This window comes from Callorhinchus milii, unplaced genomic scaffold, assembly GCF_018977255.1.
Source record: "Callorhinchus milii isolate IMCB2004 unplaced genomic scaffold, IMCB_Cmil_1.0 Scaffold2, whole genome shotgun sequence".
In the NCBI taxonomy this organism is placed as follows: domain Eukaryota; kingdom Metazoa; phylum Chordata; class Chondrichthyes; order Chimaeriformes; family Callorhinchidae; genus Callorhinchus; species Callorhinchus milii.
The window spans coordinates 33,899,696-34,188,053 of record NW_024704743.1 but is presented as its reverse complement, the minus strand read 5'-3'; the positions used below and the strand labels follow the sequence as shown (position 1 = coordinate 34,188,053).

General features: G+C 41.6%; 3 protein-coding genes, 1 long non-coding RNA gene and 1 other non-coding gene across 6 annotated transcripts; 2 read left to right on the top strand and 3 right to left on the bottom strand.

Moving 5' to 3' along the window:
- The first annotated feature begins 57,476 nt into the window (after window positions 1–57,476).
- atxn1a (ataxin 1a) lies at window positions 57,477–71,841 on the top strand. Its single transcript, XM_007902615.2, has 2 exons — window positions 57,477–59,449; window positions 67,633–71,841. The coding sequence occupies exons 1-2, from the start codon at window positions 57,638–57,640 to the stop codon at window positions 68,161–68,163; spliced, it is 2,343 nt and encodes a 780-aa protein (XP_007900806.1). The 5' UTR covers window positions 57,477–57,637; the 3' UTR covers window positions 68,164–71,841.
- A 2,906-nt stretch (window positions 71,842–74,747) lies between these two features.
- On the bottom strand, window positions 74,748–111,197 carry LOC103184551 (GMP reductase 1). Of its 2 annotated transcripts, XM_007902612.2 has the most exons (9): window positions 111,063–111,197; window positions 106,348–106,467; window positions 101,443–101,526; window positions 100,144–100,317; window positions 97,703–97,784; window positions 92,754–92,860; window positions 81,399–81,441; window positions 78,079–78,238; window positions 74,748–75,872 (listed from the first exon to the last, which is right to left on the bottom strand). In XM_007902612.2, the coding sequence occupies exons 1-9, from the start codon at window positions 111,147–111,149 to the stop codon at window positions 75,692–75,694; spliced, it is 1,038 nt and encodes a 345-aa protein (XP_007900803.1). In that variant the 5' UTR covers window positions 111,150–111,197; the 3' UTR covers window positions 74,748–75,691. The 2 variants fall into 2 exon arrangements, with proteins under 2 accessions (XP_007900803.1, XP_007900805.1); XM_007902614.2 differs by lacking the exon at window positions 101,443–101,526 and having other exon boundaries at window positions 111,063–111,195.
- On the top strand, window positions 91,521–91,592 carry trnat-ugu. The gene has a single exon. It is a non-coding gene; the product is annotated as a tRNA-Thr (tRNA).
- A 39,484-nt stretch (window positions 111,198–150,681) lies between the features above and the next one.
- LOC103184550 (E3 ubiquitin-protein ligase MYLIP) lies at window positions 150,682–168,580 on the bottom strand. Its single transcript, XM_042332025.1, has 7 exons — window positions 168,200–168,580; window positions 165,861–166,051; window positions 156,122–156,307; window positions 155,514–155,711; window positions 153,769–153,933; window positions 152,570–152,990; window positions 150,682–151,987 (listed from the first exon to the last, which is right to left on the bottom strand). Exons 1-7 carry the CDS (start codon window positions 168,284–168,286, stop codon window positions 151,898–151,900), a joined length of 1,338 nt encoding a protein of 445 aa, XP_042187959.1. The 5' UTR covers window positions 168,287–168,580; the 3' UTR covers window positions 150,682–151,897.
- A 17,803-nt stretch (window positions 168,581–186,383) lies between these two features.
- LOC103184548 lies at window positions 186,384–285,944 on the bottom strand. Its single transcript, XR_488537.2, has 3 exons — window positions 285,722–285,944; window positions 269,856–269,972; window positions 186,384–186,460 (listed from the first exon to the last, which is right to left on the bottom strand). It is a non-coding gene; the product is annotated as an uncharacterized LOC103184548 (long non-coding RNA).
- Between the last annotated feature and the right edge of the window lie 2,414 nt (window positions 285,945–288,358).

Here is a 288,358-nt window from a genome sequence, read left to right as displayed (position 1 = left end):
GTTATTTAAACTGTTCCTCGTCACTTTCTTTACCATCCAGCCTCTAATGTTCAGAACAGCAATGAGCAATGTTTACAAGTCACGCCCACTGTACTGAAATATCATGCAAGTGCACTGTGCTTGTCTATAAATGTATAAGTGTAACTTGGGGTATCTAATCACTAGATACTTATTTATCTGTGTTATTTTTCTCCACATGATCCAAGCTGGGTCTTGGAGGGATTAGACTGCATCGTCTCAAGGCAATATTGTCTGTGGCATGTGCCAAATTGCACTACCAGATGTTTAATGGATGAGACAACATTGCAAGACATCATTACTCTATTCTAAAACCTTTTACAGCCACAGCATTTCAAAAACATAAAACAACCAAATTAATTCTGGAATAGTACAATGATTGCACAATTCAGGCCAAGTGCTGCAAATTAGTATTCTTTAAAAAAAAGAGTTCTCGATGTAGATATTTACTTTAATTTATCTCCTCCATTATCTGGTACCATCAGATAAAGTGGTGAGAATGAGGTGGTGGCAAAAAAGAGAGATTTGGGTAGAAATTCTATCTGGGCCTTGATTTAATAATAATAATCCTTGCATTTGATATAGCTTCTTATCACGTCTTCGAGATTTCTCAAAGTGCTTCACAGAATACTGTAAAGTGTAGTGACTGTATATTTTGTGGATCAATACTCTGTTTCTGCTCCATTTTAGAGATTCCAGAACTTGGAAACTTATTGAACTTCAAAGTCTTAACTTTGAAGTTGTTCTTCTCTGGTTCTTAATTTTTTTTACGGAAAGCTGGCTTCAAATTTAAAGCTGTATTTAAAAATTTACCAAGTTCTGGACGTTCTAAAATGCTACATTTTTGTAAATCTAGAGTCTGGTGGAATTTCTCCCCAATTGTGTTGTGGTCTACCCACATACGCATGAGCTTCTGATTTCAAGGACTTGCAAACAAATCTCACTTTGTGAGTGTGTGTGTGTTTGTGTGAACTTTCCCTCGTCAAACTGGATTCCTTTGGAGAAGCACTTCTCAGGTTTCCTGATCTGTCAAATGTGTTTTCTGTCTTCTCTCATTCAGAGGCTTTAAAAAAAACTTGTGGAATTGCCTTACGTTTAAAAGTAATTTCCTCTTCTCTTCTCAAATACTAGTTGGTATGCTAGAATCAGTGGGTGTGTTGGGCAGTGGCAGTGTTGGGTATTCCATACTCAAACATTAACTTGTCACCTTAATAACTTAATACCAAATTTAGTATGGGATTTTTGTTTGATATATCATACTGTTGCTTTGTTTTGGTGTCAGATGAGCTGGAAACTAAATGTGATATACTGTACTGCCAGACTTAGGTTGGCCAGATAGCACAGCATGCTGGTATGCTATGAAGTTGCAGGATATGGCTTTTAAAAAAATAATAATTGTTGCAATTGCTTTTCAGTCACACCACATTGTTTAAGTAATATAGGATGGACTGAGCGTTCTGCCTGGTTTGTGGGTGGCTTGGGCGACTAGCTCTGTTGTCTGCTGTGATTTTCTGAGTGTGCTGCTGTGGTACCTGCTGGGTCAGCATCTGAATTGGAGAATATATTCAGATTTAGCCTTTTAATGACTAGAGTCCTTTGTGTCTGGGCCCTATTCCATGGTGCTCCACTCACAGCAAACAGGTGGAGGGAAGGATTGGTGTTTGCTTGCTACCAACTCAGTTGGAGGTGTTTAATTGCCTGCCAGTTAGGAGGAATTCAGGATAATGTTTGCGTTCAAGGTGTCAGCCTTGACCAGTAGCGCTCTTGCCTCTGAGTCAGAAGGTTGTGGGTTCATGCCCCATATTGGGACTTGGAACTCATATAGTCTAAGCTGACACTCCAATGCAGTGATGGGGGGGGGGGGGTTTGCATTGTTTGGAAGTGCGGTCTTTAAGGTGAGACTTTAAACAAGATCCTGTCTGCCTGTTCAGCTGTTCAGCCTGTTAAAAGTCCACGATACTACTTGAAAAGAGAAGGGAGTTTCTTCTGATGTCGTGGCCAACAATCTCCCAAGATAAAATTGGTCATTCACTTCAAGGCTGTTTGTGGGACATTGCTGTGTGCCAATTGGCTGTAGTGTTCACTCATAAATACACAGTCACCACATTTCACAATCAAATCCTGTGATGCACTTTGAGTCATACTGATGACATGAATAGGGGCCATATCAAATGTAACGATTGTTATAAGCCTTGGTGGAATCTCAATAGGAAGCCTAAAGAGAAAGAAAAGCAAAGTCTTGCATCGCGTTTGATATAGCGCCTTTCACATTAGGAAGGTGTCTCAAAGAGCTTCACAGGATTCAATGTAAAATGTAGTGACTACTTTTGTAGACCGAACACGGCAGCCAAGCTACGCACAGCAAACAGCCATGAACGGAATGATCTATTTTACCTGAGAGTTGGCTAGGACACCAGGAGAAACTTCCCGCTGTGTTTGCTGTCTCCCTTCTCAAACATGTTTGCTGTGGTTTGGCTGTGTGCTTAGTTATGCTTTTAATTCGTGTAACATGTTTTGCCACAATTTTGCTTGATTTTTTGGGGGGAGGGAGGGTGGCAGTTGTGTGTACCCTGCCCCATCACTCCAGTCCTTGCCAGGCTACACTGGCTCCCAATTACCGAACGGATCGATTTCAAGTTCCTCTCACTCGTTTTCAAATCCCTTCATGCCCTCGCACCTCCCTATCTATCCGATCTACTTACCCCCCCCTCTACCACCCGCTGCCTCCATTTGACTGGCTCCGGCCTACTGTTTATCCCTTGTACCTTCTGCTCCACCGTCGGTGGCCGTAGCTTCAGCCACTATGCCCCCAAACTCTGAAACTCTCCCTCAATCCCTCCGCCTTGCCCCCTCCCTCCCCACTTTCAAATCCCACCTAAAGACCTTCCTTTTTGATAGTGCTTACGGTCACGTCCCGCCTCCCTCTCCCACTGGCTCGGCATCAGACTCCACCACTGTCAAGCATTCAGGGATGCTAATCCTCATGAAGGGTGCTATATAAATGTATGTGGTGGTTGTTGAAAATTGTCCAGTATTCTGTCGGTAAGGGAGAGTGTTCTAGAGGTATGACTTCTTCACCAGAAAATTCCCTCTCTCAGGTAATGTTCCATTGCTGTGTCACCTAACAGAATGGCCGAGTGAACAGAGAGAAAAGGAGGAAAACCTGAGGAAATGCTGCTCTTTTAAGAGTTGGGCAGAAAGGAGAATTGGCTCAGAAGCTCTTATTTGCTCTTCCTCTCAGTTGAAAAGTCATGGGATCCAGTCAGTGAGCATTTTAAACCATTGGCCTGGACTTCTATTGCACCAGGCACCAAAAAGTTAAGTGCAGTGCTGCTGACATTTCTTGCTATTCAGAAGTATTAATTGTATCTTCAGATCTACTTTGCTTATAATATCTGATTTTTAAAACAACCTTAAGTGTCTGTAATAAAGTAAGTTCTAGACTCGTAGGCGAATATCTCAGATAATTTTTTAATTATGACCTGCATCTGCAGCCTTGTCATCTCGATTCCGATACTATTCTTAAGGCTCTCCCACATTTTAGAAACTGCAATCCTTGAAAGAAAATGTCATGCCTTCAATAAACAGTGAATTCTTCCTGCACATGTTGCCCAACGCTGAGGTTGTCAACATTTTGACACCTTGAAAATTGCAGCCTATCAACTTGAGATGAATTTTGCATTAGGAATGTTAACCAAGGACTAATTACAGGAGTGTTTGTAGTGGGAGAAATTTGTTGTGGTGAGTGGGAGAAATTTGTCATTTTTGTAGTTACCTGGGTTTTGAGTATTACTGCCCACACGTCTTGTGGACTTTGTGTGGATTCCAGACATTTTTCATTGTGTTGACAACCTGCTCTTGTGGTGATATTACCTAATGTTGAGTTGTAGCTAAATCTTTCAGAGGCTATTGCAGCTGGGAATATTTGTAGCACTGTAATGTAAGTTCTGCGCTGTGCAAGGATGCTGTTTATCTGAGCTTTTTCCCTAATCCTGTCCGATTATTTCCTTGAGGCATGTACTGCCGTAGAGATGTGCTCACGGAGCAAGTTCTTTTTCTTGTATTGCATGTAGAACAGTTGTCTATCTCACTGTGGGAGAAAGAATATACTGTGCAGCTGAACGGATATAATCTCCCATCCAAAGATAGGTATCTGTGGCTTTAAGGCAGACTGAAAACCTCTGAGATAAATGAGGACATTAAGTCTCCCCTTGTGACATTAAGGCATAAAGATGAGAGCTTAATGAAAAACTTTAGAGTATTCCTAAGTATAACCAGCCTAGATATAACAGGGAACATCAGATTAAGTCAACATCTTCAGGGTAAAACTTGGATTATTTTACAAACGAAAAAGCTTGCTACTTATCTGGGTTCAAGTGCTTTGTTTGGTGGAAAACCATCTGGATAATTGAAGAAAATTCTTGACCTTGTAATCATGCTACAGAATCCATCAGTGGGAGTTGCTAATTCCTCTATTCAAATTATCAATGAGGGAGATTCTCAATAATTTGCAGAGACTTGCAATCTCAGAATAATGGATCCTTTGGTGAGGAAAACAACTCCGGAAATGCTTACATTTTGAGTTCCTACTGATCATTCATTGGTCATTGCAGGTCAGTCAGCGTGCACTTACCGATAAGATCACTCAGACCACACTTATTAATGAGATCACTCAGAACTTGCTTACGAGTGATATTTTGGACTGGGTTATTAGAACTTTTTGCACCCCATCTAGTAGTACAGACAAGTAGTACAGAAGTAAGCTCTGACCAAAGATAATCCTAGAATGTTAACAGCACAGAAACAGACCACTGGGTCCATCAAGCAATTTCCATCATCGGGAGTGGATCTGCCACATGAACACCACAATGTCAGTAATGTTTTCAAACTAGGATATCCAGAAGTAGATGTCTAGTCCATGTTCCAGAGCAACACACTGTGTAGGATTGTTGCATCAAATAAAGACTGCTGCAGAGTCGGAGAGTTGGGACTGCAGATTGTGAATGTTGGAATTGCTGAGTGTTCGAATTCAGATAGCGTTTCAAGGTTAATGTTAACATTAATTTCTGGCACGGCTACTTTATGGCGAGATCTTACCTGCAGCATTAAATATCTAAATCGTCAGAACATCTTTACCTTCTAAGCTAACAAAGTGAAAGTAGAATATTCTGTGATGCTATGATAATCAGTCTCACACTTCAACCTATGATGCCCTTACAATTTTGCTTCATCTACAATTGTTGCTCAACCAGAGTCTAACGTACCTTAATTAGAGCTTGTATGGTGCTCATTTGTGCCTATGATACTTACGTGGGTGGCAGAACTGTAGAACATATCATGGGGTTGACAATTAGTGAGAGTAGAGAAAATCACAAGAGAGGTTCAGATGAATAAGAGCCTTCAGCCCATTTGATTTCATCTTCTAACCCCACAGATGTGGATAATCAAAGCTGTTTCCTAAATGGGATCAGCTAACTCAGCACAGACTAGTCATTGACTCTTTATACCTCAGCGTTACTCCTGGAAATGCCCCAAGCCATTGATTCCACGCATTTATGTTACGCAGATTTCATAATGTACTGTTCTTTCCATTGTGTCTTCGGAAAGCTTAACAAGCATTTTTTTAACCATCAACTTAACATAGACTCGTTTGTGCATTTATGTTCTTACAACAAAGCTTTACACCAAATCATGCACTAATTTTTTTTGCATAATATTTTTGTAACATAGTAATTTTTTCAGATAGTGGTAGACCATTGGCTCAACCAGCCTACTCATCCAGTTTAGTTTAATCCTGAAACACAGTAAACTAATATATTGTCACTCCAAGGGAAAATATGCTCCACGTCTGTGGGGTTAGAAGATTAAATCAAATGGGCTGAAGGCTCTTATGTAGGCATGAGTCCTCCAGGGCCACCAGGGAGTGCTAAGGCCGGGAGGACTTACGCCAAGACACACTGCACCTGTGCAGAGCAAGCAGCTGTCAGTGTGACAGCTTACTGACTGGGTGTATAGAATGTCACTTTATACATATGTTATAAACAAGTGATGAAATAAAGTGGTAGGTCCCTTATTCATATTTTTCATGGGAAGCAGCCAGCATGTTGACAATATGGTGATATAAAACATGTGCAGGCATAAGCCAGGGTCTTATTATCAAGAGTTCACTGTATATGACTCATAATTAAGAACCAGTGCAAATGCAAGGATTATTGTTATTACTGGTCATAGGAGGCTAGGCAGCCGCCCCCACTGTTGTGTATAAATTGTTTGCATTCTTATGAGGTTACCACGGAATATCCAAAGTGAGGTTACAAGGGACGTGATTTACTCGCATTGTGAAGCTAAGTCGTGTCCTTGGTAACCTCGTGCATGCAACTGGATTTTTTTTTACTGGATACGTGAAGGCAAGTTTATGTTTAACGTCTATCTGAACTAGCAGATGGGAACTTCTCATCTGAAGGACTGCACGTCCCACAATGCCTCAATCCCCAGCATGGCATTGGAGTGGCTTAAACGCACAAGATGGGGCTTGAACGTACTGACTCAAAGGTGAGAGTGCTATCAACAGAGCCTGACTGACGCACATAGTTAGAGAAAGTCATAGAATTTACTGTAAAGTGCAGTGACTGAGTATTTTATAGATGAATGAGAGAGAACAAGTCAGATACACACAGACACGCGAGTCAAGAGGAGTTGGGATTCTATCGCCACAGCCAATAGAAACAGAATAAAACAGAAATACTCTTTTAAAATATTGCAATGGAATCCCAATTTTTTAGTGTCTTCCTCCTTATCGTTAAGACCCTAATATTTTGAAAAATGCCTCAAAATTCTTCACAAATAATTTCAGTTAAGTGCTCTGGGATACTCCCATTAGCAAATGTGGCAGCAATCTGTGCCAGCAAGATATCACAAATAGCCACAAGGTGAATAACCAATTTATCCAGAAGATTTTTGGTCAGGACACCAAGAGAAACTCCTTTCTCTTTCCAGCCGTTGACGAAAGTTTATCTTCAACATTTCTCATTTCCACCCTGCTGTAGCCCACTGTTTTTCTTTGATTTGGTGGGAGTGGTGGGAATATATTGGTGAGTCTCTCCTGTACTGGCATCATTTACCCTGTAAGCTGCTTTAGTCTGAAAGAACCAAGTACTTATTCAAAGTGAGAAACAGGAGAAGGGAGTGTAGTTTTTGTGCGACTACTGAGAGCAAAAGCCTTTAAAGGGGATTTTGAGTATACTGTACTATGACTCTTCCTCTGCGAGAATGAGATTAGCCAACCCGACAGTAGGTAATGCATCATTTCTACTGTGTGCAAATGGATCCCTCAAATAAAGGGTTCTTAATGGGGGTCGTTCAGGAGCAAATTGGCTGTGTTGTTATAGCAACAAGTGTTTTTGTCATCTGTTTAAACACGTCTGCTTTTGCCAACTATTCGTTAGTATGATCAAAGACTCCGCTAGTGGTAGAGGAGGGGAAAGAGGACACACTGCTTCCATAACTTCGGCCAGCTAAACGATTCACCTCTGTTACTTGTGCTAGTTAAATGATCCACTGTCACTGCAGGAAAAAAATATTGACTAATTTTTAAATGGTTTTGATAGAGATGTGTGTGGGGGGCTTTAGGACCGTCTCTCAAAGTGAAAAGTGCTATATAAATGTAAATTTGTTCTTGTAGCTCCCTTGTGAACGCTAACATGTACTGTGCCTCAAGTACCGCTCTTGGCAGGGCATTCCATATGCTTACTACTCAATTTTTTTCCTAACCTCTCCATTTGCTTGTTTACTAGCCATCTTAAATCATTGACCTCAAGTTACTGACTCACCGAACATAATAAATAATTTCTCCCTCCTGATTCTTATCAAAATCCCTAATAATTTTAAAGACCTTTATCAGGTCTCTCTTTAACATTCTTTGCATTATGTAATGAAATGTTGACATTGTTTCCCATCCCCTTGACGGGTACACTTTCTGTATTTTATTGTTGCTGTGCTGCATTTTTGCTAAAACTTTTTTTTAGCAGTTCATTAATAAGCCTCCTTAGTATCTGTTGTTCCCATTGTACAGCAGCACACTGTTGGCAGTAAGGATGAGTCTAGGTACAGTACTAGATACCAGTAGTTGGATTGTAAATACCAAATTAATCCCTAATTTCAGTTAGAATGCTAGAGCTATCAAACGTGTATTAATAGTGTAATTGCATTTACTAGTAGTTGTCGGTTTGCTCGGTTAAGTAAGGCATCAGTGTGAAAATAAATTCCATACTCGATTAGTTGTTGCATAGTAATTTGAATCTAATATCAAAATGAATGTTAGTGGAATGTGTAATTGTCTGGAATGTCCCTGATGCAGTTCTAATTAACATTGCAAAAAAGACTCTGTCGTGTAGTTTCAAAATATTTGTAAATGTCAACTGATCTCTTGGTGGTGCTCAAGCAGGTAATAACATAAAGTGATACACCATTTTATGCAAGCATTCGGTTCCCAAATAAGACCTTGGCAAAGCTTCAGAGGGCTGGATGATTGTTGCCATCAGTCTTTGCGACTTCTGAAAAAACTCTTCAAGTTTTGCCCAGTTTTGTGATAATAGGAAGATACAGGCTGTATTATTGCATTGGATTTTGATAGTCATGCATGAAAATTGTACATTTTTCTGGCTATAATACTTGTAACTCTTTTGCACAGCCACCAAGAAGAGATCAGTCTTATGTGTGAGATAGTGGAGAGAGCATCAGGTACCCGTGAAACTAGAAACTGGCTGCAGATTAGGAAGGGAGACAAGGGAGTGATTGATGAAGGTTTGTCTTTGGCTGTTATGATGTAGATAATTGGTTGGTACACGTCAGCGAGATTGAATTGCTAAACAGTAAACTTCTGATAACTTGGCCCTGGCTTAAAATGGCACTACCATTTAAGTCATCATACTGTCAATATCCTAGACAAACTTATTTATATATTCATACGTATGCCTAACTCGTCACTCCTGATAATTTGTCACTGAGCCTTGTCCCCTGGAGTGACCAGTTATCAGGAGTTTACTGTACTTCAAAACTCAAAATTAGAGACGAGCTTTCAATGCGGCTGGTAGTTTATCAGATCTTTGACCCAGGTTGTTACTGGTGAACTTAAGTGATAAAGTAGTGTATCTGCGTGCAAGAATCCTTGTTCCAATAATTGTTGGTTAGTTATTGTACTCCCATTAGGCACTGGTGACACTTTTTGTTCAGAGTAGAGGGGCTACTTTGGCATTCTCAAAAGTGTCAGTCAGGGACTCAATAGGACAGACACGATTGTATGTGTAATGTGTTCATTCTTTATTGACCATTTGCAGTTGTTTAGAGTGTGTTTGCGAATGCTAAAGTGCTGGAGTTTATAATCCTGCTGTTCTGTGGGAGTATGTGTACTCATATTCATACACTCCAGGCGATTTGAGGCGTGCAGGATGACTTTCATTAGTTCAGTCCAGTGGTTTGGATAATGTCACATGCCAGGCGAATGAAGTTTGACCTGCTTATGAATGTGATGCACTAAGCAGGGGCGTACTCTGGAATTTTTGGGCACCCGCACCAAAATGTTGAAATCTGACACCGAGAGAGGAGCCAGGCATTATAATCTGCATTTGATATAGCGCTTTTCACGTCGGGAGGACGTCCCAAAGCGCTTCACAGAACATACTGCAAAGTGAATTGACTGTATATTTGTGGGCGAACGCGGCAGCCAATTGGGCACAGCAATATCCCACAAACAGTCGTAGATTGAAAGTGACCAATTTATTATTGGTTTTTTCTGGGTTTTTTTTAAGGGATTATTATTAGGCGTGTGGAGTAAGGAAACTTGCCCAAGGTTTTCGCCCTCTGCCTGGAATTGAACTCAGGTCTCTCACTTGCAAAGCGAGTGCTCTAACCACTGAGCTACAGGACTCCAATTCTCCAACTCCCAGCATTTCAGACTGGGTGTGAATTGGATCGGGGTGAAGTGAGGTTTTGGGGGATGGAGAACTGTTGAGTTGTAACTGGGAGAGTCTGGGATAGGCTGGCAAAATTAAAGTGGAGTTTACTCAGCCATTGCTGCTGAAAGTGAGTCCAATTTATCAATTAGATTGTTGCAATGTGCACGTATGGGGCAAATGCTCCGTCAGTCTCTTCGAGGTTCCACTCTCTGTGTAATTGGTGTTGCTGCAGATTGAATTACAAGTTCCAAGCCCCAGTGATGGACTGCAGGATGGACCACAAATTTGTGTAAATACCTGGCGCAGTCTTTTTTTTTAGAAATTATTACTTTTCGTGCTGTTGACTTGAGACCACCAGAGTGAGTGTGTAGGATAAGTAAACCATAAATACAGCTGATGGACACTGAAGGTGCAGGGCACTACACGGCTAGCACTGCTGTACTATGTGTGGCAGCACATTATTGAGCAACAAGCCATGCTCTGTATGTAGTAAGAGGTTATTGAAAGGGTAACCATTTTTATAGTGGATCAGCAGCACCTCAGCCTCCTGAAGTCATCCAAGGAGTTAAAAACAGTGCTTCACAGTTGCCCATTGAGATTCTGCTGTATTTATGTCAGTAGCTTTCTAAAAACCATTATAAAAGATATTTTGTAATTCTAGTGGAGGCTATTCTAAGTGTGGACTACTATAGCGACACACAATCCTGAAAAGAAGCCCCGTCTTTCTGAAAGTTCCTTAAATGGTGATGTAGATCGTACAGTATAAATCGGCAATGGCCTGTTGGCTGCATGGCTCTTTAGGTATTATGTCACAGTATAATGGATCTCAACTCTCTCCCTGCCTCCTTTCCTCTGGTGCAGCCCAAAGGAAAGTTTCAGCTTTTGGGTTGTCTTGAGTTCACTGCTAGATTAAATGCACAATTATAGGTTTGCTTTGTGGATATGTGCAGTGCATGCTCCTGAAAAGAACTTCTAGAATGGATTTTGAATAAATATTAAAATATTTGGCAAACATTTAATTCCAGATGAACATTTACCTCAGCATAGCATTTCAAGGCATCAAACTGCTTCCCTCCATTCATTCAATCGTGCCTTTGGTTGCCCTCCCACCTCTCTGCCTTCCCTCACCCCTACACCACCCCTCCCCCATGCTTGGGTCCTGACACCTGACTGTTCGGGGCTTTGGGACGTCCTTCCGACGTGAAAGGCGCTCTATAAATGTAATTTTGTTGTTGTTGTAAACACTCTCGGGCTCTTTCATTGGATTTAAAGGGATATTCTGGGATGAGGGTTCCATGGCCTTAAGTTGCTTTTTTATGGGAAAGCAGACCTCTGTGTAATGAAATGATTCTGAATATTAATCGAAGGATGGCAAGCTCCTCAAAGATGCTACTATATTTGTATTACTTTCAAAGATAGAAGTGGAAATGTGACGTGGCTTTGTCTTCTCTGATTTTTCTCCCTGTTCTTCACTGATAGCAGCAACTCTCAAATACCCATGTCTCCACTGCTAAGTAAGCATGCATCTTATTATAGTACCAGGCACTGCAAAAGTAGAAATGACAGTGAGCCCAGGTACTCAGCCACCAAGTGGTACAATATTTTAAAAATATGTATTTTTAATTTTTCATCTGGATGTATTTTTTCAGACCATTTTTCAAGGATAGGACCTGTTGTTGGACCTTATCCCTGAAAGCACAGTAAGATGCTAAACCTGATCTGAATATAAAATATTTGCCTATTTGTCCTGTTTAATACACTATACTCTATTCATTCCTAGATTGTTTTAATGGGTAACTAAATAGAGACCATTTCCACTGATTGGCAAGGCAGTAACACCAGAAGGAAAACTTGAGAGGTTAGAAAAAAAATGTTTTTAGACAGAGGATTGTTTGAATGTGGAATACTTTACTACAACTTGTTGTTTAAGCTAAGTCAGTAGCAGTATTTTAAAAAGGAAGCAGAACATGAGGAAAATAATATTAAAGGACATTGGGAAGGAACAGAGGAATGGGATTACAGCTGATAACTCCAGTGGGAGAGCCAGCAGTAGTGCAGAAACACTTGGCTGAATCGCTTCCTTTTTGTCTTGCAAACATTCTGTGATTTTAAAGAGTAGAACGTAACACATTTTACAAGTAAGAGTTGCCTTCGAATAAAAATATTCTTGACTTATTTAGATTTAACTGCTGAATGAGTAAATGAATGAATGGCTTTGGTACAGAGGTCTGCATATTGGCTATATTTAGCTGCAGTTTATAGAAATCCTGATCCAACCATAATCCTGATTCAAACGTAACCTTTCTTGGCAATGTAGTAGTGATCATAGTTTAGAGCTAATGGTTTTGAGTAGTCCTGTGACCAACAATAAAACAAACTACAACTCTCTCTGGCTGTTTAGCCTGATTTAACCTAAAATTCCAGTGAAAGAGGGTGGGGCAGGAGAGAGATGTTAAGCATGGAGGCCAAATATATGCATTTAGTAGAGGGTTGAATGTGGATCGCTTGAGATATTATTTGATGGCTAGGCACTGAATGCATTTCATTAACAAAAAAGGCACTAGTTTGAAGGTTACATGAATAGTAGAATGTGAAATTGACATGTTTTGACCATGCTTTATTACAACATTACAAGTTTGAAAAAAGGTCAAATAATATTTGCATAAAATCTAGGATTATTATGATGGAATATCCCCTTTCATTTGTCAGTGGTGCAAGGAGTGGGAGGGGGTGGAAAGCAGCTATTAATTTTCTTCCGTAGTTTCTGTACATTGCTAACTTTCAAGTCTCAATATAACAGCTAAGCTGTTCAAAAATAATATTTGGCTGGGAAAGTGGCCTGTGAAAGCTCACTTTAAAATTCATAACATCCCAGTAGCACAATGTAAAAGCTCTCAGTACGGTTTACTTTGTTTGCAAGAGCGTGGAATTTACTGTACCTCATTAACTTGTCCAGCAAACTGTCTACAGAGACTTGAGTGGCAGAAGCCTTGCTTTTAATTAAGTGGCTAAAACTTAATGTACGTACTGTAGTTAGAACTAGTCTGCACATGTCTACACAGTGGAATGTTTAAACAGCTACTCTCTTTGAACTTTGTCTGCTGAAACAAAGGTCAGTATGAGATACGTTCTTAATGAACGTTGGTCACTAAGTGCCTGGTGCCTTATCAGAAAGAAACAACTCCTGACTAGGAGATGACATGTACAGTTTGGCTGCTATAGCAGTTTCACACTGAGTTCATAAAACACATGCTTCGCATTTTCTGTTTCCTTTGCGTCGTGCTAAAGATACAGTCGAGGCATCTGATGTGTGCAGTGTAAATACTGAGTTCGGGCCTCTCCCTGAGTATTGCACATTAGTCTAAACTAATAATCCTTGCATTTGTTCAATGCCTGATTTGGTTGTTGAAACATCTCAAAGTCCTACACAGGGTTTACTGTAGAGTGTAGTGACCATATTTTGTCAGCGATTGTGCCAGCCAAATTGTGCACAGCAGTGGCTTGCAAACAGCCCTGAAATTTACAATAAAAATAAATAAAATAATAATCCTTGCATTTGATATAGCACTTTTCACGTCTTCTAGTCGTCTCAAAGCGCTTCACAGAATATACTGTAAAGTGAATTGACTATATTTTGTGGGAGAAACGCAGCAGCCAAGTGCGCACAGCAGTGTCCCACAAGTAGTCATGCATTGAGTGACCAAATTATTATTGTTTTTTTTCTTGAGGGATTATTATCAGGCGTGTGGAGTAAGAAAACTTGCCCAAGGTTTCGCCCTGCCGGGAATCAAGCCCAGATCTCTCGCTTGCTGAGGCGAATGCTCTAACCACTGAGCTCCAGGACTCCACACTTCAGGGAATGTTCACCAGGACATGAGGAGAAACCTCATAATCTCTTTGAATAGTGTTGTGGGAAGTTTAATGCCCGCTTGAACTGGCAAATGAGACCTTGGTTTAATCTCTCATCCAAAAGAACAGCACCTCTAATAATGCAGCTCTCTTTTGCACTGTTGTGGTAAAAACACACAGTGAAAGTAAGAAAAATAAACATTTGTTATATGCAGAATACAGATAGACAGTTATTTGCACTATTTGTGACTGGTCCTATTGCATATAAGCAAGCAGTGCTGATAATTGGATGTCACACAAAATATAAACTGGTAACAGTGCTAATTAAAAATTTGTTCCACAGAAATTACACTTTTACTGTCAGTGTAGTGCTACACTGCCAATTCTCTCCCTGTCTCATTGCCCCACCTTTGTTTCTCTCACTCTCTGTGTACTCTATGAAATGCTCTTAACTATAAAAACTATAACAAAAACAATCCAGTCACATGATTGTGTGAAGTAGCACACCAGGTTACCAGGACTTGTGATTCGCATCCTTAGCCACCTTACACAGATGCTTGGACAATCACATAACCAGATTTAACATAGACATAGAACGTAGTTATTATTTGCTATTATCACAACTCATGCCACTCTTACTTTGGAGGCCTTTCCAGAAAATGGACCTGCAGATAATTCGATGATGGATAAATAGCATTCTACTGTATGAGGTTTGTTTCACATCCCTCATCCAGATCACAACCAGTATGCTGGTATGAGACACTCCAGGATAAACAATTACAATGAACCAATTAAAGGCTTCTTTTTCACAGTAGATATCAGCCCTTCTTCAAGGTTTAAACTCATGGTTAGGCAAACATTCCAGTGAGAACTGGGGGAGTATTATATTATTGGAGAAGTTGGACTTCAGGTGAGACATTAAGCTGAGTCTTGGGCCTGCCTGTTCTTGAGGTGGATATTAAATGTTGGGCAAGTTTCCTTAGTCTGCACGTCTCTGTTTACCTATCAGTAAGTAAGGACATGGTTGTTAATTGATTAACGGATCACTTTTTTGAAGGTAATAATCCCTTCAAAAACGAATAATAATAAAAATGTGTTCACTAAATTCCACGACTGTTTGTGGGACGCTGCTGTTCGCAATTGCTGTTGTCCACCAAATATACAGTCAATTCACTTTACAGTATATTCTGTGAAGCGCTTTGAGACGTCTGGAAGATGTGATAAGGTGCTATATCAAATTCAAGGATTATTATTAAAGATCTTATTACAGTATTCAAAAAAGGAGGCGGTTTTTCTCCAACGTTCTAGGGACGGATCTTCCAGATAAATTGGTAATTCGCTGTTTGTGGGACCTTGTTGTGCATTTGCCTTTAAAAACAAGTCACTGCATTATATAGTAGTAACTTATGAAGTGCTTTGAGACATTCCAATGTGATCGGGTGCTATTAAAGAGCAAGTTCTTTATAAGCATAGAATCGTATTATGTTGTTGATATACGATACATACATATCTCTGGAATTTCCATGTGTAGGTGAGATGCATGGAAATCTCAGTTTGGTTTGGATACTCTTAAGCATGGTGAAGGTTTCCATATCTGTCAGACACCCTGCCTGACCCCCAAAAATAAAGCTGAACTATTTTATTCTGTTTATGACTGATTAGATCATCTTCACCTGTGGAACAATACTATTAACTAAGACCTTTCTGTGCAATACCCACTGCTGTAATCATCTGCCAAAAAGCTATCTAAAATTTGCTTTTATGAAAAAAATTGAAGTTGTGATTCTTAAAATTATTTGAAATACCAAATGCCTAAACCTAAAACTAATGACAATTTTTGACTTTCCCTACTATGTATGCAAATTATTTTTTTGCCAAAGGTTTAAAATAAACAAGGTGAAGCTACTCTTATTGAACGTTGTTCTGTTAATTGCAGGGACTGCCAGCTTCACAAAGCTTGGGTGCCTGCGTGATTGATTAGTGTGCCGTAATTTTTAATCTGAGTCATACCATTGCTTGAATGTGGTGTTTTCTCGCTTTTATTAATAATGAAGTGCAATGTGCAGTGCAGATGTGAGAACAAAAGTACAGTATTTACTGGGATTGAATGGAAATGCCACAGAGCTTCAACAACCACAAAATGGCATTTATACAGCATCTTTCATGTCAGGAGGATATCCAATGGATTTGGATGAGGATTTGCATTGACCCTCCAGAGGGGTGCGAGAGTAAGAGTGAGGATGACCGAAGGTGTTGTCAGAGAGGAAGGTCTTGAAGGAGGCAAAAGAGCATGCTGTGCACGTGGCCTGCAAGTCAGCACATTGACTGTCATGGAGCACAGCCCTCCAATGTTATCCCACAAAAGCTTGCGATCTGTTGAATTGGGAAAAGCTGGACAAAGGTTTGGGAGGGTAGGAAATTAGAGGTAGCCAGTCAGTTAACAATGCTGATAACCCCTGGTGATTATAGAATATTACCCGAAGAGGGAAGGAACAATTCAACTGTTTGCTATTTCAGCCTTTACAGTTTCTGTGATGGAGGTATTATTGTGGCACCGTTGCTCTTATCCTGCCTCCACATTTCTCAAGGGTGCTTGCAACAAAATGACGTTCTTTGCATGAGTCCACGGTTTTGCAGTTTTGCTGCTGTTTTTACATTGCAAATTTAACTTTCCTGAGGCACGGCTGCCTCTAGTGGCTGCGAGTAAGAAAGTCGGTACACCTTCTTCTAATTAACTTGTATTTAAGACAATGATCCTAGAGAATCTCATTTTAAAATATTTCCTTTCCAAAACAAAGGAGATTCAGAGTCATTTTGTTTTGTATAAAATGCAGGGATTCATGCATGCATGTTGGGCTTTATACACAGGGGTATAGAGTACAAATGTAAAGTAATTACGCTAAGTTTGTATAAATCATTGGTTAGGCTGCAGATGGAGCATTGCTTGCAGTTTTGAGCAACTCACTTCAGGAAAGATGTTAAGGCGTTAGAGGGGTTGCAGAGGAGGTTTACGAGAATGATTCTCGGGATGTACAGTTATGAGAAGAAATTGGAGAGGCTGGGCAGAGAAAGTTGAAGAGTATCTGATAGAGAGATATTCAAAATTATGAGGGGTTTTGATAGGGAAAATGGAGAGAAGTTATTTCCATTGTTAGGGGAGTTAATGACTGGAGCAACATTGTCGAACCATAGAGCTTCGAGGCACATGTGGCTTATGAAGGGTCTTGTTATGGATCACAGCCGCTTCAGCAGAAAACTTGTGTCTCAGATAAATCCCGCTGACAATTAAAGGGATTGAAGTGAGCTTGCTCTGTGAGTCAGTGTAGATTTCTATGTTTCTTGCTGTAGATTTCTATGTTTCTACTCTTATTTTAATTTGCTCTTTCCTGAAGGAAGAAAAATACGAACCCTGCATTTGATACAAACTAAAAAAAATGCTTCTGAATCTGTTCTGTTGTGCTGAATGCAAATATTTTAAAAGCTGACATACTTTTCCTCCTAAGAAGTGTGATAACCTGAAACATATTGCTTCAAAAATTCTACAGTAGTTTAATGTGGGTTCGCTTTGACCGTTTAAAACAAGTATTTTATCACCAGTAGTGTAGTGCTTTATTACTTGTTTGCTTATTACATGGCGTACTTTGTTCTGCCTGCCTGTAAGGCAGTTTACAGTTTACCGTTTCTTTTTGCATTCCTACTGATGCTTCTAACTCCAAATGCAAATACTATACTCCTGAAGGTCTACCACATACACAAGGGCATTAATTCGTCTGGTTATTAGATCTGACTGAGTGGGGAGTTCAGATTCTGGTGGAAGGAAAGTATAGTAGCTATAAATATCCCTTGGGCCAATTGGAGTTTTTATAACGTTCCACAGTGAGGCATGTGATGTTTCAAACTCCAAAGGTTTAAATATTGCGAGGCAGCTGTCTCTCTACAACTAGAAAGTAAAACATTGTTCCCCCTCACCCTTATGTGGACATCTCCATAATGATGGTAACTCACTATCGGGCCACTTTATCACAGTCTACCTACCTTCCCTCCTCCCGAAGAGATAGCAAAGGCTGGTGTCGTAGAGGTGTATATATAACTTTGAAGGGAAGAGTTTTCGGGTTAGTACTGTATCTTGTATTTTGTGTGGTGACACACAAAGTGCACCAAGCCACTACCCTGCTTGAAAGGTGCTTTGTAAAAGTTCTTGTTCACCTGATTTGTTTTTCATATTCACTCTAGGGCTGATCCCAGATATCAATATCTCTACTGTTTAATGGAGTCTTTTAGATTTCTATTCTCTTCCTAAGTGAGTTGGACAGGACTTTGCAATTTCTTACTCTCTGCAGTCTTCTCTCCCTCCTCTTACTACAGGCTTTTGTATTGTAGTATTAACACCTCTTTTCCCCTGTTTTGTTGCAACCCCCACCGCCCCTTTGTTTTGCATCATTAATACCTCTTTGACCCATCATCCCCTGTCCTCTACCCCATTTTCTCCTTTGTCTTCCTTGCCCTACCTCCCCCCTCTCTGTTAGTCTTTAAAAGCCTCTCCCTCCCAACATGCTCCAGTTCCTACGAAGGGTCGTGCACCTGAAACTTTGACTCACTTTCCTATCTCCATAGATGCTGCCTGACCTGCTGAGTGTTCCCAGCGACTTCTGTTTTTGTTTCAGATTTCTAGCATCTGCTGTATTTTACATCTTGTTTTGAAAAGTAAGCTTGGTTTTACATAACCAGAGCTTCTTGACTTATCTCTCTTCAGCTATTGTGATGTCTTGCACTATGGGCCTCGGGCAGTTCATATTTCTTTCTTACCGATAAAAATGTAGCCTAGCTGAGCTAAGGAAGTATCACAAGTGATGTGCTTTGCTAAGCATTTCACACAGCTTCCTGGAGAATGTTTTTGGCTAACCTGAAGTAACCTCTAAAATACTGTGTGTGTGTATATATATATATATATATATATTCTGGATTGATGGAGGGTGACGAGGATGCATCCAAATGCAGTTTGGATAAATGCTGTAAGGATATGCAGAGAATGACATTTAAGAGATTGTCCCATTACCAGATGGAACATCTTGCTATGCTTAGTAATTCTTACCAAATGTTAACTTGTTTATATGGAGAAGGTGAAAGCAGATCTTTCAATGCCTTTTGTTAATGCTGTGTAATGTTACAGTATTTTTGGTGGTCAGGGAGAGGGTTCTCCGCACAGTAAATAAAAAGCCTACGGTTCCTCAGCCCGTTCCCCAGAAAGTCCCTTTTGTCAAAGTTGGAAACTTCTGGGGAAAGGGGAGATTAGTGTTTCAGTTTCATTAAAAACAAATTGCCGAATTTTCAGTCCGTGGAGCACCGCTGCGCAGTATTTTTGCTGCCAGTGGCACTTCAGGGTAAGGTTGGACACTGTCCCTGTTTTTGAGTTTGTACAGTTTCATATCATAATGAGCAGTGTGTACTTTTAGTGTAGTCAGGGTTCTGCCCGTTGAGGCTTCTCCAGTATCACTTTAGCAATCTGTTTCATTTATAACCATTTCATGTATGGTGTTTAAAGTCTTATTAAGAATGTGCTTTCCATTCTCGATGCTGAATCATTTGTAACTGATAATGATTGGGACTTATTGCAAAAGTGGTGCTTGAAGGCGGTGTGCTTGTTTCCATTTCCCCTTAGGTCCAGCATACTGTATGAAGCATCTCAGGCAGGAGGTAACTTACACTTGTAAAGCATACGGTCTTCACTTCAGTGGCCTTGAGCTAGAATCTGCATTGTTTATTATTTCTTCCATATGTGTGAAATAGCCATGCTTATACTGCAGTTTTCACCATTGTAGCTTTTCCACCACTAATTCTCCCCCAGGAAAGTTTTCAAGACCCTATTCACGTTTTCAGCAAGTTCAGGCTTGACCCTCTGACCCTCACTCTCTCCATGTTTAAAGTCCACCTCAAGGCCGGTCACTTTTTGACATCTTTTTTCTTCCCACCCTCAGCTCAGGTACCCAGCTAGCAGTGTGAAACTCTTTGAGACATCATCCTGACGTGAAAGGAGTTTTTACAAATGTAAATTTGTATATTTATATTTCTCTGAATAAGTTTTCTTGTCTAATTTTGAAGGACACCAGCGGCTAGAGAATCTTGAGAGATTCAGCTCAGTATGTTGTAAATGTAAGGACAACAATAACAAACAAAATTACATTTGTGTAGCACCTTTCAATCAATGTATCGCACCCGAGCTGGGGTTGGGATCGGGGAGGGTGGAGGGCAGGGAGGGAAGAAGGGTGACCGAAGGCACGGTCGAAGAGGAGAGTCTTGAGATGAGTCTTGAAGGAGGCAAGGGAGGAGGCGAGGCGGAGGGACTGCAGCATGGACTTCCAGAGAATGGGCTCCTGAGTGGCAGAAGGCGCACCCGCCAATGGTGGGGTGGGTGAGGCGGGGAACGTGAAGCAGGCCAGAGCTCGCTGAGCGGAGGGAGCGGGCAGGTTGTAGTGGGTTAGGAGGTTGCAGGAGTAGGTGGGAGCAAGACCATGGAGGGCTTTGAAGGTGAGGAGCAGGATCTTGACCTGTATCCTCTGTGTGACAGTTTACTGAAGAAAGAATTTGCATTTTATAGCACCTTATCGCGTTGAAACATTTCAAAGTGCTTCACACGTAGCTACCATCAAGTATATTGGCTGTTTATTTTAGATAAATGAAATAGCCATTTACGATATTGGAAGGTCCTGCAAACAGGGAATTTAACTGAAGGATTGTTGGCTGGGACACTGGTAGAAACCTCTTTTAGAATAGTATTGTGGGATCTTTAATGTTCACCTGAACCAGGAGGTGGGACTTTAATTTAAATCTATTCTAAACGATGGCACTCATGCAACACTTCCCAGTACTGAAATAAAGTGTCATTCAAGACTGTGAGCTCAATGATGATAACCTTTGTATTTGGGATTAGGAGGGGTGAAGGCTTGTCTGGAGTATAAACACCACCAAGGACTCGTTGGGCTAAATTACCTGTTTCTGTGCTTTATCATTCTGTTTCATTCACGATGATATCTCATAACTCTTTCAAAGCATTTATTGTAAAATATGGTGATTGTTTAGGATCTTAGGAACATAGGAATTGGGAGCAGGAATAGGCCATTCGGCCCCTCGAGCCTGCCCCGCCATTCAATAAGATCAAGACTGAGCTAACCTGACTCCAGCTGCCCGCCTTATCCCCATATCCCTTATTCCCTCTATCCTTTTGAAATCTTATGAATCTCAGTCTTGAATATGTTCAAGCACTGAGCATCTACAGCCTTCTGGGGTAGAAAATTCCATAAATTCACTACTCTCTGAGTGAAGAAGAGTTTCCTCAACTCTGTTTGAAAGGGCTGTCCCTTAATCTTAAGACTGTGACCTCTAGTTCCAGATTCTCCTACCAGGGGAAACAGTCTCACACTGTCTACTCTGTCAAGCCGCATAAGAATCTTATATGTTTCTACAAGATCACCCCTAATGCTTTTATATTCTAGAGAATATAGGCCTAGTTTACTCAACCTATCATCATAGGTCAACTCCCTCATCCCAGGAACTAACCCAGTGAATTTACGCTGCACCCCCTCTAAGGCGAGTATGTCCCTTCTTAAGTAAGGAGACCAAAACTGCACACAATATTCTAGGTGCAATCTCATCAAAGCCCTATACAGTTGCAGCAAGACTTCCTTACTCTTGTATTCTAACCATTTTGCAATAAACTCCAACATGCCATTAGTTTATTTTATAGGTGAACATGGCAGCCAATTTGCGCACAGCAATGTCCCACAAACAGCCATAGAAGTGACTGACCACTTATCTGTGGGATAATTGGCCAAGACACCAGAAAAAATTGACTTCTCTTTTCAAATAGTGCCATGGGATTTTAACATCCACCTGAGGAAGGAGCTCTACTGGATGGGATCTTTAAATGCAAACCACATTTTCTGTCAGTCTTTGCATTTAGTTCAGCCTCCCTAGTTTAAAAAAAAGTTGTGCAAAACTTACACCGTAGGAACAAGAACAGGAAAAGGCTATGCAGCCCATCGAACCTGTAATTGTGCCAGCAATTCCAAAATAAATTGCATGAATGTTGGCCTGTAATAGTAAAAATGAATCCTGCAATAATAACATGACTGAAATACACTATTCAAAAAAGATCAAGGGCAAATGTGAATAATTGCATCACAGCAGTGTGTAGGTTAATGCTATATAGTATGTGCTCACACTGAAGGAGATCAGTGAGCAGTGTTAAGTTTCCTAGAATGTAGTGGTTTTCACAGGAAAATTTCTCCTGCTCCAGCGGCAGTGATTAGAACCAGATGAAGGATTCCTGTGGAAAACCCAGAAATCATTGTTTTTAACTTGTTAATGAAACCTGTGCTGATCAGCTTGTGACTGCCGTGGTCAAACATGTCCTGTGAGATTGCACCAAAATACTTGACTTGCTGATCTCGGCAAACAGCCATATGCCATGAAGTGTGGATTTCAACAGCTTGAATTACATAACATTCCCGCAAACATTTGGTATCTTTTCACACAAAAGCACAGAAGCAGATGTAAATGACATCCCTGGAATGGTTGGATGGGATAGGTCTGGTTGCCCAATGGCTTCCCGATCTCGATAGCATGCACCCAGCTCCTAATAAGACAGCCCTGAGAGCAGGTTAACTGACGACCTGCTTGGGCTTGGGAATGTCATGTGGGATGTGACCAAGGGGATCCACAGGGGAGAACAGAGATATCGTGGATGAGCTTTCGACAATGTGGTAATGTGGATATGTCTTGAGAGGGACTGTGCTCAATGTTCAAAGATGTTGTGCGTTAGCAAACATCTGCAGACTACATTTACAGCGGCTTGTTTGCCTCGAACATAAGTTGCATCTGGAATATGTTTGGATCTGAAGTTAATTTATGGTTAAATTACCACCTGTAGCTACAAGTCTGCTTCTTTTCTTAGGAACTAGCAAAGCCCTTTGGTATGTTTGCAAAGCCTCTGAGTATGGTTACTGATTCCACGAATGCATTGCACTACCTACAGTAAAGAATAGCCGTTCCATGTTTTAATTGAATGCATTATTTAACTTGCAAGAATCCACATGAGAGTATCTGTACCATAACTACAGAACAGCTCTTCTCAGTTGGAAGAACAAGGCTGCAGTATCAGTGTTACAAGAAAAAAATGTGAGTGTTGGACAAGTCGATCTGTATCTGAAAGATAAATATAATATATTTTGTGGGGGCAGAGGGGTTCGAAGCACAAGCTATTGTTGGAATATTTTCTTTTTTTGGTGGGGGTTCAGCCAGGTGTCTGACTCTTGCAGAAACCCACCATCATGCTTTAAACGTATCCAAATCAAATTCACCAATAGTGAGTTTGATTTGGATACTTTTAAGCATGAATGATGGCTAAAAGTATCCAAATCAATCAATTTCCATGAGGAAATTCCACGGATATTTATTGGAAATAAAATGTGCACTCTCTCCCTGGAGGGACGCAGCATGCTTACCTAACTCCGGAAAGTATTAGGCGCAGGTTGGCAGCAGCGAAGGCTTGGGGACCCAGAATGTCTTTTGGGGTACTAACCAGCGAAAATTGTATAGCTTGCCATTGAGAGCACTTGCCTGGCAAGCTTTCCGGTTGCTTGTCCACCTAGGCCTGTTAGGGCTTGGGCTTGCAGGGTTAACAGAAGAATTCCTGCCCCAGTGAGCCAGGTTGACTGTGCTGTTAACAGCAGTGCCGTGGAGTACTGTGGACCCGCCTGGCTCAGGAACTTGGCTTCAGAGACAGTCACAGAGGGTGGGCTCAATTGTGACATTCTGTTGCCAAACATGTCACCTTATCTCCAAGACGATCCTGCCTATCTCCCCCCCCTCCGCCAAGAGTCTCGGGATCACCCTGACATGTTTTGCTGTGCTGGGGAAGGGGCTGGGTAGGTGGAAATGTCCCCTACATGATTTCCCCGAGTTCCCATGCACTGCGTAAAGACAGATTTACCCTGACCTTTCTTTTTGCCTCAGGTTAGCGGTGGTCACTGGTTGGGGTCAGAATTGAGCCCACCCCAGCGCCGTGGGACATCTTCCCGACGTGTACGGCGCTATATGTCATTTTGTATTGTCATTTTCTGGAGTATATCGTTTGCGATTTCTCTTTGTGGTTCATTCATTTCCATGCTCTTTATTCTTCTCTGTGAGTCCTCCGTGCATTATTTATATTTTTATTTCTCAAAAAAAGTGTGTAGCTTATTCTTCCTTCCTGCTCGCTTGCTGCAGTACTGTGATAGTCTTGCAGAGGTCTCTGGTCATCACTGGCTTTGCCTTCACTCATTGAAGGAAAGATGGAGAAAAGAAATCACGTGGACCTTTGTCATTCATCACCTGTTGCATCACAGGCCATTAAAGGGAAGTCACTCCAGTGGATTTCTCCAGCAAAGCTTACTCATAGAATGTCCTGGGGACTTAAGTGATTTGTGCAAGCTGAAGAGGAAAGGATTGTATGTATCCAGGATTTTCTGGATTTATTTCATTTCACAATGCTCACTAGTCTCAATGAGGCAAGATGGGGGCAGTTCAAGAAAAAACAACCATGCCTTTGGTCACCCACCTAACCCTACCCTCCATCGGTCCTGATCCCAACCACCAGCTCGGGTGCGGATCCCTGACTGTCCAGGACCTTGGGATGTCTTCCTGACATGAAAGGCGCTATACAAATGTAATTTGTTTTTATTGCAATCATCCCGAGAGTTGATGGCATTTCAGCAATTGGCATAAGCACAAACCCAGTGCAGCCAGCGGCAGCATCCCAGCTTCCTGCTGGATTAGGAGAAATATTCTAGGAAAATCATTGCTGCTGCCAAACTATTATCAGTGATAATCGCATTTGCTGTGGGTGCCATTGAATGCTGAGTTGGAAGGTAATGATATCCTCTCCATTAAACTTTTACACCCAATAAGGGTCGACGTACAATTATTGATCTGGCATTTTTTTTAAATAAAAGGTTTTACTGATCCTTCAAAACACAAAATCACTTGTAGCAAAGCCGGAAGTTGGGTTCAGGAGGAATCTTATTCAATTATTCATGGTGGTAAAGGATACAGATAAACTGAACCCTCATAATATGTTTAACATGGTCATCAGAGGGACGGTAAATGGATAGTTCGTGTTTAATTCCTTTACCAGTGGAATGGCGAATATGTGGAAGACTAGCCAGTAAGGCAGTGGAGGCACATTGTGTCTCGAAAGAATTAGATAGTTATTTGGTACATTCAATCATTTGAGAAATGAGGGGAGAGAGATGTAGAATTATTTAATATTACTTTGGGAGAGACTAAATGGACCACAATCGTCTTTTCTGACCTTGTGCAATACTATGGAAAGCCACTTTATTCAACTCTTTTCTTCCTAGAGGAAGGGACTGCCTTTTTCTGCATACTCCTGACTGCACATAGCTCCAGACTGACGAATGCAGTGTGTAGATGGCAACAGAGCTTGTGTAAACTGGCTAGTATCTTAATTACACAAGAACTGCCATAGCATCCTGGGCTGGATACTCCAAAGAAACATTAATCTGGCACTGTCTCCAGACTCATTGTGCAGCAGGAGAGGCTTGCTTTAATTCCTTACTGTACCATGGTGGTAGTTTTAATTCTGTTTATGTAGGTTGATTTACTTCAGAGGCAAATCCACTTCAGATTAATTCCAGGATGCAAGCCTTATTGCTTTGAGACGTGAAGCAGGATATTTACTAAAATGTATGATACTGAATATTGCAGTATAATAATATACTGAAGAAATATGTGGATCAGTATATTTGTCAAGCGTTACTTTGTAAATTTCTTATTATGCTTTAGGTAGATGTTTTGTGTGAGTTGAAACTGTGTAGCGCAACTTTGAAAGGGGAGATGGTAAAGATCTGTATTGAAGTGTCTGCCTTTCAAGTCATGTGAATCTGTGCAAAACAATCTCGACAGTGACATGTGACTAATGTTGTAATAAACAGAAAGAAATTGTTGTATCTTCGACTTAATAATAATTTTTTGCGTTTAATAAAGTGTTTTATCACATTGTTGAAGTCTCAAAGCACTTTGCAGTTTTTTTACTATGAACTACAGCAACAACTTGGATTTATATAGCGCCCACCACGCCGGACGGCGTCTCAGAGCGCTTTAAAATACAGCTTTAAATATACAGCTATAAAACTACTATAAAAACTGAAGTGTAGTGACTGTGTATTTGTAGGCTGGGAGGTGGGGAGGGAGAAGCCTTCACGTGGCAGTGTGCCAATGATGTCTTGCCACTTCTAACGTTTTGCTTTCAATGTCTTAATGCCTGAGCTAAATTGGAGTAGTTTTGTGTTTCATTGGAGAGGGAGAAAGAGAGAGGAATAAAAGCAACCACAAAAATGTTAAACAAATGACTAAATATTTATCCAGTGAGCTTTGCAGAAAAGAATGTACAGTATATTACAGCATGTACAAAACTTCCCATCTGTCCACATAGTCTAGAAAAGACATCTGCATAGAATTTATTGAAAGAGAAAAGGGTAAAAACGGTACATTCAATTACTTTTTGTTTTGGACAAAGTAAACATTTGTTGCACAAGAACTGGAAGTTTATGCTACAGTGTTACTTGTGACTTTGTGTTACTTTGAGGCTGGTGTAGGAACGCTGAGATCGGTTTTGGTCTTGATCTTGTTGTTGACTCTGTGCTCTGATTGTCAATGGGGAAATAAACAGATTTCTCCTGATTCTAATATTTCATTTAAAGTACTGAATCCTCCTGCAGGATTCAACACTCAATTGTTTGGAATCTGCTCTTTATTAGATTTATGGTGAGAACGCATATTCTCAGCCAAGCATTCTTAACATTTTTCCCAGGATCTTTGGGCAAAAATTGTTTATGCTTTTAAGTCTGGTCATGGACTTGTATTTCAGAACTTTTTTTTTGTCATGTTTGCTGTGAAAATATATCTTAGGGTTCATTTCGCGCCCACAAGATTTACACTCACTCCATGCACTTAGTCGCTCTCTTCCACATCACTTGTGTGTCCAGGTGACTGGTGCACGGCTGCTACAGTTTCTAACTTCCCATTGCAGCATCTGTGAGAAACAAATCAGATCTTAAATTGATCTTGTTCTTTTCGGATGCTGACCAACACGCTGTAGTTTTCAGATTTGGCAATATTCATTCCAAGTCCTCAGTGAAGATGAATGAGAAGTTACAAGTAATTCTACTATCTCTTTGTCCTCAAATTCCAGCCACTCACTAATTTAGTATTAAAATGAATAAATAGAGTAATTTGTGACTGTGTCTGTGCTTTGTCTGTCTGCCTGTGCTTTGTCTCTATCTGTCTGTGTTCTGCCTGTATGTGTTTCATCTGTCTGTCTATTTGTCTGTCCCTGTCTGCCAGTGTATTTGAAACCCTTTGGCTGTCTGAGATTTTCACATTGGTCTTGTGTCCAGGGTGTCATTTGGCTTTGCTTGAAACCTGGTGTTACTGATTTTGATGTCTGTCTGTCTGTGCTTTGTGTGTGTGTGTGTGTGTGTGTCTGTCTGTCTGTGCTCTGTCTGTCTGTCTGTCTGTCTGTGCTCTGTCTGTCTGTCTGTCTGTGCTCTGTCTGTCTGTCTGTGCTCTGTCTGTCTGTGCTCTGTCTGTGCTTTGTGTATGTCTGTCTGTCTGTGTGTGTCTTTCTGTCTGTGTGTGTGGCTGTCTGTCTGTGTGTCTGTCTGTGCTTTGTCTGTCTGTGCTTTGTCTGTCTGTCTGTGTGTCTGTCTGTGCTTTGTCTGTCTGTGCTTTGTCTGTCTGTGCTTTGTCTGTCTGTGCTTTGTCTGTCTGTGCTTTGTCTGTCTGTGCTTTGTCTGTCTGTCCTTTGTGTATGTCTGTCTGTGTGTGTGGCTGTCTGTCTGTCTGCGTGTCTGTCTGTGCTTTATCTGTCTGTCTGTCTGTCTGTCTGTCTGTGTTTTGTCTGTCTGTCTGTGCTTTGCCTGTGCTTTGTCTGTCTGTGCTTTGTTTGTCTGTCTGTCTGTGCTTTGTTTGTCTGTCTGTCTGTGCTTTGTGTCTGTCTGTCTGTCCTTTGTCTGTCTGTCTGTCTGTGCTTTGTCTGTCTGTCTGACTGTGCTTTGTGTCTGTCTCTCTGTCTGTCTGTGCTTTGTCTGTCTGTCTGACTGTGCTTTGTGTCTGTCTGTCTGTCTGTCTGTGCTTTGTCTGTCTGTCTGTCTGTCTGTGTTAAGTCAGTCCGGAACCTTGGGGTCTTATTTGACCCTCAACTATCCTTTCTGCCCCACATCTGTGCCATGAGCTGCTCTGCCTTCCCCACTTCTGCAACGTTGCCCGGCTCCAACACTGTCTCACACCACAGGCCACCGAAACCCTCATACACACTTTCATTACATCGAGGCTCGACTATGTAAACTCACTGCTTGTCGCTCTCCCCAACTCCTCCCTCCACAGACTGCAGATCATCCAGAACTCTGCAGCTCATGTCCTCTCCTACGCTAGGCTCCGCGACCCTATCACCCCCATCCTTGCCCAACTCCACTGGCTTCCCATCACACAGAGGATAGAATTCAAGATCCTGGACCTCACCTTCAAAGCACTCCATGGTCTTGCTCCCCCCTACCTCTCTGACCTCTTAACCCCCTACCACCCTATTCATTCCCTCCGCTCAGCGGGCTCTGGCCTGCTTCATGTCCCCCGCCTCGCTCGCCCCACTATTGGCGGGCGGGCCTTCCGCCACTCTGCCCCCACCCTCTGGAACTCCATCTCTCAGTCCCTCGGTCTCGCCCCCTCCCTCGCCACCTTCAAGATCCACCTCAAGATCCTCCTCTTCGACCGTGCTTTTGATCTCCCTGCTTTCCCCCCTGCCCTCCCTCCTCCCCCACCCCGACCCTTAGCTCGGGTCCGTAACTCTGTCTGTCCAGCGCCTTGGGACGTCCTCCCGACCTGAAAGGCGCTATACAAATGTCATTTTGTTGTTGCGTTGTTTCTGTCTGTACTTTGTCTGTCTGTCTCTCTGTGCTTTGTCTGTAAGTCTGTCTGTGCTGTTTCTGTCTGTGCTTTGTCAGACTGTCTGTGCTTTGTCTATCTGGGATATTCACAGTGGTCTTGATTTCAGGGAAACTTGGTATTGCTGATCTTTATAACTGACTCAATTGCTTGTCTGCAAGGCACCTTGTATATTTTAAAGCTTTCTGCTTATACCAAGTACCTATCTTTACATCCTTACTTTAGCCTACATTAGCCTCCTCCTCCCTTTTACTCTGTTTTGATTTAGCCTCAATGATTTTTGATTGTAGCCACACCAACAATTCTATTATCACTCCTCACTTTACTGCGGCCGATTCCAGAACTATTTCTATGTTCCAATTGACCTTTTTTTTTAAAAAAAAGAGTTCATTTTATATTCCTTCCCAATCTTCTCTTTTAATCTCTGATATACAGTTTACTCCTGATAATTCGGCTCTGGCTTAATTTGTCACTACCACTTAAGTCATCGTACTGTCAATATCCCGACCGCATTGATTTATTTATTTATACATGTGCCTAACTCGACACTCCTGAACTTGTCACTGAGCCCTTTTCCCTTAGAGTAACGGGTTATCAGGTATTTACTATATTTGTGTCATGGTATTTCTTGAACATCATCCGGAATATTTCAGGTCTGATGATGATATGGGCCGAGGATACTCCTGTACTTATTTTCAGGGGAGAAAGCAGTTTATGCCCAGACATGAAAACTGTAGTATCAACTCTCTCCATTCCTGTCTCTCCCTCTCTCCCTCTCTCTGTCAGGAGCCTTTTGAGATTTTTGCATACTTAAAGTGAATTGAACTATGGAAAGTAACGCCCACAAAAAAACAACTTTAAAGTGCATTTTTGACTAAATTTGCGGGGATAGTTAAGTTTTTGTTTACTGTTTGGTCAATGAGTAGACTTTTAAAACTCCTTTGCATTTTTAAGCTTGTGAGATACCCTTGTCCTGTGCTTACAGTTCTAATCAAAATTGGGTCTCAAATCTTTGATGCTTTTTTTATAACTTTGTTGCATTTAAATAAAGTTGGTCATTCACTTACTTCATGGCTGTTTGTGGGAATTTGGGAGCCAGTTTTGCCTACAGAATATACAATCACTACATTTTGCTGTGTATTTCCTTTGAAGAGCTTTGAGAGTTCTTCCTGACGGAAAGGGGCTATATCAAAATGCAAGCATTCTTATTGTTCCAAATATTTTTATTTGTATGTATGATCTTAATGCTTGTGGTCAGCTCTGCCTCTGTTTGTCTCACAGATTTGCAAAATGCTGCGCCATTGCTTGGCATTGCCGTTCAGCTTCGGTTGCTTCTGTTTTGCAAACTGCAGGGGAATCAGTGGTACTATGTTTATGCCACATTAGCTCCAGTTACATACAGGGAGAACAAGATGCGCAACAGGAATGGAAGAAAGTGGATTTTGGATTCCCCCCACCCCCCACCTTGCATTTTATTTGCACTGTACTGTAAAACAGGAACAAGGTTGTCACAGGCTGAGGGTACTAATTGTTACTGGATCCCTGATTGATTCCTGCATTCCCACCACGGATGACTTCTCACCACGTAACACTTACTTGAATTATTGGAAAACAGATTTTTGGTTTGCAGCTGGCGTTTGCATGCCTCTGTGTATTCTTCTCATTCCATTCGGATTGCTTTTTGTACAATTTCCAAAACGCTTTCATCGTCGTTCCTTTAGAGGAGGATTCTTGTCAGCACAACTCACAAAAATAGTTGAAAAGCAGTATCATGTGAAAAAATTAAAACTGAAAAGGTTCACAGGATTTGTCTCCAGAACTATAGACAATTGTTAAATTGGAGCGCCATGTTCCACTAAGGCGAGGCAAAATTGTCTACCAGGGCAGACAACAACAATAACTTGCATTTATAAAACCATAGAAATTTACAGCACAGAAGAAGGCCATTCAGCCCACTGTGTCTGTGCTGGCTCTTTTAAGAGCAAACGTTTCAGGCCCATATACCTGCACTTTCCCAGGACCCCTAGAGTTATATTGTACAATTCATGTAGGATAATGTGCTTCACAATGACAGGATTGGGCACTGAGCGAAGGAAAAGGGTGGAGGAGGGGGAGTGACCATAGGTGTGGTCAAAGAGGTTAAGAGGATTTAAAGACATGTGGGGGAGAGATAGAGTGGTATAGGGAGGGCATTTCAGAGGCTAGGGGTGTATCAAATGAAGGTTTGTCCGCTGATGGTACCATGCACAGCAGGCACAAGTTATTTGAGGGGAGGGGCAAGCAAAGAGTGACATAAGAGAAGATCACAGCGATAGGAAGGTGCTAAGGTGATGGTGTCCAAAGTTTGATGTGGGTGAGGATGCGGGCGGCTGAGTTTTGGATAAGCTGCAATTTTCTTGGATGGTAGAATTGAGGAGACCTAATCCAGGCCTGGTTAGATGGTTCAACTTAAGAACATAGGAAAACAGGAACTGGAGGCCATTGAGTCTTGGCAGATCTTTTAATCCCAATGCCCTGTTCTTTAGCCATATCCCTTAATACCTCTACTATCCAAGTACCAGCGCTCCAAGACATTATTTTGGGTATAAATGCTTGTTGATGGCTATCTCTGTTTTTAAATGTTTCTATTGATTCCGCCAAATTTGTCAATCGGATGAAATGCAAACCTCTGCGGTTTGCCAGCTCCATGAACTTTGAATCCCAGAAAATATAGTTGGAAGGAAAAGGAAAATTCCCCTGCCTGGCTACTTCTTTCCATTTTTAAAGTCCATCGGCAGAACTGAGCCCCCTGGTGGCTTGATAGCATGCTGGAAACATTAACCCACAGAGAGCAAGATTTTGTTTTATTTTGTTCAAACTTATCTCTCCACACGTTTTCTTTTTCTCATTTATGTAACATCAGCTCGCAGTGACTTGCTGGTAAATATTAACTCTCTGTAGCGATCACATTCAGCATCTCCAATTCAACATAGACTTTTTGCTCATCAGCGTGATACGCTCTGGAATTTGTAAAGCAGGGTGTGTCCACCCAGGGAGGGAGTGCACATTCCATTTCACATTCAGGGAAATTTCCATGTGTTCATTTCGTACATTTGTGGTACTCTCAGTCTGGGTCAAGCATGGTGATGGGTTTCTGATGTGCCTGGCACTTGGCTGACAAAAAAAATGTGGCTGTGATGTGTGAGGCAGCAAATGACTTTGGATTTAGAAAAAATCAGCAAGATAAATGCACAAAATTAAAATGTGTCTTTTTTACTCACTGCATTGCATTGCAAAAACAAAATGCTCAGAGTCAAATTGAGGCCCAACCAAGATCTTTCAGCCAGAAGTGACTTCTGTCATAGCACCACCTTGTTTTACTGCAACCGCAGTTAAAATGTGAGCACCTCATTCTTTTGAAGAAATGCTAATTCTTGTAACCATGTAAGTCTTGCTATTAGGCCAAGTAGTCTCAGACCCTGGTTTAACATGGTGGTTTGGATCCATCAAATCAAGACAAATGGGATGTGTGTAAAAATGGCTGTCAGGTCAGCACTTCTGGGTTATCAGGTCACTGCTGACGTCTCTTTCTCAGTGTTACACCTGTGGGGCAGGAAGCCAACAATTGGTCTCGCGAGCATTTCCAGCGGCGCAGGGGACCAGCCAGTCAAAGTTTACAGTGTACTATAAATAGACGTACACCATACCCAAACATGTTATAACTGGCCCAACTGTAGTTAACCGAGTGCCATACAGCATACAGAATGCCATACTATGTGGTTAATTAAAGAGGCAGCACAGGACCTTTGTGCACTGTGTCAATAAAGGCTCTGAAATATAACATATAACAGATATAACAGTCTGCTACCTGACCTGACAAGAGTCAAAGAAGCTTTACTTTGCTCAAGATAGCAGGAAAAGTTTGACTGAAGAAAGCCCTCTAGTCTGTTTGATCTCATCCCTTCAGAATGCCCACCTACTGTCTTCTCATTACAGCATTCAATATTTATTAAATTAGTCCCGTGTCCTGACGTCAATCATCCTTCCTGGCAACCGGTTCCAGTCATTAAGTATCCTCTGTAACAAATGTTTCCTGGTGTCTATTGTACCAATTGCCTTTCATAGCGAGAGTTTAAATATCCTGAACAGGTCACCTTTAAGTGCCTCCCCTGAAGTAATCTTGCTTTGAAACTATATGAGGCAGTGTAAATTCAGGCATTCATTTTACTGTTTACTTCTTTAAAGAATTCCAATTGTTAATCTTTCCTCTTCTGATACACTAGCGATGGAAGAGTGAGTTGTGATGCTGCCTTTGCCTTTCTTTTTGTGTTTAAGACTGTGTCCTCCCAGTGAATTCAAAAAAATCCCTTTGCAGTCTTAATCTAAATTGACAAATTAATTACATTTTAAACAAAAAGGAGCATGTTGCATGCATAAGCACTCTGGGGCGCTATCCTGCATAACAAGCTGTTGTTATTGTTGCATTGCATCCTCTGAAACTGCTTTCAAAAGTTTTATGTTTACTTGCTGAGACCCCGAACAAGGATATTTAAGATCTGGGTTTACTCTCAGAATGAATATACTAGAGGCTCTGTGTACTCAGAAGCACAATTATTTCGCCAGAGTTGGTGCAGCTTAAAGCAGATGTATAGTTTGGCATTCATTAATCTTTGTTTTAACTTTGACAATGCAGTAAACGCAGCCGCATTTCTGACTTGCATTTTACAGGCCCTATGAAAGTCTGTTCAGACTTTAGTTGTGTCCTAGAAAAATCACTTTAAAAAAACCTTCAAATGTTGAATTGTTTTTATTTTACAAAGAGCTCTTCATTTATACAGTACTGGTGAAGCAAAATGTCCCACCCCAGGACAAGCTGTAGGGAGGAAGTCTCTTGTAGCGAGCTGTTGGCAGTGAGTGTAAATATACTTTCTTTATGAATGAGTCTTGCCTATTTCTGCCTTTCTCTCCTCGCTTCCTGTTTCTGCTCCCCCCCACCCTTCCCCACTCTTTTTCTGTCCCTAGCCCGTCTTCCTGTCGGTTTTGTTCCACCTTCCTTGGGTGTGAAACTCACTCTCTTCTGTTTTAGCTCTTTTAAACCTCCCACTAGCACACTCACTCATTACATACTCTCCCTCCCTACCCCTCTCACTCAAACTTGTTCCCCCTCCCTTCCTACTCACATTTGTTCCCCCTCCTCTCCAACTCGCACTCGTTCTGCCTCCTGCTGGAACCTTCTTGCCCGTACTTGTCACTCACACTATTCCTTCTTAAATGGTTTCCAAAGTTGTTGCTGTTCACTTTTAAAATGGGTGATGGGGGGTGAGGTGCAAAGTTTTGTACTGTAGTGAATTGTCTGCCTCCTTTTGGACCAGAGAGGGCTCTCACACTGAAACTTACTTGATGGAGAAAAGTTTAAAATGTCCTTAGAAACATCTTCAAATGAATTTATCAAATAAATTTCTGCAATAAAACTTAACATATAATTCTACTGTATATTCATTCGTAGAATGTATTCTTTCATCCCAACTCTTATCTTTTCTCTTCATTGACTACTATGCTCTCTCCCCCACCCCTCTCACACCCAAAAAGAACGAAAACCTCTGATATCAATGATTTAATGGAATTTATAGCAACTAGTCTGTGCAGGTATTTATACTCCACATGAGTCTTCACCCACTCCTTCTCACCCTTCTATTTGAAAAGAGAAGAGAGTTTCTCCCTGCGTCCTGGACAGCCATCCCCCAAACAAAATTGGTCATTCACTCCATGGCTGTTTGTGGGATATTGCTTTGTGCAAATTGGCTGCTGCATTCATCCACAAAACACATACAGCCACTGCACTTTACATTATATCCTGTCCTCCTGTCATGAAAGGCATTGCATTAAATGTAAGAATTAGTTACAAGGAATGTACAGCACGGAAACAGGCCGCTCGGTGCAAACAGTCCGTGCCGGTGTTGATACTCAACACAAGTCTTCACTTATTCCTTACTTCCTCCCATATCCTTCTATTGCCCTCTCCCTCATGTGAGGGTCTAGCTTACTCTTGAATGTATTTATACTATCTGATTCAATCACCGCTTCACTTGTACGAGTTCCACAATCTCACCACCCTCTGCGTAAAGTAGTTCCTCCTAAGTTCTCTTTTCGATCCTCCTAGTCACTATCTTATATTTGTGACCCCTGGTTACGGACTCTCCAACCAGTGGAAACAGCCTATTTATATTGACCTTATCGAAACTGTTTCTGATTTTAAACACTTGTATCAAGTTACCCTCTTCTCTAGTGAAAAAGCCCTAATATATCCTGAAAGCAATAACCTTCCAGCCCTTGTACTCTTGCCATTGCAACTATATCCTTCTTATAGTGTCGTGACCAGAATTGGGCACTGTACTCCAAATGTAGTCTAACAAGTTTTATATAAATTCAACATCAATTTATTTTTATAATAATCCATTCTCTGTTATGTGTGGATCTATCAGCCCCTTATTCTACTCTACAGAAGCTGTTTTTATACAAATCCTACAATTATCTCCATGGAAACATTCATGTAGTTACATGGAATAACATAGAGTCTACTGCATTGGAAACAGCCTGTTCAGCACAACTAGTCCATGCCAGTGTTTATACTCCACACAAACCCTCATCTCTCCTAATCCTCTCCCATACACCCCTCCATTCCCTTTTCCCTAAAGTACGCATCAAATTTCCTCTTAAATACATTGATGCTATTTACTTCAGCCACAGCTGGTAGCAGTGAGTTCCACATTCCCACCACCCTCTGCGCAAACAAGTTCCTCCTAAACTCTCTTTTAGGACTCTTAGTTTCCTTCCACCTAAAAGGCAACCAAGTGACTGCTATTCTGAACTCGTGTGGTCCCCATGGTTCACTATTGTAGTTACAAGGCCACTAGTACAGAATAATAAGATGCTGTATTCCTTGCACTGACCTTGTTGTTGTGATGGCTTAGTGCCACCAATGTTCACCATCCCACACTCCCGAGAGAGTACTGCATTAGCATGCCTCTAAATATTTGGTTGGTGTAACTTAGTTGTGATGCCAGAGCACTTGGATTTGATTTTCTTGCAGAAAAAGCACTTGTGTGCACGCTATTCAGAGACGCTTGTTGAAGCACTTAGTAATAGTTAACAGAGACAGAGAAAATAACATTGATGCAAAGCTTCAGGATTTCTTTGCTGTTGTCCAAAAGAATCTTCTTACATCCATTCAGAACAGAAAGAGGCATTATGAAGATGTTATCAAAGATAGCTTTGTTAGGCCATGGGGCTGTCCATGAAAGTTTTGTTGTCGAGTGTAACTATGCCAAATGTCTAGCAGTTGTATTAATTTAGTATTGAGAGTACATCCATACTTGCCTGTCTGGCATTTAAGCGACTGGCAACATAGACATGATTCAGTTATGTGGTTGATGCACTCTCAATACAACCTCGATTTTACTAGGATCCTCAAGTTGAAGAATGCAACTTGCTGCAATTTAGTAGCTTTCAGCTGCTGTTACCTGGTATGTGGAAACTTTAAGCATGCATAATTGCTGAGAGAACACTCTATTTTTTGAAATTTCGATAAAAGCTAAACTGCAATTTTGACTTACTGCAACTTGGATTTTCAACAACATAAAACCTGCTTCAAGCTGAAGCTCTCTCAGTGGCTCCGTTGAATGCACTGAGCATCAGAGGTACAAAAGCGAGCTTCCTTCTCCTCCCAGCCCTCCCCCAGGGCTGGAAAATGGTTCAAGAAAATAGCTTCAACAGGGAGGATAAAATATGCAAGTACTTATTCTTAAACTTAATTTTAATGTGAAAAATGCACACTATGATAAAAGAAACAGATGTATTTTTACAGGGTGTACTTTGGCATAACACTACCCCAGAATCTTGCTCAATATAAGCTTAACTGTTTTCAAAAGTCAGTCCTAAGAATACGTCAAAAATCCTCTAGGTTTTGCAACAGCTTCCTTTCCTGCTCAGATCCCCCACATTAAATGATTTAAAATCTTTCCTTGAGGATCCTGCAGTGCCATCCATGTTAAAATATTCTTGTTTTCCCCCAAATTAGTGTTGATTTTCTTTATCTTTGATTTTTTTTTGGCAAAAATGAGTACACAAACTTCAAATGCAAAAGTAGCACTGAATGGGCTGAGTTGAGGCTGCTCTGAGGGTTTTGCTACTGCATGTGGTTGATTGCTGATTAGAACTGAAACTTCCTTTAGCGTGCCGCATATCACAAGCCTTCGGGGCTCGGTACGGCAGCACGTCACGGTTAATTATTTGTTTCACAAAACTGCGCAGGTTTCATTGATTTAAAAGCTAAAAAAAATCAGAATGAAAGTCAGCCCATCTGTACATTGGTAGCCTAGGAAGCAGTAAAGTAATGTAAAATAGTGGTAATATATTGACTTTCACAAGGAACCTCAAGTAGGGGTGGCTGTGCATTGAAGGACAGTGCTTTAAAATCCCCAAATTAAATTGAATTCTCTGAATCCCTAGAAATGATCTTGTCTTATTAAATCTTATTATTTGATGTGCTGTCGATGAGGTTGTGCATTGTTGATTTGATAAGGGAAGAGAAACCTCCCATTTTTCTAATAGCTAAGGGGGTCATGTCAATTTTACATTGTGCTGGCTTTCTGTAGATGTGGGGTGGGGGGGTGGTGGAGTTGGGGGATTGGGGGGAGAGATTGGCACACAATCATCATTAGTCTGAGTGACACGATGAAGGAAGAAAGGAGGAGGGGGCAATTGTTCATTCTGACATTAAAGACAATGGCATTTAATTTAACAAGGAGACATTGTCTCTCTTGACAGTGTACGAGCAAAGATCACTTGACATCTGGCATCCTGGTCACTTACTGTCAATGGCAGATCGTGACTGAGTAGGAGCCTCTCTCTGTGTGCAAGTTTCAGGCAGACAGACAAGAGTCTGCAAACACTCTGAAAGTTGTTCTGAAAATTCCTCAAGTTAGTGAACGTGTGTGGCTGTGGACAAAGACGTTATTGTTGTGCCATCTGTGAGCAGATAAAACATATAGACAGACTGGTGAAAAAGCAGAGTGGCAGCTTTTTTGTGTGATCTACTGATACAATCGCAATGCTAGGAGAGGATCTGAAGCAGCACGTGATTTTGGGCAGAGTGATTTCTGATTTGTAACTAGTCTTATCTTATCCTGTCCTCTTTCAGGTGCTGATTAACTTGCTGAGTATTTCCAGCATTTTTGTCTTTTATTTCAGTGTCAGTATCCAGTGGTATCAGTTCAGAGAAAGAGGCAAGCTGGCAGTGGCTACATTAAGCACTATGGTTTAAATAGTGTTTAGCTTTGACAAAGTGAGACAATGTCTCGACGATTTACATATATTTCTTAGAGCCATAGCTCAACTGCAAGGTAGGATACTGGTATCATGGTTTTTGAGACATTCGTACGCAATGTGTGTACATATTTTCTTGTTTGGAATACGCTGACAAAGGTGAAAGGATACAAAACATAATAATAATCCTTGCATTTGATATAGCGCCTTATCACTTTTTCGAATATTCTCAAAGCGCTTCACAGAACATACGGTAAAGTGAATTGACTGTACAGTTTGTGGGCGAATAACTTCACTTCAGAAAGTATTTGGGGAAAATAAGAAATTTCAAGCACAATAGGTAATCAAATGAATCCATTTATTCTTTGCTCAATTGTGCATGGTTTGCAATCTAGGGTAAAGGCATTGCTCAGTGATTTCAGTGATTCTTTTTGAGTCGCGCAGTTACTGCATCCCACTCTTGTCTTTCAGATAAGATGTTAAACTGAGGTCATCTTAAAAAAAATCAGTGGCATTGCTTGAATAGACAAGGGAGTTTCTCCTGTGTCCTGACCATCAATCACCAGATAAAATTGGTCATTTACTTCAAGGCTGTTTATGGACATTATTGTGTGGAAATTGGCTGGTGTGTTCACCTATAAAATGCACAAACGCTGCACTTTACAGTAAATCCTGTGAAGCACTTTGAGACTGCCTCCTGATATGAAAGGCTATGCAAGTTTTTAAAAAAATATTTGTTTCATGCATCCTGAGTTATTTTTCTCCTCTTTGGCATCATTTGCCCTGGTTACCCTAGTTCCAAGAGTGTGAGGAAATACATCTTCTCCGAGTGTACTGTATCTGTTTTCAGCCTGCAGGCTTCAGGCATGTTTTCAGCGAAATAAAATGAGTCCAGAATTTCCATGTGCCAAGTCCTAACTTTAAAAATCCTTCATTGGTTTTCCCATTTAACTGAGGCCTTGGATAGAAATCTCTTCCTCTGGACCAAGGTCTATGTCAGCATTGACTTTTCCCTTTAACGCCAAATATTGCACTGAATAAACATTTGCAGAAGTCCAAATGCTACAAAGAAGGACCTCGGCCTTGATTTAGACAGCGGTTCCCATCATTAACTAACTATCTAGGGACGAGGCTGAACATTTTGTAACTGATCCTTACCCTGTGTGTCGGTGAAGCCGAGGTCTCTCCCATTAATGAACTGATGAAAGTTGCCAAGGTAAACCTGATGCATTGGACCTGGGCTTGTCAATGTGTGGATTGGGAGAGCACCAAGTAAAACTTCCTTCATTGTTTGAACATACGGAACTGGCAGCACAGTGTCACTGAGTCCATCCATGCTCTTAGGTTATTGATTTTGGATACCTGCTGGATTCCTAGTATGGGTAGGTCAGCCAACACTCAACCCCCTTAAAGAAGTTACAGGGCAGTTCCAGAAGGCCAAAGAAGCAGAATGAATTGGGATCTTTACAACAACTTGCATTTACATAGTGCCTTTTACATAGGATGAATGCCTCAAAATACTTCAAGAAGCAATAGAGATCACTGAGCAAAGAGAGGAGAATTTAATGGTGTTAACGGAAGGTGTGACCATAGAGAGAGGTTTCCAAGAGGGTTTTGTAGAAAGGGAGATAGAAAGATACTTGGGTAATAAAGGTACAGTAAAACTAAGTCAAAACAGAAGTCATATCAGTCAGCACCATAACAATAATAAGCCTTGCATTTGATATAGCGCCTTATGTCTCAAAGCGCTTCACAGAATATACTGTAAAGTGAATTGACTGTATATTTTGTAGTGAAATGCATCAGCCAATTGCGCACAGCAGTGTCCCACAAGCAGTTGTGGATTGAGTGACCAAATTATTATTTATTCTTGAAGGAATTATTACCTCCGGAAAAGCAATCCGCCAATCGACTAACAACCAGGTTCCTACTTACTGCTAGGTTAACAGAGGCGTGTGGAGTAAGGAATCAAACCCTGCCAGGAATCAAACCCAGATCCTCTCACTTGAAGGGCGAGTGCTCTAACCACTGAGCTACTGGACTTGTGTGAAATCTGAGTTACACGAAAATTGGATAAATTGTATAAAATACGATTTAATCAATACTCTATGCACTTCTGTTTTACTGTATTAAAGAGCATTTCCTGGTAATGGGTTTTAAAAATCTGCCCTAATAAACAAGCAAAACAAGCTTAGTGGGCCTCAGTCTGCTCCTGTTCTCTTAGCTCACTTGAGCCACCTCAATTGAATGACTTGGATTGACAGTCCTGAATTTGTGCCCTGTCCAAATGTAAAACACTATCTCATTAGGATTCTAGGTGGTGACCACTTGATGCCAGTAATGGGCTTTGGTCTCTGTAACCTGCACTGGGCAAGCCTCTTCCCAAGCCTTGACACTGGGCTGGGATAAGCAGCCTCAGGGAGAAACTCCATCTTCAGATAGCTGTCCTACCATTAAGGGGTGTGTGTAGGGGATGGGGACACTCCTAAAGGATAATGTATAAATTAGTGTTTAAAAAAATTGCTGACACTGAAATAAAAGACAAAAATGCTGGAAATACTCAGCAAGTTAATCAGCACCTGAAAGAGGACAGGTTAACTTTTCAGTTAATAGTGTTGATCGAAGGATCACACCTTTTTGACATTCAGATGTTGATCAGTTTCATAGAACTGGGTCCCATACAGAATTACTATTGATGTCTTACAGCTCCCGGTGTATAGGAGACTATTTAAAATCACTCTGGGTTGGAATGTAGTGGTCTGTCTTACTGGCTGGAGTCCTGTGGCAGGAAGTCGTGCAGGAAGCAAACATAACCTTCAGGCTATTTTGTGAGGTTTTTCCAAAAAAATCTTTTCCACCCATTCCTGTAACCTGTTCACCATTTTATGCTCTGTCCATTACATACAGCGCATAAGTTGGTGCTTGGACTTAATTGCACACCGACACTTTGCAGCGAGTCAGTAAGTAACTGATTATAACAGGTTTAGACAGCAACCGTTATAGTTTCTGAACATAAGAATTAGGAGCAGGAGTAGGCCATTCGGCCCCTCGAGCCTGCCCCGAAAATTTGCTTTGTGGCTCAATTTCCAGTTTATGGATTTATATTAGGATCCCCTGCAGATGAAGACAGTCAATTGATTCATCAGGGTTTATTTATACAATGACCCTGTTTCGCCAGCTCTTGACACAATTGCCCACCTCCTTCCCATCTGGCTTCTCATTGGAAACAAGCATAGTGATGGGACAGGTCGTAGGTCAGACTTAGTGTTGGGATGGCATGTTTCATCTGTGTTTTTTTAAAGATTAGTTACAATAGCGGATCTGTCAGTATGATGTGGGGTATAGGACAGTCATAGGACCTGGGGGAGGGGGAGTCTTCCGATTTTCCCCTGTCTCTCTCAAAGTCTTGTTTCTTTTTATTGGAGTGTGATTCTGTGGGGTATCAGTCATCCCCTGGCATCTCACCTAAGTGAACATTATTCATTTGTAGACTCTGACAGGCCTGTTCAAGGGGGGAACATCACAGCCGAGACCAATGCTATCTACACATGCAGAAGTCTCTGGAGAACAATTAGGAATGGGACCGCTGGCTATTTTCCTTCCTTTTCCCCCTCTCGCCCCATTTCCTAACCCAGTGATGCTGAAACCAAATGTAGCACCCCAACTGCTGACCCAACTAAGGCAAATTACCTCCGCATTGACTGGGATTTGAACCTGCACAGTTTCTGGTCTGCATGGCCCAGTGTTAACATTGGTCAATGTGTTTAACCTCACGGCCGTTGGGATCAATTTAGTTTAATTAGAATTTCTGTATGCAGTGGTGAGTTGATATGCTGGAAGAAATGGTTCATTGCTTAAGTGTCAAATTACAGCAACAAGATGTTTGGTTTTGTTATAAAATCTGTTTAGAAACATTTCCAAAACAAATATCGTTTCTGTGAGTGTTGTTTTTTTCTATAAAATTGCAGATAACTGCACTTGTGTTGGAAGAGAGCAGGCAGCTCAGTATGTCTGTGGGAAGGAATGACACCAACCTATCTTTCTCGCTTGGCCCCTGTAAGAAGGGAGTGAAATGTGGCATCATTTGTGAAGAATCTGGGTTTCCAGTGTGAATGCAACCAAGATCATCAGGAAAGCTAGATTTTGCACTGATTATTCTGCCAAGTATGGCATTGCATAACACTCTCCTACACACAATACACTTATTTAAAGTATGTTAATCAGTTGCAGAAGTCTGAGCACTGATAACATGAGACAAGCTTGTGTTTTATTCTTCATTTGGCATTTTGCCGACGTTCTAACATTATGATTGAGATTCCCCCCGTCACTCACATCGGCATGCATGTTTGCAGGTATTTTGCTAACCGTCACAAACAGCTGATTGTCAAACTATAAAGTCCACACTTCTATCAGTCTGTTTGCGAAATATGAACCCCACACAGCGGGGGTCGGAGCCAAAGTTTTGGCAGCTCTGCTCACAGTTAAATTGCCATTCCCAATCCTCTCACGTAAAGCATTTTTGTTAAAAGACACAAGGGGTTTTAGTTTTTCTTTTCTTTCTGATAATTTCTTACTTCCTCCTGAAGTCTTTTTTTTCTCCTTGTTTTCCGTCAGCTGGGGTATCTCTCTGGTATCTTGGACAAGTGGCCATTTCTCATGTGTGCATCTTTGCTGCGAGTGTTAGCAGGCTCTTTGACCATGTTGGCGAAGGGGGAGAAAATCATAGTCATAATCCTATCCTCCTCTGGTATTCCAGTTGGGGTATTTGGATATCAGTCAGGAGCAGCGAACACTGCTGATTTCCTCCCCCTGAGCTATATACATAGCTCCCTTCATATAGGATGATGTCTTAGAGTACTTCACAGTGGCAGCGTTGGTTGCCAAGCAAGGGGGAAATGAGGGAGGTGACTCTGGACACAATCAAGGAGGTAGGTTTTAAGTGATTCTCCTGTTCTTTCTCATTATCCTACAGTGATACTTTCCTTCATGTTTGCTTATTTATCGCACTTTTCTCTGGTTGCTTCCCATATAATTTGTTATAGTATAAGACCACTTTTTTTCCCCCAAAATATACACCTACTACATTTGTTAACTAATACACAATTACTGCACTTTACAATAATTCCAGTGAAGTGCTTTCAGATGCCTCAAGGACACAAAAAGGAGCTATATCAAATGCGAAGACTATTATTAACATTTATATATGGGGGGAATGATGGGCATGAAATAATTCCCTCTACTCTCACCCTAAAATATTATAGTATAATAATATTAAATTTTGTCAAATTCAATTTGTTACCCACTTCTCTCTTAAATGTTATATTATTCTTAAATGTTAAATGTTAAATCTCTTAAATGTTATAGTTGTTGAACAGAGCAAGAGTGAGATTGCTACCTCTGCTGATTGCTCTGTTTTTTTAAGGTTATCGCTGTCAAATTGCAAACAAATTGCCCAAATGTTCAATGTTGCGTTATAAATGGCCAGCACCATGTTTCATGGACCCATATCTGTCTGTCTGGTGAGTGCTTCTCCTTGTGCACCATGGGTGCTTGACCTCCCTGTCAGGCTGTTAACTCTTTAAAAACAAATTAAGACAACAGTGTGGCTTTTATTTCAGTTTAGAAAATTAAGTTTGTTGAGTGAACAGACACAGAGAGAGAGAGAGCATGACGATGGAACAAGTGAAATGGCAGTCGATTTGCAATCCCTTTTTACAAACATTTGTGATTAGGTACACGAAAGTGGTGCCAGGTAAAATAAACCCGATCAGTGGCTGCCGAGGAAGTGGGCGGGATACCCAGCTCAGCTGCAGGTATATGGAAATGACGCTTGTTGCCAGGCATGTTTTGCCCATGACCCTATGTGGTAATTGCTACAGATGGCTGCAGACAGAACAGTCTTTGTGCATTGATGCACTGTAATAAACTTAACTGAAGCCTGCGGTACTCTTGTTTGCCGAAGATAAATTGAACGTTCTCTGCTTTTGAGTTCTGAATATGTGTGAGTGACTCAGAATCCTGGAGTGGTTCTACAATCCTGTCCAAAACTCTTATCGCTGTAGAAACGCCCACTCTCACTATGTATTTTGCAGTGCTTTTTTAAAGAAGAGCCCAAAGAACCAAAGGTATTGTTGAAATAACTGCCTGGCACAGTGGCTAATGAGTTGCTGTTTAAATTTCTTGCCTGTGAATCTTCCTCGCTTTTGGGACGCTCTTGAGAGAGCCACCGCTTGTTTGGGCTGCACAGGATGCATGTGGAGAGCTTCAACAACCCATGGGCACCTCTAACGATGAGGTGCTTTGGATTTATGTTGCAATTGGATTTGGAGAGCCAGATTTAGAGGTGGTGCGCTGCAGCATTTCATTTGCTGATTTTCTGCCAAGCTCGGGGCTTTAGTCTGCAGCAAAATCAGAGCGCTGTAACCAGTGCAATGTGTGCCTGTAATGCCCCAGTTAAATGACAGAGCTGCTACTGTAGTGTGGAATTTACTATGTTTGCACAGTAAATTCCCTTTCAAAAGGGAATTGGGTAAGCACCTGAGCTGTAAAAACATTATTGGATGTGGGGAAAGAGCTGGAAATTGTAATTTTTAAAAAAAAGGCAATTTAGTAAAACGGGTAACGGTGGCACAGACACGATGGGGCAAATGGCATCCTTCTTTGCAGAAAATTTCAAATTTTTTATACACTGTGGGTGGAGTGAATGGCCGGCAGAAACAATCAAACAACCACACGTGTGGCTTTCGCTTTCTGGTCACGGGTCTCGCCACTGTCTCCGAACCTGCCACTGTGGGTCAGGAATGCCTGTTTGGCACTGCTGGCTTGCATGTGCTATTCCCCCGGAGGTGGAGGAAAATTCACGGCCAGAAAATTTAAAATTGTGACACATGAGCCAGTGTGCCCAGATACTTCGAAATAAATAAGCCTTGCACTTGATGTTGCGCCTTATTATGTTGCTCAAACATCTAATGCGCTTCACAGGATTTACTGTGAAGTGGAGTGACTGTTATTTTGTAGCCAATAGCAGCAACAATTTGCATTTATATAACACCATTCATCGGGATAGCGTGAATAGTACTTCATAAATACAAGCAGGAAACATCCAACCCCATGTGAAGGGTGCTATATAAATGCAAATTGCTGTTGCTTTTGCCTACAAAATAACAGTCACTCCACTCCATCTACAGTACATCTCAGAGCACTTAACAGTGTCGGAACTTGATACTGAGCCAGGGAGAGAGGGGAGGTGACCGTAGGCACAGTCAATGAAGAAGGTCTTCAAGTGTGATCTAAAGATGCACAAGCAGGGGTCAAGGCAATGGGATTGAGGCAGACTTGCATAGTTTTGGTGCTGTACGGGCTGAAAGCAAAGCCACTGATGGTGGAGTAGAGGGGATGGGGTAAGTGAAAAGAGGCTGGAGCCAGCTGATGGGTGGGTGGGAACATGGTGAGGGGTTGGTAGTAGAGTAGGGTGTAAGCAGGTCAGAGAGGTAGGGTTGAAAGTATGAAGTGATTTCTATGTGAGTGTGAGGATCTTGAATCTTGGATCTGTTCTGCAAAAGCGAGGCAATGGAGCCTGGCAAGGATTGGAGTGATGGGAGCGCGGAGTTTACTACGGATTAGGATATGGGCAGTGGAGTTTTGAATTAATTGGATTTTACGAATGGTGGAGGTGACAAATGTGTGGTTAACATTTTCAAAAGCAGTAAAACAGCAGTTCAGCAATTTGCGCACAATGACTCACAAACAGTCATGAAATGAATAATCGCTTTTATCTAAGGGATTGGTGGCCAGGTCACCAGGAGGAACTCCATTCTCTTTTCAAATAGTAATGAGGTCTTTAAAGCCACCAGGTAGATGAAACCTCAACTTATCATCCCATCTGACGAATGGTACCTCCAACAATGAAGTGTCAGCCTAGACTATATAAGTCCCAAGGTGGGGTTGCACCCTCAACCGTTTGACAGAGTTGAAAAGTTCTACCAACTGAACCAGGCTGATACACCGATGGTGGGAATGAGCTGATCACAAGGGACAAAACGTATGTCTCAGCATAGTTTCACCAACAGCATCCCTGCCATCAGCGGCAGAACAATGTGCTGGTCACAGGATGAGCCGTATTGCAGGATTCAGGGCAGTGCAATCTGCTCATTCACTTGCAAGGATCGTTTTAAGTCATGCTATCAATGTGCATTTGTCCTACGTATCAATTGGGCTATTTGTGCACAATGCAACCTCTTTATAGAACCAGCATTTATTCACATATTTTTAAGATTAAGTAAGGTTTATTGAAATGTAGGTAGTGCTCATTTTGGGGTCACCCTCCTGCTTTGAACCTGGAGACAGTGCTTGAAATGAAGGACTCCCAGAAGTACTGTGGTGCTGTGTTGGTCTAGTCAGTTATTTATCAAGTGAAGTAACCTGTAACCATTGAGTATTGTATTATCCCAAGGCTCCATCCTTGGGCTCCTTCTTTTCCTTATCCACACTCTTCCTCTCAGCGATGTCATCCGCAGACATGGTGTCAACTTACACATGTTTGAAGATGACACACAAATCTACTTCTCGTACTCCAGCTTCGACTCCCAGTCCTGATGTTTGACGGACATCAAGGCCTGGATGAGCGCAAATTTCCTGCAACTGAATGTTGGCAAGACGGAAGCCATACTCTTTGGCTCCCGTCAATGTCTTCTCTCCTGCAAGTCTGAACTCCTCAACCTCCTCGTGCTCTTCCTCAGACTCTCTGAACCTGTGTGCAGCTTAGGCGTCAGGTTCAATCCCCAGCTTTCTTTTCTACCCCATATCCGTTCCCTGACCAGGACCGCTTTTTTCCACCTCCGTCACATTTGCCCCTTTCTGTCCATATCTCACAACCAACACAGCCAAAACCCTCGTCCCCAGCTTTGTCCCTTCCTGGCTGGACTATTCCAATGCCTTCCTCGCTGGTCTCCCCACTTCCACCGAACACAAAATTCAACTAATTCAAAACTTTTTCTCCGCACCCGCACAAAACTCCATACCCCCATCACACCAGTCCTTGCCAGGCTTCACTGGCTCCCAAATACCGAACGGATTGATTTGAAGATCCTCTCACTCGTTTTCAAATTCGTTCATGCCCTCGCACCTCCCTACCTATCCAACCTGCTTACCTCCAATTTCACCACCCGCAGCCTCCTCTCGCCAGGCTCCGGCCTTCTGTTTGTCCCTCGTCTGTCTCTCTGTGAGTGTGTGTGTGTCTCTCTCTGTGCTTATGTCTCTTTGTGTCTATGAGTGTGTGTATCTCTGTTAAAGAAAGCATCAGTAGATTGTTTTTTTTTGCAACAATCTATGATGTGTTATATCAAGCGCTCCAGGACGGCACCCTGCGTGAAGGGTGCTATATAAATCCAAGTTGTTGTTGTTGTTAATTCCTCATGTTTAGTTTTTATCGATGAAGTGAAAAAATGTAGGTTAGCAGTAAAATGTGCCTCTCAATAGCACCAATCAATTTCCACAATTTTACCCCAAACTTTGCTACAATTGTCCGCATAGGTTGCCAAATCCCCCCACAATTTGGGGCACATATTTCCGCAATTTTCTCTTGGCTCATAGCTCATCCCTCTAACACTGTTGATCAGTTTCATTGTTCCTCTGTACTATCTCCAGGCTCTAAGGGTGTTATGCCATGGAGACCAGAACATTTACTCAAAGCACAGCCTGGCCAGAGCATTGTACAAATACAGAGGCCTATCTTTTGGAGTAGTTGCTGAAATTTCTCTATGGTGTGTTACACAATAGAAAAATGAACACTTTGTAGTTTTATAAATGTGTGCTAGTTTTCTAGGACAGTAATTTCTTCAGTAAATGTTGGTTTTGATTATTTCTCATGCAGACGCACATGAATTTGACATGTGACTATTTTAATTGCATAATACAGATTTTTGAAACACACAGATATTCTCTTCATAAACCCTACTTCATATCTACTACTTCTGAGAATCTAATTACTGGTCATAGTTTCCCTGCCACATGTTGGTCCCCTGAAAGCACAAACTACCCCCAGAAGCCTTAGAATAAGCTCCAAACAGTTATGCTAAACAGCATTAAAAGTTATATTCCTTTATCTACCAAATCAAAATTTAGATTATAATAATAAATAATAATCCTTGCATTTGATGTAGCACCTTATCATGTTGTCGAGATGTCTCAAAGCATTTCACAGAATATACTGTAAAGTGAATTGACTGTATATTTTGTGGCCAAAATAATGACATGTTAGGATCTTGGGCAGTTGTACATCCCACATTTTAAACCAAAGTTACAGGACAACTTGCATTAATATAGCGGCCTTCATGCAAGATAGTGCTTCGGACAAGATGAGATGAGCAGTTGTTGAACAATTTAGTATTGCACTAACTTGCTGGGCCTAGTTTCAAACTCTTTCAGTCTGGAGAGACATTCTAACGCACAGGGTGAAAACTGAAATAGTGGCTGAGAGCTGAAACCAGCTGAAGCTCCAAAAATCAAGTTTTGTTATTGTTAAAAAAAGAAACTAATGATCTAAATCTTTCAGAAAGGTAGGCTCTGAAGAAAATATCCCGAAATTTGGATAAGTAATGAGCTGACTAACGTAAAGACAATAATGTATCTTGTAATTCAGTATTTATAGTGTGCATTTAGCAGCAACTCAGAGTATAAATGAAAGGCCTACACAGGGAGACTCATTAATATAACCATAATGACAAAAAGTGCTTCATAGGTAATGGCTGTCAAGTTCAGTGGTTGTGAATTTGTGGGCAAATGTGGCAGTCAACTTGCGCACAGCAATGTCCCACAAAGAGCCATGACACAATCACCAATTTAACTCACAGGCCAAGAAACTGAGAGAATAGTGTAATGGGATCTTTAATGTCCACATGAACAGGCAGGCGGGACTTTGGTTTTAACATTTCATCCCAAGGACAGAGCCTCTGATAATGCAGTGATAATGTATTCGAGTGTCCACCTAGACTGAGCTCAAAGTCCCCTTGTGGGCTTTAACTCACAACCTTCTGACTCAGAGATGAGATTGCTACTAACTGAGCCAGCCAGGCAGAGCCTAAACCTGTGGCACCACTCAGTGGCCACGGTCTGAAATTTGTACGAACTTTAAGGATAGATTTAAGATTTTGTGGGTTGTTTAACTGTATTTATTTGGTAAAATTAGATGTCAGCCTGCATCAGTTCATAGCATTTTCTCCTCTGGGACTGAAGGAACATGTTGTGCCTCCCAGCTCCTTCCACTCCCATCGCTCTCTTCAATTCTGCTCTGCCCACAGCACTGACGCAGGCCTAGTTAAAGATACAAATGACATCCTCTCGATCTGTGATTAGGGCTCCCTGTGTTTCCTGGTTCCCCTGGATTTCTTGTCTGCTTTCAACGCTGCTGTTGACAACTGTGTCATTCTCCACGGTCTCTCCTCTTTGGTACATCTCAAAGGTCTGCACTTTCCTGGTTCATTCTTACTTGACCCAGCATCTTCACTTTGTCTCTTCTAATGTTTTCTTCTCGGCCCCTCCCTGGTATGGCCACATCTGGTGATTCTAGGGTTTCTTTCCGTGGTCCTTTTCTTCATCTACATGCTTCCCTTGGTGACGTGTGTCAGCCTGGCTCAGTTGGCAGCACTCTCACCTCTGCGTCTGCCTGTTCAGGTGAGACTTAAAGTTTCTATTCCACTATTTGAAAAGAGAAAGGAATTTCTCTTGATGTCCTGGCCCACAATCCCCAAAGTATTGTGGCCTACAATCCCCAAAGTAAAATTGGTCACTCACTTCATGGCTTTTTGTTGCCGACATTGTTGTGCGCAAATTGGTTGCCGTGTTTGCCCAGAAATACATAGTTACTGAAGATCCTCAAGTCCCACCTCAAGAGTCCTGTAGCTCAGTGGTTAGAGCACTCGCTTTGCAAGCGAGAGACCTGAGTTCAATTCCAGGCAGAGGGAGAAACCTTGGGCAAGTTTCCTTACTCCACACAGAGCCTAATAATAATCCCTCCAAAAAACAAAAAACAATAATAAATTGGTCATTTTCAATCTACGGCTGTTTGTGGGATATTGCTGTGCGCAATTGGCTGCCGCGTTCGCCCACAAATATACAGTCAATTCACTTTACAGTGTGTTCTGTGAAGCGCTTTGGGACGTCCTCCCGACGTGAAAAGTGCTATATCAAATGCAAGGATTATTATTATTATTATTATTAAGACCCTCCTCTTCGACCGTGCTTTCGATCTCCCTGATTCCCCCCCACCCTCCACATTCCCCCACCCCGCTCCCCAGCTCGGGTTCGTAACTCTGTCTGTCCAGGACCTTGGGACGTCCTCCCGACGTGAAAGGCGCTATACAAATTTAATTTTGTTGTTGTTACTACATTTAACATTAATTAAATGATTATGAAGTTAACATTTTGATGTTATAAGCACTATATCGTTAGGGCCGCTATATAAATGCGAGTTGTTGTATGTCAAATGTAAAGTTTTATTTGTTAGTTAAATGTCAAACAAATAGAGCAATGACAAGCAACCTTATTGCATTGAGCGAGACAACAAAATAAACACAGCCACGTGAATTTAAAGTATATCTTGTATATCCTGTGAAGCACTTCGAGAGTTCTCAATGACGGGATAAGGCGCAGGATTATCAAATGCAAGGATTATTCTTACAAAACTCCCATTTATCACAAAAGCTTTTTTTCCCCTGATCCACACTGAAGCTCAAATATGCTCAGTAAAACTTCTGTATTTGATCTGATGAAAACCGTTTCTTTGTTGGTCATCACAAGAGTGTAGGACAGGTTGTACTGTATTTATTTACACCTTGCTTTCCCCTGGACCAAGTCAAGGGTTATGGTACAGTGATTGACATGCGGGGCAATGCTGGCTTGGGGCCACACTAAGACTTGATGACCTCTGTCAGCTGTGGCTGGCTTTCTCCAGAAAAATGTCAATGTTCATTTATGCATAGAAACATGTTCTGGTATCACATTGGCATCATTCACTAAAGAGGATAGATTAAAATTCACAAAAGTTTGGATCATCCATTCTCCCAGTTTTCTTTAGCTAGTGCAGTCTCCTCCTCAGTGGATCGCACTTGCATACAGAAGGTTAAGATTGGTATTGAGAAACTATCTTTGGTGCTTCCGAGATTTTTCTCTGGACACAATACAGATTTATTTCAGTGTGTGGGTGTGATTCAATGTGTAAGTTTCATATGCCTGTGTGTTTGTTTCTGTGTGTGTGTTGTGTTATTTCAGCGTGTGTGTTTCAGTGTGTCTATGTGTGTTTCAGTGTGTGTCCCCAGAACTCATTGAGATTTGTTGGCATCAGATTTATGGATAGTTTCTCAATACCAAAGTAAAGCTTAGTGACTCGGTAACTGCAGATATTATTTTTAGTACCAAACCGACAATATGTTTTTTGGGTTGTCTAGTAGAATGTGGCAAGTTGACCAAAGAGGTTGCACAATGGGCGTTTTTGGCAGAAGAGTATTAAGCAGAGTCGACTGAAAGTGCCTTCACTTTGAGCTGTGTGGGTAGTATCGGCCGTATTTGCTCTCTTCAGTTGCAGCTGTGCAGAAGAGACAAATTGGATTTGTTCCTGGGCTGTGCTGGTGTTCATTTAGCTACAACTCCAGCGAAATGGGCGTCATTACATTTGCAACAAAAACAAGATGGATGGGTAGTGTAAAAACGATCGAGTGTAGTATTGCTTCAGAATGTGTGAGCCGTTTCAGTTTGGCATTACTGTGGCAGTGCTAGGTTCGTTATTAATGGGTGCGGCTTAAACCAATTTCATTTCTGGCAAAAAATGCCTTTCCCTCCCACAATTCACCTACAATATATTCTTGGAATTTGAACAATCAACTTTTCCACCACATCAAGGCAAAGTTACTTTTTGAAACATTTTCCAGCAATTTTCTCAGTCCAATTTCTCTCTCCCCGTCCCCCTGGAGGCTTACTCCTTTTCACTCTAGTATGCGGCACAGTGGTGATTGTTCGTATATGTGGCTTGCAAGTGAGTGTTGATAGATTATTTGACTGCAGCGGAGGGGGAAGAGTGTGTCTGTGTGTGAGGCATTTCAACGGAGTCTGATGCTGACTAATAAGTGTATATATATATATATATATGTGTTGATATACCAATAGATATAATTTTTATATGTAATATAAACACACACATATCTTCCAGCAGGGATCTCTGAATCACGATTAGCAGCTGGAAACCTAACTGTTTTTCCTCTTACTAAATAGCCCAACTACTACTTCAGCTGGTATCAGATAACAGCATAGAACTGAGTTTTCAACCGTCCAGTCTGTACCCCCTTGTGCAGTGCTGAGCAATGTTATAAAGACGAGTCCGTAAGAATCTTCTCCCCTACAATTAGTTTGTTTTGGATTTATAGCATTACTGTAATTTGTGACTTTTAATATACAGTTGACACCATTACTGATTATTTATTCTCTCTTTTATTGGGCTGAATTTATCAGTATTCCGAAGCCCTGCTGGCTATTATTTATTAGGTTATTTTCCTATAGGTAAATCTTCCGTTTTGGTTCTTATGATCGATTCTATTAGTTTGCTGATTGTTAGGCTCGATTTAATTGGTCTGTAGTTGCCAAGTATGGCCCTACCACCTTTCATTTCCTGTCTGTTGGAACTTCCCCATTGGTGATCGACTCCCTCATAATGTCTATCAGCACTATACAAGTCTCCTGTCTTGTCTCATTAAGCGCCCCAGGTTATAGTTCATCTGTCTGAGGGTTAGTTGGCTTTTAGACCCTTGAGCATGTCTAAAATTATTTTCCACTGTCGGAAAAGCAACACTTTGCTGTTTCAAATTTGTGAATAGGATGTGTCCCTGGGCTGCAGTGTCACTTTAACATTAAAATACAGCTTCATTTAGAAGCTTTGAATGCCCCAGATTTAAGCAAGAATGTTTCTATGCAGGGAGAGTACAAAGTGATTGCCTACATGCTGATTAAAATGAGTAAGAGCTGCAAATAAGCACGTGGGTCTGACTCAAATTTACGGTCGAATTTACGGACACCTATTTTTCCTCTCCCCAGCTCGGTATCAAGCTCCATCACTGTTAAATGCTCTGAGCCGCCACTCTGCATGAAGGCAGCTCTATAAGTTCAAGTTGCTGATGCATGCTAATTTTTCAATTAAAGCACAGTAATGAAATGACTGATAGAGAACACCATTCAATTGTGAATACAACTGATGTTCCTTCTACTATACATTAGTCTCAAAAGCTAATTGTAAAAACAGAAGTGCTTCCCTTCCCAATGACTCAGTGGTAAGTGCATGTGATGTTGCATTGTGCTATGTATATCATGTTCTCTGTTTCAATCTGCTTTCTGCTGTGATAGGATATTGCTGACCTCAGTCACTGTAGCAGCGGGGATGCTTAATTGACCTCAATGTCCCTGGAATGGATAGAAGCAAGCTTGCACGTTATTCCTGCTGCTGATTGTTTACTGACCCTTCCTGGAAGTTTATATGTGGGGATTCAGACAAGAACAGGTCAAGCTGTCCCACACCTAGTGTGCTCACTGCTGTGCGCAATTGGCTGCCATGTTCACTTACAGTATATTCTGTGAAGCTTTTCGAGACATCTCGAAGACGTGATGAGGCGCTATAACAAATGTAAGGATTATTATTATATAATCGATATATATATAAAATCTATTATAAGCTCAGCTGTGATGTTACAATTAGATCCTCTAGCCACACTCATTGATTGACGCATAAAGAATGGACACCCAGGTGAGATACCAGAGCATGGCTGCACTCCAGAGAAACAGCAAGGCTTGTAGGTTCAGGGAAGAAGGGAGGAAAGAACTTACATTTATATAGTGCCTTATCACTTGAAAATGTTACGCTAATTACTGTCAATTATAGTGATGGTATTTTATATGCAAACATAGCAGTCATTTGCAAACAAGATATGCACACGGTAAAGCCTCTCAAACATCCATGCAAGGAATAATCATGTAGTAGGATGGTTGATTTATGATTGAGCTTGGAGTTGTGTTTGCTTCTGTACATTAGTGAATGCCCATTAGTCCCATAACCCATGTGATTGACGTGGACCTCATAATATGTACAGTGCTATATATAGTACAACAGTTGGCTGGGAGTGCATTGCGGCACTGTAACAAAGTTGGGGCGAGGGAGAGCGTCTTAATGACATCCTGAATCGTGCAAGCAAAGCTCTTGTTGTTTATACAGTCACCAGAACTGCTGAGGTTGTGTTACAGTCGGTGGCACACTCCCAACAGCCAACTGTTTCTAGATAACATGCACAAAATAGCTGATGTGTTTCAGTGGGAACAGTTGGAAGGTTTACCAGTTCCTGTCTTCTCAGTGCCTGGCAACATCCACCCAATGATTCATTTATCATCCTTCTTGATCTGGTCTGTACCTTTTCAGTCACATAATTCCAGGATGTAAATTCTTTTTAATATTGAAAGAAAATCTTTGTAATTACTGCTGAAGTATTTTTGGACAATGACGTGGCTTAATGTGTCCTTTCAAAATTGTCAATACCTGTATCTTTCAGAGTGATGTCTTCTGTAAATGCTTGAGCTACAAATAAGCTGTTCAGATAATTAAAATTTCCCTGTTTTTTTTTTGAGTTTTGCTTCTCACTTCCTCCGAGGCACTTCTCATAACACGTAAAGTTTGCATTCTGATAGCTCTGCTGCACAGATATATGCACGAGTGAGTGTGCGCATACATACACTTTCATAAAGAGATTCAGCATGGAAACTGGTCATTTGGGCCAACTAGTTTGAGCTGGTATTTATACTCCACCCGACACACCCCACCTGTCCAATTATCTGACCTAGAAAACTCTATTCCCTAACACGCACTCACACGTTTAGAAATCGGTACTATTGTATTCATATTACAGAACTTTGTCATGTGATTCAGAAACCGACTACTGTGGGTACCACTCCTATATTACAAGACACTTTTCATAATAGGAGGAATGATTCTGAGGTGCTTGACGTGTCCGGCAACCCAATATCAGAATTGAGCAAAACTTCTGTGGCGGTCTCAATAGTCCAGTTTCTGAGCCAAGCGGGTCCACAATACTCCAGGGCACTGCTGATGACAGCACAACCAGCCTGGATCATCAGTAGGACTTGGAGGGGCAGACCAGTCACTGGGGGCAGGGACTCTTCCCATTCAGTTCCCATTAACCCTGCAAGCCAAAGTACTAACAGGTAGGGTGGTCCGGAATGGACAAGCAGCGGGAAAGCGTACCAGACAGTACTTTCATTAGCAAGGAATGTGATTTTAGCTGGATAGTTTCCAGCTAACCAGCCAAATGCACACCCCAAGCCTTGGCTCTTGCCAACCTGCACCTAATACTTTCCATTAGGTAAGTAGATGCGTTCCTCCAGGGAGAGAGTCCACATTCCATTCCAATAACCATCTCTGGAATTTCCATGTATAGTTGATATATAAGGTATAATTTGGTTTGGATACTTTTAAGCATTGTGATGGGTTTCCGCATGCGTCAGACACCCATCTGACCCCCCCAGAATTATGCGCTATGTGTAAACCGTGTGTTCACAAATGGAAATAACAGGTACCCCAGATTAGGTAATGAACGTACAATGAAAATGAGTAATTACATAATTAACAGTCAAGATTCATTGGTTATTAATTATGGAATTTGTGACACAGGCTTTACACCTGGCGTGAAATATGCATGTATTTGTGGACAATAGACCCCAATGTCTGACATTGTTTCTAGCTTCTATGTCTTTCCCAAAAGATTACAAACTAATTAATACACAGGTCAATCTGCTTTATTGCCCTGTTTGGGCAGCTGAGCTATGCAACCAGCTGCCCCCCTCTGTAACTGGAAATACAGCCACTTTTAAAGCTAAGCATAAGGTAAGAAGAGAAGAGAGTTTGTCCTGATGCCCTGGCTAGCATTCCCCCCAAATAAAAATGTGTCACTCACTCCAAGGCTGTTTGTGAGACATTGGAGTGCACAAAATTTGGCAGTAGGGTTAGCCCACAAAATACAAACAGTCACACCACTCTACAGTGTATCCCATAATAACATGATAAGGCGTTACATCAAATACACAAATAACTATTGTTATATATGTGCAAATTAATGTTGTCAACCCTGTGAGTTTCTCCCAAAGTAATCTAGAGCACACTCGTGACAATACTGTCTTTTCTTTTATAGTAATGTGTTAGTTTGAGTTTTTATGTGTGAATCACATATTGTAAGTCCAAGACCCGCCTGTTATTTTTAGTAAGAGTTTGGGGCAAGTTGAGTTTCTGGAAGAGCTAAATTCAACCACAGCTTGGATAGGGCTTTTAAAATACTCATAAGAGTTTATCTGTAGCCTGGGCATGTTCTTGTAACTATAGCTCTTACCCACAAGCCATAGCAGAGATTCAGCTGCATTTTATAACTATTGCTGTTCCCAGTGAAAGATCCCAGTTTAGTTAGAGAAACAAAGTTCTAAATTCCAAAGGCCTGTTACAATTAATGATTTATTTATTGATTGTACCACCACCAGTTATAACCGTTTGAAAAGTAGTATTTTGTTTTGTTTTATTCCCCTTGGTTTGTAGTGATACTGTGAGTGCAATGAAATAATTAACATGTGTTGCACGTTAGTGAGAACTTGAGTTGGAAAATAGGAAGTATTCTCTGCCTTTCATGTTGATCAGAATTAAGCTCAGAAATTTGATCATCTTTGTAAGCAGTAATACACAATGTGATAGTATGCACACCCATTTAGCCTACTTGATTTCCAGGTTGAAATGGCAAACACTGTTGGAATTTAAGGTGCTAGTATGAAAAGGCATCAGCCTCGTCCTGGGTTTCAGGCTGGTTGCAACCAGTTGTGAAGAGTTGTACAGCATCCTGCCTGTTTTCCCATCCTCCCTTTTCCTCCGCAGCCAATATTTAAATCAGCCAGGTTTTCATGAACGAGACGAGGAAGATCTCAGTGATACCAATGAATGAAAAGGCGTACTGTGAGTCTGCTGAAGTGCAGCTTGCTTTCACTATTATTGAGGATTGCTCTGTGGTACTCTATTCGCACTACACCTGCCTGGCAGGTTAGTATTGAGGAATGAGTGGAGAAATGAATCTGCACTGATTGTATTTCTAAAGCCCTGGATTAAAGAAACCCATTTCAGAGCAGGGAGTAAGCATAAATGGGGCTCCACGTACATAGCTTTGTTAGTACAACTTGTCAGTTTTCAGCAATTTGTAAATTTACCATTGCTTGAGTTGGCAAATACCTCTTGTTTGCTAAGTGTGAAAGTTTTGAAACTCTCTTTTCATTTCAGATTCCAGAGCAGCTGTGCGTGTGTAAAAAAATAAATTCTGGCTAGAGGAAATGATGCCTCATGCAGTTCTTGGATCATTTTGGGTCGAGCTGCCAGAAAACAAATGTGACATCCAATTTCTCAAACTAGAATCCAAGCATAACAGACACTAAGTGAGTCTATAAAAATGAAATCAAACCAGGAGCGCAGCAACGAATGCTTACCACCCAAAAAGCGAGAGTTTCCTGTCAGCTGTCTGCCGTTGGAGGAGAAGGTGGTGGCAGCAGCTCCTGTGAGTGACAGCAGTCGCAGTGAAAACCTAGCATGGCTCGCCAACGTAGCTAGCAGCCAAAGCAGTGTCGGCGTGAGGTACGGACATGTCAAAACAGGAGGAGAAATGGCGATGGAGACTTGCTTACCACAAGGAGTAGCACTCTATAAACCACTAGCGTCACCCGTGGACTATTCGTCAACTGGCAACACTCGAGCGGCTCCTGGGGTAACGCACCTTCGTGCTGTCTATTCATCCTCTGCACTATCTCAGCCAGGAACCTCCGTGTCTCCAGTACAGTATGCCCAGCTGCAGCCCGCTGCTTTCCAGTTCGTTGGGTCATCTTACGGTGGACCATATCCGGGACCTGCTGCCTTCATCCCTTCCCCTTTGATTTCCCCAACGACCTCCTCCTCTTCTGCCACTCCGTCTCAGTATTCCCACCTGGAACCCTACTCTACCATCCTCACCAACACGGGCGGCCCATCCCAGCATAAGGTTGAGCAGCATATGATCAGGCCGTCTGGAATGATCACGAGATCTTCTCCTCCTTCGTTGCAAAGCCAGTACATGCAGATTCCAAGCTCCTCTCCGAACGTGACCCGATGTCTCTCCCCTCCAGCAGTCCCTCTACCCCTGCACTCTCACTCTACACTGATTCCGCACAGCCTCACAGTCAGTGCCCCGTCGCAGGTAGTCCTTCAGTATGCCAATCCCGGGTACCACGTTACATCGAGGGAGTCTGCCAGGAAGGCTGAAGACACCAGGCACGTTGTCTCAAGAAGGGAAGTATTGAATGGCGAAATAGAAAAAAGCAGGAGGTATGCCATCTCCCCCAACACAGAAATGAACATGGAAAAGGCAGGAAGCAAGCCCATGGCTCGGCACTATGAAATCAGGCATGGAGCCCATGTGGTTGTCCACCCAAGTACTGCTGATTATAATGCACACGAAACTTTAGGTCGCAGGACCTCAGTAATGATTATACCGAACAGTCATACGCCTACTACAGATCTGGAGGTCCAACAGGCCATAGACAGGGAAAGCTCTCCTTTGGCAGTGTACGATAAGACTAACTTAAATCACGGCAAGGCAGCTTTTCCCCCACATACTGTCATTCAGACCACACATAACCCCACACAACATCTCCCAGTAGGACTACCTTCCAGTGCCGTGTATCCCGCTCCACAACAGCCTCTCATCGGCTACATCAGCAGCCAGCAACAAGCACTTAGTTACCACGGGAACATGCAACAGCACCTCATGATCCCAGGCACCCTCATTCCTGTGTGTGGCTCGGCGGCCGATGGATCAGGAGTAACATCTACGATTGTGACCACGTCTCCTCAGTTTGCTGCAGTGCCTCACCCATTCGTCAGCACGGCCACCCCCAAGAGCGAGAACTATAACCCCGAATCACTTGTCCCTCAGCCGGCCTACCACACCACCATTGTGCAGGCCCAGGTGCACCTGCCCCCGGTGCAGTCAGTCAGCTCCCCTGTGACCACATCCAACCAACTGCCCCCCTACTTCATGAAAGGCTCGATCATCCAGCTCGCTAACGGAGAGCTCAAGCGAGTCGAAGACTTAAAGACCGAGGACTTCATACAGAGCGCTGAGATCAGCAGCGACCTGAAGATTGACTCGAGCACCGTGGAGCGAGTCGAGGCTGGCCACAACAGCGGCTTTGCTGTTCTGCAGTTTGCGGTCGGAGAGCACAGGACACAGGTATGAAGGCACACCGCGTAGACCGATCGGACGGTTGGGTATTCTGAAGCTCTTTGCGTCGTGAAAGTAGTTCACCCTGAGGGCAGCACTAAAGTGCCATCTGAAGTGAACTTCCAGCTAAAGGAAAAACCATAACAATCCGCATAAGATTACTTTTCCTATCTTTTCATATCCCTTTCCGTCCTCCTTTAAAATTGGTTGGTGCATCAGCTGGTTTTAGTAGGAGCACTACAGTTGACGTGATGCTTGAACTGATAACCTTCTGCCCCAAACCAGGGGGTTGATACCAACTGAAGCCAGGCTGACACCTATTAACAAAATAGTAATATGAACTTTATTTGGTAAATTACTCTTCAGTTTGAAACTTCCACAGATTCATAAATCTTGGGAGTGTTTTTTGGGTGTAGAGTAGAGCCCAGGACTATGCTTTGTGGCATTAAAAGTGCAGGCTTTTAAAAGGTTTGGGGTATCATTGAATCACAGTAGACTGGCCACTGGGATATTATGGTTTCTCCACAGCCTATATCATTCTACGCTGAAGCTTACAAATTCGAAACCTGGTAATTCTTTCTGACACAATTTAGGTTCATTGTTTGACTCCCAACCCTCAAGAACCCTGAGCTCTTGGATTTCTTTATCAACTTCATTTTAACGTCATTCAAACTGCTCATATCCAAATGTATGTGCAACGCACCTCACTCAAAATCCAGCTGCATACACCTTCTTTGCGAAGTAACAAATTTGAAGATAACAAGTTGCTGTCTGTAGTATGGGTAATTCATGTACTTGTCTGGGATGAAGCTTACTGTTGGATTGTTGACAGAAAAATTGTGCATTGGGTTTCACTCTGAATTTTGGCTCATACAGGAGAAAATGTCTCTTTGTTTAAAAACAAAATTCTTTCCAATCACTGTGTAGGTTTTAATCCCTCCTCCACAGTTTATTCTGTAGTTAGGTTTAAGGGGATGTGTGAGGGTATCACAGATTGGTTAGCGCTGTAATTGCTTCTCCTTCACCTCAGTAAAGTCTCTCTTGTGATACCGCAGGTGAGATTAGGAACACTGGGGAAATAATGGTTATAAACCAGAGACCTGTGACTCTGTGTTGGTGTCCCATTGCCCTATGCCCCTGAAGTATCTATAAGCCCTTCTGCCTACTTTTAAATAGAACTTTAATATTTGATATTCATGGCCCTTTGAGGCAGAAACACACATTGCATCAGTTATGCCAGTGTCTTAAAATCCTCATTCTGGGAAAGGGCAGAATGTTTTGTCTCAGTGCTGGTCTCTGAATGTCATCTGATGGCAGCGGTGGTGCAGAGTGAATTATATCCATCCAAAAACAGCAACAAATTACATTTGTATAGCTCCTTTCACATCCTAACTGGAGGTTTAAGGTAAGCAGCTGCTCAGTCAAAAAATATATACATTTCCTGGAAATTGCTCAACAAATTCCTATAAAGTACTGTTTGTGTGAACCATCCCGACTGTTTGTGGGACACTGCTGTGCGCAATTAGCTGCCGTGTTTCGCCCACAAATATACAGTCAATTCACTTTACAGTATGTTCTGTGAAGCGCTTTGAGACATCTAGAAGACGTGAAAAGTGCTATATCAAATGCAAGGATTATTATTATTATCCCCTATCGTAATTTCTAGAGTGGCCCAAGTAAATCATACTGCAAGGCGATAGAGCTCAACCCAGCAGTAGAGTTATTGGTATTCTGTTAACCATGCCTCTCAAATTAAGATGCTGCTAACTTGTTTGCTCTCTGTTTCCGCTCTTGTACCCTTTTCCCTGATCCTATGTATACATTTTTAGAGTCCAATGCAGCAACAAGATTCCATTTATAGAGCGCCTTTCACGTCGGGAGGACGTCCCAAGGCGCTGACCATAGCCAGAAGTCAACATCTGTGCTGCCATTTCCATACAGAAGTCTCAGGATGTGTTTGTTTTCTTTCTGTATTTTCTTGCCGCTGTAGAAACCAAAGTTTTACTCTCTACTCCCTTTGCATCCCCACCCACATAAAAGTAATTTGAAATGACCCCGAATCTTGCACATTACCAACTGATTTCTTAAACGTAGATAATTGCTCCACGATCCCTGTGGGACAGTTTTCTTTCAAGAAAACAACAAGCAAAGCTCTTATCCTATTGTAGAAAGAGAAAACATTTTTGTTACATGTGTATTGTTCCAGTTAAAGGAGCACTCTGTAAATACCATCTTGGGGAAAGAATCTGTTTAGGTCTGCTCCTGCTGTACCAACTGTCATGGTTTTATTTTTCTCCATCCTGCCGTCCTTTTTGCCTCACCCTTTTGGTCACTTCCTTCAAAGTCCAGCTCAAGACCTTCCTCTTTGATTGTACCTTTGGTTGTCTTCCCACCCTCACCTCTCCTGAATCCAACCCCCCAGCTCGGGTGCAAACTCTCGACTTTCTGGTGCCTTGGGACGTCCTCCTGATGTGAAAGGCACTATATAAATGCAATTTGTTGTTCTTGTCTTTGCTCTTTTCCTTCCTATTGGGAATCAAGAATAAATCATGGACATGGTCATGGATTAGCAACTGGCTGAAGGGAAGGTAATTAACTTCCCAGATATCACCAGGTTAAGGGAGATGATGGCTGGAATCAGAGGAAGACAGCCAAGGTCTTGCAAAAAGAGTTTGATGAAATGTGCACTGGGGTTGATCACTGGCAAATCAACAACAAATTACACTTGTATAACACCCTTCACATCAGAAGAAGTTTCAGGGTGCTGGACAGTCAGAGGTTTTTGGACCTGAGCAGGAAGTTGGGGTCAGGAAGGGTGGGGAGGGGTGTGGGAGGGTGGCCGAAGGCACGGTCGAAGAAGAAGGTCTTTAGACGGGACTTGAAGGAGGCAAGAGAGGGGGTGAGGCGGAGGGATTTTGGGATAGAGTTGCAGAGTGGGGGCAGAGATGCTGAATGCCCAAGAAGCAAAAATACTAGGCACACTTACTCAAAGAATGGGATAAAATTTGTCAATGGGGCGAAGTTAGTTGGAAGAGAACGTGGGATACTTGTTGAATCATCACTCACCATGTTGAAACAATATGAGTCAGCAATAAACATGACAGCTGGGCTACGTCACTAAATCAGTTGAATTCAAATTCACAGAAATCATGCTGAAATTCTGTTAACAGCACCTGGGAATAGTGTAAATTCTGGTAACAGCACCTGGGAATACTGTGCACAGTGTTAATAGGAATGCACAGGCCATAGAACTGCTGTAAAGAGAGCATTGAAGGTGATCCCCAGTATTTGAGGAATGAGCATTAATGTACAACCTTTTAAAGGCACATCTCAGAAGTCTCCTTTTAGAAATATTCAGAACAAAAACCCTGAACAATATTTTTGATATGCCAAGGCAGCAGGACAAGAGGGCACAGGTTCAGGGTTGTGAAGGAAAAATTTAGGACAGACACCAGGAAGTTTTTCTCTACACAGAGGGTAGTCAACAGCTGGAATGTGTTACCAGGAAGAGTGGTTCAAGTGAGGACAGTGAACGCGTTTAAGAAATGGCTTGATTTGTAACTGGAAAACTGTCGAGTTAGTAGGAAGAATGATCATCTTCGCCGAAGGACCTTCTGAAAGTCTCTTATCTTCTCCCGATATCACATGATGTCCAATTATCTGGCCCACATATATATTCCCCCTTGTTGATCTGGCATATTTATTCCCCCTTGCTGAATTTTAATAATAATAATACTTTCACTTGGTATAGTGCCTTTCATGTCAGGAGGACATCAGAGAGGCATAAATGGCAGCAATTTAAACTTCCATCTCTTCCCCCATCCCCAAAAGGAAAAATATCTTGCAGAGTTGAATGGATAGTTTTTATTCAATCGTGATAGAGCCCATGCAATGATCTTTATACCCTCACATTCTTAAATGAAATGGATGATTTGAAGGGAGTGGAAAAATTCCTCCTTTGTTGAGATAAAACTGATCTTTCGATTGCTAACACCAGAGCATGTGGGATCCCTCCCTGTATGAAAACCTGCACCTATCAGCAGCTGTCTTTTGAAGTGTCTATCCTGGGAAATTGCTTTGAAGTCAGGGTGCTGAATTATTAGGGTGAGATTAATGATACGTTACTTACACACCGTCTATGCTGGTAGTTCATACAATCTGTTTCATTTCAAGTCGACTTCAAATAGCTGATCTTGACCAGTGGCTTTATTATTTTTCACTGTTGCAATCTGTGAACAATTCATGAAATGAGGCTTCTTGTTTAAAGAAAAAGGCCCCATTTGAAGTGCCTTGCACCCCCATATCAGATCGTCAGCGCAGCCACACTGAAAAGAGGTCAGAAGAAGTCTTAAGTTACTCTAAGCACAGTAATCCTGGAGACTTCACACAGTAACTCAAGCTGTGTTCAGCTTGTGATTTGACATTTGATTATCTGGATTGTGAATAGTTAAAAACCAGTAATTGATGGATCCTACTCTTTTTAATATCTTTCCATATAATAAGAGATGATATCGACCAGAATATATAATATTAACAATCATGGTTGTGAGGAGGAGGAAAAAGGGGTTAGGTAAGGAAAGTTGCATGTGCCAATCCCAGGTTTCCCTGGAGCAACAGCTTACACTTGCATGGCTCCTTGTATCGCCCTTTTACATAGGATGAATTTATTGAACCATTTCACAGACATAAAATAGAGCAGGGATTTAAAGATGTTGACCTGAAGAAATGTGTTTCTAACAGGCTTCATTTTAGAGGGAGGGAAATTTCAGGGATTGGAAGGACTCTACAAACACTGCTAACTAGAAATTATAGCGGGACTGAATTTCTCACCGATATAGACCCTAAGAACTATCCTGCTTTGAAAGCCTGGCTGGGGTTGGGATATTGCTGTGTGCAGAATCAAAGATGTGGACCCTCTCTTTTTCTTTTCTCTCAAAATTAGACCACTTATAGCTTCCCACATAAACCCATTTACAGTATATTCTGTGAAGCGCTTTGAGATGTCTCAATGATGTTATATCAATTGCCAGTATTATATTATTTAGCATAGGTTGCCAACAGTGAGGGGAATCATTCAACAATAACAGCAACTATATAGCACCCATCACGTGGACTTGTGCCTCGGAACACATTCACAGGTTCCTAGCTTTGAACCCAAGACCCACTTGCTCTAATTGCTGCAGAAAAAGTCAGTCGATCTCAAGTAACTGTTTTCTGCAAACTTTCCTGTATTGTCGAGAGCAATGTTTTTTCTAGTGCTTGAGATTTTCTGCATGATACCATAACATGCCATTCTGAAATGGAAGTGGAGGAGATGGCAATCTGTTCTCAGTACTGATGAACTTGGTACATTAGGCATTCAGAGTTTATGAGTTTTAATTCATATCAGGAAGGTACAGCACTTCAGAAAAAATGCGCAGCCACATGATGTGGAACATTAGCATGTGGAATGCATCAGGATCATCCCAGCAAGTTCAACTCAATGAAATGTGACATTTCTTTACCCAAAGGGAAGGGAAGTCTCAGAATTGTTTGACCTGAGTGGGTGTAATAAAGTGCCAGATGCTGTTCAGCTCAGATCAAAAGATGAAAGCATTTTGAAACTTCAAAGTGAGTCCAGCCTAGTCTATAAACTCATTGTCTTTTATGTTTCTCTCCCACATCAAAAGATCTGTGATGGGAGCCTATCCAAAAACCTACAACATCTTATAAATGTTGCTCGGGATACTCAAGTTTATGAGCATTTTCTGGTTGCATGTTATCCATTGATTTGCGGTGAAATTTAGTTAGTGAATCGATTTACTGACCAAGTTGTTGTAACTTTAGTTTGGTTTGTTTTTCTCGGTGCTCAAACTAATTTGCCTCTTAAAATGAAGGTGGGCTGAACGGGAGGCCGGAGCTCACTGACCTGGTGTTCAAACGAGTCCCTTGGACCTCTAGCTGGAAGGGCCGCTTTGTGGGTTGGTGTTGAAGGGAGACTAAGCGATACTAAGCGATTGGGAGTTTATTTGGGATTGGGAGAATGCTGGAATCAACAGGTTCCTACTCATGTTTCTTTTTCACTTTGTTTTTGGCTGTTTTTGGTACGTCCTCCTGACGTGAAAGGTGCTATAAAAATGTAATTTGTTGTCGTCTGCTTTTTCATCTTTCAGTTCATTAACCCTTGTTTCATTGTCAATTAACCCTTGCTTCAGTATCAATCAACTCCACCTCTTGGACTCTGATGAATGTGAACACAGTTGTTTCTTGAAGGAAACACGTGAAATGTCATTTTATCATAAGGTGGTTAAGTTGTCTCCCTCTGTAGGTTATTCACCACATTGCCTTCCTGGGGTAAAGATTTGTAACTAGTGCATCCTAGAATGTTGCAACAGAAGTTTTGGAAATCTACTTGGTTGCCAATCTCCACTTCTGTGATATCATGTCCTTTCCAGTGGGTCAGCCTCAACACATGCGAATTTCGAATCTTTTTGTTAACCTCACAAAGCATCTCTCTTCCCTACCTTGGTCAATATTATTAAAGTGGATGCATTGGACTGATCTACCACAACCAGCACCACTTCTGTTGCTTTACAGTACAGGAACATACATCTTTATTAATAATTCTGCAATTCCTACACCAATGTACAAGTTCATCACTGGAAGTGTTTATTTCTCAAACCAAGCCTGGTCCTTGCATTGCTACTCTGTGTAGTCAGGGCAGTTTTTGTACAAATGACTGACAGGAAATGTAAGCTGATCTTAGCTGCATCTTAATTACGAGTTAGTATTTGTGAGGATTGTGTACATAGAATTAAGTAAAACAGTGAAGAATTGGTTGACTAGTTTAGAAGTGGTGTAAGCAGTAATCAGGAATGCTGTGGAGAGAAATAGTGGAGATTTCAGATTGTGTGAGGAGTAATGATCTCTGCAGAACACTATTTCACAGGTCTGAAAGTCAGATTCTTTTTATCACTTTTTTAAACTTTGATACTAGTCACAGTGGCCTTTTGCTTTCCCAGTCATTCCTTGATTCCTCTGGATGTAATGGGAAGAAAGCTTTTCAGGTTTTACCAGGAACTGCGTACCCACAGATCAACACTTCAGCAGTGGTAATGAACTCCAGCCCTGCTCTTCTTCATCCTTTAGATTACACCACAGCTACCAAAGCAGCCCTGGTGCAGTGGCAGTACTGCAAACTTAAAGGGGAAAGGCTGCTGCCTTCAGAGGAGATGATGATTTTCAGGACTCCTACACAAACAGCTGGACTGCCAACAGCAAATATAAATGTCTCACTGCAGTGAGGGGGACGGACTCTCTACGCAAACCAGCAATGCTATTACTCCAGCAGAAAGGTCCCCAGGGAAGGGGGAGGGGAAACTTGCCATTCACAACATCGAGACGATCGAACACACATGAGTGTTACCCCTGACATGTTCATTCTTCCCCTATATTGGTAAAAGGGACAAATTCACAGTAGCTGGCGAATGGCAATTACTCCTGCCAAAAAGTGCTATACTTTGCTGTTTTAAAGAGTTCAGGCTCTTGTACGTATTGCATTACAGATAAAACTTTCACTTAGAACTTACTGTCTTTGGCTAAAGTACCGTAGTTTTAGCAGACATAGATTTGTTTCTAGCTACTTTTTAATCTCTTGCTCTCTTTTAGTTGTTTGAATGGCGAAATGACATCTGCTACAGTTTTCTATATACAATGGTTATAGAGGAACTGAGATAGAGCATATCCTGTAACTCCAGTGAGGAAGCCGGCACCAGCATAGTTTAAATGGTCTGAGTGGCTTCCTTCTGGTCTATAATGTCTGTAAATCTATGAATAATTTATGCAGTATTCACCCAAACCTAAAAATTAGATTGCAACATGCTCTTATTATAATATATTTGATTACTGTAATGGTAATCCAGGTACATTTAGGACGGATATTGAACAATATCATTTGAAGAAATGATCAGCATCCCACAAAACCAACGTACTCATTAACAAATTGAGAATGATAAAGCGGAGAAAAAAGTGCTTGTTTCACTCTTGAGTAAAGTCCAGTAACCATTGTTTTACGTTATCTGAATCTAACTAGATGTTTAAGATAGGTTTGTTGGTTTGGTGCACTGAAAATGCCAGCAGGCTTTTGCGCTTGTTAAACTCTGTGCCTTGTGTATAAACGTGTAGAAATTGACTGTCTTTGCTTTCATTTCCAGGTCAGTGTTGACGTTCTGGTGGAGCACCCTTTTTTTGTTTTCGGGAAAGGCTGGTCATCGTGTTGTCCTGAGAGAACCTCCCAGCTCTTTGGCTTACCATGTTCCAAACTTTCTGTTGGCGACGTTTGCATATCTCTTACACTGAAAAATCTGAAAAACGGCTCTATAAAGAAAGGCCAGCCTATTGACTCAACTGGTGTCTTGCTGAAGCACCCAAAGAATGATAGTCTGTCTGGCAGCAGGTCCAGGCACATGGAACGGGAGAATGGGATTGTTCAGGGAAGTGTCCCAGGTGTCTCAGAAAATGGTGAACTGAAGTTTTCTGAGGCCATTACAGTGCAGTCCGCAAGGTCTTGGCTCAACAAAAGTGAAGTCAGGAAGCCTTCAACAAGAAAGAGACGGTGGTCTGCTCCCGAAACACGAAAAATAGAGAAGTCCGATGAAGAGCAGCCTTTGAATCTTCCCAAGCCTTCCTTCATTCCTCAGGAGGTTAAAATTTGCATTGAAGGACGGTCCAACATTGGCAAGTGAAGGCACTTTGGGGGAGTGGCTGTAGTTGAATTTTTTTTAACCTATAATACTGTACTGTAGACTTAAGGCTAGAAACCCCCCCAGTATTTACATGTTATCTGCTTGTTATTTTAGGTTTTTGTTAATAACATGTTGTAATAATTTCAAATGGTGTTTAAGGAGGAGAGTGGTAAATATGTTCTATCCACATAGCTTTGACTGTTCACTGTTTATTGAATGCCCTTATGAAAATTCTCACCTGGATTGTTTGTATCATGATTGGAATCCATTATTGTCTTTAACTCTGGTACTGGCTTTTTAAACATTTTTTTAATTCAGTTCATAATTAGTGAAAACTGGTGCCACTTTGTTTCCCCCCCCCCTCCCCCGTGCTTACTTAAACGTTGTGCAACGCAGCAATGAAGTGGCAGGAAGTCTAAGCACTTGCGATTCGGTAATATTTATTTACTGAATATCTTGGTCTGAATGCTCAACATTGTACCAAAATATCGAGTTTAGAAAAGATATCTGTTAAAACACTGTTATCAACATAGAACTAGATATGCCGAATTTTAAAGAAAAAGGAAAACTGATGAATGAAGTGGTTCGGAGGGCGTTGAGCCTAGAACCAATTGTAGATTCAAGTTGTCTGGAAGAATGAGTCAGTCGTGTGATTCTTGTGTGAGTGATAGACATTAAAGTAACAGTAGTCCGTTAAAAGACTGCTTCATTGGAAAGCACTTTTTTTAAATGTAATGATTCAACAAAAGAGAAAAAAAAAGACCCAGGAGAGTTGATGCGAAAGCTGGACGAGAAATTGTAGGTTATCCGGTGTTTACCTGTTGTACTTTAAAGCATTTGGCAATTTGCACACCTTAAGAGTTAACAATCATACAGTGAATCTGTCTATGTGTTTTTTCTACCTTTCTTTTTAAGAGGAGATGTAGTGATTGTCTGGCCTGCCTTAGCATTGGGACCTTTCCACAGTGTTGTTTCTCGGGATATCAAGTTGAGTGGTTATTTCAAAGTCTGTCATATCTATGAAATTAATCTCTTAGGAAGGCTGGAAGGACGAATGTTTTCAGTAACTTGCCATTTTAAAAGTATCAAGGTTCTGAAAAGTGAAGTTTTTTAAAAAAAAATTAAAAAATGGATTCAGTCAGCATAATAAAATGTTTTCTCACCTTAATTATATTTTACCCATAAATGTCACAGTATACCAATATATCTTCTGATTTAAACAAAAATAATTGTACAGGGTTTTACTTATTTAGGTCTTACTTTTCAGTCATCTTCAAGTAGAGGTTGAGTTAGATTCTTTTTGTTGGACTACACACACAGTGCTTTCTGAAGCACATAATATAAAACATTCAACATGGCATTCATCAGAAATGCAGTATTTAAAATGAACAAAATTTCCTTATTATAGGTTTTCAAACAAAAACTGAAAGCAGTCTGTGGAAGTAACCGAGGATGATAACTTTGATTTGTGCAAGTGACTTGAAGATTAGCTGGCAAGGGAAGCTCATTTCTTTGCTTGTAGCAGGCACTTGCAACTTTTAATATTGTATCCAAAGCTGATTCAAAATCTTAAACAAAAAAGTGGGGGAAGTGGTTTGAATATTGCTGAAGTTGGTTCTAATTAAATTTCTCAGCAATGCACCAAACTAGCTGGACAGTTTATTTTCACTATATTGCACATTCACACTGCTTGGTTAGTGCTGGGTTCCCAGTGACAAAAACAAGTTTCCTGCTCAGTAAAATACATCAGCCCTTCCATTAACTTTGCTCAGGGCATTGACTTTCTTTTTCTAATGTTAGATGGTAAGAGGTTACTGAAGTGGAGGAGCAGTGGAGTTCAGAGATACAGCGTACGGGAGTTTAGCTTAAAACAATCAGTACCACTATACATTAAATAGGTGATAGTACTTAGGGTTTTTTCCAGCATGGAAGCAGGGACTCGTTTAACTGACTGGATCTACTGAAGAAACACTACAGGAAATAGTCAGGAGCAATATGAATGATTCAGTTAGTTGTTTAATGTATTGATTTATAAATAAGAATTCCAGTTGGTAGATTAATGTCAGGTCACATTATTGTATCCAAACACCTATTCCCCCTAAATTTGCTTATATTAGTATGTGCAATACCTTTTTATGTGCCAAGATGTATCAGATAGCGCAGAGTTCACTTTTTAAGCTTTTTTTAAAAAAAACGATTTAGTTTCTTTTCAGTGTTCATTGTACTGCTACCGTTTGTTTTAAACTAGTCCCTGGTATCCATTGATGAATAAAGAGCTGGTTCAGAATGCAAAGAAAGCGTTTCCGTTTTAACCAGATCAGCCACGTGCCTCTGTACAAAAGTCTGATTTGCAATAGTTAAACTGACAAATAGGCCTATTTTTTAAAAGTTTGTAGTGGGCAATTACATTAAAAAAAATCACAAAGGTAGTCAGGGTAACCCATCTATGTGTAGACTGTGCGGAATATTAATGACTTTCTGGTAGCTGTAGAGATTGCATCTACAACAACCCTTTTTAATTTGTCTGGGCCACACGAGTGGAGAGACCTGCAGTACCCTTTCACTCCTTACTCAGGGATGGGCTGGTGTGCACCGAGTACACCAATTAGAATCAGAAGCAGCACTTTTCACTAATTTTTTTTAAAAAACAGACCTCGCCTCAAAATGTGTTAACTTTACTGATCGGATCTTTTCTTGTAGCATCTGGTTGGAACCTTGTCCAGATTTCCGAGGTTTAACAATCCACGCGCTCCTAGTGATTAGCACAGGTCCCATGTGAACCTATTGCACACGGAGATTTGAATGTTGGTGGAAGTTAACAGTGTTTGTTTTTGAAAGGCTGGGATACTTTTTAGAAACTAGCTTTGACTTTCATATCCTTGTTTGTAATATATTTGAAGAGAGGGAAAACATGGAAAGAGAAGTTGAAGGTTCAAATTTAGTTGTACATTTTAATGTGTAGTGTCCAGAAGATGATCTGTACGGGCGGTGGACGAGGATGAAGTACTGTACAAAGAGGCTTTTTTTAAAAACGTGCAGCCAGTTTGTGAATAATTCCCAGATTATGAACTGCTGCGGCTGAGTTTATGTTATGGTTGTTAGTACCTATTGAAAGTTTTAAGTCTTCCATCGAGAATCAATTAGAGGAGGCATTTAAGTCTTTTTTGTTTTCTTCATGGACTGACTAAGTTGTGGTCACATAATGGCAATGGCCAGTAGATACAGGAAAATGGGGAGGGAATAATGTTTTGCACCTTACTGATGACGGGAGAGTTTTTTTCAGTGCATAAATACGTAGCTGAGAGCTTTTATTGTGAAAGGGGGGACGTTTTCCGTACACGTGTGTATTCTCTGTAATTCCAGTGTACAATATTGTACTTGCACTAGCTTTTTTTAAAAACAATTATACAAATTGAAGAATTCATATTCTATTTTCTAACCGTGGTGTGTCTATTTGTAGGATACACTCGGGTCTGTTTATTGAATTTTATGGTCCCTTTCTTTGATGGTGCTTGCAGGTTTTCTAGTTAGAAGTTATTTCATTATTATGATAATATTTGATCCAGACTTTGAACAAATTTTGTTTTAAAAGAAATTGTCTGTATACCAGTACAAGTTTATTGTTTCAGTATACTCGTACTAATAAAATAACAGTGCCAACCGCAACTGTTTCCTCTAGTTGCTTGTTTCTCGTGGTGGTTCTTTTCTCGCACCTTTATATTTGCAACTGTATATTCACCCACAAAATATACAGTCAATTCACTACACATATTCTGTGAAGCGCTTTGAGATGTCTCAACGACATAAGGCGCTATATTAAATGCAAGGATTATTATTATAACCTTTTGTTCCGCTTTTATTCCAGTGATTTGCCCCCATTGTAGAGCACCTTGCAAATCGACTTAGCTTCTCACCGGCCTTGCATTTCTCGCACTGAAATTTCTAGTGATGCAGAAGTGTAACCAAAAATAGAAAAACGTTACATTTTTTAAAAAAAAGTTTAAGCTTCTAATTTTAGTATGAAAACTGGCCACTTTCTGTACCTATGAATATTACCTGATGCCAGTGTACCTATTATCTAAATCAGGTGATAGCCTGGTTCAGTTGGTAGCACTCTCACCTGAGCCAGAAGGTTGAGTTCAAGACCCACTTTGGGAATTTGAGCTAATAGTGAAGACCGGCACTCTTTATGCAGTGCTGGGAGAGAAGAGCATTGTTGGAGGTGCCATCCTGTGGATGAGACTTTGAATTGAGGTCCTGCTGCCTGTTCAGGTTCACTTTAAAGATCCCATTGCACTATTTGAAAAGATAAGGGAGATTCACCTGGTATCCTGGCCAACAAATTCCCCAGATACAAATTGGTCATTCCTTTCTGTTTGTGGGACATTGATGCGCACAAATTGGCTGCTGCATTCACCTACAAATAGACAATCACTGTCCTTCAAAATTTGTGAAACGCTTTGAGACATCTGAAGAACATGATAAGGCGCTATATTGAACGCAAGGATTAGTATTATTATAATTCCAGTGCATATCTCTTATCTGATTCCAGCAGACATCTGTTATCCATTTCCAGTGTGCACCTGTTCTTTAATGCCAATTTGCACATATTACACCTGTTTTGCCCACGAAATATACAGTCAATTCACTTTAGTGTATTCTGTGAGTTGGTGGTAGTTCTTCACAAGGAATTTCATTAAAATTTACATTGATCTGTGATTGCAGAAAATCCACTCTGACGTAGATTGGGTCGGGCGGAGTTTGTGTTTCCTATGTGTGGTTAGCAGAAAGAGTCCCAATTTACACTATTCAAGTTCCTCAATCAGAAATAGTAAATTAGACCCCACAATGTGGCCCAAGCCACAGAGACCTTATTGTAGTTGCAAAGAGAAGCAACACCAGCAAGGGAATGGGCTAAGAGCATGAATGTTGAAAACCACAGGAGGGGGGTCACTCAAGACTAAACTTGTGCAGGTGTGTACCTCACAGAACTTAAAAGTGTAACTTACCAAAGCCGCGGATATCTGAATTGTACAAGTCACAGCTCTTACGGAAAGTGAAATGACTGGATTTCATCTGACATTTTCATCTTCAATGCTCACATATAAAATACTAATAATTCTTACATTTTGTAAAGCACTTTTTATGTAGGGAGGACAGCTCATAGCATTTCATAGGATATACCGCAAAGGGTAGTGACTGTATTTTGTAGGCATTAACCGATCAGCCTGCAACAGATTTTCAGCACAATTTAATCTTTAGAGCTGTCTTTGCACATTTGTAGATTTCCTTTTCTAATGCAGTGCATTGAGCAACAGAGCCCCGTTGTGACTCTTACCTACCTGGGCATTCCTGTTAGTCTGCAACTTGCGAGCCATAACTTTCCAAACAAGAAATGTGACTCATAATGTCTTGTGATTTCCACGTCGGTTCTGATTTCATGTTGAAGATAATGCAGAAACAAAGCCGTTAAGAGCAAAGATGAAGCGGATACCGTGTTGGAAAGAACACCCTTTACTCCTGAACTGGATGGAGGAGGGTGGGGGCACTTAGCTTTGTGAATGAGTTTGTGTCAAAATGCCACTTAGCAAAGATGTAGTTCACAAAGTGAGAACTGCAATACGAATGGAATGCCAACTTGATAATTTTTTTGTAAGACATTAATGTCTTTGGGGGCTGTGAAGCCCACCCTCAGCTAACCGCAGTGCCCAGCAGAATTGTCGATGTCTCCCCATCATGAAAGGATCTATGTAAGTGTGAATTGTACTGTAAATACATAACTTGAAATAAATTTGGGCTCATCCACTCATATACACAGATACACCCTATCTGGGTTAGTTTTAACTTATTTTTGGGGGGTAATCCAAGAGTTGTCGTACAGATCAGTCATGATCTTATAGAATGGCATAACAGGCTTGAGGAGCTGAATGGCATACTCCTGTTCCTGTTTTCACTGCTCTATAAAATCATATTACAGCAGAGGGATGCCAGTCACTGCTGGTGTGCTCCGAGATGGCTACCCTGCACGAAGGGCACTATATAAATGCAAGTTTTTGTTGTTGTTAGTGGTGATAATTCCTTAATTGCAACCGTCTGCTCCATCTCCAATTCCATGCTCTTTCCCTGTGCCCTTTTATATCATTGTCTCTTTAGACAGTTAACCAATCCCTTGTTTGATGGTATGCTTTCACCTTCAATGTCACTTATGGAAAAGCATTCTAGCTTCATGTTACCCACTACCTGAGACATGTCTGTCGTCTTTTTCAATTCAGCTATTTTGGTAAGATTAAAAACGCAAAGCAACGATACCCAGCCAGTTAAAAAGGGATTAAAAAATGTGTATGGTGTGGCTAAATAGAGTTGTGCCTTCTTAGAAAATGATCAGTATTGTATAATGTAATTTTGTTATGTGACTAATTCTTTGGGGCAATCTCATTATGTAAGATGATTGCTCTGTGACACTAAGTATACTGAAATCTTATTAAGGATTCCCTATGTATATAACAACTAGATTTTTAGAGCCTGTCTGTTTAATCCAGATTAAGATTAAAAGCTGTTTTAGGTTTAGATAACGACACAGAGAGCACAGAAAACCAAGTAGTTTTATTTGTCAATACTGAAGTAAAAGGAATGTCTTACTCCAGACTTTACTTATGCTGTTGTCATGCCAAAGGCCTCCAGCGTCAGGGATCTAAGTGAACGATACCCAGTTTATTTCTATTTTCAGAATTTTAGTACACCAAAGAATCTTTGAAACAAAATGGAATAAAGCAACGAGGTGTACCCTTCAATTCAAAAACACACAAACCGAGCAGAAAATTTATCGGTTTCAGAAAATAATATTAAAATGTTGGCACATTGTGTTTCCTGGGGAATTTGTTTCTGGTTGATGTGAGAGGGTTTTTTCTACTGTTGTTGTGAATGATTCCAATTCAAAGTGTGCTGGGGTGGTCCAGTTTTTAAAAGGCTAAACCATACTTTTATATTCCGCTAGCCTCTTCTGTTCCCTTAAAATGAACCCTTGACTTGAAGGGTGTAATTTGCATTTGCCATCCCATTTGCACAATCATAAAATGAAACAAAACTCAAATAAATAACTTGTTGCACTGCAGAATGCGTTTATCTATACTTATCTAAACGCGTAACCTCCTGAAAAGTGCATGCTAAAAATTGTAGGAGATCATTCCTGCACTGAACAAGAGTGCGCTGCATTTGAATAAATATCTGAAAACAATGCACTAACATTTTTATTGAATAAGGTTTGTCTTCAGTGAAACAACACCTCACAGCCAAACAATTTGTTTGACTGCACAAAGCAGCCAGACACAGTTGGTGCAAATTTAACTGTTGGTCAGTGTTCTCCTGGAGACTTTAGATTTACAATTTCTTCAGTAGGTTTAAAATGGTTAATTAAATACTATTGCACTGTGCGTCTTTTAAAATAAAATGAAATTCAAACTCTTAACTTAAGAGACTGCTGTGCAAATGAAACTCTCCCTCAGTTTCTATCACCCTATCAGATTCCAAATTAAGAAAACATTTGGTTAAACTGTTGAGTGACTCGGATGAATGTGGTTCTTCGGCTCAGTTCCTTCAGTTTAGCGGCTCCAACGTACGTGCAAGTCGAGCGCAGTCCTCCTAAAATGTCCAGGATGGTGCTTTCCACATCTCCTTTGTATGGGACTTCCACTGTCCGACCTTCTGAGGCCCTAGGTGTAAAAGAACAGACAGAGTGAACCTAGATCTTACATAGAATTATGTATAATGTTTCATCAAAAGGAGGGCATCTCCGACAATACAATACATCCAGCACTGCATTGAAGTGTCAGCCTAGACTATAAAGTCCAAGTCCCAATGTGGGGCTGGAACAACCTTCTGACTCAGAGGCAAGACTTCTACCAAACGATCCAAGCCGACAAACAAGGTCCTCCTGATATGAAAGGCGCTATATCAAGTGCAAGGATTAGTAATGCAGATGTTACTTGTGAAAGGGTTACCTGCCAGTTCCTGCATTATTTCACAAAGCACCTCTACACAACTACTGAGCCCAGTTTGCGTGAATAAAGACCCCAATTTGTAAGAAATGCAGTAGCTGCTTTGGCCCCTATTTTAGTTCATTTGATTTATCTGCATTTTAAATGAAGGTGATTAATGAAGTTCCTCATTGTATTCACTGTAATATTCAACATTATATCTTTCAGATAAGATGATGCCTGATTTGCAGGGCAGTAAAGCAGTGCTTCACACCAAAGAACTTCTGCCTCTTCTCTCTTTCTGCTTTCAAACCCGTCCATCTAAAGACGTTTATCTTTGAACATGTTTTCGGCCACCCCTTACTTAGCTCCCTCCCAGCTCAGGCTCTCATTTTGTTCTTCTGAAGTTCTTTGAGATGTTTTTCCTACATGAAAAGTGCTATCAAATGTAAGGATTATTGTTATAACTTAGAAGATTACACTGCTATTATAGAAATAAAATATTTACAGCAGCAAACACACGCTGAGGTAAGTGTAAAATTATGTTTTTTCCACCAGTTGTTCTGTTTTTTTGCACAACATAAGATTGCTAAATAATAATAATAATAATCCTTGCATTTGATACCTGGTTTACATCAAGAGTGCTGCACATCAACCTTGTGGCTGTGCAGCGTTTCAATCTTATTTTGCAATACGCTTCTATTGAAACTCTCAGGCAAAACATTTGCTGTTGATGTAAGGTTAAAAAAAAAGAAAGCTGCAAGGAAAACTCCATTAAAAAGGTTCAAATCCATTTCTAAGTGGCTGCTGTCACCATGGTAACTGTCTTTCTAAAAACACTTCGCCATGTTTGTGTACAAAGCAGTGATATCAAGGCATCTCGGATTGTGTTTGCTGCTGTAAATACTGTATTTCTATCATTGCAAAGTAACCTTCCAAGTTATAACAATAATCCTTGCATTTGATACAGCACCTTATATCACGTTGAAATGTCTCAAAGCGCTTTGCAGAGTTTACTGTAAAGCACAGTGTCTGTTTTTATAGGCAAGTTGATGAAAAACTCATTGGAATGTTTTGCAGATTTTGTCTATTATTGAAATATGGTTAATCAACTTGTGCCTCATCCCGACCACTATTACTGAACTTGTATCTCATCCAAATGCTTCCCAAACCACTGCCCATTCCTTCATCTCTTCCAGATTTGACTTCTCCAACACTGCTCAATGGCCTTCCAAGCTCTACCTTCTCCAATCTCCAGACCATCCAGGACCCTTCAGCCCACATTCTCTCCCGCAAAAGGCTCCGTGAGCCCATCACTGCCATTGTCACCAGGCTCCACTGACGCTAACCTTATTCCCCAAGGGTTTGACTGTGAGATCCTCATTCTGACCTGCAAATGCCTCATGGTTTTGCCCCACTTTACTTATGTGATCCACTGTGGTCCTACTTCCTTACTCACCCCTTCCACTCTTCTAATTCAGGCCTGCTTCATGCCTCCCACCCACTCTGTCCTATCATCAGCAGGTGAGCTTTCAGCTACTTTCCCCCATATTCTAGCACTCTCCCTAAATTCCCTTGCCTTAAACCCTTTCTCTCTGCTTTCAAAGGCCATCTAATCTCTTTATGCCATCAGACACTCCCCTCCGCCCTGCTCCCCCCCACTCCATTTAGGCTTTTCGGCTCCAATCCATCTTTGAAATGCTTTTTCCTACATGAAAGGTGCTGCACAAGTGAAGGGCGCTACATAAATGCAAGTTGTTGTTTTTAAAGTTTCTAAAGAACTAAGCTCGTGTATCAAAAAAAACACTCTCACTCTCCCGTGAGGAGATGGTGGCATTTTACCATGTTTGTTAACAACAAATGACACTTGTATAGAGCCCTTCACATTGGTTAATCTTCACGTTAGTAAACACAGTGGTGTTTGTCGTTCCAAGTCCATTACCTGTACTCAGCCACTCCCCCAGCGTGCTTCTTCATGGCAGTATCAGAACTCATCCCGTAGAAGAGCTTCATCATTTTGCCATTTTTCTCGATGGTTTTTCCAGCACACTGATCATGACCAGCAAACATTCCTCCCAGCATCACAAAATCAGCTCCGGCTCCTGCAAACAGACCAAGAGGGCAGCTCAGTAAAACAGCAATTCTGACTGCAACAACAACAACTTACATTTGTAAAGTGCCTTCTACGTCGGGAGGACATCCCAAGGCGCTGGACCTGGATTTGGACCTGACTTGGACCAGTCTGGAGTGCTCCCAGCTAACACACAATTAATTCTGCTAGCTTGGGCAACGTTAATAAAAAAACAATACAAACAATATAATACAAATTGACATTTATATAGCTCCGTTCTCGTCAGGAGAATGCCGCAAGGGCTTAATGACAACAACAACTTGCATTTATATAGAGTCCTTCACATTGGGTAGCATCGGGGCGCACTTGACAGTCGCGGTGTCTAGCCCCGAGCCAGGGGGAGAGGGAAGGGGGAACTCCAGAGAGTTGGAGCAGATATGCTGAAAGCCCAATCGCCAACAGTTGCGAGGGACATGAAGCTAGTTGGTGCCCGCTGAGTGGAGGGAACAGACGGATTGGTAAGGTTTAAGGAGGTTGCAGAGGTATGGTGGGGAAGACCATGGAGGGATTTAAAGGTTAGGATGAGGATATGAGGATGAGAAGCCAGTAGAGAACAAGTGAGCATGTGGTGGTAGGCTCACGGAGTCTAGTGTGGGAGCTAGAGAGGCAAAGCGAGAAAGAGAGAGAGAGAGAAACACACACACAGTTAGAGGGAGAGAGACACAAACACACATGCCTACACTCATACACACCTCATAGCCAGAGAATCGGAACAAAGAGAAATAGAGAAAAATACCCACACATCCACAAAGTTAGAGATGGAGAGAAAGATAAGAATAATCCTTACATTTAATATTGCGCCTTATCATTTCAGGAGGAAATCTCGAAGTTTATCACAAGATTTACTGTAGTGTAGTGACATTACATTTTTGTGCAAATGCGGCAGCCCATTTGTGCACAGCATTAGCCCCCAGACATTCAGGAAGTGAACGACCAATTTTATCTGGGGGATTGTTGGCCAGGACACCGGGAGAAACTCTCTTCTCTTTTGAAATAGTACCATGGAATCTTTAATGTCCCCCTATTAGGCAGACAGGACCTTGGTTTAGCATCTCATCCGAAAGATGGCACCTCCTACAATACAGTGCACTTCCAGCCTAGATTATGTAAGTTCAAAGTACCAAGGTGGGACTTGAACCCACAACCTGCCTGAGCCCGGCTGACACGAGTTAGCGGAAAGAGAGACAGAGAAAAATATGCACAAGACACAGAGAGAGAGTGAGAATGATGCACACAAAGACACACACAGTTGGAGAGGCAGAAAAAGAGACACACGCACACTAACAAACATGCAAACACAGAAACTCATTACCAATTGGTAGAGGTATCACTCTGGTGTACATTAAGGTTTCAAAATAATTATTCTACACACTACAGAATTATTAAACATCAATACATTTTGCAATACAGTTTTCTGCTATCGCCACCTTGATGGGAAGAAAATCCTATTCATTTCTAACTCATCAGCTGCAAGTGAACATCATTTGTAACAACACCTGATATTCTGTGCAAGCCCAAGAGTGAGAGGAATGGGAGAGGTTATTGTTATGTCATCTAACTTAAAAAATCAATCCTAGACGGGCAGTGGAGAAGGACGAGTAGCAATTCAATCTGAGGATTCAGGTGACTGACAAATTACTCAAACTTCCCTCCTGCAGTTTCTGATATCATTTGAACCGCTTGATCGTATTACTGCCTTCTAATCACTCCCACCCAATATATCCCTTGGCAAAGGTCAGATCAGTGCATAATCATGTCCCCAAAATAGCTCAATTAAAATTAGTAACTGTCCTTTTACTTTTTATAATACTTAAATCTTTTCAGGAAAACAATCCTGGAGTGACCTTTCTATCCATTAACACATTGGACTATGGTTTACATCCAGGTGAAGCACAGATAGCAGCCCTGATTGTAAGAAGCAGTGTAAAATAGAGGACACACAGCACACTACAGTGCTATCAGCGGGGCTTATTCCACTGGTGGATCTACCTGAATAACTAATAGTGTAGGCGATCAAATCATTATCAAATTGTGGAGTCCTGTAGCTCTCGCCTTGAGGGACCTGAGTTCAATTCTCGGACAGGGCGAAACGTCGAGCAAGTTTCCTTACTCCACACGCCTCTGTTTAGCTAGCAGTAAGTAGGTACCCAGTTGTTAGTCGATCGGCGGATCGCTTATCTGGGGATAATGATTCCTTCAAAAAAAAAAAAAAATTGCTCACACAATCCGTGACTGTTTATGCGACTCTGCTGTGTGCAATTGGCTGCCCCGTTTCGCCCACAAAATATAGTCAAGTACTTTAAGACATCTCGAAGATGTGATGTGATAAGGCTCTATATAAAATGCAAAGATTATTATTATTACAGACTGGACCTCAGTTTAATGTCTCATTCGAGGGATGGCACTTCCGACAATGCAACCCCCCACCCCGGGCATCTGATTCCAAGTCCCTATGAGGAGCTTCACCCCACAACCTTCTGACACATATATATTAACATTGGGAGGACACCCAAAGCATTTCACAGGTTATACTGTAAGTGGGGTGACTGTGTGTTTTGTGGGTGAATACTGTAGTTGAGCAAGAAGTCTTTTGATCTAAAGTATTGTGTGAAGGCTTTTAATGAACAAAATGGCTGTCCGTTCCTTTTGCAGATAATTCATAAATTCACTCAGAAGCGGACCTGAGTAGATCTAAGCTGGGGAAGTGAGTGGAGATACATTCACAGATGGAGATTACTTTTATGGAGGAACCACTTCTGGATATCCAGGTTGAATTCAGGATAGAATGGTAAGCAGGCTTATAAAGAATGTTACATGGACAATAACATCACCTTGTTTTACCACAACCCTTTTTAGCACTTGTGTCAGAGATGACTACAAGTTATGACAAAATAATAATAATAATAATCCTTGCATTTGATATAGCAGCTCATCATGTCGTCGAGACATCCCAAAGCGCTTCACAGAATCTACTGTAAAGTGAATTAACTGTATATTTTGTGGGCGATGGTAATAGAATAGCTTCTTACATGTTAACTATTCACTTGCTGTAAGAAAAACAAATACAGTAACGATAGTCAGAGTAATTCTTAACTGGTAGGTATAAATATACAATGAGATGTAAATCTTACCAAAGGCTTTGGCAACATCACCCGGACAGCTGCAACCACCATCCTTCATAAAAGGAGGGAAAAAGATCTTATAAGCCAGCAATGCACCATCAGTAACAAGAACAGTTCACATCAAGTCACCACTGGCACAACTGTTTTAGAATGAAAAAGGAACTTTAGATGAGACATCTGGTGTACGCTTTTTGTTAACAAAGCAAGCATCGCCAAATTAGTCAACGATCTTAAAACTATTTACCACTGTTGAAAACGACAGCTGGGCACTTTGATTGGTTTTATTCTCATGCGTGCTGAAAACTAATTATTTAGAGAGGTGAGGATTCCCCTACCAGAGATTTAGTGCTATACATAGTACTACAGCATGGGAAGCATTACGTTTCCTTCGATACTCCTTATATTCCACATACGTAACCAATTCCTGTGACACCTGTTTCTTTGCAGGATTTTAAACTAGAATCCTATGACCTTCGCTGCTCATATCCGAATTGCCTCCCGGGAAATCATCTTCGCTCTCTTTACTCCTGCCATTGGGATCAGTTGTACCATGTCAACTACATTGTGAGAGAAGCCTGTTTAACACATGTGGGTCTGGATGCAGCATGCAACAACGCTAAGAAATAAACAGCGACTCCTTCTGGTGACTGGAAGTACAGCATGCTAACCTTCAGGAACTCTAATTAACACAATCTACTTCCGGAGTGAATCAAAGTGATACACTCCCACTTATTTGCAATTCCACTTTGTTATTAACAACTCGTGTTATGAATAGCCGCAATTTAGATAGCAGTAATACCCCAGGCTCGTTCTCGGCCTGTGAGCTCAGGTTCAGTCCAGCTTTCTGAAGGTTTTCTGGCAGATGTTCGGCAATTGCAGGGTGTGTTCAGGTCAGCACATTCATGTAGGCTGAGGCCGCTGACAAGTTCATCTGCGAGATATCGTGGCAACATCATTCTTAGCCTTCCATTGCCAGCTGCCTTTCGTGGACAAAACTAGAAAATAATTGGAAGGTCCCCATGTTGCCATGGCAATAGCTGGTCCTCCAATTGGTCTCAGTACCTCTGGGTTACGGAGAGAGAAAATAGCCTGGATTCCCATTCCTGGGAACTATCCAGAGTCACCCCCACCCACACCGTTTGCAGGCAATTGCACCTGTGTACACATTTCAGTGGTGAGAACAATGTGCCCTGTGGTTGAATTTCATTGTCAAAGCTCACACTTGAGTTGCCCATAACACAAAACTTCAGTAATAACAAATAATCCTTGCATTTGATATAGCGCCTTATCACAGCGTTGAGATGTCTCAAATCGCTTCACAGAATATAATGTAAAGTGAATTGACCGTGTATATTGTGTGGGCAAAACGCAGTAGCCAACTCTGCACAGCAGTGTCCCACAAACAATTGTGGATTGAGTGATCAAATTTTTTTTGTGTGGGGGGAGAGATTATTACTCCCAGAAAGTGATCCGCCAATCGATGAACAATCAGGTTCCTACTTACTGCTAGCTAAACAGGCTGTGGAGTAAGGAAACTTGCCTAAGGTTTTGCCCTGTCTGGGAATCGAACGTAAGAGTTCTCACTTGTGAGGCTAGTGCCCTGACTGATACACTACTCCGGCCTACACTGTCCTGTTGCTAAGCCCCCTGGAGTTGGAGATGGCTTCACAGTGGGCACGTCTATTTGTCAAGGCCCCTCGCATGAGGGTCTGGATTAAGCAGCTGGACTTGGACCTCGAGAACATCAAGGTGGCTAGCTGTCCTGTAAAGGTCTTCCCCCAACGCTGAAAGCAGATGCCCGCCAGATACCTGAGGAGGAAACTGAGGCTTAGGATGACAATTGCTGGAAGGCGTTACCTGGAGTCTGAGTTTGTGAACACACATATACGTCTAGCGCCTGGAATCCACCTTGTTTGGCTTGCAGAGAGGCAAGCAGCGGCTGCTTAAGCTCCGCACCTCCAATTGGTGGAACCATCACTCAATAGGAAGGGACATTTCCCCGAGCTGCGGACAGGAAGACAGTAGCAATGATCTCACACATTTCATGCTGAGATGTGTTGCCCACCGGGAGCTCGCAGGGAGCCCCTTGTGCCCACCATCCGCCTAGTAAGGCTCAAACCCGTGCTTGTCAGAAGTTGAATGATCAGCTAGTGACTATCTTCCTTGGTGGGAGGTAAGTAGGGTCTCCTTGGTGCTAAACTGGCTCCAACTTGACATACCTGGCAACGGAATGTTGGAATTGAGCCAGTTCTCTGTGGCGGTCTCCATAATCCTATTCCTGAGCCAGACAGGTCCGCAGTACTCCAGGGCACTGCTGATGACAGCACAGCCAGCCTGGCTCATCAACAGGACCTGGAACAGCAGACCAGTCACTGGGGACCGGGAATCATCCCATTCAGCTCCTGCTAACCCTGCAAGCCAAAGCCCTAAAATAAGGGTAGGGTGGTCCTAGCTGGACAAGCAGTATGAAAGCTTGCCAGACAACAATGTCAATGGCAAGCTATGCGGGTTTAACTGGTTAGACCCCAGCAGTATCCCGACGGATGCTCTGCGGACCCCAAGCCTTGGCTCTTGCCAACCTGCGTAGAATATTTTCTGGAATTACGTAAACAGGATGTGGCCCTCCAGGGAGAGAGTGCGCATTCCATTCCAACAATTTATCTCTGGGATTTCCATGTGTAGGTGGGACGCATGGAAATCTCAGCTTGGTTTGGATACTCTTAAGCATTTTTCAGACATCCGACTGACAAAACATTTTTTAAAATCCTTTGAAGTGTTTTGGGATGTCCTCCTGATGTGAAAGGCGTTATGCCAAATGTAACAATTATTATTATTAAATTCTCGTGGGGTAACAACACCCCAGAACACGAGAAGGAACAAAGGAGAAAAAACATTTTCTTAAAAGGCGGAGAGAAAATTAAGGAGGGGGAAAACAAGGAAGCACAATTTCCATGGTACAAGGAATCTGTGCCAGCAACCGCTGATAAAGAAAATGAGATGAACAGCCAATTCTGCTCAATTCTGTAAATCTGGCTTCCAACAATAAGACTGAATTTAAGAATTTTCTACAATTTTACCTTATTTTTTGAGACAAAAATGGTCCTACAGGCTAAGACTGGTGGAACGTGGGGTTTCGTGTTTCTCAGCAGAACTTACTCAAATGACTTGCTTGGGAATTGACCTACTATGGAGTCCTGTAACACAGTGGTTAGAGCACTCACTTCGCAAGCGAGAGGACCTGGGTTTGATTCCCAGGCAGGGCAAAACGTTGGGCAAGTTTCCTTACTCCACACGCCTCTGTTCACCTAGCAGTAAGTAGGAACCCGGTTGTTAGTCGATTGTTGGATCATTTTTCCTGGGGTAATAAACTTTTAAAAATAAATTATAATTCGGTCATTCAATCCACAACTGTTTGTGGGACACTACTGTGTGCAATTGGCTGCCACGTTTCGCCCACAAAATATGCAATCAATTCACTTTACAGTATATTCTGTGTAGCACTTTGAGACGTCGCAAAGTCATGATAAGGCGCTATATGAAATGCAAGGATTATTATTACTGGGTCCTCACAAGAAGGCGCCAGCTCAACTGCTTCTAATGCCTTAGGCACCAAGCAAAACTGAGTTACCCGCTCCAAATTTATGCCCAAATTCAAAAGGATTGGCTGTTCATCTCTTTGTGATGTGTTGGTGGCACAAAATAGCTGCCCTGTGTGTACATTTAACAATGTTCACTTTCATTTCTAATCAAGTATCTTTTGTAAAACGCTTTTGAGACGATTATTTTATATGAAAGGTGTACAGGAGTGCAAGTTATTATTATTTTCTGTGTTTTCCTAAGTTGCCCATCAAGGAAGTTGCTCAGAGGAAGTAGATCTTAAATTGTTCAGTGAACCTGCAGAAAGGGTCATTAAAATGTCTACAAAACATCTCCAGGATCAACTAGTCTTCAGCTATGACAACAGACTCAGGCAAGACCTAACTTAGATCCTTAATGCAAGGATTATTATTCGTCTGATGACAGCTAAAAAAAATCCTTCTAATCCTCCAGTGAGACCTCATGAGACCTATTCACTCCGCTGGTACAACTGTATTGTACACTGTACTCTGTTCTGACGAAGAGTCATGGACCCAAAATGTTGACTCACTTTCCTTTCTCCATAGATGCTGCCCGACCTGCTGAGTGTTCCAGTGACTTCTGTTTTGTTTTCACTTTTCAGTAAATTCTGTGAAGCGCTTTGAGACATCTCAACGATCTGATAAGGTGCTATATCAAATGTAAGCTATTTTTATTATTATTTTTATTATTCTGAGTCACAAATGTCTTTTTGTGGTGGATGCTGAAAGATAAGATTCTGTTGGGTATGCTTTTCAGCTCTCATTTACTATCCCTAGCCATAGAGCCATGAGATCTTAACAAAGGGGTGTATTGAATATAAAGCACTAGCAAAGGAGACACAGGATAAATTCCACCAGTGCCAATCACACATGAATAGTACTAGGAGAAAGGAATAGACCCTTTTTCCTGTCAGCTAGTTCCAGTTCTTCAAGATATGCAAGAACCTTTAAATGAGTTTGAAACCTAGCTGTATTTTGTCTACAACATTCAGTTTATACACTTTTAGTAACAACCTGTGAGACATCCTCCTGACTTGAAAGTCACTTTACCAAATGCAAGATTATTATTATTATTATGTTATTATTTGGGGGCAAGGCACTGCTGTTTTATCTGGATTAGCGCCAACTTTCTGCAGCTGAATGTTGACAAGACAGAAGCCATGTGTCATAGGTGTCAGGTTCGAACCCCAACTGTCCTTCCTACCCCACATTTGATCCCTGACCAGGACAGCTTTCCTCCACCTCTGACTGTACCTCACAACTAACGCAGTTGAAACCCTTGTCCAGGGTTTCGCCACATCACGCCTCAATTATTCCAGTGCCCTCCTCGTTGGTCTCCCCAGCTCCATCATTCATGAAGTCCAATAAATTCAAAACTCTACCGCCTGTATCCTCAGGTGTATTAAACTCTGTACCCCCCCATAACCCTAGTTCTTGCCAAGCTCCACTGACTCCCTATTTCAGAACAGATCGATATCAAGGTTCTCACAGTCATGTACAAATCACTTCATGCCCCTTGACATCCCCACCTCCGTACCTGCTTACACTCCACTCCCCGGCCCCTTCGCTCATCCCCTACTCTCCACCGTCAGTGGCCATGCTTTCAGGAGCTACACCTAGAACTCTCTGCCTCAATCCCTCCACCTTGCCTCCTCCTTGCTCCGCTTCAGATCGCACCAGAGGACCTTCATCTTCGACTGTGTTTAGTCACATCTTTGCTTTTCTCATCTCGTCGTCATGTTCTTTCACTGTTCAATGCTCCTAGACACTACCACACGTGAACGGCACAATGTAAATGCAAATTGTTGTTGTTTGCATATCCGAAATCTTGCCTTGATCCTCCAAGAATGGGGGTGAGAAACTTTTGCTTCATTTGAGGTTGTTCTGTTCTGTGAGTCTGCACCCAACTTCTCAGCAGTCTGGGTTTTCATTTTTCTGATATAGGGAGTTTTTGTATTGTCATTGCAATCGCATCCAAAAAGGAAAAAAAAAGCGTACATAAATCCCATTCAACTATTTAGACCATGAAACCCAGGTTTTCAAATGGCTTAAATGTGATGGGCAGCTTCATTCATCCTACCGGATTGGGAGGACGACTCACACAGAAGCCAGAATTGTTTCAGCACCTGCTTCAGCCAGTCTTTGGCTGACAGCCCAGTTATTTCAATCTCAGAATGTTTACAGCACAGATGGAGGTCATGCTACCACATATCGTGTCATTGCTGGTTCTAGCTACCCTGCTGGAACTATCTACTCTCATCCCATTCACCTGCTCTCTCACCACAAACTTTGATGCAGCATTATTTTTCTTCCAAGTATTTATCCAATTCTCGTTCAGAGGCAGTTATGCACAAGGCTTCAACAGCTACTTGCGCTGAAGCACTTCAAGTTCTAAAAACCCTCCATGCCAAAAAAAAATAAGATTCTTCTAACCTTGATTACGTCAGAGGAATGATTGAGGAAACGTGTCTGCACGTAGACTATTATATCTGGCCATAAGTCTTCAACTACAAATCTTTGCAGTTATTTGTAGAGAAACTTTGCCTCATGTCGCCAGAAGTGGCTGGAGTGTAGATATTAACACAAATTAAAGTAACATCTGGAGCAAGTTACCAGAAAGGGTGATTTATGGTCAGGACACAGGATTCATTTAAAACACAGTTTGATGATGGAATTGGAGGACAGCGGAACTGGTATAATGGAAGAAAGAGGTTGGTCTTCCTTACTCCGGCCTCTCTTGTCATCTTCAGGTTCAGGTGGATGTTAAAGATTTTGTGACGCTATTGGAAAGGAGAATTTCCCCTGGTGTGCTGGTCAATATTCTCCCAGATAAAATTGATCAATCATATCATGGCTGTTTGTGGGAGATTGCTGGTGCAAATTTATCTAAAACACACAGTCATTACAATTAACAATAATTACTGGGATATGCTTTGAGACATTTTGATGTTTATATACGCCAAATCAAATGTACAGAAATAATAAATAATCATTATATTTGATATAGCACCTTTTGTATCAGGAGTGCTTCATAGTGTTTCAAAGTGCTTCATTTTTCGCCCACAAAATATACAGTTAATTCACTTTACAATATCTGTGAAGAGCTTTGAGATGCCTCGAAGATGTGATAAGGCGCTATATCAAATGCAAGAATTATTATATAAATGATTCACTGTAAAATGTATTGACTGTGTATACTGTAGGCAAACGCATCAGGTATATTTGCGCACAGCAACGTCCCACAAACTGGCATGAATTGAACGATCAAAATTATTTTAATCTTCTGAATATATGTGTGTCTAGAGTCACTACAGTAAGTGAAAGTTTCCATGACATCCCATTTGAAGAAAGGTCCTATCGATCTCTTGCCATATCTATTTCAAAAATAAGTATTATTATTATTATTATTATATCTGCTCCTGGTACATTACCTGATACCAGCCATTACTCTCTTGCGTTCACAATTCCACCTCAAGGTGGTTAGAACAATTAATCTTGCAATCTAGCAGAGGAAGAACACTGTCGCCACGAAGTGTTCTCCCCATTCTCTTCCTCCACTGATCTGCTTCATGTCCCATCCCCCCGCCCCCACCTGCTCCACCATTAGTGGTTGGGCCTCAGTGTATCTGCTCCACTCTCTGGAACTCTCTGGCATCCCAGCAGTCCTCAATTCTACTACAGCAAGCTGCCTATATACAGGATTTAGTTTCCTGAAGTAGGGCTCGAAATGTAAATTTTAGTTGTAAAAATAGATTCTATGTTGGAGGCTGCATTGGGTCTCGCCTTATTGATCAAATCTGTTAAATGTACTGTCATTTTTTCCTCATAGATTCATAGTAGTAAACATTCCTGGCACTTTCATGAGCGAGAAGGGAATCGAGGGCTGTGGGCTAGTCGTGGAGACTCATGTGGTGTATAAACACCAGCATGGACTAGTTGGGTCAAATAGCTTGTTCCCATGCTGTAAGTCTAGGTATTGTATGTATTGTTCTTGTTGGTTGACATTATTACCCTCAACGTTGTATCACAGAGTTTAACTTCTTAAAGTGTGAATATTTTCTTGTTGAATGCCTGTCTTATCTGCTATACTTTTTATTGAGTGGATGATCGACATTGTCTTTTTACTGTTTTAAACTGAAGGTTCAAATGTGGTATCCTACATCGCCATCTAGAGGCCATGTACTGTATGTACTCCTGGACAGCCACTGAACTCTAGGATTTTGCTAATTTAGAAAAGTATTTATGATTTCCCTGATCATCCCCTGGCTTTTTGTCCACAATTCCTCAAATTCCTCCCTCCACTCAGTGCTCCTCCAGCCCAATAAGCATTGCAGTCTTCTCTGTTTCGCAATCTATTTCCCTCTTGTAATAGTACAATAACACTGTTTGAAAGGCGAACGTTTCTCCCAGTGACCTGGCTAAAAATCTGTCAGTTAAATTAGTCATTTACTTCTAAGTGCTTTGAGATGTCCTCCTGACATGAAAACCATTACACAAATGTAAATTGTATGGTATTCACTTGATGGCTATTGTGCAATGGCTTGAAAATAATTACTGTGAAGCTTTGAAATATTTCAGTATGATATAGTGCTTTAAGAACACAAGTTACTATTTTCTTACAACATCTATTGAGTGGTGTTAGAAGATACCTAATGTACAGCCAATATACCTTTACCAAACACTACTAATTTGTCTCATAATTTTGTCTTCTGTTAAAGTATTACAATGGGAGCATTACTTTAAATCCTTCCGTTTCTTATTTGAGGTTACTTGTGATATTCAGAGTATAGCGAATGCTTCATGTAGTTATAATTCCCCAAGTGAAAGTATACTCCATGTCATCTTTCTGCCTCTGGACTTCAATGTCTTCCCAGTCTGTTTTCTTTTGCCTCTGTAAATAGCTGATGTTCTTTAAGAAAAATAAGGCTATGCTTTCATTATAATTGAAAGAGAAGAGTTCCTGGACCGCCATAGTTTTGCAGAGAGCACCTTCGGCTCAACTATTGACTGTGTCACCTGAAGGTGTGTAATCTATCTCTTCACCAACTGTAATGAGCATCCCAATTATAGTGTTGCAGCCGCCAGTTCACAACAAAGCTGCTACTCGATTGCCATGATAGTGATGTCTTACCCCTTTCGCCTTTGAATAAGTTGGGTAACACCTGAATTCTGTTTCTACATACAAAGCCTATTCCACATTGTGTAGTATCAAGCTGCTTTGATGTGGAAGGAACAACTGAGATGACCAGGATCCTGGGGCTCACATGCCCAGCAATGAGAACTCTTGAAGTCTCAATGAGATTTTGACCGTGCCTATGGTTATCTCCCCTTTCCCCTTGGCTTGCCATCAAAGTACATAATTGCTAAGTGCTCTGAGATGCTACCCCGGGTAAAGGGTGCTACATGAATGCAAACTGTTGATGTTGAAGCTAGCAGAGCGATACGTAGCAACACAAAGTTAATCCAGTACAGTGCTACAATCAGATCTGTATCTCACCCCACTTCTCCACTACAGGTTTGCCAGGGACAGCATCAAAATAATGTAATTTTCCCACCTGTAAAAGTACCTGGACCCCCTTTGGCACTGGATGATTTCCGCAATAGTTGATGCCATCCACAATGAACATAAAAATTCACTGCTACTGTTACTGCTTGTTCATGGAAAAATAACGTAAGCCGTCTTCATAGCAGTAGCATCCACACTTTCACTTCATCTACCTTCTGTTATCTCCTGAAGTACAGATGCAAAAGTGTGGGAAACGGAAAAGTGTCGGATGAACATATGAATGAATGAATGACTGCATTTTTTAATCTAGGGGATTGCTGACCAGGACACCGGAAGAAACTCCCTTCTCTTTTCAAATGGTGCCACATCTACTGTAACAGGCAGACAGCACCTTGGTTTAATATCTTAGCTGAAGGATGACATCTCCAACAATGCAGCACTTCCTCCAGCACTTCACTGGAGTATCAGAGTAGACTATGAACTTATAGCCCTGATGTGAGCCTTGAACACAGAAGAGTGAAATGAGACATGTGATGTGATAAACTCTGTCTGGACTTAAAATCTTTCCCTAATGCCCAGTTTATGAGTGCACAGGCCACCCCTGACTTCAGGCAAATGGTTTATCCCATAGCCAATTGAAGATTCAAACTGGTGGCATTTTTTGTGCCAATTTTTGGTCAGCTGGGTGTCTGACACACAGGGCAATCCATCACCATGCTAATATCTAAACCAAACAGACTTCTATGTTTGCCACCCACACATGGAAATTCTTATGTTTGGAATGGAATGCACTCTTACTCCCTGGAGGGATGCTTCATGCTTACCCAATCCCAGACAGTATCAGGCGCAGGTTGGCAAGACCCAAGCCCAGATTCTGCTTTGGGACAATGATGATGTTTAACAAGTTAAAATCGTATAGTTTGTCATTGAAAGCACTGTCTGGCAAACTTTCCCACTGCTTGTCTAGCTAGGACTGCCCTATTCATTAGAGCTTTGACTTGCATTTGGAGTCCTGTAGTTCAGTGGTTAGAGCACTCGCTTTGTAAGCGAGAGACCCGAGTTCAATTCCCGGCAGGGTGAAACCTTGGGCAAGTTTCCTTACTCCACACAGAGCCTAATAATAATCCCTCCAAAACCAAAAACAATAATAAATTGGTCATTTTCAATCTATGACTGTTTGTGGGACATTGCTGTGCGCAATTGGCTGCCGCGTTCGCCCACAAATATACAGTCAATTCACTTTGCAGTGTGTTCTGTGAAACGCTTTGGGACGTCCTCCCGACGTGAAAAGCGCTATATCAAATGCAAGGATTATTATTATTATTATTGCAGGGTTAACAGGAGCTGAGTGTGAAGAATCCCTGCCGATGAACCAGACTAGCTGAGTTGTCATCAGCAGTGTCCTTGAATACTGCAGACCGCCTGGCTCTGCAACTGGACAACCAAGACCACCATAGACGATTGACTCGATTTCGACATTCCATTGCCAAGCACGTCACTTCAACTCCAAGGAGATCCTGCTTACCTCCTGTGCTGATTGTCACATTCAATGTGCCACACAAGAATAAGGGGATAACGTCAAGCTGTGCACATACCCTGTTACCACAATCGCTCTACGTAAGTCCCAAGACAATGTCAAGGTGCAGGATGCTCAAAGTGCCCAACATCTCCAGATTTAGTGCCACATTTCAAGGCTGCAGAGCCACAATGTAAATACAGCTGTAGTGTAAAGTGAAACATCACAGAGTGCGACTGTGAGACATAGACTTATCAGACTGCAAATCTCATGAAACTAACAACAAGGATACACTCAATGGCACACAATGGCAGAAAATGAGTGTCCAATCAGCATAATTTTTGCGTAAGGAAGCTGTTCTACAACTCCACTGGCATAAAAGGATTTGTATATATATGGCCTTATAAACACATATACAGTGCAGTATTGTATTAAATTAAATCAAGCTCAACTCATTCAATGTTGAAATTTATCAAAGGTCTTCTCTTGAAGCTGAATCCAATAAGATAGTTGAAAGTGCATTTGATAAACTCTTAAGAAAAATCTGATTTAAGGTTACGTGGGTATGTGGTGAGAGTATAAAGCTCTACTGGAGGAATTAGAGCTGGCACCATGGGAGACACGATGGGTTAAATGGCCTCCAACTCTACTGTAAACTCTCTGATTGTCATTCTAAGTGAACTGACTGTGACTGAAGATGAGCTGAAAGTTTTGGAGTCACTCACAGATATGATGTGGCCTTTGAGCCCGTGAGCGGAGTCTGCACACTCGATCACTGCACTCAGCTGAGGATAGCCCACTCCCGTTTTAATCCGAGTCGTACACACAGAACCTGGGGGAGTTAGAAATACAATATGTAACTAGATTTATGCGAAGCTGCGTCATTAATAAGTAATCCCTGCATTTGATATAACACCTTATCAACATTGTCAAGGCGTCTCAAAGAGCTTTATAGGATACACTGTGACTGTGGGTATTTTGTGGGCGAACACGGCAGTCAATTTGCACACAATAATATCCCACAAACAGAAATGGATTGAGTAACTCAGTTAATTTGGGGAATTGATGGCCAGAACACTTGGAGAAACATGATAAGTGTATAGTGTATCAGGTGTTGATCTCACTCCAATAACTCATCCAAATGCCTTTTTTTTATCCCTTAGTCACACTGAGGGCTGCTTGCACATTCAATCCCTCACAGTGATCACTTGAGAGCAACAATGAGCACATTCCTGGTTAGTTTCCCCTTCATTACCCAGGAGGACGAATGGTTTGCTGCAATCAGTAAACTCAGCACAGCCTGAGGATCAAACCTGCAGCCTTCTATATACAGAATAAATTAAGCTTTATATAAAAAAATAGAAAAAAGGCTGTTTTGATGGCGTAGAAGTTTATCTAGTATGTAACAGCAAGGTCCATTACTATTTTATGTTTAAATAATGTTATGCAATATTTAAGACATTATGTATAATAATGCATTTGTTACAGTGCCTTATCATGTCAAAATATCTATAGGGCTTCACAAAGTTCCCATAAAATGTAAAGACTGTGTTTACTTGGCGAATACAGCAGCAAGTTTTGTTCACAGTAACCTCCCACAAACAGCTGTGACCAATTTCTTATCTAGGAGATTGTTGGCCAGGACCAGGGGCAGTGTAAGGACCATTCTACATGTTCAATTGCACAGTGCCCCGAGCCGATCCAATGATAGGTTTAAGGCGGGGTGGTTCAGCTGGCAGCCAGCGGCCACATCACCCTGGGGGATGAGTCCTGTTGCTCAGTGGTTAGAGCACTCGCCTCACAAGCAAGAGGACCTGGGTTCGATTCCCGGTAGGGTGAAACATTGGGCAAGTCTCCTTACTCCACACGCCTCTGTTCACCTAGCAGTAAATAGGAATCCGGTTGTTAGTCGATTGGCGGATCGCTTTTCCGGGGGTAATAATCCCTTAAAAAAGATAAATGATTTAGTCACTCAATCCACGACTGTTTGTGGGACACTGCTGTGCGCAATTGACTGCCACATTTTGCCCACAAAATATACAGTCAATTCACTTTACTGTATATGCTGTGAAGAGCTTTGAGACATCTTGAAGGTGTGATAAGGCGCTATATCAAATGCAAGGATTATTATGATTATGATTTGTTCTGTCCCGAGAACCATTTCTGACTTAATTGTTTTACCTGCCGCTCCTCCCCTCCTCCCATCAGTCTCGGCACTGCTTCGTGCCATGTGCAACCTTGTGAGAGACATCGAGGAGAACAACACGAAGAGAGGTGCTGCAAGAGTATTTTGAACAGCCTTAATTTTGAAGTTGTTTTTCTGTAAATTATTTTAAGAACTATAGAAATACAGCTTCAAGTTAATAATAATAAATAATGATCATCATCACCCCTGCATTTGATATATAGTGATATAAATCGTATAATTACCTAAGTCGTTCATCTACCCAAGTCCCATTCAAGAGTTTATATTGTATACAAGTTTGACATACTCATTATTTGCACAAGTCATATTAAATGTATTGCCCCAACTCATATCATTTATGTGAGGTTTACTGTATTAATATATAATTATCCCTTATCGGGTCCCCATACATCTCAAAGCATTTCAGATGATATACTGTAAAATGGTGTGACTGTGTATTTTGTGGGGGAACATATCAGCCAATTTCGGCATTGCAATGTCTTGCAAACAGCGATGGAGTGAGGGAACAATTTTATTTGGGGGATTTGTTGGTCAAGACACTGAGAGAAACTCCCTTCCCATTTTGAATAGTGCCATAGAATCTTTTAACATCCATATGGACAGACAGATTTCAATTCAATTTAAATCGAGTTTCACTTAAGACTGAATTCAATAATTCAGTAATAACGTTCTAAATGCTATATAAATAGAGTAAAACTGGACCAGGTGGATTTAATGCCACAACCTGGCTCAGTGAATAGCACTCTTATCAGAAGGCTGTGGGTTCAAAAGAGAAGGGAGGTTATTCTGGCGTCCTGGCATTATGTTCATTGCATTTTTCACGTTGCAAAACGCAACACAAAACCGTTCTGCAGAAATAATTTCCTTGGTGCTATTCTGACAACCTGAAGCATTGCGTGCAAATTCCTCCTCATAAGGTTGATTTTTCATCTGAAAGTCCGTGTGGGAGTGAGCACATAAGCATGTGAGAATGCAGATAAGATGTTGCTGACACGCGCAGTCACTTTCCAATATTTCTCTGCAAAGTGAATGTCATTCTATTTACTGGAGAAATGACTGCAGTGTAGCTGGTAACATGACCACCCTTTCCACAGTTATCCCAACTTCATTGCCCTTTGCAAACACAGAAGGACCATTGTCAATTTCAGTATTTACCAATTTTGTTCAAAAGTCAATTGTTTAAAAATGACGTTCACCTGAATTTAATTTGTAAAACCCAAATGTGTGCATGCGTTGACTGTTTCCCTTCTTCCGGCCACTGATAGCTATCGGTTGTGTTCGCCAACACATTTGGGGGTTGATGTGATAATTATCACCAGTAACAAAATCACTTGCCGGATCTTATGTAATCTTAACAGACCATTAAACTTGGCTGGGATGTAACAGACCCATGAACTTGGCCATGATATGATTTTTTATGAGTGCCTTTCTGTATATGCCACCGGCTTCATTATTGCAAGATGCTATATGTATTATTAGAATTGCAATTGCCTTGGATCTGCTTTACTGTACTGTCACTATGGTTACAATTGTATCACCCTGAACCTATTCTTAACATCTGCACATCTTACGTTAGTCTGTGACATGACACCTTCTGTATTAATGAATACCTATCTGGAAATACATTTTAATGACATACTGTACAGTTTCACAAATTGTTGCTCTCAAGCCAATCGATGTAATGTTACAGCTTATGTTTGTCTTTTTTTATGATGTTTCAGTATTGTCACAGAATCTAAACACACTTCTCTTGTTGGTCTTTTTCGGAAGAAACCCATTGCTATGTACAACACAATGCAATTTACATTTGCATAGTGCCTTTCACTTCGGGAAGCCATCTCAAAGCATTAGGTAACAATTCTTTCTAAACCCACATATAGTGCAGCTATTATCACAGTGTTTGGAATCCAGAAATTCTAGCAGGTTTTACTAGCACACTACTCATATGAGCACAACCGGCCAACTCACTCTCTACATTAGGTCTGAGACAATAACCTAGACATCATTTTTCTTTTGAAAGAAAAAGTGGCTTCGCGCATGCGTAGCAACACAGGAAGTGACATCAATAGCAACCTAATGACACAGAAGCCAGTCACTAGAGTGCTAAAGCTGTCTGGCATGTGGGAGCAAGCAGGCCAGCTACTTGCTCATACAATGAATGGGTCCTCAACGCAACTGTGTTATAAATGAATTCTCACTCCAGTGAAGCGAGTTATGATGGGGCTGACCTGTAAAATGCTCTGAAACATCTGTATCAATGCCCTGAAACACCTGCACAATGAAAGTCTGTTAAATCTTATTGTAGCCTCCCAATGAGCATTGATGAAGGATAAATTTCTATTTGGTCAAATAATTTTGCTACATGAGCAAAAAATCTCACATTCTGTGCAGTGCTTAGTGATATTAGTACTTTCCTTGTGATATTTCCTCTATTAACTCCAGTTATCGATAAATGTTCAAACTGTACTCCATTGTCTAGCTCACACATAAAAAATGGCCATTTGGGGAGGTATCAGATTGTGACTGGTGTCCACTGAATCCTACTGCAGCGTAAAGAGCAGCTAATTCAGCATTGACCGTGAATCAAACGTGTGACGTTACTGATTTTGACTGATCAGTAGCGTATGTGTTTGTCCATTGAACCATTAATAATGTACTTCATATATCAGGTGACAGCCTGGCTCACACTCTCACCTCAAAAGGTTGTGGGTTCAAGTCCCGCATTAGGTCTTTAAGTTCATAGTCTAGACTGACAATTCAGTGTGGTGCTGGGGGAGCGATACATTGTCGGATGAGATGTTAAACCGAGACCCTGTCTGCCTATTCAGGTGGACTCTAATGATCCTATGGCACTAATTGAAAAGGGAAAGGAGTTTCTCCCAGTGTCTTGGCCAATTAACTCCCTGATAAAATTGATCATTCACTTTATGGCCATTGTGGGACATGGCTGTGTGTAAATTAGGTGGCGGTTTGCCTACAAAGTACATGGTCACTACACTCTACAGTAAATCCCATGAAGCACTTTGAGATGTGTCAAAGATGTGATACAGCACAATATCAAATGCAAGGATTTATTATTATTTTAGATGTAGTGATCTGGAGTCTACAAATAAGAAGTCCCAAAGGTTCAGTCTGACGGTCCCATTGATCAGCTGTTTGTCAGCAGATAGACGGTTTTATTTCAGCACTCGCTCAGGCACAGACAGCTGATCTGGCTCTGAAGGTTACTTCCAGAGCCATGAAAGGGGGTCTTTGTACATTAATAGTTGCCTCCACAGTTAAGATAGTAAGGTGGAAGGGGTATCAGAGCAATTTAAAACAATTGTTTCAATTACCACACTGATGTGCTGGAGTACTTTGTAATAGATTAATACTGTATGGCACAGAAAGAGCAACATAGAGGAGGCTGGAGCTCTGCATATCCCATGGCTCTGCATACCCTAAAGGTCTTCTTGCTTATTCATTTACCTGGGCCAATGCCAACTTTAATGATGTCGGCTCCCGAGAGAATGAGCTCTTCCACCATCTCCCCGGTCACCACATTGCCAGCCTTGGGTTTGAAAAAACAAAAAGAATTATTTTGTAAGACACAATAACAAAGCCATTGGAAAACAGTCTACACATCAGGATGAGCAACGTAAGAACTCTTGTGAGGAGGCAGCCAATTAGGGTTGAACCTTGAAGCCCCCCCTGCTCACCATCAAACTGTCTGTAGGGAAACTGGCTCAGAGATGCAGCAAACGTACTCCTGAGTACGGGTCTCAGTGTATTTGGTGACGCTATGCCCAAAGAACACTAGTATAAATCATCAAGGCAATAAAAGCAGTGGTGCAAGCATTTCATTAATTCACTGTGAAGTCGATCTCTGTCTGTAGGACTTACTTCAGCAGAAAACTTGACAGAGTGAGCAATGTCTCACTGCGACACTCCATCTGATTGAAGTATTGGACCTATAGCGAAGTGTACTGTGTATATCGGTTAGATGACAATGGAGAGTTTTCATCTTCTTTTGCAATGGAAATTGAATGTGTGTATTGTGGCTTAATGCCAAATGTGGTTATCAAGATGTCTCAAGGAGATGTGGGGCTGAGCACTGATTGTACTTTAGGGTACGATCCATAAGAGAGATGGTAAATCCTCAAACTATTTCCAACTGGCAAAGAAGACAACTTTTCACCAATTTTTACGGTACAACTGTAATAAATAAGCTCTGCTGCAGTTCAGACTCTAGCCTCATGTTTTCCTGGACTTAGACATATATAGACATAGTGATAGAATAACAATACACAGTAAATTCCTGTTAACAAGACACTGGTTTAGCTAGTCACTATCCCTTCAGTAGCCATGCTATCAATATCCCGGCTGCTTCCCATGCAAAATAATAATGGACTCCACTTTACTTGTCGCTCCACTTAACATGTAACTAGTCGCATTCTAGAAATCCTTGTAAGTACTTACAATGTAAAATTGATCGGATAACTAGTCCCGAAAAATGGCGTCTTGCATTGCAGAGGCCTCCTGTGACTGGTGTGTGCACTCGGCAGAGGTTGGCACATTCTCAAATGCATCGCAGAGGCCTCTGGTCTATTGGACGGCCATGCTATGGTCTCCCACCCTGCCTCCCAACCTATCCTGCAAAAGAGGCTTCTGTGATGCATCTAAGCACGCACGCCAAACCAGATTACTGAGTGTTGGCACCCAGACCCAAATCCAGCTCCAGCTGAATGATATAGGACCTGAAGCACACAGATCCTGAAAGGGAGAATTGAACATTTGATCTTTTTAAAAAATGTTCAGTCTGTGAAGTAGAAATTCCCCTGGGTCTAATTTATTCTATTTCTGTTATTTTCATGGGTCCAGGGTTTGGCTTAGGAGGAAGAAAATGAATAGGAAAACATTGAAATACAGAGGAGGGGAGTGATTTCTTCACAAAATTCAGTGTTTTGTCAGGGAATAATCCGAGTTAAATCATAACCTAAAAGATTGGAAAAGACCATCGGGCCAGTCCCAAAGTTAAACAAGAACTCATGCACTACTATTACCTGAATTTCCTTGCCAAATAGCTATCTAATGCACTTTTGCTAACACTTTTCTCACGCAATCTGTCTTTATCCAGGGTAGTCACCTTAAACCGTCTCCAATCGCAAGGTTATGCATCCTACTGCTGTTCCTCTGGGGACTCTGTCTCCTGTGTGGAAACATCTTAACTTGGCTCCTTCCTCTAATAGCTGTGTGCAAAATGGCTGTCAAGGTCACTTACAGAATAGAGCCACTCCATTTTACAGTAAATCTGAATCACTTTGAGACATCCTCCTGATTTGAAAGGCACAAGTGTATGGATTATTATTTTTTTTATTCACTTTGTGCAGAGTTTACCACTCTGTGCAACAGCCTTGGACAATCAATCGTGACACAGTAAACCCAGAACAATATTTGAAGATACACCAAAGCAGCAGGACAGGGGAGCAAAGGTCCAAGGCTATGCAGACAATTTCATAACAGACACCAAGAAAAACATCTTTACTGAGAAGGCAATCAACATGTTACCCAAAAGGTAGTTGAGGCCAGGATACTGAACTCATTAAAGAAACAGCTTGATGCTGTAATGGGAAATTAGTATGGTGGGTATTCAGGAAGGATGGACTGAAAAGCCTCTTTATCCATCAAATCCATCTTGTGATATTCTAATGGTGATTTAATACAAAGATGGTTTATTCAATCCACAACTGTTTAAGGAACACTGTGGGAATACAGTCAATTCACTTTATAGTATATTCTGTGAAGCGCATTGAGATGTCTCAACGATGTGATAAGGCGCTATATCAAATGCAAGGATGTTATTATTCCATAGTGCAGTAGATTTGAAAGAATGTTTTATCATAATACTCTGTGAATGGTGAGATACTTGCCATAATTGTATGATCAGGGAACTTGGCCCGGACAGTTTTGACAGATTCCACGAAGTATTCCGAGTAACCATTTGCAACATCCAGGCAGATGTACTTGATGGGTGGAATTGTTTCCAGAATAGTGCAAAGCTTGTCCAAGTCTGCCTGGGCAGTGCCTGAGCTCACAGCTATGTGCTGAAGACAGAAAAACAACAAGTCATGGGGAGAGGAGACAGAGAGAGAAAGAAACATTACATTATTTCTGTTGTTCATGGCATAAAAATTCTGAAAAAGTACAAATTAATCTGCATTCTTTTTTTTTTTTTGATCAGCCAAAACAAAAAAATACTTTTCTTGATCAAACTCAAAACAAGACCTGTTTTACTCTCAGTTTTCTCCTGGCTATGTCAATTTGGGCTGAGTTTCACGGACAAATAATTCTCATTGGTGTTATTATTGTCAAAACTTCCATCTCTATCCAAGTCTCAATTTTAAACTTTATCACAATTGGGTGGGCCCAAAGCCTTCTCACCCTCTCCGCACCAACCACCGCGCACCGCCCCCCACCCCCCAGCCCCCCTCACTGAACCTGGCACTTACAGCATTTGAGTGCAGCCTCCCAAGTTTAACAAAACTAACCGAGGTAGCAGCTATCCCATAAATTGCACTCAAATGTCAGTCAAACGGGACAGCAGCTCCAGCGATGGTTGTGAACTGGCTTGAGTCCCAACTACTGCGGTGGGGGCGTCAAGTGTGTCAGCCTGGTTTGGAGGCAGCACTCTCGCCTCTGAGTCAGAAGAAGGTGGTAGGTTTGGGCCCCACTTCAGGACTTGCTGACATTCCAATGCAGAGCTTGGGGTGATGTATTGGTCGGAGTGTCATCCTTTGGCTGAGACATTAAACCGAAGGCTGTGGTCGGTCAGGTGGGGGTTAAAGTTCCCATGGCACTATTCAAAAAGAAAAAGGATTTTCTCTGGTGACCTGGCCAACAAATCCCCAAATAAATTCAAACCATGGCTGTTTGTGGGACATCGTTGTGTGCAAATTGGTTGCAGTGTTTCCCTACAAAACACATTCATACCACTTCAGAATTTATACCACTTAGAGATGTCTTAACGATATAAAGCGCTAAAGAAAATGTAAGGGTCATGATTATTATAATTATTGACTGATCTAGTCCACCTTGATCAACAATATGAAAACTATCACAACACACCTCGCAATTTCCACCCCAACGTGTGTTTTCATTTTGCCAGTCATTGTGCTGAAACAATAAATGGCACTGTCCTAAATATCCCAGAGCCATTCCCAAACAAATACCTCCAGACATTCGGGATGGGAAGCTGCAAACTTCTTCCAGTCTTCCAGAGCATAATGTTTATGAATAGCAGTAAACATCGCATGCTGAAAAAGAGAAAACTGAGAATTACTGGATGCTTTTATTTATAAATGCAGTCATCATTGTCCAGCCTGACATTGAAAAAAAATGTTAACGTCTCCTATTACCTTTGAATTCTTCAGCTTGGATCAACTCACAGCAACTCCAGCAGTACCCCAACTCTGGGGTCTCCAAGCCTTGGCTTTTGCCAACTTGTGCCTAACACTTTCCGGAATTAGGGAGGCAGCATGCATCCCTCCAGGGAGAGAGTGTGCATTCCATTCCAACAATCTACCTCTTGAATTTCCATGTATAAATGGGTTGCATGGAAATCTCAGCTTGGTTTGGATATTTTTTATGGTAATGGGTTTCCGCATGTGTCAGAAACCCAGCTGACAAAAAACAAATCATAGCACTCGATGAGGTAAGTACAATGATGTAGAACTGCAGTTCACTGGTTTGGATCCTGATTCAGTCCATTCTAAGTTTGCTGTCTAAACTGGCTTTGACCTTCCCAGGGTTAGGAGAGTACAATCAATTGGGTTTCCTGGACCTGATCTCTCTTCAGCAGCTTTTACTGTGTGTGTTGTGTGTGTATGTGTTTGTGTGTGGTGTGTGTGTATACAGGGTTGGAGCAGGTGTGTGAGGAGAGATCAGTCTTTAACTCACTGCCAAAACTCACATATCAAAAATGTCTCCTTGGGAAGGGAATTAGAGGGCAACCAATCCCATGGAACCATACTCCAACAAGAGATGGCTGGGGTCCAGGAACAGAGACATATGGGTAGAACATTTTAAAAATAATTGTACACTACAAATTGAAAAAAAGCAAGTTCTCTTTTTCTCTGTACTTCTCCTATAAGCATTGATGATGCTCTCCAATTCTTCAATCATTACAGATAACAGTTCAGCACAGGTCTATAATTTCCAAATTCACATGTCTCTATATATGTTTCAGAATATTGGGAATGGTGAAGAAAACTGCTTCCCTCAACAGGCAAATCAACACTGGGTACGTTTGTTTAAAGCAGTATTCTGTTACGATTTTACATTAATAATAATCTTTGTATTCGATGAAGCACCTTATCATGTCATCGAGACATCTAAAAGCGCTTCACAGGATATACTGTAAAGTGGATTGACTGTGTATTTTGTAGGCAAATCACATCAGCCAGTTTGCACATAGCAATGTCCCACAAACAGCCATGCAGTGAGTGACCAATTTTATTTGGAAGATTTATTGCCCAGACACCGGGAGAAACTCTCTTCTCTTTTCAAAGAGTGCCATTGGATCTTTAACATCCACCTGAACAGGCAGCCGGAAATCGGGTTAACGTTTCATCCAAAGAATGGCACCTCTGACAATGCAACTCCCTCACCCTCTCCAGCATTGGAATGTCAGCTTCGACTTTGTGATTCCAAGTCCCGACATGGAGTTTGAACCCACAACCTTCTGACTCAGAGGCAAGAGGTGCTATCACTGCGGCAGACTGACAACGTGCATGTACTTCAATGAGAAAACAAAATGGCTGCTTTGTAAAGACAAATCAGTAAAAAATATGAATTGTCTTACTTAACAAGAGCCTCGCTGCTTTTTCTTTCCATCGTGTTACTCATGACATTCCTCCTGCGCCTACACATTGCTTATCACTGGTACTACATGCACCAAAGAGCTCATGTTGTTCCAAATATAAACGTGAGGATTTCTAAACCTGTTGAAGGAATGTTATTTTGTATTGGTATGTGTTTGTGCTGACAGGGCAAACTAACCCTGCATTGTCTCCTGCTGATCAATGGCAGCATTCATGCAAGAGGATTTAGGATAGGATGACGTAATTGCAGGTCTCCTGAGAGATAGGTAAACTGCAGTCAATTACTGAGAAGTTCCATGTCTAATACACTCTACATTATTAATATTTCATGTGCACTAAAAATCTATTCAGAAATATTATGAGGAATTCTTAATGTTATTAGAGTGCTTGCTGCATAGGAGGGACAAGCAATAGGACGGAACCGTTCAAACGTGATAGGGAAAAATCATCAGCAACCCTTTGAGGAAAATCATACCATGCATTGCCTAGAGGTGGGGAGTAAGACCAAAGGACTATTGTTTGTGGGCAGCCTACAATACTGAGAGTAGGAACTCTGGCATTATAATATAATAATCCTTACATTTAATATAGAGCTTTTCACGTCCTCTAGACATCTCAAAGGGCTTCACAGAATATACTGTTAAGTGAATAGCCAATTGCGCACACCAGTGTCCCACAAACAGTCGTGGATTGAAGTGACCAATTTTTTTTGAGGGATTATTATCAAAGAGGGATTTCAAAATTAAAACTGAATTCCACAATTTGCCAAATTCTGCAGTCTGAAATGCTACATAAATAGTACATCTTAGTCCATATAACTCAGTTGGTATGCTGTTCTTATGGATATAATAATAATAAAGTGAATTGACAGTAAACCTTATCGGCGATATATAGTGATATTGATTAAGAACACTTTTGCAGTACTCGCATCTTCAGAGTCTCAATATGAAGATTGCAAGTGCTGTCCTTGTTAGATTTAAAGGGTCACCCTTTCTGCAGCTATTGGTTATGTTTACACTAAAGGGCTTGTCACTTTTGCGATGTTGGCTTGAGGTTTGTTCAGTGGCCTTCCTTCATCGCCTTGGGACGTCCTCCCGACGTGAAAGGCGCTCAATAAATGGAATCTTGTTGTTGTTGTTGTTGTTCATATCAGATGTTAATTGGGCTCAGTTGGTAGCACAGAAATTCACAGCTGTAAATTCACAGCCACTACACTTTAGAGTAAAATCCTCTGAAGCGCTTTGAGATGTGACATGAAAAGGCGTACAAATGCAAGGATTATTATATTATTTAAATCTTGCGTGTGACTCTTTCTACAGACAGACCAAACTAAATGAAATTACCAACCATGTATAGGAACCATACCTCAGTTGGGTGTATGTCACTTACGGAGTAGTTTGTGAGCTGAGGGAAAGTGCCATAAGCACTTTCTCAGCCGGGTGGGAGTCTTGCCTTTATTCAGTGTAGGTTGGAATTCCAGCCTGACTCACTCCAGTACTCTTGGTTAAGACTAAATCTGCATGTAATCATCTCAATGAGCTAAGTGTACTGTTTGCATGAGTAGAGGGTATAATTTGTGGTTGGGTTAACAATATATGTGCAAAATGTTTAGGTTGCGCAACTTTATAGGTATTTGAAACCCTTGTTTGTATAGTGCAGAATGTGGACACCTGTAATTCCCCCATTGCACTTTTTGTTTATTTTTGTATAGAATGCAAATAGGCCATTCAGCTCAACAAGTCAGTATCATTTTTATATGCGGGTCTCTGCATGAGTCTTCAAACACTCTTCACTCCCTCCCACACGCTCAATGGCTAACCCAATCTGCAACCCTTCCCAAACGTTGATAATACAAACCTTAATTGATAGGGTGAAGAGATTTTTGACAGGTTTTGTTTTGTTTGGCTGTGGAAGATGTGGGTAATGGGCTAAGTAGATTTTTCTTGTTCCATGTCTGCTACATAAAACTGTGCCATGTGTGTTTACTAATGCTAGTAATGTTTGGGTTTGAAAACATTCTTAAAACCATGAATGAGGAAAGATTCCCTCTCCTCACTTCCCTCACTTCATATATTTACCATTTGAAAACCGTCTCACGTGCAATTTCAGCAGCAACACAACGAGAGAGACCTACATTGGGATTCTTCCCACTGAACCTCTGTTAAGACCACAAGCCAAAGCCCTACTGGGTAAGTTTGCCCTAACTGGCCAAGCTTCATGGTCAGTGATCCCAGTCTCCACTAGAACTCCAGCACAAACTCTGGGGACCCCAAGCATTGGTTCTTGAGAAACTATATCTAATGCTTTCTGGAATTAGATGAGCAGGGTGTGTCCCTCTGGGATGAGAGTACGCACACCATTCCAGACAAACAAAAATATAAAGGCTTATGTGGAACTCTCAGTCTGGTTTGGATACTCTTAAGCATGGAGTTGGGTTTCCGCATGTGTCAGACATCCAGCTGATCAAAAATGACTGTTTCTCTGCTCATTTGCAATATAGAAAAAAAGCTTTAATTCTCTCTCCCCCTTCCCTCCCTCATCAATCGTTATCAATTTCTATCTCAAGTCAACTTCAATGTACTATCTCTACTGAGATGAACACTTTAATCCCTTTGCATAGCAACAAGGTTCTGATGAATTATTCTGAAATGTTTCTCCCGCAGATTAAACCCAAGATCAGAGCAATGCAGTACATCAGAACACTGCGGTAAGCCATGTACAGAAAAGTGATTCCCACAGGGCACAAATAAGCACTGACTCAAAGCAAAGGATTTTGAAGCTAATACCTGAGGTTGGCAAAAGAATGCACACAAGTAGTGCCTCACTGTAAAATCCAGTGTGGCGCTGCAATGCAGCTTTTCTTAGATAGGTGCACAATTTTTACAATGGTATTTGAGAGATTAATGAGGGAGAAGGGAATAGAAGGAAATGGGAGGGGATAAAGAATGGGTGAAAACTCATGTAAACACTGCTGTGGACTGGTTTGGACCAAATGGCCTGTGTCCATTTCGTATATTCTTTGTAAATCTTTGTATCATACACTTGGGGGGGGGGGCGTGGTGTTGGGGACGTAAAGCAAGGGATAGGGGGCCAAGGGTCATATGCGCATTTGAAAAGGTAGGTTTTAATGGTCGGCTTGGAAAGTCAGATAGAGAGAGGGGCGAGATAATAATAATAATAATATTATTATGGCAGCAGTAGAGGGAGCGAGTTCCAGAGGGTAAGGTAAAATTTGATATAATTGGTATTACCCACTTTACTCAAAACCTGGGCCATTTCAAATGTCCCGACTGTATCCATGTTTGCCGCTATGATGGGGATTCCAGTGAAAGTCTGCTTGGAATTCCGGAATGTAAAGGTTCGCTTGAGATCCACCTGGAGAGAGATAAAAAAGACCATTTGATATCTGCCCTTTTTACACTCACTCTAATGCATCCTGTACATCTCTCTACTGTTCCTAACTCCCAACATGGAACCTGCCACTTGCCTCTTGTGTTGAGTTAATTTCTGGACCCTGCCCTTTCTACAGTACAGTTTACACTTAATTACTTTATACTGAGAGTGATTAATACATAGGCTAGACAGCCTAAGGCAGATTTTGTCAGCAAATTCAAGAGGCAATCAGATAAGACAGTAAACACAAGGAGAACATTTCTAATTAAGGATTTCACACAGCATCATACACCGTGAGAAGGATATTTCAGCAGTTTGTGTTTAATATCTGACTTGAAATCACTGAATGCAGATATCAGCCAATGTGCATCTCCTATTAAGCTCCTCTAAATCCATAGTTCCCCCCAACTTGGTATCATACAAAAATGTAACTATAGTACCTTGTACTGAGTCTACAAATCCAGGTCACTAACGTGTATAAGGAACAGGAGAGGTCCTAGTACAGGCCTCTGAGGCATCCTGCTTAATTCTGCTGCCTTAATCCTTCAAATGCAAAGGAACAGATTGCTATAGACTGGAGCCTTCCCTTCCTCCCAGCAACTCAGTTCCTTTACAGTACAAATCCACCTCATAGTATGTAGCCCAGATTTCAGCCAACAGCTTCAGGAACCTCATCTGAGATCATGCTAAGAAGCTCTGATAGATAAAGAAAAAGTGTTTGCTGACATATTTCATATGCATTGGCCTTTTATTGTTTGAAGTGAGATAAAAAAAAGTGGAAAGTTAACATCTATTAGAATCCTTAGAGGACGAGGATCTTTAACTCACCATCCTTGGAAGTAAGGAACCAGTGGAGCTGGGTGAGGATAGGTATGGTAGGCGAAGCCTGGTGCGGTAGAGGACACAAGCTGCAAAGCTCTGGATGTTCTACAGATTGTGGAGGGAAGAGTTGGGAAGTCTGGCAAGCAGAATGTATGTCATACACATCTGCAGCGCTTTGGAGGTACTTTCCCCCAATCTATTAAAGGTACCTGCCTATTAACCGGTAACAGAACTAGAAAAAAGGACTGGGTATAAAACCATCTGATATTCAGGTGCATCTATCGGCCTCCAATAACGTTTTTATATTGCACAACATCACACTACTTCCGCAATAGTGCCATAGGTACAATAGGAAAACAGTACCACCAGAGTTTCTAAATGTAAGAATTGTGGCTGCACTAAAGAATGAAGCTCAACTGTCAACCCTCCATTTCACTGTCACTCCAACAATGGGATATAAAATCAATATTAAATGTTTCATTGGTGTAGTTTGCAGCATACTGCAATCAAAACGGGACTTGAGGAATTGTTCCAATATCATAACCAGTCACATCAATATTTCACCCTTTGCTTTCATGCCGCTCAAGGTCAACATCCATCCAGAGAGGTAGCCTCCTACCTGGCAGGAGCTCCGCATACACCCAACTATAATTAATTTCATGGCTGTTTGCAGGACATTGCTATGTGTCAAAGGGCTGCCACGTTAACTTACTGATACACAGTCGTTCCATTTCACAGTAATTCTTGTGAAGCACTTTGAGTCGTCCCCCCAACATGAAAGATGCTACAGCAAATGCAAGGATTATTATTATTATTGTACACCACTCAGATAGATGATGAGGCAAAGTTGAAGCTTCAGACAGCTTTTTGGAAGGTGTTATCTGGAATCAGAAACGCTACAAATTTCTTACCATTCCTTGCTTATCACCCGAGCAACAGTGTGATGAGATCTTTAAACTTTCTCCTGAGGTAGATGGGCCCTCGGTTTAACGACTCCTCCAAAGAATGACATCTCTGATAATGTATAGCACCATCAGTATCACACTGGTGCATTAGTCTAGACCAATGGTGGCCAACCTGTGGCCTGCAGACTGGAAGTGGCCCACGCCTCTGTCAAGAATCGGTGCCCCGAACATTTGCATGAGTCTAGTTAAGTCCATTTTCGATCAGTAATGTGTTTTCAGTTTTTTATTGATTGAATAATTATTGATTTATGGCATCAGTTTATTTTGTTGGCTGACATAAACGCTGACCACCACTGTTTAAGACTGTGAGCTCAGTTCCCGGCCTGTTTGCTTGAACCTAACAATAATAATAATCCTTGCATTTGATATAGCGCTTTTCACGTCTTCTAGACGCCTCAAAGCGCTTCACAGAATATACTGTAACTATATATTTGTGGGCGAAATGCGGCAGTCAATTGCGCACAGCAGTGTCCCACAAACTCGTGGATTAAAGTGAACAATTTATTATTGTTACTTTTTTCTTGAGGGATGACTATCAGGTGTGGAGTAAGGAAACTTGCCCATCTTAGTAAACGGGAGAAGGTGCCAGTGTCTGGCATGAATGGAAAAATCTGACCCGAGCTGCTTCTAAAATTCAGCCTGGACTTGAATTTCTGCGTCAATTTTGGCACAAATTCACAAATTCTTTCCAGTTAATGGTGCCATGAAAAAGGTATAATGTATCATTCTTGGAGAGACTCCGAACCTACATACTTCTCGACATGCAAAGGTGTATTCTCCTATCACTGCACCATTCATTTCCCTGCAGGATTCACTCAGAGGACTGACGTATTACTTTACTGAGCAATGCCTCTATTGACCTGACCATGTATCTCAAGAGAATTACCCACCAGATTTCTATACTGTCTTACNTTTTTGTCAGTCTCTAATGGGTACTGCAGCAGAATGTCAGAAAAAATGAGCAATGAGTTATGTAAATAAGGAATGCTAAAGCATTGTTGAAACATAGATTTCTTCCTGACGTGAAAGGTACTGCATCAAATGTAAGGATTGTTGGCTACTGCTGCTTGTTTTTGCAGGTACAGTAACCTAAGACATTAAATCAGCCTGATCACTTCAATCATTTATTAAATGTCCTGTAGCTCAGTGGTTAGAGCACTTGCCACGCAAGCGAGAGACCTAGGTTTGATTCCCGGCAGGGCAAAATGTTGGCCAAGTTTCCTTACTCCACACGTCTCTGTTTACCCAGCAGTAAGTAGGAACCCGGTTGTTAGTCGATTGGTGGATCACTTTTCCAGGGGTAATAATTTCTTTNAAAAAATTGGTCACTCAATCCATGACAGGCTGTGGGATACTGCTGGGCGCAATTTCGCCCACCGCGTTTCGCCCACAAAATATACAGTCAATTCACTTTATGGTAGATTCTTTACAGTGAAGCACTTTGAGATGTCTCAAAGATGTGATAAGGCGCGATATCAAATGCAAGGATTATCATTATTATTAAATACTCAAGAACTGCTCACTTTCCAATATCATAGCCCAATACAATCACAGTTACTGTCTGGAAACCAAACAATGTGTGTTTTATAGCAAGTGGGTCAAGTCAAAACTGAGAACAAAATCTTAATTAGAGCTTTATTAGTAACACAGCTAAGGGATTGTATAGAAACCTATCATTGCCAGTAAAATGACAGTCTTTCATTTTGGAACTGCTGGCTGTTATTATACTAAAGTTTCAGTCCCTGCTTTTTTTTCCCAATGAAATGGATGGTTTTTGATGTTACTCAAGCATTGTGTTATTTTAGAAACGGGATCTTTTGCATGAATCCTTTACTTTGTCACAGGCAGGAGAGCTGCAAAAATAGCTTGAAGGTGAATGAACTCTAAAAAGGGGGTGGGGGTTGAGGGTGAGAAATGATGCGAATATTGCATCTTACCCAAATCAATTGCTAATGATTGTGCAAATGTATGTATGATTGTGGGCAAATGGACATTAAACACTGATGCACTCATCCGAGGCTGCACTCAGGGTCTCATTACAGCTGAAAGTGTTTTTTTGATTCAATAAAGCGTGGGTGAAAATGCATCAAACAATAATAATCCTTGCATTTGATATAGCGCCTTATCACGTCTTCGAGACGTCTCAAAGCGCTTCACAGCGCATACTGCAAAGTGAATTGACCGTATATTTTGTGGGCGAAACGCGGCAGCCAATTGCGCGCAGCAGCGTCCCCACAAACAGCCGCGGATTGAGCGACCAAATTCTAATTTTGGATTCGATTAGAAGAAACGTTCGAAGGTTATTATTTGCCAGAAGCGAATAAGAAGGCTGGCACCCACGGAAATGGAAACTGCGGGCGGAGGGGCACGGGTGAGAGTAAACGCTGCGTCGAATCCAGTCCGTTTACCAAAGTTCATCAAGGAAATCTCAGGGGCTATTTATTGCTGTTGGGGGTGTCAAGTTGCTTTGCCTTGACCTTCCCCCTAGTCCCCTGGACTCGTTTCCAAGCTACCAACCAGCCAAGCAGTGAGGGGGAGGGGGTGGGGGGGAAAAAAAAACCAGACTGGTATCATTAACTTTTGTCATTGCATATACTTCGTGAGAGATCAGAGCAGCCCCCAGAGCAAGATTCAGATCATGCAGAGACAGACAGAGAGAGGGAGAGGGAGGGAGAGAGAGAGAGAGTCGAATAAAGGTAGAGATGAGCTGAGAGTGGAGATAGAGGCAGATCTGGATGGACAACTTCTCGCACGTTCACCCCCCAGTGCATTGGGGTCTGCGCCTCTCACCTCCGATCTGCTTTTCAAGCTGCTCCTCTTGGGTCGCACCAGAACATCTTTGAAGTCCAGCTTGAGATCGGCGTCCACTCGGGGCATCCTGACACTCCGCTAAAGCTGCCGCTGCTGCTGTTGCTGCTGCTGTTGCTGCTGTTGCCGCTGCGGGTGTCGCTCCGCTCCGGCAAAACAAAAGCCGGAGCGCCCCGCACGCAGCGCATTTATAGGGCATCCGAGCGCCAGGCACAGCCCCCACCGACACTGTATTAGGGAAGATCACTTTCACGAGTGCTGCAGAGCTGCAATCGCTTTACGTGCTGTCAGTGTATACCCTCTCCTCTCCCTCCCTCCCTCCCTCCCTCTCTCTCTCTCTCTCTATCCCTCTATCCCTCCCTCCCTCTCTCTCTCTCTCTATCCCTCCCTCCCTCTCTCTCTCTCTCTATCCCTCCCTCCCTCTCTCTCTCTCTCTATCCCTCTATCCCTCCCTCCCTCTCTCTCTTTCTCTCTCTATCCCTCTATCCCTCCCTCCCTCTCTCTCTTTCTCTCTATCCCTCCCTCCCTCCCTCTCTTTCTCTCTCTCTATCCCTCCCTCCCTCTCTCTCTCTCTATCCCTCCCTCCCTCCCTCTCTCTCTTTCTCTCTCTCTATCCCTCCCTCCCTCCCTCTCTCTCTTTCTCTCTCTCTATCCCTCCCTCCCTCCCTCTCTCTCTCTCTTTCTCGCTCTCTATCTCTCTATCCCTCCCTCCCTCTCTCTCTCTCTATCCCTCCCTCCCTTACTCATTCCCTCTATCAAAGAGCAGACTGCAGAGCCAATGTCTGCACATGCACTCTGGGACACTGCAGTTCCACTACCACTTACAGAGGCAATATGCCCCCCCCCAGGGACTCTGTGTTTACCTGCTTGGTTTTCAATGCCATTGGCTCAGTTCAGTGAGCTGCCAATGCAGTAGCGATGCAGCACTCGGCAGTGTTCCCCAGTTGCGCGGTTAGCCATTGCTCTCTGTGGAGTATCCCCCCGGCCAAGTAATCATTCTTCACCCGGCTCTCTGTTGGTGAGGGGGCCGGTGGTTAATTCACCGCAGGCGAGCCCGATTCGGGCCAAGCCTGACATCCGCACGTACACCTGCACTCTAGCCGGAGTTCCTGTACAGCGATAATAATAATAATAATATTAATAATCCTTGTATTTGATATAGCGCCTTATCACATAGTTGAGACGTTTCAAAGCACTTCACAGAATATACTGTAAAGTGTAATGACTGTGTTTTGTGGATGAAAAATGGCAGCCAACTGCGTTTGTGTCCCACAAACAGTCGCGGATTGAGAGACCACATTATTATTATTTTGAAGGGATTATTGCCCCCGGAAAGCGATGCTCCAATTGATTAACAATCACGTTCATACTTACTGCTAGTTAAACAGAGGATTAGGACCCTGGCTGAACTTTGCCCTCCTTTACCTGGGAGCATCAAGACCGACTGCAGTATTTATATTCCCCAATCATACAGCTTCTGTCCCTGGAGGAAGAGATTGTATTCAATACAAGTGTTTAACTGTATTTAGACGTCCATTTTCATGGCAGATAATGTTCCATCGCCATGTTTGGTGCGATATCTTCTGTAACATTGATGGACAGAGTGACGAGAAAGTTATTGGTCTCAGACATTGTTACACTGAACTCATCTTTAACGGAAAATAAAAAATTAATTGTAAGAAAAAATCATGGGGGGGAGTAAGAGGACTTGGTGTATACCCTGTAGATCTGAACCTCAATGTGTCCATGTTCATCTGCTGGGAGGTATAAGGAAGTGGCCGCAGTCATTGTTTGCTTTCTCTCCTGATAGCTTGGCTGAAACCAAGAACCTGCCATTGGGAGATCACAATCCAGTGCCAAGCGTTGTTATGTCACAGAGCTGTTGTCAACACAGTGACCTTTGAGAACATACTGGGAGGATTTTCTTCCATTGAGCCATTACATTGTTGACCTTCAATTGNAAAAAATTAGCTCTTATAGCCATTACAGGAGCTATTCTGAAATCAGGCAGTAAGTCTGGTGGCTGAACAATCACAGGACAGGATGTCATTATTTTCTTAGCACTTCTGTTTTGCCTATTGGAGGGTCTTGAGATCGCTCTTGAAGGAGACAAGGGAGAGGATGAGGTGGAAGGACTGCAGGATGGCGTTCCAGAGGGTGGGGCTAGAGTGGAGGAACACCCGTCCGCCAATAGTGGGGTGGGCGAGGCGGGGGAAGTGAAGCAGGCCGGAGCCCGTTGAGCGGAGGGAGTGGGCAGGATGGTCAGGGGGGAGTAAGACCATGGAGGGCTTTGAAGGTGAGGACCAAGATCTTGAACTGTATCCTGTGTGATGGGAAGTCAGTGGAGTCGGGCAAGGATGGGGGTGATAGGATCACGGAGCTTGGTACAGGAAAGGACATGGGCTGCAGAGTTCTGGATGATCTGCAGCCTATGGAGGGAGGAGTTGGGGAGGCTGACAAGCAATAAGTTTGCATAGTCAAGCCGCGATGTAATGAATGTGTGTATGAGGGTTTCAGCGGCCTGCAATGTTGCGGAGGTGGGGGAAGGCAGAGCGAGTCATAGCACGGATGTGGAGTAGAAAAGATAGTTAAGGGTTAAACAAGATTCCGGACCGGCTTAGTAAAGTGGAGTGTGCAACCATGGATGGTGATGCTGTCAGCGCCTGAGGTGAGAAGGCTCTAACGGGAGCCAATCAGGAGAGCCTCGGTCTTGTTGATGTTCAACTGAAGAAAATTAGCTCTCATCCAGGACTTGATGTCTGACAGGCGGGTAGGTTGAGTGTAATCCACATACATGTGGAGGTTAATCCCATGTCTGCAGATGATGTCACCAAGATGGATCATATAGATATTGAAGAGGAGGGGAACAAGGACAGAGCCCTGAGGAACGCCGCACAAGACAGTCCGGGAGCTAGAGGAGAAACCGTTTGTGGAGATGAATTGGAGGCGGTGTGAGAGGTACGACCTGAACCAGTCAAAGACCGAACCGTGAAGGTTGAGGTGAGAGGAGAGACAGTGGATGGTCAATGATATCGAAGGCAGCAGAAAGGTCAAGGAGGACGAGGAGGCAGAGGGATCCCTGGTCGCAGATGGACAGAATGTCATTTGTCACTTTGACCAGGGCTGTTTCTGTGCTGTGGGCGGCATGGAAACCCGATTGGAGGTGTTCGTGAAGGGAGTGGCGGGAGAGGAAGGAGTGAAGCTGGGAAGCAACAACTCATTCCAGGATCTTGGATAGGAAGGGGAAGTTGGAGATGGGGCAGTTGTTTGAGAGCACAGATGGCTTCAGGGAGGGTTTTTGAGGACAGGAGTGATGATGGCTGTTTTTAATGGGGTGGGAACAGTACTAGTTGATAGGGGGGGTTTATTATGTCTGTGAGTAGAGGGGCAAGAAGGTGGAGCTGGGAGGTCAGGAGAGGGGTAGGGATGGGGTCGAGGGAGCAGGTGGTCGGTTTCATGTGGGTTATAGTGGTGGTGAAAGAGGAGGGGGAGACAGGTTCGAAGGTGTGGAAGGAGGGATAGGTAAGGGCCGGGGTGGGTGGAGGAGATGGGGAGGGTGTAGAAGACAGAAGGGCAGAGGCAGCTGAGTGGATCCCCTCAACTATGGATTCGAGGGAGTCCACGGTCACCTCGCAGGTGGCATTGGAAGTGAGGATGGGTAAGGCATAAGAGGGTGGGTGGAGGAACAGAGGAGTCTGTGGGTGTTCTTGGCCTCCAAGATTGTCTTGGAGTAGAACGAAGATTTAGTGGAGGCGAGGGAGGAGCGGTAGGATTTGATAAGGTCCAGCCAGATCTGCCAATAGACCATTAAGTTCGATTTAAGCCAGTCAGGATGAGCTTTTAAGTGACCACAAAGTGCAAGATGGTGAAAGTGGATACATTGACACAATTATCGTGAAAGTCTTAGTTATCAGTCAACACAAGCACTGATGAAAATGGTTATGATTGCATGCACAGCAAAGTATATCATCATTATAAACAAGTATCGTGATGGAGTGAGAAGCAGTACAAAATCTGCAGAATAGCCAGAATTATACAGCCGTGTCCTTTACACCTGTTTCCTTTAGCCTATGACCCGCATCCTTGCTTGGCTCCATTGCCTCCCCATCACCTAGCAGATCAAGTTCAAGATCCTTGTTTTCACCTTTACATCTCTTCAAATTTTGGGGATGTGATGTCAAGGCCTTTTCTGCCTGTTGAGATGGATGATAAGGATACCATGACCCTATTCAAAAGGAGAACAGTTGTCCAGGTCAGCAAACTTGCAAATGAGTCCTAGCTTAGTGGCTAGCACATTCGCCTCACCAGCAAGAGACCTGGGTTCGATTCCAGGCAGGGTAAAATGTGGGTATGTTTCTTTACTCCACATGCCCGATAATAATCTCTCAAGAAAAAAAACAAATTAGCCACTTCAATCCACGACTGTTTTCGCTATTTTGTGGGCGAAATATGGCAGTCAATTGCACGCAGCAGTATCCCACAAACAGTCGTGGATTGAGTGACCAAATTATTTATTTTGAAGGGATAATTACCCCCGGAAAAGCGATCCATCAATCGACTAACAACTGGGTTCCTACTTACTGCTGGATAAACACAGGCGTGTGGAATAAGGAAACTTGCCCAACGTTTCATCCTGCCCGGGAATCAAGCCCAGGTGCTCTCACTTGCATGCTGAGTGCTCTAACCACTGAACTACAGGACTCCACAAACAGACAGACAGACAGACAGACAGACAGACAGACAGACAGACAGACAGATAGATAGATAGATAGATAGATAGATAGATAGATAGATAGATAGATAGATAGATACAACAACAACAACAAGATTCCATTTATAGAGCGCCTTTCACGTCGGGAGGACGTCCCAAGGCACTGTACAGTTGGGTCAGGACCCGAGCAGGGGGGAAATGGTCAGGGTGAGGGGAGGGAAGGGAGGGAGCGAGGAGGGGGTAGAGAGTCGAGAGGGGAGCTGAAGGCACGGTCAAAGAGAAAGGTCTTGAGACCGGCCTTGAAGAAGGAAAGGGAGGAAGCAAGGCGAAGGCACTGGGGGATAGAGTTCCAGAGGCTCGGGGCTGAGTGGTCGGCCACCGATGGTAGGGTGGTTGGGGCGGGGGATGTGGAGCAGACCGGAGCCAGAGGAACGGAGGGTACGGGCAGGTAGGTAGGGGGATAGTAGGTCGGAGAGCTAGGAGGGAGCAAGGCCGTGAATGGCCTTGTAGGTGAGGATGAGGATGTTGAATTCGATCCTCTGGGGGATGGGGAGCCAGTGGAGGCGAGCGAGGGTGGGAGTGATGTGGTCGCGAAGCCTGGTGCGGGACAGTATACGAGCTGCAGAGTTCTGAATGACCTGCAGCTTGTGGAGGGAGGTGACGGGAAGGCCGGCGAGGAGAGAGTTCCCATAGTCCAGCCTTGAGGTGATAAAGGCGTGGACCAGAGTTTCAGCAGCGCGTGGGGTGAGGTAGTGCCGTAGTCTTGCGACATTCCGGAGGTGATGGAAGGCGGTACCAGTTGTGATAGATAGATAGATAGATAGATAGATAGATAGATAGATAGATAGATAGATAGATAGATAGATAGATAGATAGATAGATAGATAGATAGATAGATAGATAGATAGATAGATAGATAGATAGATAGATAGATAGATAGATAGATAGATAGATAATCCTTGCAGTTGATACGGTGCCTTAAAAGCACTTCACAGGTAATTGTTGTTAAGTGTTGTGACTGTGTATTTTATAGGCAAATGTGGCAGCCAATTTGCACACAGCATGCTCCCACAAACACCCATGAGGTGAATGATGAATTTATCTGGGTGATTGTTGATTAATGCAGCATAGTAACATTATTGGCAGGGTTGGTCGAAGACAATATAGTTAGAGTTGCTTTTGCTAGGGTAAGCGACTGTACAACAACAAGAACAAGATTTCATTTATAGAGCGCCTTTCATGTCGGGAGGACGTCCCAAGGCGCTGAGTACACAGTACTCGGACTTTTTCTGATCCTGCAACACAAATATGACAGAAGATCTTAGCATAGAAAAAGCACAAATTAACACTTGCTGGCACTGGTGTCACTCTGCTTGCTATGCAAACACAGTCTTTATTTGATTTCCCTCATTGCTTACACATTACCAACCATGCCAAAAGTATTCCATGTCTCAAATTACTGTCTGACTTAGGCACTATGCTTACAACAGGGAACAGAAATAACTACAATTCAGATCCTGCTCTGCTCACCAACCTGGCCTTACGATATATTAAGTACGCCATTAACACAGCAGAGGTTGTTTGTCTGTTTGTGGAACATCTATTTCCGAGCTTTACTAGAACATGGATGCCAGTAAAAATTAGATCTCAAATGTTATTTGCTTGGAGTATGGCTCTTGCTCATTTGGATTCAACAGGGTGACCTGTTTTGGTGAACCACATCTTGTTTTGAGAAATAAAGCTCACTGTTTGGAGATGATTCTGCAATTATCGGTAAATTCATTATCCTCGGCTAGTGTGAGCTCAGTATGGGTTTCCCCCACCGCCCTGTTCAGTAAATTTAACAACTAATGGTTAACTGTTGACTCAACAACAACAACGTGCATTTATATAGCGCCCTTCACGTGGGGCAGCATCTTGAAGCACTTAAACTCACCAAGACTGGCATGTACATCGGTAACTCAAAGATCACGTGTTGGCAATCTGTCTCACACGCTTTTTGATCGGAAATTGCACTCATAACATTTCCCTAATGTTAGTGCTTCTGAGAAACACTTCAACACAACTGTTCCATAGTTGCATTTCACAATGCATGCCCTCACCATGTAACTGTGTGCATGGCATCAAACATTCAGTGCTGTTCCTGAAAACAGCCTGAGCCCTTCCAGGCTGCAACTCTGGCATCAGGCCCCTTCTCTTCCCAAATAGCTTGTGCCATGACTAAAAACTCAGTGTATAAATAGAATAACATTTTATGTTTGCTGCTGATGGGGAATAAACTTAGTCACCTCTCACTGGAAATTTGAAATGGATTACATGAATCAAAGTTCAGATCAGGTTGGTGCTGTTCACGACTGGAAACACATAAGGCGAGTGCTGGGCGTTAACTTGACACTGTCTGACAAATGGACACTTCAGGGAACTAGTGTTATATAAACAAGGACTTGACCACATCCCAGATCACGTGATGTAAACTTCAATTACCCCCCCCACCCCCTCCCCGTATAAGGATCATTGGTCAGAGATGGACATTCAACAAGCTATACAAAGTGAGTACATTATGCAATAGCACAAACTCCACAAAAACATTGTTTATTGTATTGTATTCATCTCAAAGGAACTTGGTTCCTATCCAGCCATCTATGTCTTTACCTGCCAAATGTGATGATGATAATAATAATAATAATATATTAATAATAATAATTGCATTTGCTACAGCACCTATCATGTCCTCGAGACATCTCAAAGCACTTCACAGCATATACTATGGGTGCAAATTTGAAAATTTGATCTTGTGATTACCCTGCTCAATCTTACTGATGAAGGTTTCATAAATTAGGGCTCTTCAACCTTGAAAACAGACATCCAAATGGGAACCTCATAGAGGTATATAAACAATAATAAACCTTGCATTTATATAATGTGAAAGTGCTTTGACAAGTCCTCCCCATGTAAAAAGGCACCATATCAATTGTATTGTAAATGAGATAGAGAATGTAAACTCAAAAATAAATTCTGATAAAGGACAAGAGGAGACAGGTTCAGAACTGCGAAGGGTAATTTTACGACAGGAACCAGTGATTATTGCTTTATGATCTTTGCATTTGATATAAGTTATAATATTGAAACGAAGTGCTTCTCAGGGATTTCTGTCAAGTTGCTGTCAAGAATTGCTGTCAAGACCATCCATTATATGCACAGCAAAATCTTAGAAACACCCGTGAGTTGAGTAACCCTTTTATCTGGAGGATTGTTGACCAGGACATTGAGAGAAACTCCCTTCTATTTTTGAATAATGTTGTGAGGTCTTGAACTTCTACTCTAACAGGCAGTTGGAACATTGGTTTAACGAAAGCAAAGTCGCTGGGAACACTCAGCAAGTCAGGCACCATCTATGGAAAATGATTTCCATAGATGCTGCCTGACCTCTGAGTGTTCCCAGCGACTTCTGTTCTTGTTTCAGATTTCCAGCATCTGCAGTATTTTGCATTGGTTTAACATCCTGTTCAAAAGCTATCATGTCACACTGGCCTTTGAGCTCAGGTCTTGACAAAGAGCATAGAACCCATAAAACAGAGGTGAGAGTGTACAAACTGAGTCAAGCTGACACTTTTGCAGACAGCTTTTACAGAGAGTAATCAACAGCTGGAGTGAGTTCAGAGGAAGGGTTGTAGAATCAGGACACTGGTATCATTCAACAAACAGCTTGATACTGTAATGTGAAGACATAAAGGCTTGGTATTCTGAAAGGATAATAAATGGTTGGTAAAGTTTCTATTATAAGGTTATGATCATGCCTAAATTGAGTCACGTGAAACTCAATCAGCTGCATTTTCTGAGCTAAGCAGCTGCTCATCTCAAACAGCTACATTTTGCATCTATTAGTATTGTTATATTCTAAATTATTATTGTGATCTATTGGTACCCAATTGTGATTTTTTTTGCAAGATGATTCCCAACATTAGTTTCATTCATGTATGCCACTTGCACATGGGAATATCTGTATGTTTGGAATGGAATGTGCACACTCTCCCGGGAGGGATGCATCCTGCTTACCTAATTCCCGAAAGCATTAGTTGCAGGTTGGTAAGAGCCAAGGCTTGGGGACTGCAGAATGTGGGCTGGAGTACTGATGGAGCTTTACCAACTAAAACTGCATAGCTTGCTATTGAGAGGACTCTCTATCAATGACCACCCTACCTGTAAGGGCTTTGGCTTGCAGGGCTAACAGCAGTTGAGTGGAAAGAATCCATGCCCCCAGTGACTGGTCTGCCCCTCTAAAGACCTTATGTTTGATTAACAATGTCTGGATTTCTGCACACCCGACTGGTTCAGGAAAAGGATTGTTGAGACTGTCACAAAGGATGAACTCGATTCCGACTTTCTGTTGCCAAGCACATTACCTTGGAGCCAGGTCAGCTCCAAAGAGACCTGCTTACCTCCCCAAGTTGATGTCATCTGTAAATTTAACTATCTTACACTGTTACTCTGGGTCTGTGAATCCAAATCATTAATATTTACAAGGAACAGGAATGGTCCCAGTCCAGACTCCTGAGGCTTTATACCTTAAGACATTTAAAAATAGAATAAATTTTAGACCCAGGTGAAATTTCTCCTTCATTCCCCTTTCTTCTCTTTGACCGTGCCTTCAGCTCCCCTCTCGACTCTCTTCCCCCTCCTCGCTCCCTCCCTTCCCTCCCCTCACCCTGACCATTTCCCCCTCCTTGCTCCCTCCCTTCCCTCACCCTGACCATTTCCCCCCTGCTCGGGTCATGACCCAACTGTGCAGCGCCTTGGGACGTCCTCCTGACGTGAAAGGCGCTTTATAAATGGAATCTTGTTGTTGTTGTTGTTGTATTACAGGGGTATCATGTAGTATCATGAGAATTATCACATATCCTTTTGTATTACACCATTGATAACACACACTGCTAATAATAGTGGGATAATAAATAACAAGCTCCCTGTAAATTTTCAAATTATGAAATTTACGCTGCTAATGCAAATCCAGTGTTTACAGGATGGACAGAGAACGTAGTGTGCAGGATGTGCAAACACAGTTTTTGGGAGTTGCTTTCAAGATCATGGACTGGGTAGGATGAAGGGATGCAATTCTTTTACTAGCTGGAGTAGGTGTTGAAAGGAATTGGTCATTAGTGCCAGGATCTGCAAAGGCATAATTGATTTAAGAATGTTCCATAACAAACAGGGGAAGTGGCCTCAGTATACATTTTAATTCCCTTCCCTTTCTGTGAGTTTAAATCTGTTAAAGCATTCGCAGTCTGAGAAACGTGTTTCTGGTGTCTAAAAACAATTTTCAGTGAAAGTCTGCTCCCTTTCCAATTCCTGGTCCTTTTTAGTCTGGAATACACTGACATAGATCTCCAGGACACATACAAGAAACTGGGATATATTTGCAATTGCAAATACCGCGCAGGTTGAATTTGTGATGAATCAAATGATAATAATCCTTGTATTTTACATCAGGAGGACATCCCAAGTTTCACAAGATATATTGTAAAGTGCAGTAACTGTGTTTTGTGGATGAACACAACAGCCAAGTTATGCCAGCAATGTTCCACAAACAACCAATGAAATAAATGAACCATGTTATTTTGGAGAATTGTTAGACACTGGGAAAAAGTCCTTGTCTTTTTGAATAACGAGATGGGATCTTTAACATCCACCTGATCAGACAGACAGGGCTCGGTTTAACATCTCATCCGAAGGATGGCACCTCGAGCAATGCTGCACCCCTCCTCCCCCACCCCCTTCACCACACTGTGACTATGTGAGTTCCAAATACCGATATCGAGCTTGAACCCACACGTTTTGACTCAGAGGCAAGAGTGCTGCCAACTGAACCAGGGGCAATTGATTGGAGAGTAACAACATGTAACAAATCACAAAGGACTGAGATTTCTGGTGATTTTAGCCTTCAAGGCAAATACCTTAGGATTTGAGAGTGAACAGAATTTTGCTAAGTTCTTAAATTGGCTCGACTCCGCCACTACTTCTCGCTGCCAAGACTCTCATCCAGGCCTTCATCATGTCCAGGCTCAAGTATTCCAATGCTCTGCTTGCCAGTCTCCCCAGCTCCTCCCTACACAAGCTGACCTTTACTGTGAAGCATTTTGAGACAATTCAACATGATAAGGCATTGCATTAAGTTCCAACGATATTGTAATTATTACTTCTCAGTTAACACTTTCATAACATCTTATTAATGAAAGCACAACTTTAACCCTTACAATTCCTTGTTTATTCTTAACAAAGTGCATATGATAGACCACGATTCAGAGCCAGAAAGGATGGGATTATTGATTACAATAACATCAAACATATCAGGCCTATCCAGAAATAGGTTACAGATTTCTATCTTCCGTTGCTTATATTTGTTGCTTCTAAAAATACTAAACACCCTGAACTGGCAAATCTCATGCATAGAATCCTCCACAAATCTTTTCAGTATGACTGACTCAGACTCCAGTCACTTGCACAAAAGATACACAGAGATAGAGCTCTATCTACTGTTCATAGTGTATAATGCAGCATTATTAGATTCCTTAGAAGAGATATTAAACCAAGGTCCCTTCTGTCTATTCGGGTTGACATTAAATATTCCATGGCACTATGCAAAAAGATAAAGGAGTTTCTCCTGGTATCCTGGCCCATCAATCCCCAAATAAAATAAAAATGATCATTTACTTCAATTGCTGTTTGTGGGACAATCTGTACAAATTGGTTGTCGCATTCACCCACAAGGTACACAATCAATGCATTTTTCAGTGAATCTTGTGAAGCATTTTGAGACGTCATCCTGACATGAAAGGTGCTATATCAAACTATAATAATAACTGCACATCTCCCAAATTAAGATTGAAATTTACATAATTCTGTACAGACTTGTATTTAAAAACAAAATGGTCTCACGGGCTGAGACAAGGAGGAATTTCAATCCTTTATATAAAAAAAGGAAAATGAGAGGAACAGAAGAATGAATAAAGACCAGAATGGCATTGCTCACTGGGGAGGCCTGGGGTCAGTATAAAGAGCACTTCTTGTACATTTACGATAATGTTGCAATTCTGGATAGTTCCTAATTACTAGCGGCTGAAAAACATCTCCTTGCAATTCCTTGCAACTTAACACAAGGCAAACTTAAAAGGTAATTAATATTCACTGTAACTATCAACACATGTACTCCAGGTGATTGACATAATAATGTACAAAATTAATAGAGTGTCAAAAACTCAAACTCATAATAATAATAACATTCTTACGCCACGTTGCCCAGGCAACACGCAAGCCAGCAGATCCAGGATTAAGGAGAGAGTGCTGCTATCTTCAGGTACATTAGATCTTGTACGGAGAGTATATACTGAGCACTAGAGGGCAGACTGGTAATAAATACTGAGATATGAGTTCATAGTGGAAAGAGAGCGAGAGAGTGATAATTTAGTGGGGCTTTCGCCAATGGTATTGAACAAAATTAGGTGATATATAACACCTGAAAAAAGCACAGAATAGAGAAAGAATGGGCAAGAATATCATGGGTTTCAAGACGGAACTGGATGGGTTTATGAAAGTTAGAGGCTTGAAGGCATATGGGGATGGGACAGGGCAGTGCGGGAACGAAAGTACAGCTTACTCTGAGAGCTGGATCAGACTCGATGGGCCAAATGGCCTCCTTCTGCACTTTACATGTCTATGATTCTAACCTCAGGATGTTCCTGGAAAACATCAGAAGCCATTACCTGTCTGTTTGTGCTTCAGGTCAATCAAATGCTGTCATATATTTTATAACTAATAGAATACAAATACAATACAAATTATAGAATCAATACAAATTAAAGAATCAATACAAATTGATTGTAGGACATTATTATGGGCAAATTGGCTCCTGCATTTCACCTAAAATTAATAATAATAAATTGGTCACTCAATCCATGACTGTGGGACACTGCTTTGCACAATTGTCTGCTGCGTTCGGCCTCAAAATATTTAGTCAATTCACTTTTGAGTGTATTCTGTGATGCGCTTTGAGACATCTCGAAGACGTGATAAGGCGTTATATCAAATGCAAGGATTATTATTATTATTATTAAAGTTTATAGTACATTCTGTGAAGCACTTTGAGATGTCTTCCCAATGTGAAAAGGAACTATAGCAAATGTAAGGATTATTATGATATTATTATTTGCTCTAATTGCATTCCCATTCACTTTTTTTATTACTTGTAATATTATTTTTTCTGTGTATTTTGTTACAGCCTCAGGCTCACCAGCCTTTTGCAACAAACAATTCTCTGCAGTGAAAAACTGTTTCTCCCAACCTCCTATTTTTTTCAGCTGTTTTCCCTACTTTGTGTCATCTGGTTACTGATTTATTTAAAAAATATTGACACTATGTATTTTGATCTTTTTGGCAAGTAATCCCCAGCTCCTTGGGACATCCTACGACATGAAAGGCTTTATATAAATGTAAATTTAAATTTGTATTGTGTCTTTCTTCCTCTCTATTTCTTTTGATCTGTCTATTTCTAATCATTAGGAGATGAGGTAAGATAAAGGAATAAAATTGGTCATTCATTTCATAGGTAAACACAAAACACAACACAGTATATCCCGTGAAGGGCTTTGAGACGTCCTCCCGATATTAACAGTACTATACCAAATGTAAGGATTATTATTATATCTTTATAATGTGAGATTCCGTAATAAAGAAAGTAATTCAGCACGCAGCATATGATATTATTCTGTTATTTGGGTTAAGTGCTCCAATATCGCCTACCCATGTGAATGCAAGTTGTTATTATTATCTGTACTTTGGATTGATCAATATTTTTTTCATGGATACTTTTCAGATCTTTGCCTGGGTGAATTTTTCAGTGAGGTTACTTTACTGAAGCTCAAAAGAGATGATTCCGGCTCATTTTTGTTGTTGTTCGATGGAATATTTCTATTAATTGGTATTTTACAATCTACCAGTCAAACAAACAATCCTATCTGTTTTGTCCTCAGCAGTTGAAATCACTGCACGCCACCCACTCTAGTTTCCATTTTCTGCACAGACATGGGTGTGCAGCTTTCAAGCTGTCAGCACCAGGCAGATTCTGGTCATGAGACTTTTAGTCAGCCTGAGGACAGCCTTTAGTTAGGGGTTGCAATCCCACGATTTTGTGATCACAATTATCATATGGGAATTTTGGGATCCTGTATGGTAATGATGCTCCTGAAATCCGTGGATTGCAACCCCCATTTATGGCCTCAGCAGTGCGTGTCAGTCTGGCTCAGTTGATTGCACTCTTGCCTTTGAGTAAGAAGGTCGTGGGTTCAAGTCCTATGTTGGGATATTACACTCATATAGTCCAGGGCTCTAGGTTGACACTCGAATGCAGTGTTGGAGGAGCTGCCTTTCAAATGAGACGTTAAATCGAGGTCCTGTCTACCTATTCATGTGGAGTTAAAGATCCCATGGTACTATTCAAAAATAGAAGGGAGTTTCTCTTGTGTCCTGGTCAACAATCCCCCTGATAAAATTGGTCATTCATTTCATGACTGTGCAAACTGTCAGGTTTGCCTACAAACAGACAGTCACTGCACTTTACACTATATCACATGAAGCGCTTTGAGCCATTCTCCTGGCATGATAGACACTACATCGAATTTAAAGATTATTTATTTAAGTCTTATAGCATTTCATACTGAAAACTTAAAGTTCGACAATGACAAGCTGCTGGATTCAAGATTTCTAAATGATTTCCAAATTCAACCTCCGACCCACAATTTAGACCTACTTATGGTAATGTTTTGCGGTAGCAGAAACAAAACGAAGCACTGGTTCGTTGGTTGCCAATTACATAACTTAGCACCTAATTCAGACCTTTCATGTCAGCAGAATGTCTCAAAGTGCTTCACAGAGTATACAGTAAACTTGATTGATGCTTCTAAACTTCCCCACGTTGTGCAGATGAGCATGTGTTTTCTGTACTACTCAATATGTTTTTGGTACTTTAGAATCAACAGAAATGTCAGGCTGCATATGTGGTTGGGACACCCACATGGATACCCTATTCCCCCATTCCTTCCCCCCCACCCATCGCCCCAGCTTCAGTCTTGATTTTAGTTCTAGTTTTGTCAGGCTCTGTCAAGCGCTATAGGATACTACCCTGCGTGAGGGGTGCTATATAAGTGCAAGTTGTTTTTATTGTAGTTAATTGTGTTCAGTAAACCTGCAGCAGGTGCTGAAGTTTCTAATAGTACGACCCTTGACAGTAGATGGCAGATCAGTTCATCTCAACACAAGTTGTAACCAGTGAAGTTGTAACAGTTGAAGTGGCAGAAGTTATAATATGCTGTATACCACCCAGGATTTGTTACTCGTAGGAAGAACATCCATTAAATTGTGCCCTAGAAACATTCAAGCTGGATTTGTAAGTATATATTCGTTCCTTGTAGTTATATAATATATAATTATATAATAATATATATATAATATCCAGGAATCTCCTGTTACCAACAAAGGGGCATAGTTAATAAATCAACTGTAATGCACAGAACTCTGCACAATTCAGCTGAGAAAATGAGCCTGTTTCATTTCATAGGAGCTATTCAAAAGTTTTTATACCTGACTTAACCACCCCCAGCATTTGACTGTAAAAACTAATAAGGGAAAGTGTCCACACAAAAACATTTGAAATGACTTAAAAATGTGGAAGTAAGTGGGTGGGTTAATTGAAGCATTGGACAGAATGAATATTGCGCCACATTTAATCATAGAAAAACATGGTAAACAGAATAAAATACTCCTCCGCGCATTTGATAAAGCGCTTAACATGTCAAAACATCTAAAAGCATTACACAGGCAATAGTGACTTATCTGTGGCACACACGGCAATCAATTTGCACATGGCAAGATCCTGCAAACAGCTATGATGCAATTGCTCAATTTATGTGAACCCACAACCTCTGACCCAGAGGCAACATTACGATCAGTTGAGCCAATGTTAGCAGTTATCCTTTGATGGTAAATGGTTGATAAGTTGGCAGTGTGTACAACTCTATTGCACGTTTTGCGTGAATGACAGAATGTTTTTGTTTGGACTAGCTCCCTAAGGTGTAAGAAAGAAAAAGATCTATTAATCATATGAAAAATTGCAGGATTTGATCTAGGACATGACAGCTGGATTATAGTAATTATGGATTCAGGCCATTGCTTGAAGAGCAGATGCACTGAGAGTTAGGAACAGCTGCTGATCTATTAATGCTGGATGTGCAAGCACGGTATGTAGTACATCCTGAAAAGCAAAAAGATGGTGGAAAAATGTTTACAGAGACCTCAGCTATTTACAAATATAATTTTGTTGTTGTTGTTAAGGATTCAGTAAACTGAGGGCAAGGATTCTTTCCTCTTGACTCTTGACTCTTTTTAACCCTTGAAGCACAAAGCCCAAATGGGTAAGGTAGTCCTGGTAGGACAAGCAATGAGAAGTTTTCCAGAAAGTATTCGCAATGGCAAGGTGTGTGCTTTAGAGGAAAAGAAAGATTAACGTCTGTTTGAATTGGACCCAATATTTTAGATCAGGTAAAGCTAAGTTCTAAATGTGCTGTGCCCCGTTCATTCCTCTTATTGATCTGAGAGCCTATAATCAATTCAGACACATGAGTGAAGACCTTCCACCAGACTTAGACTAGTTTCTTAGCATGTCAGAGTGAGAACTTATCAAATTCCTAAATTTGAAATGCAAGAATTTATTTTAGAATTTTTGAATTCTGTGTTCTCAAATGCTAAGTCAATATAGTTAGTCTAGAACCAGGTGGAAATGTTCATCCCAGCTTATAACAATATAATTTACATTTGTACAGCGCCTTTCATGTTTGGAGGATATCTCAAAGTGCTCAACACTGCTGGCTGGGCATCTAATAATAATAATCCTTGCATTTGATATAGCGCCTTAACAAATCTTCGAGACATCTCAAAGCGCTTCACATAATATACTGTAAAGTGAATTGACTGTATATTTTGAGGGCGAAAGGAGGCAGCCAATTGTGCACAACAGCTTCCCACAAACAATCGTGGAATGAGTGACCAATTTATTATATTTTTTTGAAGGAATTATTACCCCCGGGAAAGCGATCCACCAATCAACTAACAACCGAGTTCCTACTTACTGCTAGGTAAACAGAGGCGTGTGGAGTAAGGAAACTTGCCCAATGTTTCGCCATGAGCTGGAAGTAGGAACCAAAAGGGTCACAGAAGGAAAAGATCATCAAAAGTGTAGTCAAAGAGGAACATCTTGAAATGAACCTTAAACAAGGGGAGGGATTGAGTGAGTCAGCCGGAGGGACTCTGGGATGGAGTTCTGGAGAATGGGGCAGAATGGCTGAAAGCTCACTTGTTGATGGCGGGGGATATAAAGCAGGCCAGTCCTTGCTGAGCGAAAGGAGCAACCAAGTCAGTAGGGTTGAAGGAGGTCACAGAGATAGAGTGGGGTGAGAAACTAGAGGGATTTGAAGGTGAGAATGAACCTTCCTGTTGCATCCTTTAACAGGTCACAGTTTTCTTTATATTAAGTTGCAAAATATCTCTTTTTTAAATTTAGTATATCCAATTTTTTCTAATTTTCTTCCCACTAGCATAGCATATATCTATTTGCTTCCTCTTGGTAGAGTATGGTTCCAAGGCATTGGTAACCCAGCCCACCCAAATGCCCACTGTTCAACGAGTGTCAACAGGCCATTCAAGTGTAGGGTTCATCAAAGCTGAGCCTGATCTTTCCTCACCCGACTGATACAGAGCTACCAGTCGAGGGTGCTTCAGCGGGACTAAGAGCAGGAACCCTGGATGGTTTTCCTCTCCCTAACCAAGCCAGTTTAGCCTCCCCAGGCAGTTTTTGCTGAGATTAGCATATCATATTAACATATTGCACGAGTCTGGAATCCAGGTCATTAATGTATACATAAAACAGGAGAGGTACCAGGATGAACCCCTGAGGCACACCCCTTAATACTTCCCCGTCACCCATTTTGACCTAATTACTCTAATGACTTCCCTCTGCTTCCTTCCCTTCAGTCAACTTCAAATCCATGTCCATTCTTCCCTCAATGCCCAGTGACATCAGTTTATGAAAGAGTCTCTCATGTGATACTTTGTCAAAGGCTTTAGTGAGTCAATGTACATTTTATCACTTTAAGATGTCAGCTTCTCAAAAAAAAAGTCTATATACTTTGCAAAACAAGATCGACCGTGTCTGAATCCATGCTCGCTGTCACCTGCTGTCCGTTATTCTCAGAACATCTACATTGCTTCCAATGATTGATTTCAATATTTATTTTCAGTTATTGAGGTCAGGTTAGTGGAACTGCGATTGTCATGAATGTGTATTGTTACCTTTCTTCAAAATGGAAACATTATTTGTTTGCTTCCAGTCTGCCAGAACCTGACAAGGGTTGATTGACTCTCTCGAAATGTTTGTCAGAGCTTCACAAATCTCCTCCCTTGGCTCCCTAAGTACCATTGGGAGCTGTTCACCTGTCCTGGAAGAGTTGTTGGATTGCCAGGAAGGGTGCAGAACGGCAGGTGCAAATCCCTGTTTGATTCCCTCTCCCACACAGGAACGCACCTGGTGTCTATTGTAACATGTTAAGTTCAGTGAATCATCAAAGCTGCTTCCTATTATTTGCATACTGCTATGTGTTGATGCTGTTTCTCCTTAATACTTCAATTTTGAAAAACTTTTTCAACCTCCATTTTTTTCCCTTTCTCTCCTGAAGCTTTGAACTGTGCCCTTGTCACCAGAAATATAGCCATTTTTCATGTGTGAGCCTAGACAGTAAGTGTTGGAAAGGTATTCAATTGAGGGGAGGCAGGGAGAAGGAGAAACGAATCTCAATTAAGCCTTTCAACTGACAAGAACTCACATACACTCACCCTCAAAAAGGATCCTGTATATTGATCAACAGTGTGAACAACAACAACAATTTGCATTTAAATTGCGCCCCTCATGCAGGATAACGTCCCAGAGCACTTGATAGTGATGGAGCACGACTCTAAACCACGACTGAACAGTAACAAAAACTTTTATTTACATAGCATTTTTCATTTAGGATTAACGTCTCAAAGCACTTTACAATGAAGATAAAGATAATGAACAGGCAGATGGGACCATGGTTTAATGCCTCAACTGAACAGCGGCATGTCTAACATTGCTGCATTCCCCCAGTACTACACTAGGCTGTCAGCCTGCACTGTGAGCTCAAGTCCTAACCTCTGATCCAGAGGCGACAGAAGGGAGTTTCTCTAAGTGTTCTGGCCAAGAATCATCCAGATAAAATTGGTCATTCACTTAAAGGGACATTGCCTTACACAAACGGCACTATGTATGCAAGTTATTGTTGTTGCAGTATGAAAATCGGCTGCCTTATTCACAAACAAGATACACACTCACCATGTGACAGAAAGTCTTGTGAAGAGCTTTGAGAGATTTTGAGGAAGTGATGAGCTGAAATATCAGATTCAAGGATAAATGAAGTAAGTTGACATCTTGACTCCTCTGATGGTTTTTCCAATAAACCCATCGGAGGAACTCTCAATGTTTTATTCCTCCACGTGAGGCTTTAAGATTCCCAAACCCATCTTTCGAAACCCCTCATTCTCTTCTCCGTCATGAATGAGGCACATTAAGTAAATAAAATTGGTCATTCCTTTCATGGCTGTTTGTGGGTCATTGCTGTGCGAAAATTGACTGCCACCTTTGCTCACAATATACAGTCAGTCCACTTTACAGTATACCCTGTGAAACACTTTGAGAAGTCCTTCTGCCTTGAAAAGTACTGAACTGAATGTAAGATTTATTAATATTTAGATACAGAGCAACTTTTTACCCGTTTGCTGAATATCCACTGGATGGGGCCCCAGTTAAATGAAGACAATATAGTTTGATAAATTATTTACTCGGGGAACATTCTGCACCGTGCAACTCTTATGAACTGAATGCATTGATATATGCCCAAGTGCTATTCTATACTGTTCAGGAATGTCAGCGATCATGCCCCTATTCGCTTAGAAATAAGTATAATGTAATTTAAAATGATATGTGCGATTTATCATGTTATAGATGTAATATTTAATTCTTTTAAAATAATTTTTAAGCCCACAAGGATAAACTCACTAAACTTGCTAAATGGAGCAGAGTAAGCATCCCGTGATGGCGTCCGGCGTGAACGGCGTTATATAAATGAAAGTTGTTGATGAATGGAACTTAGCCCACATCAACCAATTGACTACAGGGAACTCACTAAGCTGAGTGCAATCCCCCATCCCCAATCTCCTGCTCTGTTGATTTTGTCCCTGACCTGTACCACAAAGAGTACTAAGGAAACGCCAGGCCGTTTCAGTGATGGATCAATGCCAGGTCTGAGTGGTGCAGACCATGGTTGATTTGCACCTGTTTCAATAGGAGTAAAAAAAAACTGTTTCAATACTCATGTTGGTACATAAAATATCTAGAAAAGGAAAAGTGGATTGAGGCTCAGTGGCCCATCAATTCCACTCCTGAACATATTCCCTCCACCCCCCCACCCCCGCACCATCATGCCCCAATTCTACCTCTCATTTACTATTGTAACTACAGTTCTCTTCTCCCTTGTAGAAGAGGAGAAAAGCCAAATGAAAACCACCCAAAAACGATAAGTTATTGACTGTTGTGTTACACCACCTCGAGATTGTGACTCTCTCCTCAATGTGCGCTATGAATCACATGTCACATTGCATCAGTGATGGACTATGTGCAGGGTAAATAGGGAGTCGCAACCTTTGAAGAGATGATGTATCAGTCTTAAATTTACATAATGATCTTTTCCGACTGTTGGGTTTTGCGATCCCGAAATATGAAATATGACCCGACAATCCAAGATGGTGCAATAATTCTTTTATTATAAGACAGTGAGCTTAATAACGTAAGGAAATATCAGGTCTCGCTCACTCGCGTTGTTGTATCTTCTGTGTGGACACAATATCGGGATGCCCCACCTTCCGATTGATGCACCGTTGCCTGAAGTCATACGGTGTCGTTGAAAAATTATAGTGGGAGTGCCGTCGCCGTCTGTTTCGATGGTACAGGTGAGAATTAAATGGCTTCCTAACTCTTCCCAGTACCAGTTGGTGTGGCTGATGGCATTCTGTACCGTAAACCGATAAGACAGACAATGTCATTTCGACCCTCCGTGCTGGGAACATATCCGAAGGTGAGTATCCCATCATATTCGTAATCATCAATAATAGGATCAGTCTCCCCATCTTTCGAGCGCGTATCGATTCTCCGAAAATCAAGGATATATCTGTTAGTTTATCAGTTACTTTTCGGATTTCAATTGGTTAATATGATGCCATATAGCTGTTTTGCCTCCCCTTTTTCCCGTATATTGGATCAAATATATTGAAGGGCTGGCCTTGTCCACAATAGGGAACGGACCTTTCCACTTTGGTGAGAATGGGTTTTCTCTTTTACTGAAGTCCAACACCATGACCGTGTCCCCAATATTATACTCACATTTTCGTACTTTCTTATCGAAGTACCTTTTCATTTGTTGTTTGTTTCTTCCCAAATGGTTAGTTACAAATTCATTCGTGTGTTGGATATTTACAAGCATTTTATCAACCCACGCTTCACTGAAAGCCCCCTGTAAGTTCGGATTTCCTTCCATAGTTATGCTGGGGAAAGAGGTTGGAGCAAGTGACCCGGTAGCCTCATTATTCTCACTGTCATTCCCTGATACGGGGTCAACCCAGTGGCTGAATGTGTGGTTGAGCTAAGCACCATAAAGCACATCGGCAGCATTTGTACCCATTGGGTGGGGTGACCTGCACAGTATTTTTTTAATAACATCTTAATAGTCCGGTTTCCCCGCTCCGCTACCCCTGAGGATTGAGGGTGGAACGCGATGTGTAACCGCTGTTTAATCCCCATTAGTTTGGTGAGGGTTTTGAAAACATTAGCGGTGAAGTGGCTCCCTTGATCACTATCGAGAACTATCGGTTCTCCCCATCTGCAGATCACCTCATACCTGTGGCAGCTCTGACAGGAAAGGTTTCAATCCATTTGGAAAATTTATCTAAAATAATCAGAGCATATTTGTAGTTGCCCGGTGCAATGGGCAGGGGTCCGATAAAATCAATTTGAATATGTGTCCAGGGCCCTTCTGCCTCTGGGGCACCTTTTAACAGGACCCGATTAGCAGATAGACCGGGATTATGCTGTAAGCAAACCAGACAACGGTTAGCGTGAGTGGTTATAACATCATTGAGGGTGGGCCACCAGGTGGTGGAATGTATTTTCGATTTTCTTGAATTTACAGCTATATGTCCCCCGATTGGGTGAGAGTGAAATAATTAGAAGAAATCTTCCGCCATGTCGGGGGGAACGCACGCCACACCAGGTTTGTCCATGTCGTCCTGGTATAGGAGGATGGTAGTATTTTTATCGTTATCGGCAGCTGTAAAAGTTTGATGAGCCCATGGAGTTGGGGAAGATCGGGTCGACCATTCAGATGCCATTCTCGGACAATCACATATGGGGCATAGGTGTTCTGTAGTGATTCAAGATCTAACTTTGAGTCAATCGTAACTGAATAGCATTCCTCAGTCACTGTATAGCCTCCCCACAATGGGGCGTGCAGGGTGGAATCTTTAGCTGCAGCATCAGCCTTTTTGTTACCTTCGTAGCGGGGGTCGGTGACAGAATGTGCTTTTACCTTGCCAACATGGAGGTGTAATTTGTGATTACTAAGGCGACTCCACAATTTGCATAACAGAAGGTGGTGAGTTAATGTTCGTCCATCTGCGGAGGAAAAGTCGCAAGCTGCATACAGGGGTAGCATTCGAACCGCATTTGCAACGTACGCACTGTCAGACCAAATGTTGCACGGGTATGCAGATGTGCAATGCACGGCTTCCACCAAGGCTGCAAATTCGGCATATTGAGCAGAGTGCGATGTGCACGAATATCCGAGGGTTTTGTCGGGTAGCACGATAGCAAAACCTGTGTAGGGTTTATCCTCGTGGTAATATGAGGAGCCGTCAATAAAGACATCAAATACTTGGGTGTCTGGTTGTAGTGGTGTTTTGGACACAGGATGTTCTGGGAATTATAATAATGGTAGCGAACACTTGTGTTGCTTCCCTTCATACTGCAGCATTTGAGGGATCAAAGTTGTCTGCTTGGGAGTGATTTGGATGTCAAGTCCCATGAGCATCAGAGTCCAATGATTGAGGCACTGTGATGACACCAAAGTATCCCCCGGTTTCATCAATAAGCTTAGTGGGGTGTGCGGAGTGTGCAAGGTAATCCGCTGCAATCCTATTATATACGTAAAATGTTTCACCGCCCAGAAGTTGACCAGCAGGTGTTTCTCGCAAGCATCATACTGCTCTTCCACTCCTGTGAGAAGCCTTGAGGTAGAAGCAATTGGACTAATTATTCCCCTGTATTCCCCTGTATTCTTGTGCTAGCATGGCAGATAAGCTTGCTGCCATAGCCGACACCTCGAGGTGAAATGGCCGGTCAGGGTCAGGGGATGTCAGGCAGGTATTTTATATGACCGCCTGTTTCAGCATGTTAATTGCCGTAGTATGTGTCTCGGTCCATTTTGTTTGGACCTCATCCTGCGATCCGGACAACAAATTGTATAACGGTTTAGCGATCTCTGCAAATCGGGGAATGGTACTCGACCAAGCCCAAGAAAGATCGTAACGCCGTTTTTGTCACTGGTAATGGGAGTCGTTGTATACTGTCTATCTTACGTGTATCTGGGGACTGTCCGTCATTTGAGAGGGTAATTCCTAGAAAACAGACAAACGGTTGTAGCAGCTGGGCTTTACGAGGATTGATTTTTAAACCAGCAGTTAGGAGTTTCTGTAAAACTGAATTTAAAAGTTCTAAGTGTTCTGTTTAGTTAGTGGAAGTTAGTAATATGTCGTCAACGTATTGTAGCAGTGCCGATTTTCCTGGCAGAGGGCAATCTTTTAATATATCGACCATTCGCTTATGGAAGATTGTGGGAGAGCTATGAAATCCCTGTGGGAGACATTGCCATGTAAACTGCTGTCCATCAAATGTAAAGGCAAACTTAAATTGATCTTCTCCCCAGACGGGAATACTCCAAAAACCGTTGGAGATATCCAGTGTTGAAAAGAATTTCGCCCCGTGCGGAATTTGTGACAGTATCGTAGGCGTGTCACTAACAATGGGAGCGCACCCCGGGGTTACCGAATTTAATTTACGATAGTCAATCGTTAACCGCCGTGACCCGTCTGGTTTCCTTACTGGCCAGATAGGTGAATTTGTGGTAAAAGTGCCTTTACGTATAACTCCCTGGTCTAACAATGATTGTACCATATCACGGACATACAGGAGGTTTTCGAGCGAGACAGGATACTGTTTCGCTGGTGCATGGGTTGGACCATTTACTTCCTCTTCCTGACCCATTCTCCCACAATCATATTTATGTCGAGCTACAACATCATCACATTGGATCAGTAATTGTACTACTTGTACGTTATCGTGTTTGATGGGCTCGTACATCTCAGGCTTCTTTATAGCCGTTATGGCGAACACATCGGACACGATATGGTGTCCATCACTGTGGGTTAACGCCCTACTTTCGGGAACCCACAGGCATGAATTAGTGTAATCCACTATCATGGCGTTTTTCTGGAGAACGTCGGATCCTAGGATACTGCATTCCCCAGGCATGGTAATAGCAGCTGGCTGATCAATTTGTGTACCTCGTTTCCCAGGGTGATAGCAGTATTCGCTAATCTCACTCCTTCTTGGGTGGAACCGTTGAATCCCATAAGGAAAAGCAACTCTCCGGTTGCCCCAGGAAAACTTTTGGGATGTTTCGAAACGGTATATGTTTGACTTTCCTGCATCTTCTGAGCTCACTTCTTCTGTTTGTAACTGTTTAAACAGTTCCTCTAGCCTTTCATGAAACTCTTCTGGGCTTTCGTCTCCTGCCTGCACTGCCTTCCCATATGCCTGGCTTATGTTCCATGCTTTCCCTTTTGTTAGCGTGATCTTAACCGCCCTTAAAAACGCCACATCACCTACTTCTGGCTTCAAACTATTCCGCGGCAAGCACTTTCGTACTTTCAATTCGATCGCGCATAACAGTATCCTTTTAAGGTCTTTTTCCTCCAATTCAGGGTGACAGTCTCTAAACAGATCGTATTGTTGATTCAACTCAATGGGACAAGTTTGTTCTGTGATCGTGCCGAACCCTTTCATATAAGCCGCTACCTCCTCGGGTTTTAGCGCCCGACTATGTGTCTCGAAGTCTTCTCTTGCTGATCTTCCCCATCAAACACCTGACTCCTCGTCTGCATTGGGTGAACCTGGCTCCGAGTGGTAGTGATGACCGCTACTGACTTTCCTAATTCTTCCTCACACATATCCGAATATATTTTATCTACTTTATCTATGCCTGTTTTGACATTTCAATTATCCCACATCATTCCCTCTGTCGTAATGGTGCATACCATCGCCTGCTTGCCCATCAGCATTTCCTTCAATTTCTCTATTTCTCTCCCACACTGAGTGTGGTCTGTCTCAGTGGCTGAAGGTCGGTTAATTAAGGTGTCAACTGCTTTCTTGGCCGCATTCAACTGGATGCTCATAACCTCACACTTCTTCTGAATATGCTGCAGCGCTATTCTCCTTTCTTCATGCTGCTCTCTCTCCAGCTTAGCTCGGCTGATTTCGCCTTGCATTATGTGTAGGGTGGGGGTTAGCTCTATTATCTTTCTTTCCTGGTCCTCACATACTCATTCTATGCTCCATGATTCTTCTTCTGTATCCTTTTTGTCTGACAAAGTGCTCTTTAAGCCCTTTTGTATTTCTGTCATCACCTCTCCGAGCTGTTCTGTCTTAGTTTTCAGATCCTCTATTTCCGTATCCTTGCAGTTTTGTAGTTGTTTTAACTCAAAGGCTTTACATTTGTATTCCCTCAACATCCAGTATTTAAAAAAATGTCTACATCTTTTTCCCCCAACTTTGATGTTATCGGCTGACACTTCTTCCTCTAACCATTCTATACCATTTTTCTGGCTCGTTTCCTCAAGTATGTCCTCTAGTTTTAGGCCTGTTTTCTTACATATTTTCGCCTCATATTTATTCAGCCATTGTTGAAAACTATCTTTCAATTTTTGCTCTCTCTCGTCAGTCATCTAAACAACAGGAATACCCGAGGTACCAATAAACACAAAGGCGTGATCCACTCAGTGTGCTACTATATGTGGTTGCATTTGTCTATCACGTCGAATAAGAAAAAGCCTTATTGCTTGTCGGGTCCCTTCGTGGTCGCCAATTTGTTGGGATTTCTGATCTCTAGAGTTCGAAATATGACCCGACAATCCAAGATGGTGCAATAATTCTTTTATTATAAGACAGTGAACTTAATAGTATGTAAAGAAGAGCATATACTGGTTAATCCGCGTAGAACAAAAGTGGAAGAAAAATTTCTTGGCTGTCGTCACGCGCTTGCCCTGGTTTCGCTGGTGTAATTCCCTCGCTCCCCTCCTGCCAGCCGGGACTAACTGACTTCTCTCTCTCTCTCTTCACTAATTATACCCTTTTTCTGGACTCTAGTCAGATACCCTTTTCCCTCTCACAACTTATCCTGCACGTACTCACCCTAATCAAACATTGGCTGGACGCCAGCCTGACCGGTGTTGAAAAGTTGAGTCTCCATTGTCTTGTCTATAAGTCTACTTCTTATCTTCCTAGGCCGAACACATGATGTCTTGTTGACCTTTTCTCTCCATGTCTAGCTGGTACCCAAGGTTGCAATAACACTTAGCAATGTCCATCTGGAGAGAGGAGAGGTAACTGGTACAGTGGTTCCAGCCTGTGCCACATTCCGTTAGTAAGAAAGCTAATTTGGTGGCCATTTTGACCTGTTAATACAATATTTTAATTAAACATATCTTAAAAGAATGGATATTAAAAAAATCTTGTTCTATTCTAAATGATTATAGGAGAATCCCTATATCCCAACACAACGTGAATTTCATTGCTTTAAATGCTCCAAGACACTACCCGTGAGAAGCCCCTAGATAAGTGCAAATTGGTGTTGATGTTGTTGTTAACAAGGGTGGGAACTTATTCACAGATGTGGCTCTAATATTTATGAAGCATCAGCAGTAAGATGACTTTATGATGGTATATGCATGATTTTATGTTACATCATCTAAAATTCAAAGCATCCTAACATACTTAGTTGGAATCAACCTTTGGAAAACGTTTTGTCTAACAGTAAACGTTGCCTTCAAGGATTGTTTTGCATTCCCGCTCTGAATGCATGTGAGAATTGCTGGCACTCTCGTTAAATTATGCTCTGGAGCACATGTATCCTTTCATCATCACATACTTGAAACAGGTTTTTTTTACCAGTTCAATATCAGTGTTCAATACTACTTCAATACTAGAGTATTGAAACAATTTTTTTTAACTAGTATTGAAATAGGTACAAATCAAACATGACTCGTTAGCACTCAGACCTGGCATTCATCCATCACTGAAATGCCGTGGCTTTACCCTAGTACTCTTTGTGGTAGAGGTCAGGGACAAATCGACAGGTCAGGGAGGGGGTGAGGGATTACGATCAGCTTAGTGGGTTCCCTGCAGTGAATTGGTTGATGTGGGCTAAGTGCAATTCTGCCCTCTCACCTACCCAGTAATGAACCTTGGAGCCTTGTTCAACCCTCAACTGTCTTCTAAACCCTACACCCGTGCCATTACCCGTTCAGCTTTCCCCCATCCCACAACATTACCTGTCTCTGACACTACCTCTCCTCTCAGGCCGCTGAGATTCTCATTCATGCTTTTGTAACATCCAGGCTTGACTGTGCCAACTTCTTGCTCGCTGGACTTCCCAACTCCACCCTCCATAAGCTGCAGATTATTCTTAACTCTGCAGCTTGTGTCCTCTCCTGCAGTAAGTCCCGTGAACTGATCACCCCCATCCTCGCCCAGCTCCACTGGCTTCCCATCCCCCAGAGGATTGTTTAAGATCCTTGTCCTCACCTTTAAAGCCCTCTATGGTGTTGCTCCGCCCTACCTCTGTGACCTCTAAAAACCTTATCAACTTCTCCGCTCCCTCCACTTGGCAGGTGCTGCTTCACATCCCCTACCTACTCCACCATCGGAGTTCAGGGTTTTAATCTTTCCACACCTGCCCTCTAGAACTCCATCCTGGAACCCCTCCGCCTTCCCGCTCCCTTTCCTCCTTCAAGGCTCATCTCAAGACCTTCATCTTTGACCGCACCTTTGGTCATCTTCCCACCACTACCCTCTTACCCTCCACCCCATTTAACTCCAGGTTGCAGCTCAGGTGCAAGCCCTTGACTGCCCAGCACCTTGGCACACCCTACAAGAACAACTTGCATTTATTTAGCGCCCTTCATGCAGAAGGCTAGTCAGATGTGCAGGAGGCTAGCCAGATGTGCAGGAGGCTAGCCAGATGTGTAGGATACTAGCCAGTCAATGCGCGAGGCTGGCCAGTCATGCACGAGGCTAGCCAGTCGTGCAGGAGACTAGCCAGATGTGAAGGAGGCTAGCCAGATGTGAAGGAAGCTATCCAGATGTGCAGGAGGTTAGCCAGTCTTGCAGGAGGCTAGCCAGATGTGCAGGAGGGTAGCCAGATGTGCAGGAGGCAAGTTAGTCATGCAGAATGTTGAAAGTTACATTGTGGTGACCTGGTAACCTCAAAGTGGGACCAGGGGAGAGTTTTAGTGGAGCCATTATAGTGATCTGATTTTTGTTTTGAAACGTGATCGTAAAATGTGATCACAATAGTCATGAAGCAAGAATACCACAAGCGTTTGTTTACTAAGTAAACACTGTATGTAGGACAAAGTCCTTGATGACCCTCTATAAATAAACTCTAGATATTACCATGCCAGGATGGCCCTTTCCTGATTCTAAGTTCATATATATCATGTGTCCCATTTAGCTTTTTGTTAACCTATAATGTCTAATCTGTGGTGTCACTCTTCATTGCTTATCCACTCATTTTCATTTAAGCCTGGTTGTACTCCTATGCAATACCGGGCAGCCCCTTAAATAAATAGATATTTAATGATCCTTGCATATGAAAACATCGTCAAAACATTGCAAAGAGCTTGAAATAATTTACTGTAAATAATAATATTCCTTGCATTTGACTTAGACCTTTCACATCGGGAGGACCTCTCAAAGTGGTTCACCGGATTTACTGTAAAGTGTAGTATTTTGTAGCAGCTAATTTGCACACAGCAACACAGCACACAGCAAAAACAAACATAAAGTGAATGATCCATTTTAGCTGGAGAATTGGTGGCCAGGACACTGAGTGAATTGTTGTAAAACTCTGTTACAAAGAACATCAGCGGCAGCATTAGAAGGAGGGGACTAGAAGCGAGATCAAACCAAAGCATTGTTTTAATGTGAAAGAATAGAAGTGTGGTAAATTTAATATAAAGGAGGATTTAAAAGGAGAGTAACTACCCAGTGAACAATTGCTATAGAGCAGGTGACTGTAAATGCTGAGACTCTTTAGTAATGATGTAATGTTGGTGATAAGAGGAACTAAATCCTGCATATTATATGTGGAAATATGTATCTAACTTGATCTGTGATCACTTGTATTATTTTGGCAGCCTTCATGATTTCAGTATTATAAGGTTTGAAAAATGGAACAGAGCAATTCAATGTATCGTGCTTCACTTTCAAAGGGATGTAATTCTATCAGATCAGATTTGTTGCGTTCAGTGGTTGAATAAATAGGGATAAAGAGGAGTGAAGACTGCAGCTGTAGCAACACAGATCCACTATAAGATCAGCACAGTATTGAGCCAAGGATTGCTTTGTCATTCAAACTACATCCATAGACTTTAATTGTAGCACACTGGAAGTGTAACAGAATGGTACGGAAAACAGTGCAATGGAACTGTTGAGACCAATTAACAAAGCAATACATTACAACAACAGCTTCAACAACTTGCATTTATATTCCAGGGGTATAGGGAAAGGCAGGTAAACAGGACTGAAAGGATTGCTCTTTAAAAGAGCCAGCAGAGATACACTCGATCTAATGGCCTTAGATCATTATATCTAAGGCCATTAGATCTTCTTCTGTGCTTCTTCTGTGCTGTAAATTTCTATGGTTCTATGAACCAGGCAATATTCACATGAATCAACAACAACAATAGCTTGCATGTATATAATGCCCTTCATGCAGGGTAGCATTTCAGAGCACTTACATCCCACAGCTCTCAAAGAGAGACAATGGAAACTGTATCTGAAATACGTTTCCAAGGAAGGCCACTTAGGCAAATTCTACTGTTTTACTCTAGAGAGTAAACACTTGGTGAAGCTCCAAGCTACCAGCTGGGCTAATAGAAAAATGCGGCGGCACTTTTTCCGCGGAATTAGCTGCAAAACCCTCCTCCGCTACAAACCCCCTACTCTGCTACAAACACCCCCCTCCGCTACAAACGGCAAGCAGCAAATGGCCTTCACTCGGAAGCCCGGTTGTTGTGATTGTCTGTGTGTCTGTGTGTGTGATTGTCTGTGTATATTATTATTATTATTATTATTTATAAGCGTCTGTCTGTCTACGTGTGCATGTGTCTCTTTCTGTTTGTGAGTGTCTGTGTGAGTATGTCTGTGTCTCTCTCACCTCTGTGTGTTTGTGGGTGTGCCTCTGTATGTGCTTTTTTAATAGAAATCTAGAACTAGGTAGAATTTTACTACACCAGTAGTTTCTTGAACATCATTATACAGTGTTATTTGCCTCAATGGCCTTTGTATTTCAAATACAGTTTCTATTTTCCTTCATATGAAATTACCCTATTTCTTTTAATGGCTTGAGGTTTAAATGAGCTTCACTGGTTTTGAATTTTTCTCCTTAGTCTAATTGCTTTTTAACCAGATCCCAGTTGAGGAGGCAGGGAGTGCCCCAATGGGGGCAATCATTCAGCCGGCCAACCAGCCAGCCAATCCCTCATAGCCACTTCTGAGTAGAATGTGTCACACATCAGATCTCCGCTGTATTGAAGTGCATATGATCCAGGCTTGGGAGTCAGGCCAATAGCAACTTCCATTTACATTCATGTAAGATAATGTCCCGGAGTACTTTACAAAAACGGAGTCAGACCCTGAGTGAGGCAGGAGGGTGGGGAGGACGGCAGGATTTAGGGATGACTGGAGAAGGTTGAGATAGAAGAGTGGAGGGTGGGATGGTAGCGTGGAGGGGGCTTGAGGCAACTTCAGGTAGCTGGAGAGGGGGTGAACAGACAGCTGGGTTTGAAAACGGATACAGAGATAGGGAGTTGCTAGTACGTGGAGGGATTTATAGAGAGCTAGGGAGGGGCTAGGGTGTGGAGGGATTTAGAGGTGAGGACCTTGAAGAAAACAGAGTTCACTTCTGAAGTTAAATGAACAGAACCTTTGTTGACCAAATAATTGATTAAATCAGACTTATTTTATGTCCTAATCTTCTCACCTGTCATCTCTAGATCCACATTATTTGTATTGATGTGACTAGAATTGCCCATGCACGACTGGTTTATGTTTTATTTAAACAGCCTTCAAAGAAACAAAATTCGAGTTTTATATTGATTTTCCTTCCAGTCCACAGGATTTCATTTTAATCATTGAAACAAAAGGAAAGTGACAGGTGCAGTGTCAAGTCACTTTATCTGATAGTTTGTGAACATTGGAAAGATATTGCAAATGTGAATGGCAGATTTTCAGTAATTTAGTCAGGGTTATGGGTTACTTCTGAAATGATTCCTCCATAGACCGTACAATAAAATGCGAGAATGAAACAAAATCTACTGACACACTTCGTGCTTCACAATTTTTTAATAAACAAATATTAAATGTTCGCTTACAATAGTAATAAAAAATAATCCTTTGCATTTAATATAGCGCCTTATCATGTCTTTGAGATATTTCAAAGTGCTTCACAGAATATACTGTAAAGTCAATGAACTGTATATTTTGTGGGTGAAACGTGGCAGCCAATTATGCACAACAGTGTGCATAAACAGTCATGAATTGAGTGACCAAATTATTATTATCTATTTATTTACTTTTTGGAAGGAATTATTACCCATGGAAAAGTGATCCGAAAATCGACCAACAACCGGGTTCCTACTTACTGCAAGGTAAACAGAGGCATGTGAGGTAAGGAAACTTACTCAATATTTCTCGCCGCACAGGAATCAAACCCAGGTCTCTCGCATGCAAGGCAGTGCTCTAACCACTAAGCTACGGGACTCCAGGACACGCAGTCCCTGCACTTTACAGTAAATTCTCTAAAGTGCTTTGAGATGTCTTCCTGATATGAAATATGAAATGCCAGGATTATTATTATTTTGATGTACTCGAAGATTTGGAACTAGAAACAGTTGGTAATAAAAGCCCCCTCTTTCCACACACACATAAACAGCACCAGCCCATTTCCCTCCCTCTTCCCATAGTACTAGACCTTTCCTTCCCTACCACATACAGTACCATCCGTTCTTTCTTCTCCCTTTCCCCCTCTCCTCCGCATTCTGTGTCACACTTGATTAAACACCACCTGTATTCATATTCTTTAACATGTTAACATTTAACACTGTGATGTGCTTGAGTTCAAGAATAAAGCTGCTACCAGAAATACTGCATCCGATCTTGGTGAAATGTGGTGGGCGCTTTATGTACCGCCCATTCTGCAGCCAATAAGGAAGCACATTTTATATTTTTGGTCACTGTCTCCTTCCTCTCCTTCCTCTCTTCTCTGCCCTGTGTTTCGTATTTGACTTTGTAAAATTCCTCAAGATAATCATCCCATGTGAAAGGTGCAATATAAGTACAAGTTATTCTAAACCTTAAATTGTGATATATAATAATCTTACATTTGATACAGCACCTTTCATGTGAGGACATGTCTCAAAGCTCTTCATGGGATATACTGTAAAGTGTAGTGACTGTGTATTTTGTAGGCAAATGCGGCAGCCGATTCTCACACAACAATTCCTGCCTACAAAGTTATTGTTGTATTTCACATTAGAACAATTTTAATAAATTGATGGTCACATAAATACCACTTGCGATCCCCATCTAGCTGGCCCCAAATTGCTAGGCATTAAAATGATGGTTGGAAGATGTAGACATGCATGTTTCTCCAGCAGCCTGTCCTAAATCTGGGTCCGCAGTGACATGAGGATTTAGTTTCATGTATAAATTTGAATGTAGAGTGGCAGAAAGTTAACAGAATGCACCAATTTGCTGTGCAACCCTTGGAGCACTGTCAGGGATACACTGTCAGGGACATACTGTGTCGAAAACAGCAAACAATTTAGAAAGAAATTGCTCATATAATTGAACATGCATTATTTCTGTACTGTCTTTCTGGTTAGCTAAGACAGAGCTGTTCCCTTAAGTATTTGTCCCATGCTACATCAAATTCTTCATTTGTTTCATCCTTGAACAACATAAGCTGTATGTGGTAATTAATTGAACACGATTAGGAAGTCCTGAATATTTAGTCCTCATGTTATTAAAAAATAATGTCTGAGTCTTCAGAAAACAGCCACTGTGTGTATAATAATCCTTGCATTTGAGCAAAAATGCACAGCAGATCTACACTTGGGAAATATCTTCCTCTTCTTACCTTACTAGGATGAGGATATGACCTGGATTGAAACTATTCAGAATGGGAAGAGAGTTTCTGGCCAATAATCCCTCTAGGTACAATTATGTGTCAGCCTGGTTTAGTTGGTAACACTCTCATCCCCAATTCTACGTGATCTTAAATTTTAGAGCAAAATACAATCCAAATCTACATTTATACAGTGTGTTTCACATTGCAAGTATTACAGACAAGGTGAGATTTTGGCATCCATTCCACATGCCTGGCGGAATGGACAGAGGAATTTGGTTTTATTGTGACTCATCTTGTACCTTGAGAAAAATAATGTATGCACATATGGAATAGGGTGTGATCTTCAGAGATTGCTGCTGGAGAAATCTCTTTTTTGAACCTAGTTCTGTTTGTTTTGATTATGAACACAAGGACAATGCTAGGCTCTAAGATGATAGCATTGGTCTGATCATAGAATCATAGAATTATACAGCACAGAAGGAGGCCATTCGGCCCATTGTGTCTGTCCCAGCTCTTTGAAAAGAGCTATCCAAATCAATTCCACTCCCTCGCTCTTTCCCCATAGTAAATTGGACCAATAATAAATTGGTCATTTTCAATCTACGGCTGTTTGTGGGACATTGCTGTGCGCAATTGGCTGCCGCGTTCGCCCACAAATATACAGTCAATTCACTTTACAGTGTGTTCTGTGAAGCGCTTCAGGACATCCTCTCGACGTAAAAAGCACTATATCAAATGCAAGGATTATTATTATAGCCCTGCAAACTTGTCCTCCCCAAATAATTATCTACTTCTCTCTTAAAAATTGTTATCGAGTCGGCTTCCACCACCCTTTCAGGCAATGCATTCCAGATCCGAACAACTCGCTGTGTGAAAAAAATTCTTCTCACCTCCCCTCTGTTTCTTTCAACAATTATTTTAAATTGGTGTCCTCAGGTTACTGACCCATCCCCCCCCAATGGAAATAGTTTCTCCTTGTTCACCTCTTAACCTTCTCTGCTCCGAGGAGAATAATGCTAGCTTCTCTAGCCTCTCCTGATAACTGAAGTCCCTCATTCCAGGTACCATCCTGGTAAAACTCCTTTGCACCCTCTCCACTGCCTTGACATCCTTTCTAAAGTTTGGTGCCCAGAACTGAACGCAGTACTCCAACTGAGGCCTAACCAGCATTTTATAAAGGTTCACCATAACTTCCTGACTTTTTTATTGTATACCCCTATTTATAAAGCCTAGTATCCCATATGCTTTTTTTAACAGCTTTATCTACCTGTCCTGCCACCTTCAAAAATTTACTTATATGAGCCCCCAATGATGCTGCAGGAGTTCTCTCTATTGCTCCACCTCATTCAAATAGTCATAGAATTGAGGTGTCCTTTAAATAATTGGCTGTACAACCTGCTTGCATTGCATTTGCTTGCCTTGTGTGTGGCTGACAGCTTACTGGAGCATTTAGCAGATAGGCAACTGTTGCGTTACCCCAGTTACGACATTCCTCTGCCCACCCCTTTCGTTCAGCTAACTCAGACGTGATGTGAGTCTCCTGCCCCTTCCTTGTCACTATTGCTGGCAATGCCTTCAGCCACTCAACCCCTAACCTCTAGAGCTCCCTGCCTCAATCTATCTACCTTACCCCCTCTTTACATAACTTTAAATTTCACCTTAAGACCTACCTATTTGACCGCACCTAAGGTCACCTCCCTCTCCCCTTTCTTGATGTTGAACCAGCCCCTATACAGTGTTCCAAGACATTATCTTGCTTAATGGATATCTACGATAAGCAAGTTATTCTTGTTGCTACAATAGGTGGTATTCATATGCGTTACTCTCAGTCTGGTTTGGAAACTCTGATGGGTTTCCATTTGTGTCAGACACCGGACTGACAAAGAAAATCTTCTCAATGGCATGTTTCCATACCCTTCTTCCTCCACCATACGTATAAAACCAGTGAGTGCTGCAGTTCCTTTTGTATAAGGGTAATAGCCGTGTTCCAGGAATAGAAATGCCTTTGCACACAGTGTTACTTCTCTTCCATGAAAAATGGTGATAACACTGTTATCTTTCCAAAGCCTGGTGCTAAATAAAACTAACACACAGGTAACTTGAGTATTACAGTGGTCTAAGTGTTAGAGATGTCTGCACGTTATTGACCCTTAAGTCAACTCAACAGGTTTCACAAGCTTCTCTTCCATTTTGACACTAAAATCCATTGGAAAATGAGGATCTTAAAGTCAATCAATCTTGAAAACCCTAGTCCTACTCCCTCCAATCTGCAAATTGTGGCCTGTTTTTTGCCGCTTGATTTCCTTCATTGCTGCGAAAGCTTTCAGCTACTTTGCCTTGTGCTCTGGAACTCTCTTCTGAGATCCTTCCACCTCCCCCCCTTCTGCTCTGCTAAAGATCTATCTCTTTGACTATGCCTTTGACCAGCTCCTGTCTCCCTATCCCAGACTCCGGCTTTGTAAAGCACTTTGAGATGCTTCCTCTTCATGAATGGTGCTACACAAGTGAAAATTGTTGTTGATGTTCTTGTTGAGTTATTAGATCACAAGACCGACCTAAATGTAGCTCTTGCTATAGAGTGACTGACACCAACAGGCTGACCCTGCATGGCACGAGTTTACTGAGGGTCTTACTGATGCGTTGCTGGATTTGATGCAGTAACAGCATTTGTGGAGTTGTGAGTCATTTTGTCTTTTTCATCCTTGCGTTGCTTCGAAAAATTCACCATTGCGTGGTTACTGTGAAAGTTAAAAACTTTTATGGTCATGTATTCCTTTTCCTCCTGAAGCTGAAATAAAAGCTCCTTAATTCTAATCTTTTATTACAAAAAGCTCTCTAGATTTTTTCCCCCCATCTGTGGCAACTTTGCAAACTCAGGATATGCTGAGGAATAGATTGGTAATAAATAGTTAAAGGGGGAAATCACTGCCATTTTGCAGAGGAAGGTGAAAATACCCACACAAATATGCTGCATATATCAGCATCTCGCTCCAGTAGCACAATGATACTATTTGCAACACTGATATTTTGTATAACAAAATAGAGCTTCACAAATGTTTACGTTACACAAAGGTTTTCCCAATTCGATTCCAAGGTGATAATATTTTTTATAGCAGTTTTTACACACATTTGAATCTGAATTGGTGGTGATTCACATGGCTATATTACATATCCTTTGACATAGCGCCTTTCACATTAGTAAAACATCCTCAAAGCCCTTCTCAGGATTTACTGTATAGTGACTGTATTTTGCAGATAAATGACAATACAGTATGAATGGGGCAGCTCATTGTTGGTGTATTGTGAGGCTTTGGAGCAGTGTGTGACTTTAACAACCATCATTTTCTTCAATTCACATAGACTATAATTTCAAATCATTGGCACCATTTCACTGTGGCAGAAAATGCAGCTTCTCACAAATCCTTAGTTTCAGAGAAAAAATAATCAAAACAAAACATTAGGTGAGTGTAAACTACAGCCAGCTCACAAGAGGATTATCTCCGGCACTTCAAAAGGTTAAGTCAAGGATTTAACAATCTTATGAATATTCTCTTTTCCTAAAAGTGGCAGGCCATCAAAAAGGACGTGATTTGTGTTTACTCCATTCCTTTCTCTCATCCACTCTTCGATTCCTTCCTGTGAAGTCTCCTTCAACATGATTTGATAATAATATGGTCACTCAATCCACGACTGATTGTGGGACACTTCTGTGCACAATTGGCTGCTGCGATTCTCTCACAAAATATAGTCAATTCACTTTACATTATATTCTGTAAAGCACTTTGAGATGTCTGGAAGATGTGATAAGGCACTATATCAAAGGCAAGGATTATTATTATTATTAATATTGACAAGGCAATGGGCTTCTCCAGAGCCACTGTCTGCTCACCCACCCGGGAAGTCTTGGTACCAAATAAAGAGTCAAAGAGTCATGTTCTCTAAGGCCCTTTGAAGCTAACCGCAAACCCACTGAAAGAATTCTAGACAGGCTGCCCGACATCAGGTTTACAGCTGAAGCAAACAACAGAACCAATGTCTCACTGTCTGGATGCTTTTTTCTCATTGGTTTGTTCTCTTCTTCCTTTCCTTTGACCTCTAATTTACCATATCTCTTTCTCTCTCAATGAGAAGCATGGAACAGTGATACACCAGTCAATTACGAAAATGGAAATTAATCATTAAAATAATCACCAGTCCCTAGTGCCTTCAGTTTCATTCAATTAACAATGACAATTTAATTAACAGTTTAGCAGTTTATTTTGTCAATGATAAAACATTCCAGATGCCTTAGTGGGCAAATACACTGCCAATTGCAGGACCAGACAATTGGCAGGAGTGCAGGCTCCCATTCCAGTCTGAGTAAACCAATCTCAACCAAGATGCCTCAATTGGTCTCAGCCGCAATACATTAGAGAGGGGAACATTGGCCATGTTTTCTGCTGCCAATTGTTGAATAATAATCCTTGCGTTTGTATGTACAACACTTAAGCGTGGAGGAGTGATACTCAAGTCAATTCCAAAATGGTTGTCTTCACCCTAGTGGTTCTGGAGACACCTGCTATAAAGTGCACAGAAAGATACAAGGCAGGATCAAGCTTGGTCAGCAGGAATATGCGTTACATATGGGTACACTTTCACAAAGTGATACATTTCATAGACATTTCAACATTGGAGGCCTGTGTCATGTTAGTTCGATTTATACGCGAATGAACATTTGAAGCAATTCCGTGCACAGAGAAATGACAACCACCACCTGTGCAAAACTATTTTTTTGCAAAACTAAGGCCAGAGGCCAGCAGATGCACACGTTTGTGGCTGTCTGTTGGACATTGCTGTTCTCAAATGGGCTGCCACATTCACCTACAAATAATCGCGCCGTTTTACAATAAATCCCGTGAAGTGCTTTGAGATGACCTCCGGTAATGCAAGGCATTATATCAAATGCAAGGAGGGTTTTTTTTTCATGAATAAGGGATGACTTTGTTCATAGGTTGTTACCTGATTCTATTACTGTTATTTGGCTCCAGAGATAATGAAAATTGCGCTTACATCTCAAGCAGTGATCTCACCCGACTATTAAAGATCAGTTTTGCACGTGCCACACATCATTCCGTCCCCATCACTGCTGTGCCAACCTTTTCACTCTAGAGTCAAATGTATTCTATACGGAGGCAATGAGAGATTTCTACTTTGAAAAGGGTTCTCTTTCTCTCACCGAGAAAACTTTTTACGTTACTAAATACCTGTATAGATGGATGTGCTTCTGATGGCAGCTAGAATATAAAAGCAGCAATAGTATATAAAAGCAAATATAAAAAGAATTACATTCCACCCATTCTTTCAAACATAAAAATCACATCACAAAAACAATCCTACATTCTCCCTCTCTCCTCCATTAACCTCCCCAGCCTATCCCTCAGTTACTTAACCAATGCGCAACCTAGGCGTCAGGTTTGACCCACAGCTGTCCTTCCTTCCCCACATCCAGTCCCTGACCAGGACTGCCTTCCTCCACCTCTGCCACATTGCCCGCCTCCGACTGTACTGTATCCCAGACATAGCCGGAACACTTGTCCATGCATTCGTCACCTCCCAACTCCACTTCTCAAATGCCCTCTATGCCAGTCTCCCCAGCTCCACCATGCACAGGATCCAACTGATCCAAAACTCCGGTAAACTTGGTGGCTACGTTTTCAGCCACTTTTCCTCCATCCCTCCGCCTTCCCCCTGCCTTCCCCATTTTCAGGTCACGCCAGAAGACCTTCATATTCGACCGTGCCTAGTCACCTCCCCCTGGCATTGTGCTCCGCCATGTCAAGCGCTCTGGGACCCTACCCTTCGTGAGGGGCACTACGTAAACGCAAGTTGTTATAGTTGTTTTAAGAGGCTGTCGAACAAGACCTTTGACTTTTTCAGGTTGCAATTTGAAACAAATCCATAAGTTGCTTAGAGACTGAGATATCCAAAGACATTAATTGGGTGAAGTCAATTTAACATAAAACAGATAATGGTTATTAAATTTTTTTTGCAATACATGAAAAATTATTTTGCTAGATATTTTAGACAATCTACTAGACAAACACATCACACAGTGTGAAGCTGAGCCACATGTCAGACCTCCAACAGTGGGGACAGATAGACTAAAAGCCCAACCGCTGAAGTATTTATACAGTATAAAGAGATAATCCAACACATTGCATTAATTGATACAAAATTTATTAACATGTTTTAAAGTAATATAAAAAGACAGAAGATAATCTGGCATACACAATGGAACTTTTGCTTTAACTGGAAACTCTTTTTAATACAAAGTGAAAAAATAGATACCCCTTGAGCAGGAGACCATGTGCTAAACATGTGATTTGAGTCGATATATTTTTTAAAAAGTCTGAACATCTGTGCAAAGGAAGATCTGTACATAAGACAGTATCTCATTGCTGCTACATTAAGGCAACCCTATGAACAATACACTTTGGAAATTCCTCAATAAAGTGACACTGTAGTTTAACCCTAGCCTTAAGCAGCCAGTATTGCACTCAAATTGGTCTTCTAGCAAGTCTTTGAGCAAGTGTTTGCATCTGAAAGAATCTACTTATTGACCACATTTCAGGATGGAAAAAGTCACAAAAACCTGGTTTTAAAATGCCCTTTGCCTTCCTTTGTACTTGAGCTTTTCAGCGCCATTGACAATAAGAGCAGAACTCCTGGAATTGCATATTTGGTGAATAACTCTTTGCTGTACAGAGGCAACGCAATAAGAACCATCTTAAAACAAAACTGGTTTAAGGAACAGCTTTTCTCCATGTTATTAGCTTAAAAAGGATGAACAATAAAACTAACGGATATTATATCCACACACACCTCAACCATTCTACCACACATCAATATTGCAGGTTTTTTGGAGTCATCATATTTAAAGAAATTAGGAATTTAAACAGCAGAATAATATTTTAAAAAGTCTCTTTTAAAAAAACTCATCAAAACAACTTGAATAAACAATGTAAGGAGTTTTTGATCAGAGAAAGACTATGCCATTTCCTGGCGAGTGATTGTTCTGGCAGTAATAACAACTCATTACAAGATCTAAAATAAGTTTTGAAAAATGAAATACTACAGTACTATTTTATCAGGTCAACTGATTCAGAAATGATGTGTCGATTATTTAGTGAAATTTTTAAAAAATATCAATCAGTCTAATACAATCGATCTGAAGATTCCTTGGAGTCATCTTGAATGCCTCACAAGAGTCACATCAAACTTCCAAAATTTGCCATGAAGAAGCAGGAAGACGATAGCTGAATACAAGCTGATGCACGGCACTGGGTCGAACAAGGGGAAGTACTTCCTATTTTCTTCTGTAATGCTGGTTTGCTCTAGACTCACCCTGTCTATAAAGCGATTAATCCCTTGAACATTCAGATCACTGTCAGGTTGAGTAAACTGGCACAAGTAGGCAGGAATACATGCTGAACGTGATCCACTAGGGACCGACAGACTGGACAAGCCTGAAATATTTATAAAAACAGCATTAGATACAGACTGATGATAATTTAAAGACAAACTGCAGTATTTTTGCTTTTGCATAATATTGAAAACTTTGCCAATACAAAATCTGGTCATTTCCTCAGTTTTCCTATGTCGGCACAGCAAAGGTGAGTAAACACATAGTGTACGAGATCATATTGAACCCTTAAACTGATTGCTTGCATCAGACTACATTTTTTAATAATGTAAATTTATATGCCAAATAAGTCCCACTTAATCCTGAAACCTAGTAAATTGTCTGGGCTTACTGATTCTATTTTTGTGCAAATTTTTCAGAATCATTTCAGCTGATTAGTCTACATCAGACACTTAACCAGCATCACTTGAAGGCTGAATTCTAACTTGTGCAATGCTGCACATTAAATGTCAGACTATATTAAATGTCAGACTACAAAGGTGAGCTGTGACAGAATGCAGCTAACTGCAAAGAAGATTTATTAATTGGGCAGCATCCATCCACACTGAAATCTTTAAAAAAATGATAATACAAAAGGGTCATTTAACTTTATACCAAATATGAAGCTCTCTGAAGACCATCTCACCTGTAGTTGGGAAGCACAGGTATCACAGCAGACCATGTGACCACAGGGGCAGAAGGCTGTATTGATCTCCTCGCCACAACACACCATACATAACAATGCCTCTTTCAGCTTTCGAAACTTCTCCTGGAGTGCCTGGCTTTGCTGGCAGCTGAGCCCTTCACAGCTGTTACAGTTCAGTTCATTGTCTGAAGATTTAAGTGGCGAGTTCTGAGCGTCTGGGTCGTTGCGTGGGACAAAGTCTACAATGCCAGCATTATATAAAGCTCGTCGCGTATGGTCATAGACCTCCTTGGATGTGCGTTTGATGTCAAAGACGTACTTCTTACCAAGACTGATATTTTCATTGAGGAACAAAGAAGCAAGGTGTCCCTTGAAGTCCCTACTATATTGCATCAGGACAGCATCTGTAACAGTGTCACACCTGAAAATCAAATTAATATAGAAAGTGATTTTTACAATCCCATGTGGTAACTAGTCTAAAGCAAATACATTTTAGCTATTATTGAGAATGGATCGTTATCTTTCAGATGCTGATTTAATTTAACAATTGAAAAAAGCAGCTTCCNTTTTTTAAAAATAAATCGGTTTGTATTACTGGCTTCAATCTGGCGCTTGTTAATGGGAATACTGACATTTAATCGATGCAAACTGAAGTCAGTGTTTTATACATGTCTGAAAAATGCATGAAGGAGGTCAGGATTTATCAATGGTTACGATCAATGACTACAATTCCATTACCACTGCAATAAAATTGGTTTTAAGGAATGCGATTGAGAACATGAGCAAATTGTTAAAAACTCAGTCTGTCCACACACTAATAACCTTGTCTTCTTTACTAGACTGTAGTCAGTATAGTTTCAATTAATTATATTCATTCGAAAATCAAAAAATCTAAACTAAGAGCAGTCAATGCACAAGTTGAAAATCATCAGTCACAAGCATCTACAAATTAGCGGGTATAAAATTTGCCTTCAAATCACAGCAGCTTCATTTTACATTAAATTCCGTGAAACACGGGATTTAATGTAAAAACCCGTTGCAGTGTCATTCCAACATGAAAGGTGCTATATCAATGCAAGGATAATCATCATCCACTTGATAAGAGAAATCCAAGGAATCGGTAGAGTATATCTAGCACATAGTTACAGAGTTTGGAAACTTATCAATGCAGAGGCAACAGCAATTATGAAAATCCATACCTATAAAATGCATGGGTTTCTGTTATCGCACGATAAAGGGCACTTGCTGCTCTAGTGCTGATCAATTTCAACATCAATGTTACACTGCCACTAGACTCCTTGGTAATGGTAAGATAGACATTTTTCCCTGACTGGGTTGCCATCTGGATGATAGGGTATGAAATCCTGCAGGTAAAACATAAATACACAATGAAATTATTTTACCATGTAGCAATACTCTGCTCAATGGATTGTAGATTTTATGTATGAGAGAATGAAAACTTAACACAATACTATAATTTTCTTATAATATTTTTTTGAAAAATGTATAAAGTCCGTTTTTGCCACTGCAGCATTATTCATTCAATACAGTGAAATTTCTACAGTGAATTTGAATTGAAAGATGGTCTCCTTCACCTGCTACATCTTAAAGCAACAAAACAAATGCATAGGCAGCTTTCTCAATATGGTTTGGATTCTGAATGGAGAAGAGTAGCCTCAAAATAAGAAATCTCAGCTTTTTGCAGCCTGATATAGCTACTTGACAAACAAAACCTAGAAGAATTTGTTCATTTGGAAGCAGTATATCTTCAAGATTCCTATCGTTTTTAAAAATCAAACAACGTTCATTTATACAGCTCCCTTCACGAGGGGTAGTATGACAACGAGCCGGGGAGAGGGGAGGTGACTGTAAGCACAATCAAAAAGATCTTTAGGCAGGATTTGAAGGTGGAAAGGGAGGGGGCAAGGTAGGGGGATTGAGGGAGAGAGTTTCAGAGCTTGGGAGCCTAGTGATTGAAGGCACGGTGACCGATGGTGAAGGGAGGGGACGAGAGACAAACAGTAGGCCGGTCAGCCAAGCAGAGGCAGCGGGTGGTGGAGTGGGGGGTAAGCAGTTCAGATAGTTAGGGTGGTGCGAGGGAATGAAGGGATTTGAAAACGAGTGAGAGGATCTTGAAATAGATAATTTGGTGATTGGGAGCCAGTGGCAAAGACTGGTGTGACGGGCATATGGCGTTTCGTGTGGGTGAGCATCCAGGCGCAGAGTTTTGAATTAATTCTATTTTGCGTATGGTGGAGCTAGGGAGACCAGCGAGAAGGACATTAGAATAGTCCAGCCGGGAAGTGACGAAGGTGTGGACGAGGGATTCGACTGCTGTGGGAGTGAGGTACGGACGGAGGCAGGCAATGTGACAGAGGTGGGAAAAAGTAGTCCTGGTCAGGGAACACATATGTAATAGAAAGAAAAGCTGGGGATCAAAACCCTATGTTGCGCATGGGTTCGGAGAGTCTGAGAGAGAGCCCGGGGAGGTTGAGGAGTTCAGACCCGCGAGAGCAAACATTGACTCTTGCTTCAACAAAAACAGAGAGAGCTGGGAAAACTCAGCAGGTCAGGCAGCATCTATGGAGAAAGAAAAGTGAGTCAACGTTTCGGGTCCACGACCCTTCTGACGACCTGGTATTTTATTTCAGATTCCAGCATCTGCAGTATTTTGTGTTTTGTTCATCATTGACTCTTGCTTACTCATCACAAACTGCACGACTTTCCGGTATGGCCTGGCCATCAATCACAGATACAAGTGTCCATTACAATATTTTCTTACTGTATTTAGCTCTTCGTCCACAAAATATGGTCAATCCAATGCAATATATTCTGTGAAGCTCTTTGAGATGTCTCAACGATGTGATAAGGCGCTATATCAAATGCAAGGATTATTATTTCATTATTGTTCAGGCAAACAATCCAAGTAGTCTGTGCTAATTACCTGTTAATTAAACTCAAGTCTTCTTTACAGACAGAAATGCCATCAGGCCCAATGCCAACCATCATTTTCTGTCCATCACCATCCTTCACAATGTGCCACTCAACGCCATAATGTTCCAGTGCTGATATAATCTGGAGAACCTGGTATTCGACTGTACATTGACTCGATCCTTCCAACTCTTTGTGCTTTGCAACAATACTGTTAAAAAAAACACAGAGAAATGTTCAAGCTATTTTTCCCTACCAGGAAAAGTCATCTTTTCCAGAAGGCATTTGAAAAAAGAAATTTGGTTTGTTGTAATGTGCAAATTCAATGGATTATAAACTATAATGGGGTGGGGGGAGCGAAGAGGAGAGAATAATAGGACAAATATTTTCCTCTTTCCTCAAAATACTGCTATTGGACTACAATTCGCAGAAAAGTATAGCGGTGTAATGGAATTTTATTACAAACCTGAAGAAGAAACTGACAACATAGTTCTCAGGATATTATGCAAAGATTTCAGATAGCTAAATGGAACTTAATGACCAGCAGCACAGCAAAAACTTTATTATAACTGGGTTTGTAAGTAATGTTCCACTGTACCTAGCCTTGTGCAGTCCCTTTACCTGTTCAATGTGGTAGTGTCCAAATCCTTTGAGCATAGGTCCTGGTAAGTGTACTTGGCAGTGTTTTGGTTGTAGTCTCCAAACTCAGCTTGTGCTAGCAATGCACTTAATTCAACAGCCTGCTCTGGTGAACACTGCTGTCGCTCTCCGAGGAGATCATCCCTTACATGCATGAAAAACAACCGTCTGAGGAAATGAAGAAAAACATTTTTTTAAAAACTCCAATTCCAAACATCGCATTATGCTGAACAGGTTATAGCAGGGCACATTGTATGCTACAACTGCATATGCTTAGAACGGTTTCGCATTCAAAACTGGCTCAAGACCAATACACCCCCAGAGTCCAATTTAATGGTGCTTTGATGCTCATTTCACACAAGCAGTTTTGACGAGTATCTAATGGTTTTAACCACTTCGATGAGGTTGGTGCAAGTTTAGGAATACTTCGGAGAAGAACATTGCATTCTCAACTCTGACAGTAATCATCTAATACTTCACAATGCCACATCCCTAGAGGTGCTACAATGTTTGCTTCAGATGGCAATTAAAAATGTAACCAAGATATGTGCTCCTCACCTCATCAATGTGGGATTCTCATAAGTTGTATGGAAATATTAACAGGCCAGATTTGTTACAATGCATTGCTCGGGATTAAATAGGAATCCAAACACAAACCATCCTGTTTTCTATGCACAGAATTCAGTTACTATTTGGAAGCAGCCAAGATCATTACAACATTTCTATTCATTTACTGATTTTGATGTTGTAGTAGAATTATCAATGGTAATTTAACAGCTTTGAACACAACCGCAAGGCATTTAACACAAGAGTGATGGATTCAAAACAGTACTGATGGCTGCTGGAACTTGGCAGTTTGAGTGACTTCTGGTGAACTACCCAGAGAAACGCATGGTTTTGCTGTTGTGTAAACATTTGTCAGCCACTCTTTCAGGAGAGGGCAGCAGTTGGCTCAACAGTGATGCAGGAAGCTAAACCTTTTCATCCCTTTCATGAACCGACAGAACAGAAAATGGTTGCCAAGGAAGCCACAAAAGAGAAATATAGGAAGCTGCAACTGTTTCCCCATTAGTGTGGTTTAGTATAAGCAGCACCTGTTAGTCTTGCACATTATGCATGTCAAGATAAGAGTTATAAAATACACCAGAAATGAAGTTATACTTCACTTGTGCTGCTCAACACAAATGCTCCGGTTATGAGGCTGAAACACTTTCCACTACAGAATATTACAATAAGGATTGAGGAAACATGTTCATCGATTCATTTTAGAAGTGCTATAACACCCCAGTCTTGATTATATCAAAAATCTAGATGCTCACTTTAATTTTACCTCCAGTATTACTCATAAGGAGAGATAATTAGGATTTCAAAACTGTGGCTTAAAGAACAAGAGGTTCATTTAGGAACTGATTTGGATAATGAATCTATGCAGCGACATCAATTGCCACTAATTGTAGAATGGATCCAAGTGGAACATTCAGAACGAATAATCTAATGGATTTCAGAAGCACTGTTAGTTAAGATGGTACATTTGTCTCACTTTCTTGGTAGCCTAATTGGCATAAGCAGTTTTACTCATTTTATAAGCACAATGTAAAAAATGACCTGCATTGGCAGATTTGCCAGCACTCTGTTTCCTTTGTTACTCTAACAGAGTTGTGCAAAGCAATTGGCAGTGGAAAAGCCAACAAATTATGTTGCTTATCTGCCAAGGTCTGTGCTGATAGATAAGAAGGGCTCTGCTCTTCAAGATAAATCCTTAATGAATAACAAAAAACAGTTTGTGAACTGCAGTCATTTTGCATAAGCTTGCAAGTGTTGATGTCACTTGGGTCTCAATCATTTGGAACATCAAGTTACGACTCTAGTACAATCATGCTAAGTTTGTTCTTTGGTCCTTTCTTCCGCTCTGCTGATTGCGAACAGTACAAGCACATAATCATCACCTGAACATTTGCACTTCAGTCAGAGATAGAGCAACATTGTTTTTTCAAATTTACACCAATACTTTACAAACTAAGGATTATCGAAAAAAATAGCCACTGAATTTATACTGTATCCATATTTATTATGGAAAAATCTTACAATACTACAAATGCTATTTTGTACATTTCAATATCATAGAAGAAATACTGAACTTGCTCAATAACCTGCTCCTTTTCTAGCACTTGCTGCAGAAAGCAAATCACTGGATAGACACATGAAAACAAGTTTAGGAGGAGCAGTCACTGGGGTTCCTCCCACTTGTCTCTTGCAAACCCAACAGCTTAATGACTAGGGTGTTCCTGGCTTACCCGTGATTAAACTCCAGCAGCACATCAACACACACTGGTGTCATCAAGTCTTGCATTTTGCCAACCTGTGCCTAAACTCCCTGGGATGAGGCAAGGATGCATATGACCAGGGAGAGTAACAATAATAATAATCCTTGCATTTGGTATAGCACCTTATCCATCTTCGAGATGCTACACAGAATATACTGTAAAGTGAATTGCCTAGATTTTGTGGGTGAAACCAGCAGCCAATTGCGCACAGCAGTGTCCCACAAACAGTTGTAGATTCAGTGACCAATTTAGTATTTTTTTAAAGAATTATTTCTCCGGAAAAATGATCCGCTGTTGTGATCCCACTTCATTACTGAAATTGTTAATATGTTAACCATGTAGTCGAAAGCTCTATCTTACTTCACTTAGTTAAAAATGCTTAGGTAGACTAGAAAAATGTCAAGATGACTTGTTTATCACAGCTGAAGTATGTTAAAGATGTTCTCTGTAACAATTCAAGCTTCATAACAATTCTGCAGATTATAGCTGAATAAAATGTTCTTCTATGACACTAATAATAACAATTCAGCAGGTGTGAGATAATTGCTTCAAGGACATGTTAATGGAAAGATTTTGCAATCTTATCAAAGATATGGTTGAACTATAATTTGTTCAGCCTCGGACAGAGCATATCAGGTGCTATCCACACAAGAGGAATCTTTTCATGTGAAGATACGAAGTGGTGAAGCAAATGTGTTGTCTTCAGGGTTAAAATCTGTCAGACTTAAGACTGTTTCCATTGTTTCATCAACTTTTGTTAACTCCAGCAATTTCAGGAAGAAGGAAACTGCAAAAATTCCAGGATGTCTGAAATTGATTGAAAGGTAATTGGGACGAGAAGAATTAACAACGTATAACAACTGTCGAAATACAGTGCACAGTCCAGCTGTCCATCATCAACTTTGATTTTTTGATCAAAATACCCAAGCAAGAGGTTTCGGGTCTGAAGCAAGAGACTTTTTCGTCTGTTGCAAGACTTTTGCCTGCTGTTCAGGACTTCTATCAACTTACTCCATCAAAGATTCGTATGACTTATGGACTAAGCAATTATTGTTACTTACTTTGATACAAACATTTGTCTATGCTATTGAGCTGCCTGATGTATTGTGATATTTGAACTAACAAACTTTGCATTTCATATTAAGAAATTTTCAAACATAAGTTGCTGAGTGTCTTTGGTTCCTCGGTTCTCAGGTCCTTTATTAAAAGTGGGCTGAATAGAATAAGTGGGTCTTATTCTGTTCATTGCCCTGAACCCAACACTGCCAATCAACTAATAACCAGGTTCCTATTTATTGTTAAGTGAATCGAGGAGTGTGGAGTAAGGAAACTTGCCCAATGTTTCGCCCTGTCACGAATCGAACTAGGCCTGCTCCACGTCCCCCAACCGACCCTCCCTTCCACCTGCGGCCGGGCATTCAGCCACTCTGCCCCCACCCTTTGGAACTCCATCCCAGAATCCCTTCGCTTTGCTTCCTCCCTTGCCTCCTCCAAAGTACCACTGAAGACCCTCCTGTTCGACCATGCCTTCAGCTACCCTTCTACCCTCTCTGCCCTCCCTCACCCCAACCCTGCACCCCCACGCTCGGGTCCTGATCCCCGACTGTTCAGTGCCTTGGGACATCCTCCCGACATGAAAGGCGCTTTACAGCTTTACAAATGTAATGTTGTTGCTGTTTTGCAGTCTTACAATTTTGCACGGTTGCAGTCACCAAAGACATTCGCTTTCAAGTCACACACGGGTTAAACACAGACAGATCAGTCAGCGCAGTGCCTTGAATTTGGCATGATTTTTCTTAACCATCTGACCAAAACATGGGATTCCCCTTTTCTAAGAGTTCAAACGAAAAAACAAACTAGTTGTAACCTGTTCAGTTGAGAAATCAACAACTGATAACATAGCATATTTCAATGCCAAGCAATTTGAAACAGAAGCATGAAATTGGCAGACCAAGGTCAGTTCCCGGACTGCCGAGCCATTATCCAGACCGCAGGATGAAACACTGATGAATTGTATCATATGTAAGAGTGTAGCTCATGTGTGTCACTTGCTTCCCTCTTCCAAAGCTCTCAGCAAGTGAAGCTTGTTCGTGAACAGGGCACACTTGAGCACACGCACAACTCATTCTGGATTAGGAAAAGTGCTGCCGGGAGGAACTCGTCAGAATTTGCCCAGTTGAAGTAAATTGCAAAGTGGCACAGCACAACAGCATTGGAGGAAATTTATCCATAGTATACAACAGAACAATGCTGATCAAGGGTCTCCAAACAGCAGATCAGAACCAGAGTGGAAAACTATTTTTATATTGTCACTACCAGCTGTGCTTCATTGGACAGTTTAGGAAATAAATTCTCAATTTCTTTTTACAGAAACAGGAGTGTAAACTGAAAAAGGTCATTAGCAGTAAAATACAATTCAACTCGCAAGCAGAACACATTGTGAATTTTGTTGGTCTGCCCAGTTGGTTGTCTTGTAACTTCAAAAATGTTAATGTATAAATTTAGCCATGATAAAGCAAGGTTTATTGTGCAACCCTTTAAATGGATCATCAGCTTAAAGCTAGTGGGGCCCCAAATGTTAGGTTTCCACAGGAAAACACTAAAAGCCAAGCACGCACAGTTGTTTTCTCCTAGACTCAGTTCCCTATGCAAAGGGCAGGGCCCGGAGCTGAGTGGCAGTTTGCTGCTCCAGAGAGAGAGAGAGACTTCAGGGTGCAGCACATATCACATGCCATTGGGAAATAGTCTCTCCCCACGCTTGTTCAGGGTTTGGATAAGTCATTGGCTAAGAATGCAGTATCAATAATACTTGTTTTTTTCTATCCTGCTAACCACAGATTCATTTCATTACACAATGGTCTACAGAAACTGTTTTTCTACACAGTTCAGTGTTTCTAATATAAAAACAATCACATAAAGCTAAAAAGTTGTATTTAAAAACAATTCAATAAAATCAAACAGTCTAGCCACTCGACAAAGGCCATGTATTTGCAATTGAGCCCTGCATTTTCAGAGCTTCATTTAAACAAAGTAATACTGTACTACAATGTACAAATAACAAGCATGCAAGACTGCGGGTTTTATGAAGGACCTCAATGGATCTTTGTCCCCTCTTTATACAATGCAATTTACGTTCGTATAGCACCTTTCATGCCATGAGGACATCCAAAAGCATTTGTCAATCGCCCAGATCCTCGATCTCTGGGTGATGGCCTGGATATTCTGTAGTAATAAAGAGTTATGATAACCATAACAGAATTTATTCTTTAAAACATTATTTATGTTTTATAAAGGAGTTATTATCTTTATGACAAATAACATCCCTCTACTAGGAAGGTATGGAATATGAAAATTATTTAATTTAGTCATGTTGGAGTCTGCTGCACACAAAGGCTTTAAGTGCCATAGTCCATAGGTAGGGCATTATAATATTTTGGACTGGGTTATTTTAGTGTAGAATTTTGGAGAATGGTTATAACTTTGAGTAACTAGTGTACAGCCACCCACATTGCCTGATATTTCCAGTTTAAAAAAATGTCAAGATTGAACCTTAGCGTACTTCCAGTAGATAGCTCCAGAAGAAATTTAGATAACACAATAGAACATTGCAACCCTACTTCAAAGAATCCTTTAGATATTTAAGGATTCCTGCAAACAGTTCTGAGCAATCAGATAGTGGCTATTTAATCACCAAGGACTTGAACAGCTTTAATGCCACGACCTGGAACAAAATGTTTGAAGAGTAACTATTCGACGAAATAATGTAGTACATCAAAAGACAATCTGGATTTCCCTGCAGAAATATGTTTGTGCTATTCAGTGGAATAGGGCACTGTATAGTAACTGAGCTGAGAGACCAGTCAGTCTTAATTGGGTCGTTGGAACTTAAAAGTAGAGGCAGCTCAAAAGAGGAAGCTGTGCTCCAGGAAACGCAGCAAGATGTGGCACAATAACAAAAATTTTCTCACCTCAGATAGGTTTGAAGGGAGGCACTAACCAAAGACACGCCGTGTGTGTCCGGAGGAGCCGGGAATTTAAGTTATAAATCTAGCATTTTTCTCATTATTAGTGCAGATGGAAAAAAACAGCAGTGGCAGAAATCGCATAACAGACTTCCTTTCCTGCCTGTCACAGTTAGGGGAAAAATGCCTACATCAGAGCAAAACATCAGAACAGCTCACAACAAGTTTGAACCTTTACATTCAAGTTCATATGAGGCTAATATCCCAAGGTATGCTGCTAATTTGACTTCTGAACAGGACAACAGAGTGATAAAAATTGTATGCAAGATGTAACTGTAATATATACAATTGATCATTTTAAGTTGCATAAATATTCTCAGTAAACAGCCAAAACTTAAATCTGCAGTTTGTGTCAAATTAAAGAAATGGAACCTGTGACCGTTTCCTGTAAAAACAAATGGCCAAAGTTGTAAAGTATGACATTTAGGATCCTATTTGTCAAACAGTAGCAACAAAGAAACATTACATGCTTCGATATTATTCTCTTAAGTAAGTAGAAAGTTAGGATCTGTAGTTTCCAAACTAAACAGAGCACGGATATGAAGGGTTATTGGGGACAATGCCTTTTCTCCTGAAGTTTGAGCTGAAATGAAAAGCAATCTACGCGGGGTGGTGGTGGGAAGGGGGAAGAAAAGTTTGCCTCGAAACAGAAGCAACCAATGGTGAAGGTTCCCTTTGACTGTGCTGGCCAGGTTTCAGCATTGTGGTTTTGAAGACATTCTACATACCACATGCCTATTAGTCAGAGGTTACCAGCGGTCAATGAATTCATAAAGCACTAAAAACACAGCAGCCAGAATTACATCCAAGCACCAAGCGTCATAAAACCACCTTCAATGTTCCTCTGTATTTTTAATTAAGTTTAAAAATTGGTGTACAATTACCCACGTAAATTAATTATAGATAATTCATGGTAGCAGACCAGCCACTATAATAAAATAATTAAAGAAATGCAGAACAACCAAAACTTGGAATGCAGCCACAATGTGTACACAGTATGAAATGAACTACCATACACAAAAGCTGCAGCATAAAATAAAGTAAACAAATGACTATATTAACAGGAAAGCAATGCACTTTTCGGAAAGCCGTGAATAATGCCTGTGTATAATTCATCTACAATCTCATTTAAAAATCTGAAATATCCTGCAGAAACAAAGTGGTAACTGTTGGACAAACTGCCCTGGGCTGTGGCCATCTACAACAAACACATTCTCCATTTGAAGCACGGAGGCATTAACAATCAAATGCAAGGCAAGGGAAATGAGAGTTTTAAAAAGCTAAAACCCCCTTCAGCAGAAAAACAGCTTGCTGATTTAGCCCACTTTAAAGCCAACAGAAATATTGAGTGTCTGGAAAAGCAGCAACAGACGTTTAACTGAATTGCCGATTCCACACGCCGGCATTACTTGGAAGTAAAGCACTTTCAAATATCAGCTACAAAAAAGATGCTTTGCTACAACTAACAGGCTCAGCGACAATTATTGTCAAAACAGCAACTCTGGTCAAATTCTAAACGTTTGCTAACAACTGGAGACTGAAGTCCCAAATACAAAATAAAATTTGTTGCAGTTACCTATGTGGAGAAATGAAAGGTGGTGGTGGTGGGGGGTCACTTACAGTATATCCAAATTAGTTTAAAGCAACAACAAATTGCTAAACTCACTTTCACAATGTAGAACTACTGTCAGACACACAAAGCCACAAAGTCTCAGACTCAATGATATTTTAAAAGGCTCCTAATTCTATGGAAAGCTGTTTTATTCAGAGTGTGAAGAGTAGCCAGAACACTGACCCATGTGTCAGAGTATCTCACACAATTGAAACGGTGCGGGACACAATGTACACAACATCATGTTCAGCAATTTGTTTTTGAAATGAGCACAACATCCACTTTCAAGGCCTGGATTACTTGATAGGAGTTTCTTGGGGATAACTAGAAATCAAACTAGGCCAAAGAATAAACACACAGAGTCTCAGACTATAGATTACACTATAGGTTACATGTAGAACCCAGTTCAAACCCAACGCAAATTCAGGAGTTTCAGCACATAAATTCAGGATTCAGGCCTTTTCATTCATTCAGTTCCTCGTAGCCACGAGTCTTTGGCACAAGCACAAATTTGGAAGCATCACTTCCAGAGAAAAGACTCAATAGACCTATTGATGAATTGGATTGACAGAATGTTAACCAGTTCGCTAGTGGTTAACTATCTATGCGTGGAATGCGTTTTCACAAACTGCCTAGTTTGAGGGGAGATGGGATTAGCACCACAGTCAACTTGAGGATGTTTGTTTGAGCCAGTTTAGGGGGAACTTTAGCCTTCTGAACCCAAGTCAGTTAAAGAGAACAAACTGAGAACCAGCAAGAGACCAAGAGAGGCTGATTTGCTTTATTAGCTCAACTAAGATCTCATGACTCTCCCATCAAACTAGTCAGTTTGTGAAAATGAATTCCACGCATAGATAGTTAACCACTAGCGAACTGGTTAACATTCTATCAATTCAGTTCATCAAAACAGAAAAACAGTTTCGTGAACTGGCAACAGCTCAATCTGTTTCAATCTACAGGTTTTTAGAAACAAACAACAATGCAGCAAATTCTCATTAATCCAAAGAGAGTTTTAGATATGGCCACTCACTTCTGGCTGCTTTTAGCTCCATGTAAAGACTGCGATGTGTCAACAATTAACTTTTTGTAAAATGTAATCTGCACTTCTGGCAAGAATGTAAAAAGCCAACTTTAAATTTCCACTCAGTTTACAGATGTTGCTGGAAATCACAGGCATCAATACTCTCTAAGATATGCCATCTGACCTTTCCTCCATTTATCCATTGGATAAAATACCTCTTGGTGTAAGCTTCTTAGTAGCAGATTGATCAAATCCAAGAATTAAATGCTGATAATCATTTTTACATATGTGGGGAAAAAAATTGAGATTTTATTCATATGCAAGTTGGTACAAATTAGACAAGCTAGCATAAATAGTCAGAATTCTTCCTGCACCAGCTGCATCTTACAAGGGAAGGAAATACATACTGATTAACTGTGCTAGGATGGAGGGCGCCCCTGGGCACTAAGACCCTAGCAGGAGTATTCTCAGTCTTGGGGGAGGGATAGTTTCTACTCAGCACAAGTCTGACACAGTGACCTGTAATAACACTGTGGAACAGGGTTACTATCGGTCAGTCATTCTGAACAACAAAATACAGCTGCTGAATCACTTCCAGATTTTGGAGCATGTGCAGAAAGTAGAAACAAAGGTTAGAAGTTTGTTTAAGGGTTATCCTTAGCCCTAATCATCTGCACTTCATTACAGTGAACTCCCCCACCCCAACTACCCCCTTCCCTCCAATTAAAATTTAGCTCATTACCTTGTTTGTTCCTGAAGTAGGAGATGGGGCTCTACAAAAAATTTGACTCTGAGTTTGAATCGATAGGGAGGTAGCCCGTCGATCTGCTGTGAGATGCGGTTCCTCAGATTGAGCCACAGAGTCTCTCCTTTGTTAGCGGAGTACTGCAGTCCGAAATAGTCTTCTTCTATAATACCGAGCCTTTGACAAACCTGAGGGAGAGATAATAAATAATGAGAATAATAATCCTTGCATTTGATGTTGTACCTTACCGCCTCAAAATGTCTCAAGGCACTTCACAAGATTACTATAGATTGTAGTGACTGTATCTGTAGGTGCACGCAGCAGCCAATTTACGCACAATAGTCCTACAAACAGCCGTGAAGAAAATAACCAATTTCATCTGAGGGGATTATTGGCCATGACACCAGGAGAAATTCCCTTCTATTTTCCAATAATGCCATGGGAGAATACAAAGAAAACATTATAATACCTGTAAACGTCACATTTAATGTTACCCACCCCCCTTTTCCCCTGACTCTCTCTCCTATAAATCTACTACAACAACAAGATTCCATTTATAGAGCGCCTTTCACGTCGGAAGGACGTCCCAGGGGGAGGTAAGCAGCTAAACTGGCTCCAAGGTGACATGCTTGGTAACAAACAGAATATCAGAATCGAGTCAACGGTCTGTGGTGGTTTCAGTAGTCCTCAGCCAGATGCGTCCCCATCTCATCAGTCAGCCTGGCTTATCAGCAGGACATGGAGGAGCAGCCCCTCACTGGAAGGCACGGATTCTTCCCATGCAGCTCCCGTTAACCCTGCAAACCAAAGCCCTAATGGGTAGTGGTCTTAGCTGGATAAGCAGCAGGAAGCTTGCCAGCAAACTCTGTGATTTTAGCTGGTTAAACTCCAGCTGTATTGCAACACATTTTAGGATCTCTAAACCTTTACTCTTGCCAACCTGCACCCAATAGTCTTCAAAATTAGGTGCGCAAGGTATGTCCCTCCACAGAGTGTAAATTCCAGACAGAGAAAGTACCACATTTAGGAGACATATGTGGAACTCTCGTCTCGTTTGTACACTCTTAAGCATGGTGATGGGTTTCCTCATGTGTCAAACATTGCTGACCAAAAAAATCCAATAAATCCCTTCGAGCCCCCAGCACTCTCTAGCTCTGCGCTCTCCTCCTACTCCACTCTTCTGCTTACACCTCTCACCCATTTTCCCAGATTCTCTCCTCACACCCTTCAAGCCCGAGCACCTCCTTAGATCTGTGATCTTCCAATTTACCCATCTGCTCGCCCTCCCAGTGAGCTAACTTGGGGTTATTGTACATCCGCAGAGCGGTGCATCCGCACCATCAATGGCCGAGCTTTCAGCAGCAACCCACTAACCTTCGGAATTCCCTTTCTCTACTCCTCCATCTCCCGTCCTGTCCCGTTTTTTTTAAATCTACCCCGAAAAAACTACCGCTGACCACATCTTTGGTCACCTCTTCCTTCCTTTACCCCTTGCTGACGTGATCTTTCAAAGTGCTCCACTACATTGCCTCTCTCTCTCTCTCTTACACTCCGTGGGTCTCTCCGGTTCTCCTTACTTCCAGAGTCTATCTCCGGGATTTCCGTGTATAGGTGGGATGCATGAAATTCTCGGCTCGGTTTGGTTTGGTTTGGTTTGGCAACGGGTTTCCGCACGTGTCAGACTCCCGGCCGACCCCTAAAAAAATCTCTGGGTCTCCCTCTCCTTGTGGGTATCTGCCTCTCTTCCCCTCACCCGGCCACTCTGCCCCGGGTCTCCCCCCTCCCACCGTGTCTCACTCCCGCCCGCCCGCCCCCCGGGTCACTCTCAGCCCCCCGGGTCTGTCTCCCCCCAACCGGGTCTCTCCCCCCCCTCCCCCCACCGGGTCTCTCTCACCCTCACCCCCCTCCCGGGTCTCTCTCCCCCCCCCCCACCGGGTCTTTCTCACCCTCCCCCCCCCCCCCCCACCCGGTCTCTCACCCCCCCACCCCGGGTCTCTAACACCCCCCCCCCCCCCCCGGGTCTCTAACACCCCCACCCGGGTCTCTCCCCCCCCCTCCCCCACCGGGTCTCTCTCACCCTCACCCCCCACCCGGGTCTCTCTCCCCCCCCCCCCCCCCCCCCGGGTCTCTCCCCCCCCACCCGGGTAACTCCCCCCTCCCCCCCCGGGTCTTTCTCCCCCCCTCCCCCCCCCCCCCACCCGGTCTCTCACCCCCCCACCCGGGTCTCTAACACCACCCCCCCCCCCCCCCCCCCGTCTCTCTCCCCCCCAACCGGCCCCTCTCCCCCCCCAGTCTCCCCCCCCCAGTCCCCCCCGCCCCCCCCCCCCCCCCAGTACCTGGCTCAGACAATCGGCTCCATTCGCCTTCGGGTCCACCTCCACCTCCATCACCACCGAGTCGGGCCTGGTCACAAAGCAGAGCATGGCGGCGGCGGCGCCTGGCCTCCCCCCCGCCTCGCCCCCGCGGGCCCGGCCGGGCGGCACTCGGGTCAGTCAGTGCGGGGCAGTGGGCTCCTCCTCGCCCCCCCCCGCGGCTCAGGGCCCGGGCTGCCCGCTCTCGCCGTGGCTCATGTGCCGGAGTTCACACGGACTCCCTCCCGGGGCGGCGTTGTCTGTGCACTTCGCTGACTGTTAAGTGTCTGGACCCCCGACCCCCACCTGTACAGTGTCGGTGTCCCCCCACCACTACCTGTACAGTGTCGGTGTCCCCCCACCACCACTACCTGTACAGTGTCGGTGTCCCCCCACCACCACTACCTGTACAGTGTCGGTGTCCCCCCACCACCACCACCTGTGCAGTGTCGGTGTCCCCCCACCACCACCACCTGTGCAGTGTCGGTGTCCCCCCACCACCCCCACCTGTACAGTGTCGGTGTCCCTCCACCACACACACACACACACACAGTGTACCAGGAAACACACTCACTGCACACTCGCTCTGAGCTCGATGTTGTCTCTCTTGTGTGTTCTCTCTCTCTCTCTCTCTCGGTGTATATCAGTGTATATATATATATGTATATATTGCCGTTCTCCCTCTCCAGTCTCTCTCTCTCTCTCTCTCCCTCTCTCGGTGTCTCTCCAAACTGTGTCTTTCGATGACTGTCCTCGGAATTTCTCTGTGTCTGTCCTCTGTCTCTATGTGTCTCTGTGTCTGTCTGTCTCTCTCTCTGTGTCTGTCCTCTCTCTCTATGTCTCTCTGTGTCTGTCTCTCTCTGTGTCTGTCCTCTCTCTCTTTCTCTGTGTCTGTCTCTCTATCTGTGTCTGTCCTCTGTCTCTATGTCTCTCTGTGTCTGTCCTCTCTCTCTATGTCTCTCTGTGTCTGTCTCTCTCTGTGTCTGTCCTCTCTCTCTTTCTCTGTGTCTGTCTCTCTATCTGTGTCTGTCCTCTGTCTCTATGTCTCTCTGTGTCTGTCCTCTCTCTCTATGTCTCTGCGTCTCTCTATCTGTCCTCTCTCTGTGTCTCTTTATCTGTCCTCTCTCTCTCAGTGCCTGTCTCTCTGTGCGTCTCTGTGTCTGTCTCCCTATCTGTCTCTATTTGTCTCCCTATCTGTCTCTCTCTGTCTCTCTATCTGTCTCTCTGTATCTGTCTCTCTGTGTGTCTCTCTGTATCTGTCACTCTCTATCTGTCTCTCTCTATCTGTCTCTCTATCTGTCTCTCTGTATCTGTCTCTCTATCTGTCTCTCTCTGTCTCTCTATCTGTCTCTCTGTATCTGTCTCTCTATCTGTCTCTCTATCTGTCTCTCTGTCTGTCTCTCTGTATCTGTCACTCTCTATCTGTCTCTCTGTATCTGTCTCTCTATCTGTCTCTCTATCTGTCTCTCTATCTGTCTCTCTGTATCTGTCACGCTATCTGTCCTCTCTCAGTGTCTCTGTGTCTCTCTCTGTGTCTATCTGTCTCTCACTGTGTGTGTCTGCCTCTCAGTGTCTCTCAGTGTGTGTGTCTGTGTCCCTCAGTGTGTGTCTGTGTCTATCTGTCTCTCTCAGTGTGTGTGTCAGTGTGTCTCTGTCTCTCTGTGTGTCAGTGTGTCTCTGTCTCTCTGTGTGTGTCTCTGTGTGTCAGTGTGTCTCTGTCTCTCTGTGTGTGTCTCTGTGTGTCAGTGTGTCTCTGTCTCTCTGTGTGTTAGTGTGTCTCTGTCTCTCTGTGTGTGTCTCTGTGTGTCAGTGTGTCTCTGTCTCTCTGTGTGTGTCTCTGTGTGTCAGTGTGTCTCTGTCTCTCTGTGTCTCTGTGTGTGTCTCTGTGTGTCAGTGTGTCTCTGTCTCTCTGTGTGTCTCTGTGTGTGTCTCTGTGTGTCAGTGTGTCTCTGTCTCTGTGTGTGTGTCCGTCTCTCTCAGTGTCTCCGGGAATCTGACTCGAAGGATCAAGCAAAACCCGATCTGACGTCACCCAGAGGACACTGCAACCAATAGCAGCCTACGTCTCATCCACGGCAGCCGCAACAGCCAATGGGAGGCAGCGGTTTAAGGGAAACGACACCAGGAACAGCGGGTGGAGAATGGTAGAGATCGTAGCGGAGAGCGAGCGCAGTGTATACAGCAGTGTACAGTGTATAGAGCACAGTGTACAGTGTACAGTGTATACAGCACAGTGTACAGAGCACAGTGTATAGAGCACAGTGTACAGAGCACACTGTATAGAGCACAGTGTACAGAGCACAGTGTACAGTGTATAGAGCACAGTGTACAGTGTATAGAGCACAGTGTACAGTGTACAGAACACAGTGTACAGTGTATAGAGCACAGTGTACAGAACACAGTGTACAGTGTATAGAGCACAGTGTACAGAACACAGTGTACAGTGTATAGAGCACAGTGTACATTGTACAGAGCACAGTCTACAGTGTATAGAGGTCACTGCACAGTGTATAGAGCACAGTATACAGTGGGGGGAGCACAGTGGATAGTGCAGTGAGTACAATGTACAGTGTAGAGTACTATTTATCTCGCAGTGAGTAGGAACCCAGTTATTAGTCAATTGGCAGATAGTTTTCCGGGAGTACAACAACAACAACAAAATTACATTTATATAGCGCCTTTCACGTTGGGAGGACGTCCCAAGGCGCTGGACAGACAGTTTCAGACCCGAGCTGGGGGTCGGGGAGAGTGGAGGGCAGGGGGGAAGCAGAGAGATCGAAAGCACAGTCGAAGAGGAGGGGCTTGAGATGGGTCTTGAGTAATAATCCCGTCGCAAAAAATAAACTTTGGTCATTCAAACTACGACTATTTATGTGTCACTAATCTGCCAAATAAAATTGATCACTGATTTCATGGGATGGGGGGGGGGGGGGGGGGGTGCAATGCTGTGCGCAAATTGGCTACAATGTTTGTCTACAAATACATGGTCACTACATTTCGCCGTAAAATCCAGTGAATTGCTTTGCGAAGGCGGGACAACATAAGGTTCCATTTTATAATTTAAGCCAATGACCACACGTAAAGTTAAACAATAGCTTCTGTTTGAAATCTTTAGCTTTAAAGCACATCTACTCATCTTTAGCTCGACAAATAGAATTCTAGTGGCAAATGAGAGGCTCACCAGTTAGTTTTGACCAATGGTGTTGTCTTGGTAAGTAACTGGGACTGTTTTGGGAGTAAGCCAGGTTGATACAGGAAAGATGGGCCACATCAAAGTGCATCAAGATAAAAAGGCTGGTGATTGATGTAGTGGAACTACAAAACATTTAAACCAGAAACAATTTGAAGGGGGTCACAGGCAAGATTAGCTTGGAGGTAATGAAGAGAAATACGAGACTAAGGTAATGTAGAAAGTAAATAGACGCAAAAAGGCTAATTGGTCTTTAAAAAAGTAAATGATACAATTAAGTGCGCTCACCATAATGCTAAAAGCATTAGAAACAAAATGCTTGAATTATAGACATAACCAGCAGGAAACTGTGTCATGGTATAAGATTTAAAGAAAAATTCCATACTCCAGAAGATGGCAGTGAATTCAATTTGCAAGGAACAGGATGTTCAGGAAGGATAGAAAAAACAGGAGTGGAGGAGAAGCAGTTTATGTTATAATAAACCTTGCATTTCATATTGTGTCTTCTTCTCTTTCATATTATTACGTCTTCAAGACGTCTCAAAGCGCTTCATAGAATATACTGCGAAGTGAATTGACTGTAAATTTTGTGGGCGAAACCCAGCAGCCAATTGTACACACCATTGTCCCACACTCACTGTGGATTGAGTGACTAAATTATTACTAATACATTTTTTTTTGAAGGGATTATTACCTCTGGAAAAAGCATTCTGCCAATCGACTAACAACCGGGTTCCACCTTACTTCTAGGTAAACAGTGGCACGCGGAGTAAGGAAATTTGCCCAACATTTCGCCCTGCCCAGGAATCGAACCCTGGTCCTCTCGCTTGCAAGGCGAGTGCTCTAACCACTAAGATACAGGACTTCATGTTCAGGGGAATCTGGAAATTAAGCCGATTTGATATTTCGGAGAAGACTTAAAGCAAAACAGAGTTTGAGTTATTAAGTAGGATGGGTATAGGGCTGATAATAAGGGTCTGCTACAGACCCCTAATATAGGGGAGAAGTGGGGGCTCCCCCTCCCCTTCTCTCTGGGCAGAATAGGAATACAATGCTGTTTTTGTGATGAATATGCCCAGGCAAAAATGTGGCAACAATAACTGACTTCAATCAACTCGATCCAAACTGGAAATATGGAGGGTCCAAAAGAATCAGAACTACTGAGTGTGATTTATTTTTAATCCAATGTGTTTTAGAATCATAGAAAATTACAGCACAGTACAAAGGCTGTCTAGCTCTTTATGTCTGTGATGGCTCTTTGAAAGATCAACAACTAGGGTAGTTATTATGAGTGGTCAAGATATTGTCATGGAGCTTTTGGAGACGAGTGACCATGATATGATTATATTAGATTATCTGGCAGTCAGTACCAGGAGGTATATGGCAGAGATACATTACTTCCGTTCCGTAAAATTCAGAGCAATGAGGTGTGAACACATTTAATAATCCTTATATTTTTAACTGGGAAATATTAATGAAGATCAACCCAGCTGAAGCGAATAATGAAAACTTTTAAAGTTATGATGTTGAATATTTAATGCTGTATATATATATATGGGAAATAAATGAAAACTGAATTAACATTCTTCAGGATTGCAGACCAGGAAAATGAAAGAATAAATAATAAAAAAAGATAGTGTATAAAGAAAAATTAATGGACAGAACTCTGGGGGAATAAAGGAATTTGTTTAAATGAGTGAAACTACAATAATAAAACTTACATTTAATATAGCTTAGTAAGTTGTAGAAATGTCTTGAAGGGTTGCACAGGATTCACTGTAAAGTGTGGTGAAGTGTTTTTGTAGACAACCAATTTGTGCACAATATTGTCCTAAAATACATCCATGAAGTGAATGACTAAGGCCTGAGGAACTTATCTGTAGAGATATAGCTTCATAAGTAATAGTCAGCAAATTCCTGCTTGGCAAACCACTTTAATTTGTTGAAGGATGTTACAGATGAAGGAGATTGTGGATCTCACTATAATATAATCTAGTTGGAATTTCAAAGGGCTTTTAATAAAGCTCTGCAGGAAATATCCTATTCAAATTAAAAGCCACAAGTATCGAGGGTAGACTGGGTAAGAAGATGGTTTTAAAAAGCACTTGTAAGAATGGTGAAGTTTAAACGGGAAGGTGCCAAGTGGAGTCCTGTTGGGGTCAATGCATGGAACTCTTATTTACATTAGTGACCAATATAATTCATTCAGTCAGTATTGACTAGGAGGGCATGAAATTATAATGAGATTTTCACAAAATAAATTCACATAGTCAAGGTCAGTAAATTTACTGACCAGCAGAGAATCACTACCTGTATATCTCCTCTGGGTTTCAAATCTACCCCTCACAACCAAAATATGATTCTTTCTTTTTTAAGAAATGCTTCCTGTACTTAAAAATAATAACAATGCAAAAATATTTAATACTAAAGCAATTGTTGGATTAACTATTAAATATATTTCATTAGAAGTCCACTTATAGTTAATTAATCAAATTGAAATCACTGCACTTTTCAGTAAAATTCTGTGAGGTGCTTTGAGATGTTTCAAAGATGTAATAAGATACTATATCAAATGCAAGGATTATTATTATAATGGATAATGACAGGAAAAAAAAGAAAAACATGTCTGATCTTGTTATTGGAACTTAATGCAGGGATAATTTGCAAGGTGCTTCCAGAATAAATCAACATTTTATTTTTGAAATTGAGTGACAACATACGTCTTAGAATATTGTGAAAGAAAGGTGGGAAATTAATTGCTTTTTATTTTGAAAAGTGCTAGATAAGCAGAAATCATTTTTCCCAGATGAATTAGCTCATAAGCCTTCTGTAAAGTATAAAATATGCACATTAATGAAGGAAAAAGCAACACAATATTGCTTTTTGCAACTCTGAACCTCTGCCCTTTTGTTCTGTTGCTCTGGCATGTATGAAAGTATTGTTTGGGGGTTTACATTCTCAATCCCATTTAAAATCCTATATATCTCTAAAATGTCCACTTTGAGTTATCCCTTTTCAAGGCTGAAGAGCCCTAACCTGTTGTAATCATTGCTCATGGCTCATTCCTCTAACATTGGGGATCATCCTTGTCATTGTCCTCTGCACTGCATTTGGGACCTGGGCAGTGATGAGTATCATACAGATGGCCTGATCTGTACAACTTGACAACTTAAGTATGATTTCTGGGGATCTGAAAATGATTTGGCATTATATCCCCAATATCCCGTTTGCCTTGTTTATTATTGCCTCACACAGCTTTGACACAGTGATTGACAAGTTAACTAAAACCTCTAAGTCTCCTTCAGTATTCCTTTATGATTAGTTCTATCCCATCCTTGGAATAAATCTGGCTCATATTTTTCTTCCTGTATGCAGTACACTGCATTTATCTGTATTGAACTTAATTTGCTAGTTATCAGTCTATATGCATACTCCATCAAACGTTGTGTAAGAACCTTGATGTCTCTTTTGATGTTAATGTCCCCCCTCCCCCCCAGCCTGTTGTTGTCTGCAAATGGACTAATTTGCACTGGGTCTGCAAATCCAGGTGATTAAAACATATAAGGAATAGGAGGGTAGTCAGTACAGACCCCTGAGGCACCCCACTTAATAGCTCCCCCAATTTTGACCTCGATCACCTAACTAGTCTGTGCTTCCTTACATTTAGCCAATTTCAATTTCAAGTCCACGTCTTGTGAACATCACAAGTACAATGTAGAACAGCTGTGTTGTATCATCCAAATCTTTAGCCCTGAGGCAAAAAGCCCTAGTATTAGAAGAGGTGGCAGCCTGGTTTGCTGTGATGAGTGACTGTCTCTCCTTGCTGCATTAGAAAATCTTTTCCTCCAATCACTTTGGTGGGAGGAATGACAGAACAGGTATGACAGATGATAGCTGAACAGGTCTAATAAACAAAAAATAATTATTAGCTGGGCAGTTTGGTTACCTCTTCCTCCACTCACTAGAAATAAAAATACAGAAATTAGAAGGTCCTCCGTTAAATTCATTAAAAATATCATTGTCATACCTCATTCTGCAGACCTGTGCAAAAGCATTATTAAGAAAGCAAAGTAACTGACCAAATCCTTTCCTCAACCTTGGCAATGCATGCTTTATTGCTCTGTGTTTGGTTATATTAGATTAACCAACATTTACCAATTGTTTTGGGCTATTTCCCTTGCCTTGCATACATGGGCTCTGCAGGCACTTCAAGATGGCTCTGATGATTGTGTCCATAGTAACACGAGTACTTGCTCACTCGTGAAGTTGCTAAAAAAGTGAATTATACCTTTGGCCCAAGTATACTTAAACTACAGTCAGACTTGCAGAGGAATGGTACACAAAGCTGTCAGCTTCAGAGAAATAGCAGGAATAATGTTATGATGGGCTAGAATGCTGTGGTCAGTCAAACATTGAAAGCAGTAGACTATGTATAACCAACCAAAGCAGATGAGTTTTCAACCAAAATGATTGAGTTGGGTGCGCTCTCATTTTAAGTTAAGCTCACCATATGCGAACACAAGAGAGAATAACAGGTTCTCATAATTTGTAGTTTTACAATGAACAAGGATTGCAGAATCATTACCTAGTTAAAGGCACTTGTATGTCCGTTTGCACACATGTGTGAACATGGTAAGCATATCTTACAAATTAGACTTTAGTGTGAGCAACACTGGCCAAGTTCAAAGTTAAATAATTTTTCTCTTTTCTTTGAACTATTACTTCTGATAGATAGATTTTGTTCTGTTCAGCAATGATGCGTATGAGAGCAAATGTCGGATTTCTTTCTCAATGCTCAATGCTCTGAATAGTACCCATAACATTATTTGGTGAACTTTGCCCAGATTGTCCTGTATCTCAGTAATTAGAGCACTTGCCTCTCAAGTGAGAGACCTGGGTTCTATTCCCGGCAGGACAAAATGTTGGGCAAGTTTCCTTACTCCACACACCTCTGTTTACCTAGCAGTAAGTAGGAATCCGGTTGTTAGTTGATTGACGGATCACTTTTCCGGGGGTAATAATCCCTCAAAAAAAATAATAATAATAATTGGGTCACTCAATCCACAACTGTTTGTGGGACACTGCTGTGCGCAAATGGCTGCCACAATTCGCACACAAATATAGTCAATTCACTTTACAGTCTATTCTGTGAAGAGCTTTGAGACGTCTAGACGACATGTAAAACACTATATCAAATGCAAGGATTATTATTATTGTCTCCCATGTGGAGCATGTGTCACTTTACTGCAGTCCAGAGTGAATCATACACATGCAAAGGCATGTCCTGTCCACACATTGCACCCAATCTTGCTTCTACTCACTCAATAATCTTTGGATAAGTCTAAGCCCCTACCATCCCCAGACCCCACTCGAGGGAACCTTCTGTTTCCTGTATGTACCCAAAGGTGTCTTGGAAGGCCAATTCTAGTATTGAGTTACAGAGCATTTAGGGAAGATTTTAGATTTGTTCTATAAACCTGGCATTTCAGAGTGTGCAGATTTGGCAAACTGTTGAATTCATTTTTAACTTTAATAAACTTAGTTCAAAGCAACAAATTCTGTTTAAGAATTTGCCAAATTTGCTCTGAAATGGCCCGTGAATAGAATAAATCCTCCAAATAAAATTGGTCACTCACTCCATGGCTATCTGTGGGACACTGCTGTGTGCAACTGGCCTCCATGTTTGCCCACAAAATGCACTCAATTCACTTTACGGTATCTCTTGTAAAGTGCGTTGAGACATCTCAACGGCTATACCAAATGCAAAGATTATTATTTTATTGTTAAATCTAAACCCAGGTGGGATGTTTACCTGCGTATCACCAGAGGTCAAGAGCATTTTGTATGGGGATCCCCAAACATCCATTTCTTATCACTGATGCTCCACTTATCCATTGTTCCTGTGCCCACTAGTAGCAGCATTGTCCTCATCCCTCAGATGAGACTTTAAACCAAGGTCCTGTCTGCCAGTTCAGGTGGATGTTAAAGATCCCATGGCATCGAAAAGAGAAGGGAGGTTCTCCCGGTGATCCAGCCAACAATCTCCAAAATAAAATTGGTCGTCCATTTCATAGCTGTTTGTTGGACATTGCTGCGAGCAATTGGGCTGCTGTGTTCACCTAAAATACACAGTAAATCCTGAGAAGCCCTTTGGGATGTCCTCCCAACGTGAAAGACGCTATGCAAGGATTATTATTTATTATAGCATTGCTGTGACTTCCTGAACCACAGCCTCTTTAGATGGCACAAGTTTTATCACAGTCATCAGGTTGGGATTATGGCTATCTCATGAATGACTTGCCATGGATTATGACTAATATATAACTCCTCATGTATGGGGAATATTTAGAACTACAATTGTATATTTCGCTAAATTATTAGAGTCACAAGATTACTTTTTCTTATGTAACTGCATGCTAACATTTTTTTTACAGCTGTCTGTCTCCCACCATCCAATGTGGGGAAATTCCACCTGGGTCTAGATTTATTCTATCAATGTAGCATGTTAGAATGGCCAGCATTTGACAAATTAAATTCAATCTTAATTTTGAAGCTTTTTTAAAAACCTGTAGAAAAACAGCTTCAAAATTAAGAACTGAATTCAACAACTTGCCAAGTTCTGAACACTATAAAATGCTATGTTAATAGAATAAATTTAGAATCCAGGTGGAATTTCTTCCCACAATTGAAGGCGGATACTGTAATCATAGGCAGATACCATGAGTATTCTTGTCCTGCTTATGTCAAGTGTAAGTGATTAGGTTTGACGCAGTTTGTACCATCACATCATATGCTCACAAGCAATTGAGAAAATGGTTTTCCAAACATGCTTGAGGAACGTACTTAGGAAGGAAGGTTTAAAGCTTGGGTTCTGTGGGCAATTGCACAATCGATCCTCTCTGGGACAGGCAGCCAGTGCAGTCTGGCAAGGACTGGGGTAATCAGGGAGCAGAGCTTGGTGCGGGTGAGAACGCGGGCGGCAGAGTTTTGTATAATCTGGAATTTATGGATGGTAGTGGAGGGGAGACCGGCGAGGAGGGCGTTTGAGTAGTCCAGCCAAGAGGTGACAAGGCATGGACAAGCGTTTCAGCGGGTGAGGGAAGGCAGAGAGGTGGGAGGGAGACCAAAGGCGTGAGGGGCGGTATAACAACAACAACATTACATTTGTATAGCACCTTTCAGGTCAGGAGGACGTCCCGAGGCGCTGGATAGTGTAAAAATACAAGTATTGTGCGCTCAGTAGTGGCAGTGTCAGAGTGATGTTGCAGGTCCCATGCTTTGCCCCTTGCCAAGAGATGTTAGAGTGTGTGTGGAGACCCAGGAGAAAGGGGAGAAATGAAAACTATATAAGATGAGTTTCACCTACCACAATGTTTTTTTCCCTTTTTTTTGAATGTTTGCTGGTGAATCATATAGAACAGACTTCTGAAGATTAAGGAAGTGCAGTGCCAGATGTCCTTCCCATTTCAGTCCCTGAACAGTTCAGGGTCTCTTGTGCTGACGTCCAGCTCAGTGAAATCTCACTCATTTTAATTTTCTCATGGATCCAAGGTTTTTGCTACTGTTTTGAAATTCATCCATTTGTTTCTTGGAAATGTAGCCTTGTGCTATGACTTGCCTGCTGAAATGGCTTGAAATGTCTGTGCGAATAGGTCAGAATGGTGACACGGGGTCACAAGATGGTTTTAGGTCTGCAATTTCCCTCGTGGTCACTGGAGCTCCTGATCTTTAGGGGGAAGTAGCATGGCAGAGACAACCAGAGGGTGAGTCAGATCAGGAACTGTGTTCCTTTTCTCATTTCCAGCTCAAAGGCAGCATTGATAGACAATTCAAACTATTTTATCTCCCCCTTTGCCAGGACAGAAATGGACAGAGCTTTTGAGGTAAAGTATGTTCAGCGTGCTGCACAACAGAAATTAATTTCTGGAGTTTAGCAAATCTGAAATCCCAAGATCCGCAACGTCTAGTATCAGAGAAAAATAGAACAATGTGGGCTTATGTGCTGAAGGGTACATTCATTGCAATTAATCAGTCTTTAATACCTAAAATACTGCCTGAGGACATTAACCTCTGTCTCCTGAAATCAGCAGAATGTACCACTGTGAATCAGTTAATGTGAAGTAGACAAGGCCTGCGTGGAAACAGCAAGAGCTCTGGCATCCCAGCGCAAAACAGAACAGGCTGTTTCCAAAAGAGCATTCCATAAGAATGTGCCTTCTTAGGTGATCCAAATCTACGAATGGCTTTAACTGGTCATAGTCATGGAGATTATTTGTGGAGCACGATGTCACTGGGTAATGCTTTGATATGCCCCCCTCCCTCCCCCCATCATTCAGAGAGCTCTGTGTAATTGTAGATGGACACGGGAGGACATAAAACGTGCATAAAGGCTCCCTACTTCTTGTGCGCTCGGGCGCATAATTGCCGTTTTGTCCTTGTGTTCAGCTGCACCATTCATGAGCCCATCTGTACATTCTGTGCACAAGCAGGCGACAGGTTTAGCCTGGATCTGGGGACACTGTTAATGTATGTCCCCAATAGTAAGGAACTAGACTGCACTCTCCTCCAATAGGAAATATACTGCAGATGCTGCAAATCTGAAATAAAAACAGAAGTTGCTGGGAACACACAGCAGGTCAGGCAGCATCTATGGAGAGAGGAAAGTTATGTCAGCATGCTACTTTGCAGAAAAATCACAGAATATTGATTCAAGAACGATTTAGCATCATCACTATATTTACTGCGAAAGTTGTCATGACAAGCAAACAAATTGCTGGCAGCTTCACAGGCAGTGGCGGATCAAACACGTTTATTTTCATCAAAGCAAAATCAGTTTTACTCAGTGAGTAACTTTCCTTTCCATTTTATTTCATGCAGGTCATTCAGAACTCTGCAGCCCGTGTACTGTCCCGCACCAGGCCTCGCGACCACATCACTCCCACCCTCGCTCACCTCCACTGGCTTCCCATCCCCCAGAGGATCGAATTCAAGATCCTCATCCTCACCTACAAGGCCATTCATGGCCTTGCTCCCTCCTACCTCTCCGACCTACTATCCCCCTACTTACCTGCCCGTACCCTCCGTTCCTCTGGCTCCGGTCTGCTCTACATCCCCCGCCCCAACCGCCCTACCATCGGTGGCCGGGTCTTCAGCCTCTCAACCCCTAGGCTCTGGAACTCTATCCCCCAGTGCCTTCGCCGCCTCCTCCCTTTCCTCATTCAAGGCCGGTCACAAGACCTTTCTCTTTGACCGAGCCTTCAGCTCCCCTCTCGACTCTCTACCCCCTCCTCGCTCCCTCCCTTCCCTCCCTTCACCCTGACCATTTCCCCCCTGCTCGGGTCCCGACCCAACTGTCCAGTGCCTTGGGACGTCCTCCCAACGTGAAAGGCGCTCTATAAATGGAATCTTGTTGTTGTTGTTGTATTTCATGTATACTATACTTCCCCATAACACATAAATTGTCTATTCTCCCATTAATTGGTTCCTTCTTTAAGTGTGCACTGTTAAAGGCTGATAAATTTACTGGACTGCAGACAAAAATAACTAAGTTACGGTGTCAAAATGGCTGAATGTGCAACATACAAAATCTGCTTTCAAAATATCATTGGGCCCCATGTTTACAATTTACCTGTGCAGCATGCTTATCATTTTGCATTGCTGAATTAACTAATACCCCAAACACATCCTCCATTCTATTAGGCAAATCTTACGTTTTGCAAAAGACACATGACTTAAATCTAATCCTGGGAGTTTGTTTTAAGATCAGAGCAGGAAGTCCAAACAGTGAGCATTGTTTCTAACTGTGAAACAGATGTTGGGTACGAAAAGTGGAACCTGGACTTTCATTTCTATTGCGTTCAGTAAAACGTCACGGTGTCTTATTAGACTGCATCGGCAAGTTACATGTTCGAATGGAGTCATGGCAGTTCTGTTATTAATCCAGTCTGTGGGTTCAGCTATTTGCAATAGCATCATGTCTAGTACAGTTTCATGAGAACATGTCACACCCCACAAAACTGTGGAACTCTGCCTGCTTCATTATTACCATTCTTCAGATCACACCTGAAGACCTTTCCCTTCGACCGTGCGTACGGTCACCTTCCCCCTCTTGGCATCGGCATCAAGCTCCAGCAATGTTAAGTGATCTGAGACTATCCCATGTGAAGGCACTATATAAATGCAAGTTATTGTTGTCCTGTAGGGTTGAATAACCATTATGATCCTTAGGAAAAGTGAGGGGCTGTGGCTCAATGGGCAGCCCTAATGTATCCGAAAAAAAAGTACAAGACTGAATACTGAAGCAAACTGGCTATAATATATTTTACAGAAGTAGACTGGTATAGATTCTGTCTAAGAAGTTATTTGACTAAAACTAATGCTGCTCAGACGTTGTTTGTGGTCCTAGTGTTGGTACTTATTTTGATCTTACTGTATGTATTGTGGTAGTTATTTAACAGATTCCAACAACATCGTTGTTATTGTTCTTGTTGTTGTTGCTGTATTCCAGGAATTTAAAGTGAAATTTGTGATCGATAGGATGTTCATTCTAAAATACAATACAAAATTAAATTTTTAAAGCGCCTTTCAAATCGGGAGGACGTCCCAAGGCGCTGAACAATCAGGGATTAGGACCCGGGCAGGGAGGGGTGTGGAGGACCACTCAGGACAGCAGTGGTCCTGGGGTTGAGGGTGGAGGCAGAGAGATAGAGTTGGGTGTCATCTGCGTACATGTGGCAGTTGGCCCCATGTCTGCGGATGATGTCACCAAGAGGGAGCATATACAGGTTGAAGAGGAGAGGACTGAGAACAGAGCCCTAAGGAACACCACATAAGATGGTGCAGAGGCTGCAGGAGAAGCCATTTGTGGAGACAAAGTGCAGCTGATGTGAGAGGTAGGATCTGAACCTTGAAGGTTAAAGTGAGAGGAGAGGTGGAGGAGTAGCATAGAATGGTTCACAGTGTCAAAGGCAGCAGAGAGGTCGAGGAGAATGAGGAGACAAATCCCTGGTCACAGAAGGACAGAATGTCATTTGACACCTTGACCAGGGCTGTTCCCGTGCTGTGGGCAGCACAGAAACCTGTTTGGAGGGTTTTGGTAAAGGAATGGCGGGAGAGGAAAGAGTGAAGCTGGTAAGCACCAACACTTTCAAGAACCTTGGAAAGGAAAGGGAGGTTGGAGGTGAGACAGTATTTACTGAGCAGGGATGGGTCCGGGGAAGGTTTTTTTAGGATTGGGATGACAGCTGTTTTTAGGGGGTGGGAATGGTGCCAGTTGACAGGGAGAGGTTGGCAAGGTCTAAGAGTAAAGGTGCGAGGAGGTGGAGCTGGGAGGTAAGGCGAGGGGTAGGGATGGGGTCGAGGGAGCATGTGATGGGCTTCATGCGAGTTATAGTGGTGGTGAGAGAGGAGTGGGAGACAGGTTCGAAGGTGTGGAGGGAGAGATGGGTATGGGCCGGAGTGTGAGGGTGAGATGGGGTGGGCAGAGGCGGCTGAACGGATCACCTCGATTTTAGTCTCGAGGAAATCCAGCAAATCCAGCATCCAAAATAGTCGATGTACACCACTTATGATGATTAACCACATGGAAGTTTTCAACCAATGCTTTGTCACTGGGTTAGAATTCTACTTGTGCCATGTACGTAAATATTTAATACATTTAGATAAATGTAAATTTAACAATGTGACTTCCCTCCATTTCTTCTCTATTTTCTTTGAAGTCACTGATTCATGTGGGGTAGAATTCCACAGTTGTTGTCAACCCTCTGGTTCTTTAGCCAAGCGGTTGTTCCTGATGTGTGAGTGCAGACAGTGAATGTTGATAGACTATTGGACAACAAATGGGATCAGACTGAGCCCAGTCCTGCCCTCACTGACTGTATATTAACATCTTCCAGGAACATTCACTGGATCACAACTGGTGGAAATATAAGCGTTTTTCTTAAAAAAAACAACCTTATAATCTTCAACAAATAAATGAAATAATTCTAAAGTTCTTATTGATTTTTTTTAAAACAAAGAATAATAAGTGTGGTGCTATACTAAAAACCTTTGTTCAATTTCAAACCAGGGTTAATCCTGTATTCATATTGGCTGATAAGGAACATGTGCTTTTCTCCAAACCACATAAAGAGTCATCAACGTCTTTTATATGACACAGTTGCTTAACCATCTGCAACACTGAACATATGGCTGCTACCATCACCACAAACCGTAGGAGCACAGTTTAACTTAATTGCCAGGATTAATCCAAGAGCACTTACTCAGCCAGTTTTAAATATGCTGACTCTTAACATTTTTTTTCAATTGGATCACTCTCTGTTCCTACTCTTTTCAACCTTGGTGCTGTCTCACCCTATGGCCATTAGCCCTTCTCATGGATTCTCAGTCAAAAAAAAGCTGGCGTCAGTGATAAAGGAGAAGCCGGTATCACGTGATTCATCAAATGGGATTCTATTACACCAGACATATCAGCTAGACTGTCAGTTTACAGGGCAAACTTTCCATTTGTGTACATTCAGCTCAGGGTTTTCTTGGGGAGAAGTTCCTTCTCGGTCAAGATTTACTCTATTCATGTTGCATTTGGGCTTGATGACTGGCATATCCTGGGATATGGAAATAGTATCTCAGGATAAAATATATACAGTAGTTTGGGATGCAACATGTCATACGACTGCCAGGATGATGGAAGGCCTTGGTCTTCTTTCATCTAGCAAATTCTTATGTTTTTATGTTCATTTCAAAGCATCCAGAATTTGGCAAATTCTTAAATACAGTTTTAATTTTGAAGGCGGTTTTCTGTAAGTTCTTTAAAGAACTACAGACAAAACGCCTTCAAAGTTAAGACTGAATTTCTCCCCAGTTATCGGGACTGGATATCTGTACTCAGACAAAATTTCCAGCAAGGGATGAAGAGTAACTAAAAGCAAATGAATGAGAAAAAAATGATTCCATATTCGTTCTGAGACAAAGGAATATTTTTCCTGAATAGATCTATAAGAATCCTGTGCGCAATTGGCTGCTGCCTTTAGCCCACAATATATGCAGTCAATTCACTTTACAATATACTCTGTGAAGCGCTTTGAGACATTTCGAAGACGTGATAAGAAGCTATATCAAATGCAAGGATTATTATAAGAATTATTATTATAATGACAACTCTCCTGGGATAATGCCTTCAGGGTTAATCCAAAATAATTAAACATTTATCACTGGTTGCAACTAGTGCATTCCAAAGAAAAATTACAGCAGTCACTGTTAAACAATTTATTTCAGCTCATCTTTACCCAGATCCAGACTCCAACAAACATTTTCTATAAGCAAGTAGACTTTCATTTTATGTCTCTTACATATTTATTCCAATTTAATGGACCTGAAATTCCAGCTAGTATTAATCTTAAACAGTTTGTCCTAAAATTTTAAATATGGCAGAATGGTGGAAAAATCTTCAATGGAGTCTTAATTTGCAAGCTGGTTCTTAAGAAGAAATGCAGAAAACTAGCTTAGAGGAGAAGACTGGCTAGAATTATATATTGTATGAATATTACAAATTCATATTTGCATGTTGGATTAGGACACTAAAAAGAATACTCAAGCTTCCATTTCTTAATCAGAAAACATCATTCATGGTAAATTATCTAGCAAACCATTTTTTTCCATTTGTTTCACTTTGATTTTGAGACATTCCTGTATCTCTTGAGTGGAGTCCTGTAGCTCAGAAGTTAGAGCACTTGCCTCGCAAGTGAGAGACCTGGGTTCGATTCCCAGCAGGGCGAAATCTTGGGCAAGTTTCCTTACTCCACACACCTCTGTTTTCCTAGCAGTAAGTAGGAACCTGGTTGTTAGTCGATTGGTGGATCATTTTTTTCCGGGGATAGAAATTCCTTCAAAAGAAAATAATAAATCGGTCACTTAATCCACGACTGTTTGTGGGACACTGCTGTGCACACAAAATATACAGTCAATTCACTTTACAGTATATTCTGTGAAACTCTTTGAGACATCTCCAAGATGTGATAAGACACTATATTAAATGCAAGGATTATTATTATTATTATTATCATTCCTGGTTCCTGTCATGGAACCATAGAAAGCCCATCGTATCTGTGCTGACTCTTTGAAAGAACAATTTATTCTATCCCATTTGCTACTTCTTCCTTTTTAGATGTCTATCTAGTGACCACCATATCCAGCAAGTCAATCCATAACAACTCGATGTAAAAAAAAATCCTCCTAATCTCCCCTTTTTCCACCTTCCGAACTATTTTGAACTGAGGCCCTCCAGTCACTGATTCTTCGATCAGTAGAAATGATTTCTCCACATCTATTGTATCAAAACCCTTCATCATTTAAAAGTCCTCTATCAGATTTCCCTCAGATTTCTCTATTGTGATAAAAATAGGCCAAGTTTCTCTCGTCCGGAATTTCAGGTCCATTTCTCTCGTCTGCTCAGAATTCAAATCACTCATCTCTGGTATCATCCTAGTAAATCTCCTCCGCACCCTCTGTATGGCCCTAACATCTTTCCTCAGATGATCAGAATGGCCACAATACTCAAACGGCAGACTTACTAACAAGTTATACAAGTTCTGATGCTCTGCCGTTGAATGCCTTTCACGTGCTTTGCAAATCTGCATAGCCTCTATGTCTTTATGGTGACAGGCTGTCCGACTGGAACAACGTGAGTCTTTTTTATGGTGCCTAATTGGAATGTCAACTGTCTGTTCAATGCTCGGGCACACAATTTGATCTGACAGTGCTGACAAAAGTCAGCCAGATATGGATTAAATGGAATTTAGCACTGCTCGGTACAAAGGTGAAGTGGTACCCAAGATCAGTTCCCAGCCCCAGTGATCATTCTCCCCGATGGCAAGCTAACAGATTTACGTTGTTCCATTTAGCCTCACCTCCAAGAGGAACTAGAGTGCTTAGCCAAAAAGACGGATGAGGAACTATAAGGAACCCCACCTTCCGTTATGCGTCAACTCAAACTGGTGAAGGCTGTGGATAAGTTCACTCATCCACATATCCTCTCGGCTGGAATTCAGGACATTTGGCCCCTGGAAGACAAGGAGAGAAAACGGGAATAAAGTTTTAAAAGAACGTCCAGTGCTGTACATGAAAATTATGTGTTTAATACTATCTGCTTAAGTTTAAAATACCCTTTCCCCCCCTCCACACCCACCCATACGTACAAATCATTATTTTCAATGAAACATTCATGTTGTCTAAAGGGAATATAGAATATGAATGGAAAGGAGGTTCTAATGCTGCCAACCACTGATCTCAACAGACACATAAGGATTTCCAAACTGAACATCGCTGAGGGGAATACATTTTGTAGCCTTTTATGTCTGTATCACATGGCAATTTTACGAGCAGTAGCTGAATGCTTACAGCTACTGAATGATGAAATCATCATAGATCTAAGGGATTTGGGGCCTTTTTCAAGATTAAAAAAATCCTTGCGGCTGCTCTGTTGGAGTTCTCGGGGAATGTATAGTTTTGCAATGTTTGCAAGCAATAAAAAACTGCTGGAAATTTTTTTTTTAAAAAATCTTGCTGCTCCATAATCTTGTGGCATTCATATACGCCACATTCATGATTGCAACTAAGTGTGGAGTGTAGAAATAAACTTTGAGCCACGGATGGGCCAAGGGCCATGATCCCAACCTACAGGAATAAAACCAACTTAATTTTGTACCTCAGTACAAAAGGCTCCTATAACCTCCTTAACAAACTAACCTTGTCCCCTGCTTCAGGTGTTGTGGGGAACGATGCCATTTGTGTCTTATTTAAATATATAACCATAGCAACTTGAAAGCTGCATGCACATGGATTTCTGCCATGAATACCTGAGAGGGAAAGGACAGGTAAACTATTCATGAGCCTTGTTATTAACTACTTCTAAACAACATTGAGGTACAAAGGTCAGCACTGTACTCATTAAACTTAAAGCAGAAAATAAAAAATAACAAGAATATTGCACACTGTCATTGGCACAAGTAGAAATGAAAATTGTAGTTTTCCCACCAATTTTTTTAAAAAAAACATGTCGGTAAATCGTATGCTTATCAGAATGAAGGATTCTCAAAAGCAGGTGTCAGGCTGACTGGGTTGATAGTGCTTTTGCCTCTAAGTCAGAAGGTTGTGAGTTCAAGCACCACATTAAGACTTCTGTTGATGGTGCCATTCTTTGGATGAAACGTTAAGATGAGCTGCTTGTTCTGGTGAAAGTTAAAGATCCCATGGCACAATTCAAAAAGAGAAAGGAATTTCTCCTAGTGTCCTGGACAACAATTCCCCAGATAAAACTGTTTATTCATTTCATCTCCAATACCAGCCGTCCATTTTAGAATCTAGTTCACGGAAAGTGAAGCTATATTTATGGAGCATTGTCCTGTTCTCCTGTTCCTGAGCACCATGAGCAACGGTGCAGAAAAAAAAGTACTGTATGCTTCACCTCACAATTAGATGATAGAATTGCAGCTTGGTATTTAATAACATGCTAGTGAATCATTTGGATGTATGAAATGAGTGCACCATGCATCAGCAGCAGAGAATAATCCCCTTTCCAAACCTGCATATGCACTGGCTACTGAGATACAGCAAATAATATAAATTGTGATGAAATACACTGGAATGTAAATCTGATCCATGAACTGAGTGGCAGCAAGTGTGACATTCCCAGTGAACTGAACACAGATCAATATACTGTAAAGAGCTTGAATTACTCTCTGAATGAAGTGTGTAAAGCACTGAAAATGTACTTTGTGGAACTTTAATTCTATTCATGACTCTTAAGTGTTGGTCTGGTTCAGTGGATAGTACTCTCACCTCTAAGTCAGAAGTTTGTGGGTTCAAATCCATCATTGGAACTTTGAACTCAAACCAACATAATTTAAGATGATACTCCAGTGCAGTACTGGGGGTGAACTTCGTTGTCGGAGGTGCCGTCCTTCAGATGAGACATTGAAGCAAGATCCTCTCTGCCTCTTCAGGTGGACGTTAAAAATCTTTTGACCAAGTGTACTGGCCAGCAATCTGCCCCGCCACCCCCTTTCCCCCCCCAAAAAATGGTCATTCACTTCATGACTGTTTGCAGCACACTGCGGTTCACAAACCGGCTGCCGCGTTCACCTACAAAATGTACAGTCACTACACTTCATAATAAATCCTGTGAAACACTTTTAGACGCCCTCCCAAAATGAATGACACTTTATCAAATGTAAGAATTATTAGTAAAAAGCAAAAAACAAAGGAAACTGGCACATTAAAAACACATGTATGCTACGCTGCATAGACCTTTGTGTTAATACAACGGTGATTTTTTCCATTTGTGTAATGCTTGTGTCAGTTCCGCTATTTGCAGTAACTCTATCTTACTGAGTTTCATGGAAATGTACTGTGTATTTTCTATCCAAGGGATTCATTGCAGAAATTCATGAGTACTGTATTTGGCTTTCAACTCTCTGTGGATTAAGATCTGACCTTCAGTATCATGCAGTTTTTCATTTTTTCCTTACAAGTCTATTGGGTGCTGTGGAGAATTGTTGTGTGTGCGACTACAATAGCAACAAAAGTTTACACTTATATAGTACCTTCACGTAGGGAAACGTCTCAAAGGGTTTTTCACTGGGTGGGAGATAGGATGCGTTGGTGTGAGGTAGTCGAAGGTTCAGTGAATGAGGTAGGCTTTTAACGGGGTTTGAAAGCAGAAAGGGAGGGAGTGAGATGAAGGGATTGAGGAAAGAGGGGAAAATGTGGAAGTGATCCCTTCCCCAGCACTACTGAATCCCTCAATCTGGAGAACACAAAAATTAATTCTGAACTTTTAAAACTATATATTTAATAGAAATCAGATTTGTTGGTTGTGAGTCGGGAGATAGAGTTGGATGGAAATGGTGTCTTAAACCTTTGACCAGAGGAGCTTCTCCAAAAAGAGCAAAGAAGGGACAATTAGTCTGGGTTGCTCTTGCACTTAGCCACTTATTCTGGGTTGCTCTTGCAGATTTATCTCCCCAGAAATGCCTCAACAGTGATGTTAACTGAGGCACTTAAGCGCTCCTGGACACTACCCCGCATGAAGAGGGCTATATAAATGCAAGTTGTTGCTGTCTGGGAGCTGGTAAATTGATGAATAAGTATGCCATCAAGTGAGAGAGATTAAATACATATAAAAGAGCAAGTACTGTGTGATAATAACAAAGTATATAATTTTACAGGGATTTGAACTGTGAATGGGACTCTGGCATTCAAACTCAAGCTTGCTTCGTTACAGAGCATTAGGAGTTTTTTTGTGCCTCCAGTCACCCAAATGGTGAGTTTGTCATTTTGTTTATATCTCCATGCATATTTACTGAGTTGAGGTCAGATATGTCTCTGCAAAAAAGAAAAGAAAATCAGCCCCTAACCTTATTACAAGATTGCAAGAGGGCAGCAGTATTAGAAGAGGTCAGGGAGTTAGTTACCTGCTCTTGTATGTTGTTATGGTGTCCAGTGTGTGATGCTCCCTTAAAGCACAGAATCGTTCCGCTGAACGCACCTGGTTTAAATCAGACCTAATGGTCCAATGGCAGATTTGGCTGGATCATATCAAATCCTACCACTCCGCCCTCGCCTCTGCTAAATCGTCATTCTACTCGAAGACAATCTTTGAGGCGAAGGACAACCCCAGGCTCCTCTTCTCCATCACGGACCGGCTCCTCCGCCCACCCTCTCACGCCTCACCCATCCTCACCTCCAATAACAACTGCGAGGTGATGCTGGACTTCCTTGAATCCAAAGTCGAGGGAATTCGCTCAGCTGCCTCTGCCACTGCAACTGCTAACCCCTCCCCATCTCCTCCTCCCACGCTGGCCCCTACCCATCCCTCATTCCACAGCTTTGAACCTGTCTCCCCCTCCTCTTTCATCACCACCATAACCCATATGAAACCAACCACCTTCTCCCTCAACCCCATCCCTACCTCCCTCCTTACCTCCCAGCTTCACCTCCTTGCCCCTCTACTCACTGACATCGTAAACCTCTTCCTATCCTCCGGTACTGTTCCCACCCCATTAAAAACCACTGTCATCCCTCCTATCCTTAAAAAGCCTTTGATGGACCCTTCTCTACTCCCTAACTACCACCCCACCTCCAACCTCCCCTTCCTCTCCAAGGTCCTGGAACAAGTTGTTGCTTCTCAGCTTCGCTCCTTCCTCTCCCGCCACTCCCTTCTCGAATCCCTCCAATCGAGTTTCCATGCCGCCCACAGCACAGAAAACGCCCTAATCAAAGTGACAAATTACATTCTGTCCATCTGCGACCAGGACTCCCGCTGCCTCCTTGTCCTCCTTGACCTCTCTGCTGCTTTCGACACCGTTGACTACTCTATCCTCATCCACCGCCTCTCTTTTCACCTCAACCTCCACAGCTCTGTCCTTGACTGGTTCAGATCATATCTCTCACACCACCTGCACTTCACCTCCACAAGAGGCTTCAGTTCTAGCCCCTGGACCGTCTCGTGCGGCGATCATCAGGGCTCTGTCTTTGGTCCCCTCCTCTTCAATATCTATATGCTCCCTCTTGGTGACATCATCCGCAGACATGAGTTCAACTTCCACACGTAGGGAGGTGACACTCAATTGTACCTCTCTGCCTCCACCCTTGACTCCAGGACCACTGCTGTCCTGACTGAATGTCTGTCAGATATCAAGTCCTGGATGAGAGCTAAGTTTCTTCAGTTGAACGTCAACAAGACCGAGGCTCTCCTGATTGGCTTAGTGTGCAACTATGGTTGGTGATGCTGTCAATGCCTCCTCACCTCAGGCACTGACAGCATCACCAACCATAATTGCACACTCCACCTTGCTAAGCCAGTCTGAAACCTTGGGGTCTTGGATGACCCTCAACTATCCTTTCTACCCCACATCTGTGCCAGGACCTGCTCTGCCTTCCCCCACCTCCGCAATGTCGCCCGGCTCCGACACTGTCTCACACCACAGGCCACCGAAACCCTCATACACGCCTTCATTACATCGAGGCTCAACTATGCAAACTGATTGCTTGTCGGCCTCCCCAACTCCTCCCTCCACAGGCTGCAGATCATCCAGAACTCTGCAGCCCGTGTCCTCTCCCGCACTAGGCGCCGCGACCTTATCACCCTCAACTTTGCCCAAAGCCGCTGGCTTCCCATCACACAGAGGATACAGTTCAAGATCCTGGTCCTCATCTTCAAAGCCCTCCACAGTCTTGCTCTCCCCTACCTCTCCGACATCCTAACTCCCTACCAACCTGCCCACTCCCTCCGCTCAGCAGGCTCCAGCCTGTTTCACGTTCCCCACCTCACTTGCCCCATTATTGGCAGGTGAGCCTTCCACCACTCTATCCCCACTCACTAGAACTCCATCCCACAGTCCCTCCGCCTCACCCCCTCCCTTGCCACCTTGAAGACCCATCTCAAGACCCTCCTCTTCGACTGTGCTTTCAATCTCCCTGCTTCCCCACTGCCCTCCACCCTCCCCCACTCCAACCCTCAGCTCGGGTCCGTAACCCTGTCTGTCCAGCGCCTTAGGGCATCCTCCTGAAGTGAAAGGCGTTTTACAAATGTAATTTTGTTGTTGTTATTGTTGTTAACATCCCAAGAACCGGGAAAAGGGAGAAAATAACTGAGAAGAAAGTGTTTCATCCACAAAACACATTGCGAAGCGTTGTGTATTGGGGTTTGAAAAAAGAACTCACATGTTTATGGCGGTTTATGTCAAAACATCCCAAACTGATCACAGTAAAGTGTGGTGACATACCCAACAACCATTTCCTGCACAGTAAGATCTGATAAACAGCCATAGGGTGAAATAAACTATTTAACAGGGATGGGGTTTGGCAGGATAGAGGGACAAACACCCTTCCCTATTCAAATTTTTTAATGGGATCTTTAATATCCAAAGAATAGGCATTTCACACTTGCACAAAAACTGTTTTGATTCTTAGATGCTGTGCTGAGAGCTGATCAGGCTCTACCAATGGCTTATTCAGAAACACAGCAAGTGGAACAACCTTGAGTTGCAGAGTGGGACCATGGGATCCTTTAATGGAGCGCCTTCTGGCAACTCTACAACAGCACCAGTTCTACTAAGCGATGTGAGTCAAAGAAGAAAGTACGGTAAAACATAAACTCAACACTAAATGGGTGATCACTGTGCAGAGAATAACCCCAATGTCATGTGATAATATAAAATTTTGGTGTGCATGTTAATGGGAGTGAGTCATTGTTATCTTGCATTATCCAAAAGTGGAAATACAAGCTCCACGCTTGCAGAGAATAAGAAACTAATTTGCAAGAACTGTTGCTAGTACATTACAAGAGGTGACGGCAGTGGAAAAAGCTGTAACAGTGGCTTAAACTTTTAAGTGTAAATATTGGTATTGCACTTCAAGCTTAACCTCAAAATGACTCCAATTTCAAAGCATCATGGAAGAAACATAAATAATAATAATCCTTGCATTTGATATTGCGCCTTATCACGTCATTGAGACGTCTCAAAGTGTTTCACAGAATATACTGTAAATGCTCAAATGTAAACACTGTTAACTTCGGGGTAAAATAACTTTGGGCCACCTGTAAACAACAACAACAAATTACATTTGTATAGCACCTTTCACATTAGGAGGACGTCCCAAGGCGCTGAAAGGAGGATATGTTGTGAGGATTATAATAATAATAATAATAATAATCCTTTCATTTGATTATACACTTTTGTGGAATTAGCTGTACCGGGTTCAGCCACCATGCAGCTTGTGTCTAGTGGGTCTCTTGCGTTCTCTCTAATGCTGTGTTAATACTGCATGTTCGGTGGTGAATCTCTGTGAGTTTGACAGCAATTTACCACCAAGCGTACAGTATAATGAGGTTTGAGCCACCATGAATCCCACTGGAGCCCTACTCCTGTCACTACCTGCAAGAGGTGGTTTCAAGATCTGTACAATACACATACCCACTGTGAAAACGTAGAGTGAAAATTGCACTGGGCTCACTCACCCACTTGAAGGATAAGTTTTGAAAGATAAGGGATTTTTTTGAGTGTAGTAGGCTATCTAATAATATTACAAATCTAGCATCCTATTTTGATGTTCTGCTCATATGCCAAGCTGCACATGTTCAGAATTCCAGAATAGGATGTCAGTAAAAATCAGCCTTCCTGTTCTACATCACAGCACTGCTTCATCCCCAGCAGCATTAGCACAGCATAATATGGCTGTTACATTTCTGTGAAGGTTCAAGTTGAACTGCAGGTTAATGTGGTCATGTTGAGCTCCAGTTATTTGTTCCCTACCCACAGAGAGTTCTCCTGCCAACATCCAGCGTTTGTCCTCTGCTGGTCACATAGTGGATCAATTCCAGCCTTAATCCAATTTAATCATGTTGTGTAAGAGAACTTTGGGAATGCTCACGGCTAATGGATAATGAATGAGGTGAAAAATGTGACTTTTTGTAACAGATTCCATGAGTATGGAATGTTCTTGCAGAATCTGGCATGAAACATCACATTTACCCATTGAAGGTTAAAAACTGGCTGTTGGTGTGAAACATCTGGCTTTGGTGCAATAGACACCCCTGAAGCTGGTTTCAAAGTTTTTAGTACTTCCATCAATGTTTCCCACTTGTGACCCCTGTTGTTGTTCCTGAACCTGGATCTAGTGTTTTAATGCTGTTTTGCAGGTTTCTTATTGAGATAAACTGGTATCCTGTGAAATGGCATTGAAATGCCATGAATAGCAATTGGGGTTAATAATAATAATAATCCTTATACGTCATTGAGACGTCTCAAAACATTTCACAAAATATACTGTATAGTGAATTGACTGTATATTTTGTGGGCGAAACACGGCAGCAATTGTGTAGCGCAGCAGTGTCCCACAGAGAGTTGTGGATTGAGTGACCAAATTATTACTTGTTTTGACAATGGCAGTGCTTAAACCTTTACATTCACTGTGCCAAAGTCCTGAGGGGGAAGTTACAAATACATATTTAGATTTATATACCGCCTTCACAAAGGGAGGGCGTCAAAAGGGACTTGACACCCGAGATGGGAGTGGAATCCGAGGGGGTAGGGAGGGGAAAGACGACCGAAGCCGCAATCAAGTGGAATGAGAAGGATCTTGAAAGAGGTGGGGGAAGGAACGGGAGAGAGTTCCAGAGAATGGGATCAGATAGGCTGAAAGCCGAACGGCCAATGATGTGGCAGGTAGGATGAGAGACACAAAGCAGGCTGGTGTCTGCTGAGCGAAGGGAGAGATCTGGATTTTATAGGAAAGTGGTGGGTAAACTTTGCACCAACGGCAGTCTTAAGGGATAGAAGAAAAAATTAGATATTTAACAACAGATTCTATAATACATTCCAAACACATGGAATCTGTCATGAAAGATTGGGACGACAGCTGCTGGAAGGCGTTACCTGGAGTCCAGGACTGTGGCAATGCTGGCAATGGTGACAATGCTGTCATGCATTTCATGCTGAGCTACTCACCAGGAAATTCACAGGGAGTTCCTAATACCTGCTATCCACTTAGTGAGGACTTAAATCTTGTTAGATGTCAAATGACCAACTGGTGACTACCATCCTGTGCTTGGAGGTAAGCGGGGTCTAACCTGACTCCAAGGTTGAGTCAGCCCTCTGTGGTGTTCTTGGTAGTTCTTTTCCTGAGCCAGATGGGACTATTGTATTCCAAGGCTCAGTTCCTGAGCCAGGCTGGGTCATCAGCAGGACATAGAAAGGCAGACCAGTTACTGGAGGCAGGGATTTTACCCACTTGGCTCCTGAAAGCCAAAGCACTAATAGGTAGGGTGGTACTAGCTGGACTAGCAGTAGGAAGCTTGACAGACAGTATTCGCAATGGCATGCTCTGGGGTCCCCAAGTCTTGTCTCTCTCCAACTTGCACCTAATACTTTCTGCAATTAGGTAAGCAAGCAAGATACGTCCCTCCAGGGAGAGAATGCGCATTCCATTCAAAATTGGAATTATGGAAGGTTCATGCTGCAACCACTTCAAAATCAACTTTCACTGTTGGAATATTAATGGTGCACAGATACTGATTCAGTTACATTTATTAATAATTAAAGATTTGGTATGCTTTGACTAATTTTAGTAAGTACTGTACATCGTATGAAAGCAAAATTCCTTTTATGCAGGGTTCTTTACATCAAACGTTTGGCAAATGCAAGCCTTAGAATGATGGTTTATAACCTGTACCTGATCCCTTATTAACCTATAGTTCTTGAATAATCTAATAGATGAACTTGCACATACTGAGGTAAAAACAACTATGTGGCATTAATTTCCAATAATATAATAATAATAATCCTTGGATTTGGTATAGCGCCTTATCACGTCTTCGAGACATCTCAAAGCGTTTCACAGATATACTGTAAAGTGAATTGACTGTATATTTTGTGGGACAAATCCTTAGAACCGTAGAACCAAGACATTTACAGCATAGAAGAAAGCCATTCGGCCCATTGTGTTTGTGCTGGCTCTTTAAAGAGCAATTCTTTCAATCCCATTTACCTGCCCTTTCCTCATACCCCTGTAGTTTACTGCTTTTTAGGTACAGTACTTATATGGTTCCCATTGGAAAGCTAATACGGATTCTACCTCCAGGCAATCCATCCATAACAGGATTATCCAAGTCGTGCAAGTATGGATAGTCATGTCCTTCTGATAATCTGGCCTCCACTACTCTGACCGTACAGACATGTGCTCTGACCCGATCTGCTTCCTGTTGGTTGATGGAAAGTCTCAAAGGATTTTAAACAAGGAATCTGGTGGAGAAATGGCGTAAGCTGGACCTTTCTTGGACTTAATAATAAAATAATCCTTGCATTTGATTTAAACTCCAGTTGGCATTACACATAGCACCTTTGATAATGTCAGCCACAAATAGGATTTCCCTGTTATAATCACACATTGCCATCTCTGATTAAAATTTCAGCCCCTATATACTTGGGATTCTGTATCACTAAAGGAACATTTAATCAACATTATTGTGTCCCACACCCACTGTTTTCACTATGTGTAGCTTCAGCTTTTCAGGAAGCTTTTCTCAATGTGAAAGCAATACAATTATAGAGTACTGTACATTTATATAGCACCTTTCAGTATAAATGTCAACATTGTTTGTAACATATTTTGTTTGTTTGTAACATCCCTTTTGCATCTAGTCAATGCCTCAAAATGTTTTACACAGCTGACTGGACACTCACTCTAGCCGGGGCTGGGAATGGGAGCTGAAGATGATGGTGATAACTGGAAACATGGTCAAAGAAATACGGATGAAAGAGGGAAGCTTTGAAACTGGGGAGGAGGGTGTTGGAGGGATGGAGTTCCAGAGAGGAGGGCAGAATGACTTAAAGGTCATTCGCTGATGGTAGTGATAGGGCAGCCATACAGCCGACAAATAATTCAAGCAGAGTTTTTTTGTGAATGATTAGAAGATATTTTGAAAATAATGAGAATGGCATGATCAAGTCCTAATCATTTTCAAAATTATGAAATGGGTTGATAAAATAAATCCTGTTAAGTCGTTCAGTTTGGGTTAGGGTACCTCACTCAAGTGAAAATGTGGAATTTAGGAGTAAGGCAGGAAGTCAGGTGGAACACTGTTACACAAAGGGAAATAGATTTCAGGAATAAGAAAACCATTGAATGGATGGCATAAATGTGTTCACAGGAAAGAACAGAGATTGAAAGATAAATTAGAAGATGGAAAGGTTGAGACCTACTGTACTAAGAAAGAGTTGTGTTTTTTTCTGTTCCCAAAGCATCTTACAATGAATCCAGGCATTAATGATATTCTTTGTTAGTTTGTGGCTTGTGTATCTACTTACAACTGCAGCAATGGAACAGAAAGTCATCTCAAAGAGTTCATTTCTCTCTGTATAGTTTACACCAGATAGTGAATCTCCTTGTGCTACAAACAAACCCTTGTAATCCCACAGGTCCTGTCATATAATTCAATCTACCCTCAGGTTTCTATGCTATGAAATTGCCATTTTACTTTCTCATGTTAAGTTAAAACTGTAAGAGTTAGTTTTGAAAGATACGCAGTGTGCTCTGCTATGCATTACAGATAGCAGAACACGTGGGCCAATTTAAAGCAAAAGTCTAATTTCCGGGGCTCAGGCTGAAACTCATCTTTTGACTACATGCAATGTTATCAATGTTATCTTGTACCCTTTATTGGGTGAAGTCTTGTGTTGAATAATCCTGCCAAACAATAAAATGGCATTGCCCTTCTGTCAGTCATGTGACTGGTTAGTCAGAAAGGGTTGCAACACTTTTCTATAAGTTATATAGTCTCATTAGCAATGCCCCGCAGACACTGCTCAGTGGAATCAGCTGAAACTGAAAGGGTGCTTTGTTTCTCAGCTGCTACTTAAAATTGGCAGAGTCTCCAGGATCCCTATGGGGTTGCCTTCCTGTTTGTGGTTCTGTGCAACTGTTAATGACATATTAAAGCAGCACCATAGTGGTGTTCATAGAAGGGTGTAACAATTCATTGTGTGCTGTAACAGAATACCGACTTCACACGGCTCACATGACAGCATATCCTCAGTATCCCGGGATCCATTACTGTAAAGCTCTTTGAGACGCCATCCGGCGTGGAGGGCACTATATAAATCCAAGTTGTTGTTGTTGTATATTTTAGAGTGGTTTGCTGAATCAGATGCTATAGCGGTGTTGCACACACACAGTATTAAGTGATAGATACATGGCAAAATTCAGAAGACTGCAAACCGAATCGGTGCATTCACAATGATGACATAAGGGCAAAGTACAAGGGTTTACAAATGTCATATGAACTCTAAGGTCGGGTTAAATTTACTCTCGAAAGCTTTATCTGCTACTTTAAATGCCATTTCCTGGCAATGTGTTTATAGCATGTTACGAAATGCACACATGCACTGTGTAGTGTTCCCATAATGGGAAGTCCCATGGAGTCCTGTAGCATAGTGGTTTGTCTGTTTGTCTTGCAAGCGAGAGGAACTAGGTTCGATTCCCGGCAGGGCGACACCTTACACAAGTTTCCTTACTCCACATGCTTCTGTTTACCTAGCAGCAAGTAGGAACCTGGTTGTTAGTCGATTGGCGGATCGCTTTCCAACGGGTAATAATCCCTCCAAAAATAAGAATAATAATTTGGTCACTCAATCCACGACTGTTTGTGGGACAGTGCTTTGCCTAATTGGCTGCCGCATTTCTCCCTCAAAACACACAGTAAAATCCTGTGAAGCGTTTGAAGTGCCGTGATGACACGATAAGTATCTATATCAAATGAAAGAATTACTATTATCAGTATTAGTATTATTAATTAGAAGACGGGGACCCAGTATGACACGTTATCTGCATGTGCTATACTATTTTTTACAATCAACTCAGCTGCTGGATGGGGTAATGCTGTTTTATTTACATTAAAACCTATCAAGCCAATGCTCAGAAAGACTGTCTGCCAATTCTACCACTCTAATGTCCCATCAGTTCAGTCTAATGTTAGTCCATTCTCACGCCAGTTCCAGTCTACCCTCAGTCCCAGTCTAATGCCAGTCCTAGGCTAACATCAGTCCCAGAAAGAACATCACTTGATACGGAGAACACACCTGCTTTTAGAAGCTCAATTACATAAATGTCCTCAAAACATTCTGTTCCTTCCCAGTACGTTTATCACCAGCGTTCACCAGGTAACAATAGCCATTTCCTGTTATGTTTGCCCTTCAAAAGAAATCTCAGGCACCACTAAGCTTGGCATGTTAGGCATGGCGCCAGCCCAAATGAACAAACACAAAGTTCTGTACCACGCCTGTCCTGATTGTGGATAAAGAAGCAAGAACATACTTTACAATAAAAAAATCACACGGTGGCATAATTACGCCTTTCATGTTGTTTCTGTAGACAGAGCGTTAGATGCCACACGTCTCACCATTGTCCCTATTGTGCATGTTGCAAAAATAATGTTTGCATCACATGTTCAACCTCTCCCACCCTGGCAGGACAGATGTTTTGGGAATTCTCATTATTTCTGACTGAAGTTTACAACCATTTTGGATGCTGGCCCCTGCAGGAACTACTGTTTATGCTGGCTAATGGGATGGGCTTTGTACTTGGCAACCAGTTTAAGGCCAGCTGTAGTTAGTCTTAGATGTGCTTGTTAAAAAGTTAGCGAATCAGTAATATGTTTTTTGATATAAGAAAGATTTGAATAAATATCCAGTTAAGAATGGTTAAAAGGCTAAATATAAAACATTGATGATCAAACACTTTGTGAGACGAACAAGTTCTGTCCTTCTAAAAGCACAGAGGTGTCATCGGTGGACTGCCGCTCATTATGCTTGAATAATGGAGCTTGTGATGTTAGGCTGATGTCCTGGGGTTTTCATTAGATTACCTTCGGGGATCAGGAAGAAACTTATGTTTTCTCTTCCTGTTGCTGATCACTAGCCAGTGACTTCTGTTTGATGTGTGTGTGTGTACATCAGCAGATAAGTGTAAAATTGAACTCTCACCTTTAATGACCCTCAAGGTCAGACAGCCCACAACCCATTATATAGGCCAAGCATGAATGACTCCCATTAGGATAAGGTGACTACCCACAGAAACACTCGGCAATTGCGGTCTCCTCTTCAGCAGAGGAGACATAATAATAATAATATAATAGTAATCTTTGCATTTGATATAGCGCCTTCTAAACATTTTCTAGATGTATCAAAGTGCTTGATGGAGTGAACCAGAGAAATAAGTAGAAAATAATCCATTCCCTTTGCTGTAATCCCCACTGCATTATTAGAATAATCCTTGGATTTGATATAGCGCTTTCTCAAGTTGTATGATTTCACAGTGCTTCACCGGATTTACTGTAAAGACTGCTTATTTGTAGGCAAATGTGGGAGCCAATGTATACATCCAAAAGTACCACAACCTTGAAGTGAATGACTAATTTTATCCAGGAGATTGTTGGTCAGGGCACTGGAGAACTTCTCTTTTCAACTTTTAGTGCCACGGCATCTTTAACATTCACCTCGTCTCATCTGAAGAATGGCACCTCCGTCAATATAATGTTCCACTAGCAATTTATTGCAGGAACAGTCTACACTACGTGAAATCCAATTTCTGACCTGGGATTGAATCCACAACCTTCTGACTTGAAGGTGAGAGTGCGACCAATTGATTAGCTTAATGCTAAATCAGCTGTGCAATCATGACACAAGTCAATCATATCGTATCAATCGTATCAACTAAATATATATTGGCAACTTTGTGAGTGTTTTGTGTGAAATGGATTTCATGACAATGCCCAATCAAGCCGATCAATAAAATGATGGAAATGAAATTCACAGTTATGTTATGGAAGAATTGAAGCCCTGAAAGAACAAAATGAAACTCACTTCAATTACTTGCCTATTTGCAGCATTTACTATTAAATAACACACGACTGATTGTTGGGAAGACGATACCATTTATTTAATGCTAATGAAAAGCATCTCCAAATATTTCTGGTTAGTGTAACCAAATCACGGCTCAAATCAGAGTAGTGAGAATGGAATGAAATGGTAACTGAACTCAATGACTGTGATGGAATCGGGGAGTGGGGGGGTGGTCACAGCTGCACCCACAGGCCAGTCAATCAATAATCAATAAATACATTGACTTGCCAGATTCCTCAAAGATGTTATTAACACATCAAATTAGTACACCACAGACTGCAATTTTCACTCCTAATATATGTATTATATCCCTAATACCTTGTATCCCTAATACCTGTATTGGGCATCAAATTGCTGAAACCAAAGCAGACATCAATAAAAGTGAACACTGTTTGGTTCTTCCCTTGCTGACAATGTTTTTTTGTTACAATGAAGATGCAACATGACCAAGTCAGAATAAAATGATGAAAATGTCTTCATTGCTTATAAACTTCAGGTGATCATTGATCTGTGATAGACTGCATGGCAGGTGCAAATGATGGCAGAAACCCCATTCAGGCTGTACACATAGCTCTTTCCTGGCAGCTAATTTAATGAGAGTGAGAATCAGGCATCTGTGACAATCCACTGTCTCATGGATGATTCCCCCGAGTGTCATTGTCTCCACAGTTCTGCTCATCTTGGCTGACATGAGATGGATCACACAAGTATTATTTTTATAAATCTCCTCAGATTATCGTGCCGTGCTCCCGTTTTTACAGCAGGCAAATATCACCACAATTGATTTCTAGATTATTTTCTTTGTTGCTGAAAGAGCCACTTTGTTTTGCAAGTTTTCAATTTGCCACATTATCATGGCATTCCACCTAAGATCCGAAGCAACAAAAAAGAGCTATTTGAAAACGAGACAAGAAACCAAAACAACAGTGTTGGGTAAAATAAGGCTTTGACATCACAGCAAAATGGGGTTGTGCAAGGTCAGGCAGAGTGTCAAATGCGATCGAAAGAAGGAAATGAGCAAGTTCAGCTCCTGAGATGAGATTTTTTTGTTGAATATGATGGTGTGAGAGTGCTAGCAGTGGCAGTAATTACATTTTTTTCTGTTTAGCAATAGCCTAATGTTTTCACTTGGAGAAGAAGTCTGATTTTCCTTTTTCTGAGCCTCAGCTAGCTTTAAGGCTTCAAAGCAGTTAACAGAGGATCAGATCAGCTGCATTGCCAACCAAATACTCAATGTAATCCAATTTTGGGTAGCTGTACAAATTGCAAGAGATAAGATTTTTATCTAGTCTTACCTCTGGCATTACCAAATTAGTTCATTGAGCTGAGGAAGCCTTGACTGCAGCCTAGAGTGTTGTCTTCAGCAACTGCTCATGATGACAGTTTGTCTTTAAAACATATTTGAAAATGAAATCTTGTGAAAAGAAATATATATTTAGTGTCCAGAAGGCAGCACTGATTTCTGTGTTTTGCTTGAATGCAGCACAAAGAAGATTGCTAAAAAAAAACTTTGCATTTGACATCAGGAAGAGGTCTTAAAGCATTTCACAGGATTTACTGTAGAGTGTAGTGACTGTGTATTTCAGAGCCAAAGGCGGCAGCCAATTTGCACACAGCAATGTCCCACAGACAACCACAAAGAAAATAACCAACTTTTATCTGGGGGATTCTTGTCTATTTGTAGGACCCCAGAAGAAACTCCCTTCTCTTATTGAATAGTGCCTGAACAAGCAGATGGGCCTTTGGTTTAACATCTCATCCAAAGGACTGTGAGTCTAAAGTCTCAACTTGGAGCTTGAACCTATACCCTTCTGAATCCGAGTGAGAGATCTACCAACTAAGCCACGCTATCAGCTTGTCTTGTGTTTGGTGGACATTTACAAGTTTTAAGTAAAGCCCATTGTTTGGGAATTGGAGGCAGCTTGATTTTGCACCAGTCGATTGCCAACCTGAGCCTGGACTGCTTTATACTAACACTGGATGTCCAAGAGTGAAAAAGTTGAGCATAAAAGATGCACCAACAATGAACATGATCTAGAAGCACAGAACAGAGGCTTCACTAATTCTATTGCACGTTGTGCTGCTATTTTAAAACAATGATGCAAGGGCTTGTGCATGACACCTTCTCCTTTGGGGACAGGTGTCAGGTTATCAGTGTCATTTTCAGAGCATTGTTTTGCACATGACATGATGGTAATATTTGAATGAATCACTGGCAGATTGTTAAAGCCTTGTATAAACATCCTGATAGATAATTTTACAACTGCTGAATGTTTCAATGCTGACAATCCAACAAGCAGAAAATACAACGGTTTCAAAGTCAGATTAATTTGGCAGTGTGGATCCTAGCTCCCATTTTCTGATCTTCAGATGAGACATTTAAATCAAGGTCCTATCTACCTATTCAGGTGGATTCTAAAGATCCCATGGCACTACTTGATAAGAGAAGGGAGTTTCTCCCAATGTCCTGGCCAACAATCCCCCAGATAAAATTGGTCATTCACTTAATGAGAGTTTGTTGGATATTGCTGTGTATTTGTCTACGCCTTACAGTAAATCCTGTGAAGTGCTATTGACGAACTCCCAAAGTGAAAGGCGTTATATCAAATCTCTGAATAAACACCATACGTTTAAATTACCTGCACTATAGCACATTATCAAGCCAATTATTTACTTAAAGTACAAGGCATTTAGCACACTAATACCAACCCTGATTCACAGAAAACTCAGCGGTGATCTTGGCCAGGTTTCACTACGGAATATGACTTCATGCATTGACTGTCAGGCTTCTGCATTTGGTGCTGGTGACAAGGTGTCATCTCCAAGTTACATCACCCGCTGCCTCCTGTCCCGCTACTGCAATAACTTCTCCCAATTGGTTCAAACTGAAGTTTTTGATCCTCCCTATCACTTGATTCTCCTAAATTTCCTTAAGGTTACTGAGAACTAAGACTTAACCTGCTGAGCAAATCTGCTAGCTCTCCGAGATGCTATCCTGCGTGAAGGACTCTATATAAATGTTGCTGTAAAAGTCATCAAAGCCAAAATAAAGGCACTCAGCATCTAAACTCCTGTGGTAAATTTGCACAACAACAAATTACATTTAGACAGCAAAAGGTAAACTACTGCAGATGAAACACTTTGAAACAGTTCTGACACAAGGTCATCGACCTGAAACTTTAACTCACTTTCCTCTCTCCATAGATGCTGCCTGATCTTCTGAGTGTTCCCAGCGACTTCTGTTTTTATTATATTTATATAGCGCCTTTCACATCAGCAGGACGTCCCAAGGTCTACAGTGGCAGAATTTCTAAGTTTGTTGACACAAAAAGTAGTGAGTGTATCTTACAGTGAAGAAGATTGTGAGTAAAGTCAGGAGGACAGACTGTTTCCCTTAATACTTAGAAGCAATCCTACTGAATGCTGTTAAAAGCTTGCAATGCATTATACATCTAGACATCTAGATCTGCACACTGTGTATGCACACAAACACAGGAAATTCTACTGGATCTTACCAGCTTTGTGCATTATAGAATAAGTGTTATGTGATCGGGGGGAGGACCTTCGGACCACACTGTGCAGAGGGACCAGCCTGTTAATTGAAGAAACTGAAGAAATTGTTAATTGTGGAATATTGAGACCTCATTAATGAGTAAAGTAACTACAGGCAGCAGCCTATTTATGAGATAACTGGGCTCAGTGCAGTGTGCGTGTGTGCCAGCCACTGCAGAGTTTTGGGGGCCGTTTATTGTGCTATTATTAATTTGGTGACATTTATTTTGAACTATGTGTAAATAAAATGCTTAACTGAGTTCTCAAAAATAATTTCACTGGTTTGGTTGTGGCGACAAGAACCACCATCTCTCACACCATGTCTCCACTTGACCAATACAAAGGAATTATTAGTAGAGTTGGATCAATTTTGTAACCAAGAATAGCTCCAACTTCTGCCTCATACTGCCTGGGGCACTTTTAATGTAGCTCAGGATCTTCATGGTAAACTCAACCTTGATCATTCCTTGAGTGCCATCTATCTGATGAGATAGATCAAGCCTATTCACAGAAAGGCTTATGAAGGGGTCAGGCCTTTTTCCAAAGATTCTTGAATTGTTTCTGGTTTGAGATGAGTTGCTTCCTAAGCCTTTTATAAAACATATTTTTTCGCTCCCTCTTAGTTTCTTGTTCTTTCTGCAGAACACATCAACAATAGCTGAGAAGGTCGATCTGCTCTCAATCTTTTGCCTATGCCTTTCTGAAACCAGCTGCAAGAATATTTGATTTTGTTTCCCATGAATGTCCCTCCCCTGCGAAGATGCACCTGCTCTCCATTCCTTACTGAGATCAAGAACTTGAATTTGTGTTAGATGATGGAAATTAAGCAGTATCTAAAGCTCCATGGCACAGCACAGCCCATTAGTGCTGCAACTCACTAACTTGCATTTGTTCCTTCAAATAGGGAAGGGAATTTCTCCCAATATTTTGGCTAACAATCCCCCAAATAATTGTTTATTCAATTCATGGCTGTTTGTGGAACAATGTGCTTTGTGCAAATTGGTGTCAATACACAGTCACTACACTTCACAGAAATTACCTGTGAAGCTTTTCAAAGTTAAAGACGCTGCGCCAAACACAAGGATTATTATCATTATTATATTTTAATATTGAATATAATGTTTAAGGCAGTTAGAAAGAGCAAAGACTGGGATGGGATGGGATTGTAGATATAATCAGTTTGACAGAGATGTAAAGTAAAAGGAAGATTCTCACAGTGGAGGCTGAATGTGGCGAGGAAGGATAAGAAAAATAAATTGGGGCAAGGACAATATTGCTAGCAAGGTAGGCTTGAATTGGAATCAGAAAAGCTGGAGTAATCTTGGATGAGGAGAGGCCAGACTCAATCTCTGACACAGTAGGAAATAATTAATAATTTTGGAATTATAATAGACCACTGAGGTGAAAGGAAAACAACAACAATAACAACAACAAGATTCCATCTATGGAGCGCCTTTCACGTCGGGAGGATGTCCCAAGGCGCTGTACAGTTGGGTCAGGACCCGAGCGGGGGGAAATGGTCAGGGTGAGGGGAGGGAAGGGAGGGAGCGAGGAGGGGGTAGAGAGTCGAGAGGGGAGCTGAAGGCACGGTCAAAGAGAAAGGTCTTGAGACCGGCCTTGAAGGAGGAAAGGGAGGAGGCGGCGAAGGCACTGGGGGATAGAGTTCCAGAGCCTCGGGGCTGAGAGGCTGAAGGCCCGGCCACCGATGGTAGGGCGGTTGGGGCGGGGGATGTGGAGCAGACCGGAGCCAGAGGAACGGAGGGTACGGGCAGGTAGGTAGGGGGATAGTAGGTCGGAGAGGTAGGAGGGAGCAAGGCCGTGAATGGCCTTGTAGGTGAGGATGAGGATCTTGAATTCGATCCTCTGGGGGATGGGGAGCCAGTGGAGGCGAGCGAGGGTGGGAGTGATGTGGTCCCGAAGCCTGGTGCGGGACAGTACACGAGCTGTAGAGTTCTGAATGACCTGCAGCTTGTGGAGGGAGGTGGCGGGAAGGCCGGTGAGGAGAGAGTTCCCATAGTCCAGCCTTGAGGTGATAAAGGCGTGGACCAGAGTTTCAGCAACGTGAGGGGTGAGGTAGTGCCGTAGTCTGGCGATATTCCGGAGGTGATGGAAGGCGGTGCCAGTTGTGGCGCAGATATGAGGGAGAAAGGACAGCTCAGGGTCGAACAGAACACCAAGGTTCCTGACCGGCTTTGAGAGGTGGAGAGTGCAGCCTTGGATGCTGATGCTGGAAAAATTGGTATGGAATTATTTCAAGACATACGAAGAGCTTCAGAGAAAGGGAAGGTACTAATTAGACATATGTTATAAACACAAATTAAAGCAGAACGAGAGTGAGGATGTTTTAAATGAAAGGAGAATTGTAGAATTAATACATTGAATTAAATTAAAACATAGACCATTGCTTGAAGTTTTAACTTCAACTTAAATCTACGACTGTTTGTAAGACACTGCTGTGTGCAATTGACTGCCACTTTTCGCCCACAAAATATACAGTCATTTACTTTACAGTATATGAATGCAGCACATTGTTCCATAAACAGCCATGGATTGAATGAACAATTTATCTGGGGGATTATTAGCCAAGATACAGTAGGAAACTCCCTTCCCTTTTTGAAGGAGATGTCTCAACAACGCGATAAGGCACTATATCAAATGCAAGGATTACTATTATTATTATTATTAAATTCCCTTCACTTCCTCCCTCCCCCTCTTTCAAGGCATGTCTCAAAACATACCTCTGTCAGACATCTTTCCCCACCCCATCCCCCCACCCTGGTTCCTATCCAGCTCGAGTGCCCATCTAGTATTGTGAAGTGTTTTGAGACCTCCCCCGACATGCAAGGTGCTATATAATTATAAATTGTATTTGTATTCAATAGTAAATTGGGAAGAGTAAAAATGTGATATTTGGAAACATGGACTAGAGATTAAAAACAAATGAGATCAGAAAAAAATTGTCTTGGTGGGTAAACGGAATATGGAATTCTTCAGCATAAGCCATGGATAAAGCAGAGTTCATAGACTTTCTTTAAAAGAGAATTTGATGCTTGACAAAGAGGAATATGAATAGGGTATTGGGGAGTCAATAAGGGAGTGGGATTAGATGTATGATTGTCTCACTTGGAAAAAAATATCGACACAGACTTAATAGACCAAACCCCACCTCCCCCTCCAGCTATTACCATTAATGAAGAGGACAAGAATAGTCACTGTGTTCAGCTTTGGTGCTATGCTTTTACTATTTGACATTAAAATGCCATAAAGAACTGAAAGCTATTAAGATGGGAGATATGTCTCATGGGCCATAAAACAAATTTCTGCATACTGTCAGGAGTCAGCAAATTCCACTTGCAATGTGCGAAGTCAACTGACACATGTTTACAAGCCAATATGTTGTTTCTGCTATTATGTTATGCAGAGAAAAAAAATAAAAGTGCAGATGTAGGTTTTTCATCTACTTGTAGCCACTGAAGGGGAAATAAGATGCAGTGAGTCAAAGGTGTCTTACTGTGATGATGCATGATAGGAATGCCTTTTTAGGAATTCATTCATATTAAATAAAGGCACTTAAGGGATATCAGAAACAAAAGGGTCATTGAAGGAATATTGGCTTAGTTTGTAGATGTGAACTGCACTGTATTCAAAACTTAGTTGGGAGGATTACTTTGATAGTTATTACTGTTTCTATAGATCGATGTTGTATGCAGTACAGTTTCTTCCTCAGTACCCCCCTGATAATAGAACACGTCTGAGCAGAGTTAAAGAAAAGCACTTTAACTTTCATATTTTTAGTGTGCTTTGCCCTTCAGCAGACAAGGCATGCTATATACTACAAGGTGTTTTAAAAACACTAATTCATATTTTATCATTTCATCTACACAGGAAAAAATAGATCGAAAAGTGAATGTTTTCCACATAGCGAGATCAGTTACTGATTACTGAGGAGAGATGTTTAGTTGTGATTTGCAACTCCAGATGATGATGATGTTAAAGTCACCACATAGGATACGGGAGGCTGAAGAATTTATGGATCGAATTTTTCAGGAAGTGGTTACGCCACAGCCACAGAGAGTTTAGGAGGTGGTCACCCCACAGCCACAGAGAGTTCAGGAGGTGGTCATCCCAGCTACACAGAGGGCTCAGAAGAAGGGTGAATGGGTGACCATCCGATGTAGAGCAAAAAAAGAACAGGCAGTACAGAAATCCCCTAAGAGTGTGGCACTCATAAACCGGTTCTCAGTACTGGATGCTGGTGAGGACGCCTCTGGCGAGAAGAGTCAAAAGGTAATGGATGTTCAGGGGGACAAGGGGATAAAGGCCATTGCTGTTGTTATCGGGGATACAATAGTTAAAGGGATAGGCAGGCATTTCTGCCATAAAAGACGGGACTCGCGCAAGGAATGCTACCTCCCTGGGGCCAGGCTGCATGACGTCACGGAACGGGTGCAAAATATACTACAGGGGGAAGGGGAAAATCCGGAAGTTGTGGTCCATGTCGGGATTCATGATGTAGGTGATAAAAGGGCTGAAACTCTACAGGGAGAATATTAGAAGCTTGGGAAGAAGCTAAAGAGCAGGACCTCAATAGTGGTGATCTTGGGATTACTCCCAATACCTTATGCTAGTGAATACCAAACTGGGAGGATCAAATACATGAATGCCTGGCTGGAGAAATGGTGCAGGAAGGAGGACTTCAGGTTTCTAAACCACTGGGACCACTTCTGGGGCAGATGGGAGCTGTACACGAGGGATGGGTTACACCTGAGCAGGGCTGGGACCAATGTCATTGCAACAAGGATAACAAATGCTGTGGGGAAGCGTTTAAACTGATTTCAAGAGGGGATGGGGATCAGAATATAGCATCAGGGAGGGGAAACAAGACATAGTGGGCGAGGAGAGACAAATATAAATGAAACAACGAATAGTCTAGCAAAAAGTGGAAAGAGACGGGGGATAAATGTAGAGTGGATTAAGCCGGTCTTGGAGTGCAAGTGTGTAAATGCACGGAGTGTGACCAATAAGCTTGGTGAGCTGCAGGGTCCAGTTGCCACATGGGGCTATGATGTAGTGGCAATTGGCTCAAGCAAGGACAGGAATAGGAGCTGAATATTCCTGGTTACAACCTATTCAGGAGGGATAGAGAAGGGAAAAAAGGAAGGGTGGCAATACTCATTAGGGACACGGTCATAGTCCTGGAAAAGGATGATGTGTTAGAGGGTCCAAAAACTTAAACTATTTGGTTAGAGTTACGGAGCAGAAAAGGAGCTGTTACTCTGTTAGGTATTTACTATAGACCTCCAAATAGTGGGAAGGAGATAGATGAGCAAATCTGCAAGCAGATTTCGGAGAGATGCAAAACCAATAGAGTAGTGATAATGGGGGATTTCAATTATCCAAACATAGACTGGGAAACACACAGTGTAAAGGGCAAGGAAGGGGAGGAATTCCTGAAATGTGTGCAGGAGAACTTTCTGGATCAGCATGTTTCCAGCCCAACGAGGAAGGAAGCAGTGCTGGATTTAGTTCTGGGAAATGAAGTGAGGCAAGTGGAGCAGGTTTCAGTAGGAGAGCATCTGGATAACAGTCATCACAATATCATTAGGTTTAGAATAGTTATGGAAAAGGACAACAATCAATCAAAGGTAAAGACCCTCAACTGGAAGCGGGCTAATTTCAGTTAGCTAAAAAGGGACCTGGCCAAGATAGATTGAAAAAAAAGATTGGCAGTAAGACAGCAAACGAACAATGGGAAGCCTTCAAGGAGGAGATAGTTCAGGGACAGAGCAATTACATTTCCACAAATGGGAAAGGTAGGACAGTCAAACCTCTCTGGATGACTAAGGAAATTGGGATTAAAATAGAACAGAAAAAGGAGGCTTATGACAAATGTTAGGTCCAAAACACACAAGATAATCAAATAGAATATAGGAAGTACAGAGGAGAAGTGAAAAGGAAAATAAGAGGATCGAAGAGATTGTACGAGAAAAGATTAGCAGGAAACATAAAAGGGAACCCTAAGGTATTTTATAAGCATATCAAGAGTAAAAGCTTAGTCAAAGGTCGAGTGGGTCCAATTAGGGACCTAAGTGGAAATCTTGTTGAGGCAGAGGGCATGGCTGATGTACTAAATAAATACTTTGCAACTGTCTTCACAAAAGAAGACGATGCAACCAATTTCACAATATCGCAGGCATGTGAACAGAAATTGGATATGATAATAATAATAATCCTTGCATTTGATATAGTGCTTTTTACGTCTTCTAGACGTCTCAAAGCGCTTCACAGAATATGCTGTAAAGTGAATTGACTGCAGCCAATTGCACACAGCTGTGTCCCACAAACAGTCGTGGATTGAAAATGACCTATTTATTATTGTTTTTTTTTAGAGGGAATATTATTAAGCGTGTGGAGTACGAAAACTTGCCCAAGGTTTTGCCCTGCCTGATAAAAATATAATATAATTAAAATATAATATAATATTAATATAAAATATAATATAATACAAAATATAATATAATTATATATATAATTAATGATAAAAATCAACAGAGAGGAGGTACTAAAAAAGTTGTCGGTGCTCAATATAGTCTGGACGGGATGCATCCTAGGCTACGGAGGGAAGCAAGGGTGAAAATAGCGGAAGTTCTGGCCACAATCTTTCAATCCTTTTTGGACACTGGAGTGGTGCCAGAGGACTGAAAGGTTGCAAATGTTCTCCCCTGTACAGTTCTGGGCAGAAGGATAAACCTGAGAAGTACGGGCCAATCAGTAGTAAGGAAACTTCTGGAGACTATAATGCGGGACAATATAAATTCTCACTTAGAAAAATATAGTTTAATAAAGGACAGTCAACACGGATTTGTTCAAGGCAGATCATGTCTGACAAACTTAATAGAATATTTTGATGAAGTGACTGAGAGGGTGGATGAAGGTAGTGCAGTAGATATAGTTTATCTAGATTTTCAAAAGGCATTTGACAAAGTGCCACATAAGTGACTTAAAAACAAAATAGAAGCCCACGGTATTAAAGGGACTGCGGCAACATGAATCCAGAACTGGCTGGGAGACAGAAAGCAGAGAGCGATAGTAAACACTTGCTTTTCTGACTGGGGGGAGTGTGTAGTGGTGTCCCTCAGGGGTCGGTATTGGGACCACTGCTCTTTCTGATTTATATTAATGATCTGGACCTGGATATAGAGTTCTGGGTGATCTGCAGCTTGTGATAGATATTCTGTCAGGACAGCATTGGTCCTGGAGTCGAGGGTAGAGAGATAGAGTAATAGAACGATAACAACAACAGCAACAATTTGCATTTATATTGTGCCCTTCACGCGAGGCAGAATGCCAGAGCTCTTGCCTACATAACAGCCACTGCACTTCAAAATTAATTGATTACTTGAAGCAGGTTTGAGAGATTTATACACTCATTATTAAGATCTTTTATCAAGACTTTTATAGTTGATGCAGAGGTTGTTCAATACAGAAAGCTTCAGTCACGAGATAGTGAAACATAATTCAGTCACATGAAGTAAATGATCAATTAAACTGGAGGATTGTTGTCCAGGACAATGGGAGAAACTCCCTTTTGTTTTGAATAGTGTAACGGGATCTTTAACGTCCATCTGAATGAGCTGATGGGTTTAACATAGCCAAAGGAAAACGTTATGACAAAACAGTACTCCCTCAGTAAGGAGTCTCAGACTAAATTCTGAATACAAACTCCACTGTGAGGTTTGAGCCCACAACCTTCTGGGACAGAAGCAAGTGTGCCAACAACTGAGCCAAATTGACAGAAAAAACATTTGAAAGACTAAATCAGAAAGACAATTCAAGAAATATTTACTGTTGTATATTATATTTACCTGTGATTCTGTGACTGACAGTTAAATACAGTTTGTGTGCAGTTAGTTATGTTGACATCAGTCGGAAATAGATATCAGATGAAAAGAGACTTCTCTCAATATCACCTATGGCCTTGCTTTTCCTGGATCAAACCCAAGAAAAACTGCCGAGGATACAGAGTGTGGTTCTATTTATTAACTTGCTACTGCTATGATTTTTTTTTATTTCACACAGTTTGATGTCAGCTTCTGGGATAAAAATATAACAGTTTGATCTTTTAAGACCAAGTATATGTCTAAATGGGTTGAAATGGAGCTGTCTACAATAATTTGCTGCCCTAACTTATCAAGACATTTACAATTGATTCAGAGGCTGTTCAATACACAAAGCTTCAGTCATGGAATAGTAAAACATAATTCAGTCACAAATTTCATATTATTAACCAGTCCCAATTGTCCTCCAATTCCTCATTTGTGAACCATGGCAATGAGCAAGCCTCCCCTTGCAAACTTGGTTGAGACCAGCAAACCCATCAAATTGAAACCAGTGATCTCCTGGTAACATATGCTGCCGCTCTGTCCACTTCACCATTGGGAACACATCTTCAGTGGTTGGCGTTGCCTATGGCTGGCACCACAACACCTCGTCCACCAGCAACTCCTTACATTTGCTGATTGAACAATAAAGTCCTTCCATATTGCCTTGGAATGCATCAAAATGAAGCCAAGAACTTGTTGCTCTATTACTAAATGACATTCAAATTCATACTCTCTCAATTCTTCATAGTCTCCCTTGAATAGTAACAGTGAAACTTACTGGGTTTTCTGATTCAACCACGGAAGAATCACTGCACTGAGCTGTAGACTCTGAAGTCTCCTCTGGCTCCAGCTCAAGTGCAGGGTAATTCACCGGCAGTCAACCTTAAGCCAGGGCATCTAATCATTGCTGCCCTCAGCAGCAATTTTCAATGGCCAATAAAGTAATTTGACAACTTCAATGCTATTTCCCAACATTCTGCAGGATTTAAAGGACCAGGGCAAGACTGTTTTTATTATGACCTTGAGGGGTTTCCTGACTGAAGGATCTAGTCTCTGATAGAATATTTATATACGGTCAATTCACTTTACAGTCTGTTCTGTGAAGCGCTTTGAGATGTCGAGAAGACGTGAAAAGCGCTATATCAAATGCAAGGATTATATTATTTATTGTAATTCTCACTGCAAGGATATTCGATGTGCAACCATCAATATCAATGTGCTTCGCATGATTCTGAAGATCTTGTCTGTCGGTGAATTGTAGCAGTGGAGGTCACAGAAGTGATTAATTTGCTGTCATCTTAATTAGCACTAAAGTAATCATGTAACCAAGAATGCCCAGGCCATTCCTGAGGAACTCCATGCCGACAGTGACTGCTCCAGCCCTGAACGAGCTCCAATAGCAATGTCTAAACTGAGCGATGATATATTAGAGGAGGGAGACGGACCTGCCCTAGTCAGTTAGTTAAGTAGTCAGAATAGACAGCATGAATGGACTGTGTCAATTTTACGCAGAGGGTGGTAAACATGTGGAACATTTTGCTCAGGAAGGCAATGGAGAGGAATGATGCAAACAATTTCAAGATGGAATGGGTAGGTTTCTGCATGGGAAAAGGATGATGGGGAGGCTTAGTGTGGTGTTATGAGAGATCAGGAAAGATCGTCCTTGAAAATGGGACTGGTCAGAAAGAATAGAGTGGCATCTCCCATTTCTGCACAGTTCTCTATTCACTATGTGCAATGTTATCATATGGTTTTTACTGTATGTGTGTGTGAAAAAGAAAGACTGATGAGGACACAGATAAAGATCTAATGAAGAACCACCATGGTCTGGACAGATTAGGGGAACCTCTCATTATCCATTTTAAGGAAATTCTGGCACATGTAAAATGTAAAATGATGGTTGAATAGGGTCATTGAGAAAAGGATGAATGGGTAAAATTTGTGATAAAAGGCAAATAGAGGTAACCTTCAGGAGCGGATTGTCAAACACTGTATCTGCTATTTTAAACAGGACTCTCCTGTTGCAAGTAATATGGTTGATGTCAGAACTGGACTGATTGTAAAAAAAACTTGTTTAGGGGTATTCTGCAAGGATTAAATCAAATGGGCTGAAGAGACTCCTTCATCTGAAGTATTTGCGCTATACAAATGTAATTTTGTTGTTGATGTTGTTGTTACTCAGCACATTTAACATGCCTAGGTCATTGACATTGCTCTTGTGGAGAGTAGAGAAGTATTTACTTGTCTCTTCTCACACACCTTGAAACATTGAATCATTTATAAAGTATCATGATTTACGCCAACAGTCCTGGATAACAGCCTTGATCTTCCTATGGGTGGACTTTTTATAGATCAGTTTCCCAATGAATTTACCAAAAATAGTTTCCCCACAATTGACCATCCTAGTAGTAACAGGGTACTGTCCTACATGATGATTGGATAGTTAATCGGGAAGGGGTGTGAGGGCAGAATTAAGGCTTTGTGTTTGTAATAAAAGGCAAATAGAGGTAACCTACAGCAGCTGACGGGCTAATATTGCATGTATTATTTAAATGGGCCTCTCCTGGTGTGCACAGCTGGAGTCATGTTCATACTTCAATTCAGTACCCAGTTGTTTACATTACATTCAGGCTTTTCTTTTAAAACAAATTCAATATTTTTCTCATTCAGTCCACACAATCACCACTAATTTGACATCCTTGGGTCTTCGTGCTGGGGGCTAGTCCTTTTGTTCTTCATCATTAAAATGACAGAACATCGCTAGCAGAATGTTTAAATATTCAACGTGAGTTCCTTAATTTGTGTGGAATAAACAGTACCTGCGGTTGGAAACAAAGTTGCTTACCACTGAGAGCAAACAGTAAGACAACAGCCCGAGGAAAATCCAAGCCTGCTCTTTCATTGATATTAATTCAGCGCTTTTGCTTTATCAGTCTCAGTAACCACTGGAAGCCAGTCCTTTTATCATGCCTGTATTTTTGATTTGGGTTAACTAAAGGTCAACAATGCCAAAGTCTATCAATTCTTCACAGAATACGTGTTGGGGCTAACATTGAAGCAACTGCAGGGTGGACTGACTGCCCAGCCTGTTCTCAGCCAAGAAAATGAAGGCATTACGACAAGAGATTGCAAGATATATTTTGCCCACAAATTATACAGTCAATTCACTTTACAGTATATTCTGTGAAGCGCTTTGAGACATCTTAATGATGTGATAAGGCGCTAAATCAAATGCAAGGATTATTATTTTTATTATTATTATAAATGCTCAACTCAGGCTGAAAGCAGCCCGGCCTCATTTACACTGGAACGCTGCCCCTGAATTCAATGCTCCCATTAGTGGCAGCAAGTGGCAGGTAAATGCAGCGTTTAACCTTCTGCTTGGTTTGGGGGATTGGGCCATTGTTTGAACTATTCACTCACCCACGTGTTCAGGCATTGTTGGAACCTTACAAAAAATATAAATAATTTCACCCTCTCGACACTCACACACGAACACACACACACATGTCCATGCATTATCTCAACCTAAATCTATAAGGAAAAAAATTACTTTCAGGAAATATCAAGGGAAAAAGTGTATTGTATAGAATTAAACTATTCTCCGGAAAGGGGAAGTGGGAGTGGGGGGCATGGGTGGGGGGAGTGTGGTCTTTTTGCCCCGAGCTGGCTCCAAGATAACGTGCTTGGCAATCAAATGTCAGAATCGAGTCAAACCTCCGTGATGTTCCTGGTCATTCAGTTCCTGAGCCAAGCAGGCCTACCATACTCCAGGGTACTGGTAACGACAGGATTAACAGGATTTGGAGGAGCAAACTGAGGGCAGAGATTCCCACTCAGTTAACCCTGCAAGACAAATTTCTAGCAAGTTCCTAGGATGGTCCTAGCTGGACAAGAAGTAGGAAGCTTACAATGCTCTCAATGGCAAGTTATGTGGCTTTAGCTGGTTAGACTCCAACAATACCCCAGTGCACACTCTGGAGTCCCCAACCCTTTGCTCTTGCCAACCTATGCCTAATACTTTCCAGAATTAAGTAATTCCATACACAGGGAAATGTCCACTTGTACATAAGCATAAGTGTGTGGAACCCTCAGTGGAACATATGTGGATACTCTTAAGTATGGTGATGTGTTTCCACATATGTCAGCTACATGACTGGCCAAAGAAAAGCACCTAGGCAAATAATAATAATAATCCTTGCATTTGATACAGTGTCTTATCACATCATTGAACGCTTCACAGAATATATTGTAAAATGGATTGACTGTATTTTTGTGGACGAAATACACAAGATTGAATTGAGGTATTTTGCACATGCCCTTTGGAAATTCAAAACTCAACACAGTGCACAGTTAATAATAGAAGGAAATAATTTTCCAAATTACACATGCTTGCATTTCTATAAATGTTGCAGATAAAAATTAATATTTTATTTTTTTCCTTTCTATGGCATAGCCCCTCCCCGTTCTAAAATAGTAACTACTTTTTATAAATAATGGAGTAAGGTGCATTAAACGTCTTTATTGCAGTGAGGTAATTCATTTTTCAGTAGCAACATAATTAAATAAATTGTATACAAATGCACAACACTTTAATGCAGTATAGGCATAACAGAAAAGACACTGAATTAGAAATGCAGTTAAGATGCATATAAGATCAGCTTAATCATGTTTAAAATAGCCAGCAAAGAATATATAAACTCAATAGCTAAATAAATAATAATAATCCTTACATTTCGTACAGCGCCTTCCATCTTAAAGCACTTGACAATATAACTTGCGAAGTGCAGTCACTGAATTTTGTAGACAAACACCAAGAATAACACCAAAGATTATAATAAATCTGTTAACTAAACCTGGTATAGTGTACATAATGTACATGATCCAGTGCAGTTGAAGTTCCATCACAATGGATTCTTATTTAATAAATGTCACCGCAATTAACCAGTGAGGTAGAAGAGAGTATCTGCCTCGCTGTTTAATTGCAGTGACTGTCTGCATTGCGCACCGCAGGGCAAAGTTGGAATATTTAATTGTTGGCTCTTGTGCATACATTCATTACTGTATTGAGCATCTTAACGTGTATTTTTTAAAGTAGAATGCTACACTTAGGTTAGTGTTCAGATTCAACCCATTGAATTCAACCCATTTGGAGTCCTGTAGCTCAGTGGTTAGAGCACTCGCTTTGCAAGCGAGAGACCTGAGTTCAATTCCAGGCAGGGCGAAACCTTGGGCAAGTTTCCTTACTCCACACAGAGCCTAATAATAATCCCTCCAAAACCAAAAACAATAATAAATTGGTCATTTTCAATCTACGACTGTTTGTGGGACATTGCTGTGCGCAATTGGCTGCCGTGTTCGCCCACTAATATACAGTCAATTCACTTTACAGTGTGTTCTGTGAAGCGCTTTCGGACATCTTTCCGACGTGAAAAGTGCTATATCAAATGCAAGGATTATTATTATTATTATTACACTTAAAACAATACAATGCAATTTACATTTATATAGTGTCTTTCATGTCAGGAGGCTGTCCCAGTTTTGCTCTGCTCACTTGGTACCTAAGCTGGAATAGGGAACTGAGGAAGCTGGGGAGGGGAAAGATGACCAAAAGTGTGGGCAAAGAGATACATCAGCCTAGCTCAGTGGTAGTATTCTCACCTCCGAGTCAGAAGATTTGGGGATCAAGCCCACATCGGAACTTTGAACTCAAACCCACACAGTCTAAACTGACCCTCCAATGCAGTGGTGGGAATGAGCTATGTTGTCGGAGATAGCATCCTTTGTATGACAAATTAAACCACGGTCCATCTGGCTTTTCAGGTGGATGTTAAGCATTCCATGGCACTATTTGAAAAGAGAAGGGAATTTCTCCAAATGTCCAAATGTCCTGGCCAACAATTCCTCAAATAAAATTGGTCACTCACTCCTTGGTTGTTTTGAAGGACATTATTGTGTACAAACTGACTGCTGTGTACACTTTATGGGAAGTGCTTTGAGACGTTTCAATGACATGAAAGACATAATATCAATCGCAAGGATTATTATTATTATATTATTACATCTTGCGACGTACTTGTGCACTAACTTAATATAGTTGTCATTGTGGCACTGTGGCTCTGTTGTGAATTTCAGCCTCTGTGTAAGGATTTTTCATGAACTGCTGTTTGCGTTCTAAATTTGCAAAATAATAATAATAATAATCCTTGCATTTGATATAGCGCTTTTCACGTAGGGAGGACGTCCCAAAGCGCTTCACAGAACACACTGTAAAGTGAATTGACTGTATATTTGTGGGCGAACGCGGCAGTCAATTGCACACAGCAATGTCCCACAAACAGTCGTAGATTGAAAATGACCAATTTATTATTGTTTTTGGTTTTTTTGGAGGGATTATTATATAATTAAAGGATGTACCTTATCACTAAAGAGGTAAAGATGAAGAAGAGCTTTTGGCTTATTCCTTCCAGAATATCAGCCCTACCTGCTTCCCATTACAGTATCAGGCTGTTTCTTAAATGAATCCAGAGTCCGGGTCTCAAACATCTTTGCTGGGAAAGCATTCCTGCTAATACTATCCTCAGGGTAAAGAAATACTTATTGGTTTCTGTCCTTAAATTGCTATTTATACCCCTGAACCCATGCCCCTTTCTTCTGCTGCCCTCTGCAAGCAATTGTTCGGAGTTTACTCTTGCTCTTTACTCTTATTCCTTCATGTTGCAGTGATCAGAGCTGTAGACCAGGTACAGGTTGACAAGCACACTTTACAGCTTCAGTATGACTTCTGAGGATTTGAACTCAGAAAGATTTCCCAGTTAAGCTGAAAGTCTGAGGTATGGATTGGGTGGGCCAGTTAATGTTCTGCACCGTGGAAACATCATGACTTCATTGTGCCTGTACTGCGATGACATCAAAATATTTGCCGTACCCAATATGTTTTTTATTGGGGGGGAGGGTGATCTCTGCTTTGCAAATAACCAGAATGGAATCACACACAAAGTTAAGAGCATCGACTGATTTCCAGGTTCTTCTCCTGACCTATGTTACTGTTATTTTAATGGTGGAGATAATCACTCCAGGTCGTTCCTCAGGTCAGAGAGTATTCGGTGCACATAGGCAAGAGCCATAAGACCATAATACATAGGAGCAGGAGTAGGCCATTCGGCCCCTCGATCCTGCCCTGCCATTTAGTAAGATCATGGCTGATCTTCTAATCTAATTCCATTTACGTGCCCTATCCCCATATTCTTTAATTCCTCAATCCTTTAGAAATCTATCAATCTCAGTCTTGAATATGTTCAATGAATCCACAGCCTTCTGGGGTAGAGTATTCCACAAATTCTCTACCCTCTGGGTGAAGAAATGTTTCCTCAACTCAGTTTGAAAAAGCTGACCCTTAATCTTGAGACTATGACCCTTAATTTTAGATTCTCCAACCAGGGGAAACAGTCTCATGGCATCTACCCTGTCAAGACCCTTAAGAATCTTATAGGTTTCCATAAGATCACCTCTAATTCTTCTATATTCTAGAGAATATAGGCCTAGTTTACTCAACCTATCTCATAGGTCAACCCCCTCATCTCAGGAGCCAACCTAGTGAATCTACACTACACCCCTTCAAAGGCGAGTATGTCTTTTCTTAAATAAGAAGACCAAAACTGCACACAATATTCTAGGTCGGGTCTCACCAAGGCCTTATACAACTGCAGCAAGACTTCCCTACTCTTGTACTCTTTTTGCAACGAACTCCAACGTGGCATTAGTTTTCCTAGTTGCTTGCTGTACCTGCATACTAACTTTTTGTGACTGGTTACAAGGACACGCAAATCCCTCTGAACACTAACACTACCTAGTCTCTCCCCCTCTAGAAAATAATCTGCTTTTCTATTTTTACAACCTAGGTCAATAACTTCACACTTCCCCACGATATCCTCCATCTGCCATCTTCTTGCACTCACCTAGCCTGTCTATTTCCCTTTGCATTCTTCGTGTGTCATCCTCACAGCTTACTCTCCCACCTATCTTCGTATTGTTCGCTAATTTAGATATGTTAAGTTCCAAGTACTGCTGGAGTTCAGCTAAAACCACATAACTTGCCATTGAGAGCCATGTCTGGTAAACCTCCTTGACTGAAGGAGATGAGGTGCTCAACTGTGTTTATTGGTATCTGCTCAATGATTGAGTGTCTTAACATACTGCTGGCAATAAGCGAAGAATCTGCATCATTCATGTCTAGGTGGAAAGTGCTCACACTGACTACTGTAGAACTGTTCCAAGTGCATGAACTCTCAATAATCCCAAAATAAATCCCTTTATTTTTATTGCAAATTGCATTCGCCACATGAGTGTTGTTAAGTCAGTAAAGTAATAGAAGTAAATCAATGAAAATGGTGAATAGTCAAGCGGTAGTGGCAATCATTTTATCCTAATCATTCTCTTCAGACAAATATTGAAGCAAGGAGTTAAAACGTAGATTCCTCTGAGGTTTGGCAGTTGCAGGGTAAATCCCTTCATGCTAAACCTGGAAATGTTGCTGTTCCACTTTGTGGATCAAAAGACATGGAGACAGCTGCGGCACATAGCTCCTGAATAAAGCTTTAAATGCAATAACTTTCATAGTTAAGGCTCATGAAGTACTTTGTACAGTCACAACAATTCATCTTCAATAGGTTGTAATACATTTCACAAAATTTCACAATTCTGGGCAGTAAGTGAAACAGAACAGTTTGAAGTCATTCAGAACTCTGCAGCTCATGTACTGTCCCGCACCAGGCTTTGCGATCACATCACTCCTACCCTCGCTCGCCTCCACTGGCTTCCCATCCCCCAGAGGATCGAATTCAAGATCCTCATCCTCACCTACAAGGCCATTCACGGCCTTGCTCCCTCCTACCTCTTCGACCTACTATCCCCCTACCTACCTGCCTGTACCCTCCGTTCCTCTGGCTCCAGTCTGCTCCACATCCCCCGCCCCAACCGCCCTACCATCGGTGGCCGGGTCTTCAGCTTCTCAGCCCCTAGGCTCTGGAACTCCATCCACCAGTGCCTTCGCCGCCTCCTCCCTTTCTTCCTTCAAGGCCGGTCTCAAGACCTTTCTCTTTGACCGTGCCTTCAGCTCCCCTCTCAACTCTCTACCCCCTCCTCCCTCCCTCCCTTCCCTCCCCTCACCCTGACCATTTCCCCCCTGCTTGGGTCCTGACCCAACTGTCCAGCGCCTTGGGACGTCCTCTCGATGTGAAAGGCGCTCTATAAATGGAATCTTGTTGTTGTTGAAGCTATAGGACTCCACTTGGCACCTGCGGTCACTTGCATTATATTGTACATTAAAATTTTCAGCCATATAAAGATGTGAATAATCCAAGGGGAGAAAGATCGATCTCTAAGGGTGGATAGAATAGGAGGATATAGGACTAAGACAAACCAGGTTTCACTACTACTTATTAAGTCAATAATGCCATCAATCTACTGTCTTCTATGTTCTTTATATCGACTGTTTTTTTAATAATAGTAACTCTTGTGTTATTATTGTTTATTAATACAAAACATATTTTAAGTCTAAGTTAATTACACATCGAGGTGCAATTTATGAGTTGTATTAACCCGTGTAAAAAGAGAATCGCCTTCACCTTAAACAGGGTAATCCACAAGCAAAGAAAGAATTACAGACTCATCTGTAATTCTCTCTTTACTCATTGTTTACACAACCTGCAAATTAGATTTCAATATCATTAATTGAATGCAATTTAAATTGTGATTTCCCTCATTTTGGAACATAAAAATGTTGCTCATTACATTTGATAGCTTTTCGTTGTGAACAGACACTTTGGAAACGTTAGCAATTGCATCAGTTTTGTGCAGAAAATATATGTACATGTTTCAATCAACATAAGAAAAATCAGTTTCTTCAGGCTTTTTATTCTGTGTGCTAAACAGTAAAGAGTAGGCTGGACAGGGAAGGGGAGAAGACTTCAGATCCAAAGTGAAGGAAATAATCTGTTCAGCCAAACGGCCATACATAGGATAACATTGTTTTTCTTATCAAAGTGCATCAGTGTACAGTGGGTTATCTTCTTTTTTTTGCAATAAGAATAAAATGCAAAAATAATCAACAGAGTTATATAATTTTCTGAAATAAAGCTTAACATACTTTTATTTCATGGGAAAGTTATGGTCTTATAACAGCAGTTACCTACACTTTAATGGGTTGATCCTAGCACAATGGCAAAGCTTACCCACTCTCCCATCAGGACTAGACCAGAGCAACCTGAGGAATATTAATAGTTATGTATAGTACATTGGGTTTAAATCCAATTGTAATTCTACTGCGGGCACTAAATTGTGAACTTATATTTTTGTGATTGAAAATAAAATGACATAATACATGTCCAACAGATATTATAAATACTATTAAGCAATTTGTGTTGTTATTAAATATGAAAAGTTTATTTAATTATTCATAAAATGCTGACTGGAGTGGTTTTAACAACCAGCTTTATTTATCAAACCATGAATGACTCAATGTAGTTCCATTACTGTGCTTCTTCAACATCCATTCTATTTAATAGAAAAACTAAAAGGCTCTGTAAGTCCTGTGGCTCAGTAGTTAGAGCACTCGCTTTGCAAGCGAGAGACCTGAGTTCAATTCCAGGCAGAGCAAAACCTTGGGCAAGTTTCCTTACTCCACACGCCTAATAATAATCCCTCCAAAACTAAAAACAATAATAAATTGGTCACTTTCAATCTACGACTGTTTGTGGGACATTGCTGTGTGCAATTGGCTGCCGCGTTTGCCCACAAATATACAGTCAATTCACTTTACAGTGTATTCTGTGAAGCGCTTTGGGACGACCTCCCGACGTGAAAAGCGCTATATCAAATGCAAGGAATTAAGTGTTACACAAAGTGGTTACAGTTATTTCCACCATAGGATTCTGTTCCAACTCATGATTTTCATGCATCAGTTCAGAGCTGTATTGAACAGAAAACTCTAATTCTCAATGAATCTGAAGTAAGTTTTAGCCTATACCACAGCTCAAGGTGTCAGCCTGTTGTGATTGGCAGCAATATCACCTCTGGCCCAGAACCTAGTTGGTTCAAGTGCTTTCAGGGGCTTCAAGTGTAGGGGCTAAGCTGACACTCTAGTCGAATCCTGGGCAGAGAGCTGCATTGTTGAGGGGTGTCTTTTGGATGAGATGTAAAACCAAGGAATCATCTGCTTGTCCACATGATGCTATTTGAAAGGAGAAGGGAGTTTTCCATACATTTTTCTCGTATTTGCTCCCACTCCAGTAACACATGGATACTGTTGGTAGGAATGGACTACAGCACCAAGCAGATCATTGTCAGCTTGTCAGTATCAGCACCTTGGGATGTCCTCCCGACATGAAAGGCTCTATACAAATGTAATTTTGTTGTTGTTGATGTATCACGTGTCAGTGTCACCATTGTCACCTGGCTCAATTGGTGGGACTCTGATCACTGAGTCAGAATGGTTCAAGCCCCATGTTAGGACTTTGAAAACAAGGTCTAGGCTGGCACTCAAAAGCAGTTCTGGAGGGGTGAAGCATTGTCAGCGGTCCTGTCTTTCAGATGTGATATTAAACCAAGGCATCAGCTGCCTGTTCTGGTAGATGTTAAAGATCCCATGTCAAGGATCTCCTTGCAGTTGAACCTGATCCAAGGTGACATGCATGGCAAAGGAATGTCGAAATCAAGCATGCACTCTGTTACAGTCTCGGTAGTCCGGTTCCTGAGCCAGGAGTGTTCGCACAGCCAGCCTGACTCATCGGCAGGACGTGGAAAGGCAGACTGGGGTCAGGGAGTCATCCTACTCAGCTCCTGTCAACCCTGAAAGCCAAAGCCCTAACAGATAGGATGGTTCTAGTTGGACACCAGTGAGAAAGCTTGCCAGAATGATATCAACGGCAAGCTATGCAGTTTTAGCTGGTTAGACTCCAGCAGTACCTCAACTCACACTCTGGGTTCCCCAAGCCTTGGTTCTTGCCAAACTTGTATACAATTACTTTCCGGAATTGGGTAAACAGATTGGGTGCTTCCAGGGAGAGAGTGCACATTTCATTCCAACAATCTATCTCTGTGATTTTCATGTGTAGGTGGGATGCATGGAAATTTCAGTTTGGTTTGGATACTCTTAAGCATGGTTTCTGCTTGTCAGACACCTGGCTGATCAAAAAAAGAGGAATTCCTGAATCACAATGAAGACGCAATAATAATAATAATCCTTGCATTTGATATAGCGCCTTGTCACGAGTTCGAGACGCTTCACAGAATATACTGTAAAGTAAATGAACTCTATATTTTGTGGGTGAAGCGTGACAGCCAATTACACACAAAAGTGTCCCACAAATAGTTGTGGATTGAAGTGACCAATTTTTTTAAAAAAGAATTATCACCCCCAGAAAAGCAATCCGACAATCAACTAACAACCGGGTTCCTACTTAGTGCTAGGTAACCAGAGGCATGTGGAGTAAGGAAACTTGCCCAACAATGTCTTCATATCACATTTCTCTTCAACTGCTCTCTCCCCACAGGAAACGCACTCATGTAATGGTTTGCTTAGCATTGTTTTAAATAATAATAATAATCCTTGCATTTGATATAGTGCTTTTCACGTCTTTGAGACATCTCAAAGCACTTCACAGAATATACTGTAAAGTGAATTGATTGTACATTTTTGGGCAAAGCACAGCAGCCAATTGTGCACAGCAGTGTCCCACAAACAGTCGTGGATTGAGTGACCAAATTATTATTATTTTATTATTATTATTTTACTATTATCTTTTTTCTTGAGGGATTATTATCAAGCGTGTGGAGTAAGGAAACTTGCCCAAGGTGTTTATCGAATGAGTTTATCAGAGATATACGAGTTGAACATCAAAGTCTCACTTGTCTACTAAACCCAGATAGAAAGTACACAAAAATCAAACACCAGTTTTATACTGCATTTTGCCTCATTTTTGTTGCAATTTAATGCTAACAAAAAGGTTCAGGTAGACACAAATGTATTGTTTTCTTCATAGCCTGCAGCTATAAGATTTCACATTATTCTGTAATCCATGTAATCCATGAGAAAGATGATTACTTTAGTGTGTATTAGCTGAACTAAACAACACATTCAGGCATTGGTTTTTGATCCATTTTATTCTCACACTAAAAAAATGTTCCATCAAAGATGAAACCTGAAGGGAGATTATAAATTCACATTTTGCAAGACACTTTCTCAGTGAACAATATTATCGCAAGAATTATACAGCATATTTATACTTCTGCACTACAGGAAGAAATAGATTAAATCTTGAATTTGATACAGTGCCTTATTATGTTGTAATGTTTCTAAGCACTTCACAGAGTTTTTCTGTAAAGTCTAAAGACTTTATTTGTGGGCAGATGTGACAACTAATGTCTCACAAACAGCGGGAAGTCAGTGACTTTTTTTAAATCTGGAAGAATGTTGGCCAGCACACAAAACTCCCTTCACTTTTCAATTAGTCCATGGGATCTTATCGTCCACCTAAATAGGCTGCCAGGATCTTTCTTAATGTCTCGTCCAAAACACAACACCTCTGACAATGCAACACTCCCTTAGCACTGTATTGGAGTATCAGCCTAGACTGGGAGTTCAATAATAATGATAATCCTTGTATTTGATATAGCTCCTGATCACTTCTTCATGACGTCTCAAAGTACTTCACAGAATATACTGTAGAGTGAATTGACAGTAAATTTTGAAGGCCAAACGCAGCAGCCAATTGCGCACAGCAGTGTCCCGCATACAGTCGTGAATTGAGTGACCAATTTATTATTTTTTTTGAAGTAATTATTACCCCGAGAAAAGCGATCCGCCAATTGACTAACAAACAGGTTCCCAACCCAACCTTGATCTTGAACCCACACCGCCTCTGATTGAAAGATGAGAGTGTTACCAACTGAGACAGGCTGACATCTATTACTAAAACTAACACCAATGTGCCAATGGGATCTAAAATGTGGCATTTGTAAACAGGAAACCATGTAATTTGCTAACAAAGCTGTTTAAAAAAAGATTTGTGTTAACAAAAAATCACAATTCCGGAATATGGTTTGGTTCTGAACCCTCCCCCACCCCCACACCCACCCCATGGCAAAATAGTTTGACACAAATCCAGCCAAAGCCACTGACCACCATTTTTGTTGGCGCCTGTGGAGAAGGCCAGGTTCAGTCCCACTGCATGGTATTTGCCTAACTCAATCACTGACAATTATCACATCACATCTCGAGTTTTTCACCCTCGGTCTTTTGTTATCAGCAGTAGAAAAAGCATTCGGGGGTTAACTCAGAAATCAAGGCTTCAACTTTTGCTGACAGCCTTTAAATCAAAATCTCATAGCTACATATTGCAACTCAGCAACAGTATTTTATCCTAATCAAAACCAATTTAAGTAGGTGTGTTATCAATAAATCCATCTTGAAGTGATTTGACAAGTCAGAATATACGTGGGACAAATGCTAATGCAATACCAGATAATACTGAGACACTGTCCAGCGTGGAGGGCGCTATATAAATCCAAGTTGTTGTTGTTGTAATACACTATACCATCCTTGTTGGGATCCAGAAAATTCTAACCCACGTTATAGACGAGCATGCAAACCAGACACTGGTCAGTACTTCCATGTTCTCCAGCACCCCAGTGATACACACAGGAAGCTCACTTCATGGCTGTTTGTAGGTCATTGCTATGCACAAATTTGTTATTGGATTCGCCCATAAAATAAAATACACAGTCACTGAACAGTATTTCAGACTCACCGAGCCCGTGTGCAACTGAGGCATCAGGTTTGATCCCCAACTTTTCTTTCTACCCCACATCCATTCCCTGACCAGGACTGCTTTTTTCCACCTCCGTCACATTGCCTGCCTCTATCCGTACCTCACAACTAACGCAGCCAAAACTCTCGCCCCGCCTTTGTCACTTCCCGGCTGGAACTATTCCAACGCCTTCCTCGCTGGTGTCTCCAGCTCCACCGTACACAGAATTCAATTCATCCAAAACTCGGATACTCACCTGCACAAAACCCCATATCCCCATCACCCAGTCCTTGCCAGGCTCCACTGCCTCCCATTTACCAAACGGAACAATTTCAAGATCCTCTCACTCATTTTCAAATCCCTTCATGCCCTGGCACCTCCCTTTCAATCTGATCTGCTTACACCCCCACTACACCACCTTCTGCCTCCGCTTGGCTGGCTCCGGCCTCCTGTTCATCCCTCATCCCCTCCGCTCCATCATCAGTGGCCGTGCCTTCAGCCACTATGCCCCTGAAACTTGGGAACTCTCTCCCTTAATCCCTCCACCTTGCTCTCTGCCTGCCACCTTCAAATCCCACCTAAAGATCTTCCTTTTTGATCAAGCTTATGGTCACCTCCCCACCTCCCTCTCCCCCTGGCTCGTTGTCAGACTCAGCCACTGTGAAGTGCTCCGGGATGCTACCATATGTGAACGGCGCAATAGACATGCAAGTTGTTGTTGTTTTTGTATTTCCTGTGAAGGTTTCTGGGACATCCTCCAGATGCGAAAGCTGCTATATGAAATGTAAGAATTATTATTATAGTTATAAACTATAGCCAGCTCTCGCCATGTATTACACTGTTCACACTATTCTCGCAATGAGTAACCTCATGTACTAACACTTTAGTACAGCACACCATTGGAGTGTCATCTTAGACTTTGTGATTCCAAGTGCCCACATAGGATTTGAACCTACAACCTTCTGACTCAGAGGCGAGAAATGTTACCACTGGGCCAGGCTGACACACCCAGGGAGATGAGTTGTAACAGGGAGGTGGCCAAAGCAGAAAGAGATAAGTTTTTATTCAAGTTTTCAAAGTTGAGAGGGAGGGGGAATGGGCAAGGCAGAGGGATTTGGAAAGTAAGATCCTAGAGGGCAGGGACAAATAGGCTGAAAGCTCATTTATTGATGGTGGGGAGGAGACGAGAGTCATGAAGCAGGGAGAGGATCTGAGCTTTGAAGTCCTGAATGGTCAGGAATTTATGGAGGAGCAGGGCATTGGGAATTGGATGTCTAACAGACAGTCTGTCATAACAGCACTGGTGCTGGAGTCCAGGGTGGAAGCAGAGAGGTAGAGTTGGGTGTCATCCACATACATATGGAATGGTCCCCATTCCTGTAGGTGATATTATTGAGGGGGGATGGCACGTAGATGAAGAAAAGGAAAGGACAAAGGATATAACCCTGAGGAACTCTGCAGGTGGCTGCGTAGGGGCAGGTGGAGAAGCAATTAAAAGAGACATAGTGATGACACTGGAACAGTCAGGCTGAAACCAGGGAAGTGAAGAACCACAAAAGTCTACCAGGGAGGAGAGACAAAGAAGGATGGAGCTACCAATTAAGTCAAAAACATACATACATACATACACACACACACACACACACACATACATACATACATACATACATACATAACAGAGATTTAATTAAATGTGAATTAATTGTGAAGCAGAACTAAAGGACAGAAATTTAAAATTGGCAGGTTTCAAGCAAAAGCAGAGATCAAACAAAAAGCAACAGAAAGTGTAGAGGAATGAGATTAGAGAAGGTGTGGGAGTTAATACCGGTTCAGATACGTTGGGTGAAAGAGTAGTGGAAAGGGAGTGGGAGCTCACAGCGGAAACATAATGGATTGAATGGCTTCCATTCGCATCGTAAACACAATTGGATTGTATGTTATAAGAAGAATGTTCCAAGTAGTTGTGCTCAGTTGTTGCTGGACTAGCATCATTTACCCATGGAGAACCCAGCAGCAGAACTGCCTCCAGCTCTACAAAGTACTTAGAGCAGAGATTGATTGGGTGAAGTAAAATCATTCTTATAAATAATCTGTGCACAGTTGGCAACCAGGGCATGACATTAATAATGTACTAGCTCCTATCTACAATGGTGAAAAACAGATAATGATGCTTCAGAGCCTTGTATCCTCAGCTGCCGATGAAAATTTGCCCACTTACAGCTTCCCACTATTTGTTTTTTGGTCAGCTGGGTGTCTGACACATGTGGAAACCCATCAGCATGCTTAAAGGTATCCAAACCAAGCTGAGATTTCCATGCATCCCACCTACACATGGACATCCCAGAGATAGATTGTTGGAATGGAATGCGCACTCTCTTCCTGGAGGGATGCATCCTGCTTACCTAATTCTGGAAAGTGTTAGGCGCAGGTTGGCAAGAGCCAAGGCTTGGGGACCCCAGAGTGTGCATTTGGGATGCTGCTGGTGAAAATTTTTTGCGTATCAGCGTCTCGAACCGTAAAATATGGTGTTTGAGATTTGAAATATTTGACTGTGGTATCTCTCTCCTGTGATGGACAGACTAGCCAGGGTACAGGAATGCCTTCTGCTTGTAAGTTGACATCAGCAGTGGTCTGATAAATTATCATAAACTATTTGTAAACATATATTATGCCGAAACTCAAAGAATCTCAAAGAAACTCAAAAGAAATATAAAATGTCCTGTTCAAAGGCAAATCAATAAGAAGCACAAAGCAGTTAAGAAACACATTGTTGATTGAAACACTTCATTGATCCTTGCAGTTAGTTGATCTGGGAAAACTACAATTTTCCACTGCCTTTAAGGCTTACCAAACCAGGTAGTATTCAATCATGGTCTGAGCAAGCATTAAGTTTTATAACTGCAGTAGCAGCAGAGAACCTGGCATGTTTTCATTTACTAATGGAATTTACTTCTTTCAGAAAATAATTAATAGTATTATCTTGGCTCAACAGCCCTCCCACCTCTGGGTTAGAAAGTAGTGGGTTCAAGACTTGCTGAATTAACACTCAACTGCAGTCCTGGGGGAAGTTTGCAGTGTTAGAGGTAATATCCTCTGGATGAAACATTAAAAATGCTTGTTCAGGCAGGTTTTAAAGTTCCCATGGTACTATTCCAAAAGAAAAGAGAAAATCTTCCCATGTTCTATTTAACAATCCTCCAGATAAAATTGATCTTTTATTTCCTGACTGTTTGTGGAATATATGATTTGTGCAATATTGCCAGGTGAAACCTTGGGCAAGTCTTCTTATTAATAATAATCCCTCAAAAAAACAATAATAAATTGGTCATTTCAATCCACAACTGTTTGTGGGACACTGCTGTGTGCAATTGGCTGCTGCGTTTTGTCCACAAATACACAGTCAATTCACTTTATAGTATATTCTGCGAAGCGCTTTGAAACATCTAGAAGACGCGAAAAAGCACTATATCAAATGCAAGGATTATTATTATTATTACTACATTTGCCTACAAAATACACAACAATTACATGTGAGATGTTTTCATGTTAAAGGCGCTATATCAAATATGAAGCTAATTGTTATTAGATTATTAGGTTATTATTATTAAAGGGAACAATAGAGAAAACAATATTTACACAGAAAAGTGGAATTCTCTGCCATAAATAAACTCCACTAATATTTTAAAAAGGGAACTTGCTTGGAAAAGAGACAATTGTTAAATGTAGTGACATTGCTGGGCACAAGCATTTTTCATACAGGAAGGTCTGTCCCACAAACAGCCATGAGGTGAATGATTAACTTTTCTGTCAATTTTTTGGCCAGGAAAAACACCCGTCATTTTTCTAATAGTTCCATGAGATCTTTCACATCCACCTGACGAAGAAGACAAGATTTCATTTGAACCTCTAAACAATGCATTGCTCCTCCCACCACTCCACTGAAGCATTGGCTTAAACAGTGAGTTCAAGTCAACATATGGGGCTTGAACCCATAACCTTCTAACCCAGAGGTGAGAGTGCTACACTGATGAGTTAACCTGACATCTTAACAGTTCGCATAACATAGGAAGACAGTGTTGATTACTGTTAGATTGCTTTTACCATCCAATAACAACAACAACAAGATTCCATTTATTGAGCGCCTTTCACGTCGGGAGGACGTCCCAAGGCGCTGTACAGTTGGGTCAGGACCCGAGCAGGGGGGAAATGGTCAGGGTGAGGGGAGGGAAGGGAGGGAGCGAGGAGGGGGTAAAGAGTCGAGAAGGGAGCTGAAGGCACGGTCAAAGGGAAAGGTCTTGAGACCAGCCTTGAAGGAGGAAAGGGAGGAGGCGGCGAAGGCGAATAATTCTGCACAGAATTCACAATAGACAGGTGCAGTACCAACAGAACACAAAAGGTTGATTTACACATTCCAAAAAGAAAGAGACTGATTTGTTTAAGGTACACTAATTTCTAGAGAAACTAATAAAAAAAGGCAATCCAGTGCTGTCTAATTATCTGTGTTGGGTTTGCTTAATGAAAGGTGAATTCTAACAAAAGCCTTCGCCCCATTACTGATCCACTCCAACACACGAACTCAAAATAATGAAAGCGATAACTGCTGACTACAAAGTTAATAGTGGTGTCTAACAATCAAACTCATTCAATAAAACTAATTTTCTCCTTCACATTGGATTTCCTGTGCAAAATCAGTTTTACAGCTTCAGTCTGCATACGCTCTGCTAAATTGGTCAATTACTTCACGGCTGTTAGTGGGACATAGTTGTGTGCAAACTGGGCAGTAGTGGTTTGCCTGCATAATACTGTCACTGTACTTTAGAGGATCTATAGTTAGCTATACCACATACAAAGATTATTATTTTTAAATTATAAAAAGAGACTTGCAGAACTGAACTTGTTCTCATTGGAATAAAGATTGAAAGATTGTGAGCCATTAATGAGACTATTTGACCTAGACTGCAAAAGCAGAACTGGAGGGCGTAGGTTTAAAACTAAAAGCTCCGAGTGAGGTTAACCATTTACAGAAATATATTTTCTTCCCACAGAGGATGTGTGAAACAGGCTCCCAAGAAAAAAAAATTGATGTGAGTTGATTAGAAATATGTTTGAGACCATTTTCAAGGATATAGCTATAAAAACATATGAAAGAGCGGGGCTTGAAAGGGATATGAGGATAAGGCAGAGCGGTGGGATTGAAGCGATCTCCTTGCTTTTTGAGCGAGTGCAAGCTTGATGGACTGAATGGTTCCCCACTGATTTCTGTGTTTCTAAATGCAGACTGAGATGATTACATTTCCTCAATAATTTCTGTGTTGCTGTAGATGTCGGATGTGGGGGTTGCTGTATGTAGAAAAAAGGGAATCAGGTATAACTAGATGGATGTGGTGGGAGAGTGAATACTCTGAACTATATATGTGGATCTACCTCCCAGAAGATGGAGTGAGTGGTGAGATATCTGGTCAGTTTCCTGATGTAAGTCAGGATTATTGTATTGATTCCACACGTGAAGCATGAAACGTCAACTAATCGTTTGGAATTCATAGAATCATAGAAACTTACAGTACCGAAGTTGGCCATTTGGCTCATCGTGCCTATGTCAGCTCTTTGAAAGAGCTATCCAACTAGTCCCACTCCCTTGCTCTTATCCCATAGCCCTGGAATGTTTACTCTTTTCAAGTACCTATCCAATTCCCTTTTGAAAGTGACTATCAAATCTACTTCCACCACCCTTTAAGGCAGTGCTTTCCAGATCGTAACTACTCTGGGTAAAAAAAATTATCTTTGTCTCCCCTCTGGTTCTTTTGTCAATTATCTTAATTTTTTGTCCTCTAGTTACCGACCATTTACCTCTTATAAGACAATGTTTATGTAGCGCCTTTTATGTCAGAAGTTACATATCAAAGACCTGACAGAGCTGACTAGGGTGAGCTGAGGAGGGTGGGAGAGGAAAAGGTGACTGAAAAAAATTATTAATTGGCAAGCATGATACTAAGCAAAAATTTAGAGGTACAGTAATCCTTAAAGCTAATTCACACAGAAAAACCTTAAGGAATTCAGTACTGCAACGTTTAACCAATATTAACAGAAAGAGATCATTCAGCCCATCCAACATTGTTCCTCAGGTTTAATAGACCATGGCACATCTTTTAGTCCATTTCCCTGCCTTTTCTCCATACTCCTTAATACCCTTGCTTCCCAAGTACTTATTGGTCTCCCCAAATGTAATTTTGTTGTTGTTTTATACATCCCAATTAATTCTGGCTTTTTGGGCATCCAACATATTTTGTCTAGTAATTCCAAGCATTGTGACATGACCATCTGACAAGAATCTCTCGAAAGAAACTTGTCTACTGTCAGTGAGAGGAAATTAAACTTTCTTAACTGAGAAAATGAAAGGATAAAAAATAATTAGTTTGGGCAACCAGATCACATAGGAGTGTTCTGTGTATTTGAGATACGTTGTTTGGAGCCTGAGGTTTCACGTTAAATACACTTGCATCGTATATGCAAAAATAGTTTGCTATGATACTCTCTCATTTCATACCCATCTTAATTATTTTATAATACACAGGATACATTTTCATATTTTCACTGGGTTGAAGGTCATAATTAGTAGAATACTATTTACATAATCGCTCCAGCATTAGTTAGACTACGGTGAATCTTTGTGCATTTGAGGTCTACTTTAGTTATTTAATAAGGAATCTCGCAAGAATTTCTGTACACCCACAGGATCTCTACTCTTGAAGCAGATTGTGTCAGAGAGGAATTCCTGTGCTTTAGTGTGATGTACCTTTACTTATTACGGTTTTCAATGCTGCAACTCTAATTCTTTATTTAGAAAGAACTTGCATTTTATAATGCCAATAACATGGATAAGTGCTCTGTGTTTTGTAGCCAAACAGTAGCTATTTTGCTCAAAATTCCATAATAGTAATGACATATAAAAAGCAATCATCCTAGCCTATCTCTAAAACTCACCAATTCTGTGCACAACCCTGGCATCAGTTCGATCTACAGCTGTCTTCCTACCCCACATTCGATCACTGACCAGGACCGGTTTCCTCCACCACCACCCGCCTCCACCCCTTATCTCACATCTAAAGCTGCCAAAACCTTCATCAACAACTTGCTCACCTCTCTGGTCTCCACAGTTCCACCAATCCTGAGGTCCAACTAATACAAAACTCTGCTGCTCATATCCTCACCACACCAAACTACGCACCCCAATCTTCAGCCAGGCTCCATGAATTTCCTATTTCTGAACAAATCGACTTCAACGTCTTCACAATCACATATAAATCCCTTCACACCCTAGCACCTCCCTATCTTTCTGATCTGCTTGTACCCCACTCACTTGCCCACCGCCTACATTGAGCCAATACAGGCCTGCTATGTGTCTCCTGATCCCCCCACACCACCTTCAGCCAACTTCCTGCATCTATCCCTCCACTTTGCCTTCTCTTTAGGTATTTTTAAATCCTACCTTAAAACCTACCTCTTTGACAGCGCCTATGGTCACCTCCCGCTCCCACTTCTCCTTTGCTTGTTGCCTGCACCAATGTGAAGAGCTCCAAGACATTATCCTACATGGAGGGTGGCATATAAGTGCAAATTGTTGAGATAAATATATAATTAATCTCAGGGATTGTAGGCAGGACACTGGGAGAAACTTCTTTCTCTTTTGAAATAGGGCCATAGCATTTGTAATGGTCAACTAGGAGCAGGTAGATGGGACATTAATGGAACATCTAATGTGAAAGATAGTACTGCGGCGGCTGGGCTTTCAGCCTCTCTGCCTCTGCTCCATCCCACAATCCCTTCGCCTTTCAGCGCCTTGGGACGTCCTCCTGACGTGAAAGGCGCTTTATAAATGGAATCTTGTTGTTGTTGTTGCTCCCTCTCTTGCCTCCTTCAAGACACAACTCAAGACCCTCCTTTTTGACCATGCCTTCAGCCGCCCTCTTACCCCCTCTGCTCTACCTCATCCCAACCCTGCCCTCCACACTCGGGTCCTGATCCCTGACTGTTCAGAATCTTGGGACGTCCTCTTAACATGAAAGGCGCTTTACAAATGTAATTTTGTTGTTGTTGTTACTGTGCCCACCACTCAACTCTCCCACCCCATTACTGCACTGGGGTTTCAGCCTAGACTATCAGGGTAGAATTTCTGACCAAGATGCGAAAGTGCTACCAAGTGAGCCAAGCTGACTTAAGTAATATTGCACAATTAGGCCCTTATATTTCAATAAGTAAAAACAAGCTTCAAAATATTTTGAAACAAGCCTTTTTTAATAATTTTAGAAGCATTAAATATTTGGTTTGGCTGTATGTTTGCAAAGTCGGACTCCTATTCAACATCAGCTGTTATTCTAACTTGATTACATTCAATGGCTGTCCCATGCTGTTTCTCAGCTGAGCTACAGGATAGACCATTTGGTAAAGAGAAGTGTTACAGCTGCCTTACTGCACAGAAGCACATCTGCTGTCAGCAGATCACTGCAGAACATTGACAAAGCCCACAAAGTCATCTGTAGCTCGGACTGACAGTGTAGTGCTAGGAATGGGCGAGTTGTCAAAACTACTGATTAATATCCCATTTAATATGTACTTGCATCAGTATGAAAGGTTAGCTGTTAGAACTTGAGAGTGTTTAAGACATTTGGGCAGATTAATAGTCAGAAACATTTTGAAACAATGTAAACTTGTGACATTGAAATTTTGAATCTGGAATCCCACTTATTTGGCACTACAGATCCTATATTATTATTATTATTGTTGTTGTTGTTATTGTTATAGTTAGTGTTGTTGTTATTATTATATAATGCATTAATAATACTGTAACTGTTCATAACAGGGTAATAAGTGTTGCACGCTGTCTTGGAAACTTGTGTTTTACAAAAGTCTGGCATAAGTAAGTTGTTCAAAGAAAACACAGGTTTTTCGGCGTTCAGAATTGTAGACCATGTGGGCATCCAGTTTGGATTCTAAAACCTTAATGTGATATAATATTGTTCAGGCTATTTTTACATTGCTATCTTTCACTGGGAGAATGAGGAGGAGGAGGAGGAGGAGGAGGAGGAGGAGGAGTCTATAATTATTGCTCAATCTTGTTATTTCCATAATGTCCAGCTTCTCCAGGGAGAAGAATTTAGTTTTGATTAAGATAGTTTAAAATGTTAAAAGTATACCCATCCAAAGCAATATACATTGCAACTCAGTGAGTTTGAATCCACAGGCAGCTGGAGGTAAAAGATCCCAGAGGAAAATGTGGCAAATTACCCATGTGGCAGGCATTTTTTTTCCAGTCGTTTGCAATAATAATGATTCCTATTATGGAATCATATAGTATTATTTATGTCTTCAGGCCTAAATCTGCCTAAAGGTGTTGAAAATACAGCATAAATATACTGTATCAAAAAATAATCAGGATTCAATTTTAGCTTTGAAATGTGTAATGAACAAGAGGAATATGGTCCAAAATATAGTACAGTGAAAAGCAAATAGTTATTTTAAATTTTCTTTCAAAAAACAATCCAACCCCAAATCTTAGAGACATGCTGTCTACTGTACCTGATGGATTTTACACTTCCAGCCCAGTGAGCTAAATAAAGATGCAATTTGCAAACCGTTGACAAATGTGTGCTGGGAATGACACTGTTGCTGCCAGATCTTATCCTGTAGGAATTAGACCCAGCTTGTTAGAATTCATATTTTTGGCTCAAAACAAGGCATTTGAAGTTATCCAGAAGGTTTCATTGTGATTCACAGATATGAATAGACATTCCATCTTCTGTTCTTTTCTCCGCCATCTCCCCCCAAAAATATGTGAGATCTTTCTCAGGACCATCACAGTTAAAGTAAAATATTTCTAAGAACAAATCTAATTGGCACTTTCAGGCACTGGTCTGTCAGTCACCAAACAAAGAAATGTATTTGGTGACTGACAAACCATGATCTGGCATCCATTAGCAGTCATGCCATCAGCCAAACCTCTGGAACTCCCTGCTTCAATCCCTCCACCTTAACCTTCTTTGCCCGTCTTCTTATTTAATTTGACGACTTTTGACCATGGCTACGGTCACCTCCACTTTCACCCTGTGTCAAACTTTGCCATTGTTCAGTGCTCCGAGACACTATCCTGTGTGAATGGCACAATATAAATGCATTTGTTGTTATTGTTGAAAGGGTGATGTAAGGATTATTTTTGAGGAGCTGTATAAGTGCAGGTTATTGTTGTTGAACATTAAGACTTTGCTTCAACTTTCCAAAGAGCTGAAATGAGAAATACCTTAAATTCAGTCTTTATTCTAACTCATTGTAACACCCAGTCCACCACAGAAATGCATGGTTTTCCATTTATTGCAAATGTTTTCTGCTTAAGCCACAATTTCTTGACCAGTCATGGTGTTCTATAATGCATGGGCACACTCCAATAAGGATTGGGAGATGGTCTGGCCATAGCTTTCTGCGCACATATTCTGTATTATCAGATAGCTCAAGTCTTCATTCAAAACAAAAGATGTATTTTACAATATAAAAGTACACTTGAAAAAAGCAGAATTGAGATTATAGGAGATATCTTCAGTGAGAGAGGTAGCACCAGCATAGCATTAGTAGCCTGGATGGACTGTTTTATGACATGTAATTGTTATAAATCTTTAATTATATGAGTTAAGATGAACCTGCTTTCCAAACCTTTATGAAATAAATTGGTGTCAGTTGTTAGCACTCTCGCCTCTGAGTCTGAAGGATGTGGATTCAAGCCCCACTTCAGGCCTTTTAGTTCATAGTCTAGACTGATATTCCAGTGCAGTTTGGTGTGGGGGTGGGGGGTTGCATTGCCAGAGAAGAAGAAAATTTCTCCCAGTGTCCTGGCCAACAATCCCCCAAATCATTCATTTCATGGCAGTTTGTGGGACATTGCTATGAGTAAATTTATTGAAAATAAATACAAGTCGCGTTGGCCTACAAATGAACAGCCACCACTCTTTACAGTTACGTCCTGTGAAGCGCTGTGAGATGCAACCCATCTTATTTCCATGCAACCCATCATCCGGTAACATAAATCTGACAAAACTGGTCCAAGCAAAACTGGTCTGCGATTAAGCTAGAATGACAAGCAGCACTGGATACTCACAGTCAACTGCACCCATCAACTGAGTGAAAAGACTCCGGTAATGTATATTTGTTCAAACATCAAAAAACATTTCCAGCCATGAGTGAAGCATAGCCTTCAATCCATATCCTGACTAACTTGTAAAGACTGTTGTCTTCCCTCCAACTACATAAATTAATGTAACACTGGTTGCTTACAACAGCCCAATAAATGCCTCAAATAAAAGATGAAGGTAAAGCTGTGAAATACTACAGAGGGATTTCTGCAGGGTTTCAGTGGATGTACAAAAGTACCATGAATGACAGGATTATAGAGAATTCCATCTGCGTTTTGCTAAGATTAAGCTGAACTGAGCAGCAAATGAGAAACATCTAAAGCTTCTGAGTTTGGAAAAAGATTATTTATTTTACCAAGTTAATATGAATAATCTTTACATTTGATCTAGTGACTTCATGTCAGAATGATATCTTAAAGTGCTTCACAGCATTTACTGTAACATATAATGACTGTGTATTTTGTAAGCGAATGCAACAGCCAACTTGCACACAATAATGTCTCCTGAACAGCCACAAAGTGAATGACCAACTTTATCTAGGGATTGCTGGCTGAGACACTGGGAGAAACTTTCTTCTCCTTTCAAATAATGCTAATCTTTAACGCTCATCTGAATATGCAGATGGTACCCTGGTTTAACATCTCATCTGAAGAATGTCAGCCTCGGCTGAGTTCAAAATCCCGACGTGGAGCTTGACTCCATAACCTTCTGACTCTGAAGTGAGAATGCTACCAACTAAGCCAGGCTGTCACCCAATTTTGCAACCAAGCAATAAAACATAGATGTAGGAAATTATATTGCTACAGATTTTGTGAAAATATAAATACATGAGAAAACTAGATTGTGCTTGCACTTGGAAGAATAGTGTTAATAATGTAACATACAATATGCTTGTTGGTACACTATCTGGACATATTTGCCTGTTTTAAAACAACTTGAGGCAAATGTACTTTTAGAGTCATTTCTTTTGTGTTTAACAGGAATGCTTGCTTAACAATCTCCTAGCTAAAACTGCAAGGCTCCACTATCATATTACTGAGAAATAGAAATAGTATACACAGACAAAAAGCAAGTCATGCAAACAAGGTGAAAAGGTGAGACAGAAGGTGAATCTTATTAATAGCCTACTGACAGGTTGTGTATGAAATAAAACAGGGAGAATATGTACATTCTTTGTGTGGATGAAGCCAGGCATCACTAAACTGGCAGTGGAGGAGGCAATTGTAGATGAGTGAGGTCCATCAGACTCAGCCAAATGTAACAACAGGTATCTGTACTTTACTGTGTTATACTTTACTTCAAGTGCATTCCTTTTCAAAAAACAGTGCTGACCATCACCCGGTTGTTTGCCATGATCCTCGTTCTCATATTCAAATCCCTCCACGACCTTACCCCACCCTACCTTTCGGACTTCCTACAACCCTATCATCCCAGTCGCTTCCTCTGCTCAGCTTGCTCATGTCCCCTGCCCTATCTGCACCAACATCGGTGGGTGAGCTTTCAGCCATCTGCCCTCGCTCCTGGATCTCTATCCACCCCTCTTTTCCTCTGCCCAGCCTCCTCCATCCACACCTTTAAAGTCCGCCTTTCATCTTGACCTTGCCTTCCCCTCCCCTGCCCAGCCTCCCCAGCTCCTGCCTCCCCAGCTTAGGCTCCCCATTCAGCTGTGTGAAACACTTTGGTCGTTCTCCTGAAGAGAAGGGTACTATATAAATATAAATTGTTGTATGATTGATGCAATCATTTTGCACACTATAGAAAATCTGGCATTTTAAATCCTGTTGAATAAATGGTGGCAAACTACAACAAATTTTGAATTAAAGCTGCACATCTAGTGAACTGAACCATTGTCAATTTCATTGGTTCCTGGACATCATCATTTCCATATTTGTACACTGTCAGGTGAAGGGACTCTCATACAGTAGATATATAGATGTAGTAGATGTAGATCACTTGGGGCATTCTAACTCTAACACAATAACACAACTCTAACTCTAACACTACTCTAACTATGCTTTTGTATTTTAAATTTTTTTAGTATTACTATATAGCCAAACTATTCTGCTTAATTGAGAGTTGAGGTGTGTAATCTACCAGCTTTTCAATGGACACAGTCATGCTCACACTGGTAAACTCGAGTAGAGCTGTAAGGTTTGTGGGAGGGCGACTGCCACAATTTGAGTGTAACCTGCAGACCCTCTCATCGCAGGTTGAGTGTACGTCAGCCTCTGTTACACAGAACACAACTGGCCTCACTGCAGCTGGCACTTATCCAGCTTTTAATCGAACTGAGTACCTTCCTGGATCAATAAAAAAATTCCCTGACTTTTTTTATTTCAGGAGAACACTACGGACGCTTGAGGTGGAAATGTTGTTTTAACCAATGGTGTTCATTAACCTTCTCCCAGTGCCCCTAACCCATCCACCACATTTTCTGAGCTGTACAAAAACAGGTAAATTCCAATTCATTTTGCATTCTTGACAAGTTCTTTTCATTGTCACAAACAAGAAATGAAAGACTTGTAATTGGTGTTGGGGTTTAATACACGTCTATTTGTAGCAAAATTCATTAAAGTCACCCCGTAGAGTAAAAATTCCATTCAGTATTACAAAGAGCCCCATTGGCAATGTGCGGATAGAATGGAAAAATCCTGTTAATGTTTGATAACATCAAAAGAAAGTATTGCCAAAAGGTTCTGAAGAAATCCATATTTTTAATACCATTTTGCGTGGGAGTTATTTTTAATGAATCCTGTTAGAAATTGCCCATGGTTTAAACCCCGTTAGTAACATTGTTCTGATTGTTCTTGTTATTTGATGAGTCACAGTGAAGGCTATTCTTTCAAAAGAAAACCTTGACTGACAAAAGCAAAATAAACATGAGCTGCAAAAATCACAATGTGGGAGAAATGTTAGAGATTGGCCAGGATACATTGCTATGTTCCTATGCATTACCATGCCCAAGACTTTACATGGTAATACATAAGAACATAGGAATGTACAGAACATTGCGGGGCATCTGACCAGGCTCAAAATATTTCCTACCTTCCAGGCCTTAAATTTACCAGGCGCCAGCAACACGGAACATTGCTTTGTGCTTTCTGCTAAACTTGAACATTGCAACGCAGAAGCCAAATATCCACCAGCTAGTGTTACTTTTTGGTAGTTTATTTTTAATTAAGGAACACAACAACATTTAGTATCCTACTTTGTAAAATTATACACTACTTGCCTTCAGGCTTAGTTTTTTGTCCAAAAAGTGACTTGATCGAATTTGTTTAGTATACTGAATAATCTGTTCTTTCTCTCTCTCATTCGCTGGTAAGTGAACTATGTGAAACATGAGCTCCGTGAGTCTATGGCTGTTCAGATGTAAGTGCTTTCTTCAAATGGTCTTCCCACACTATGACATGGTCATATTCAGCTCTGACCCTTTAATGGGAGAGTCGGTTGATAATAATGCCGGTTGACCTCTTCAGGGCTTTTTAAACTGTACCACAATTATATATTCCAGAACAGTTGTAAGATTTATCATTAGTCTAACTGCTTTCATCCCTCAGGTCTTTAACTCATATGGACTTCATTTCAGCAGCACGGCAGAACACGTAAATTTATTACAGTTTTGGCAATGCATTTATGCAAGAATTAGATGTCAGTGAAGAACTATGCATGGATTTTCAGCTTAATCTTTGACTTCTTACTATAAAATATATTGGAAGTGCATGAAACCAGCTCACAAGAATACAGGAGAGGTTTGAATGCAAAAAACCCTTCGCCACATTTAATTTCATCCTTCTATACTACAGTCTCTTTCCATTATATCGCCAAGCTGACTATTAGGCGCAGGTTGACAAGGCTTGGGGACCCTAGAGTGTGCGTTGGGGTACAGCTGGAGTCTAACCAGCTGAAACTGTTGGTTAGCGGTCAGCCAAAACCACCAACCACCTAAACCAACTTTGTACCTCTGACCTCTTTCCCTGTGCTCTTGACAGATCTGAAAGTATTGCTTTACTTTGTATCCCATTTAATAAATTTTCACTTAGGTAATGAACCCATCTTCTGTTCAAACCCAAACAAGTTATACTCCACCTAGACTATCTATCCCTCATCTCTGATACTGGCACGTCAACTCCTCTCTTCTAAGTGACTATGAATTTCTAGCCTTTACAATGAGTCTAGTTCCCTAGAGAGTGAAAGCCCTGACACCTCCTGATACTGTTGTGGGAAAATGCCAAAGCAATCCTCATGAGCCATGTAAGAATGAAGAACGCAGAGTACTTGATGCTCAGAGAGACCTGGAAACATAGCACAAGACAAATCGGTCAGATGGTACAGAAAGCACACTCCAGAATGGTGGAAGCTAAATAGGACTATATGAGGGACTCCATCTGAACCATATTCTGAGCAAGGAGCTATCTCCTGACATCCATAAGCAGATTCCTTTGGGAAACAGAAAGCCAACAGGGTATAACCTACAGAGGTTGTAGCTCCCATGAAAGGAAAGCGACCTGACTGTCCCCAACCCCAGGCAATATTACTTGGCAATGCAGTTTCCAGGGAATCATTACCTGGAGTAGGGCGTGTCCTCAAATGGAATGGAAGCTACCTTAATCTTTCCACATCCCTACACTCCTTCCTCTTCATAGAGTTCTAGAAAACCAGTGGGATTGTAGGTACATATCTTTACATCAGTGATACCGATTTGTACTGTACTAAAGGTGGCTTTGCATGATTAACCCCTAATGGCATAGTTGCAACCTCTTGCAGGAGGTGATCTCGAAGCGTTACAGGTTACTATAAAGAGTTTCCATTTAGTCCCACTCCAAAGCCTTTCCTCATATTCTTTTACAATTTTACTTTTCAAGAGTCTGTCTAATCTCCTTTTAAAAGTAATTACTGATTCCACTTTAACCAATGTATTTGGTAGAGTATTGTTGTCCTAATAACCTTTTTTAAAAAAAAGTTTTAAAATATTAAAAAAGTAACTTTAAGCATTTTTTTTAAACCACAGTTATTTTATCATCCTTATCATCATTTTAGTTTAAGCAACCCTCACCTAGTTAGAACAATCAACTCACAAGTGAGGACCTGAGTTCAATTCCCGGGTAGAACGTTTTCTTACTCCACACACCTGTTTACTTAGTAGTAAGTAGGAATTGGTTGTTAGTCGATTGGCGGATTGCTTTCAGGGGGTAATAACCACTTTAAAAAATAAATAATAATAATTTGGTCACTCAATTCACAACTGTTTGTTGCCTCATTTCGCCCACACAATATACAGTCAATTCACTTTACAGTATATTCTGTGAAGCACTTTAAGACATTTCAATGACATGATAAGGCAGTGTATCAAATGCAAAGTTTATTGTTATTATTATTGCTTCTCATAGCTCATCCTCAAACAATGGGGATCCATCTGGTTGCACTCCTCCAGTTTCCTTAAGCGGAAATACCCACAAAAAATATGTAGTATTCCACACGCTATCTCTACATAGCATGATATGAGAAAAAAAACCTCTAAAAGTAGAGACAGTGAACACCATTATATGACTCTGACATTAACCTTTACAGAACCACAGCGGGTTGACTTGATTCCATTTTTCCATTCCCAAGCGTATTACCTTGGGGCCAGCTCAGGCCCAAGAAGATCAGGGCTAATTGCACTCTGAGGAGGATCTGTGAATCTTGTACAACTTGGGTTAAATATATATGATTTTATAAGAGCCTATGTCCCATCACTGCTATGGTGGTGTGATGCTGATATGCCTATGTGCTGCACAAGGACATTAACAAATCCTCTGTGTTATAATTCCATCATAAGCCGAGTGTTTTCATTAAAGACCTCTTTGAACACCACCAATTGACTCCCTTTGCTCTGGTATTACAAGGTATTACAGTGAACACATTACATTAGTCTGATATTATTAGTGAGCACCCTTATAGTAGCAGGGAAAGGGCTATGAATGTCAAAAGGATGGGGATTTGGGATTTGCCAAGATTTAATAAAATAGTGGTACAGGCTCAAAGGGCTGAATGGCCTCCTCCCATTCCTCTTTTTCTATGTTCCTAGACCATTAACTGAAAGAAGAAACACCCACTAATGACACCAATAAGCAAATGTATAATTCGGTTCAGGCAGATGTCACACTAAATGCAATTTCCTCAAGCCCATACATAGGCTGTTGTGCAGAAAGGATTATTAGTATTTCCCAAAAAATAGCTCCACTTTCTTACCAAGTTAGAAGCCTGACATTTCACACACTGCATTAATGTACTTGGCACCTTATTGAATTATTTTTCGTATTATTTTTGGCATTTTTACAGTAAACCCATTTATGGAGCAAGAAAATTGCCTCTTCTGCTGTGTACACCGGCTCCTGTCTTCACCAGACCCAGATCCAGACCCATCTTGTACATTTTAGCTCCTTGTGCTAAGCAGAAGCTATCTCAAAAAACAAATGGCAATGGAAGCTATTAGAGGGCATAAAATACAAGCACTGGCTCGAAAGCTTTCAACATTTTTAATGGCATGAAGGTCAAGACGGTGGTCTGTAAATATTCCGACCCTGGTGGTAAGAACATATTATTCTCTGTTGGTTTACAGATTGATAAACCACATTGAGGCTTTGAGCTCACAGACTAGGCTGACACTCCAATGCAGTGCTAGGGAAGTGTTGCATTGCTGGGGAATCATGGAGTCCTGTAGCTCAGTGGTTAGAGCACTCGCCTCGCAAGCGAGAGACCTGGGTTTGATTCCCGGCAGGGCGAAATGTTAGGCAAGTTTCATTACTCCACACATCTCTTAGTAAGTAAGTAGGAACCCGGTTGTTAGTTGATTGGCGGCTTGCTTTTCCGGGGGTGATAATTCCTTCAAAATAAATTTAAAAAATTGGTCACTTCAATCCACTCCTGTTTGTAGGACACTGCTGTGTACAATTGGCTGCTGCATTTTTCTCACAAAAATATATAGTCAATTCACTTTACAGTATATTCTTTGAGGAATCTTGAAGCCGTGATATGGTGCTATATCAAGTGCAAGGATTATTATTTTTATTGTTGAAATGTATGGTCTGTCTGTTCAGCCTTCCCCAGCACTCTTACTTAGAAGCGAGAGTGCTACCAACTGAGCCAGAATGACAGGAGATGAGTGGATAACAGTTTATTTATATTATGCCCTGTTTGTCTCCTTTATCCATGAAAACACCAGTAAGCAACAGTACAGTACTACAACTGTGCACAGTGGAAATGGGTTGTAGCAATGTGACACCTCAGTGATCATGGGCAATACTGATGATTGAATTCTATACTGATCAACTCCCTTCAGATCAGACACCTTGAGTGTACATAACCTTTATTCCTTTCAAAGCACAATGCTTGAATCATTAACCTTGAATCACCTCCATGCCTTTCAAAGAGCCACTGCTAATCTTGTTTTCTTGCTTCGATTCTTCAAAAGTGCAGATTCTTCATGTCTCAGGCAAATCTAATCAGCAGTTCCCGCCACTGAGATTCAAAAGCTCCTCTCTTAATTTGCTTCTTCTGTCAGTATTCCAGGCCACACTATCTCGCCCTCTGATCTCAAGTGGGATTCTATGATCCTAAAACAGCCTCCATTTTCCTCTTTTTATTTTATATATTTTATTTGCTCTCAACAAATTCTGACTCTCTGTAAAGTTTAAGCATGTTTCAGGAGGCTCTTCTATCATTTCCTCATATTTAATTATAACAATAATAACCTTAATAATTGAACCTTGCATTTCGTATGGTGTCCTTAATGGCGAAACATCTCAGGCACTTCACAACGTTTTCTGTAAAATGTATTTACTGTAGATTTTGTAGGCAAACCCAACTACCAATTTGTACACAACAATTTCCCACAAACAGCCTTGAAGTGTCATGAGATCTTTAACTTCCACCTAAACAGGCAGACTCTGTGTAATGTCTCATCTATAGAACATGAGAACATAAGAAATGCTAGATGAAAAAAGACCAAAGTCCATTTAGTACGGCTTCTTGGTGGTCACATGCACATATGTCCCAAACTACCTATAGAACAGTACTTTTGATACTGTAGTACTCCCCTATCCCTGCACTGGAGTGAAAACCTACACCATGAACCCGTAGCTCAATTGCAGGCTCCAACTCGCAGCCTTCTGATGAAAGTGCTACCAACTGTATCAATAACGTATCTAATAGATAATTCTTTCACACATCTCATTGTCAACCCACGTCCACATCTTGTTAATTTCCGGCTGGACTATTCCAATGTCCTCTTCGCTGGTCTCCCCAGCTCCACCATACACAAAATTCAATTATTCCAAAACTCTGCTGCCCAGATACTCACCTGCACAAAACTCTATATCCCCATTACAGCAGTGCTTGCCAGGCTCCACTGGCTCCCAATTACCAAACTGAACAATTTCAAGATCCTCTCACAAATCCCTTCAAATACCTTCATGCCATCGCACCTCCATACCTATCCAATCTGCTTACCCCCCACTCCACCGCCTGCTGCCTCTGCTCGGCTGGCTCCAGACTCCTGTTTGTCCCTTGTCCTCTCTGCTCCACCATTACTGGCCGTGCCTTCAGCCACAAAATTTAATTATCTCCCTCAATCTCTCCGGCTTGCCCACTCCATCCCCACCTTCAAATTCCACCTAAATACTTTCTTTTTTGATCGTGCTTACGGTCACATCCCCACCCCCCTCTCCCCCTGGCTCATTGTCAGATTCTGCCACTTAAAGCATTGTTCCAGGTTTACTTTCTCTATCATAGTTGGCATCCTAAATGCCTCTGCATGGCTCTCCCTTTAAGGTTGTATCTTTTTGAAACTAAAGATCTCCCCCAATCAAGTTGTTTCTCATGGACTTAGCCCATCTACTTAACTGCCTCAGTGGTTTCCTCTACACTGCTTCTGTTGGATCCTTTACATTGTAGCAACCAGCACTGCACCCACAGCTCCGCAGTGTGGCCTGACCAAAGCATTGTACAGCTTGAACATGTTCTCAGGGTATCTGAATGCAACAGGTTTGGCAAAGCAACCCTGCTTCCTGTTTACCTTGGTTGTCGCAGTCTTACAGTGTTTGAACACTGTGTTCAAAAACAGTGAGCGACGTCATCTGCTGAACAATTGAACTTTCACTAAACTGGAATTCAGGATTGTCTTTTCCGGTAATTCTAATCCTACAACATATTAGATGAAGCAATCAATTATACAAGTGAAGACCTCAATCCAGTACCTTTTCCCTGTGTTATTTGAAGTAAACCTCAGAAATAAAATTGTAGCAATATTCTGAAAAAATATTGAGCATAAAGGCTCACAGTGATAGACTGAAAAATGTAAGCAGTTGAATATACAATACATATTTATTTAGCGCATTTCACTTTGTAAGGGCATTCCAAAGCACATTCACATTTCTGGATGGCACTCAGGCTGAGGGCGGGAGCCAAGAGGGGAGCGGAGTGAGATTGGGGGGTGGAGGGGCACGGATAGGCTCGTGGAACTTTGTGCAGAAGAGGACACAGGCTACACAGATCTGGATAGTTCTCCACTAATTTAGGGGAGAACTGGGGGGACTGATGAGCAGAGCATTGGCGTAGTCAAGCCTGAACATGATGAATGTACATGCCTATTAAAAATGCATGATATGGACATCTGATCAGGAGGACGTTAATGATTCCATCGTATTTTTCGAAAAGAGGATTCAGTTCATCCCTATCTCCTGACCAAGAATCATCTAGATAGAATTGGTCATTCACTTCAAGCTGTTTGTGGGACATTGCTGTGTACAAATTGCATTTGCCTACAAATACGTAGTGATTACAATTCACATTAAAGTGCATCCAAGCCAGACTGAGAGTTCTACATATGTATGCCACCAACACATGTCGATTACCCTGTGTCTGGAATGGAATATGTAGTCTCTTCCTGGAGGGATGTATCCTGCTAAACCGGTTCCCGAGAGTATCAAGTGCAGTTGGGCAAGAGCCAAGGCTTCAGGATCCCAGATCCTGGGTTACTGCTGTTTAAGCAGCTAAAACTGCATTGCTTGCCTTTGAAAGCACTGTCTGCCAAGCTTCCCACTGCTTGTCCAGCTGGGACAACCCTACCTGTTAGGGCTTTGACTTGTAGGGTTAACAGGAGATGAGTGGGATTACTCCCTATCCCAGTGACTGGTCTGCCCCTCCATGTCCTGTCAACAAGCTATGATGTGCTATCATCAACAGTACTCTAGACCCGCCTGGGTCTGGAACTAGATAACTGAGACCACCACAGAGGATCAGCTTGATTCTGACATTCAACTGCCGACACACGATCTTAGAGCCAGCTCAGCCCCAAGGTGACTCTGTGTATATCCTAGGTGAATTCTAGATGACTAAAACTTGCCTTTAAAGTTGTTGAAAGTCCAACTTGTAAGACCCACGTTCTAAATAAGTTTTGCTAATCATTTTCAAATTTTAATCAAATTTGTTAAGCATAATTCACTATGTAAGGTATATCTCGACTCTGAGACAGAAGGCCCTGAATTCAAGCTCTATGTTGGGACTTTCAACTCACAATCTAGGTTGACAATGGGGAAGTGCTGCACTGTGAGAGGTATCGTCCTTCAGATGAGATGTTAAACCAAATCCGGTCTGTCTATTTAGATGGACATCAAAGATCCCATGATTCGAAAAGTGAAGGGAGTTTCTTCCCGTTTCCTGGCCAACAATCTGCCAGGAATTGGTCATTTACTTCATGCATGGCTGTTTGTAAGACATTGCTGTATGCAAAATTAGCTGCTGCATTCACCTAAAACAATACGCAGTCACTACATTTTACAATAAATCATGTGAGGCTCTTTGAGATGTGTTCCCGACATGAAAGATGCCATAACATATGTATGGATTACTAATAATTATTATTCATGTGTTGGAAAAAGAATAATAATAAGTTATCAAAAAGAGAAAGAGACTATTGATGAGGAGAAAAAAGATCAGGAGGCAAGCAGAAGTAATATTTAAATGTTAATGTTTATTTAGCAATGTTTTATTTATTTTTGGACTTTAGCCATTCCAGGATCTGAATTAGTTTATTAAATTTAATTAAACATTTGTTTTGGTTTGATTGGAGCAAATATGCAAATAGATCTCTAAAACAAATAAGCTAGTGGTGGAAATATACCAAAAATGAGAACGCTGGAACTGCAGAGATGATCAATCAGCCTCTGCAAAAGAAAGCTAATATTTCTGATGCAAGCCTTTAGCATTTCCTTTTGTATTTTAAATAAATACAATTTCCAACTCATTTTACGCTCATTTAGCGCATGTTCCATCTATAAGTCCATATTTCATACCGCTTGCTTAACTGCAAATAAGTCTACAGACCCAGCGAGACAGAACTTTGGATTATTAATCTCACTGCATCGCAATCTTTGGGTCAGTCCCTGAAGACAGTAAATTCATTCGATGCAAATTCATTTGCTATTCCAAACAAGAAGGTATCTATTACACAATTTCCCTGTGGTCATGTGCCAGTAATTTGCAGCCTGTAAAGTAAAATTTATGCCGTAAATCACTTTGGACTGCGACATGCTGTGGGTCCATTGATCTTCTTGGAAGTTTATAGACTCACATTGATCTGTACACTTTTTGTTTCTAGCCCCCTTCCCACATACACATTTAGAATAATAATGTGTATTTGACCTATCCATTCTTTGAGATCGCATGTAAAACAAACTCCTGACTTGTTTTATGTTCATTCAGCCAGTTCTGACTTAGCATTACATATCTCCACATAGATCACTTCTGAACAGCTGCTATCCTTCTGCATTCCTTTGATGATGCATTGCATTGATCAGACCATTCAGCACAGTACTAAAAATATCATCACAGTTTTCAAAATGCAGTACACACGTCTTCGCTTTTAGATAAAATCTGTGCAATCATTATCAATTCTATTACAAATTGAGCAACACCACAACATACGCTTGAACTTATGGAATCGTTTGAATAGAATGAAAAAAATAAAGCTGTTATACCGTACTTTCTGGAACAAGGTTGCTATTGCATTCCTTCAGGGTTCATTCTTAATTACTATTTATTTAATAACATATAATAATAATCCTTACATTTGATATACACCTTTCAAATTGGGAGTACGTCTCAAAGTGCTTTGCAGGATTTACTGTAATATGTAATGACTGTGTGACTGTGTATCTTGTAGTTGAATGCGGCAGCTAATTTGCAGAGCTCGTGGCAATAATAGGAGGGATAGGAAAGATGGAGGGATAAGGGATGCCTGGGAGGTAAGAAAGTTCAGCTAACATCGAATATTAACCATGGTATGAAATTCTTTGATACACTTAGTAAGAAAAGGGCCATTTGGGGTTTATAAAAAAACGTAAGTAAAGAACAATAAGATTCGGAGGTTGTAACACACCACCCAGTCAAAGTAGGAAGAACAGTTTGTTGCTTGCCAAGAACTGTTCCAGTTTTTGTATTTATTTCCCCAGAGCACCCCACCTTGTTGTCAGGTGGAACAGCTAACACATTATTCGTCAAAGGTGACTGGTTTCAGAAATTTTAGATACAAAGCTGATGTAACTAGGGAAACCTAAATTCCAGGTTAGAATGAGTCCTTATATTAGTTGAATTGTATCCAAAGATAAATTTGGGATTTTATTTCTAATATCAAATAGACATATGGACACACTGAAAGTTTGTGCCTTAAGCATCTGCTAGAAGAAACAATCTAATTGCAATATTTACAACAACAATTTACATTCATATTATGAGCCTTTGCATAGGCTGAACTTTTCAAAATGCTTCCCAAAGAGGATAGGGATCACTGAGCAGGGAGGAGAAAGGGAGCAACTCAAGGCAAAAGAGGTGTCTGGAAGCTAATGATAGTCTGTTGAGATTAGGTGTCATACTCAGATTGTACAGTGCACTGGTCAGGCCAGACATAGACTACTGCACATAGTATACTGGTCATTGCAAAATAAAGGAATTGCCAAGGCCCTAGAAGCAGTACAGAGGAGAGCAACAAGGATGATCCCCAGTTTTAGAGCGATCCGCCAGCCTATAAGCAATGATTAGACAAGATGGTGTTCTTCATTCTTGAGAGAAAACAATTATAGAGGTATATCAAATTTTAAATGGGATTGGACAAATAAACTCAGATCATTAAGGTTGCACCAAGACACGGGAGTAAGAGGAATAATAGGTTTATTTCAGGCCAGAAACCAGGAAGTTTTTTCTTTTCCCAAAGAGTAATTAATGACTGTAACACATTGCCAGGAAGAGTGGCTATGGTTAGAACACTAGACTTATTTAAAAAGCAGCTTGATATTGGGAGGACGGAAGATCTGGAAGATGAAATCAGATGGGCCTTCTTCCAAACCAATATTGTGATATTGCGATAAAAGCTGCAAGGCAATGAAATTTGAGGTGAGTCCCAAAGATTGGAGGCAAAGTAGCTCAAAGTAGCTCTGATTGCAATTGGTGGAGCAAAGGGAAGGCGAAGCAGGGATTTCAAGATAAGTGCAACACTACCACTATATTTGATATGAATTATTTATAATCTTCTCAGAGGAATTACCAGTCAGTAATATAGTTACTAAGCTTCAGGCATCATTTTTCAGATTTGAGGTATTCTCATAATATGTCTCGACAGTGCTGACAGATCTATTTTAACTTACAAACTATTAGGAAGATTACTAAAAGAACCACATGCAGTCACTTGGAAAATGTACTCTGCTGAAAGAAATTTATACTTTCCCCGCACATACTTATAAATGCAATAAAGGGGGCAGATCACACAAAAGGAGAGATGAATCATACAAAAGGAGGTATATTATTTCAAGAAGATGACTCAATTGAAACCACAGTTTCTTTGAAGAGAACACAGAAGAACTTGTTTGAATAAGTTGGGATGTAAAATGAAGGCTGCAGAATATTTTTCTGGAAAAAATTCCGTAATCTTTTCACGGAAACTTCTGCCATAAATTTCCAGCACAGTTATTTTGATTGATCGAATGGGTTAATCCCAAAGACCTTTGGGCGGATCGCCCAATGTTAATTTCTGGCCAAGGAGAGGGCAGGTTGTAGCCCTCTTCAACAAATCAATTCCACCTTGGTCTAGATTTACACTATTTTCTTAGCATTTTAGAGCAATTATAAGTTGGCAAATACGGTAGGGGGGGGGTGGGGGCTGAGAGAGGAAAGAGTGTCATCTGATCAGGTGGTGAGCGAGGGGGTGGGAATGCCTGATCAAGTGGAGAGTGAAGGGGACCCATCATTGCATTGGCACTTACTGGCCTTGAAGTAGCATGCACAGTGCTCCATGTTAGACAATGATAGGTACCTACGTTCTGACCCATTATTGCATGCACACTTACTACACTTTGGCTGCGATGCCAAAGGACCGCATGAGCAGTACAGAACAGTGAACAAGTATGGAAGACAAGGTTTTGACCAGTCATCGTGGCATCAGGCAATACAGATACCCAAATTAAATACAAATTAATTTTATGTTCCGTTAAAAACAGTTCTGGTTTGAAATGATATTTGATACATCTTATATAAGTTTGCCATAACTTATAACTTGTGTAAGTCATATTAAATATTAAGGACCCAAATGATACGACTTATGTGAGTTTTACTGTATATAAACACAGTTTGGACGGAACTGCCAGGATCTGTGGTTGAAGCAGAAAGCCTCAACATATTTAAGAGGAAACCTGATGTATACATGAGGATGAAGGGTATAGGAGAGGGAATTAGGAGTGGTGGAGGTTCAGGTTTCATCATTTAAATCAAACATTTTGCATGGTTACCAAAATATTTCTTCAAAGATTTGCTGTTCAATACATTTCTTCTCTTTACACTTCTGCCTGGCAGCTTTTTGTAAGCTATTTCTGTGATAAGTATAAAGGGTTCCACGGACTCCAGAGTCCCTCTGACACACTCTCTCTCTCTGGCACCTTGATCAAGGTCCATCTGGATACTGATTCTTTGGTCATCTTTCCGCTCCCCATGTTCTCAGCTCCCACTCCCAGCTCGGGTCCTCAACCAGGGATGTCAGGTGCTTTGAGACATCCTCCCGACATGAAAAGTGCTATATATAGATTTGTTGTTGTAGTTGGTTACCATGTTGCAGAACAATGCTTTTACACAGAGATTATATTTTAAATATAAACTAGCCTGAAAAAACTACAGAGTTCTCCCAATCTGAGTTGTCTGTAGATGGTTATTAAAATTTCATTCTGCAAATGTCACATCTTAAAATGCACATGTTTTAAAAAATCATATCATTCAAATATTTGGCATGATTGTTTTACGTGCAATCATATTAATAATATATTTTTATATTCTTACATATTTGTACATATAAATTACTTTATATATTACATCTACTCTTTATTTATTCTTCTTCACATGTAAACTTATCTCACGGGTTGTATTGGGAACTGTAGAGCTAATTGTATAGCTACTCGGCAAAGTATGTCAGAGCTCATGTGAAATCCAAAATGCGGTACCGCCCAGGCTTAGTCAGTTTAAGATTACAGTTTACGTAGAATTGTGAAAATATTCTTAAATTCATTCCTATATTGGAAGCAGAAACCAGCTTCCAAGCTAGGTTATGAAGAAACTTTCACAATATTCAGCTATCTTAAAATTGAAGACAAAATTGTTTTAGGTCTAAATAAGACAATAATCCCTTAAGGATGAAAAATACATAATAGTGGGAATAGTAATGGTATAGTTGAATTAAAGAATTTTCCTTGCAGCATTATTGCAAAAGATGCTAATTGTTCTGGTCTCCTAATCCAGGAACTAGTTTGCCTGAGATCATGACAAAATAGTGATCATTAAAGAGCTAAAGTGCTTAAAAAATTCATAAGCCACAGGGACCTGAAGGAATTCAATGAGAGTGCTGAAAACATCAAAGATAGAAGCAGTGACTGCTTCCAATGAAAGTTTGCAAAGCTTTTTAGATACACCAAAAGCAGGAGAAGACTGAAAGATAATTAATGTGGCTTAGATCTTCAGGACTTGGGTCATTTTAATCCCAATACTATAGGCTGGTTGGCATGTAAGGTAAAAATAGTAGAATTTGTTACAAGTAATTCAGGAGCACCTAATGAGAGAAAAGCAATAAAGGAAATTCAACCTGGTTTCATTAAAGACAAGACATGCTTAACTTTATTGCAATTCTTTCAGGACACCTTCAAATTAATGGGTCAAAGATATGTGACTAAAGTGACATGCTTTGAATTAAATAGAACCCTCACAGGGGACTTGAAGCCAAAATGAAAATTTATCAGATAAAAGACGAAGTTACAAATTGGGGAATGGATTGGTTGAATAGCAGAACATTCACTGGGTTCACCATTATCATTTTAGAAAGCGTATCTTTGTGAAATTGTACAATATGGTTTACGCACTCACACACCTGGCCTGTCTGCCCAAATCAAATAATGAGTTGATCCTTATTGATTTTTATTATTCTCAAATTCTGCAATAATCAAATACTTGGTATCAAGCTCGGTTTCCTGTAGGTCTCTGAAATGCATGGCTGCCCAGTTTGGATCCGCTTTGTGATTTGCTTCCTGATCATTTGAGAAACTGTTTTCGGTCCAAATGGCAAATAAATCTGCTCTCTCCTTCCAAAGGTCTCCCAAATTCCCCTTATTTCTATGCTTCTTGAGGCGTCCCCTCTTCATATTGATGAAACTGTGAGTCAGAAAGATGGCGCACAAAGGAATCTTCGCACTTCTCACAACTTGAGTACTTCTGCAGAAATATTAATTTAGTGATCAGAAATCCATGCTTGATTTAATTTTGCAGAAAGATCAAATGCACCAAATGCTATATTCAATTGATCCTGAATTTTTCCCAATTTAATACATTATGTGTAAAGGATTACAAGGTATTCAAAATTATTTGGAGTTAAACACAAGATGAGAGCAAGGAAAAGGAAGGAAGGAAGGGTTGGAAAATGGCTACATAGGTATCAAATCAACACATACCAAAAAATATAAGGATATTGAAGTAATGTTTCAGGGTGGCTGGACTGATCTGATCTGGCAGGATCATGTAGAATATCCAGAGGTGTTCATATCAAACTTGCTGAATCCTGCATAACACGGCTATTGAGAGGGGTGTTTATTTGGAGCAGGTCAGTGACCTTCATGTTACACTGAATCAGGATGATTAGGATTGCCCGGTAGAACCTGTGCATTTCAACAGTTGTAGCTCTTGAGGACGTTGTTGAAGTTCTCTACCACATCAATTAATTGCACCTTAATTAATCATTTCTTTTCATGGCTGTATTATTTTCAACAAGGATTAACATATGCAAATCCATTTCAGTTTGCCTTTGCTCCAGAAACGTAGCACATAAAGACACGATATATAGATGGGTGAAAAAAACTGTTTTTATTTTCTCTTTTAAAGAGGAGCATATGCAATATACGCACCATTTGTGACTGAGGCTTTAGTCACGGTACACTGCTCTCTACAACTTTAATATACAGATGATAAGAACAACAACAATTTGCATTTATATAGCGCCCTTCACACCAGACAGCATCGCGGAGTGCTTAAAAACGTTCACCTGACTCATTTTCTTGCTGTCCTCAAAACCTTTTTAAAAATGTAGGTCTTTGATCTTGTGCCCTCAATGCCCTCAAATTGCTTCTCTCCTCCCATGTGTTGGATGTGTTTGGTGCAATCCTAGATTAGCTTTACATCTCTGAGTGGCTTTGTTATCAATACAGGCACCAGTTGAGGGTTTTGAGATGGGGGTATTTGTTAACATTGAGCTGGATCCATGCGGAAACACTGCTCCCAAAGGAGATCAAATCCAATAGCTTTTTTGTAAGACATCATTGTCATTTTCTTAATTATTAAATCTTGTTATACATTGCTGTATATTAGACTCCAGTAACCAGCATTTAGCAACACATGCGCATCATTCTACTGTCAAAACAGATTCATTCTTTGAAAAGGCAACTGGGTGCTTGTAAAAAAATGTGCCCCAAGAAAGTGGTAACAAGCAAGAGAGTGGGACGAGGTTACGAGGCCAGGTGTCTCACATGGAGAAAAACACTGGTGCCAACCTGATAGGATGAATAGCTTGTTTCTGTGCTTCATATTCTATGAATCTAGAATACGCTCCAGGTCCCTCCATGAGCACCACCAGAAAGTAACCGAGCAATCGTGTAAATAATATATTTTGTATTTTATCTTGACCTGCTTGCCATAATTGAAAACGATATGCAAACAATTTTCTTGATGTTGCAGTTGAATCACATTGCCAAAACTCAATTGAAAGACATGAAAAGTTAGTCAAAGTTTCATTCGTGCACTTTATCGCTCAACAAGAAAATAGCATCTACTTTATCCCTTCCCCCCATTGACAACAAGGTCACCATCACATCAGCAAATATAAATATTTTTGGACAACGTTTGTACAGATTACTGTAAAAAATAAATGTAATGGTCCCGAAGGTATCTTGTACATTTTTTCCGCATACATTTTTTATAAGAAAATAACTGTTGGGAAAGAAAACTACACTATCAGATGGTGAAGTTAGGCTGAGACTAGTGCATTACCTAGTTGGCAGTTCATTTCCTTTGGATTTTGCAACGCATTTTTGCTTGCACTTTGTGGTTCCCAAACACTGAATGCAAGCATTGTAGGAGCTTATTTTGCAAGAGGCAGCAATTTTTAAGCTGACATGATGTCGATCAGAAAATAGACTTTGTGGGAATGCTTGTTCAAGCTTTTCAATGACAAGTTGCATTTTTCAGTACTATATGTGTTTAGCTCAGCAATAAAACATACAGTCAACTAAAAACACCAATTGAGGCAATTTATTAAGGAATAAATCCAAGTAAGCAAAGTAAACCATTCTTCCACACTCTTACGAAACCATGAAATATTCTGAACTATAAGTCACACTTGAACCAGAATTTAACACCACAGCTTTAACATCATTTTAATATACAGATGTTAAGATCATAGCTGGACTGAAGGCTGTTCATTTCAATGCAACAAGCAATGACATCTGGTTTATCTGCACTCAGAAACCAACCAAATCTTAGCCACGGAATAGTCAAACAACAATAACGTGGGTTTATATAGCACTATTCATATCGGCAGGATATCTCAGTGTCCTTCAGCATGGAAAGCTCACTGATCTAGAGAAATACAGAGTTCTAGCAAGACAATTACTGTACTGATTACAAATAAACTGCACAAGAAGTTATAAATATGTACCACAATTATGTGCCACAGCTTTCTCAAATTCACCTATTCATAACAGTTTGCAAAACATTGTGTACGCAAATTAACCACTTTGTTCACCTACAAATACAATCAAGTCCTATGAAGGGCTTTGAGGTGTCTCCATGACATGATAAGACACTATATCAAATCAAGGACTATTATTATATTTCAAAATGGTACATAATTGCTTGAAAACCACATTTGTCATCTTTTGAAACCTCTTTATTAATGGATATCATTGATAATTATAATAATATTGTTTTTCATACAACAACAAGTTGGATTTATATAGTGCCCTCCACGCCGGATGGCGTCTCAGAGCGCTTTACAGTAACGGATCCCGGGGCCGAGTCAGGGGGAGGGGGAGGAAGGTGACCAAAGGCGCGGTCGAAAAGATAGGTATTCAGCAGAGACCTGAAAATGGGAAGGGAGGGAGAGAGGCGAAGGGAGTGAGGAAGGCAGGTCCAGAGCCTCGGGGTGTAATGGCTGAAGGCACAGCTGCCGAGGGTGGAGCGGAGGACTTGGGGGACGAGGAGGAGGCCAGACCCGGAGGAACGTAGGCAACGGGCACTGTTTTCAGGAGTTCAAAGTTCAGAGAGGTAGGGGGGTGCAGAGGAGTGCAGAGACTTGAATACGAGGGTGAGGATCTTGAAATCGACCCTCTCTGGTTCAGGCAGTCAGTGCAGTCTGGCAAGGACTGGGGTGATCGGGGAGCGGAGTTTGGTGTGGGTGAGAATGCGGGCGTCAGAGTTTTGAATGATTTGGATTTTATGGATGGTAGTGGATGGGAGACTGGCGAGGAGGGCATTGGAGTAGTCCAGCCGAGAGGTGACAAAGGCATGGACCAGGGTTTCAGCGGCTTTTGGGGAGAGATATTGCCGGAGATGGGCGATGCGTCGGAGATGGAAGAAGGCGGTGCTGGTGAGGGACCGGATGTGGGGGAGGAAGGATAATTGGGGGTCGAACCTGACGCCTAGGTTGAGTATGGGTTCGGAGAGTTTTAGGGCGAGGTAGGGTAGTGGAGGAGGTGAGAGCCATGAGATATTTGACGTTGACGAGAGCCAAAGAGTATGGCTTCCGTCTTGTCAACGTTCAGCTGAAGGAAGTTTGCGCTCATCCAGACCCTGAGGTCTGACAGGCAGCCTGACAGAACATCAAGGGATTGGGGGTCGCAAAGTGAGGTGGAAAAATAGAGTTGGGTGTCATCTGCATACATGTGGAAATGTACCCCATGTCTGCGGATGACATCCCCAAGAGGGAGCATATAGATCAGAAAGAGGAGGGGGCCAAGGATGGATCCTTGGGGTACCCCGCAGGTGACTGGGTGAGAGTGGGAGGAGAAGCCGTTTGTGCAGATGTACTGCTGACGGTTTGTGAGGTAGGACTCGAACCAGGCGAGTGCGCTCCCACTGAGGTGGATGACGGAGGAAAGGCGGTGGAGGAGGATGGCGTGATCGACTGTGTCGAACGTGGCGGAGAGGTCCAGGAGGACAAGGAGGCAGAGGGAGCCCTGGTCACAGATAGAGAGGATGTCGTTTGTGACTTTCACATGCGCAGTCTCTGTACTGTGGGCGGAAACCGGACTGGAGGGGTTCGAAGAGGGAATGGGAGGAGAGGTGTGCGCGGAGTTGGTTGGCAACGATGTGTTCTAGAACTTTTGAGAGGAAGGACAGGTTAGAAATAGGATGGGAGTGGCTGGAGTTTGAGGGATCCAGGGAGGGTTTTTTGAGGAGGGGGGTGATGACAGCAGTTTTGAGGGAGGCAGGGACTGATCCGGATGAGAGGGATTGGATGATGATGTCAGCCAGTAGTGGACAGAGGAGGGGGAGCTGGGTGACCAGCAAGTTGGCGGGGAGGGGGTCTAGGCAGCAGGTGGTGGGTTTCATGGAGGTGATGGTGGGTGAGAGGGAGGAGGGAGAGATGGGGAGGAAGGAATGTAGGATGAGGGCGGTGGTAGGAGCAGATGATGAGGAAGGTGAGGGGGACAGAGAGGGCGTGGTGGTGGGTGACAAGGGGCAGGTGGATGAGGCTGCCTGGCGGATGTTAAGTATTTTAGAAGAAAAGAAGTCCATGACCTCCTCGCACTTGGCATTTGATACGAAGATTGAGGAGGCCTGAGGGGTGGCACGGAGGAGGTAGTGGGTGGTGGAAAAAAGGAATTTTGGGTTGTGTTTAGCCTCCAAGATGATGTTGGAGTAGAAGGCCGTTTTTGCACGAGTTAAAGAACGACGGTAGCTGTGGAGATGCTCGAGCCACAGTTGGCGGTAGACTTGTCAGGCCAGTTTTCCGCCATCTGCGCTAGAGCAGACGGGTTTGGGTTTTTTGGTGGCGGAGACTGTTGTTGTACCAGGGGGATCGGGTAGGTTTGGAGATGGTCCTGAATTTCAGGGGCACGAGGGAGTTGAAGGTGGAGGAGAGACGATCATGGAGCAGCTGGACAGCTGCTTCAGGATCTCCGCAGGTGGAGGGCCAGAGGGATAGGATATTTGATGATGAGAGGGCCTTTGTGAGGGTCTCAGGGGGTAGCCTTTTCCAAGGGCAGTAGAGGATGGTTGAGGGCTTGGTGGAGGAGAGAGGGATGTGAGAGGAGAAGGAGATGAAAAAGTGGTCCGAGATGGCCTTGTCCACTATGCTGAGGTCGGAAATGTCACGGCAGTGGATGATAACGAGGTCAAGGGCATGACCACGGTTGTGGGTGGGTGAGTTTATATGGAGGGTGAGGTTTAGGGAGGAGAGGAGGGCAGTGAAATCAGCAGAAGTGGTGCAAGGGGAGTTTAGGTGGAGGTTGAAATCGCCCATTATGAGTAGGCGCTCGGAGCAGAGGGATAGGGAAGAGAGGAGGGTAGAGATGTCAGTGTGGAAGGAGCTGGGGGCTTAGGGGGGTGGTAGACAAGGAGGATTTTCAAAGGGAGAGAGGGGTGGAAGAGGATGAGTTGCTCGAAGGAGGGGAAGCAGCCAGAGGAGTAGGGGGTGAGACCAAGGGAGGTTTTGGAAATGAAAGCCACCCCGCCGCCACGTTGGTTTGGACGGAGGGTGTGGTGAAGGTGTAGCCTGGAGAGGAGGCTTCCACTTGGGGGACGGGGTCATTGGGGGAGAGCCAGGTTTCGGTGAGCCCAAGAATATCAAGGTGCTCATCCAGGATGAGGTCGTGGATGGTGAGGGCTTTATTTGAGAGGCTCCGGACATTTTGGAGGTAAATGCGGGTGGGTTTGCTGAAGGGGGGGAGGGAGTAGAGAGTGATGTGGAGAGGATTTTGGGTTGTATAGGAGAGATGGTTGTGGAGAGTGGTGTGAGTGGGGTTGGGGAGGGTATGTATGAGGGAGGGGGAGTTGGGTTTGCCTTAAGGAAGCGGTTTGAGCAGAGGGAGTGAGTGATGGGACACGTGGGGTTGCTGCTCTGGGCAGCCAGTGCCGGGAGCCACGATGGGCCCGGCGGAGGATGCCCAGGCTGGAGCAGAGGGAAGTGGTGATGGGGTCAAGGAGAGAGAGAAGGCGGGGAGGGCAGTGGGAGAGAAGGACAGAGGGGGAATAGCAGGTAGAGGGTGTGGGAAGAGAGACATAGAAGAGGGTGGGAGGAGAGACATAGAGGAGGGTGGGAAGAGAGACATTTAGGGGGGTGGGAGGAGAGACATAGAGGGGGTGGGAGGAGAGACATAGAGGGGGTGGGAGGAGAGACATAGAGGGGGTGGGAGGAGAGACATAGAGGGGAATGAGAGGAGAGACATTTAGGGGGAGGCTCGGGTCGGGGCGGCAACCAAAATGCGCACACAGAGACCGGGAGCAAGCAATCAGCAGGACAGCATCAGCCCTTAGGCTTAGCCTCCTAGGTCATGGCCGAGTGGCAGTGGCTGCCAGGTCGTTGTTGTTGTTGTTGCTGGGGTTTTTTAATAATTTTTTTTATTAACTGTGACGTCACGCTGACATCATTTTGTGAAATGCACCCACCCCACCCCCTCACTTACCTCCGCTCCCGACTGAGTGGCTCCTCACCTTGGCTGTGCTTCATATACATGGCTAGGCCTTGGCTCCGCCCCGCGCTCTCCTACCTTAGAAGATATACTACAACCTTACACCTACTTCCCCCTCTGCACCTAATTCCCGCTCTCACCCAATTCCTTCTCACTCTGGCCTCACCTCACTCCAGACATAGCTCACTCTGGGCCCTCTGCTCGAGTCTGATATGATATCATTATCACATGCAAAAAGGAACAAAGTGCTTAACACAATGGAGTGTTGTGACCTTCCTTGCAGGCAAACACGGTGGCTAATTTGTGACAGCAACATCTGACAAACATCAGAGAGATGGTGAATGGCCAATAGATAATGGTTAGAATACTGGGAGAATTTCCTGTTCTTCTCTGTTTACCCAGTATGTTGTAAATGCCATTTTGTTTAATGAAAACTCCTCACCCCAATCACACCAATTCTAGCCAGGCTTCACTGGCTCCCTATTACCAAACAGATTGATTTCAAGATCCTCATGCTCATCTTAAAATCCCTTCTTGCCCTGGCACCTCCCTACCTCTTTGAACTGCTTATTCCCCAACCCACTACCCGCTGCTCCACTCAACTGGCTTCAGCCTCCTGATTGTCGCTCACGTCCTCCGTTCTACCATCAGTAGCCGCCTTTCAGCCACTATGACACGAAACTCCAGAACACTCTTTCTCTATCCCTTCACTTTGCCCCCTCCTTCCCCATCTTCAGGTCGCAGCTGAAGACCTTCCTCTTCGACCATGCCTACAGTCACCTCCTGCAGCCCCACAGCTCAGTGTCGTGCTCCTCCGTTCAAGCACTCTGGGATGCTACCATGCATCAAGGGTCCTATATAAATGCTAGTTGCTGTAATTCTGTTCTTACAATATTCCATGAATGTATATTTTGTAAATGCCATTTTTTTTCAAATGAAAGCTGTTAAGTAATGGTCAAACTTTGGAAGGACTTAGAGTGTCCTCACCGACCACTTCTACATTAGCATTGCATTGTTTCTGGGTGGCCGATTAACATGTCAATCTCATCCAAGTCTGGACACTAAACAAAACCAAAAGCTGCAAGAATTGTTTTAAACCTCAAACACTTAAACCTCAATAAATCGCACGGCACTTCATTCTGTTTGAAATTTTTTTTAAATGAAAAGGTTATTTTATAATTTTTTGTTCAATCTGCCAGAAGACAGAATGTACTTTAAACTGATCCATGTTGAATGACGGATTAATAATTCAGCACAGTTTAATTAGAGAGATTCACAAGGTTATGATCAGATCTTTCGAATCACCTGCAGGAGGTGATTTCTTATACTTAAACAACCCTGCTTCACTTTTCTTAGATCCCAATGGAGCAGAGGTAGATGCTGCATTAAGTGAAGCACTAAAAGCTCAAAGACAGCTGCTTGAAGGCTTTGGTATGCCCCCAGCAACCCTCCAACTCACTTGGGGAGATAACAGCACAGTGAGAATAAAAGTTGCTCAAAGTAAAATCCTGCTTCATCAAAATAGTTTAGATTTTATAGCTTCGGTTTCCTGGAAAGTGCTACTGAATAAAGAAATATATGTAATAATCCTTGCATTTTGATATAGCGCCTTATCATGTCTTTGAGACGTCTCAAAGCGCTTCAGAATATACTGGACGAAACGCGGCAGCCAATTGCGCACTGCAATGTCCCACAAACAGCCGTGGATTGAGTGACCAATTTATTATTATTATTATTATTTTTTAAGGAATTATTACCCCCAGAAAAGTGGAAATACGTTAAAGTTGACAATAACTTCCGGTCTGTATCTGAAAACCTCCCAAGGTAAGTACCGATGACTACAAAAGTACGATCATGGTGTGCCGTGCATTATGTGCTACTGGTTTTAATATGGCACTGAGGCAATGTAGAAGACTAGATGAAGGATATTGAGAGAGTGCAACATGGATTTTCAAGGATGTTTCTCAGAAATTACTGTAAAGTGCAGTGAGTCTATTTTGTAGGTGAAATCGGCAACCATTTTTTACACAGCAATGTCCCATAAACAGCCATGAAGTCAATGGCCAATTTTATTTATTGGCCAAGACACTGGGAGAAGCTCCTTTCTCTTTTCAATAAGGATATGGATCTTTAATTCCCATCTGAACAGGAGACAGGACTATCTCTTCCAAAAGATGGCACCTCCAGCAATGCAACACATCCCCAGCATTGTGTTTTGGATGACAGTGAATGACCTTGTGACTCAGAGATGAAAATGGTACCAACCAAGCCAGGCTGACACCCATTGGTGAATCCAAAATAAGGGCCATAAATATAAGAGCCAGGAGAGTGTGGTGAGCATTGCCAGAAACTGTCATTAAAGTAAAAAGCAGCAAAGTATTTAAGAGGAAGCTTGACATATACGCGAGGGACAAGGAAATAGAGGGATATAGGAAAGGAGATTAGAAGAAGTGGAGGCTCTTGTGGAGTATAAACGTTAGCATGGACTAGTTGGGATGAATGGCCTGTTACCATACTGTATACTCTCAGAGAAACACCAATCAAGAAGATGTGTGCTACTCCATTCACTCTTACAGAGACACTAACCACAGCAGACGTGCCCTATTCGAGCTCCCGGTAGTGGAGAATGAAGTGTCAGGTCACATCTAAATGAATTAACAACAGGAGTTGTTGGGATGGGAAATTCTGGTAAGGCAGAATCCATTGTGGTTTTCAAGAGGGAAGTAGACAGAGAAAAACAGAGGCTTGAAGAGGTATGGGGATAAGGTTGGGCAGTGGGAATGAACAAACACCTTGCTCGGAGAGCCCATCCAGACTCGATGGGTAAAATTGACTTCTTCTGTGCAGTAAATTTCTGTAATTCTGTGATCACACTAAAGTTAAAATTTGATGGGAAAATCCCAGACCCAAGGAGTTTGGAATTTGAATCGTGAATTTGAGTGTGGGAAGACAGATAGCAATCAGAAAATTGATGATCCAAGAAAACACATTCATAAGCGTTTAGTTAACAGTTTTTGTGATACTATCATTGTTATTTTGTTTTGCTTTATTGCTGTGGTTCTGGCATTGCGGTTAATTTCCTGCTTTCTTGTAACAGAGCTCTCTTCCAGACCCTGTTGGCTGTGAATGAAATATTAGGTTTCATCTCACCTACTTGAGTTAACAACATTAATATTGCATAAACCAGATTAATTGCCACTATCTCAGATTCACTTATAAAATCCAGACATAAAAATCAATCCACCAGCCTTATCCAATCTCGGTAGTTTGGAATTAATTCAGAATGTGGTGAACTGGGATAACAAGATAGGGGTGTAGAAATCTTCAAGATATTTTTTTGCAAAACTATACAAATATATAGAACATTGAATGCACATTGTAATTGATTGAAATGTACACAAGGAGCTAATAGATAATTATAATAATAATCCTTCCATTTGATCTGATGTCTTATCACTTCAAAATGACTCAAAGAGCTTCACGTTAACTAGTGTGATGTGTAGTGACTGTATTTTGTCAGCAAATTTGGCACGAAATTTGCATACAGCAATGTCACACCAGCAGCCAGGATGTGAATGAACAATTTGACTGTAGGATTTGTTGGCCACGACACCAAGAGAGATTTCCTTTTCTTTCTGAATAGTACGTGGTATATTTATAATAATAGTAATATTTGCATTTAATATAGTGCTTTATGTCAGCATTGAGACATCTCATGGCCTTCACTGGATATACTGCAAGGTGTACTGACTGTATTTTGTGCAAATGTGGCAATCGATTTGCACACAGGAAAGTCCCACAAACAGTAATGGAGTGAATGATCAATTTTATTTGGAGGATTTCCCATAGCAAGAGTCTGGAGAGATCAGTCACTCTCTCTCCCCTGCTGCAGAACATGATGGATTGAGGCTATACACTAGGACTTGAGATCATAAAATAGGCCGATGCTCCCAGTGAAGTAATAATAATAATAATAATAATCCTTTCATTTAACAGCCCACCTGGATTTTAGACTTTTCCAGAGAAGTGTTATGACTGGATTTGAAGGCGAATACAGGAGACTACAAGGTAGTTGCATTTGATATAGTGTCTTATCATGTCACAAAATTGCTTGACATGGTGAGTTATTTTGCCTTGTATTGACTTTTATTTTATAATTTGATTTAAATGCAACAACTAAGTTATGCCAGCAACATGCCATGAGCAACAGTGAGATAGATAAATGATCCTGGCCTCTAAAACTCCCTGCTCATCTTTGAAATACTGTAATGCCACAGGATTTTAATATCCACCTACTCCAACTGAGGAGAGAGATAAGGTCTTTGCTTAATGTCTCATGGAAATGCTCGTTCCCCTGATATTTCAGTCCTTCTCAGTGCTACAGTGCAGAATCAGCCAAGATTACCAGCTCAAATCCTTAGAAAGACAATTTAATGCACAATCAGGTGATTCACAAAAAGTAGAGACATGTTTGGGTTTTGATTGCTACTGCCTTAAACAAATCATTAGGACCTGGTTAAGATAAGCAGGGAAACGTTAATAGGTTTATTATTCTCAGAACTGCATCCAGGAAATGGAGGCATTAGTTGACAAATGCACTATTTATTTATACTTCAGGACTATTAGACAAGGCAAAGAAGGATTTAGAAATGATACACCAAATAAAGTCGATACTGCCAGTCCATTACATCCCTGGAGCCCTGGGGTACCCCACAGTTGACCGGGCAGGGGTGGGAGGAGAAACCATTTGACGAGATGAAATAGAGACAGTTCGTTGAGTAGGACTCAAACCACATGAGTGCGATGCTACTTAGGTGGATGAGGGAGGAGAGGCGGTGAAGAAGGAAGGCGTGGTTGACTGTGTCGAACGAGGCAGAGAGATCCGTAGCCCTGTAGCTCAGTGGTTAGCGCACTTGCATCGCAAGCGAGAAACTTGGGCTTGATTCCCGGCAGGGCAAAACCTTGGGCAAGTTTCCTTAATCCACATGCCTGATAATAATCCCTCAAGAAAAAAAACAAAAAACAGTCACTTCAATCCACGACTGTTTGTGGGACACTGCTGTGGGCAATTGGCTGCCGCGTTTCGCCCACAAATATATAGTCAATTCACTTTACAGTACATTCTGTGAAACGCTTTGAGACGTCTAGAAGATGTGAAAAACGCTATATCAAATGCAAGGATTATTTATTATTATCCAGGAGGATGAGGAGGCAGAGGGAGCCCTGGCCGTAGATAGAGAGGACATCATTTGTGACTTTGACAAGCACTGTCCCTGTGCTGTGGGCAGGGCAAAAACCAGACTGCAGGAGCTTGAGGAGGGAGTGGAGGGAGAGGTGTGACCGAGGTTGACCTGCAACAATGCATTCCAGGACTTTAGCAAGGAAGGGTAGGTTGGAAATGGGATGGTAGTGTGCGAATTTAGAGGGATTGAGGGTGGGTTTTTTGACGAAGGGTGTGATAACAGTGGTTTTCAGGGGGAGTGGAACAGAGCCTGAAGAAAGAGACTGGTTGACCATGTCGGCCAGCGGAGAGGCAAGGAGGGGAAGTTGATTGACTAGCAGCTGGGTGGGGAGGGGGTCGAGGCAGCAGGTGATGAACTTCATGTGGATGATTGTGGTTGAGAGGGAGGAGGGAGAAATGGGGGCAAAGGGGTGTACGGAGGGAGGAGTGGCAGGAGCCGTGGTGGAGGGAGAAGGTGGTGTGGATGGTCTCGGTGGGGTGGAAGGCGACATGGGGGGGTGGGGGAGGATGATGCAGTCAAGTGGATGATTTCAATATTTGAGGCGAAGAAGTCAAGGATCTCTTCGCACTTGGTGTTTGATTCAGCCTCAATTTGGAATCCCATCTGAATAATAAATAATAATCCTTGCAATTGATATAGCGCCTAATCATATCATAGTGACATCTCAAAGCACTTCACAAAATATAGTGATTATTACCACTGAAAAGCGATCCGCCAATCGATTGACAACCAGGTTCCTACTTACTGCTAGGTAAACAGAGGCGTAGGGAGTAAGGAAACTTGCCTAAGGTTTCCGGGAATCGAACCCAGGTTTTCTCACTTGCGAGACGAGTGCTCTAACCACTACACTACGAGACTCCACACGTCTTCTGAAGTTCTTGAAAAGAAACCGGCTTTCGAATCGAGAAGCCATGGTCCAGATGGATTGCATCCGTGTATATTAAAAGAATCGAGGGAAGAGATAGCAGAGGCACCATTACACATATGTAATAAATCATTAGAAAAGGGAGTAGTGCCAGAGGACTGGAGGATACCTAATGTTAAACCTATATTTAAAAAGGGAGATGGAACAAGCCCAGGGAACTATAGACCTGTCAGCTTAACATCGGTGATAGGAAAGATAATGGAATACTTACTGAAGGAGGTAATAGAAAAACATTTAGAAATGGAAAACATAATAAAGAATAGTCGGCACGGATTCCAAAAAGGAAGGTCATGCTCGACCAACCTCATTGAATTCTTTGAAGTGGTAACAGAAAGACTAGACAAGGTTAATGCAGTAGATATAATATATTTAGATTTCCAAAAGACGTTCGATAAGGTACCACATAATAGAGTAATGACTAAGGTCAGAGCATGTGGAGTCAGGGAAAAAATAGCAGAATGGATAGCAAGCTGGCTACAAAACAGAAAACAGAGTAGGGGTAACGTGTAGCTACTCAGACTGGTAGGGGGTGGGCAGTGGTGTTCCACAAGGATCAGTATTGGGACCACTGTTGTTCACAATATACATTAATGATTTGGACTCGGGAATCAGTAGTACAATTTCAAAATTTGCGGACGATACCAAATTGGGTGGAATAGTTAATACAGAGGAGGACTGCAATAAATTACAGCAAGACATTAATAAACTTGCTGAATGGGCATTTAAATGGCAAATGCATTTCAATATAGATAAGTGTGAAGTGGTACATTTTGGTAGAAGGAATAAGGAAGTCACATACATCCTGGAAAATAAAAACCTAAATGGGGTAGAGGAGCAAAGGGACCAGGGGTACACATACACAATTCACTAAAAGTAGCAACGCAGGTTAATAAAGCCATAAAAAAGCAAACCAGGCATTGGGGTTAACTTCTAGAGGGATAGAAATGAAAAGCAGGAATGTTATGGTAAACTTCTATAGAACCGTGGTTAGACCACACTTGGAATATTGTGTGCAGTTCTGGTCCCCACATTATAGAAGGGATGTAGAGGCACTGGAGAGGGTGGAAAGGAGATTCACAAGGATGATCCCAGAACTGAGAGGTTATACCTGTCAGGAAAGGCTGAACATACTTGGACTCTTTTCTCTTGAAAAGAGGAAGGTCAGGGTGACCTGATAGAGGTCTTTAAAATTATGAAAGGTTTTGATAGGGTAGACATAGGGAAGATGTTTCCACTTGTGGGGGAGACCAAAACCAGGGGCCATCAATATAAAATCATCACAAATAGTTCAAATAGGGAAGTTAGAAGAATTTTTTTCACACAGAGAGTAGTGGGAATGTGGAACAAGCTACCACAAGGAGTTTTTGAGGCAAATAGCATAGATGTATTTAAGGGAAAGCTCGATAATAATAATAATAATAATAATAATAGTAATGCTTGCATTTGGCATAGCGCTTTTCACATCTTCCAGACATCTCAAAGCGCTTCATAGAATATACTGTAAAGTGAATTGACTGTATATTTGTGGGCAAAACGTGGCAGCCAATTGCACACAGCAGTGTCCCACAAACAGTCATGGATTGAAGTGACCAAATTAGTATTGTTTTTTTCGAGAGATTATTATCAGGCGTGTGGAGTAAGGAAACTTGCCCAAGGTTTTACCCTGCCAGGAATTGAACCCAGGTCTCTCGCTTGCCAGGCGATAGATAGATACATGAGGGAGAAAGAAATAGAAGTTTATGCTTGAAGGTTTAGTTGAGGAAGGGCAGGAGGAGGCTCAAGTGGAGCATAAACACTGGCGCAGACCAGTTGGGCCGAATGGCCTGTTTCTGTGCTGTATATTCTAATGTATTCTAATAAGACTACATTGAAGAATTTACCATAATTCTTCGCAACATTAAATTTTACGTCAAAATGATCTTACGGGTTAAGACTAGGTGGAATTGTGGGCCATTATTTGGAATTGTTTCACCCACAAAAATGTACAGTCAATTCACTTTACAGTATATTCTGTGAAGCGCTTTGGGACGTCTCGAGAATGTGATAAGGAGCTATATCAAATGCAAGGATTATTATTATGAGATCAAAAAAGCATTCAGGGAACAAAGGAGTTGATTGTGCAACTTATTGAATTCTATAGAAGCAATGGAGGGGTTTCTGGTACTTACCGTCACTGCTCTCTTCCAGTGTAACACTTCCTGCTTTTGGCTTACACCCTGTGAGTTCTCATTAACGTCTGCCAAAGGATGGTGTGAAATTAACGTGTCTGTACTAGATTTTGCCGCCTATGGAATTGCAATGGGGAAATAAAAGTTAGCACTCTTTTCATGAAAGTTCAAATAGTGAATTTCACTGTTCATTGTTAACTCCACTGGATGTTTCAAATAAGGGCCAAATAACACGCCTGAAATTAAAACTATTTTGGTGCCAAAAGGCTGTTATTGGATGGGTGGGTATTGATTGTTGGGGAGATGCTCTACAATAGGTCCAGTAGCAAGTTGAGCTTTTCTGGTGGGTCCCTGAGGGAAGGAGCAGTGCAGGTAATGCAAGATAGGTTCATAAGTGAACCTTTAATAAGGTGCTTGGAACAAGGACCCAAATTCTCAGGCCTATTCACATGGTGCTAAGTTGGTTTTAGAGACAGAAACTGATATAAGCTCAGGAGGAGTAACCGTAAACAGGCAATGGCAATGGACATTTTTGTTGTTTGACATTTCTTATGTAACAACAACAACTTGGATTTATGTAGCACTTTTCATGCAGGATCGTATCTTGGCGTGTAGTACAGTGGCGGAGTTGGGCGCTGAGCTAGGAAGAAGAGGGAGGGAGGAGGTGATCATAGACAGGGTTGAAGAGCTAGATCTTAAGGTGCAGATTTAAAGATTGTGTGGAGCAGACCCCCCACCCCCCCCCCAGGTGGATACGGACACACAGAGACTCTCATATGACACCAACACGGGCTTACTTTCTTCTCGGTTTTCAAGCACTATGAAATGTCTCGAAGACCCGACAAGGCGTTATATCAAATGCAAGGATTATTATTATTAATCCATACTAGTAACACCACAACCACAGAGGGGTGCAAGCACCTGGGTGTCTGCCACTCCTCTTACAGATCCACGCACTCACAACAACCCCTTCTCCCATTCTAAACATTAACCAACTTCGGGCTGGTCATGAGCCCTAGGCCTGGTCCCAGACCAGCAGAGATTTACTGTGATGTGTAGTAACTGTGCATTTTGTAGTCAAAGAGTAAGCGCACAGCAATGTTCCACAAACAGCCCCGAAGTGATATGATGGGATGTGGAACAGGGAGCCAAAATTGGATTGCCTACCTTACATTGCTATACTGTGAGGTGTTTCCGCTTTAAAGGGATGGCAGAAAGGCCAGTTTGTAAAACAGATTGCAATCTTCAGGCTTTCCATTTGATCTGCTTGTACGGTTCTTACTTTACCACACATGCACAGCTTTGAAAACAACTATCCACCAAAACTAATCATAGTGTTTCTTTATAGCAGTTCTCATAATTACTGACCAGGTGGTTACACATGAGCAGTTCACTTTGCAGACTTTTATGCTTGAAAATGTTGTCAATCCTGAGGAAACGTAATTTTCTCTATAAAGCTTGGATTCTGCAACCAGCAGTTTCACCAAATAGATAAGATTTTCATCCTTCTGAATGATCTATTAAATCCATCGCCACTTGTTATTCCCATATTATGTAAATATAAAGAAGAGCTGAGGGAGAAATGACAGAGAAGAGTAGCGTAACTCAGCTGAGTGTGAACCATAGTAAAATATTTGTAAAGAGTGTTGGCTGCATCCGCTATAATAAAATAATAATAATTCTTACAATTGATTTTGTGCCCTTCACATCGGGAGGACATCGCAAAGCGCTTCACAGGATGTACTGTAAAGTGTAGTGACCGTATTTTGTAGGCGAACGTAGCAGCCAGTTTGCGCTGAGAAGTGAACCCACTCCTTTTTGACTCAGAGGCGAGAGTGCTACCAACTGAAGCAGGTGAACACTTGACGATCATGCGCAGTTTAGTTGCTTAGCTGTATTTTGTAGGCAAACGAGGCAGCCAATTTGCACACATCAATGTCCCACAAACAGCCATGAAGCGAACAATCAATGTGGGAAATGCTCAATGTTCAGATTCTACACAGAAAATGTAATCAACAAATTGGGCAATAAACTGAGCTCCTGTTTACCTTTTCAGATGGATGTTAAAGATCGACAGGTACTATTCAAAAAAAGGAGCCAGTTTGGTCAAGGAGTAATTGGCTACCCTCGCAGCTCAGGCACCCAGAAAAGAGGTTGGTTTCAGAAGTAGAATCGATTAAGATGTTTAAATGGAGATAAATATTAATTCTATGCTTGGAAGTAAGAGTATTAAGGGATATGAGAAAAGGGTAATGGGGGTTAATATATCTAATACAATAGTGGAACAAGCTCAATAGGTAAATAGCCTTCTCTAATTACTATATTCACCTGCTCAGAATAGTCATCCTGGAACATAAGGCTTCATTGCATTCTTCCAGCTACAGATAGTAGATGTATGATTTTCTCCACTCCTATCAATGCTATCAGTTACACCACAAGCGATAAATCAATGAACAAGCACCAATTTGTTTTCTCAGATGTGCTGGTAAATGGCAACTAGTGAGGTTTGCAATAAATAAAACAGCAGGAAATTAAGTTTTAGCAAAATATCTTAATAGTAATTATCTCTGGCACAATTACACAGCTTAGTACAAAAGATGGTTGTTTCAATATGCTAGCTACTGATTCTACTGATTATATGTGCTTTTTTAAAATTAAAAAATTGCTTTTGACCCTAGAGTCCCAGGAGAAAAATAGTAGTCAGTTATCCAATACTTAACAAATCTTCAAATAGACAGTTTGATTATTTGGAATAATTAGTTCTTCTGTTGTAACTTTCTTATTAATTTATAGAATCATAGAATCATAGAAGAGATATCGAATCAATCCCGTTTCCCCACTCTTTCCCTATGTCCTTGTAAATGTTTCCTTTACAAGTACCTATCCAATTCCCTTTTCAAAGTTGTTACTGAATCCGTTTCCACCACCCTTTCAGGCAGCGCATTCCATACAACAACAACAACTTGCACTTATATAGCGCCCTCCACGCAGGGTAGAGTCTCAGAGCGCTCATACCGTAACAACGCTCTGTGTAAAAAAATGTCTCCTCATTTCCCCTCTGATTCTTTTGTCAATTATCTTAAATCTATGTGCCCTGATTACTGACCCACCAGCCAGTGGAAACGGTTTCTCCCTATCTACTCTATCAAAGGAGCTCCACTTCATGGGACACAGGTATCAATTTTGAGCCTCAAAGGAGAGAGAAGTAACAAAGGGGACATATACCATCTAAACAGACCCTGGACCTAGCCAAAAGGATACAGAAGATTGTGAGGAGAAATTTTAATTATTTTGAAGAGGGAGGTGCAGTTTGAACAAAAAAACTTGATGATAAAGATGGAAAGAGTAAAAGAGAAAGGAAAGTGAAAATACAAACACTCAGGGAACAGAAACGATTAAAAACATTAATCATAAGGTACCTGTTAAAACAACAAGAAAATAGTGAAAGGCAGGAGTCTGATAAACTGCCTGTACTGCAATGCACAGAGCATAGCTATCAAAATCTCAATGCAACACAAGGGAGAAGAGAATAAAGGGGTATAGTCAAAGTGACAAATGACATTTTGTCCACTTGCGACCAGGGCTCTCCCTGTCTCCTTGTCCTTCTCGACCTCTTGGCCGCTTTTGATAATGTTGACCACATGTTCTCCACTGTTAATGTTCTCCACTAATAATGTTCTCCACTACCTCTCCTCTCACCTCCACCTCAATGGTTCTGTTCTTGCCTGGTTCAAATCCTACCTTTCCCATTGTCCGCACTTTGTGGCCACCAACGGCTTCTCCTCTAGCCCCTGCACAGTCACGTGTAGTGTCCCTCAGGGCTCTTTCCTTGCTTCCCTCCTCTTCAATTTATCTCTGCTCTGCAATGTCACCCACAGGCATGGAGTCAATTTCCACATGAATGCGGATGACACCCAACTCTATCTCGCCACCTCCACCCGCACCTCCAGGACCATTGATGTCCTGGATAATTGTCTGTCTGACATCAAGCCCTGGATGAGAGTCAACTTCCTCCAGCTCAATGTTGGCAAGACAGAGGCCCTCCTGGCATAGCCTCCTCACCTCAGCCACTGACACTATCACCATTCATGCCTGCACTCTTCACCTCACTGAGCCTATCTGAAACCTCGGTGTCCTTTTCGACCTTCAGCTGTCCTCAAACCCATATTTGTGCGTGAGCCGTTCCGCCTTTCCCCACCTCTGCAACATTGCCCGCCTCCACTATTGCCTCTCACCTCAGGCCGTCAAGAACCTGATCCACGCTTTCATTAAGTCCCAAATGCCTGCTCACTGGACTTCCCAACTCTTCTCTCCACAAGCTGCAGATTATTCAGAATTCTGTACCTCATGTCCTCTCCCGTATCAAGTCCAGGAACCTATCACCCCCGTTCTTGCCCAGCTTCACTGGCTTCCCATTCCTTAGAGAATCGAGTACAAAACCCTTGTTCTTCCTTCAAGTCCCTCTATGGTCTTTCTCCCGCCTACCCCTCCGACCTCGTAACCCTATATCAGCCTGTCTGCTCTCTCCGCTTAGCAGACACCTGCTTCAGATCCCCTGCACTTCCTGCCCCACCAATGGTGGTCGGGCATTCAGCATCTCTGCGCCCACACTCTGGAATTCTATCCCGCAATCCCTCCACCTCACCCCTCTCTTGCCTCCTTCAAGTCTTATCTGAAGACCTTCCTCGTCGACCGTGCCTTTGTGAGGCGAAGGGACCGTGGGATGGAGTTCCAGAGTGTGGGGGCAGAGAGGCTGAAAGTCCGACCACCGATGGTATGGCGGGTCGGGCGGGAGACATGGAACAGGCCGCAGCCCGCTGAATGGGGGGAGCGGGCATGTTGGTAGGGAGTCAGCAGGTCCAGCGCCCTGGGATGTCTTTCCGACATGAGGGCTGCTATACTAGTGTAATTTGTTGTTGTTTTTGTTATGGGTGAGGAGATTAGAAGTGGTGGAAGCATGAACTAGTTAAGTAGCAAAAATGGCTTGTTTCCATGCTGCACAGTCTACGTAATCCCATATAATTCTGGCAAACTCTGCTGTGTTTTCCTTCCCATCTCCTCTGCACTAGATTTAGCTTTACAGGTGCTTTAATGGAATTGATAGTCTGTGTCAGTTTCACTGATTCCTGTCACATAATTTCTATCCAAAGCCCCAGTATGCTGGCGGCAAGTCAGATGCCACCAGTTCTGATCGCTGGCTTAGATGGTCTTCCATATACAGTCAATAAATTTTCAGCATTTATATGTCAAAAGAAAGACTGGCACTGAGAAGAAGTGACTAATATGGAGCTCTGGGTGGTAGCTTTTCAGTCAACTGAGCTGGCCATAATGGGCTGGAAAAGATTTGCTAATGTTATCACAGGTTTCTCTAAGGTTCTCGCAGGTAAACTTCATTTGAAAATGTTAAAAGGTTGTTCCAAATATATCAAGCAAAAAGACACAACTAACATCATTTTTCAAATTGAAAGCAGATACGTTTTTTCATTAACTGTTAGAGAACACATGTGTGGCAGGTTTCGCCACAGGCTGAATATACTGTTCATTTGAAGAACTAGACAGTAGTTCAGTTTGCTTTGTGATAGATAGATACAATATGCTTCCACTGTACAGAAGCTAGATTGTTTTGTGGCTGAGTTAACCAGAAAACACCAAGTTCTCTGCTTTTGTTGCTGGCTGAGTTGAGCAATGCATAGAAAGAGAACTCACAAGAAACAGCTTGCATTTGTTCTTGGTTTCTTTTTATCCCTCCTTCAACTTGCTGGACATACGGAATTCACTTTGCATTGCACGGCAGTGGTAAACATACTCCTTTGCTACATCATAATTCTGTTTCTACATCTTTCCTTCTGCATGCAGTGGCTTAAAATAGTCTGTGGGGATATCAGCCTAAAGTAGGGGAGAAAAGGGAGAAAATGATTGAAAGATGCACAAAACTATAATACAATCTCCGCCTGACATTCATCACAAAGCTGCTGCTGAGACTGTGCTTTATTTAGAAATGCTTCAGTATTAGCACACTTAAGAGTTAAAAAACATCAAAGTCTTTAACATCATTAACCAGCATGATAATGAGCATCAGACAGATGTGGAAGTAAATGATTGTTTTAATACCTCCTAACTGCAAAAAGCAATTTTCTTAGTTTTACTAAATGGGCAAATTTAACCATCTGTACACTTGGACATCACCAATGGCATTAAAATATTAGAAAAAAACTGAGGATTAATAATAAATGAGACATGCTTCTTTAAAAGTTAAAATTGTGTTTCCCCAGTTCAGGTGGTGGGAAGTCATTAGTAAGTGGTCTCCTGCAGAAACACATTGACGCTTTAGAAAGGGCCAGACTCAAGGTTTCATCCTTTATTTACTTACCACTGCAAAACATCTCAGTTTCTCAGTACACCTTCCACCTGGCACTGGTAACTTATTCTGTGTGGAGATACATTGAGTAACAATTTAATAAAATGAGTGTAGTAAATAATAATCCTTGCATTTCTTATAGCGCCTTATCACGTCATTGAGGCGTCTCAAAGCGCTTCACAGGATATACTGTAAAGTGGATTGACTGTGTATGTTGTGGATGAACTCGGCAGTCAGTTTGTGTATAGCAGTGTCCCACAAACAGTTATGGATTGATGGCTGTATTTGCATAATGTATTTATGCATTCATGATGATTAATGCATTTTTTTCACACATCATTCACTGAAAACGTCTGTTTTCAATGTCACCATTCCTCCCAATCTCTTCAGCAGACCAATAGGGAATCTGAATGCCGGATCAGATCCACCACAAAGTAATGAAAGGTACACCACCATCCTCTGTTCAGTGGATAATGTAAAGGCACTCAGGCACTACAAGGCTACAACAGGGCAACTGCTGACACTGGTGGTTAATCAATTTCTAATTGCTGGATGTTGAACAACTGGGCTTTCAGGTCTGTAATGTTTTCCTAACTGTGCAAAGATGCTAAGAAACCATTGACAGGCCAGGGAAGGAGCAGACAGCCTAAAATGTCCATTTTTATTCAGCCCAGGGAAACCGACCACTTGTACAATTGTTAGTACTATCCTCTCCTGACAGTGACTTCATTCCAGTGGAAGCCAATGCGGAGAAACAAAGAATTCAAAGACAAATCAGTAAATAGTTTTTGCTTTTTATTGTGCTTTTTTGAAGCTGAGCGGAGTAGAAGAGTGTGTGAGAAGCCAAGAGAGTTACAGGTACTTTTAATTACTATTGAACTTAGACCTAATTGTTAATGCCCCTTAACTGTGGTCAATGCTTTCGGATCTTCCCTTTCACTATGAGATACCCATCCTGATCTTAACTAGTGTCTCATCTTCTTACACCCGGCTGCACCAAATGCGCTTAAACATGATTTGATCGAGGCATGGAGAGTCATTTTAATGACAAAACACAGAAAACAATTTTCGAAAACATGCTTAATTCCCGAGGCAAACATTCCTATATTTAATTCAACAACAACAACAACAACAGAGCGCTTCACAGTGATGGATCCCGGGGCCGAGCCAGGGGGAGGGGGAGGAAGGTGACCAAAGGTGCGGTCGAAAAGAAAGGTCTTCGGCCGAGACCTGAAAATGGGAAGAAAGGGGGTGAAGCGAAGGGAGTGAGGAAGGGAGTTCCAGAGCCTCGGGGCGCAGTGGCTGAAGGCACGGTCGCCAATGTGGAGTGGAGGTCAGAGGAGGTCAGAGAGGTAGGGGGGGTGTAGAGGAGTGAAGGGATTTGAAGACAAGGGTGAGGATCTTGAAGTCGATCCTCTCTGGGACAAGCACCCAATGCAGACTGGCAAGGACTGGGGTAATCGGGGAGCAGAGTTTGGTGCGGGTAAGAATGCGGGCGGCAGAGTTTTGGATGAGCTAGATTTTGTGAATGGCAGTGGAGGGGAGACCGGCGAGGAGGGCATTTGAATAGTCCAGCCGAGAGATGACAAAGGCATGGACCAGGGTTTCAGCGCCTTTTGGAATTCACTGAAGTCTGGATCAGAGAGCACTTTCAAAAGACTACTTGTAGCTGCAATTCACTGAAAGGCAAGTATCCGAATTGAGAGAAACAAAGGGCAGACATAGCTTTCGAAACATTCGAGTTGAGGCAAAACATCTGCACTCCTAAACAGAAACAATGGTCACTTAGAAAATAAGGCAGGGAGCTGAGACTGTGATAATTTTGTGAGTGGGATGTTCAGACACTTGATTCAATCCAGAAAGTATGCAAATCTTTTCTCTTAAAGAACTAACAGTGAGCCACTTGACAAAGGAGTCTGAATGTGACAATGCTGGCAATGATTTCTGGAAAATAGTGAAGGCATGAAGCAGGCATAATACCACAAGCCAGAGTATACAGACACCTTTTACAATTGTTCGTACTATTTGCTCCTGACATTCAAGAAAATAAACTGAAATGATTATTAAAAATATCTGTTTGTGTTCCCTAAATTCAGGAGAAACAAGGAATGTTGTTGAAAATAAACTTTAATATCGATTTGTTAAGGTATTGTGAGAAGTGGTGCATTGTCAGCAGTGACGTCCTTTGGATGAGGGAACTGAGTTCCCGTATGCCTGTTCAAGTGGACATTAAAGATCCCGTCTGACTGCTTGGAAAGAGAACAGTTTCTCCTGGTGTCCTGGCCAATAATCCCCAAATAAACATGGTAATTTTGTGGCTGTTGCGAGATATTGCTACGCACATTTTGCTGCTCTTTTTGCCTGCAAAATATACAGTCACCACATTTTTCAGTGAATCCAGTCAAGCGTTTGAGACTTTTCCATGACCAATAAAATGTTATACTAAATGCAAGGATTATTATTTTATGAAGAGTTAGCACAAGAGGCAATGCTGCAAGTTACTTTGTTCTTGGAGATGAGTAGTTCAGTAGCTAAAAGGAGCTGTTTCTTTTTCACTATACAATAGGTTTCATTTACAGTAATTGGAACGCTGAAAGGACCAAATAATCCTTTTCCCTGTGAAGCACTTTTAGACATCTCGATGATGTGATAAAACCTTTATTATTATTATATAAATGCAAGTTGTTGTTGTTATCTCTTCTAACCTCTGATTTCACTCTTTCAGTGGCTATCCTGACTTTATAGCCTCCTGTACCAATTCACCAACCTGTAAGAAAAACATTTATCCTCTCAAAATGTTGAACATGATTAGATTAGATTGCACCAGCTCTCTTTGCAAAGGGAAATGATCTGAAAGGACACTTTTCTCCCTGTACACATCGGGCAGAGCTAATGCAGGAAAAGGTCGCTGTAACAGTGGCATCATATGTACTGACTGTGAACTGAGACCATGGTGACTGTAAAACCTTTCAATGAGTATATGTGCTGTTTTCCAAAATGTCTCAATAAATATTAAAGAGCTTGTGACCTTGTGTAGCTGGCTCCTCAAATTCCAATTAAAAATGAGGGAATGTGATAGTCACAACCCTGGTGAGACATCCTATTCCTGCATCATGGAAGAAATACTTTGAAAGACAATAATACGATACATTTAGCAGATCTAAACAGGCAGATCATGGAGCTGAGAAAGAAGTGCTGAGCTACGTAAGGGTTATGAACAGCTCCACCTTGAGATGAGTTGTATTTTCGACCACACATTAGTCTGCGTTATACGTACAGTATATTCTTGAAACTTATCGATGTTAGTAAATTTATTCCATTCCAGCTTTTTTGTAATGCTTGCAATACAATATCAGCCAAACATAGATTTGACCTATCATTGCACCAAGTAATTGGAACTGAAGTGCTATTGAATAGAATGTGAACCACAGCAATATCTGGTTGAATTCAACTGTATCTCATCGATTATGATATGTCATCATTACCCAACCACGCTTTCTAGTTGATTACTAAACAATGAGAATACAAGTCGTACACTACTATATATCCAAGATTCATGCTATTCTCATCAGACAGCAAGAAATTCTTAGAATAAGATTAAATAGAAATTAATTCTTTAAACAATAACTGCAGGAGAAGCAGGTCACAAGAATTAAACAGAACCTACTGGAACTCCATCCCACAGTCCCTCCACCTCGCCCCCTCCCTCGCCTCCTTCAAGACCCGTCTCAAGACACGTCCTCCTGACGTGAAAGATGCTATACAAATGTAATTTGTTGTTGTTTCCATAAACTCTCAGGTATGGTCGCCATTTTATCATTTGTGGACAGTGGATATGATATGTGATGAAACCTTATTCCCCAGCAATCCTGTCTAAAGATATATCTTACAGAGGAACCCACAGCAGCCTCCTACCATGCTGAAGCAGCAAGGAAAGAGGATATGCACAGCACTACAGTGGTAAAAATGTGCATATACATTGTTTTACTATGTAAAAGCATTCACACTTAAAGTTTCTGCAAAATGACCAAACCCTGATATAGGATTGTAAAGGACAGAAAAGGGGCATCTGCTAGTCCCAAAATACTGAGTATATTTTGTGCTATTCAGATTTATTATTAGAAGTTGCCTGCTGTCTTTATAGGGACATAATTATTTATTCAAATCTGTTCTGGATCCGATCACTGTTGCAATTATTTCTAAGCATTTATATGTACATTTTCAAAGTCTCTCAACAATTAGTGAAAATAATACAAAATACTGCACCACTGCAATAAGATTCGAGCAAATTATAGATTTGCTCTTCAGAGACAAATGCAATCTAATTAATGCCAGAGTACTTTATCAGATGGACATATCTTCTCATGATGAAAAATTGTGCCAATTACACTGTGTGTCATTGACTAAAAACAGCATTACCCCATCAATACGTAACCTGCCCCATTAAATGAAAACTCAAAGGCTGAAGTTGGCATTATTCCAAACAACAACTTATGGTGGTGTACAAAAAGGTACTTGCAAATGCATCTCTTTCCCACAGTACAGATAAATTGCACTACTCATGTTTTGTCTCAATCGCCATGCAATACGATGGGGATAGAACTATAGAAATTTATAGCACAGAAGAAGGCTGTTCAGTCCATCGTATCTATGCTGGATTTTTGAAGAAGCAATCCATTCAGTCCCCTTTACTACCTTTTTCACATAACCCTGCAAATTACTCCATTTTAGAAAGCTATCTGGTTCCTTTTGAGAGCTAAAATGGATTCTGCCTCGATCAACGCACCCAGCAGATAGTAACAATTCACTATGTAATAAAAATCCTCCTCATCTCCCCTTTGCTCCCCTCCTAATTACCTCAATTGAGCCCTTTATTTACTGATTCACTAAGATTGTTTTGTCAGCTATCAGTTGACAAGCTTATTCACCTGCTTTAACTCACATTTTCACAAACATTTTTGCCCACTTTTCAGGCCAGTTCGTTCCACGCTTTCTGAAAACGTTTCTAAGCTAGAATGCAATAAGAAGACTCATTGGTGTAACAATTTTGACAACAGTTCATTAACTGTGTATAATGGTCAGATCCCAGCCTAGTTCAGTTAGCAGCACTCTCACCTCTGAGTCAGAAAGTTGTGAACGCAAATTCGCTGCTGCATTCCTCACAAGAACACAGTCACTACACTTTACAGTAAACCTTGTGAAGTGCTTTGAGATGTCCTCATGACTTGAAAGGTCTATATCAAGTGTAAGAATTGTTATTAATATTATTATAGGACAGGGCATAAAGTGATTTGCCAAATCCCGCTAGAAGCACATTCACTTTTCAGTCACGGCAAAAGCATAATTTGAATAATTACTATTTGCATATTTATAACCTTACTCTGTACATGATTAGTCTCATTTCTCTGTCCAGACAACTTCTGAGTATATACGATGTAGAACATCAGCTTTCCGTGTGGTCCAAAGCCACATTGTTTGGCTGCTTGCTCAAAGACGTCAAGAACTGGCTAAAGCCATATTTGCAATTCGCAACCGACATTTCTTCCCAAGTTGCTGTGTTTTTAGGCAGCTGCACAGATGTAAGGAAACACATCCTAAATTGTTGCATTATTAGATGGGTTAATAATAATCCTTGCATTTGATATAGCGCTTTTCACATCTTCTAGACGTCTCAAAGCGCTTCACAGAATATACTGTAAAGTGAATTAACTGTATATTTTGTAGGCGAAACGCGGCAGCCAATTGCACACAGCAGTGTCCCACAAACAGTCGTGGGTTGAAGTGACCAATTTTATTATTGTTTTTTTCTTGAGGGATTATTATCAGGCGTGTGGAGTAAGGAAACTGGCCCAAGGTTTTGCACTGCCAGGAATCGAACCCAGGTCTCTCGCTTGTGAGGCGAGTGCTCTAACCACTGAGCTACAGGACTCCACAAAACTGTATTTCATACATTCATGCAGCTGAGCCTAAAAGAAGTAGCCATTCAGGCAAGTGCATAAAATGAACGCAAATTGGCTGCTGTGCTCGCCTACACAATACAATACAGCTTAGAGTAAAAATCCTGTGAAGCGCTTTGAAACATTCTTCCAATTTGAAGGATGCGATGTCAAATGCAAGGATTGTTATTTATGTCTTTAGAATTTTGACCCCTATAGAATTTGATGTATTTGTTATGCCCCCAATTTTCTTCTCCAGTTTTCCTCCTACTCCTCCTCCACTCCTGAAGCTAGTTGATTTATTTTGTCTTCCACTAGGAGATGGTTGCACAGACACCAGTTGCACTCCTGATCTTGTGATAATAATAATCATAATCCTTGCATTTGATATAGCGCCTTATCACTGACTGAGACGTCGCAAAGCGCTTCACAGAATATATTGTAAAATTGATTCACTGTGTATTTTGTGTGTGAAACTCAGCAGCCAATTGCACACAGCAATGTCCACAAACAGTCATGGATTGAATGACCCATTTTTGAATTTATTTTTTGGGAGGGATTATTAGTGATCTACTGTGATCTATTGTGTGAGCTTTTATGGTGAACATCTACAGGCTATTGAACCACGAGAGGCATCACAACCGAGCCTGATCCTGCTTTTGTCCAATAACTGTTCACACGAACCTTCGATAGAGATCCAGACCAACAACCCTACATGATTTTGCCCTCCATCAAGTATTTGCGCTGGACAGTTCATTTACCACCAGGTCACTGAAGTAGATACTTATAAGCTTCAAAAGGATTGGAGTGTGAAAATATTCATCAGCTCACAATATAGAGGTTACAGCATGTCTTTCAGTGAATTGCAAGCCATCAATCCAATTTTGAGGTTAACATGGCATCATAAATTGAAACTTCCCTGTGAATCGTTGGCAGATATCCAGTGTTAGATGCAATGTTGTGTAATGTGGTTCTGTATAGACTAGAGAGATGAAAAAGTAAATGAAAAGTAAAGCAAAATAAAGAACTCGGATGAGTACATTAGCGGGTTCTGCAAATAGCTTTTTTTCAGAAAGTATAAACAAAGCTGCTCAGTTTTCGTTACATTGTGAGAGACTGAGTCAATGGAGGGGCCACTCGCCCCCCTGTTCCAGTAATCACAGAGTGTGGGCAACAATGGTTCAAACACAGGAACACAGGGAAAGCTGCAAACAAAGGTGGCTTTCAATCTGGCTGCAATACATCATCATCTTGCTGTGAATCACTCTCTTTCACGATCCAGAGAGCAGAAGATGGTATCACTGAACCTGTTTACAGGAGCTGTGGGTATTTCCATCTCTGTGAAGGGCAGTCAGTGGTTCAGGCAGTCTCGAAATAGACAACAAGTGCCAGTATTTGAGATGGATGCAGCATATGTAGCTGGAAGTGCGTGAGTAGAATTTGCAGGCTCTGTGGTTCACAATATACTTGAAAATAGCATTTGTTTCATTGAACATTCTTCCAGCTCAGCATATCAACAACTATAGACTCAATCCAATGCAAATTAATCATCACAAACACTGCATTCTGCAGGTACGAATCAGCCCTTAAAGCACATGCAGCATTATTGGTGTATTTATATATTCGGGAGGAAAAAAAGCCTGAAAAGACAATTGACAAAACTGTGCAATCATCAGGGAAATATAAGACATTCCTACATATTAATACTCAAGTAATTGTCTAAAAATAAATTATTCAAACTTTTTATTGCGTCATAGTCTACCTGAGGGAATACGAATGCGGTGTTCTTTGCTGTGTCATTATTTTCCTGAACTATTTTCTCAGGCACTGCGTTTAGCCATCAGGGCACAGATAACAAAGAATTATAAATGAAGTAGAGGGAATATACTTAATATTATGGTCCATTGTGTTGAATCTCAATCCCTACACTAAAATAATTTTGCCTCACAGCACTGCTAACACACAAACTGTAAATTCCCCAAAATCATATCAAAGGTTAATACAGCAATGAAACGCCCATTAGAAACACAGAAACAGGAGTAGGTAATTTAACCCCTTGAGCCTGTTCCGCCATTCTATAAGATCATGGCTGATCTGTACTTCAAATCCAATTACCCACCCTTGCCCCTTTTTGCAAGTGTCAGATGCCTAGCTGACCAAAAAAAAGTACATACTCATCTATTTCTTTTTAAATAAAATTATATGTAATAGGTAATTTTATTGAATGATTGGGTCGGTTAAGACCACATTTTCTGCCAACTATCTTGTTAACAGCTAAAAAATGCTCACAGAATCATTTCAACAACCACAAATGGTGGTGTTACATATTCAGTCAGTGATGATTGATCCAGTAGACCTTGCACTTGGCATTTTTGGAAGGATAAATGCAATGAACATCTCTGGGAGAAGATATCACCATAGGAGCAGAAAGCAGGGTGCGTTCCTCCAGGGAGAGAGAGTGTGTATTCCATTCCTGACACAAGGAAAATTTCAATGTGTAGGTAGCATATATATGAAGATTTCTGTCTGGTTTGGATACTCTAAACATGATGATGGGTTTCCACACATGATGATGGGTTTCCACACATGTCAGACATTCGGCTAACCCCCCAAAAATTAGGAGTAGCAATCATTGGGTGCCCATCCAATAGTCTAAGTAACTTGCAGTCTTGCTAAAGTTCTAGAACATGTTGTTTCCAATCAACGTCACTCACACCTCTTCCTCCACTTCCTAATCAAATACCTCCCGTCCGGGAGTTCTGCTCATAGCACAGAGACAGCGCTCATGAAAATCACAAATTAAGTCCTCTCTCTCTGTGATCAAGGCTCCCACTGCCTCCTCGTCCTCCTGGACCTCTCCTCTGCATTCGAATCAGTCGCTCATACCATCTTCCTCCACCGCCTCGCCGCCTTCATCCACCTTAGTGAGCCTGCACTTGCATGGTTCGAGTACTACTTTACAAACCGCTAACAATACATCTTGGCAAATGGGCTTCTCCTCCCACCCCCGCTCGGTCACTTGAGGGGTAACCCCCTTCGTCCCATTCTTTTCATTATTTACTTGCTCCTTCTCTGTGATATCATCCTCAGACACAGGGTAAACTTCCACATGTATGCGCATGGTACCCAAATTCACTTCTCCAGTTTTGACTCTAGGTTTGCTGGTGTTTGTCAGCTTGCTTGTCAAGGCCTGGATGAGTGCAAACTTTCTGCAGCTGAATGTTGACAAGATGGAAGCCATACTCCTTGGCTCTTGTCAACGACTTCTCTTGTGTGGCTCTGACCTCCCCTCAACTTCCCCGACCTTTCCCTAAGACTTACCGAACCTGTCCGTAGCCTAGCTGCCAGTAATCCTTCCTTCCCCACAACCAGTCCTTGACCAGGACCGGTCTCCTGTACCTCCATCATATTGCCCATCTCTGACCATATCTCACACCCAACGCAGCCAAACACCCTTATTCATCCTTTTGCCACCTCCTGCCTCAATTATTCCAATGCTTCCTCTCCGATCTCCCCAGCTCCACTATTCACAATATCCAATTAATTCAAAATTCTGGCACTCGTATACTTACCAGTACCAAACTCCATACCCCATCAAACCGGTCCTGGCCAGGCTTCACTAGTTCCCTATCACAGAACAGATTAATTTCAAGAACCTCACTCTTGTCTACAAATTCCTTTGTTCCTTGGCACCTTTTTACCTCTCTGATTTGCTTATTCCCCACTCCACTGCCTCACCACTTCTGCTCGGCTGGTTCCAACCTCCTGCTTGTCCCTCGTCCCCTCCACTCTACCATCGGCGGCCGTGCTTTCAGCCACTACACGCCACAACTTTGGAACTCTCCCCTTCAATCCCTCAGCCTTGCCAGCTCTTTTGCATTTTCAGATAATGCCTAAAGACCCTCTTCTTCGACTGTGCTTATGGTCACCTCCTCCCTCCCCCAGCTTGGAGTCAGGTTCTGCCGCTGAAGGGCGCTTTATAAATTATGGCTCTGAACCAGGAGACTCAAAGTCCAAGTACAGACCAGCTTATCACTCAGATTTGGTTGGACAAAATTAACTCAATCCACAACTGTTTGTGGGTACTGTGTGCAATTGGCTGTCACGTTTCACCAACAAAATATACAGTCAATTCACTTTACAGTATTTTCTGTGAAAGATTTGAGACATCTTAATGACATGATAAGGTGCTACATCAAATGCAAGGAATATTATAAACACCATTCTGAGGCAGAGAAAGTTGTCAGAACATAAACACATCTCTTGTTGACTGTTCACAAACTGATTTTGATTGGATCTGGGCTGTAAAGAAGTCTGTGCCTGAAACCATGCCAATTAAACGGAGTAATGGCACTCACTTGGAACACTATAATGTACAAAATATATTAAAGGCTAGTCAATTGTAAACCACTGTAAAGGAAGCCTGGAGACATGAATGTGATGCATTTACACAAGAACTATGTAGAATACATGTGGAAGAAATTCTGTAGTTAATTACTTCCAATGGATTGCACTCTGTATATAAGTATGGAATAATAATAATAAGTATGGAATAAATATTTATACTTGACTTTTATTTTGATGAGGCGTCTTGTAACACAGAGAGCATTTCAACATTCCTCACTGACCTCCGGGCAAGTAGAATGAGAAGCATGTAGGGTCCATGTGAAATATGTTCAGATTTTTGTAACAGTTACCGTGTTACTGAATTACAGAAGTGAAAGTCTAGGAGGTGAAATTCCAGCTGCTGTTCATTTTAGCAGCATTGCCTCTGGGTGTCAACTAATGCATAATTTGTGATAAAAAGGACCTGAATTAACCAGTGCTTTTCCACCCAGTGATTTTTAGCTGCCACTAAATTTAACACAAATTAATTTACCATTGAAATTACACTGACCCTTAAAATCCTTGCGCTTTTATAGCACTTTATCACGCTAAAACGACTCAATGTTACCTGTGGGGAAATAATGTAATTTCAGTTATTATTACTTGCGCAATTACTGTATGGTGTAAAGACGCAGAAACTGTAGTAGGATTTCATGTTCAATATAAGGTGACATATTTACATAAATGTGTATCTACTATCAGTGAGCTAATGTTTTTGTTTCCTTAATTTATTACCTAATTGTGCTCTTGATGTTCTGTCAGCTTGCTAACATTATCAGAGTGTAACTTGCTGGGGATAATATCTATGTATCTAATAGCTTTCGGGCTCAGTAGCAGGAGGGGGGGAATGGAGATGTCACTCATCTCATCTACCTTTGACTGTCCATAGGTCAGGAACCATGTGGAATGGTCATATACCCTTGATAAAAATAACATAACATCATTTTTAAAGCCAAATTTGGCATTAAAATGATTTGTTATGTTATAATCAGGGTGTAAGTAGAAGATGTATGGAACTGCATCGGTCCCTAATTTCGAACAGTAAACCATGAGTAATGGGATTTACAAGGAGAGAGGCTAAATCAATAGAGAGGAAATTTGCTTCTCTAAACTAACCAGACCAGTGATTTGTACAAGGCCATTTTCAGTTCCTGTGACCTATGCTCTATCCATCTAGCTATCCACCGTAAAATCTATTTTTCTCTCTTCACCAAATACTGAGTTGATGGTTTCAATTAGTTGCCTATCAGAGTGATTAAATCATTCTACCGATTTCGGTCTTTTAAACATCTACCATTTAGCTTACATTTCCACTGCTTATTACTCCAATAAGTCTCATAACTTTACATTTATTCACATTAAATATCTGTTAATTTTCAGGCCAACTCCCTAATCTAGCGAGATCCCTCTTGTCTATCACAATGTATTGCAATGAGAATTATTCCACATGCTATTTCTTACTGTACAATATATTTCATGTTTATAGTTAGTGCATTGTACATTCTTGTGCTTTCCCAACTGTGCTTGTATGATATTATGTCTCTAAAAAAACCTGCTTTGAAGTATCAGGTTTCTAACGCCACTGTTTATAGTGATCTGAAGCTCTGAAAATAACTGTACAGAGTATAGTGGTTACCACTGTTTCATTGTTTTGACAATTTCCCAGTGATGAAATTGAATTAGTTGTATAACTATTCTCTTATTGCAAAAACAGAAACATCCTTCAAGATAATAATAATAATCTTTACATTTGATATAGCGCCTTATCACATCTTCGAGACATTTTAAAGCGCTTCATAGAATATGCTGTAAATTGAATTGAC

Excerpts from the sequence above, each read along its gene's own strand:
- LOC103184550 (XM_042332025.1), bottom strand. The coding sequence starts at position 168,286 with ATGCTCTGCTTTGTGACCAGGCCCGACTCGGTGGTGATGGAGGTGGAG. Across the intron at positions 155,712-156,121 it reads GACACTACCACATTGAACAG|TATTGTTGCAAAGCACAAAG; the intron begins GTAAAGGGACTG and ends TTTTTTTAACAG. Across the intron at positions 151,988-152,569 it reads CCTGTGCTTCCCAACTACAG|GCTTGTCCAGTCTGTCGGTC; the intron begins GTGAGATGGTCT and ends TAAATATTTCAG.
- LOC103184551 (XM_007902612.2), bottom strand. The coding sequence starts at position 111,149 with ATGCCCCGAGTGGACGCCGATCTCAAGCTGGACTTCAAAGATGTTCTG. Across the intron at positions 101,527-106,347 it reads TGGCCCAGGTTTTGAGTAAA|CATGCGATGTTTACTGCTAT; the intron begins GTGGGTAATACC and ends TCTCTTTTTCAG. Across the intron at positions 81,442-92,753 it reads TCAAAGGCCACATCATATCT|GATGGTGGTTGCAGCTGTCC; the intron begins GTGAGTGACTCC and ends CCTTTTATGAAG.
- atxn1a (XM_007902615.2), top strand. The coding sequence starts at position 57,638 with ATGAAATCAAACCAGGAGCGCAGCAACGAATGCTTACCACCCAAAAAG. Across the intron at positions 59,450-67,632 it reads TCGGAGAGCACAGGACACAG|GTCAGTGTTGACGTTCTGGT; the intron begins GTATGAAGGCAC and ends TTTCATTTCCAG.